Consider the following 280,306-nt stretch of genomic DNA (forward strand, 5'->3'; position numbering starts at 1 on the left):
GGCTTCCTCCTTGCTCTCCTTTGAGCTCTTTCTGTCGGTAAACCAGCCACCAGGACATGAGGAAGCTCAAGCAGCCCACTGGAGAGAACCCCAGGGTGAGGAGCTGAGGCCTCCTGCGGGAGCCAGCAGCACCGTGCTCGCCACGAGCGAACCATCTTAGCAACAGATCCTCCAGCTCTAACCAAACCTTCAGGTGCCTGCATGCAGTCTTGATCAATGTCTTTTTTTTTTTTTTTTTGGCTTTTCTAGGGACGCTCCCACAGCATATGGAGGTTCCCAGGCTAGCGCCAGCCTACGCCAGAGCCACAGCAATGTGGGATCCGAGCCGCATCTGTGACCTACACCACAGCTCACGGCAACGCCAGATCCTTAACCCACTGAGCGAGGCCAGGGATCGAACCACAACCTCATGGTTCCTAGTCGGATTCCTTAACCACTGCACCATGACGGAAACTCCTCTTGATCAGTATCTTGATGTAACACCATGACAACCCCCCTGAGCCAGAACCATCCTGCTAAGCCACTCCTGAATTCCTGACCCTCAGAAACTTTGTGAGATGCTAGGTATGTATTGTTGTTTTACCTGTTGGGGTAATTTGTTAAACACCAAAACTTATACCATAATCCACACACCCTCCTTTTCCTTTCACGAGAGGAGGAATCACATACTTTCTGCAGAGCATTCAGTAAGTAACACTGAAATTGTCTGGTTATGTTTCTCTGTCTCCTTGTCTTAAGAACCATCATATTAAACACTGCATCCAACTCCACACATCCTGGAGCGATTATCACCCCGTATGAAGTCCAACACAGAGCTTTGCCCACATAGACATTAGTCAAAGCTAAAAACGGCTCCCATATATACACAATGGAATACTACTCAGCCATAAAAAAGGATGACATAATGCCATTTGCAGCAACATGGATGGAACTAGAGACTCTCATACTGAGTGAAATGAGCCAGAAAGACAAAGACAAATACCATATGATATCACTTATAACTGGAATCTAATATCCAGCACAAATGAACACCTCCTCAGAAAAGAAAATCATGGACTTGGAGAAGAGACTTGTGGCTGCCTGATGGGAGGGGGAGGGAGTGGGAGGGATCGGGAGCTTGGGCTTATCAGACACAACCTAGAATAGATTTACAAGGAGATCCTGCTGAATAGCATTGAGAACTATGTCTAAATACTCATATTGCAACAGAAGAAAGGGTGGGGGGGAAATGTAATTGTAATGTATACATGTAAGGATAACCTGGCCCCCTTGCTGTACAGTGGGAAAATTAAAAAAAAATTATTAAAAAAAATAAAATAGGGAGTTCACATCGTGGTGCAGTGGTTAACGAATCCAACTAGGAACCATGAGGTTGCGGGTTCGGTCCTTGGCCTTGCTCAGTGGGTTAAGGATCCTGCGTTGCCGTGAGCTGTGGTGTAGGTTGCAGACGCGGCTCGAATCCCGAGTTGCTGTGGCTCTGGCGTAGGCCAGTGGCCACAGCTCCGATTCGACCCCTAGCCTGGGAACCTCCACATGCCGCAGGAGCGGCCCAAGAAATAGCAAAAAGACAAAAAAAATAAAATAAAATAAAAATAAAAACGGCTCCCAGTCTCCTTAAAAGAAAAATTCTATTAATCTTTCATCATTGCTTGCCCTTCTCCTAGTCCCAATACTTTCTACCTGTCTGATGACCACTAAAAATAGCCCTACCATCCAGTTGGAAACAGTGTAAGCAGATGCTTCACACTTGTGTTCAAGTCAAGCTCTGCCACTAGCTGGGTAATCACATTAGACCTCAGTTTTTCCATCCAGAAATTGGGGTTAATGTTAATACCTGCCCCTAGGGGATGAGGTAGAGATTACATGAAAAAATGCACAGAGACTGCCACAGAGTAAACATAAAGTAACAGTGAACAAATAATATTATGTATCAGGCCCTGTGCTAAAACTTTTACATGGATCATTTAATTATCACAAACCCCCATCACATGGGTACTATTTTTTCTGCATTTTACTGGAGAGGTAAGGAAAGGCTAGTAACTTTCCCAGTTTAATCCCATATCCCAAGCGATGGAAACTGGGTTTGATCCGAGGCTCTCTGGCCCAACAACCACAATCTTATTCACGATTCCATAGTGTGATTTGAATCCACTAAGGGTTGTTAACTCAATTATTGTACTCTCTTCAGTTTTTTGGGTTTTTTTTCACATCAGTGAAAAATCATTAAGAGATTGTTTTCATTTTCTACAGGTTTAAAGAGATGGAAAATAATGACCCAAAATGACTCAGTTTTACCAAGCATTTTAGATGCATTAACTCACTGAATCTGACCAACCCTGGGAAGAATGTACCATTAACAGGCCCATTACAGAGTGGGGGAGACTGAGGTTAAGGGGAAGATGATCTTTACTGCCTACAAAGAGAGGGCCAGGGAATGAGAACCTGGATCTTGGCTTCTGGAAATCCATCACACAACAATTTTTTGGGGGGTGGGGTGGGCAGGGGCTGGCATATGGAGGTTCCCAGGCTGGCAGGCAAATTGGAGCTACAGCTGCTGGCCTATGCCACAGCCACAGCAATGCAGGATCCAAGCTGCATCTGAGACCTACACCACAGATCACAGCAATGCCAGATCCTTAAGCCACTGAGAGGCCAGGGATGGAATCTGTCCTCATGGACACTAACCAGATTCATTTCCGCTGAGCCACAACAGGAACTCCCAGGCCCCAACTCTTGGTCATAATGCTAAGCTGCCTCCTAAGACATTGTCCCTCCCCTTAAGGAATTTATCATCTGCTGAGAAAGATTTGTTCTACTTGCCGTACTCTTTCCTCCGCAATTCCATTTCCTATCCCACTCCCAGCCCAAGGGAGGTTTCTCTATTGTTATCTCATTCCCCCAAAAAATAAAGGTAGATGGATTGTGATTAAATTCAGGTAATGTACTGAGAAGGGTTTAATCTACCTAAGACTCTTTTGGGCAGACCCTAGGCGAAGAGGCATCTAAATGAACTTTTCTGGGAGTTCCCATCATGTTGCAGTGGAAACAAATCCTACTAGTATCCGTGAGAAGCCAGGTTCTATCCCCGGCCTCGCGTGGTGGGTTAAGGATCCGGCACTGTGGTGTAGGTCACAGATGGCGGCTGTGGTGCAGGCCGGCAGCTGTAGCTCCCATTGGACCCCTCGCCTGGGAGCTTCCATAGGCTGCAGGTGCGGCCTGAAAAAGACAAAAATGAACAAGAGAAAGAAAGAAACTTAAGGATAAAGTGAGAACTCATTCTACACTAGCAAGTAAAAGGGACTTCCAAGGTGAAGAGTTTCTGCTGATGAATTAGGGTGCGCGCTAGTGCCCACTCGGGAGATCCACCAACAGCTCTCCCCCCTCCTCACCAACTGCTGCGTTCAGCTGGCAGCAAAGTGTACTGGTCCCGGGAATCCAAGCTTTTTGATCTAAGTCAGTCAAGGCAACCCATTGTGTCTGCTGGCGATTGCCCAGTGGGTAAGCCTGTAACCTAGTTCTGGCCAATGAGGTGTTAGGGGCCATCTGGGAGCTTCTGGAAAGAATTTCCTGAGAAGAGAGAATCTTTGGAAAAGAAAACGTGCTTTCCACTTGGACTCTGTCCTGGAAAGATGGGATGCTTAGGAGTTCCCGTCATGGCTCAGTGGAAATGAATCTGACTAGTATCCATAAGGACACAGGTTTGACCCCTGGCCTCACTCAGTGGGTTAAGGATCTGGTGTTGCTGTGAGCTGCGGTGTAGGTCACAGACACCACAGATCCCGTGTTGCTGTGTCGGTGGCATAGGCCATCGATTACAGTTCCCATTCGACACCTAGCCTGGGATCCTCCATATGCCCTGGTGTGGCCCTAAAAGACAAAAGAGAAAGGAAGAAAGAAAAAAAGACAGACGTGATGCTTAGAATTACGGCAGTCATCTTAGAAACATGATGGAGACAGGGCTTACACTAAAGTTAGCAGGACAAAAAAAAATGTTAGCAGGGCATGGAGTTCCCTGGTGGCACAGGGGGTTAGGGATCCAGCATTGTCACTGCTGCGGCTCTGGTTACTGCTGTGGCATGTGTTTGATCCTTGGCCCTGGAACTTCAACCCACTGAGCGAGGCCAGGGATTAAACTCGAGTCCTCATGGATACTAGTCAGGTTCATTACATCTGGGCCACGACAGGAACCCCTAGATTGCTCTCAATGGCCTGGCATAACCAGGGTCTGATGTGCAGTGGCCGTAAGTCAGTCAAGGGCTATTTCTTCCATCATAGCTTCTGTGCAACCAACCCTAAGTACATAGTGGGTACTAGGATGAGGGGCAGAGGGGTGGAACTGGGACCCTAACCTTGGCCTCTGGGAGCCGGCATGATTTGACTCCTGCTCCCCTCCCTCCAGGCTCGGCTCTGCCACTCAGTCATTGCTCTTCGTCCTGCAACCACAGTGATTCATGGCCACTGAACTGCCTTCATACGTGCTGTTCTCTCTGACCAATTGCTCCCCGTTCCTCCTGGCCTCAGTTAAGACCCAAGCCCAATCCCTCAAGGCTCAGGGCAAACTTACTTTTCTCCAGGAAGCCTTCCCAGCTCCACACCTTTCGTTATAGTTAATTAAACACCCCATATGCCTCTTTCCAGTACTTACCTTCAGTGAAAAACATTATTTTAAGAGTTCCTATTGTGGCTCAGTGGGTTAAAACCCTGACATAGCGCCCATGAGGATGCGGGTTTGAACCTCAATGGGTTGGGTATCCCGCGTAGGTTGCAGATCCCTGGGGTTGCTGAGGCTGTGGTGTACGCTGGCAGCTGTAGCTCTGATTTGAGCCTTAGCCTGGGAACTTCCATATGCAGCAGGTGTGGTCTTAAAAAGAGAAAAAACTGTATTATTTTAAGTGGGTCAGTCATTTAATGTCTGTTTCACTCAACAGAATGTCAGTGACATTAGGCAAGGACCAGATCTCAGTCACCCCTGTATCCCTATATCTAGCACAGTGCCTGGCACATAATAGGCACAGGTATTTACGGAGCCAATGACAGCTCTACAGAAAGAAGTTAAAATGATGCGGACCCTTCATCACCGACACAGTTCTCAGATGCAATTGATGAGTCGCAATTAGGAGCTGCTTTCATTAGGACAAAAATATCTCTTGTGACAAGAACATGTGATTTAGAGTGGTTTGGGGCTGGTAATTTAAGGACCCCGGTTCTTTATATCTTTCCATCCTGCTCTTCCTTTCGGAGCATCATCTGTCATCTCGCACCTGTTCCATTCATACCTAGGAGATGCTGCCCCCAATTCCAATGTGCGAGATGATTTCCAGAGGCGGAAAAAAGAAACATCCTTTTCGTGCGCCCTTGTTCGAGACGGAGGGAGATCCCTCAGGACACCCTCGTTAGCCAGAACTCCGTGCCAGCCACCTGTCCTAGAGCTGAGCTGGTCGTTAGCAAGGGGAATAGCCTTGTGATTATCAAGTTCAAACAAACAGGATTCGCCCTGAGGCCAGGGAGGGGCCCGATCCATTATGAAATGGCCCTTGAACACAGTCACAACTGCTTTGGCGAGGAAGAAGCTAGGTGCGTGTGGAGGTGTGAGCCTGTGTCGTGATGATGCTCAGAGAGCAGTCTTACAAGCATGTAAGGATTCCTGCCACCCTCCTCCTTGTGCATCCACAAGATGAAATTCATTAGAAGAAATACTGGCATCAAAAACACCCTGTGCAGCCGAGGGAGAAAAGTATAATTTCAAAAAAAAAAAAAAAAAAAAAAAGCCCTAGAAGTTCCCTTCATAACTCAGCAGGTTAAGAACCCAACGAGTATCCATGAGGATATGGGTTCAACCCCCAACCTTGTTCAGTGGGTGTAGATCACAGATGCAGCTCCGATCCCAGATGGCTGTGGCTGAGTTGCAAGCGAGCAGCAGCAGCTCTGATCTGAACCCTAGCCTGGGCACTTCCATATGCTGCAGGTGCGACTCTAAAATTTTTTTAAAAAAAGGAAAAAAAATCCTGATATGAAATTATTCAATAATGAATTCAGCACCTGTAAAATACCCTTTAATCGTCTATTCCTCATTAACAGTAACTTCCAATTTATCTTTGCCCATAGTCAATATCTTTTTGATTGGTCTGACTGGTAATCAACTATAGTGAATTCTAACAATATAATGCAAATAAAATCAATATAAATTGATTAGAAAGTAGAACTGCAAATCTCTCCAAAAGTGTGAGCTTTCAGGAAATCAATGTAAAGGATTTCAGAGAATTGCTTCATTTGCAGGCAAAGGAACTCACAGAAAAACACCCATCAACAGCTGAGTTGGGGAGTTCCCGTTGTGGCTCAGTGGGTTAGGAATCCAACTAGTATCCATGAGGATGGGGGTTCGATCCCTGGCCTTGCTCAGTGGGTTAAGGATCTGGTGTTGCCACAAGCTGTGGCATAGATTGCAGTTGCAGCTAGGATCTGGCGTGACTGTGGCGTAGGTCAGAAGTTGCAACTCTAATTCAGCCCCTAGCCTGAGGACTTCCATATGCCACAGGTGTGGCCCTAAAAAGCAAAATAAATAAATACATAACAAAAATTCTGTTCTGTGTCATTTCAGAGTCTCATACAGACTGGTCTTTTATGGGACTTCTACAAACTATCTCTTGAAGTCAGTGCCTACCTCAAACATTTTAGTTCACATCCTGTTCACACACGATTGAAACATTTACTGAAACCTTAGCTAAGTCTTGGGCCTTGAAGCCCTCAGAAGTGGGCCACGTGCCCTGAACTGGGATGGTTGCTGTTGCGGTCGCTGGTGCAGGTTCAGTCCCTGGCCCTGGAACTTCTGCCTGCCACAGGCGTGGCCAAAGAAAAAGAACAAAGTGAAGAAATACGGTAAAATATACACTGTATTGGTTGGCCACCTACCACCTGCTAGCAAGTGGTAGTTCATTATCCCAATGTTCCTGAGAGGTAACAGTGGTACAAATGGGGCCATTTGCTCAGATGAAAGAGAAAACCTTGCCCAAAGATGCACAAGTAAACAAGGGGGAGGAGAGAGAGAGAGCAGGAGAGGTTGGGAGAACAGGAGAGGGAGGGAGGGAGAAAAGTTCAAATTTTCCCAGTTACAACCAACTGAAGAACAGGCACAAAGAAACGACCTAGCCTTTCTACTCGCCAACCTTTCCCTGCCCTTATTTAACCTGCTGTAAATTAGTATTTCCCTTCTCTGGCCGAACGTCCTTATAGCCATTTGTAAAGGTGTAGTTCACAGTTTCACACTATTATATGCATCCCCTCCCAGCCTCAACTTCAATTTCCGAGGTTTCAGTTACCTGCAGTCAAACTTGGTTGGAAAATATTAAATGGAAAATTCCAGACATAAACCATCCATAAGTTTTGAGTGTGGTCTGGGTGGCATGATGAAAGCTCCAGCTAACCTCTTCTGTCCCTGATGGTGAATCATCTCTTTGTCCAGTGTCCCCTGGTGTACACGCCACCCACCTGTTAGTATCAGGGAAAAACAGCATATACAGTAGGCTCTCCTTATCAAGCCCATGGATTCCTGGGTTCCACATCCTTGGATTCAATCAAACTCAGAAGCAAAATGTTCTGGAAAAAAAAAATTCCAGAAAGTTCCAGGGTAACACTTGAATTTGTCTGGCACCAGCAACGGTTTACAAAGCAGTTACATTGTTGTATCTCCAACTACTTAGACAGCATTTACATCACCATTAGGTACTAAAAGTAATCTAGGGATGGTTTAAAATATACAGATGGAGTTCCTGTCATGGCTCAGTAGGAAATGAACCTGACTAGTATCCATGGACATTGGTTCGATGCCTCGCTCAGTGGGTTAAGGATCTGGTGCTGCCGTGAGCTGTGGTGTAGGTCACAGACGTGGCTCAGATCCTGCGTTGCTGTGGCTGTGGTGTAGGCTGTCATCTGAGCTCTGATTCAACTCCTAGCTTGGGAACCTCCATATGCTGTATGTGTGGCCCTAAAAAGACTATATATATATATATATATACACACACACATATGTATGTAATATATAACCCACAGATTATGTGAGTTGGATGTATGCAAACACTGCACCATTTTATATGAGGGACTTGAACATCGGTTGATACTGGTATTGGGAGTTTGGGGGTCCTGGAACCAATCCCCCATGAACACTATATGCGGTTTCAGGCATCCACTGGAGGTCTTGGAATGTCCTCTACTTGGATAAGGGGGGGCAAGTGAATTTCCTTCACACTATTCAAAAATCAGGTGTCTTCTCCCAGATTTCAGGAATCACCTGGAGGCGTTCCAGTAAAGTACCCAGTCCAACCCCCTCCTTTCTATTTAGAGTTGTATAGAGCAATTGCCTGTAAATTACCTTGTATACATCCAAGGCTTGAGGGCAGGGAGAATCCTTTTCTCAGCTGATTTGCAGTTAAGTACCTTGTAAGGTAAGAGCCCTTTTTCTATTTCTCAGACCCTCCTCAGAGATCTGAGCCCTCCCAAGTGGAGTGGAGCCTGAAATCTGGGCACACCCTCCCCCCTCCCCCATGTGATCGTTGCGCTCCAGCAATTTGGGAATCGCACCGTTTCTTTAAAGCATCAGCTTAATTCCTTAAAAACAGAAACAGCTACAAACTGCACGTAGCCTATTCACCAATGTCATATTGTAATTTGCCCATCAGAAGCCCACCTGATGACGTCTGATTTCAGTCTTGGGTTCCCGGGGTGGCCTTTGGTCAGCAGGTCGCATTCCAGCAGGGTCTGCTGCCGGGGCTGGATCCCAGCTCGGATAATTACTATCTGTGTGACCTCCATTATTTGCTTTTTAGCCTCTTTGTGCCTCTGTATCTCCTGTAAAAGGGTGGGAACCAGTCCTATTGTAGAAATGAACAAAGACGCCTCCCAGCGAGAGCCAGCAGACCCATTTATTCAGAGCGTGCTATTATGGGAGACTAGCTAGCACCATTTGCGTTGGCCAGAGATTCAAAGTTGGCAGGGGAGCAGGAAAACTTTCTTAAGAAAAGAAAATCAGGGCAGTAGCGGGGAGGGATGGCTTGAGGGTTGGGATTGGCACACTATTGTATATGGAATGGGATGGTCAACTGGGACCTGCTGTATAGCACGGGAAACGCTACCCCGTTACGCTGTGATAACCTGCATGGAAAAGAATCCGAAAGAGAATGGATGTGTGTATACGTGTAACTGAATCACTTTGTTGTACAGCAGAACGTATCATGGCCTTGAACATCAGCTATACTTCAATAGGACGTTTAAAAAATGAAAAAAAAAAAGTCACCTGCGGGAAAAACGCGGAGAATCCGATGTGCCCTGAATGGAGTTTATTGGTTGGGAAATTGGAGTTGGGCTGACTAGAATCAGGGCATACTTGGCCATGGGTTTGGGGGTCATATTTGGCTTTCTCTGGTTGGTCCTGAGTTGGATGTAGGGACAAAACATAGGGAATCCGGCTGTCACTCATCAAGTCCTGACAATTCTGGGCCAATGGCTGCAGACACTGGTTGACTTTGTAGACAGGCTACTACAGAGATTGTGGGTCAGGGTTCTGATGTGACATATAGTTTGGCTCTTGTCTATTTGTATATTCAACATTTCACCCCCTACTTCATGAGTGTTTTTCCCAGAATTAAATGAGCCAGAGCTAGTGCTTATTCTAAAGGGCTAGGTACAGAGCTGGGAAAATGGCAAAGCCTCAAAAATATTAGTCATTATTTTTCCCATTTTACCACTACCTTTCCAGGTCTGAAATGTCTCAGAAAAGAGCCTTCAGAAAAGAAAAGAGCCTCTCTAGAAATATGACTGCAAGAATTCTTTCCAGCAAAGGAATGTTTTTCTGCAGACTAGTATAATTAACATTCTCTCTTTTGTCAAGTTTAAAGGGACTCAAGAATAACCTGAGTTATCTAAATCTAGAATAAACCCAAGTCCTTACCACAATTATATTCAGTCCTTGTCCTCATCATTTTTTTTCCCTAAAGTGAATAAAGTAGAATATAAAAAGTACTCAAGGTGGGAGTTCCCGTCATGGCTCAATGGTTAACAAATCTGACTAGGAACCATGAGGTTGTGGGTTCGATCCCTGGCCTCGCTCAGTGGGTTAAGGATCCAGCATTGCCGTGAGCTGTGGTGTAGGTCGCAGACGTGGCTCGGATCCTGTGTGGCTGTGGCTGTGGTGTAGGCCTGTGGCTGCAGCTCTGATTAGACCCCTAGCCTGGGAACCTTCATATGCCGTGGGTGCAGCCCTAGAAAAGGCACATAAAATAAAATTTATACGTTGTTTCTTTCTGGAATTTTCCATTTTGTATTTTCAGACAGCAGCCAACTGTAGGTAACACACTGGGAAAGCAAAACCAAGGCTTAGGAGGGACTACTGTATTGATGATTGGATCTGAAAGTCAAACAGTGGAAGAAAATGCTGTAGGACAGTGGTTCTTAAACAGGGGATGATGGTACCCCAGGGACATTTGGCAACATCTAGTTTCACTGTGGGGTGTCACACCTGGAGGAGAATGTGCTACTGGCATCTAGAGGGTAGAGGCCAGAGATTTCTGCTAAACATCCTAAGATACACAGAACAGTACTGACCAGAACTAACCTTTACCCCTAAAGGATTATCCGGGCTCTGAGGTTGGTAGTACCCTGAGGCTGAGAAACTTTGGTTATTTCGGTGATTTTCAAAGCATCCTTCCTAGACGAGCAGCATCAGCATGACCAGGAACTAGTTGAGATGCCAATTCTCAGGGTCCTTCCAGAACTCCACAATCAGGTGCTAAGTGGGCAGGATACCAGTCTGTGCTCCAATAAACCCTTTGGGGGAGGCTTGTGCTTGGTAGCATTTGTAGCATTTGAGAAGCTCCATCGCACAGAGCACATGACATGGCCTGAGTATAGAAATTCCACTAACTCATTAATCTGTTTATAAAGGACTGGATTCCTTCCAACCCAAATTCAATCTGCTGCTTTTACTCAAGGCTCATTTTTTTCCAAAAATAGTTTGGAATGATTTAGAGAAGAAAACCCCTGACTTTATTAATTGCTTAGAAAAAATTATCATAGATTGCTAAGTGGTGGGTTAAACATACACCCACAGATCATTTAAAAAATTGGAAGAGATACCGTAATCGGTACATTTGAGTAAGAAAGGCAGTCTGTTCAATTTTAACACTATCAAAACAAGCATTAAGGAGTTTCTTCTGAGATGCAATGGGTTAAGAATCTGACTGCAGGAGCTGCCACTGTGGCTCAGTGGGTTAAGAACCAGACATAGTCTCCATGAGGATACATGTTTGATTCCTGAACTCGCTCACTGGGTTAAGGATCCAGCACTGCTCCAAGCTCCAGGGGAAGTCGAAGGTATACCTGGATCCCTTGTGCTGTGGCTGGGACGTAGGCCTGCAGCTGCAACTCCGATTCCACCCCTAGTCCAGGAACTTCCATATGCTGCAGGTACAGCTATAAAGAGAAAGGAAAAAAAAAAAAAGAGAGAAATCCAACTGCAGTGGTTCTGGTCACTGCAGAGGTGCCGAGGTAGGGGTTCGATCCCAGTCATGGTACAGTGGGTTACATGGTCCATTGTCATTGCAGCTGTAGCTGTGATTCAATCCCTGGCCTGGGAACTTCCATCTACTATGGGTGTGGCCATAAAAAAAAACAAAACACAATCTTTGAAATGATTAGGTTATAGTTGAGGCACATGAGTGTTGTTGATTATGACTCACTACTTGTACATTATTTTATGTATATTTATAAGCATCCATGCACTCACTGAGCTTTTATTGAGTGCCTGCTATTTCCTACATACTACTCTAAGCAGGGGGGATGGGAAGATGCTCTATCTCCAGCCTCCAGAGCAGTGGTTTGACGTCCTTACGGCCTTCGTCAGTGACGGCATGATCTGGAGAGAAGTGTGTATTGTGGATTTCACACTTATTTTCATCTGTGGATTTTCTCCCTGCTGGACTATAGGACTGCTTTTCTTCTTTTCTTTCCTTTTTTTTTGGGGGGGGCAGGGCCCCCCCCCCCCGCACCTGCAGCATATGGAAGTTCCCAGACTAAGAGTTGAATTGGAGATGTATCCGTGACCTATACCACAGCTCATGGCAATGCTGGGTCCCCAACCCACGGAGCGAGGCCAGAGATCAAACCTGCATCCTCATGGATACTAGCTGGGTTCATAATCCACTGAGCCATGACGGGAATTCCTTTTCCTTTCTTTTCTTTTCTTTTTTAATGGCTGCACCTATAGCATATGGAAGTTCCCAGGCCAGGGGTTGACTTGGAGCTGCAGCTGGGGCCTATGCCACAGCCACGACAACAATGGATTCAAGCCGAGCAGCATCTGTGACCCATGCTGCAGCCTGTGGCAATGCCAGATCCTTAACCCACTAAGAGAGACCAGGGATTGAACCTGTAGCCTCACAGAGACAATGTCAGGTCTTTAACTCGCTGAGCCACAATGGGAACTCCTTATTTGTCATTTGAGAAATGCTATGCCAATAAACTCAAATAGCGAATGATGGAGGATTTTTTTTTTTCTGTGCCAATGTACACCTTCTACAATAAAGCAAACAGACATATAGGAGAAAACCAGAATTCAGTAAATACATGCAGTAGAGTTTTAACTGAGCAGTACGAACAAGGCACTTTCAGATAAATTAAGTAAGTGGAAGAAGCCCCAGACACCTCTTCCAGTACTCAGAATGGCACATCATCTGGGCTTCTGTGCAGATCCCACACTGGCTGTCTTCAGTCTGCAGGTCAAATCTGCCAGCTGCCTGTTTTGTTTTTTTAAAAAAAGAAAAAAACAAAAGGTTTTACTGGAACTTAGTCATGGCCGTCTGTTTACATGTTGCCTCTGGCCACTTTAGCCAACTCTTTTTTTGGAAGGAGATAGTAGCCTCTATTGCTTGACAAAGGCCAGGTCGTCAGACTCTGCAGTGTGAGGATTTAAAAAGGAAAAGCTGGGAGTTCCTGGTGTGGTGCAGCGGAAAGGAATCTGACTGGTATCCAGTATCGACTCACTGGGTTGGGGATCTGGCATTGCCCTGAGCTGTGGTGTAGGTCACAAACATGGCTTGGATCCTGCGTGGCTGTGGCTGTGGTATTGGCTGGCAGTTGCAGCTCCAATTCAACCCCTAGCCTGGCAAATTCCATCTCATATCCCCATATGCTGTAAGTGCAGACCTAAAAGGTAAAAAATTTAAAAAAAATTAAAAAGGAAGAGCTGCCCAATTCCTAGGTCCACTGGGAAGAAGAGGGCTGGGACCTGCCTTAAGAAGCTGGATACTAAAACCAGCCCACCTCCAAGCTGGCAGTCTCCTTGTGGGCAGTACTGAAGGGGGACTCAGAGAACTGAGGACCAGAGTGGCAAGCTCTGCTTGGACAGCCTCAGGCATATGGAATGGACATCCCCCCCAACCCCTGCCATCTCCCCAAAGAAGCACCCCTGCAGAATCTGCCCAGGCTACTCAATCTTTTTGGGGTTTTTTTTGTTTTGTTTTTTGTTTTTTGTTTTTTTTGTCTTTTTGCTATTTCTAGGGCCGCTCCCGCGGCATATGGAGGTTCCCAGGCTAGGGGTCGAATCGGAGCTGTAGCCACCGGCCTACGCCAGAGCCACAGCAACGCAGGATCCGAGCCGCATCTGCGGCCTACACCACAGCTCACGGCAACGCTGGATCCTTAACCCACTGAGCAAGGGCAGGGACCGAACCCGCAACCTCATGGTTCCTAGTCGGATTCGTTAACCACTGCGCCACGACGGGAACTCCTGGCTACTCAATCTTGTTACTGAAATATCGGCTGCCTCTGTACACTGAGATGCCAAATAAAAAAGCAGAGACAGAGTTGAAGGAAACAGAAAAAGTACCTTTCATTGCAGGCAAAGAGGAGAACACAGCAAGCTAGTGCCTCAAGGACTGTGCCCCCCCCCCACCTTGGACGGGTTGGTGGGGAGTCTTGTGGTGTTTGGGGAGCAGGGTGTGATCAGCTCATAGACATTTTCCTGATTGGCGGGTGGTGAGGTCATTAGGTGTCCGTGTCTTCAACCCTCTGTTTCCAACCCATCTGGGGTCCATGTGCTTGTGGGCAGCATCCAGTTGACCTCTTCCACCTTGTGGGGACTTCAGCACCTGCAGCAGGGATCTGGCTCAGAATATTGTCTACAGTCTTTGAAGAACTGAAGGTCCTTGACTTTGTTGAATGGCTCAATTATTATTACCGTTTTCGTTTATCTCTGTATTTTCTCACTTCTCTGATTAAATTGATTCTTTGACTAAAGTTTTTCTATAGATAAAAAGGCAGGTGGAAGGCTATGAATTGGGGTCCATTCTGGGAAGGCCTCAAGGGGTCCTGCTCGATTACAAACTCACACTCCGTGGCTGCAGATAACCCCCTCTGCCTGGCGGGCTCTGCACACGTCCTGGCCACGGCAACCTTCCAGGCCCACATGAGAGAGTCCACGTGCCCAGTCCTCCCCCTGCTTCGGGTTGTATCAGTTCAGGGAATCACTTTCTATTCCCAAGGTGAAGCTAGAAAGATTCTTTTTCCTGTACAATGAGTGAAGCTCAGAGAACTAAGCTTTGTGTGGGCACACACATGCCATCTGGAATGCCACCAATCTTCCTCCTGAGACCCAGCAGAGAAGGAAAGGAAGAGCCTTAGACAAAGATGAGAACTCTAGACAAGGAATGGTGCGTGGCTGAAGACAGGGAGGAGGGCTGGATGGCTCTGACAGCTGTGGGCTCCTCTCTGGGGCGTTTCCAACACCAAACGAATGACCAGCAACTGAACTCAACTCTGATACTAACTACACAGGATTCACACAGACCCAGTAATTTGAGGGCTCAATCCCACCGAGATAGCCCCCACTTCAGACACCAGCCACAAGTTGGGTATACAGACTCCCCCCACTTCTTCCTAACCAACTACAGATTTGGGGGTTCCATGACCCTCTTTCAAGTTCAATATTTGCTAGAATGACTCACAGATCTTCAGAAAACCCTCCTGTTTACTAGACTTAAGTTAAACGAGGAGGCCAAGAGTCTGATCTGGCTGCCTTGAGCAATTCCAGCTCTACGCAAGCCAACGCCTCAAGGGAATGAAATCTACACGGTCTGGACAACCAATTAGAAACAGCCAACTAGGACAGCCAATCACCGTGGCCTTACTTTGATGTTCTCGCCCCAGCTCCTCTATGCGCAGGGCTGCGGTCCACTTGTGAGCGGGTGCTTCCTGGTTCCAGTTGTTTTTTTGCTCGAACAGACTCTTAGAATTTTGAATACGTGTCGCTTTATCTTTAGTAGTTCTGGTGTCAGAGAGGGACCAGAAGGAGACCTCACAGCTCCCAGGAGCCCGAGCCACCAGGGAAGGTACCTGCCGAGTCACTCGTCCTCGCTGTTCTCTCGCTGCCTCTGGAGGTGCCGGGAAGGTCCTCTCGGTCCTGGTTCCTGGGTCCGAAGCTTTTGCTTCATGAGCTTTACGACCCCATGAGATTTGCTTTTTCTGGACTGGACCACAAACTACCTGCAGTCAGAAACTGGATTGGGAGTCACTTGTCCTCGCTGTTCTCCCGCTGCCTCTGGACGACCCCATGAGAATTGCCTTTTCTGGACTGGACCAGAAACTACCTGCAGTCAGAAACTGGACTGGGGCTGGGACTGGATTGTGTCCATTTAGAAACCAGGCTGGATCTGACTTAAGCCGGAGGCAAGCCATTGTGAAGCTCTCAGGTGAATCAAATTTTGTTTTCTGTTTTCGACTGCATGCATGGCCTGTGGAAGCTCCCGGGCCAAGGGTTGAAACCGCGCCACAGCAGTGACAATGCTGGATTCCTAACCCGCTGAGCCACCGAGGAAGTCCAAAATTTTGTGAGTCTTTTCTTTTTTCTTATTACCTCTGCACCTGTGCGGCATGACCAGGGCTAGGGGTCCAGTCGGGGCTGAAGCTGCCATCCTACACCATAGCCACAGCAACACCAGATCTGATCTGTATCTGTGACCTCCACCACAGCGCACAGCAACGCCTGATCCTTAACCCACTGAGTGAGGCCAGGGATTGAACCTGCATCCTCATGGACACTACTCGAATTCACTACAACTGAACCACAACAGGAACTCCCAAAATTTTGTTTTAAGGCTGAACAAGTAGATTAAAATAACCAAAGATAATTTTGAAATACAGTGGCCTTTGTGGGTTGACTTAACCATCTTAGATAAGCTTTACCCATTTATGAGGTGCCCTAGAGAAAAAGGGGTACTCAGCCAGGCACTCACTGTAAAGGGCAGAGGAAAAATTAATTTTCCTCCTCTACAGTTTGTGGTGATCAGCGCGGGACCCACAGGGATAGACATTCCCTCCAGAGCCTGCAAACAGCACCTTGGAAAAACTGGCAGAAGTCAGCAAATGGTAAGAATTGTTATTAGAGGCAGCTAGTTCTCTGTCTGTGATGTTTGTTCAAAAGAAGGTAGGAGTCCCCTGGTGGCTCCACTGGTTAAAAGAGCTGGTGTTGTCACTGCTGTGGCTTAGGGTTAGTCCCTGTTCCTGGAACTTCTGCATGCCACAGGCGGAGCCCAGCGCCCCCCCCCCCGCCCCCGCCCGCCAGAGAAATGAAAGTAAAACTTCACATGGTCTTTTTCAAATCCAGATTGGCAGGAAAAACATTGGTTATCAATCCTTTCTCTTCTAGGACGGCTGTTGCCTTCTGGTTTGTCTCCTTTAGTGTCCTGAGAACTTGGCTTGGCAACCATCAGTTTTGGGGGCCCCCAAATGTGGCCAGAGATCAGGGTTGCACCCCCTTTGTGGCTAGATATGGCTGGACGGTGCTGTGGGTTGTACCCATTTGGGGCTCAGGAGTCTACTGCCTGACCATTGCCCCCCTCAGGGGACTTGTCTAGTCTGTCCCTTTTGGCTATCTTTCGGAGTGACTCTGGATCTTGGGAGGGCAGCATCTTTTGCATCTTTTGCATGAACCTCTGCTGTGTCCATGTCCACTGTGGAGTCCTACAGGGAATATTTCCTGTTCGTCCCAGCTGAAACCTCACAACACATTGGAAAGGATTTGTTTAAAAGTAACTCTAGGGGAGTTCCCGTCGTGGCGCAGTGGTTAACGAATCCGACTAGGAACCATGAGGTTGCGGGTTCGGTCCCTGCCCTTGCTCAGTGGGTTAAGGATCCGGCGTTGCCGTGAGCTGTGGTGTAGGTTGCAGACTCGGCTCGGATCCCGCGTTGCTGTGGCTCTGGCGTAGGCCGGTGGCTACAGCTCCGATTCGACCCCTAGCCTGGGAACCTCCATATGCCGCGGGAGGGGCCCAAGAAATAGCAACAACAACAACAAAAAGACAAAAGACAAAAAAAAATAAATAAATAAATAAATAAAAGTACCTCTAGGGTTATGTAGGGGTAGAACATTTTCGCTTTCTTCCCTGCGAGGTTCTTTGGCTGGTCTAGTAATTTAATTTGTCTAAGACACATTAATAGGAGAAAATCAAATTTTGTACATATGGGAGCCCCATAAAGGTAGGAGATTCCTGGGCAGTCAGGTGGTTGAGGCTTATATACCTAGCTAAGGAGAAGGGGGAGGAGGTCCAGGGCTTCAAGAGAAGGTGAGAAGAGCGAATGCAAACAAATGTTTGCCTTGCCTTGCAGATAAGGCTTTCTGGTAGAAAAAGTTATCTTTTTCTGTATAATTCTTTCTGTGTAAGGATAATAGCTCTTCCTGGTACAGGCCCCTGACCTAAATTCTTTTCGGCAGTTAAGAGGAAGAGGAACAGCTCTTCCTGGGTCTGCTGGGTCTTAGCTCAAAATCACCCACATGCCAAAGTGGCACATTCCAGCGTAGAGTATTCTGGGCTCCTTTCAGTCAGAAGCTGACCAATCTGGACGTTGATGTTCAGAGCCTGATAGACATTCTTTTGAGGCGTTCTCCCCCAAACTAAGGTGAAACTGTAATGCCGAGAATGAAAAACACTCTGCAGCTTTTGTGGAAAGATATCCTCAAATATTCCAAGGACACACAGCTCCAAATCTGCAACACAGGCCTCTTCTGGTGTCCATCCTAGCTGAAGATCTTCTTCCTGATAGGAAAAAGCAGGAGTTCCCGTCGTGGCGCAGTGGTTAACGAATCCGACTAGGAACCATGAGGTTGCGGGTTTGGTCCCTGCCCTTGCTCAGTGGGTTAACGATCCGGCGTTGCCGTGAGCTGTGGTGTAGGTTGCAGATGCGGCTCAGATCCCGAGTTGCTGTGGCTCTGGCGTAGGCCGGTGGCTACAGCTCTGATTAGACCCCTATCCTGGGAACCTCCATATGCCGAGGGAGCGGCCCAAGAAATAGCAAAAAAAAAAAAAAAAAAAAGAAAAAGCAACTTGAGGATAAAGGGATACTGTCGTTGAAGGGATACTGTCGCTGGGTTAGTACCTTGCTGTGAGTCATTCGGGTTGCGACCCAGTTAAAAACACCTGTACTTACTGCACAACTTGAGGCTTTACAAGAAGAAAACTGTAGCTGTAGGAACAAATTCAAAGCCCATCTATCCTTTTACCAAAACCTTCCCTGTTCATCTCAAGACTATTGCGAGTGTTGAAAGATCTGGGGAAACAAAAAGCCCTTCCTGGAGAAACTGATATTCTTTCTCTGTTTCTTCAAGCTGTAAATCTCCTACCTGGTCCTCTCTAGGGACCCAGAGCCATCTCTTGAAATGCATACCTCAGAGAGGTATTTTTTATCGGAAGCACAAAAAACCTGTTTGGAAATTAGGTGAATGAAACATCTAAAAAGTCCTTCACACAAATATTAGTGGAAGATTGAGTCCTCTGAGCAGATAAGTGTAAGTTATTCTATCTGCTAGTAAGAGAATTTGGATCCAGTGTTCTTTCCGTAAACCGCTGAGTTTTTCATTATCACAGCTGTTTCATGACTAGGATTTCAAAATGAAAGCTTAAGATTTTTGTGTCTGGAGCTCCTTTTGTGGTTCAACGGGTTAAGGACCCCATTGATATCCATGAGGATGCAGGTTTGATCCCCAGTCTTGCTCAGTGGGTTAAGGATCTGGCATTGCCATGAACTGAAGCGTAGGCCGCAGGTGCGGCTCTGACCTGGGAACTTCCATGTGCTGCAGGTAAGGTCCTAAAAAGAAAAAAATAAAAGATCTCTGTGTCTGTATGTTTTATGTATGTTACAGATGTGTGATTTTTTTGGTACCTCCAGGTGATATTGCCAAAACTAACTGGTAAAGAGCTCTGTTTGATTTAGTTGGCTTACAGACAGACTAGCATTTGTATAAATCAAGTATATGCTCAAAAACATAGAAACTAGACCAGATATTTTTCAACTTGACATGATCTAGATAATCTCCAGTAAATAACGGCTAGTTTAAGTTTGCTGGTTTAATGAAACCAGGCATGTCTTTAGAGTATCAGCATTAAATGCAACATTTATATTCCAAGTTTACTACAAGTCAAATAAGATTATGTTACTCTGTCACAAAATTTGTCAGCAGAAAGATAACTTAAGCTGATGCTTGGTTGTTTAATGTCTCATAAAATTTTCATGATCAGTCTAAACATAATTGTTAAGAACAAGTAAATTAAATAGATATAAAGAGAAAAAAGTTTGTAAACAAACATTTCAGTAATAATTATGCTTTATGGTATGTCTACCGAAAAATAGTTTCTGGAGTTCCCATTGTGGCTCAGCAGAAACAAATCTATCATCTGTGAGGATGCAGGTTCGATCCCTGGTCTTGTTCAGTGGATTAAGGATCCGGCATTGCCGTGAACCATGGTGTAGGTTGCAGATGTGGCTCGAACCTGGTATTTCTGTGCCTGTGGTGTAGGCTGGCTGGTGCAGCTCTGATTTGACCCCTAACCTGGGAACCTCCATATGCTGCAGGTATGGCCCTTAAAAAAAAAAAAAAAAAAAGAGGTTTCCAAGGGAATTCTCTGGCCTAGTGGTTTAAGGCTCCTGTGTTTTCACTGCTGTGGCTCGGGTTGCTGCTCTGGCCCAGATTCGATCCGGGCCCAGGAACTTCCACAAGCTGTGGGTGTGGCAAACAAACAAACAAAAAGAGAGAGAGAACTTGAACTAAATGTTGCAACTCCTGTTTACAAAAAAATAGTTTTCAAAATTTTTGGTAACTTGAAACCTTAAAGTAAATGCTGGATATTCAAATTTACTATCCAAATTATTTCCAAATAAGATAAAAACTTGAAACATAATTATGTAATTACTAAACATAAGTTTATCCACTTTTGCCTTGATTGTAAAAGGAACAAAAGATATCCAGGTCATTAGTAAACACATTCTGTGCCACATTGAAAATTTACTATCAAGAAGGAAGTGTGTTGGAGTTCCCGTCGTGGCTCAGTGGTTAATGAATCCGACTAGGAATCATGAGGTTGCGGGTTCGATTCCTGGCCTTGCTCAGTGGGTTAAGGATCTGGCTCCATGAGCTGTGGTGTAGGCCGCAGATGCCGCTCGGATCCTGCGTTGCTGTGGCTCTGGCTTAGGCCGGTGGCTACAGCTCCGATTAGACCCCTAGCCTGGGAACCTCCATATGCCGCAGGAAGCAGCCCTAGAAAAGGTGAAAAGACAAAAAAAAAAAAAAAAAAAAAAAAAAAAAGAAGAAAGTGTGAAAGGTATTTATAAATCATCAGTCCACAGAATCCTAGTGTAACCCAGTCCACCACTGCTTACTTCTTAGTTTTCCTTAGGAAATTCAGGATTCTAAGTATTACATTTCCAAGTGTTAAATTTCCTTAAAATTCTTGAGGAATTCAGGATTCTAAGTATTAAGTACACTTATTAACATATGTATTTCAAATTTCTTAGAAATAATAAGGGTGAAAGGAAACAACTGTATGAAAAGTAAGTAAAGTGGAATAACTCATTTTTGCAGAATAAGAAAGAGAAAAAAAAAATAGGACAAAACCTGAATGGGTATAAAAAAAGTTGTGGAAGCTTGTGGAAAAGGAGTCTTGGGAAAAGAATTTTTATGTATGTGGCCAAGCTTGCTAAGGTCAGAATGGATTTATTTAGGTTTTTAAGGAAGGAGTTCTGATATCAAAAGTGCTTTAATGCGAAAATAGAATTTGATTTTCTGTTAAAAGTCAAGGTTCATTGGACTGGTGCAATCTTAAAACACAAATGTTACTGAACTATAGTTGATTTACTGTGTTGTTTTAATTCCTGGGGTCTTGCAAAGTGTTCAGTTATACATAATTCTTTTTCATATCCTTTTCCATTATGGTTTATCACAGGATATTGACTATAGTTCACTGTGCTATAGAGTATGTTTATCCATTCTATGTAGAATAGTTTGCATCTGCTGACCCCAGAGTCCCAAACCTTTCCTCTCCCTACCTCATCCATTCTCTATGTCTGAGTCTATTTTTTTTTTTTTTTTTTTTTTTTGCTGCACCCATGGTGTATGGAGGTTCCCAGGCTAGGGATCGGATCGGAGCTACAGCTGCCAGCCTACACCAGAGCCACAGCAATGCAGGATCCGAGCCGTGTCTTCAACCCACACCACAGCTCACGGCAATGCTTGATCCTTAACCCACTGAGCAAGGCCAGGGATTGAACCCGCAACCTCATGGGTCCTAGTTGGAGTCGTTTCCACTGCTCCATGATGGGAACTCCAATGTCTGAGTCTATTTGTGTTTCATAGGTAGGTTCATCTGCATCATATTTTAGGTTCCACATATAAATGCTATGATATTTGTCTTTCTCTGACTGACTGATAAGGGTCTGGCAGTTCTTATCTTGGCTGGAGGCTTTTCGAATTTTATTTCCTTGGACAAGCCTTGAAGTCCCACAATTGTGTCATATGTGGATGGTTACTTTATTTACACAGGTAATGCAGAAATTAAAGTTTCTTGAAAGTTGTCAATACTCTCATGGTCGAAGTATTATCCTAAATTATTGTATACCATAGAAATAACTACATTTCCTTTTCAAATGAACTTGCATCACATTTTTAACTGTGGCCATTTAAAAAAATCTTTTGATATTTACAGACTATTATTGTTTTACTTCGATGCTTGTGCAAAAGGGGTTCATCTTCAGAGAGATTCACAGAAAGGACTCTTAAGTACTCTAGAATATAGGTTTCTGATACCTTTAAGGTCATAAAATTCAACTGTAAGAACTTGCACAATGAATGGAAAAAGTGGATTGAAGCCGAACACAAGTTAATAATATGGGATTGAATGAACTAATGAGGATGATTATAATTTTTTTTACCACTTTTTCTTTGAAATTTTGCTAGTTCCTCAACGTTTTATTTTTATAGAGACCAAAGGAAGTCTGGTTAGTAAGGTGCTTTTGTTTGGGGTGATTGAGATCCCCAAACAATTGACTCAAGGACTTCTATTAAGGCAAATATAGAAGCGAGACTGACGCATCCACCTTGGACTGTGTAAACTTCTGTGATACCTAGAAAACTGTGAGGTTGAATTGTGTAAAGGGAGGCGTCACAAGGGAGACGTTGACATGAGGCAGGTGGGTCCAAGTAACTCCTTTCTGCGATGGAACCTTGGCTCTCTTTTTATCCTGTTTGTGATTGGCTCGTGTGCCCTCGTGTGATTGTCTCAGTTTGGATCCCTCTGTGTTGCCTGCTGTGTGTAGGATGACTAAGCAGTTCCTAGGGAAGAGGGTAATGGATTCTCTGACCAGTATTATTTGAGATGATCCATGTTTTGCCCAGAGACTCAGCATCCTCGGTTGATGCCAGGGCACGTTCAGTGCATCACTAGCACAGACTGATTAGAGGAGACACAGTCCCCAACGCTTCCCATGCTGATGATGGTGTCTGTGGAGTTGCCATCATGCAGTCAGGTGGGAAGATCACCTGGGCACTGTATCCTGGAGCCACCAGTTGAGTGCTCATTGTAAACAGGCTTCCAGAGGCGGTACAGACTGGTCTGCAAACCATATATGAGCTGATAGTCAAACTTGTGGTTGAGAATGAAGTGAGTGGGAAAAACGGATGGTGAAAGACCCTCCGTGGCTTACGTATCTCTAATCTAGTCTCAAGATAGCAGAATTAGCTCCATAAGCGTGGCAGGATTCCAGCACGCAGTGTGGACTAAGCCCCAGCACACGGCGGCTCCCCATGGGAGCCATCAGCCACCACAATGATTTTGGACCAGTGTTGGCACTACCATCTTTTTTATAATGTCATCTGTAAAGTCAGACCCAAAGGTACACTGATGATGAACAGAGCAGGCGTTGGCAGGAATAATGATATGATATGTACTGACTGAGGCAGTGATGAGCAAGCACATTTGCTGTTCTGTTATTGCTGCTACTCTTATTAACAATAATGTTATTGTGGAGCAGCGGAAATGAATCTGACTAGTATCCATGAGGTCGCAGGTTCGATTCCTGGCCTTGCTCAGTGGGTTAAGGATCCACTCCGATTTGATCCCTAGCTTGGGAACTAGGGCTACAGGTGTGGCCCTAAAGAGAAAAAAAAAAAAAGCAGGAGTTCCCATCGTGGCACAGTGGTTAATGAATCCGACTAGGAACCATGAGGTTGCGGGTTAGGTCCCTGCCCTTGCTCAGTGGGTTAAGGATCCGGCGTTGCCGTGAGCTGTGGTGTAGGTTGCAGACGCGGCTCAGATCCTGCGTTGCTGTGCCTCTGGTGTAGGCCGGTGGCTACAGCTCCGATTCGACCCCTAGCCTGGGAACCTCCATATGCCTCGGGAGTGGCCCAAGAAATAGCTAAAAAGACAAAAAAAAAAAAAAAAAAGCAAACACATCATATGGTTATTGAGAGATAAAAATATGTTCAAAGGAAAAAAAATCACTAAATGTATTTGAGTTCTCACACAGTGGGATTCAGAAAAAAAAAAGTTAAAAATCTTGCCTTATCATGCTATATAAGTTTTTATAAGTGAAAAAGCTATACTGTTATAAGGTTAAATAGTACCCTGTTTTTTTCTCCCCCAAATGATATCATGCTAAAGACAACAAATACTAAAATTGAGTGTTCAGTTTTCAAAGGGAAACCTTAGGGCTAGTTGTGGTTGCTGTTCTGCCTGAATATACACCTTTGGGGAAAAATGATCTGTCATTTTCATCTTCTCATTGCTGTCTGAATACTCTGGAAATTTCTTTGATATTTGATTTTTGAGCGCTTGCTTCTAAAAGATGTGGGCTCTTCTCTCCCCAGTTCTTGGAACTCAAGTTTGCAGCTGGTGATAATCATTTTCATTTTCAAAGCATCTCCTATGAGCAGCAGGCTGTTTAATGCCCTTCTGCTGGCGCTGTCTTGTCAAATCATCACAAAAATTTTAATGAAGTGGGAACATTATTCCACTTTCCAGATGTTCTTGAATATGACCCATATTTTACCGGTGAGGAAACCGCGTCAGCTTATGCGTCGCTTGCTCGCCGTCAAAGATCTGTTTTGATAATTAGCTTTGCCATTACAGGGCAAGGAAAGAAAGCAGCCATGGCCCTCAGTTGTCACGGGACCCCTGCCGTCATCTGGTGTTGGGGGTCAAGAGAAGAAGACAGGCGGCGGTTTTCCCAGACCCCTCCCCATCTTGGTGTCCAGAAGAAGGCGGAAGCCAGAGCGCTGCCCCTTTCTCTCCAGGTGGCTGGGCAGCTGCTGACCCAGCTGCAAAAGCGGCCGTTGCGTCAGCAGCCCTCCCTGTTATTCAAGTTCACTGCCAGGGACCCGAGGAAGCAGACACCGTGCTCATTCTGGGGCGCGTGCGCATGCGTCCCGCAGAGTCCGTGTCAGCTTCAGCACCTGGCCTCCTGAATTCAGACTTTGGTCAGAGCCCTAAATTCACTCTGTCCCAATTTAGGGTCTCCAGCAGAAAAAGAGCATCATTACTCCCAGTGTCCGTTGGCCACCACTGGAAAAGATCCTGATTGGCTTTGCCTGGCTTTATATGCCTCATGGCACCAGCAGAAGTGTCAGCTATGCTTATTTGTGTGTGTGAACACTTTCTTTTTTTTTTTTTTGTCTTTTGTTGTTGCTATTTCTTGGGCCACTCCCGCGGCATATGGAGGTTCCCAGGCTAGGGGTTGAATCGGAGCTGTAGCCACCGGCCTACGCCAGAGCCACAGCAACGCGGGATCCGAGCCGCGTCTGCAACCTACACACAGCTCACGGCAACGCCAGATCGTTAACCCACTGAGCAAGGGCAGGGACCGAACCCGCAACCTCATGGTTCCTAGTCGGATTCGTTAACCACTGCGCCACGACGGGAACTCCTGAACACTTTCTAAAAACGAATTATTAGCGTGTATTCAATTTGGTGTTTCTCTTCAGGAATTTATTTAAATCAGTACTCATTTTTTGGGGTTTCAGCTTAGGTTGAACTAGATAATAATATTTTGTAAATTCACAACTTTCATATGTAGTTAGAGCTACTAATATTTTCTTTTTAGAGCTCCAGGGTTCTTGGCGTTCCCGCTGTGGCACAAGGAGTTAAGGTTCCGACTGTAGCAATTCGGGTTGCTGTTGAGGCACAGGTTTCATCTGTGGCCCAGCCAGTGCAGTGGGTTAAGGATCCCACATTGCTGCAGCTGTAGCTTGGATTCGATCCCTTGCCTGAGATCTTCCATATGCCATGGGTGCGGCCCCCCCAAAAAAGGCAAAAAGAGAATCTTATTCTCCTCCTGTGGGCTAGGTTGTAATATCTTTGAACGTGGATACCATAACTTAACTTCCTTTCCGTTGTTTCATGTTACTTAGCATGGTGCTTCATAATTATTAGGTACCCTTTGATTTTCTTTTTTAAAAGATCTTACTGAAGTATAGTTGATTTACAGTTTTGGGCTAATTTCTGCTATACAGCAAAGTGGTTCATATATATATATATATATATATATATATATATATATATATTCTTTTCCACTGTAGTTTTATCATACGATATTGAATATAGTTTTCCCTGTGCTATACAGTAGGACCTTGGTGTGTATTCATCTGATATATGGTACCCTTACATCATGTTAAATTACTTAAGAGCTACAGTTGGTCGGCTTCTTCTTATGTTCGATGTGCTTTATTTGGTGAGGGTGTGCAGGTTCTCGGTAATGTCAGAGTAGGAAAAACTTTCCATCTTTTTTTTTTTTTCCGTTTCAGAAAACACTATTTAGCAATGTTACAGAAGAAAAAGGGCCCATTGAGCCTTGAGAAAGGTTCGTCTTCAAATCACTCATTTGAGTCTCGATTATTGATATTTCCTGTAACGAGTTGATTTTTACTTTGTACCGCATTTCCTGACACGGCTGGAAGCACCTGTGATGGTTAGAAAAATAGCTCTCACTTTTGTTCCACAGATGAACTATAGATCGTATCCTTGACATGTGAGTTAAAGGGAAACGCAACTGAAGAATCAACAGACACCATCTCTGGGCAAGGAGCTACTGCTTTAGTTCCTTGCTGTCAGACTGTGATGTGTAGCCCAGCTCTGTTGGCTTCCCCTAGATGCTTTTAGAAATGCCCAACCTGGGGTCTCAGACCAGATCTTCAGGATCTGCAATTTGTTAAGATTCCCAGATGATCTGTAAGGCCAAAAATGTTTGAAAAACACTTTTCTAGAAATCAGAATTCGTTTTCAGGTAAACCTTGTAGGGACTTGACTGTAGGGCTTTGAAGGCAGTGGCTGTCGGCAGGAAGCCAGGTGTTTATCTTAGGGATGACAATTATGTGGTGTAAATGCTGCCGTCTTCCTCCTTGACTTGTGAGAAACATTGCCAATTGCTCACGAGCCTCTTCCCACCAAGCCTCAGGATGCTTCTCTACAGTACAGTCTGGGTAGCTTTCACAGAGAAAGTAGTGTTGGTTGAAGAGTTAAGACCTGGAGTTCCCATTCTGACTCAGTGGGTTAAGTATCCAGGACTCAGTGGACTAGTATCCAGGAGGATGCGGGTTCAATCCCTGGCCTCATCTGCTGGCTTAATTTGAGGTGTAGGTTGCAGATGCAGCTCGAATCCCCCGTCGCTTTGGCTGTGGTGTAGGCTGGCAGCTGCAGCTCTGATTTGACCCCTAGCCTGGGAACTTAGATATGCCACAGGTGTGGCCATGAAAAAAAAAAAAAAAGTTAAAATTTATTTATTCATTTTGCCCCCAAACCAATTGTTTGTTAAACATTGCCCAAGAGGCAAAATAGACCAAAGAGGAGTCTAGTTTAATGAATCCTATTGTGACTTTTGGCTGAGCAGTAAGGTCAAGGTCATGCATTTGACCCTGGGCAAGCTAGACAAGCTCTTTTTTTTTTTTTGGCTTTTTGCCTTTTCTTGAGCTGCTCCCCCGCGGCATATGGAGGTTCCCAGGCTAGGGGTCTAATCAGAGCCATAGCCACTGGCCTACGCCAGAGCCACAGCAACGCGGAATCCAAGCCACGTCTGCAACCCACACCACAGCTCACGGCAACGCCGGATCCTTAACCCACTGAGCAAGGGCAGGGATCGAACCTGCAACCTCATGGTTCCTAGTCGGATTCGTTAACACTGCGCCACGACGGGAACTCCTAGACAAGCTCTTAATCCACTCTTTTCAGTCTTGGTTTTGGTCTCCTATCCCTCTTACCTTTAATCTTGTTAATTCACCCTGATTTACCCTCAGGAAGCTTCCTCTATTCCTTTGAAATGAGTGTCTGGTCCTGAGTTTCTGGTTGGGGCTTTATTTAATGCCACCTCCTAGGGACACACACTCTGCCTTGTCTCTGTTCAGCCCTTCTGAAGCAGCCTCCCACTGAATATCTCTCTCTCTCTTTTTTTTTTTTTTTTTGTCTTTTTAAGGCTGCACCCATGGCATATAGAAGTTCCCAGGCTAAGCACTGAGTTGGAGCTATAGCTGCCAGCCTACACCACAGCCACAGCAAAGCCAAATCCGAGCTGCGTCTGCAACCTACAGCACAGCTCACAGCAACGCTGGATCCTTAACCCACTGAGCGAGGCCAGGGATCGAACCTGTGTCCTCATGGATACTCGTCGGGTTCGTTACACTGAGCCACGATGAGAACTCCCTGAACGTCTCCTTAAGATCAGCTCTTTGCCTAAATTGTTACCCCAAATGGAGGACCTGGGAGAATGGATCAGAGTCTGCTTCCATTGCCTGCTGGAACAGCCTTGACCCTGTCACAGCTCCTTCAGAGTTGCTAAGGATGTAGAATCTGAGTCTTGAGAGTTCTGGTGAAGACTCCACGACTTCCTGATATGTGATTTGGGACAAGTTACCACATCTCTCTTCTCAGTTTATTCTTCTTTGAATTGAAACAGTTCTAGAATCTAATTCCCTGGATTGTTCTGAAGATAAATGAGCGTTACCTAAAACTTAAAAAGTATCTGCAATATGATGAGAATATACTATTAACTAATATCTATGGGTTTCATTACTGTCCTAATCTTTAAGGAGTCTGTGGGTTGTGTTGGAGCAGGGAGTTGGCTGGGGTGCAGGTGCAGTTTTTAAAAAATCTCCTCTTCCCGCTGGACTTGACCCTTTATTGTCAAGTAAAACAATCTTCCAGAGTTCCCTTTGTGGCGCAGTGGAAACAAAGCCGAGTGATATCCCTGAGGATGTGGGTTTGATCCCTGGCCTCACTCAGTGGGTCAGGGGTCCCGCATTGCCATGAGCTGTGGTGTAGGTCACAGATACGGCTTGGGTCCTGCATTGCTGTGGCTGTGGTATAGGCTGGCAGCTGTAGCTCTGATTTGATCCCTAGCTTGTAACTTCCATATGCCTCAAGTGGGGTCCTAAAAAGCAAAAACTCCGATTCTACCCCTAGCCCAGGAACCTCCATATGCTGCAGGTTCGGCCCTAGAAAAGACCAAAAAAAAAACAAAAAAACAAAAAAAAACACAAAAAAAAACCAAAAAAAAAAACCCCACCAAAAACCAAGAAAAACAAACAAAAACCCCCAACATTTTCCCAGTACATCCAAATCATCACTTTGATCAAATTCAGGATATTTCCCCCTTGAATTTCATCAACTTTGATAAAAGCCAGTGTAGTCTGAATAACTAATCAGTACTCATGCATGTTGATCAGAATTCAGGCTTTATTATTGTGCAAAGAAAGAACTAAAACTTAATTCCAAGCATATGAAATTAAAGTTTGTAGAAAAAGATTTTGTTCTCAAAACACCTTCGATGTTTAAAGAAAAAAAAAAAGACATTTTTTTAGAAACAGAATATACCTAGAATTATTTTCTTCCAAAAACCCATTTCCCCCAGGTCTTAACTTTGTAACTTCATCTTAAGCAATGACATTACTTTGTACAATCTAGTTCAACAATTGAGTGGGAACAGCATTTGGCAGAAAAAAATAGCATAGATGTGTGACTCCAAAATTAGATGGTTTAGATCCCCCTTCAACCTCCAAATACAGATTGCTCTTGAGAGACTTAAATATATGATTGTTGAAATGTAGATAAGTATGTGACATAGGTTTTTTAAAAGAAGGAAACTAACATATGTGATATCTAGCCTTGATTCATAAAGGAAGGTAAAGATATGGAAGCAGGGGAACAGACTTTTAATATTTTTCTTTTTCTATACAGTCTGCTACTCTGTTCTGCCTCATGGTTTACCCACGTCATTGCAGGGCGTGGAAATTGACCAGATATGCTGCCTTAATATTTCCTTTCAGATCTTTCCCAGGCACTTGCAAAATACGGAGATGTGTCTGTGGCTGGGGAGTCGGAGTGGGAGTGGGATGGGTTTGAAGAAAACAGTTAAACCAGAACGTCTCTGAGCCATTCCTGTTTTAATGTGACAGAGCAGATACACGTCCCACCAGGGGACCCAGCAACTTAAAGAAAGGATAATGGAGTCATAAGATCTCATCACTAGGATGGAAGAGATTGAGCCTCAGACGGAAAAGACTGTGGCTTATATAGCACCTAAAGTCTCTGCTTTCGAGAAGTCTCATCAGTCAAATGCATATTAAACTTTTAAGAGAGACTCTTCCAGGCAGCCCAAGCTTGCTTTCCGGGCTGTTGGATTTTTAACCCGCATGTGGTCTATAAGAGCGAGAGTGTCTAGGAACGAGGAAGGTCTGAGCCCATCTTGCGGAAGCCACTTGACCAGCGTACGCATGGCTGGCTATTTGCTCGTGCCCCCAGACCTGCGGAGGGCAAGATCACAGCACAACGTGGTGGCACCATTGGCTGACTCTCGTATTCCGATGGACACAGCCTCCTGTGGGACCATGTTGACTTATTCGCGGAAACCATCAGCCTATCATTCATGACCGGACTCGCGTGGAAGAGACCCTTCCGAAGGGTCTGTTAAGGGATGGTGAACTCACATATGTACCTCTTGCTGCTACGACAGACCTCATCGCTCCATTTGCCCTGAGATGACTGGGACAGGAAGACGCAGTTCTCCCGCTTGCCACCGTTCGGCTGTGCCTGGTCCCAGTTGAGGAAGGAGATGGCGAGTCCATTGACGTCGACAAACTTGCCTTCCGTGACCATGTCGTTGATGCCCAGCCAGAAGTCGTTGACCCCCGGCAGGCTCCTTTTCCCGTAGTCTCGGAGGGCGTTGATTTCGTCGGAGCTTCTGGGCACCGCCAGGGTGCCTCCCTTGGAAATGCAGTCTTCGTTGGCTTCGTGGAAGTGCTTCGAAGCTTCTGAAGCAAGGTAGCACTTCTTGTGGACCTTGGTGCCCCGCAGACAGACTGTAAGGATGTAAAATTCGACACACTGAGATGCTTTTGGAGGCTAAGAATCTAGCACGGGCCCTGGCCGACAGCAGTAAGGGGTTGTGGCCAAGAGCAACAATGAGCAGTGACCATAATGCATTAACATGAAGATTTTGTATGAGTCCGGCACTGTGCCAGGCACGTTACATACATGACCTGGTACAATAATCACAGCCAGCCCAGGAAGTGGGATTTTTTTACGCTTGTGTCTACACACAGGATCGTGAAGCTTTAAGAAGTTGTTACTTGTAACAACTTAGCGTAGAAAATGATGACTTAGCTTATAAGAAACCCAGGATTGTCCCACCCTTAAACCGTGTCCTTTATATTTATGCCACTTTGATATTCACATGCTTGCTGGTTTGTGGAGCTTCATGATGTGCTGAATTTCCCTGGGCCTTTTGGAACTGGATGGCATGCCACAGTTGTTAAAAAACAAACAAACAAACAAACAAACAGGAGTTCCCGTCGTGGGTCAGTGGTTAACCAACCCAACCAGCATCCATGAGGTTGCAGGTCGATCCCTGGCCTCCATCAGTGGGTTAAGGATCTGGCGTCGCCGTGAGCTGTGGTGTAGGTCACAGACATGGCTTGGATCTGGCGTTGCTGTGGCTGTGGTGTAGGCGGGCAGCTGCAGCTCTAATTCAACCCCTAGCTGGGAACTTCCATATGCCGCGGGTGCGACCCGAAAAAGAGAAAGGACAAAAAAAAAAAAAAAAAAAAAACCCAAAAACAAAAAACCCAGAAACAAAAGTCTGAGAGAGTCGTCTGATGGCCTAGTGGGTTAAGGCTCCTGTGTTTTCACCACTGACTCTAGTCCCTGCTGTGTGGTGCAGGTTCCATCCCTGGCCCAGGAACTTTGATGTGCTGCCAGTGTGGCAAAAAAAGAAAAAGAAAAAAACCCCAAAAAACAAAGAACAGAAAACCTGAAATAAACATTGCAACTTTTATTAAAAAGTCTGAATTTGTGTGTGAAAAGATAGTGCTTTACTTTTTTTTTGTTTGTTTGTTTTCTACTGTAAGGGTTTGTTGTTGTTGTTGTTGTTGTTGCTATTTCTTGGGCCGCTCCCGCGGCATATGGAGGTTCCCAGGCTAGGGGTCGAATCGGAGCTGTAGCCACCGGCCTACGCCAGAGCCACAGCAACGTGGGATCCGAGCCCGAGCCGCGTCTGCAACCTACACCACAGCTCACGGCAATGCCGGATCGTTAACCAAGATAGTGCTTTTCTTATGCAGATAACTGAGTCTTGGTTATTTTGTTTGGATTATCCTGGATTCATCTGATGCAAAGTTAGTTTTAAGGCAAACGCTTTAGAGAACGCAGGGCCAGAGTGCCGGCTCTCAGGGTCAGCTCTGACATTTATTAGCAGTGTAAACTATGAACACATGATTGAGTTTCTCTGGGCCTCAGTTTCCTCGTCTGTACAATGAGGAGAATCATAAGTCACCTCGCTCGTTAGTTGCTGGAGGATTAATGTGTTCATATTGTACAGTATTGTTAGTCCCCAGCTGAAGGGTTAACAACTCTTTCCCTTCTGCAAATGCATCTGACCTTCCTTTAACTTTCTAGTTCTGTGCCCCTGGAAACCTGATAAAGAGACCTGTCACCAGTGTTGCTAGGCAACAGAGCTTACCGTAAAAATGACACAGGATCTGTAACGTACAGCTGGCCTGGGAGTTCTAAAGACTCGATGGGTCTTTCTTGAAGGCAGTAACTCTTGTAATTGGGCGGTTCCCTTGAGGGACCCTCATAGCTCTGCTTTTGGAGTTGCTGTGAGAGTTTTCGTTCCTGAGGGTGTGAACTTTGCAATCCAGCGATGTTTCTGAACCTACCAGTGTGGCTCTCATTTCCTGGCTGCTGGGAAACCCCGCCCAGTGGCTCTTGGACAGCGGTGGGTACAGCTGCATTGGGCTCTGGGAGCTGTACTCTGGGGGAGAAGGAACGCTGGATGCTGCCCTCTGCTGGCAAGCAGTGGTTCTAACCACTGCTCTTCTGCAGGCGTTTGACAGCCAGTGTGGCTGGAGCCAGTCGTGGGAACCCTCCCTGTCTGTGCTCATTTTAACTTCGGCAGATCTCCCCGTGGGCACTTAATAAACATCTAATGAATGCTGACTATTTTAATATTTAATTATTTCATACTTGCTTTGATTTCGTTTCATTGCCCGTTAAAAAATAATTGTGGATAGACTTTTCATTTTTTAATTTTTTTTTCAGCAGACAAACTTTCTACATGCGTTATTGAAATGCCTGATTTTATTTCTGTGCCACCCATTTACAGGAGAAGGGAGTGGGAAAATCAAGCTGATTTTTCAAAACACCTGTCTCCCTAGCTTTTGGATCCTTTCATCTGGTTTGCCAGGGTCTCTTAAAAAAAAAAAAAAGTTACCTAGAACTTGACGTGTACTCTCGATATGGTTTGAATCGATGGCAAATCACAACATCTCTTCCTTTCTCATCTGAGATGAGATGGGGGTCTCACCTGTCTGCAGGGCTTGCATTTCCTTCAGGGCGTTGACCTCTCTCCAGAGCTTTTCCACTTGAGTCTTCAGGTCTCCATCATTTTCTGATGATAGTTTAGGTCAGGATGGGGGAGGAGGAATGAAAAGCACAGGATTGAAGTAAGATACAAGCGAAACAAACAAAAAATAAAGCTCTGGAATCCAGAATCTAAGGTGAGGGTGACTTTGACAAAACTGAATGCAATGTACATGAAAAATGATGCATAAAGAGGAGTTCCCTTCAAGGCTCCGCAGTTAACAAACCTGACTAGGATCCATGAGGATGTGGGTTTGATCCCTGGCCTCGCTCAGTGGATTAAGAACCTGGTGTTGCCGTGAGCTGTGGTGTTGGTTGCAGACGTGGCTTGGATCTGGAATTGCTATGGCTGTGGCGGAGGCCGGTAGCTACAGCTCTGATTAGACTCCTGGCCTGGGAACCTCCATATGCCTTGGGTGTGGCCCTAAAATAGCAAAAAAAAAAAAAAAAAAAAAAAAGCATGAAGATAAGTTGGCCAGGAAGATTCATAAGGACCTGGCAGGGTCATGGTCCTGGGAAGTCCTTCGTGAGATGGAGCTCATGTCTGTCTCTCCAGGTCCATCCCGTGGGAGTCTCCTGTTACTAGACTTCAGACCTGGGGACTCTCCAGTGCATCTGAGAACAAACGGTCTCTTCTCAGAACCCGTCCTTTGCCTTCCTTCTGCTTGGAACGCTGTGGCTCTGGTCTTGTCCCTCTCCTTATCAGGCTTAAACATCTCTCTTCTAAGAAGACTTTCTGATTATCCTCTCTGCATTAGCATCCTTCTGTCTCATCTCTTTCTTCCAGTCTATCATCCTCTTCCTTCACTGAGTTTCATCTCCCCTGTTGTCCATGGTACTCCTGATGTTTAACTTGGTGCTTGGCACCTAATAGGTCTCCGAGTGTTTGTTGAGTTAATAAACACCTTGTGGCATGCAAAATACTTTCATGTTATTTCATTCATTCTTCAAAAACAGTCATGAATCGGAGTTCACCCATCGTGGCTCAGTGGTTAACAAATCCGGCCAGGAACCATGAGGTTGAGGGTTCCATCGCTGGCCTCGATCAGTGGGTTAAGGATCTGGCGTTGCCATGAGCTGTGGTGTAGGTCACAGACGCGGCTCGGATCCCGAGTTGCTGTGGCTCTGGCGTAGGCTGGTGGCTACAGCTCCAATTGGACCCCTAGCCTGGGAACCTCCATATGCCGCGGGAGCGGCCCAAGAAATGGCAAAAAGACAAAAAAAAAAAAAATAGTCATGAATGGAGGAAAATAAGATTCCCATTGAAGAAGGAGCATGAACTCAATGAGATAAAAGGCTTGGCAGATAAGTGGCAGAACTCACACGTAGACCTATCTAGGTCCCTAAGTCCCCTGTCCCCAGTATCCTTACTCAGGTAATATTCCAGGATGAGGGCTCCTAGTGGGGTTAAGTGATTTTCATAGAGAAGCAGGGACAGGTGGTCATAAAGAACCACATAAAAATACTTCTCTATCAGGGATTAGCAATTTATTTAGTCTTGAATGTCGCTGCCTGAGGCTTATCTTTGTGGCTATTCTGACCAAGCTTGAGTGTAAGTAAGTAGTAGAAAATGAGCAATCTTGGCTCAGTCAGAATTGCAGGCCTGATGGGGACTTAGACCTTGACAGCTTGTGAGCACTTCAAAGGCAAGAATTGTACTAGATCTTAATAAACATTTAAAAATATTAAAAGCCACCATATCCTGTGTGCCAGGAACTTAATTCTTTCAACATGACTCTGAAATAGATAAGGTGATTTCACAAAAGAAGAAAAGGAGACACAGAAAACGGATCTGACCCGTCAACGTTCACCCATTGAGGTGCAGAGGAGGGTTTTGAGTCCCATTGACTCCAGGGGTGTCCTCCCAGCTGCTTCTGCGCAGTGCTCGCCTTTGCCTGATTGGTCCCTGGTACATGGCCTTGGGCAGTGAAGATGCTTCCAGCAGGATATGGCTGTTCCCAGCTGCCTCTATTGTGGGAATACTGTGTAGAGAATCTGTATTCTGTTCCTGGGTTTTTTCAGGACAGTCTCCAGCCCAAACATGCTGATTCACTGTCCCCTTGAACACAGACTTTGCAAGCCAGGTGTTTCCACATTTGGGCTTAGAAAATGCCTTCTGGGGTATCTAGGGGTGGTCCCCACCTGTTTCACTTCCTGCTGCACACCAGTTCTCGAAGCATCCAATAGCTCAGCTCAGAAGTACAGTAACCCAAGGATTTTCTCAGTAGGACTATTGAGTCCAGGATGCAAAACCACTGGCTGTTGGGGGCCAGCCTAGCAAAGACTGCTCGAGTTTCTTCCAGGTTACAAGTTGTAAACAGTGCAGATGGATTCCCCAGGCCCCCCAGCTTCCTGCTTCATTCTGTTCAGTTAAGTGGCTTTTACAGGGAAGCAGTAAAGGTGATTAACATGAAGGCACTGGAATTAATATTAGGCTCCTGGGAGATTCTGGCAGATTGTTATCCAGGTGTTTTTTTTTTTTTTTTTTTTTTAATTTTTAGGGCCATACCCTGGGGCATATGTAAGTTCTCAGGCTAGGGGTCAAATCAGAGCTGCAGCTGCCAGTCTACACCGCAGCCACAGCAACATGGGATCTGAGCTGCATCTTTGACCTATGACACAGTTCATGGCAATGCCGGATCCTTAACGCACTGAGTGAGGCCAGGGATCAAACCTACATCCTCATAAATGCTAGTCGGGTGCACTAACTGCTGAGCCACAATGGGAACTCCGATACTTTATTTTTTTTTAAATAACATGCTTTGTTTTCTTTCTTTTTTATTGCAAAGTTATTTATTTATTTGCTATTATAGTTGATTTAAAATGTTGTTATCATGCCAGATACTTTAGATAACCAACTCTCGTTTTATTAAAAACATGCATTTTTAATTGAGCCTTAAAGAAAACTGAGAATATTGTCTCCTAACAGTTGATAGTGGCTAATTCTGTAGAAAGGATGGAGAGAGAAAAAAACAGCTTTTGCTTTTGATCTCCTAAACTTTGGTATTTTTTCCAAGTACTTAAAATATTTTTAAAATGTATAGCTTGGGGGAGAGAACCATTTGGCAAGTTTAGATTAGTGGGTTCACTTACTCTAGAATCTACTTTCTTGGACCAAATGGCACGAAGGAGCACAACTGCTTTGGGAGGATGATACCTGAGATGTGTACCCAGTTAAAAAACAATCACAAGCATGTGTGTGCTTCCGAAACACTCCCATAGCACTCGTGTGCAGGTGTGCGCGCACATGCGCGCGCGCGCGCGCACACACACACACACATACACTCTCACGTAGTCATCCCCTCCCCATATCCCCACTGGGTGGGCTGCACTTTGCTGCTCCCTCCCCGTGGTGAAAAAAGACGCAACAAAAATATGCCACATCATATTCTCTCTTTCTCCTTCCTCTGACCTCATCTTCCACCATATGCTGCGTCACTTGTAAGAAATATTCTGAGCTTTCATTAAAAGAGATAACCAAGAAGTGTCATATTTTATAAGAAAAAAAGATTACCGTTAAGAAACCTCGCATCAGACCTAAAGTGTATAAATACATACTCCTGGAAAAAGGGCCCCTTTTAATTTTAAAAACACGACCTAATAAGATAACCCCCCTTTTTATCCACCAGCTGTTTGTATTGCGTTCAATCAAGACATTAACTGTGTTTTTGGGTGTGTTTTCTTACTAATGAAGAGCAGTTGATAAGGAAATAGTGTCTTCTCATGTACCTTGAAATATCCAGGTATGCAAATGACTCAGGAGGAGATAAAACATCACCCCATGCCTCTCTTGATGCTTTTCCCTTTTGATTTGGTATGAGCATATTGCAAATATGTTGCCGTCATCTTTCTTCTTGGCAAGATTTTTTTTTTTTTTCTAAGTCCCTTAACCCAGTTCAAGCCACTCCAAGCGTGGGATTGCTTGGAGATGGTTTGGCGTTAAAATGTCTTCGCAAGTATATGACCTCGCGTGTTGAAATATTTTGAAGTGAAAGAGAGGTTCACCTTCTCTATGACATGAAAACACTTAAATGTATAGACTGTCCTTATATTGCCCGGGATTTGAAAATCTACCCGCGTGACACCCAGGGACGGAACGGAAGTCACATTACCAATAGCTCTATCCTGCACTACAGATTTATTAAGACTATAGTTACCTTACAAATACATTTGGACAGTTGATACAGTACCTGTGAGTTAATATGCCCTATTAATCAATCTTTTCTACGCGATCCCTCATTCCCAACCCCAGATACTGCATCCAGGTTAACACCCTCTGAAGACCATTCTCATGTCCAAGTTCACCTGACAAAGGACAGGCAGGACAGGACATTTTTTATGCAAGAGCCTTTTTGGTCCTACAGAAACAAAACCCTACCCTATGATTCATTTAACTATCAAACTGTCCCGGAGAATTAGAAGGTCCCCTGAAAATGCCATAGGCACAGGAGGGCATGGTACAGTCGCACAGTCTCCTGGAAGCGTTTGGAAATGGACAGCCCCGCCCCACACCGAGCAAGCCTCGAGCTTTGCCGGACAAAGAAACCCCGTTACCTTTTACTCGGCGTTTGCTGTGCTTCTTGGCTTTGAATTTGGCCGCGTGGCTGGTGGTCTGGTCCAGGAGTAAGGTGATAACCAGGATGGAAATTACAAGTCCACTCTTTGCCATAGCTCTCGGGCACGTCTGCCAGCCCCTGTGCCAGCTCCTCTCAAATACTCAGGGATAAGGAGACTTCACAGCCACATCTTGCTCTGAAATGCCTGGGGCCAGCTTTATAAAAGTATGCCCAGCAGGTTGGCTGGAATCCCGCTGACGAAATGTTTCAGTGCCTCTGCTGCTCGCCACACAAGGTGGCCCCTGTTCTCATGTCTCACTTAGACTTGAAAAAATTTTCCTAGTGCATTTTCTACCTGGCTTCACTTTTCAGGGCACATCAGTTCACTAAGGGTTTTGCCCCCCTTTTTTCTTTTTTAAATTTAAAGTTCGGGAAGCTTGGGGGTCTCTCCGTGAGGACCCCAGTATTTAAATCTGGCTTGAAGCTCTGCAGTTCACTTCACGTTCAATGCCACACACACAAATCTAGAAGAGTTACCCTGTGTGTGTGTGTGTGTGTGTGTGTGTGTGTGTGTGTGATGCCAGAGCACCATCTGTGTGTCTGTGCACACTTATATGTCTATGCAGCTCAAGTTGAACTTGGGAAGGGTTTTCTCACAGGGAGTAACAGAGACGGTCAGAGTGGCTAGTCCATGGTCAAGTACAAGGCCCCCTGTTAGGACTGTGTGGCTTCATCAAGAATTAGATTCTCAGGGAAAACATGCCTTAGAATAAGAAGAAAATAAAGTCAGTGAATTTTTACCATAAGATTTTGGGGTTCTTGGGTGACCTAGCAGTTAAGGATTCAGCTTTGTCACTGCTGTGGCTCAGGTTCGATCCCTGCCCATGGAACTTCCACATGCTGCAGGTGTGGCCAAAAAAAAGGGGCGGGGGGTTGGAGTTCCCTTTGTGGCTCAGTGGAAACGAACCTGACTAGTATCCATGAGGACGCAGGTTTGATCCCTGGCCTTGCTCAGTGGGTTAAGGATCTGGCATTGCCATGAACTGTGGTGTAGGTCACAGATGAGGCTCGGATCTGGCATTGCTGTGGCTGTGGTACACCACAGAGTAGCCAGTGGCTACAGCTCCAATTCGACCCTTAGCCTGGAAACCTCCATATGCTGCAGGTGCAGCCCTAAAATGACCAAAAAAAAAAAAAAAAAAAAAAAAGCATGTAAAACAGTGACTACTACTGTTATCTTGTAGGTCTCCACCAACCAACACTTTTCTCTTTGAAATTATCCCAAACACTAGATGCTTTGAAGGAAATAGAGACATAATGGAGAAATTGAACAAAAGAGTTGGTATAATTATTCTTACCTCAACAGTGGGCTTTAAAGGAAAAGTACTGAGAACCAGGTAGGCTTTTGTGACAAAAGCAAGGGACTTGCATGGGTGTGAGCAAGATGGAGTGAGTTAGACCCTGGGGAAAGGCCCCTATGGGCTGCCTGCACCTCCACTGCTGTCTGGATGACCAGGTGCAGATGGAGCGCAGGGCTTGCAGATTTGGAAGGTCTGGAGGGCCCAACCCACCCTCCCTCCCTCCATCCTTCCTTCCTTCCTTCCTTCCTTCCTTCCTTCCTTCCTTCCTCCTTCTTTCCATCCATCCATCCATCCATCCATCCATCCATCCATCCATCCATCCATCTTTCTTGATAATGTAGAAAGAATCAAAGGGTGATTGATTCCTTCCAACTCTTAGGAAAACCAGTCTAATCCATCTTTATTTTCCTCCTGCTAATGCCACTCTGCAGCCTACTCCCATACTGACATCCAAGAACACTGATGTTGCTAAGTCTAAGATAATTTAGCCATGTAAGTGTGAAATAAAAAAATAAAGATTTTGCTTCTAATAATGTAAACTCCGTGTCCCCAAGCATGTGATCTACATGTAGGCATTTGAGAGCATTTTGGAAACATACTGAACTGCCTCCACATCCTGCTTTCATCTGTGTGGCAGCTGTGCTGTGTGATCTTGGGCAAGTCACTGAACCCCTCTGAGTCTTTTCTCATTTTAACAAAGGCATGCAGAATGCTTATTTCCCAGGACTGTTGGGCGGATTAAATGAGACAGTGACTTCAGCACTTAGCACAATGTCCAGTGCTTAATAATAATAGCGATAGCAGTAATAGTAATCATATCTAAAATATCTGGAAATTCCTATTGTGGCTCAGTGGGTTAATGACCCAACATGGTGTCCGTAAGGATGCAGATTCGATCCCTGGCCTCATTCAGGGGGATAAGGACCCAGCATTGATGCAAGCTGTGGTGTAGGTGACAGATGCAGCTCGGATCCTCTGTTGCTGTGGCTGTGGTATAGGCTGGCAGCTGGACCTCCTATTCGGCCCCTAGCCCAGGAACGTTCATGTGCCACAGGTGCAACTGTAAAAAAAAAAAAAAAAAAATTGGAATATACTTACAATAAATTATAACAGTATGGTAATGCCAGGTGTTTTTAGCCTTCACAGCAAGCCTCAGGGATACACATTCTCTCCATTTTATAGATGATTGAAACTAAGCCTCAGAAAAATTAATTGAATTTGCTCAGTGCCTCTCAAATCCCAAGGGCGAGAGTGGAATTTAAAGTCTAGCTCTGCTTGACCCTGGAAGATCTCTCCTTTGACCTGGGCTGTGAAACATGTGCTTCGATTTGAAAGGGGAAAGGATCAATATTTTACAATTATCTTATGATTGATCCAGAAAGCTTCCTGCCAGCTTCTCAAATCTTCTCTCTGAGAAGAGGTTTCAGCTCATGAGTCCTCCTGGATCTTTGATCTGCGCTGTATTCAAACCAGGCTTACAAGGGCACAATGTCTTTTTGCTTCAAAATAAATCTATATTGTTTTAAGCTCTTTCTCCTTTCCAGGAAAGCCTCTGACATGTTTCTGATTTGTTTTCTTTTAACCAAATCCTAAAGCTCATGCTCTCTTCTCTTTAGATGAATAAGCTTTATTTTTAAGAGCTGTTTTATTTTTTAATTATTTTCTGTAAGTCAGTCCAGGTTTTATGTTATTATTATTATTTTTTTTTGGCTGCTTGGCAGCATGTGGAGTTCCCAGGCCAGGGATCAGATCAGAGCCGCAGTTGCGACCTGTGTTACTGCTGTGGCAATGCCGGATCCTTTAACCCACTGTGCCCGGCTGGGGATCAAACCTGTGGCCTGGTGCTGCAGAGATAGCGCTGATCCCTGTGTGCCACAGTGGGAACTCACCGGGTTTATTTTTTTGTCATCGATTTTTTTTCTTCCCTTTTTTAGGGCCAAACCTTGTCATACAGAAATTCCCAGGCTAGGGGTCGAATCGGAGCTGCACCTGTGGCCTATGCCACAGCCAGGACAACATGAAAATGGAGTGGAGTCTGCAGCCTGTACCACAGCTCATGGCAACACCAGATCCTCAACCCACTGAGCAAGGCCAGCCGTCAAACTTGCGTCCTCATGGATACTGGTCAGACCCTTAGCCTGCTGAGCCACAACGGGAGCTCTCTTGAGGTTCCCTTTTTGTGTTGGCTAGCTCTATGGGTTTTGGCAAATCACCATATAATGTCACGTATGCACCATTACAGTAGCATATGGAATAGTTTATGGAATAGTAGCATATGGAAAAATCCGCGTGGGATTTTTTTTCTAATTAAATATTTGAGCATTCGCCTCGTCCTCACCGTTACTGCCTGCTACTGCTGAGGGCTCCCTCATGGCTGCTTCAACCTCCTACTCTCTCCTCAGATGGCCTCAATCCTTCACAAGCTTCACCTTCCCTGGCTGGGCCTCTCCCACAGTCACCTCTGGCTAGGGTCTCCCTCCGACTCACAGTTCCAGTTGCCCACCTGATGCGTCCAGATGGCCGTCTCAGAGCCATCTCAAACTCACACGATGGTTTCTGGATCCTCCCCTATTAATGTCCCATGAATTCTACACAACCCTCTTTGGGAGCTCCCACTGTGGCTCAGCGGTAATGAACCTGACTAGTATCCATGAGGATGTGGGTTCGATTCCTGGCCTCACTCATTGGGAGAAGGATCCAGCGTTGCTGTGGCTGTGGTGTAAGCCAGCAGCTGTAGCTCCCATTCCACCCCTAGTCTGGTAGGTTCCATATCCTGCAGGTATAGCCCTAAAGAGGAAAAAAAGACTCTATTCATCCCATGACAGTTAATGTCCCCATCATCCCATTCAAGGGACCAGCTTCAAAACCCGGGGGTCATCTCTGCGCCCGCCTCTGCCCTTCCCGCCCTCTCCACGGCCTTGTCGGCAGCCAGTGCTGTGGTTTCCGCCTCCGCCTATGTGCTCCCTCTCTCCTGACTTCACCCCGTCTTGGGTCGCCAAGAGCTCTCGTCCTCGCCCACCTCTTTGCTGAGCTGGAGCTGGGCTCTGCCCCAGCTCACCAGAAGGATCCATGTGGCCCTGAGGCGATTGTCACTCTCCTGCTCAAACCCTGATCTTCCCCTTGTGCTGAAAACGAAGCCCAGACTTGCCTCTCATAGTTTCCAAGGCTCCTACCTGGTGAGACCTTGCCTGGTTCCTCCTGGTGGCTTTCTCTCGTCCTGGAGACCTGTCTTCACTTCTCTCCATCCACCCCCACTGTGCCTTCCCATGTGCTCTTTCTGTCACCCCTTCCCAAACTTGGCATGTGCCCGAATTAGTGTCTATGGCTGGCACCTTCTAATAACCTAGGTCTAAACGGGCAATCACTTTTGCAGGCACGCCCTCCCTAACTGCATAGTCTAGGAGGGTCCTACTCTGTTTTCTTCATCAGTGGCCTCGCTTCCTTTATAGCCCTGTTGCAGTTTGGTTCTTCTTTCTTTCTTTCTTTACTTACCTATGTATTTGTCTTTTTGGGGCCACACCCGCAGCATATGGAGGTTCGAAGGCTAGGGGTGGAATCAGAGCTGTCGCTGACGGCCTACACCACAGCTCACAGCAACGCCGGATCCTTAACCCACTGAGCAAGGCCAGGGGTGGAACCCCGCGTCCTCATGGCTACTAGTCCAGTTCATTACCGCTGAGCCACCACGGGAACTCCTTGGTTGTTATTAAAATGTATTTGCCTAATGGACTTACTTGGTGCACCGCTGTCTCTCTGCCTGGGCTGTGAGCTCCCAGAGGGCGAGGACTATGTCAGATGACCCTGACTTTGCGTGGAGTGTAGTACTTGGCACATAGCATGTGCTCAGTAAAATACTCACCATTTTGCTCTTTGCTTCCCTCCCTCCCACCTCCACATGAGGGTCCAGGAACAAGGCACTTGATCCGGGACACGGCATCTCAACTCGCGGAAGAATGAAGAGCCCGAGACTCATTTGGTAGAATAATATTTGCCTCACGCTCAGTCATCACTCTGCCCTGGGGAAGAAGCTGTAGGTGCTTGGCCCCGAGGCCAGACAGGGGTGGGACCCTTCCTTTCCCCTGGAAAGAGTCCCAGTCCAGGTCATCCTCCTGGAGGGAAAAACAGTGGAAACGTCTCCACTGATCACAGAAGAGGCGGAGGGGGCCCAAGGCAGGGGTGGCGTTGGATCTGAGAATATTCTCGAGGTAAGGATTTTTGTCCATGTCCCAGAGGCTGATCGACATCAGACAGGCCCTTGCCCTTTGGGTCCCCCCCCCAAAAAAAAAACCTCAAAAGGAAAAGCCGGCAAAGAAGTGTCAGTGATCTGAAAAAAAAACACATTGAGAGCCACACACACATCACAGATAACGGGGACAGCTGGCCCTTTTCCCATCCTGTCCCTGGGGAAGGCAGGCCTCACTGGGTTTTCTCGGAGGCTGAACAATTCCTTTTTGGCGGAACGGGGTGATGTCACCGGCTGTCTCCTGGGCCAGACCTGGGTTTCTGAAAGGGCTATTTAGGAAGAAGCCCACATTTATAGCCAGGGAACAGGAGCTCTAAAAATGTTGCCTTTAGTCAAAAAGTGTTTGCTGAAGATTTTAAAACCGTCACCAGGGTTTTGTTTCCCTTAATGAATTGCTGTTTACACCACCACATCCCTTGACCACCTGGGGTAACGGGTGTGTTTCTTCTAGCCCGTTGCTATTTTCAAGTCGCTCCAGGCTGTTTGCCGGAGCATCACATTCTAACAAACAAGCCCATGTGGCCTTGTGGCTGCTTGTCTGTGAACACTCAGGGCGGAACACGTCTGCAGGCTGTGTTTGGGGGTTCCAGGGACGCAGGCTGTGTTTGGGGGTTCCAGGGGCGCAGTGGGAATGAACTTAATAATTGTGAAATGGCACAGGCAAGGTTGACATGTTTGCAGGGAAGATTGGTGACCGTGTATAGGCACGTTGTCTTCTTTCTACTCAGGGCTCTTACTGGGGGCTGGGGCTGGTGGACGTGGAGTTTGAATAGAGGGCTGGGGACCCGTAGGAGGGCCAGCAAAGACTCCGCTAAGATGGGGCAGCAGCGAATAGGCATAAAGACTCTGATACGCTGGGGTTGAAACTTCAGATCTGTCCCTTACTAGTTTTATGCCAATGGCCAGTCAGCCCTCTGAACCTCGGTCGCTCCATCTGTCTTGCAGAATGCTGGAGAAAACCAGAGCGTGTGTCTAGAACACGCAAGCCACATCCTGTCACAGTAGGTGACCCGTCAGAGGGCTGCCTCGCTACGCAATCCACATGCATGAGGCATCTGCCCGAGTAAGGTCCTCAGCCTCGTCCCTGCCCTGCCTCCAACCCCATAGATTTGTCCCCATTTATATGTGCACCGAAAATACTTTTTTTCCTTTTTTTAAAGGGCCACCCCCACAGCATATGGAAGTTTCCAGACTAGGGGTTGAATGGGATCTGCAGCTGCTGGCCTACACCACAGCCACAGCAACACCAAATCTGAGCCTCATCTGCAAGCCACACCATAGCTCACAGCAATGCTGATCCTTAAACCCACTGAGCAAGGGCGGGGACTGAACCTGCGTCCTCATGGATGCAAGTCGGGGTCCCTATGCTGAGCCACGACGGGAACTCTGAACACACTTCTGTCTTGGACCTTCTTCTGCACACTTGGTACTAGTTTTGTGTCTGTCTCCCCCACATTTATTTCCTTGGGTGTGGATCTTGCCCTGTTCTCTGATTTCCTAGAGCAGTGTTAACGGGTGGAAATGTCCCATAACCACGTGTGGCTGGTGGCTGCCATGTTGGGTGGTACAACTTGGGGGCCTGAAATCTGGCTGATGCTTCGTGGACACTTATACATGCATATTACACAAAATGGTGCAATCAAGAGGATTTGGAGTAAAAAGATGAGTAATTTAGATTCATTTAATCTTAACTGTGCTAAGATTTTTTAAAATCTGAATATGGTGAGGAAGGCATTATTATCCCCATTTTATGGAAGATGAGACCTCGCCTTAGAGAGTCAAGTGGTTTTCCTTAGAATCCTCAATGTCTAAGCATCGGCAAACTGGGGTCTTGCACTCGGGGCTCAGCTGAGGCGCACCTGAAAGTGAAGGGGGCTTGGGGGCTTTGTGGGCTTACCTAGGAGGTCAGTGTGGAAATTTCTGGTAAAGTCAGGGCAGTGGACTCTCAAATTTGGCAGGGACGTGCAGCCATCCCTTTGAACTTGATGCTCAAGTCTCTGAGGCCATTTCCCTGTCAAACCTGCTGTGAACCTGTCTCACTGCCCAGCCAGGTAGCCACTTCACTGCTAGAAGGTTCTACTCTGTCTTCCTTCTCCTCTATCTCTTCTCCCATCCTCCTGTGACCAGCTCTCTTTCTTGGAAACTCGTAAGGAATGGTTCCAGCCCCTAGTTTAATTCATGGAGGCCCCCCAAGGTTGCTGGGTCCGAGGCACCCCATGGCCCCTCTTCCACCATCGCAGGAGCCTCCTTGAGCTTACTTGGCACAGACTTTGCCCAAGTCCCTCTGCTTTGCCCGAGGCCTGGGGTAACTCCTCCTCGGAGCCGGTCTCCCGTGTGTGAGCTCATCCCGAACCAGCACTCTGCCCTCTTCCAGGACCAAGTGTTCTTCTGGCTCCAGGCCCTGCCTGCTTGTGGGGCCTCTCAGACGGTGGCTGAGGCCACTGAATCCTTGGCCCCGAGCAGCCAGGCCCCTCCCTTATGTCCTCGCTTCCCACAGCAACCTGCGGTCGTGGAAACCCTGTGGCTGACATCACCCGCATCTGGGGGCGAGTCGTGCCTCTTTCATTTGCTGGCTCTGTGCTTTGGGCAAGCCCCTTCACCTCTCGGATCCTCCTGTTCCTGCCCATTGGGAATCGTAATGAGTGCCAGCCTTAGGAAGATGAACAGGATGCCCTGAAAACCATCAATAGAGTGGCTGATACAGAAGAGATCATTCATATGTGGATTTACTCTTTTGTTTTTTTAATTTTTTTTTTTTTTTTTTTTTGTCTTTTTGCTATTTCTTTGGGCCGCTCCAGCGGCATATGAAGGTTCCCAGGCTAGGGGTTGAATCGGAGCTGTAGCCACCGGCCTACGCCAGAGCCACAGCAACTCGGGATCCGAGCCGCATCTGCAACCTACACCACAGCTCACGGCAACGCCGGATCGTTAACCCACTGAGCAAGGGCAGGGATCGAACCCGCAACCTCATGGTTCCTAGTCGGATTCGTTAACCACTGCGCCACGACGGGAACTCCTCCTTTTTTTTTTTTTTATTAGAGTCTAGCCGATTTACAGTCTTGTGCCAATTTCTGCTGTACAGCATAGAGACTCACTTATACATATGTGTACATTCTTTTTCTCACATTGCCTTACATCATGTATGGTCTTCCATGCAAGCCCAAGAGATTGGCTGGAGTTCCCTGTGCTGGGCAGCAAGACCTCATTGCTTTTCGTTCTCAATGCCTCAGGCAACCCCACCCTGCTTCAGTCATTATTATAGTTCGGTCCCAGCTCTTAACACCTTCGCCCTGAAGTGACTTCTCTCCAGCCAGCCTGCCCCCATCTGGCCGCCCCCTCTGCCCCACCCTCCCAGTGCTCACTGCCCTGAACAGTGCATTTTTCACGGAAGGCAAACACAAACACTCGGTCTGTTTTTCCGAGGTGTTCCGACGTTCCCAAGTTATTGTGAGCTGTGCCTGGCCCTGTTGCCAAGACAGTTGGCGAATACAAATAAGTCAGTGTTCGCCTCCTCTGCCCTGAGAACGGGGTCCGTCCACAGTGGAAAAACCCTCTCAGTTCCTCTCTGTGGGCCTCCCAGGGTTGGATCTGGTGGAAAGAGTGTTCAACCTTCGGGTAACAACAGGGCGGTCCTTGTTCTTCCTCGGGATCCGGGGCTTGTGACTCTGCCTGTGCTCCCAAAAGGTGACTGCAGGTTGCAGAGTGAGCCATCGAGAAGGGCCGCCTCTCCGGGTGTCACCTAATTTTCTAAACTCTAAGTCCATGACCGTCTCACTGGGGAAATGAGTGACAGAACGCCACTCATCCCGTGCTCCCCTCGAGTAGGCTCGCGCAGCCAGTCAAGCTGTTCCTTTTGGTCGAGGTGACATAAAAGGGCGCCCTTGGGAACCTTTCCTGCTCGTGCTTCCTGAGCCTGGAACCCTGAGTAGGTAAATTGAGGCAGTTGCGTCCGTGGTATTTGTGTCTCAGAAGGAATGGGGAAAGGAAGCAAACAGGTGGAGCAATTGTATGTACAAGGCATTACTTATGCTTTTTTTTTTTTTTTGGTCTTTTGTCCTTTTAGGTCCACACCTGTGGCATATGGAGGTTCCCAGGCTAGGGGTCGAATCAGAGCTGTAGCCACCAGCCTACACCACAGCCACAGCCACACAGGATCCGAGCCATGTCTGCGACCTACACCACAGCTCACAGCAACGCCAGATCCTTAACCCACTGAGCAAGGCCAGGGATCAAACCCGCAACCTCATGGGTCCTAGTCGGATTTGTTTCCGCTGCTCCACGACAATGGGAACTCCACTTATGCTTCCTTTGACTTAGATGAAGAATGAGAAAGAGGGGAGTTCTCCTGGGGTGCAGTGGGTTGAGGATCTGGTGTTGTTACTGCTGTGGCATGAGTTCAATCCCTGGCCCTGCAACTTCTGCATGCCATGAGCACGGCCGACAAAACAAAACCAAAAAAAGTGAAAAAATCCGAGAGGAAGAGGAACGGCAGGAGTTGAGATAAGTTTGATATTGGACAGGTCAGACTTCAGGTTTTCATGGGCCCCTCAGCTGTGTCTGTCTCGCTGCCCCTTGGCGATAATGGACACTGGAATGAGGTAGAAAAAGAGAGCTCCGCTGGAGAATCAGTGACTTGTTAATAGAGAATCAAAGACAGTTAATAGCAGGAAACTAACAGTGAGAAGGAAGCCAGGGTGCTAAGAGGGTGAAAAGAAGAGTCTCAGGAGTTCCCGTCGTGGCGCAGTGGTTAACGAATCCGACTAGGAACCATGAGGTTTCGAGTTCGATCCCTGCCCTTGCTCAGTGGGTTAACGATCCGGCATTGCCGTGAGCTGTGGTGTAGGTTGCAGACGCGGCTCAGATCCCATGTTGCTGTGGCTCTGGCGTAGGCCGGTGGCTACAGCTCCGATTCAACCCCTAGCCTGGGAACCTCCATATGCTGCTGGAGCGGCCCAAGAAATAGCAAAAAGACAATAAATAAATAAATAAATAATAAATTAAAAAAAAAAGAAGAGGCTCAGAGGATCCATCGTTGCTGTGAGCTGTGGTGTGAGTCACAGTCTCGGCTTGGATCTGGAGTCACTGTGGCTGTGGTGTAGGCTGGCAGCTGCAGCTCCGATTGGACCCCTAGCCTGGGAACCTCCGTATGCCTCGGGTGCAGCCCTAAAAAAAAAAAAAAAGAAGAGGCTCAGAGAGAAATCCATAGGGTGCTGGATCTGGATGTTGAAGGGGTGAGGAGAGTCAGGGAAGGGCTTCAGGATTCAGAAAAGCCAGAGAAAAACTGCATTTCCCTTGACAGCATCCACAACCAGTTTTTGGACCTAAGCCGAAGTTTCTTAGGGAGGAGGGAGAGAAAACTGGCAAATATGTCACAAAAGTGGAACAGGGAAAAGTCTGGAAGAAGCATTGGTTTGGGGAGTTAGAAAGTGCCTTGAAGCGGTTTCTGTAATGCATTAGACACAGAAGCCGGGTTACAAAAAGTTTTTTTTTTTTTTTTTTTTTTGGTCTTTTGAGGGCCTCCCCAGTGGCATATGGAGATTCCCAGGCTAGGGGTCGAATCAGAGCTACAGACGCTGGCCTACATCACAGCCACAGCCACAGCAACGCCAGATCCCAGCTGCGTCTGCGACCTGCACCACAGCTCACGGCAACGCCAGATCCTTAACCCACTGAGCAAGGCCAGGGATGGAACCTGTGTCCTCATGGATGCTAGTCAGATTCGTTTCCACTGAGCCACGATGGGAACTCCTACAAAGTTAATTTTTTAAATAGACTTTTTAGCAGAAATTGGCACAACACTGAAAATCAATTTTAATACTTTAATAAAAACATTTAAGAAATAAAAAAAGGATTTTTTAAAAAAGGGAGTTCCCTTCTTGGCTCAGCAGTTAACGAGCCCGTCTAGGATCCATGAGGATGCATATTCGATTCCCAGCCTCACTCAGTGGGTTAAGGATCTGGCGTTGCTGTAGCTGTGGTGTAGGCCGGCAGCCGTAGCTCTGACTTGAGCCCCAGCCTGGGAACTTCTTTATGCAGCAGGTGCAGCCCTTAAAAAGAAAAAAAAAAAAAAAATTTCAGGTTGACAGCAAAATTGAGCGACAGGTACAGAGGTTTGCCATATACCCTCTATAGATAGGTCTCTGCCTGTGTGTTGGGGGCAGATGAGTCAGGTGTTTGTGTGCAAGAGGGCGGGGGCCCTGTCACTCCCTCCACAGTCCCTGCCCCTCCCTGGGCCACTTGGATCCAGCCCCGCAATCTTGCGTGCACCTGGCTTGCAGTGCACAGGGCCATACACAGCCATACCCACAGGCTGATGGGCAGGAGCCGGGTCCCACCAAGGCCCTGTGCTGGAACAGCTGTGTCGGGTGCTGGTCAAGGCCAAAGACCCTGGAACCAGATGACCTTGAATCCTGGCTTTGAGTTGGCAGCAGTGCGAGGTTGCTGCAAGAGACGGTATGACAACAGTACCTACCTCTTAGGTGGAGATTAAATTAGTGATCACATGTAAAATGCTGTGGACAGTGCCTGTCCAGTGGCAAGTGCTAACAGTGCTTATCACATAGATGGGAATGTGGCGTGGTTCTAACCCTGGGTGGAGGTTTTCTTCTGCTGACGTGGGGCTAATTATCCATCTAGTGAGTTGTCACAGAGCCTCTGCTGGCTACCTGGCCTTCTGATTCTCTGCTAATATTGTAGGGGCAATAAGAGCCTGGCTGGTGGCTCAGCGAACGTACCATGTAGAAGCCTCGGGTAGGTCTGCAATGGCCACACGGCTACCTTTTAGCCTGCCAACAAACCAGGCTATCACACATTGTTTCAATGCTCCATGTGATTTCATGTACCTTACCTGACACAACCTTCTCCTGTTGTTTTAATTTCCAATCATTCCTTTGTTATAAATAATGATGAGATGAACATCTTGGGGTATTAACATTTTGTCCCCCTATGCTCCATCGTTGTCTTAGGACACACAGTTGTAGAAGTGGGTTTGCTGAAAGGCAGAAAGGTTAGCAACACAGACTGGAGCCTGGTTGTCTGGAACCACATCTGGGCTCTGCCACCAGCTTTCAGACCTTGGGCAGTTTTCTAACCCCTTCCACACCTTGCTTTCTCCGTTTTCTTTCTTTCTTTCTTTCTTTCTTTTTTTTTTTTTTTTGTCTTTTTAGAGCTGTACCCGCAGCATATGGAGGTTCCCAGGCTAGGGGTCCAATCGGAGCTGTAGCTGCTGGCCTACACCACAGCCACAGCAACCCCAGATCCGAGCCGCTTCTGCGACTTACACCACAGCTCACAGCAGTGCCGGATCCTTAACCCACTGATTGAGGCCAGGGATCGAACCTGCAACCTCATGGTTCCCAGTCGGATTCATTTCCGCTGCACCACGATGGGAGCTCCCAGTTTCTCCATTTTCATAACAGGAGACAATAGTAGTCCTTCAAATACAGGGATATGGTGCAGCTTAAATACATTAATACTTGTAAAGCACTTGGAAGTGTATTTAGCCCATAGTAAGCAATAATAAGTAATAATTAATAGCACTGGACCAAAGGGGATGAATATTTTAACATTCCTGATACCTATTGCTAATTATCTTCCAAAGGAAAGAGAAGAAGGTCTTAGCTTGTTTCCTTCCCGGGGGGGTGGGGTGGGAACAGTGACTGGATTGGGTCCGTTTCAGGACACACACTGGGCCCTATGGATCAGGAGTTCAGGTTCCTGATCCTTAAAGGGCTCCGTATGGGCGTGGGAGGCGCTTTCTTTTTGCCTCTTCCACGAGCACCCCTTTTTATGGGGGTAAAATGCTGAGATGTGGGTCTGGGCAAACTCTCTTGAAAAGGGGTGTACCCAAATTTCCCCACCAGGAAAAAAATACATGAGAGGCAGACCTCAGTTTTCTGTCTGAGGTGTGGCGAGGTCCTTCAGGTGAGGGAACAAGACGGTGGGCCTAAGGGAGCGTTGTGCTGGTATCTAGAAAAGAGTGTTCTTTTTCTCATTGGCAGAGCCTTCAGGGCTTCAGAATATGAACCAGCCTTTCTTTCCTTTCAGGAAACCACTAGCCCATCCATTTTGAATGTCTGGTAAACAGTGAAGGAGTCAGTGTTTTATGAGCGTCTCGTTTTCATCTGGGGCGTCTTTTCCAGCTTCTGCCTCTCCCCCAGTGAGCAGAGGGGCCGTCCAGTTTGCGTTGGATGCTGCTTTCTGGCTGAAGGGTTCCTTCCAGTGGAAACCAGACAGGAACACTTCCCAGAGCATGGCTGCTTGGGTGTGGAGACGGCAAGTCCAGGAGACAGGCTGATGGCTTTGAAAGAGCCACATTCACCACGCCTGCTTCCTTTTATAATTTATTTCTGCCCAAGGTGACTAGGCTAGCCTCCAAAATACATACCAGATAACTGGGATTGTTGTTGAGAAACCCAGTGCTTGCCTTGAATATCCTTCATTGGAAAGAACGGAGCAAACAGTCTCTGGCTTGGGTCTGTTGACAGGAGTTGAGAAGGGATAAGCAAAAGAATTAGTCCTAACGACTAGAAATTGAAGGAGGATGACTCAAAGGAGATGAGTCTATTGGACTTGAAAGCCATCATTAAAATTTTTCCATGAAAGAATACCGACCGACGTGGAAAATTCCCTAGCATCTTTCTAAAGTTGCAAATGCAGTTACAAAACAGAAGTTATGGGCTGGGGAGGAACAGGTTGAGGGATGTGTGTTTGTATCCATATGGATTAGGGGTAGGTCGAAATAGTGAGAATGGTTACTTGTGGGCGCTCAGATTGTTTTTCTTCCTCTTTGGCTTTCCTAAGTATTCTGCATAAAGCACATATCAATATTTTATTTATCTTTTTATTTATTTATTTATTTTGCTTTTTTTAGGGCTGCACCCTCAGCTTATGGAGATTTCCAGGCTAGGAGTTGAATCAGAGCTGTAGATGGCAGCCTACACCATAGCCACAGCAATGCAGGATCCAAGCCGCGACTGCAACCTATACCACAGCTCACGGCAATGCCGGATCCTCAACCCACTGAGCGAGGCCAGGGATTGAACCTGCATCATCATGGTTGCTAGTCAGATTTGCTAACCACTGAGCCACAACGAGAACTCCTATTTATCTACTTATTTTTATGGTTGCATCCGCAGCATATGGAAGTTCTTGGGCCAGGGATAGAGTCTGAGCTGCAGCTTTGATCTATGCTGCAACTGTGGCAAGATCCTTTAGCCCATTGTGCTGGGCTGGGGATTGAATCCGAGCTTCTGCAGCAATCTGAGCTGCTGCAGTCAGCCTCTTAATCCATGGTGCCACAGTGGGAACTCCCATATATCAGTGCTTTAAATGTAAACCTTTTATTGAAGTATAGCATACATATAGCAGCACGCCCAAATTTATAAGTGTACAGCTTTCTGATTCTTCATAAAATGTGATGATGGCTGTGCCCATTAGATAAAAGCAGCAGAACAGTCCCAGCACCGCAGATGTTGCCTCGTGCCCAGTCCTGGTCCCTGTTCTTTAAAGGGTTAATCGCTGCAGTGGTTTTGGAAGCTGTCAGCTCAGCCTGGCTCCGCTGTGTTTCCCAGAATTCCCTTCCCTGCTCGTTTTGGGATATGACGGGCACCCGATTTCCCTGCAAGACACCCACATCAACAAAGTGGGAGGCGGTGAGAGATGGATCGGGGTTCTGGGTCGTGCTGGCGGCATCTAGCGTGTCCTCCTCCTCTTCCACTTGACCTTCCATCTTCCCTTCCCCACGGCCTCCCCTGTGGACCTCAAGCTCCAGCCTCAGACATGAAGACAACAGCCTCACTTGCAGAGACTGCAACCAGTTTCTGCAGTGGCGTAAGGGCGAGTCCCGTAATGAACCCTTTAAGTCCTGTATGTGTGCACACAGGTGTATGTCCCCGTGAATGGTCCTGACTTTGCACACGTGGGAGCCCCTCCTACCATGGGTCGTACTAACCTGTGTCACCGGGAGGGTGTTCTTGAAATGGGGGTGCGGGACTTCCAAGAGGAGGTCATAAAAGACACTGCATCTTTTAGCCCTCTCTCTGGGGTTTCTTGCTCTGAGAGAAGCCAGCTGTCATGTCATGAAGACAGCCAGCCAGCCAGTCCTCTAAAGAGGTCTATAATCCCCAGAACCACCCAGCTCCCAAATTCCTGCCGCAAAGAAACTACGTGAGATAATATATGTGTATTACTTTGAGTTGCTAAATTTGGGGGTAATTTGTTACACAGCATTAGGCCCACAGAATTGTGAGTAAATGAAATGGTCATTTTGTAAGACCCTTAAGTTTGGGGATGGTTCATTACCTAGCAATAGATATAAAAATCCTAACAGTCACGCTACAAATTTGAATCAGTTAGGGGTTGATTATAGTTATATTTCTGCTTCAAGTAACAGTGTGTTGAACAAATACGTATAATTTTCTCACATAATAAGAGAAATCTAGAGGGAGACAGTTCCAGCGTGGGCTCAGGGGCTCAGCATTTGGGTATCCATGCAATGTCTTTGCAACTCTGTAGGCCTTCCTCTGGGGTATAAGATAGCTGCAGTGGCTCCAAGCATCACATCATGTTGAAAGCTGCTATCCTGGGGCTTTGTAGGACAGAAAGATGGTCTTCACATGCTTCCCTTTTCTCAGAAAAGGAAACTTGCTCTCAGATGTCCCCAACTAGATTTCCCTGTGTGTTTCATTGGCCAGAGAGGGGCCACAGGGTCATCTGTAGACAGGAGCTAGGCCTACTTCTCTGACTGCAAGGACATTGTACAAGATTGTTAGACACAGCATGGATTCTTTTAGCAAGGGCAAGGTCAGGGGGATGGCATTTGGATAGACAACCAATGGGGTTTGCCACAAACACTTCCTACCAAAATCCCATTTATCTCTCATATTACCACCTTTTCAGGAAGGGCTTCTCTGACTGTGTCAGAAACCTCTTCCAAACGCTCGGGGTATACAATAACACTGGGCTCCTTCTCTTTGGAACACGGATCACTGTCATGTGGATAGTTTGTTATTTAACTATGCGTGTTTCTCTTGTTACATGCACATCTTATGATTAGTACCCAAGGATGCAGGGTCTGGCACATGTGACTCCAAGTTCATTCTCCTCCCCGACTCTACCTCTCTTGTTCTTTTTTGCTATTTCTGATCCATAGAAATCGTTGTGAGAAGTAAGGTTTTCCCATTTCCCACTAACTTTTACTTGTAAATAAGTCCCAGGGATGTTCAGTTGACCTGTTGGGCATGACTGTTTAATAAAGCAAGATGTTGGCTATGTAAATAGAATGTTCTGCTCTGAACAAGAAGTCCCATGACAAGGGGATTGGATTTCTCCTTTATTAAACTGACAGGACTTGATTAAATATTAATTGGACTCTCCTGGAAACAGGGTCTGAGATTAGTGATATAATTGAGGCTCAGCTTCATAACTCAGGACTCATGCTCCTTACTGTCACCTCTGGAATAATAACGCCACTTTCCCCAAGGCTTGGCAGGTCAAGGAGAATAGATGGGGGTGAGGGGAGAGGACACGTGTCAGACCTGGTTTGCTGGGCAGAGGATGGGGAAGGTCACAGATTGGTTTTGATGGGAGTCCGGTGCCTGTCTGGATTCCTCTTGCAGCTTTGTCCATTTGTTAAGGATTGCTTGGGTCTTGCTCTATGCCAGGAAGTGTTCCAGGTACCAGGATAGAAAGTAAACCGCATAGACAGAACCCCTGCCCATGTAGAACTCATTTTCTCGATGCCTACTCTTTTGAGAACCATCGCATGTGCTCTCAATGAATGCTCACAGTTTCCTGTGTGATATGATTTATTATCTCCATGATGAACATGTAGAGCTTTTTTTCTGCCTGGCGTGCTTTTGTCCTCTTACTGACAAGACCTCTGTCGTAAGAAACAAATCCTTTGTGATTTGAATGGAGATGAACAGCTCCCATTCCTGTATTCCATACTGGAGAGTTAACCAGATAGGACCAGCTGGCAAATCTTATCTCCAGGCCAGGCTAGAGTCCTCTCTGGGGTTAGACCATCAGAATTATTGCCATGACTTGATTCCCTCCTGCAGAGTTCCCTGGTGGCCAATGGGTTAAGAATCTGGTGGTGTCACTGCTGTGGCTCTGGTCATTGCAGTAGCTTGGATTCTGTCCTTGGCCTGGGAACTTCCACATGCCATAGGCATGGCAAAGAAAAAAAAAAGAGAGAGATAGAGAGAAAGAGAGAGTCTTTGGCAGACAAAGATTTACTTGTTACCCCCTGCCCCCACTCAGCCCTGAGACACACACACACACACACACACACACACACACACACACACACACACCAGTCTCACTGCCATCTTTTGAGATTCTGGATTCAGTTGTGCTAGAGTCAAATATTTCTCAGACTGACCTGCGTACTTCCTCTCTCTCTTTTTCTTTCTCCTTCTCTTTCCCTCTCTCTCCTTTCCTTTCTACTTTCTCCAGTTTTCAGGCAGTAGTTAATGAACACTCTTTGTTTCCCTTTGCTGTGGAATAAATTGCCACAAACTTAGAGGCTCAATTATCTCAACTTCTCTGGATCAGGAGGCTGGGCTCAGCTAGCCCTCTGCTCAGGGTCTCCCAAGGCTGTAGTCAAGGTATCCGTTGGCTTATGTGCTCATCTGGAGGCTTGACTGAGGATGAGTCTTCTTCCAAGCTCATTCAGATTGTTGGCAGAATCCACGTCCATGGAGCTGCCACTACTAAGGACCCATTGTAGTGCTGGCAAGGAGCCAGGGGCCACTCTTACCCAGGGGCCACCCATAGCTCCTGGCCACGTGGTCCACTCATCAGCTCTCTCTCAGCGCAGTGCCTACTTTTAAGCCAGCAAGGGGCATCTCTTGCTGCAGTTTCGCTCACCTCATCTAGGGAATGACGTCATTATATTTGCCACATTCCATTGATCAGAAGCAAGGCCCCCTCACAGGGAAGGGGTTTGGCTCACTGAGGGTCACCAGTGAGAGTTTTTGCCCCCAATACCTACTTTTGGTACCACACCGTGGAATACCAAACTGCCAATAGGGACAAAAAAGATGCTTCTGCCTTCTCGAAGCGTTCGTTGTCATAAGCTTGGAGTTCGTAAATTATATAAGCTAATAAAATATCCCCCATCTCCCATTTTTTTCTCTTAAACTAGCTTGAGTTTTGGCAGGCAGCAGAAAGAATCTCAACTGATACATCTGCATGGTGTAGATGGGACAAATTTGTAGGTTGTGGACGCACAGGATCCTATCCCTGGGCTCCCCCATGGGGCCCCTAATCATGGAATCGGGGAAGACTTTGGGGTGAGGTTTTTTGAGGTTAATCGTCTCTTATCTTGGCTGCACTGACCTTAGGCAGGCATGTCACCTTTTCCAGTCCCAGTTTCCTCATCTTTGAAATGAGCATTTTAGTACCTATCCATTATTGGCCTGTCTTGCATGGCTCATATGTGACAGTGTTGCCAAGACCAGTTTAGACCAAGGTCAATATTGCTAATGGTACTTGGAAACCAGGATCAGGATCACTCTAGGCTGTTTCTGTGCCAACTGGTGGTTTACCTTGATCTTCCCAAAGTAAGCATCTTGAGAGTGGGAACTCTGGCTTTTTGTAGCATCTGTGCCTCTCCTGTGCCTACAACACAGAGTGTACTAAACGCATGCTGGCTTACCTGGAATCTTGCACATTCTTTCATTCAAGTGTTTGCAGTAGAGAGAAAAATGGCCCCTCAAAGATGCCTATGTCCCAGTCCCTGGAACCTTTGCTTGTGTCAGGTGTCGTGGCAGAAGGGACCTTCCTGATATGATAAATGTTGGAGACATTGAGACAGGGAGAGTATCCTGGATTATCTGGGTGGGTTTTTGTAAAGGGAAAAGGCGGGAAGTTCCTGTTGTGGCTCCGTGGGTTAAGAACCTGACATGGTGTCTGTGAGGATGCTGGTTCGATTCTTGGCCTTGCTACAGGGTTAAGGATCCGGTGTTGCTTTGACTGTGGTGTAGGCCAGCAGCTGTAGTTCTGATTCGACCCCTAGCCTAGGAACTTCCATATGCTGCAGGTGTGGCCCTGAAAAGAAAAAAAAAAAAAAAAAAAAAAAAAAGAGGAAGATATAAGGGTCAGAGTTAGAAGGAAGGCCAAGTGAGGCTGGAGGCAGAGACCTTGATGCCATGGCTGGGAGGGACCACCACCTAAGGGCTGGGGGAGGCCACCAGCAGCTGGGAAAGGCTAGGGGTGGACTCTTCCCTCGAGCCTCCAGAAGGAATGCAGTCCTGTTGACACCTCTATTTGGGGCCCCTAGGACACAGTTTCAAACGTCAGAACTCTAGAACTGTGTGGTAATAAATGTATGTTGTAAGCTGCTAAATTTGTGGCAGCTGGAAACTTGCCCAGGGCTGGGTGGTGTGGTGTTAATTGTATGGCCACAGTGTGTGCAGGTGTCACTTCCTACCAGCTCACCAGAATTTTAATTTTTAATTTTTTTTTTGAATTTTAGGAGCTCCCGTTGTGGCTCAGTGGTTAATGAACCCAACTAGCTTCCATGAGGACATGGTTTGATCCCCGGCCTCGCTCACTGGGTTAGGGATCTTGCGTTGCCCATGAGCTGTGGTGTAGGTTGTAGACACGGCTCAGATCAGGCATTGCTGTGGCTGTGGTGTAAGCCGGCAGCTGCAGCTCCGATTCAACCCCTAGCCTGGGAACCTGCATATGCCGCGGGTGCGGCCCTAAAAGTCAGAAAGACAAAAAAAAAATTTTTTTAATTTTATCCATATATACTTGATTTACAATGTTGTGTTAATTTCTGCTCTACGGTGAAGTGACTCAGTTGTGTGAGTGTGTATATATATATGTATTCTTTTTCATTATCGTTCATCACAGGATATTGATTATAGTTCCTTGTGCTCTACAGTAGGACCTTGTTATTTATCCATCCTATATATAATAGTTTGCCTCATGCATTTTTATTTAAATTTTTTTTTAAATTAAAGGATACTTGATTTACAATGTTGTGCCAATTTCTGCTGTACAGCGAAGTGACTCAATAATACATATATACACATTCCCTTTCTTATTATCTCCCATCATGGTCTATCCCAAGACACTGGATATAGTTCCCTGTGCTGTACAGCAGGACTTCATTGCTAAAAATATGGAACGCTTCATGAGTTTTCCTGCCATCCTAATCTTCTCTGTATCTTTCTAATTTTAGTGTATGTGCTGCTGAAGTGAGTTCCAGAATGCATTTTTATTTTTATTTTATTTTATTGCCTTTTTTTTTTTTTTTTTTTGGGGCCGCACCAGTGGCATATGGAAGTTCCCAGGCTAGGGGTCTAATTGGAGCTACAGCTGCTGGCCTACACCACAGCCCCAGCAACACAGGATCTGAGCCGCGTCAGTGACCTACACCACAGCTCAGGGCGACGCCGGATCCTTAACCCACTGAGCAAGGCCAGGGATCGAACCCGCGTCCTCATGGATACTAGTCAGGTTCCTTAACCACTGAGCCGTGACGGGAACTCCCAGAATGCATTTTTAAATGTGGAAATTTTGCTAGCTTACCATCAAGCTCTTGGTAGCATGATGTATGGGATTATTTATAGAGATCAGCAGCTACAAATTGGAACTTTAAAAAAAAATTCTGGAAAGCTTTCTTGCCAGTGCACCACTGTGGGTGGGTGTGTGTGTACTGTGGGGGGAGAAACTGGGACAGGGTGGAAATATACATGGCAGTGGCTGCAGGGGAGTCTAAGGACCTTGAAGTCCAGTGTCATGCCTTGTTTATCTCTAAAACTTGCCTTCCCCCGGGAGTTCCCGTCGTGGCGCAGTGGTTAACGAATCCGACTAGGAACCATGAGTTCGCGGGTTCGGTCCCTGCCTTTGCTCATTGGGTTAACGATCCGGCGTTGCCATGAGCTGTAGTATACGTTGCAGACGCGGCTCGGATCCCGCCTTGCTGTGGCTCTGGCGTAGGCCGGTGGTACAGCTCCGATTCAACCCCTAGCCTGGGAACCTCCATATGCCGCGGAAGCAGCCCAAGAGATAGCAACAACAACAACAAAAAGACAAAAGACCAAAAAACAAAACAAAACAAAACAAAAAACTTGCCTTCCCGTGCTTTTTCCATTGGGGGCTCCCAAAATATTTATTAAACAAAAATTTTAAATGTTAAATATTATTTAACAACTGACTTTAGATAGGTATGTTTTTTTTGTTTGTTTTTTTGTTTTCGTTTTAGATCCGCATATGAAGGTTCCCAGGCTAGGGGTTGAATCGGAGCCATGTCTGTGACTTACGCCACAGCAACGTGGGATCCCCAGCTCACTTAACAAGGCCAGGGATCGAACCCACATCCTCATGGATACGAGTCAGATTCATTTCCGTGGAGCCACTTCAGGAATTACAGGTACTGGCCTTTCAGTCTTGGCCTGATGCATCTTACTGTGGGACTAGCAGCCCAGCGTCAGCAGAAAACGCTGGGACTTGGAACCTCTCTGGACCTGGATCTAAGAGCCTGCCTCACACTGATTAGTCATGTGACCAGGGAGGTAACCTGGTGAGTCCAGTTCCCCGGCCTGGAAGATGGAGATGATACTTCACAATGTTGGGTGAGGATCTGACACAATAATGGATGCAGAGGGAGTTTGTAAACTGTAAAGTGCTCCATAAATAGATATGCTGGTAGCACAGAAAACTTGGTAGGAGCCTCATGGCTTTCAGCTTGCTGTGTGTGTGTGTCTCTCCAAGTAAGAAATAATTATCTGGAGTTCCCGTCATGGAGCATTGGAAAGGAATGTGACTAGGAACCACGAGGTTTTGGGTTCGATCCCTGGCCGTGCTCAGTGGCTTAAGGATCTGGCGTTGCCGTGAGCTGTGGTGTAGGTCGCGACGCAGCTCCGCTCTGGCAAAGGCCGGGGGCTACAGCTCCATTAGACCCCTAGCCTGGGAACCTCCATATGCCACAGGTGCGACCCTAAAAAGAAAAAAGAAAGAAAAAAGAACGAAATATCTGTGAGAGAGCCTATCCTAGGCTTTGCGAATATGGAAGTGCATGACCCGTCCCTCTCTGGGCAGGTTTAGTGCTAAAAAGCCCCACAAATGTTTCCCGTTACGCCCCCTGTTGGGTGGAGAAAGGAGTGTTTGGTACATGTTCAAGGAGTTGCAGTGGGACTGTGTGTGGTCACACCCACACCCCCGGGGCTCAGTCTCATCACTGAGAATGCGCTAAGGAAGTGATTGGTAGGACTCCTTCCAGCTCTGAGAGGCAGAGCCCCGCAAGGTCCACGCAGCACGGTGGGTCCCTCACGAAGGTGTGCTGGGTGGATGAATTGGAGCCAAGGGGAGGTTGAGATAAATTAGCCGCGCGTCTTTGACTGACCACTAGGTGGCAGGAGCATCATGCCAAGTCCGAGCTCAGGGCCCGACTGCCCTGGGAAGAGACTGTTGGGGGCTAACTGGGAGGTCTCCTTGGGGGCCCCTGAATGTCCTTCTAGGCTAAGGCTTGCTATGGGGTAGGAGGTGGGCAGAGATGGAGGAGGCCCCTTTCACAAAAAGCTTGTGCTTAGGCTTCTCACCTTATCCTCAAATGCATATATTTCCATTGTCATAGAAATTCATAGATAGGATTGAAAAAAAAATGCAACTATAGATCTGTATATTTTGGTAAATTTAGCAATTCTTTAATTATTTAAATGTATGGATGGTCTCAAAAATAGAAGCTGCAAGCGTTTCTTCCGCTTTTCCTGTGTTTCCCTCTTCCCCCCACCCCCAGCCACTAACACTTAGCGAATCCTATACCTGTGACCTGCAGAGCTGGGTGTGGACAGGGCTTCCTGACTGTGAGCTGACGTTGGACTGTCCAGCCTCCGAGCTCACTGTCATTGCAAGAGGATCCCAGCTGCCAAGCAGGGTTTTTCAAAATGTAGGCCCACCAGACTCTAAATCAGAATCCCTGGAAGTGTTTTAGTCTGTGGTTGCACTGGCTTTTAAGAAGCTGCACCAGATTCTCATGCTTCTGAAGCCTGAGAAGCACTCCCTTTGGCGTTCTCAGGAGGCTGGCTGGGGCTCCCACCAGACTTCAGGGAGATGCTCCAGCCACCTCCAGCCACACACACACTCCACCCCACACATACCACCCACACGCACGCCACACACACACACCACACACACAGACATACCACACACCACGCACACGCACACTCCACCCCACACACACCACACACACACACACACACACACACCACACACACACCACACCACACACACCCACACACACTGCAGACTACACACACACCACCCACCACATACACACACACCACACACACACACCCACACCACACTACACACCAGACACACACACACAAACATACCACACACCGCGCGCGCGCACACACACAGGTATACAGGCACACACATACACACAGGGGTTGTTTTTTGTTTGTTTTCTAGATTCCATGTACAATGATGCATGGCAGTTATTCAACTCCACAAATTATAAAAATGATTAACAGGAAATAGAAGTTCCCTGTCATGTAGATCAGAGAGTTGCTGTTAGTCGTTGGTATTTTACTACCTTAAATCTTGGCCCTCTGCTCCCCTTTGAGGTACTAAAATTTACCAGGTTTTTTTTTTTTTTTTGTCTTTTTGCTATTTCTTGGGCTGCTCCTGTGGCATATGGAGGTTCCCAGGCTAGGGGTCCAATCGGAGCCGTAGCCACCGGCCTACGCCAGACCCACAGCAACGGGGGATCCGAGCCGCGTCTGTAACCTACACCACAGCTCATGGCAACGCTGGATCCTTTAACCCACTGAGCAAGGGCAGGGACCGAACCCGCAACCTCATGGTTCCTAGTCGGATTCGTTAACCACTGCGCCACGACGGGAACTCCTTTTTTTTTTTTTTTTTTTAATGGAAAAGACTATAAGAGCAAATAGGATGCCTAGGCCCAAAGAGAGGCATAATCTGACTACATCTTTATGTAACAAATATCTCCTAGCTTTTTTATAACCAAATGTTCCTTCCCCACCCCCTCCGTGGGGGGCCATCAAGCTTGGGTCCGCCTCCTGTTGACCTGCAGCACTGCAAGGTCAAGTCCTCACCTTCTGAAGCTCCTTTACTTGTTCCAGGCCCTTCAGAGACAGAAGTCTGCAGCGCAGACCCCGCAGCCTGCTTTTCACATTAGCATATGTTTTGGGGAAACGTCCCAGAGTCAGAGTTCAAGGACTTCACAGAACAACTTCTTGGCTCTAGAGTGAGGGTGTTTTTTTTTTTTTATTTTTTTTATTTTGTCCTTTTAGGGCTGCACCCATGCATATAGAAGTTCCCAGGCTAGGGGTTGAATCTGAGCTGTAGCCGCCGGCCTATGCCAGAGCCACAGCAAACACAGGATCTGAGCCGCGTCTGCGACCTACACCACAGCTCACGGCAACACAGGATCCTTAACCCACTGAGCGAGGCCAGGGATCGAACCCTCAACCTCATGGTTCCTAGTCAGATTCGTTAACCACTGAGCCATGCCGGGAACTCCAAGAGTGAGGTTTAATGTTTGTAAAATGTACGCCGTGCCTGCAGTCTTCTGAGAGAGATTTCCTTCCCTGACTGAGGCAGCAGTGGCCCAGCTGTGCTCAGGAGTGGGTGTTCTTCGAGTCTGTCCTGTGAGCCACACAGTGAACAAAGTGCTTTGTGCACCCAACCCCATGTCATTCGCAGGACAACACAATGGGCTGGCAGCTATTTTTATCCTCATTCTACATACAAGGAAAGGGGTGTGGTGGGAGTGAGGTGGTGTTGAGATAGACCCAAGGACCTACAGGTAATAAACTGGTGGTGGGGCCAGGACTTGTGAAACCCATGCCATCTGACTCTTGGGTCACACCCTTCATCACTGCCACGCACAGGCCATTCAATCCCATCACCCATCCAAGGAGAATCGGGTCAGCCCTTGCTGTCCTTTCTAGGGGGTGCTCGCCACATGGGCTTTCTCATTTAATTCTCTCAACAATATGGCAATGTGCTGACGCTTCTTCCATTTTGCTGATAATGGAACCAACTGAGAATAGAATAGGCACAGTTTTAAGTAATGATTCCCCCAAACTCTGGCCCCCGATTCCTACTCCCCTGCCCCCTGGTATCTGTACTGTGGCGTAATCTCCTCTCCTTGAATGTGGGAAGATCCCATGATTTATTTTCAATTAATAGGATATGACAAAGGTGAGGGGATTTTTTGCACAGGTAGTTTGGGTCTGCAAACAGTTGATTTCGAGTTACCAGGGAGATTATCCTTGGTGGGCCTGGCCTAATCAGTCGAGCCCATAAACGAGGGTCCAGGCCTTCCATGAAGTTAGAGAGATTGTTCTGTGGACCTTGAAGAAATAGGCTTCTGTGCTGGGAGAGGGGCTGTGAGTGAGGCAGAGGGCCTGGACGACGGCAGGGAAAAGCCCCTACTGATGTCTTGATTACATCCTGTGTTCAGGACCCGTATAAGCCACATCCAGATTCCTTGACCCACAGAAACTAAGAGATAGTAAGTGTGTGCTGTTTTATGTTCCTAAAGGTGTGATTTTGCAGACAGCAGTCGAAAACTAATAGGGAGTTCCTTGGCAGCTCAGTGGATTAAGGATTCGGCGTTGCCACTGCTGTGGCTCTGGTTACTGCTGTGGCGTGGGTTTGATCCCTGGCCTAGGAACTTCAGCATGGCGTGGGTGTGGCCAAAAGACAAAAAAAAAAGAAAACTAATAGGGAGACATTCTGCAGAGTCCCCAGGGTCACCTTCACATAGCTAAGAAGCAGATTCTAGACCGAACGCTCAAAGCATCCAAGAAGTGGAGGCTTATACCCACTGCCCCCTACATCTGCCCAACTCATGGCTGGAACTCAGGCAACATGTGCCGATCAGAGGAAGCTTGGGTTTGAAGCCGGATTTGACCCCTTCTGTTACTCCGCCCTTTCTTCTCCTGTCCTCATTCTGCGCCAGAGCTGTGTGTCTGTGAAGCCAGCCTCTCTTACCCTTGAACTTCATCTTCCATTAGACAGACCATCTGCAGATCCTCAGTGAGTGAGGCTGACCTCTCTGCCGGACTTGGTAAAATGGGGCTGGGGGTGTGTGTGTGGGGGAGCTGCAGACCTCTCGTCTTGAAGTAGGTACCTCCTGTTTGCAAAAGAGTGTATTATTAGTTGACTCAGTGAAGCCCAACCGCTTCCCTGGCGGGGCTGTGCCATTAGGGCAGGGCTCTCCCAGTGGGTACAGCCACCGTGCAGATGTCTGTGTGCCGAGGAAACACAGTCGCAGGTTGTCCACCCACACCTGTCCATTTCAGGCATCTGGGTTCAGGTGTCCCTCAGGATGAAGGTCGGTACTGGGGTTGCTGGCCAAAGACGTTCATTCTTTTAAGGACTGAAATTTTTTCCCCTAGTAGCTGCCCTGTGATCTTCTGGGAGAGGTTTTTATTTCCCATGGGGGGCTTTTAAAAAAAATTTTCGGCTGTGCCTGCGGCACGCAGAAATTCCCCAGCCAGGGATTGAACCTGCACCACAGCAGCAACTCGAGCCACTGCAGTGGCAATGCTGGATCCTTAACTCACTGAGCCACCAGGAAACCCCCACAAAGGCTTTGAACAGAGCATCCTGGGGGCATATTCCGGGGACCCCTGATCTAGGATCGTCTAGTCCAGTTGTTTTTCTTTAATTACCATGTAAAATTCACTATTGTATTTCTAACTTGAGTGTCATTCGTCTATCATAAAATAGAAGTAGAGCCTGGTGGTTTTAGCATATTCACAAGGCCGTGTAACTGGCACCCCTGTTAAATTCCGGAACATTTGCATTAGGGCCAAAGGCAACCCCACTCCACCAGGTGAGGGTGGCTGTCTGGTGCTGGCTGTGAAGGAGGAGGAGGCCTGTTCACAAGTGCCTGAGAGCAGCCTCTGTGAGCTGAGGGCCCCTCCAGCCCACAGGCAGCCAGAAAGCAGGGCTTAGGGTGACACAGCCTCAAGGAAATGAATCCCGCCAATAACCTGAGTGAGCTTGGACATGGGTTTGTCCCCGGACCTTCCAAGAGAGAACTCAGTTGGCCAGAGAGTGACACCCTGGGAAAAGAACCCAGCTTAGCCAGCAGGGACTTCTGATGTACAGACCAAGTGATAGATAGCTATAGTTTTAAGCAGGGAAAAAAAAAAAAAAAAAAAAAAAAAAAGCAGATTTGCTGTCGTGGTGCAGCGGAAGTGAATCCGAGTAGGAACCATGAGTTTGGGGGTTCAATCCCTAGTGTCGCTCAGTGGGTTGAGGATCCGGTGTTGCTGTGAGCTGTGGTGTAGGTTGCAGACGCCGCTCAGATCCTCTGTTGCTATGGCTGTGGCGTAGGCTGGTGGCTACAGCTCCAATTTGACCCCTAGCCTGGGAACCTCCATGTGTCGTGGGTGCGGCCCTGAAAAGCAAAAAAAAAAAAAAAAAAAAAAAAAAAGCTGTCACTCTTTATTCTCTCCCCTACCTTCCATACACTGACCTAGTTTTTGTTTCTATAGATTTGTGTATCCTGGGAACTTCATATAAATGGAATTATTCAATATGTGGCCTTTTGCGTTTGGCTTCTTTCAATTAGCATAATGCTTCCAAGATTCATTAGTCCAATTGGTTTTATTTGTTTTTTTAATTTACGTATTTTTTTTAAATGGCCACACCCATGACATATGGAAGTTCCCAAGCCAGGGACTGACTCAGAGGCACAGCTGCAGCAACACTGGATCATTGAACCTTCTGGGCTGGGGATCGAACCCAAGTCTCCGCAGTGACCTGAGCTGCTGTGTCCTGAAGTTGGATTCTTTTTTTTTTTTTTTTTTGTCTTTTTTGTCTTTTTTTTTTTTTTTTTTTAGGGCTGCACCCACGTCATATGGAGGTTCCCAGGCTAGGGGTTGAATCTGAGCTGTAGCTGCCGGCCTACACCACAGCCACAGCAATGCCAGATCCGAGCTGTGTCTGTGACCTACACCACAGCTCACGGCAACGCCATATCCTTAACCCACTGAGCAAGGCCAGGGATCGAACCTGCATCCTCATGGATACTAGTCGGGCTTGTTAACCACTGAGCCACGACAGGATCTCCTCCGTTTTTTTTTTTTTTTTTTTAATAATTACCTGTAGGATTCTTGGGCATCTCTCTAGAGCTCATATATCATCCCCCTCCCATCCTCCAAAAAGTTCTAAAATGACTGGCAGGTTATTGGGCACCTAGACGGTGGTGTAAGATCCCAGCAGATCCAGATGCCACGGGTGGAGTGCCAGAGCCTGGGATTCTCATGTTGGTGTGTCTTATAAAATTTTTCTAAAACTAGTTCATCTATTTTATTTTATTTGTCTTTTTAGGGCCTCACCCATGGCATATGGAGATTCCTAGGCTAGGGGTTGAATCGGAGCTGTAGCTGCTGGCCTACGCCACAGCCACAGCAAAGCAGCATCCTAACCCACTGAGCGAGGCCAGGGATGGAACCCGTGTCCTCATGGATACTCTTCAGATTCATTTCCCCTGAGCCATGATGGGAACTCCTCTCTTTTTATTAACAAGAAACTTGCCTGTAGCTCAGAGACTTCAATGGGCAATAGCTTTTTACTCAACTCTACTAATACATTTTATTATAGTATTTCTATTATGCTTTGGATAACTATTTCTTTGGATATCATTTCCTACTTAGAAGTTGCAAAATTGTGTAAGGAACTCCTTTATATCCATTACCTAGATTCACTTACTGGTTCCATGTTGCCCTATCTGCTTCATAATTTTATTTTTCTTAGAGTTCCCATCGTGGCTCGGTGGTTAAGGAACCCTACTAGTAACCATGAGGTTGCAGGTTCCCTGGCCTTGCTCAGTGGGTTAAGGATATGGCATTGTCGTGAGCTGTGGTGTAGGCCAGCAGCTACAGCTCAGATTTGACCCCTACGAGGGACCTCCATATGCCACCAGTGTGAGACCAAAAAAAAAATTTTATTTTTCTCTCTCTGAATACCTTAAACAACATTTTTGTGGGGGGGGGTGGGCGCGCACCTTCGATAACCTTTTAAGTTATGGGACCAGGATCAACCCTTGCCACAGTAGTGACCTGAATCACAGCAGTGACAACATCAGATCCTTAACCCTCTGACCCACCAGGGAACTCTACTTCATACTTTTTTTCTCGAATCGTTTGAGACATCATTTGCCTTTACATCGAACTATTTAAGTGTGTGTGTTTCCTAAGAACCATAATATCCTCTTACCTAGACACAGTACAGTGCTCAAAACCAGACGATACAATGTTGACGCAGTGCTGTTATCTCAGCTGTAGTTCAAGTTCAATGTCATCACCTGTCCCAATAATGTACTTTGTAGCTCCCCCCTCCACTGCCACCCAGTCCACAGTCCAATCCAGGACCACCCACTGTCTTTAGCTGTTCTGTTTATTATCTCCTTAGTTTCTTTTTAAAAATTAATGAATTGGAGCAGGTTAAGGATTCAGTGTTGTCACTGCAGTGGCTCTGGTTGCTGTGGTGGCATGGGTTCCATCCCTGGGTCAGGAACTTCCACACGCCACGGGTGCGACCAAAAAATTAATTATATTAACGTACCATTTAAAAAATTGATTTATAGTGTTATGTTTTAGAAGAATTGCAAATTGATTATTTATCTACTATCTACCTACATATTTATCTATATTCTTTTTTAGATTCTTCTCCATCATAGCTTGTTACAAGATATGCAGTATAGTGTCCCTGTGCTATACAGTGGGTCCTTGTTGGTTGTCTGTTTTAAATATAGCAGTGTGTGTATGTTAATCCCAGACTCCTAATTTATCCTTCTCCCCTCAATCTTTCCCCACTGGTAACCGTAAGTTTGTTTTGCATGTCTGTGAGTCTGTTTCTATTTTGTAATTAGTTCATTTGTATCATTTTTTTAGATTCCACATATAGGTGATGTCATATGATATTTGTCTTTGTCTTGCTTCACTTAGTATGATAATCTCTAGGTTCATCCATGTTGTTGCAAATGGTGTTACTTCATCCTTTTTAAGAGCTGAGTAGTATTCCATTGTGTGTGTGTTCCATATCTTCTTTATCCTTTCCTCTATTGATGGACATGTAGGTTGCTTCCATGTTTTGGCTATGGTGAATAGTGCTGCCATGAACATTGGGGTGCATGTATCTTTTTGAATTAGAGTTTTCTCTGGATACATGCCTAGGAGTGGGACTGTAGCATTGTTAGTAACTCTGTAGTTTTTTAAGGAACCTCCTTAGTCTCTTCATTTGTAATAGTTCTTTGGCCTTTCTTTGACTCTCTTGCCATTTTTGAAGAATATAGGACAGTTACTTCTTTTTTTAGAACATTGTTCTGTTTGGGTTTGTCTGATATTTCCTCCAGAATAAATTTAGTTTGTGTATCTGGGCAAGAATATTTCAGAAGTCATATCATGTCTTTCTTACTACATCCTATCAGGAAGCACTTATTGCCAGTTTGTCCAGAGTGGTGACAATGCCTTTGATCACTCAGTTCAAGTATTGCCTGCCAGGTTTCTCAACTACAAAGTTATCATTTTTCACTTTGTAGTTAATAAGTAATTTGTGGGGGCGGGGAAATATTTTGAGACCAGACAAATAAACTGTTTCTCATCACACTTTCACCAACTAGTTAATTTTCCAAGTCTCTCATTTCTTCTGTATTTATTAGTTGGCATTTGACTGTAATTATTTATTATTGGTGGACTTGTAGACTTTTATTTGTGGTTTATATTGAATTACTATCACTATTTATTTTGATGTTCAAATTATTCCATATTTGGGCTGTGTGAGTCCCTAACCTGGCTCCAGTGTATTACTTTTTATTTTCTTTTTACGGCTGCATCTGTGGCATATAAGCACGTTCCTAGGCTGGGGGTTGATTTGGAGCTACAACTGCTGGCCTACACCACAGCCACAGCAGCACTAGATCTGAGACTCATCTGCAACCTACACCACAGCTCATGGCAATGCCAGATCCTTCACCCACTGAGCAAGGCCAGGGATCGAACCCGCAACCTCATGGTTCCTAGTCAGGTTCTTAACCCTTCTGAGCCATGGTGGGAATTCCATCTATTGTATTAATATTTATGATGACTTTCTATTTTTTATTGATGTCAAGCTGTATTGATTTTCTATTTATGGTAGTAATAGAATTTTTAAATATATAGTTCTATTTTTAAAGTGAGTTTAAAGGAAAATATTCATGACATGTACAAATAACATCAAGAAAAAGAGTAATGCTACTTACGGTCCAGGTTTGACAAAAATCATGAAAAGGTTGGTATGCACATAGCTAAAATTTGGGAAATACTGCTTTTGTATTATGGGTATGTTGGCTTTATTGATTTATTTTTTGGCACTTCAAATATTTGACCATTGTGTCCCAGTTAAAAACTTAGATTATTTCTAGAATGCCTACCTTTCGACCTGCCCCCTTGGTGCCTTCTTGCTGTCTCTTAGCTCTGATGTGTAGTAATAATGCTTGGCCAGGCTATAGGCCTGAACTTCCAGTGGGAAATAAAGATGCTTACATACGGATGCAACCCGGAGATGAACTGCCTCAGTTACAACCCACCAAGTTATTCAAGGCCCAATTTCTTATTAGGTAGGATTCTTTATTTGCATGATCGAAGTCAGGTCTGGCTGGCTTAGACTCTATGTGTGGGATTGCTCACAGAATCTAAGCGGAGTCTGAAGATCTAGGCGTAGGGAAAGGTGGAGACACAGGTGGCTTTGGGGGTCTGGGTAGCAGGGAGTCCCAGGAAGTCTCCTCAGGGCACCACTGTCGGGATGAAGGGGCTCCCTTCATTTTCTGTGTTCCCACCTCTTTCCTTGAGCCTCAGATTCGTTGCTTAGAGGACACCCATTTGGCCTTCCGGGGAGGAGACCCACTGGCTAGAGGAGGCAGGACACTTTCATTCACAGAATCCTCAACACAACATACAGAGGGCAGGGCCCCTCCCCAGAGAAAAGTCCCCTGCAGTTGACAGAACATGTCACAATCACAAGCACTTCTTAGGTGCCAGGTGTTCACGGGAACATTTTGTACCTGCCGACCCCTCATGTACCACATCCTGGTAACATCTCAACATTATTGTGCCCCTTTTACAGAGGGGGCACCAGAGGCCTAGAGATTAAATAACTGGTAACTGTAAGAGTCAGGAGGCAGATCTTCAGAAAGAAAGAAGTACGGTGCAATTGATTCTTAGGAGGCAAAACGTAGAGTGTCCTTTGACTTCCATTCCCTACAGACTGCCTCCATCCCACCCCCCATCTCCTCTCCCAGTTTTGCACCCTAGAGCCCCTGCATCTCTCCCTTTTAGGCTGCTAGCCTGTCCTGGCCATTAGTGTCCCTTTGCCAGCAGTGGCCAGCTGGTTTTTTTTATCTTTGAGTCCTTAACAACACATAGAGCAGGGCCATGTATAGACACAAGGCTTAGTCAATACTTGCAGAATTTAACTGAATCATCTTAATAATATTTACTTTAGCATAGTGAGCTAGCTAGACAGACAGGCATGGAGATTCTGAGTGGGAATAGGAGCTTTAGATATACTTAAAATTTTTTTTATTAAAGTTTATTTGATTTAAACTTTTTATTTATTTATTTTGTCTTTTGTCTTCTTAGAGCCACACCCCAGGCATATGGAGGTTCCCAGGCTAGGGGTCTAATCAGAGCTGTAGACACCGGCCTACACCACAGCCACAGCAACCCCAGATCCAAGACGCTTCTGCCACCTACACCACAGCTCACGGCAATGCTGGATCCTTAACCCACTGAGCTAGGCCAGGAATCACACCCGAAACCTCATCGTTCTTAATCGGATTCGTTTCTGCTGCACCATAATGGGAACTCCTAAACTTTTTTTTTTTTTTTTTTTTTTTTTTTATGGCCACACCTGAGACATATGGAAATTCCCAGGCCAGGGATCGAATCTGAGCTACAGCTGTGGCAAGGCTGGATCCTTTAATCCACTGTGCCAGGCTGGGCATTGAACCTGTGCCTCTACCGCAACTCAAGCCTCTGCAGTCGAATTCTTTACCCACTGTGCCACAGCAAGAACTCCAATATTCATCTAGTTAACAATTCAACACTCAGTGTCGATTCGATGGTGCACTGGCTTCCTGCATTGCTAACTGATTACTCTCAAACATCATTGGGATTTTCTGACGTCTGCCCCCAAAGACAATAGACAAACCAGCTCTTCACATCAGCAGTCAACCTCAGCATGAGCCTGGGCTCAGTAAATAGGTCTTTATGTTTGTTTTTGCAAAGATGAAGAGATCAGATTTACTGCGGTTGTGCGTATTGGTCGTTATCCTGTTTCACAACATAGCCCTTGACCTCCTCAGGGTTGCTGGACCCCATCCTGCTGGCCTTGGGTGGAATGCTCCAGAATCAGGAAAACAGCCATAATCCCTTCTCAGTCCCTGGGTAGACGTTTGAAAAACTAAGAAGGGCTGGCTCCAGAGGTCATTTTCATTGACAGTAGCTTAGATTTGGGACAATTTTTCCACCTTCTTAAGTAGTATTGTGCATTTTCAGTGACTTGGGCCTTAAAAAGAGCTTCATTTTGATTTCTGAGCCCAAATTCTGGAAACTCAGTTGCTGTGTGCATGTTGGGGTACTTTATTTAATTTCTCTGGCTTCATTTTGTCATCAGTAAAGTAGGGATTTTATCACTTACTGTAGAGTGTTGTCATGAGTAAACTTGCAGAGTTAATATGTGCAAAGTGCTATTATCTTTACTTGGTTCCTCCAAAGTAGCCCCCAGATGAGGACATGGGTGCAGCCAGTTCATGTGGAAGGTGATCTCAAGAAGCAGAGTGGGGCTGTAGGAAAAATGAACTAAGGAAGGAAGAAAAGCCACTGAGTCAGTCACTGTCATGGGCAACTTGGGCTCAGTCCCACTGAGGGACCCTTGAGATGCTCTGTGAAGGAAATCTGGGCATTTATCCCTAGCTCCCATCCTCCATGGTTGAGGCTGCCCCAGGGGGTGTTACCCCCTGCTCCCCGCCCAGTCCCCACCGTGGTAACTCTAGGTTACCTTTGCCCATCTGTGCCCTATGATACTGGAGTTGAAAGAAGGCGCAGAAGAAGAAAGATCAGGGCAAGGTGTGGAGGTGGGAAGCAGTCAGCGGGCCAGGAACTGCCTCCAGCTGCAGGTGGACTCAGGTCTCAGGTGATCCAGACAATATGTGGGGAGGCATCACTGGTGACTTCCATAGGGGCTTAAAGCAGTGTCTGGAAAATAAAACTAATGAAGAAAAAAGCCAACCAACCAACCAAACAAAAAACGGTGTCCGATGCACAATGAGTCCTCAACAAACTACAGTGGACACAGTTTCAACTGCCTAGCAGCCCATCCTGTATGGATCTCTCTCTGTCAATCCGGTTGCCCGCACCTACCCTGACCAGTCCCAGAGGTGGGCACATGACCCAGGCTAGCCAATCAGAATAGCCACCCTTCTGCTTCACTGATTGGCTGATGGAGGAGCATGTGACCCAGGCCAGCTAATCAGAGCCTTCCTGAGGGTACCAAGATTCACACCAGAGCCAATGGGAGGAAGGTTTTTGTCCTTGGGTGAGGGTGGGGAGGTGAGGGTTGGGGAGGAATGAGCACCTGTCAGGAGGATGTTAAGTTGGAACTGCCAGCCTCCATCTCCCCCAGCTGCTGAGAAGAAACCTGTCCATTACACGTGTGCTGGGTCCTAGATGGGACTCTATACTTTGTGGCTGAGTGAACATGAGCTGGCCACCTAGCCCCTCTGGAATTTAGTGTCCTCAGTCTTGTAGCAGGGCGTGGACTACTTTTCAAGATACTGTTCTGATTCCATGAGAATACGTGTAAAATGCCTGGCAAATAGCAAATCCTAAATCTTAGTTTTCTTTCCATGCTCTGCCTTCTTCATTCACTTTCACTCTATGGAAATCTCAAAGCTCTAAGCTGGGACAGTTTTCTGAAAATGATTTCAAGCCTATGTGAACACGAGTGTTTGTGAGTATGCCATGCGGGTCATGGTGCTCTGTTGGTTTTGACTTCCACTCCAGTAGGTAGTGATTTACTTTTTGGGGTCCTCCATAGAGGTCCAGCTCTCCAGAGAAAGCCTGCATCACCAGCCCTTATTTGTTTTCCTCCTGAAAGGTGTTCTTTTTCTCCCATCAAACCTGTGTAGTGTCTGTCCTAACTCATGACCAGATAGGCTACGGATGGACTCTGGGAGACTCACCAAAGAAATGTTATTCCAGTATGCCCCCACGTCTGATCTGCCTCCCCAAACTGGACTGAGTGAAATTACTGTGTTGATTTGGAGACGGTTTCCCATGTTCTCCTCTTACTTGGAAACATTTTCCAGTAATTCCTTGATTAATCCCCCTTTTTAGTAAAAAAATCAAGAACCGGAGTTCTCGTGGTGGCTCAGTGGTTAACGAATCCGACTAAGAACCATGAGGTTGTGGGTTTGATCCCTGGCCTCACTCAGTGGGTTAAGGATCCAGCATTGCTGTGAGCTGTGGTGTAGGTTGCAGATGTGGCTTGGATCTCTCCTTGCTGTGGCTCTGGCGTAGGCCAGCGGCTACAGCTCCTATTGGACCCTAACCTGGTAACCTCCATATGTCACAGGTGCGGCCCTAAAAGGTCAAAAAAAAAAAAAAAAAAAACTAGAACCATTGAAGGGATAGTAATGGGTTTCTAGAATCCATTCTTATTGCTCTTTTATTTCTTCTCTGATGCACATGTAGCTAAACGGCCCATCCCATGAACCTGCCTTCCCTTCTCCACCCATGTGCCCTAAAAATAGTTGCTTCTCCTGGACCACCTGCTTCACTTGCTCCTGATGGACATTATTCATCAAATATAGGGATCTTTATCACTCAGCCCACATAAGCTCCCAGTACCAAGGCAGACTCTACAAATAAATTGCCCTTGGCATAAGACATAAAATTTATTTGTCATATCATTGAATTTTAAACTCCTGATTGCATGGAAGAGACTATGTATTTCTTACTTTTCCTGCTGAAACACTAAAAATATTGTGTAGAAAACATGGGAGGTATTTGATTAGTGTTTGTTGAATGCATGAAAAAACTTGTTTTGAAAGCATCTACCATCTGCCTTCCGTGTTGGAACTTGAGTGTCACGGTTTCAATCTGGCTACGTGTATATACTTTTACTTTTGATCTTCATAATGATTCTAGGACATAGGTAGTATGATCATCCCCCTTCAGTTGGGGGAAGCTCAAATGCCAAGCCATTTGCCTAAATTCGATTCTTGATTTGCAAAGATTCCAGGGTTTAGGCTCTGAATCACAACACACGTGGGTGATTATGCATGTGGTACTGGGGTTTCACTTGCTCCTGTCTGAGTCACTCCTTTGTTTGGGTGTTTGGGTGCCAATTTGAACAAGTCATAGGACATAATTCCCAGAATCTTTGCTTGGCTGGTAGTAGGAGCTCTGTTCATTCTACTGAAGGCAGAGAATGTAAAACATTTACGTCTTAGATGGTTCAGGCTGCTCTAACAAAATATCATAGGTGGGGTGGCTTATAAACAACCAAACTTTATTTCTTCCAGTATGGAGCCTGGAAGTCTGAGAGCAAAGGGTCAGCATGGTCAAGTTCTTGAGAGAGTTCTCTTGTGGGTTATGGACTTCTGATACCCTTGTCTCCATAAGAGAGAGAGGGGGTGGGGGAAGGAGAAAGGGAGAGGGAGGGGCGGAGGGAGAAAGGGAGGAAGCGAGCTCCCTCACGACCCTTGTAAGGGCACTAATCCCATTCATGAGGCTCCACCCTCAGGCCTGCCCCTAACCCTGATTACCGCCTAACCCATCTCATGCGGGAGGGGGAGGGCTTCAACCTCTGACTTTTGGAGGAACACATTAAATCCATAACAACTTATTATTTCTTTTCCCACAAGCAAATCCACAAGTGAGATAGTGAGATCTATAGATTATCTCTTGTTTGTTTTGTTTTTTGTTTCATTTTAAATAAAAGGGGTGGGGAGCTACTAAGTATTTCCTAACCATCCCGTTTTCCCGGCACTGGCACATAAGGGTAAGGAAAGAAAGCTAGTGTTTATTGTGCTCACTAGGTGGGTACCAGGCACAAAGCTGCGTGCTCTAAGTCCATTATTTTCATGAACAACGACTACTCAGCTTAAAGGACTTCACTCAGGCATCCCCCCTTCCAGGGACACTGTCCTCCATCGCGGAGTCGGCTCCTCCCTGCCTTGTGCCCCACTCTGCCCCCTGGCGTTGCCTCTTTGCGTCGGTGTTGTGTATCTTGGAGTCCATTTTGCTTCCTCTAGCTAGACCTGCCTGTCCCAGACGAAAGCATCTGTCACAAGTGCTGCTGGGCATCTGAAATGTGCCTAGTGCAAACTGAGATATACTATGTGTATATAATACACACTGTATTTTGAAGTCTTAGGATGGAGGCTAGTAAGATATCTCATTCATCACCCTTAGTTGACTCTGTGTTGAATCGATAACATTCTATACATATTAGGTTAAATAAAATATTACTAAAATTAAATTTGTTTCTACTTTTTAAAATGTGAACTGAACTTCGTATGTGGCTCATATTGGTATTTTTATTGGATAGCAAAGTTTCAGCCTGCAAATTTCTTGAGGGAAGACCTCTGTCTTAGAGGCAGACCTCGTACTGTAGGTTCCAGATCACCCCCAAAAAGTTAATATTGCAGTAAAGAGAGTCATATGAATTTTTTGATTTCTCAGTGCATATAAAAGTTGTGTTTACACTATAGTATAGTCTAGTACATGTGCAATAGCATTATGTCTTTAAATCAATGTACATACCTTAATTTTAACATATTGCTTAAAAAAGCTGCCTGTCTTTAGCGAGGCAGCTTTTTGCAGCAGTAACATCAAAGACCACTGATCACAGATCCCCATAGCCAATGTAAAAAAATGAAATTTTGAAATGTTGCAAGAATGGCAAAAATGTCACACAGAGACATGAAGTGAGAAAATGCTGTTGGAAAAATGGCACCAATAGACTTGCTTGACGCAGGGTTGCTAAACCCCTTCAATCTGTAAAAAAGACACAATTTTTGCGAAGCACAGTAAAACAAAGTGTGCCTGTATTTTCTCTATTTCTAGGACCTAGAACAGGATCCTGCACCCAATAATGTTCATTAAAAATCTGTCGAACCAACATGTGGTTTTGTTTAACTTAGAGCCAGGATCTTCTGGCCCCAAGAAAGAAGAGACTGGAAATTTAGTAGCAAGATGCCAATGAAGTAACTTCTCATGGTCCGAGGGAGGGGCATGTTGGTGGTGTCCTCTGAGCAGAAACTACTCTCCAAGTCAAGAAACCAATTAACAAAGCAAAAAACCAGGAGCTCCCACTGTGGCCCAGTGGGATCAGTGATGTCTCCAAAGGGCTAGGATGAGGGTTCGATCCCTGGCTGGCATAGTGGGTTAAGGATCCAGCATTGCTGCAACTGTGGCATAGGTCGCAACTGCAGCTTGGATTTGGAAAAGAGGGTAGTATGAGCTAATGGAATAGGTGCCGTGGGGGCAGGGATTAGTAAACCTGGGAAGTAGATTTCAGAAAGCCTCAAACCCTTCCCCTTGGACTTCAGAATAGAGGCTACATTCCATGGAAGCATCATAGTAGGAGCCGTGGGTACCTGTCCCCATCTCCCCAGTGCGCACACCCCAGTGCCTTCTTGTGGGAAGGTCAAGATCTTCAGGGAATCTGGAGATCCCTGGCAGCTCCGTGGGTTCAAGATCCAGAATTGCCACTGCTGTTTGATCCCTGGCAGCTGGTATTTTTCAGGCCATGGATGCAGCCAAAAACAAAAAACAAAAAAACCCCGCAAAGAGCATCAGAGAATCCACACACTTGTTAGGGAGTCGCCCTTGCCTGGGGATGTGTGGGGCTTGATGAGATCCAGAGCGTCCTCCTCTTTTACGTGCGGCAGCTCCCCGCTCTCCCACAGAGCTGTCCTGCTCATCCACACACCCTGAACTGGCTTCTTCTCCTTCCAGTTTTATGCTCCCTCTCTCCCACCTGTGCTCCTTGGGATCACCTCCCAGTCTGGCTGACATCCAAACCCTTGTTTCAACGTCTGATTCTGGAGGGTGCAAACCAGGGCACAGGAGTCCAGGTACTTGATGTCTATTTCTGGACCACCTTTAGGCTCATCTCTTTCTCTCTCTTTTTTATCTTTTTAGAGCCACACTCATGGCATATGGAAGTTCTCAGGCTAGGGGTAGAATCGGAGCTATAGCTGCCGTCCTACACCACAGCCACAGCCATGCCAGATCTGAGATGCATCTGTGACCTACACCGCAGCTCATGGCAATGGCAGATCCTTCACTCACTGAGCGAGGCCAGGGACGAACCTGCATCCTCATGATACCAGTCAGATTCTTAACCCACTGAACCACGATGGGAACTCCCTAGACTCATCTCACATTCTGAACCCCACCTGTACTCCGTAATCACCAACACATCCGCAGGCTTTCGTGTCCCACCACTGCACAACCTTGTTCCCTGCCATGGAAACCCGGGACCATCAGTTGGGCTCTCAAAGGTCTCCGTACCCTGTTCGGATTTCCCATCATGCCTTTCTCCACCTCCACCCTCACAAGTGTGAATTTCAGCCACGCTCTTCTGCTCTTCATTCTTCCAATACATCCTCCAAAATTTCTTATCTCCTTGCTTTTGTGCGAATGTTTCCCTCTGCCCCAATGGCTTTTGAAAAGTTTACCTCTGCGCTAACCTCATCCGCACAGCTAAAAAGAACTTTGTATCCAACGGCAAGTCCTCGTCCCCATTCTCGGAGTTCTAAGTGAAGGTGTGGATCTTAGCTGAAATTCCAGTTTTTCCTGCGGGCCTGGCCTACATGAGACAGTGCACCACCACTGGCTATGTGAAGCCATGAGCTTTGGACAGAGTACATAAGTATTACATGAGAACATACCAGAAAATTCTTTGTACAGGGATTTTTGCAAGAATTCCACTGACAGTGCAACTGACTTTTCTACCTTGTAAATTCAAGGTTATGTATGTGGTGTTTTATTATTTTATTTTTTATTTTTTGGTCTTTTTAGGGCCACACTGCAGCACATGGAGGTTCCCAGGCTAGGGGTCTTATTGGAGCTGTAGCCACTGGCTTATGCCAGAGCCACAGCAATGCAGGATCTGAGCCATGTCTGCGACCTACACCACAGCTCACACCAACACCGGATCCTTAACCCACTGAATGAGGCCATGGATGGAACCCGTGTCCTCATGGATGCTAGTCAGATTCATTTCCCTGAGCCACGATGGGAACTCCTATATGTAGTGTTTTATTGACATGGAACCTAGCTGTAATTTTTTTTTTTTTTTTTTTGCTTCCTGCCGAGAAACAAAGCAACCATGGCCAAGTGTCCCTAATCACGAATTCCTCCTTCATGAAATCTTTGCCATTCGCTGGAGATTTGCCTTTGTGCATCTCTTTGATGACCCTGAGGATACGGGATCATGGAAGTGAAAATGGTTGAGATGTGTGAGGTTTTTTTTAAGGACTGTACCTGCAGCATATGGATGTTCCCAGGCTAGGGGGTCACACTGGAGCTGCAGCTGCAGACCTACACCACAGCCACAGCAATTCAGGATCTGAGCCTCATCTGTGGCCTACATCACAGCTCATGACAACGCCAGATCCTTAACCCACCGAGCAAAGGCAGGGATCAAACCTGCATCCTCATGAATCCTAGTCAGGTTCATTACTGCTGAGCCACAATGGGAACTCCCAAGATGTGCGAGTCTTAAAGTCAGTACTTGGATGGAGGGCCAGACTAAAAAAAAAAAAAACACCAAAAAATACAAACCAAAAACCCAGCAAGTTTCTTGTGCATATTATTTGCTACAAAGCAAAACAAGTTGACAAACATATCCTTGAAATGAGAGGAAAGAGAATCCCTGGACATTTTCTAGTGAGCAGGAGATGGTCATTTGAAGTGCATTGTCTGTTACCCTTATTTAAGCCAAGAAGCAGCATGATGGGGCAGCTAACAGCATGGATTCTGGCTTGGCTCCAAATCCTGCTTCCATCACTTACTAGCTGTGTGATCTTCGTGCAAGACCTCAGTCTTCAGTCTTGTCATCTACAAAATGGGTGTAATGATTAACGCCACCTTTCAGGGCTATTAGGAGGGAAAGAGAGTTTATATATATATATTTTAATAGCATAGTGGGTATCTCATAAAAATACTTTATAATGATCATTATTATATGATGTCTTTAATAGTTCTTTTATGTAGTGGTGTCACTTTCTTGCTTGAGGGAAGTTGAATGGCTTTTTATTATTTATTTATGTATTCACTTTATGGCTACACCTGCAGCATATGGAAGTTCCCAGGCCAGGGACTGAATATGAGATGCAGCTGCAGCCACGCTGGATCCTTTAACTCACTGCACTGGGCTGTAGATGGAGCACTTCTGCAGGGACCCAAGCTGCTGCAGCTGGATTCTTAACCCACTGTGCCACAGCGGGAACTCCAGAATATCGTTTCATCTCAACTCCTGTTTTCGCTATGTAGCCTTTAGTTTCTCCTCTGAAGATGTGTTCTCTGAAGACCTGTGTTTTCTCTTTTCTTTTGTCGTCGCCCATTTTTTGCATTTTAAGAATGGGGCTGCTTTCCCCACACCTGCTGATGTGAGGGAACGTATGCCAGGCGAGGTTATGCTATGCTGAATACTTTATTTATATTTTTTATGTAAACATAATTTGCTTTGTAGGCACAATATAACAAAAGCTCTAAAGCCACAAATACATGAGACAATGTTTCCGTTCACTCCCACCAAGCTGAAGTTACAGAGAAGCCTTCACAGTTCCTTTAAGGCAACCTGAGACACTCTCGACCCTTCCCTCAGAAAACCAACCACGTGACAGCAAAGACGATGCTTCAAAGGAGAATGTGTTGAAGGGTTAATTTGGACATTTTATTTTTTTCCCTATTCTTCATGGCCTAAGTTGATCTTATTGGTCAGACTCTAGTGTGTCTTCTACTTCTGCATCCTAAGGAGACACAGGGTTTTCTTGGACTATTCAGCCTAACTTAAGAGTATTGTCCTCACCTTATCGCTGAGAAAACAGATTTGGAGAAGAATGTCTTCTCACGCTCATCCTCTGGACATCACGAAGGTCAGCTGGGTTCGGAATGGAGCCTTCCCTCTCCCCTGGAGAAGAGCCCTGATGTGCCTAGTGGGTCTTTTGTTCCCCCAGCCCAAAAAAATGCCGTCTCTGTCCAGCTCACCAGGAATGTCACTTGGCTAGCGGTTCTTAAGAACCTCATTGGCCGCTTGGTTATGGGAGAAACATGACCAATAATACAGCCTTTAGTGAAAGTGCTGGGGGTGTGTGTGGGTAGGGTGTGTATAGCCTGCATGTGGTCTTTCTAAATGGCAATGCTGGCGCGTCCCGGACGAGGAAGGACCCTCAGGTCAGTGTCTTCCTTGCAGACACGCTTTGCTCCGTCTTCACGGCTCATATGCACCTTCACAGTGAGGAGACACCTCCTTCAGATACATACCTGGCACGCATCCGTCATCAGCACAAGCTTAGGATAGGAAACAACAGAACACGGGTGATGGGGTGACATTTGTTTCCAACGGACTGAGGGAGGAAAAGAGGCAATCGCTGAAATGCGTTCACTGCCATCCCTGGGGGAAGTGGGGGGGGGGTCTACCCTAAGACTCACTGGTGGAGAGCCTGGGCAATGTAGGAACCCTCGGAGATCCTCCAGAGTGCAGTTGAGTCTCTGGCCTCGTTGGTGGTGATGGCGTCCACCCTCTGGGACAGCAATACCGGAAGGAGAGGATGAGGGACCCCAGCCACCCCCCACCCCCCACCCACTCCCCCGTGGAGACTCTGAGCCTCGTTTTCTTCCTCCAGAGGAACTGGTCACCTCAAGTCATGTCACATGGCACAGGGGCGGAGTGTGGGAGCTGGAAAGTTAATCACGGGGATGCCAGCAAGTAGTTTGGTCCCTGATTCCCAACAAGCAGGGCCCTGCAAAAAGTCTGCACCATAATTTGAGATCTCAGAGGAGAGGAGCGCGCCTTCGGCCTCAGCTACGACACATCAGCCTTTTGTATCACTAGAGTCTGTTACTGGTTGGAGAGTGCTTTGGCAAGAAAAAGAGGTACTCACTGATTCCCCCCCCCCAGTATGGTCTCCAAAGGAGGTCTTTGGGGGAGTCCAAGGTGCAGGTGGCTGTTCTGTACCAGGAAACAAAACTAGCCTCATCCGCCATGCCAATAGCATGGCACGAACACAGGCAAGCCTCAATGCTGACTTCTGAAATAATCCCACTCCTGGTGAGTTTTCCTAACGTTCTTTTTTTTTTTTTTTTTGGCTTTTTGCCATTTCTTGGGCCGCTCCTGTGGCATATGAAGGTTCCCAGGCTAGGGGTCCAATCAGAGCTGTAGCCACCGGCCTACACCAGAGCCACAGCAACGTGGGATCCGAGCCGTGTCTGCAACCCCCACCACAGCTCATGGCAACGCCGGATCATTAACCCACTGAGCAAGGGCAGGGATCGAACCCGCAACCTCATGGTTCCTAGTCGGATTCGTTAACCACTGCGCCACGACGGGAACTCCTTTTCCTAACATTCAAATGAAATACATAAGGCGGAGAGAGGAGCCTGCTCATGAGATGTGGTTTCAGAGGCGGAACCTCTGTGGCTGGTCCTCACACTTCTGCTGTTGACCCATCTTCTATCCTGAAAAACCCACACTGCTTTCCCTATGTTTATGGTTAAGAACCAGCGAAGGGATCAAGCATCAGAGGATGAGAGAAGGATGGCTGAAGCCTTTCGACCATGAAACAAATGAATGTCAGGAGGTTGCCTCTTCAATGGGAAGAAGGAAAGGACTCCTTGAAGAGATCTTAAACTTACTGGCTCATGGCACCACCTCCTGGCCTGCCCTCTTTCTGCCAGCCACATTGGCAGGTGCTCTTGTTGGGAGCCTGGGTGGCTGGCAGCAAAAAGTTCTAGGACCTGGATGGCGCCCCCTGATCACACCTTTCAGTCCAATCCTGTCTTTGCCCCTGGCTGGTCTCTTAAGCATTGGACCTGTGGCCTGGGATGAGTTTGCAAGGCTGTTCTAGAACTGTAGAGGACCCAAGGATGGATGGTTTGGAAATGGGGCGGGGGCAGGGAAACACACAGAGTGGGAGGGACGTAATACTGCACGGGGTGGGCTTGGCACTTAATTTCAGAAACAACAGTGATCAACAGCTTTTTAGCTCAGCTGACTGCAGACAAACACAACACGCACTGGACTACAGCATTTGTTCACGGGGGCACGGAAGAGTTTTCTCAGCCGGCTCCTCTTCCTCCAGAGCATCCTTCACAGCCTCCTGCCTGGGTCCCGGGCTTACTGGATAAAAGGCATCCTCTCTTTGTTCTCGCCGTCCCCCTCGTGGTCCTCTTCCTCTTCGCCTGCCTCGCTGGTCTCCGTGCTGTCATTGGCCATCTGTAATTCAAGAGGACTCTTTAGAGGGCTCCGCCATCTGTCTCCTACCTGCTCTGAGCATCTGCTGGAACCCTGTGGAAAGGACTTCTTCCAGGGCTGAGCGTTAGGTCACCTGCCTCCCCAGGAAGAAAGTATGGTCCCAGCTGACTTATGTGGGGTACCCCAGGAAGACTCTGAGATAGCATTGAGCACAGGTTTTGGGAACTGGGAAGATGCGCCCGGGAGGCCCTGGTCAGGAGGAAGGGAAGGAGACGAGAAAGGTGAAGAAGCTGGCACAGGATGTATGAATCTTTAGCCCCTGCTCCTGCCGTGAGCAACTGGGGCTCGGTCTTGCTGGGCCCACTGGGAGGCAGTGAGGGACACACATCTCGATTGCCCCACAGTAATGACGAGGCAGGGAGCACTTCAGGTGGGTTATCTCCCTGGCATTCTGGCCCATCCTGTGTGTAGCCCAAGCATCTCCCATGGCCAGAGGAGGCTCTCAGGCAGAGAGGGGCAGGAGCCAGCAGGACACCACCAGCATGCAGGGCAACGGGAGTGCCAAGGGGCATGAGCAGGCCCTGACAGCATCCACCGCACAGGCTGGTCAGGGTTCAAATTCTGCCGCTGTCACTTCTTACAAGCCAGAAGGCTAGTAGTAACAAATGTGTGTTTATCTGCTCTGCTGTCTACATTCCCCGCTGGAATGTCCTTTCTGTGAAGATGTGGATTCTTTCTAGTTCTGCCTATCTGTCTGTCTGCCTGTCTGTCTATCCACTCATCCACCCATCCTTCATCCCTCCGTCCATCTACCTACCTATCATCACCAGCACCTGGCACACCTGTCACACCTGTCACACCTCTCTGTCTCCATTTCCTGCATCATTGCAATGGGGATAAACCCATCTGCCTTATAAAGTTCTCGTGAGAACCAAGTGAAACAAAGGGAAATGGTGTGTCTGGAGCACCTGGCAAATTACCGAGCACATGACATTCCAAACATATACGTTCAAACCATCCTAGTCCTATGCATGTTCAGCCCCTTTATAAACGATGCCTTAGATTTCTTGTTCCTGGATCCTGATCTTGGTCATTTATCCGGAACCCCCGATCCCCCTAACCTAGGTCCCTCCCTGCCTGCTCTCACCACTTCCTCATACAAATAGGAATCAGCCCTTGAATCTCAGCACCTCCCCCACCCCCCCCGCCACCACCACCACATGGTCTGACCTGGAACTGGACCTTCCCCTCCCAGCAGCTGCACAGGCTTCTCCCTGGAGCACCAGCCTTCCACCCTCCTGTCTGCTCAGTGCCTGCTTTCCCTTTAGCTCTCAGCCACATCCTCAAAGAAGCCTTCCCAGACTTCCCTGAGGGGAGCTGCCCCCCTGTTGTGAGCCCTTCTTTGTGGCACAGACCCAGAGCTGCAGTGCCCCATGTATGGATGGCTTGTTGACTGATGTCCCCCTGCTCCACCATGGCAACTGTATCAACAAGGGTGATGACCTGGTCTCCTGCTTCCTTCCAGATGTGTCCTCTGCAACTGCTTCAGTGCCTGACACACACTAGGTATGCAGTGCATACTTTTAGAATAATGAATGCATAATTGTGAGAGCTCTCCCTTATTAGCATATATTCCATATCCACCAAGGTACCCGGTGACTCATGCCCATCCCCCCCTTTTCTCAACAACCATGCAGTAGCCATAGTTGTAACTATTGCCATTAGTTCTGTTCTGTGGCAGCGCACAGGGAGACTAGTGATGGAATTAAAAAGTTGTGGGGCCGCAGAGGTCAGCAGCCTGCAGAGGTCGTCATTGTTCTCCAGGGCACTGGTGAGATGGCCAGGACCAGAGCAGGGCTGCCCCTGAGGCCATGGGGTCTAGAGGAAGCAGCCCCATGGCTGCTCTGACCCCATAGGCATTATGAGATGAGCCCAGCTCTCCTCTGGTCCAGCCTCAACAAGAGAAGGCCCCATGCATAAGAGATGCTCTCAGGGCCTCCCGGCAAGTCCACATCCAGAGCCATGAGCAGCAATGACCTTCTGCCAGCAGGCTGCCCCATGTCTCAAAGCCCAGCGAGTTTCCAGAGGAGGGCGTGTGCCCTGCCGTGGGTTTAGCTGGGCAGATTCAGGGATTCAGGGCCCTTCTGATAGGAGAAGGTGCCTGTGGGAGCCTCTTGCTGCCCGCTTGCCAATACCTACCGAGTGGGGAGTAACAGGTTCCCGTTGACCATGTGCTGTGTCCTCTCGCGTTTGGTCCTAGCCCTTGAAATTGACCTTGACCATCTGCTCTCTCTCCTTCAAGTCTGATCTCCATCTAGATGGGATGAGGCCCCTCCCACCAAGAGACACTCCAAGTACCACAGATCTAATTGGCCCATTCTGCAGCATCTCTAGGTCCCAGGGGGTAAGAGCACTCCTGATACTCAGGAACAAGAACAACGACATATGCCAAGGAAGGTCCTGGGCCCTCTCTCCGAAAGGTGGCTTTTCAGGTCCTGCTCTGTTGAGAATCCTGCTCTGGTCAAACAGCCCAGCAGGACCTCATGTATGATGGACAAGCAGGAAGCCAGGAGCAGCTGTTTTCTGCTTGAAAGCAACAAGCCATCTGGGAGGGCTCTAGACGCCCCCTCTGTTGATGCAGCTGCAATAGACTTGGTCATGTGTTTAAAGAACAGAACACAGATGCCCAGAAGACCTGGGATCCTAGCCTAACCCTGATCCCTCATCTGTCTTCAAACATTTGCTGGTCCACTCCTGAACTTAGTAAACATTTAAAAAACCATATTGATATGGTTACTAGTCACACATTGAAAATATCCTCTCGTTAAATCGTCCTTCATTCCCTAAAACGGCCGTCATACCTAGACCACATCCTAGTTACAAAACCCATGCATTGAAAATATACTCATTGGTGTTCCCATCATGGCTCAGTGGTTAACGAACCTGAGTAGTATCTGATGTAGGTTCGATCCCTGGCCTCGCGCAGTGGGTTAAGGATCTGGCATTGCTGTGAGCTGCGGTGTAGGTCGCAGACTTGGCTCGGATCCTGTGTTGCTGTGGCTGTGGAGTAGGCTGGGATTCGACCCCTAGCCTGGGAACCTACATATGCTGTGGGTGCAGCCCTAAAACAAAAAGACACACAAAAAAGCAAATATACTCATTGGACTACAACATCCTAGGATTTGAGTTCTTTTATCAACCACTGATGCAACTTCGAGACTACACATGCAAGAAAACAAACCAAAACACCCTTCCTAAGTATTTTCTTGGTTAAATCTTTCCTAGAACTTTGTATGTTTGAGACAGTGTTTTATGCATGCCATTTTAATGGGCTTATGAGAATGTCTCAGTCTCCGGTTTGCAGATATGGGAGGCTGAAGCCAGAAAGGCAAAGGAAATTGCCCAGGTCATGCACAGGGGCTCAGCGCTGGGCTCTGGATCCGGGCAGTTTGGTGGAAGTCTGTGTGGAAGACCCTTGCAGGAGTGTCTGGGATGTGAGTGTGACATGCTTCACTCCAGGTGGGGTTCCTGCATGGAAGGGTATCATCCTGATAAAAGAAAACCAAAGGGATGGAACCATCGGGGGGCATCTCGGAAGCAGACGGCGTCATTACTTTGGGCATCTGAATGTGAACTTATTCTGTTTTATCAGGAATCCCTTCCACTCGTGGCAGCCAAGAGTGAGCAGGTGTAAGAGACGTGGGGCGTGGTTTCCGTCGTCTCCTGACTACAGTCAGATTGCTCTTGAAACGTTCTTCCCCAAGCATTTTCCTTTCCTCCCTAGTGTTCATCCCCTTTGTGACCAGTCCCTCACTTGGGCATTCATTTGGTTACCTCTGGTTTCCTCCGCCAGCCCTGGCCGGCGGACCCCTGTCTGCACTTCCGTCCACCCCACCTGCCCACCCCCCTCTTGTGCCTGCACCTGCTGGACTCTGATCTTGAACTGAACAGATCCCTCTGCTTTTGACTCACCAGTGGAGTCGGGGTCTTTTCTACATCCAGAATTAATTTGCCGATATTGCCTCGGTCGTGGATCCGCTGCATGGCCTCCTTCACCTGAGAGAGAGGGAGAGAAAAACAGAAGCGCTGTTTAGGTAAGATGGCACCCAAGTGAAAAAGAGGGCCTGGAAAAGCCAAGCCACCCTCTGCCCACCAGGGGGCGCTGCGGTTCAAGTTTAGCAGCTAAGCTAGCGATGGTTTCCAATGGCGCGTGCAAATAAATTCGGGTTGTCATTCTGGCTCTCTGATCTTATGCAAGCAATTTGACTTCCTGGGTCTGAAAATGAGAAGGATAGCTCCTGAAATAAAAAGATGAACATTTTTTTAAAAAACAACAACAACAAAAAGCCAGCAACGGGAGGCGGGTCCTGTGGAGTTCCGAGAGTTACACGCTGTAGAGTGGCAGGGCACTTTAGCCAGAGTAAATTTTGACCAATGAAATTATTTTTTCGAGGGTCATTTTTGCCCTGCTTATCTAAATGTTATATAACCCTGGGTCGTAGTTTGCTTAAAATGATCCATTACACAGGTTGAACTACTTTGAGGAAAATTCCCATGGTTCCTGGAAATTTTGTTTTCTTTTAAGTAGAAGTTTCCACAGATGTAATATTTTATCCAGTGGAAGAGTACCTTCTGTTTCCTTGCCAATGAGGGGAGCTTGTCAGACAAGTACTTAGCTGCCTCCTGGGTCCCTCTAAATAAAGCAAGTGTGCCTATGTAATCGGATTTAAGCTTTGAGCCTTTCATTCGGTTGCTGTATGGAGAATGACCTCTAGGGGGTGCTGTGAGGATTAAATAAAATAAGGAAATGGAAACAATGCCAGTGCTTGCACAGTGTCTTCCACACCACTTCGTGATATCTACATGGAAACGCAACATCTCTTGACTTAAAAGAAAAAAAAAAAGATCTAGTCGAAGTATTTGCGGGCGGTGGTGGAAGGTATGGGTGCACGCCCGTGGCATGTGGAAGTTCCTGGGCTAGCCATCCAGCGCATGCCACAGCAGGGACCCAAGCCACTGAAGTGCCAATGCCGGGTCCTTAACCCGCTGCGCCACCAGAGAACTCCTAGTTGAAATGTTTTTTTACTGAAGCCTCAGGTTTTTAAATATTTTTGTTATGCACTCATTTCAGTCCACAAATATTCCCTAAGTGCTGCTTATGGGCTAGAGGCTATGGTTTAAAAATTTTTAAGTAAGCTAGGGTGTCTGCCTTTGAAGAACTTAGTTTGGGGCGGATGGAATGGTGTTTGCTTACATAAAAAGCAAAGCCATCTTCTCATTTGAATAAAAACTTGACAGAGCCATTAAAATGTAACGTATTCTAATTGCTTTTCTGGGACTTTATCCTAGAGACATAATTCAAATTACAGGGAAAAAAGCTTACCACACACAAGACACTCAATCACAGCATTGCTTTTAACGGCAAAACATTGAAGCAACTTATATATCATAGAATAAGGGATTAGTTAAGTAAACCATGGCTCTTACATTTATCTACTGGATGGAAATGTTATGTAGCTATTAAAGTGCTAACAATAAAGAATGCAGAGTAGGATTAAATGCCTTTATAATATTGTTAAATGAGAAAATCGAGTAGCATATTGTTATTTTCATCCCCATAAAAACATGGGCATCCTAAAATACCTAGAAAGGGATTGGAATATATGATAAAACATTATGTAGTGGAAACAGGTGCCTTTTAGTCCTAATGTCCAAACATTGTTGTTTTGGTGACATGTTATAAATCAAATCTATCTTTAAATGCGGTCTTTGTTTAACCTAGTGTTGGTTAGAGTCAACCTCTTGGAGACTGATTGTGTCATGGGCTGGTTAAATTTCCTGACCCTGAAATGTAATGCAGGAGATTTCTTCAATTTCTCTGGTGAACGTGGCTTTCCAGGTGCCTTCGTATTTGGTCAAAACAACAGCTGCTATTGACTGAGGATCTTTAAATATCATGGCAGACAGCTTCTTAAATGGGTTTCAGCCACCTCCTGGTACTGAAATCTGTGTGTGATTCCTTCCCTGTGCATCTGAGCTGGACCTAGCAACTTGCTTGTAACCAACAGAACACAGCAAAAGTGATGGGCTGTCACTTCCAGGATTTGGTCATACAAGACTGTGACTTCTCGCAGTCTCTCTCTTTCTCTGACTCTTCTTGCCTTCCTGTTCTGATGACACAAGGTGCCATGTTGTGGGCTGCCCCTATGGAGAGGTCCACATGACAAGGAACGGAGGGGGAACTCCAGCCAACAGCCAATGAGGAACTGACACCCAGGCACTGAATCCCGCCAACAGCCAATGAGAGAGCGTGGAAGCAGATCCTTCCCCACTCAAGCCTTGGAATGAGACCACAGCCTTGGGAAAGACCCTGTGTCAAGGAACCCAGCTAAGCCCTGCTCAGATTCCTCACCCACAGAAACTGAGATCACAAATGGTGTTTTAAGCCAAGAAGTTTTAGGGATCATTAGTTATGCAGCAAGAGATAACTAATGCATTCATACCTTGAATATGTAATTCTTACATTGCCAGATAAATATTATACCCATTTTACAGATCAGTGCCTTGATGCTCATAGATATGAGCAGTTTTCCAAAGATTACCTTTCCTTTGGTAACAGAATTGTGCTTCGAACTCAGATTTGTCAGAGCTAAAAAACTAATGCTTTTTTTTTTTTAACAAGTCAACAAGTAACGAATGCTGGAGAGGGTGTGGAGAAAAAGGTATCCTCCTTTACTCTTGGTGGAAATGTAAATTTGTACAAGCACTATGGAAAACAGTATGGCGATACCTCAGAAAACTAAATATAGAACTACCATATGACCCAGCAATCCCACTCTTGGGCATATATCTGGACAAAACTTTCCTTAAAAAAGATACATGCATTCATATGTTCATTGTGGGACTATTCACAATAGTCAAGACATGGAAACAATCTAAATGTCCAATGACAGATGAATGGATTAAGAAGATGTGGTACATATACACAGTGGAATACTACTCAGCCATAAAAAAGAACAAAATAATGCCATTTGTAGCAACATGAATGGAACTAGAGGCTCTCATACTCAGTGAAGTAAGTCAGAAAGAGAAAGACAAATACTGTATGATATCACTTGTGTCTGGAATCTAATATATGGCACAAATGAACCTTTCCACAGAAAAGAAACAAACTCATGGACATGGAGAACAGACTTGTGGTCGCCAAAGGAGAGGGGGAGGGAGTGAGATGGACTGGGAGTTGGGGTTAATAGATGCAAGCTGTTTCATTTGGCGTGGATGAGCCATGAGATCCTGCAGTATAGCACAGGGAACTATATCTGGTCACTTGTGATGGAACATGATGGAGGAGAATGTGAGAAAAAGAATATATATATGTGTCTATATATATATAAAACTGGGTCATTTTTCTGTACAGTAGAAATTGACAGAACACTGTAAATCAACTATAATGGAAAAAATCATAAAAAATATAATAAGAGGTGGTATATATATACAATGGAATACTACTCAGCTATAAAAAAGCACAACATGGATGGACCAAGAGATTCTCATACTAAGTGAAGTAAGTCTGAAAGAGAAAGGCAAATACCATCTGATATCACTTATATATGGAATCTAAAATATGGCACAGATGATCTTATCTACAAAACAGAAACAGGTCACAGACTTGTGGTTGCCAGGCGGGGGTGGGGGGGGATGGACGGGGAGTTTGGGGTTAGTGGATCAGGAAAACTGTTACGTTCGGACGGGATGGGCAATGGGGTCCTACTGCACAGCACAGGGAACTGTGTGTGATTGGGTCACTTCGCTGTATAACAGAAATTGAAGAAACACTGTAAATCAACTATCCTGTAATTTAAAAAAATAAAGAACCATAATAACTTAAAAAAAAAATGATGCTTTTTCCCAGTTCCTCCCAGACAGTGCTGCTTCCTTTGATTCTCACATAATGGCTTCCCAGAATGCAGTTGTTTATGGCCCTACCAAGTCATCAAGCACCTGGAAATTCCTTGGAGATTAGGAATAGTTTTTAAACTGCTTCTCCAATAAGGTAGAGACCAGAGAAACTGAAAAGCTGTCTTCTTCGCAGTTAAAGCTTAGTGTGATGCTAGAAAGAAGTTCCCTGTGGGGCTGGCTCTAAGCTGCATATTTTGGGGATGTTTCTTATTGAAATGAACTGACTCCTTGAAGTTCCTTCTGTGGGGGGTGGAGAAAGGGTTAGGACTCTGATGCCCAGTCATGCTGTTTGAGTTTCTGAGCTCTTGGGCTGTTCTTGGGGATGTGAAAAGCCTTTTATGACAACTCTTAAAGAGAAAGCAACTACCATTTTTTGATCAATTCTTAATGAGGCCCAGCGTGAGGCATCTTAATAGGTTGCTTCATTCTTATCTGTACCTCAAGCCTCTCGGTGAGTTTTGGCATCACAGTTTCAATGGAGGAGGGACCCAAAGATGGCAGATCTCAGGGGTCTGTCACAGGGCCCTGTCTGAGTGGTGTGGGATCCACGTGGGAACTGAGAGAGGCCACGCTTGCCCTTTTCAGGAATCTGGAAACAGCCAGGATAGGGCTTCTGCAATCTGTACCCCCAAAGCTTCCTCCAATCACACTGTCAAAGGATCAAGTCTGAAAAGAGGAATTTGGCTCCCAAGTTACCAGTTTATAAACTCGGGCGCCTGGGCAGGTGACAGTGCCCAGAAGATGATGGTGACAGCAACCAGAAAGCTACTGGTCTCCCTTGTGGCTGCCCGAGAGATTTTCCTAAGGCACTCTTCTGCTTGGAAGCTTTCCCCATGGCACTGAAGAGAAAAGTCTGGTGGACCCGGCGTGGCCTGATGCAGTGGCCGCAAGCCGGCCACTTGAACCCTGGCTGGTCCCAACCCTGGGGTATGAAATCACACAGCCCACTTCAAAGACTTAATCATAATGAAAAAGAATGCGAACCATCTCCTTAACAATCTTATCGTATTGAAATGATAGCATTTTAAATACACGGGATTAATGAAAACGTATGATTGAAATTAATTTCAGCTGTTGCTACTTTTCTGACTGTGGCTACGACAAAATTTAAAAGTCACATTACAATTCTGTCAGACAGGGCGTTCCCCATTATGGCTCACTGGGTTAAGAACCCAGCTAGTATCCATGAAGATGCGGGTTCGATCTCTGGCCTCGCTCAGTGGGTTAAGGATATGGCCTTGGCATGAGCTGCAGTGTAGGACACGGATGCAGCTTGGATCCAACGTGGCTGTGGCTATGGTGTAAGCCTGCAGCTCCAGCTTTGATTCAACCCTTAGCCTGGGAACTTCCATATGCCATGGGTGTGTCCCTAAAAAGACAGTCACTTAAGTACCCAGAGAAAAAGGACTGTGCTTGCTTGAGACAGATTGTACAGTCTGGCTTTTTCCCCTTCCCTCTTGCTCACTCTCTGAGTATTCCTTACTTCTTCTAAACTGGAGTTCCCACCAATGGCCCCTTAAAAATTTCTCTTTGTCCATCCTCATTGGCTGTTCTCTGGTCAAGCAGATAATTCTCTCAAAATAGCAACTTACTGTTTCCTTCCTTTGAACTTATTAGCCCAGAACCAGGAGGAGGCAAGAGAGGTGATTAGGGTGCAAAATTTAAGGAGGCCCTCACTCTTGGGTGCTTAACCACCGTTTGAATGACCCTGAGAGTGAGCGGCTCTTTAAATGCCCACCCCAATCCATGCCCTGCATTACTGCCAAGACCCACTTGCATCAAATCCCAAAAGAGGTTGTGTCTGAGTCTTTTCTCTGCCTTTCCAGTGGCTCAATCCATGGTCCCTGACGTTTTCCTCTCTCAGTCACTCTTCCTTGTAGATCAAAGTCTCGGGTTCACTCACATTGGACTCCCGTAGCTAAATTGACAGAACATAGAAATTCCAGAGTCCAAGTCTACTTGCAATGAATGTGTTACTTTTCAACATCCACTGTGTTTTGCCTGCACCTGAGGCATGTGGAAGTTCCTGGACCAGGGATTGAACCTGAGCCACAGCAGTGACCAGAGCTGCTGCAGTGACAGCACTGGATCCTTAACCCGATGCACCTCAAGAGAACTCCCCAACACTCATTTCGGATATTAAGCATCCCTCCCAAAGATGAACAGTGTTAATGAGTCATCTTCCAGAGACGACTTTGGTAGATGTGCTTCTTAATTACAGTATTACTCATTTCTTCTTTCTCAGAGCTTTTAATTTATCGTCTAAATTAAGGCACAGAGATCCGTGGAATAATCCACCTTTATTTTTTTTCCCCACTTTAGGTGGCTAGGCTTATGACTATTCATGGCACAAGCCAAATGCTTGGGTTATTAGGTGATATCATTTGCACCTAATGAATTTGTGCCTCTCACACCCTTCAAAAGGAAATCGAATATTGCAAAATGTTAAATGACACCCCCAGCAAAGACCAAGCACTGTTAACCCTCACTGCGCAAGTGTGAAGCCACTGACCAATCAGGTAGAAGGTAACTGATAGTGCGGGTTGGTCTGATTTACTGTGGGCACCTGCATCCTTGCCAGCCCTTTGAACTGTGGTACCAACAGCCCCAGTCAACCTTCCCAGCCTCTTGTCCCACATTCATTTTCTTTCTTTTTTTTCTCAAGTAATTAAACAGTTTATTTTGTTATGTGCAAAGTTGATATTTCATAGTAACTTGTATGGAAAGCAGAGTACAGGCTCAATGGAGAATAATCATTAGGAGTTCCCGTCGTGGCACAGCAGAAATGAATCCGACTAGGAACCCTGAGGTTGTGGGTTTGATCCCTGGTCTTGCTCAGTGGGTTAAGGATCCGGCGTTGCCATGAGCTGTGCTGTAGGTCACAGACACAGCTCGGATCTAGCGTTGCTGTGGCTCTGGTGTAGGCTGCAGCTCTGATTAGACCCCTAGCCTGGGAGCCTCCATGTGCCGCGGGTGCGGCCCTAAAAAGACAAAAAGACCCCCCCCCAAAAAAAATCATTAAACACGGATTATTTTGAAGAACAATGCTGTTATAAAAATGTACAGTAGTACGTATTTTTGGTAATTGCATATTCTCTATTGAAGTAATTACAAATTTTAGATAAATATCTTGCAAAGGCTATCTCTGAAGAGCAATTAAGTGACTCATTTCAGATTTGATGTATAATAATTTCTCAGTAACCTTCTCAAAAACTAAGCCAGGAGAGAGGATTGGTTTTTTTCCCCCCCCGTCCATATGGTCAGTTTCATTCTTAAGGGAAGCTCGGGTGTAACAGGAAGATGTATGTCACAAACCTTTAACACAAGTTTGCGAAGTGTCAACTGAAGACACCACCTCTGATGGGGGGGGTTCCACAGTCCCTTTCGCTCTGTCCTCATGGCCACCAGCTTCTCTGAAGCCCCTCCTTTCACACTCTGCTCCCCCTGCTTGGAATGGTCCTCTCTGCCTCTTGTCTTAGCAACATCCTACTCCTTCTCTACATCTCAGCTTGAGTCTCACTGCTTCAGAGACGTTCTCCCTGATCTTCCCAACCAGGTCCATCCCCGATCCACGTTCTCCCAATGCCACCTTGGCATCACCCAGTGGCCATCTCGTTTGAGATTAAGTCTCTGTCTCCATAAGACTGCCAGCTTCACGAAGGCAGGGGATCTTGTAGATGCTGGCTCACCATCATGTTCCGTGGCTTCCAGAACCCACCTCTCCTCGTTCCATCATAGACAGAAATAAGAATGACCACAACTACTGCTCCTCTGTGAACAGAGTCTCAGCCAATCACATGTTCCCCAGGGGCCATGCCTGAACACTGACTTGAATGCTCCCGGACATGGTTGAAGCATGAACCAATGGGACAGGGTCAGCCCTGGTGAGTGGCGATCCACTGGGGTGAAATAAACAAATCAGGAACACGTTTTTTAGATCAGGAAACTTGTCTCATGATGATTAGCTTATTTAATAAGCGGAAGTGCAATTCCCTCAGGACAAAGAGGACTTGTCTGTTTCCACCATGACTCCATACACAGCTCCTGGAACATGGCTTGGCGCTGAATCCAGAGTATAGTTTACACTGAGAACGTGCATCAGTTTACTCCAGTTCCGTGTTTTGCTAATTTGAACTCCTCATGACCGTGGTACATATTTGATCAAGAAAGGCAGGAATTCCTGTTATGTATGTAACAGGAATACATAACTAACCAGCAGTAACTAACCCGACTAGTATCCATGAGGGCACAGGTTCGATCCCTGGCTTTGTTCAGTGGGTTAAGGATCCAGGGCTGCTCACTGGTGTTGGTCGCAGTGGTGGTGTAGGTCGCAGATGCAGCTCAGATCTGGTGTTGCTGTGTCTGTGGCAAAGGCTGGCAGCTGCAGCTCTGATTTGATCCCTAGCCTGGGAACTTCCGTGTGCTGTGAGTGCCAGAATGTTCTGCAGAAATCTGCAATCCATAATCAAGCCAAATAATATTCTCTTATCCAATTGTCTTGCAAACTAAAGCAAAAGATTGCGGGGGGGGGGGAGCGGTGGAGCTAGTGAATGTCTCCAATATTCGTTTGTTTATTTTTAAACGGTGTTTCCCCCGAGTTGAGTTTGGATGGCCAAGTGGAGGTGAAGGGGACATTCCGTGGATGCTTCGTGTAAAACACAAGTGCGGTCTGGGGAGGAAGATAGAAACGCATGAGATGATCCCTGTTCCCTGCAGACAAATATCTGTTGATTGTCTGTAAGAGAGTTGTTTGAAGTGTGATTAGCACAGAAGAGGAAGCATTTGGGGTTGGGAGAAGGATGAAAACCCCTGGGAGGAAGTAACTTTTAGGTTGACACTTGAAGGTCACGTGGAAGTTGGTGACTCAGCTGAAGAGAAGGACATAGAAATAATCTCAGGAAACACTGCTCTGCTCAGACAGTGAGTCCTTGACAGCCGAAGAGCCCTGAGGATGGTGACAGTGATTATACTTTGAGACTCCTCTGGAATTGCTTCAGGTCCTCAAGGCTGCTGGAAATGGGTTACAACATAATGAGTTCCTGCGGCTCCCGCAATTGCACATGCCAGTGGCAGGTACGAAATAGAGTCTCACCTGGGTCTTGCTTCGAATCCTTTAGCAAAAATCCTCCAACCAGGGAGAGAGACTCTGATGTCTGCTTTCTCTTTCTTACTGAGGGTGTAACTCCTCTGCTTCCAGATCTTACTGGTTTTATTCATTCACCCATCGCCGACAGTTCCATCCTTAGTGCTTGAAGATTTTCACCTGGAACTGTCACTCAGGAGAGTTATGGAAAAGGGGTACAACTGTAAGACTCTTCAAGGTCTTGACAGTTCTTACCTTTTCAAAAGGATGACAGCCAGACCTTCTGACAATCAGGAAAGTACAATTTAAAAGGCAGAGGTGGGAGTTCTCTTGCGGCACAGTGGGTTAAGGATCCTGTGTTGGCACTGCAGCAGCTTTGGTCGCTGCTGAGGTGTAGGTTCAACCCCTGGTCCAGGAACTACCACATGCCGCGGGTGCAGCCAAAAGAAAAAAAAAAAAAAAAAAAAGAAAGCAAAAGTGACCTTTCCTTAGGCTTCCAGAGAAAGGGCTTGTTTGCAGGTGTTTGGGGGGCATTTTTAGAACCCAAGGGAACTGAGATAAACATTGACGATATCATCTGTAATTTAGACAAGTGCTAGGATGCCTAGGGGGCAAAATTAGAGGTGGCCAACAGAGGGAGATACGCCTGGGACAAGTCTCCTGGGGCTGTGGGATGCTCTGAAGCAAGGAGTGGAGATAAAAGAGTGTGTTCCTGTGAGAGGCATCTCGAAAACAAAGCGCCCCAGTAGAAAGCTGGTTCTCCCCCACTTTGACTGAAGGGGGGATTTCTTGTGGATCCACCCCCCCCCCCGCCCTGCCCCATCTTAGACAGGAAGGCAAGGAAGGGTTACAGGCTCTGAACCTGGCGCCACAGTGATGTGAGAGTCACCACGTGCCTGTGGGTTATATTAGGAGAAAGTCTCAAGGAAAGAGCTGGGTGGGAAAATCAGGTAAATGTAAAGGACCAGGCAGAGGCGGTACCTGCGGGAGGCGGTGGGGGATGTTGTCATCACAGCACCTGACACATGACGAATGCTCAGCAGGTGCTGTCACCAAGCCACGCACCTTTCTATGCCTGATCTCATTTCCTCCCATCAGCCTGGTGAGATAAGTGGGCGTTTGTCAGACTGTCAATTAAGCATACATTCAAATCATCTCCCTTTTCTTCTTGAGTCCCTGCTGCTCCGGGAGGGATGAGATGAGGCTAAGTTTTCACAAGGCTAAGTGGCTTGTCCGCGGTCCAGCAGTGGGATATGGTGACCCCAAGGCTTCCACCTGAGCTCTGTGTACCTCCCGGGCTTCACGGGCTGTTGCCATGGACGCGAGGAGGTGGGATGGAGCCAGGGAGGGGGCAGGGGGTGGAGAGGGAGGGAGGCCACAGGACGCGGGGCCCTGCCTCGGAGAACTCTGCAGAATGTGTTGTTTTCTCTGCACTTGCGCACTTGGTCCTTGGGTGTAACATTTATTCCATTCTCTATCGAAGAGTTTCTCAAAGAAGCATTGACTTTTGGATCAGAATTCTTGGTGGGAGGGAGGGGGCGATGTCCTGTGCATCACACGATGTTAGCAGCATCTCTGGGCTCCACTCATTGGATGCCTGGAGCACTGAGTAATGAAAATGCCCCCGGACACTGCCTAACAGCCCCTCCAAAATCACCTCCAGCTGAGACCAACCCTCACGTTCAAGCACAGACACCTGCCTTACTGTGAGACCCCATGACACCTTGATTGGGGACGTGCCCATGGAGCCTGGGTTCTCCTCCATCCCCGGGGCCAGAAAGGATGCTTGGTCTGGAGCAGGTGGTTGGCAACAGGATATAGCATGGCCTCTGACCTCAAAACACCTATTGGTTATGTCAGGTTTTTTTCCAAGTGTGGACCGAAGGCTGCCTGGATCAAAATCATGAAGTGAAGCGCGGCTGTAAAAAAGTGATGTGTTGGCCTCCGCCTAGAACTGCTGATTGAGAATGCAGAAATGGAGAGGCCCTTCACATCCTGGGGCTCTGTGGTTTTAGACCCCTGGACTTAAATTGTGCTTTATGTGATAACTATCAACTGCCCCACCATGAGTCAGGCTCTGTGGTTGGCTGACTCATGCAAGAGATTAGAAAAATCAGCCCTTTAAGAGGGAGGGTGGGTATTTTAATACCTGGATAGTGCCTATTAAATAGGCCTGCGGCTTAAATACTATTGCATGTGGGAAAGTGGGAGAGAGACACAGCTACAGATCCTCTCATTCTGGGGCCACTGAGAAGGAATCACTCCGGCTTTGGTTGTGTGCGCTTGTGCAGTCATCAAACAACTTGGTTTCTGCTCGCTGCATTCAGAAAGCTTCAGAAAATTGTTAAAGCCACTCACTGTCTCTCTGTGGCCCCTCAAAGGAGCCAGCAGCTGAGTTTCATCTGCTTATGGTTTGAGGGGAAGATCTCTGTGGAGGTGAAGTCATAGGATGTGTGCGCAGACGTGAGAATCAACAGGTTACTCAGGCAACCCGAAGCCCACGGTGCAATGAGCCTGATCTTATTGCCATGTGAGCAGAAAAAAAAAAAACAAAACCACAAGCAGAGGTGCATGCTGGAAATGCAGTGGGAGGCTGGTTTCATTTTGCAAACGCAGCAGGATCTAGTGTGACCCAAGGGCTGGTGGGGATTCATATCTTTGAATTAAGAATCACAAACCTGGAGTTCCCGTCGTGGTGCAGTGGAAACGAATCTGACTGGGAACCATGAGGTTGAGGGTTTGATCCCTGGCCTCGCTCAGTGGGTTAAGGATCCGGCGTTGCTGTAAGCTGTGGTGTAGGTCACAGACATGGCTTGGATCTGGCATCACTGTGGCTGTGGTGTAGGCTGGCAGCTAAGCTCTGATAAGACCGATAGCCTGGGAACCTCCATATGCAGTGGATGTGGCCCTAAAAAAAAAAAAAAAAAAAAAAAAAAAAAAGAATCACAAACCTGTCTGGTGAAAAGAAAGAACAGAGGTAAGAACTTCCCGCTGTGGCACAGTGGGTTAAGAACCCGAGTGCAGCAGCTCAGCCCACTGCAGAGGTGTGGGTTCCAACCTCTGCCTGGTGCAGTGGGTTAGAGATCCAGTGTTGCTGCAGCTCTGGTGTAGGTCGCAGCTGCGGCTTGGATTCATTCACTGGTTGGGAACTTCCATATGTCGTGGGTGCGGCCATGAACAAAAAAAAGGAAGTCCAGAGATAAAACCGTACTTGGCGAGCACTACAACGGAGTAAATGGACTAGAACCTGGCAATCATACCTTGACACATCACACCCAGTCTACAGGGAAATTGATCATTCTTTTCAATTTTTAAAAAATTACGAGATGTGAACGCATGGGGATGTCTGGGTAGGGTACTGGTTTCCTAGGTGGTGCTGGAACAAAGAACAACAAATCATGTGGCTTTAAAAAAGAGGAATTTGTTCTTGCGCAGGTCTGGAGGCTAAAAGTCCAAAAGCAAGGTGTCAGAAGGATCAGTTCCTATGAAAGCCTCTGGGGAAGAATATTTTCTATGCTCCTCTCCTGGCTACTGGGGGTTGCTGGCAATGCCTGGTGTCCTTGGCTTGGCATCACATCCCTCCAATCTCTGGCAGTCTCCCTGTGTTTCTGGGTCTCTCCTTTTCTTGTAAGGACATCAGTCACACTGGATTCAGGGCTTACCCTCGTCCATTATGATCTCATTTGAACTTGACTCTGCAATGCTGCAATGTCGAAATACACCTGCAATGGTGCTCCTTCCAAATACACTCGCATTCTAAGGTGGGGAAGGACATGAAATGATCAGGGCAGGGGTGGGGGGCGGGAGGGGCGGGAGGGTTGTGGCTCTCCAACCCAAGACAGGTCGTAACACCCTTAATTTTTTTCTTTTTAAACTTCTTTGAAAATTATGAAATAAAACACATGTAGAAAGCGACACAAAACAAACACCTAGTTTGTAAGCACTTAGATCAAGAAATAGAACTTTGCTGGACATCTCCACAACCCCCCATGTATTCTGTCCCAGTCTCAAGACGACCCCCCCACATCCTCTCGTCTACCCCAACTTTGAGAGTGATCACGTCCTTGCATTTCTTGAGTTTTTCGCCTAACTGTACATCCCTAGGCACCATAGTTTTGTTTTGTCCATTTAAAAAATACGTCCTCTCAAGTCCTTTTAAATCCGTAGGTTGTCCTTCTGTTTTGTTGTTGTTCCTTTTGCAAGCCCAGATTGTTTGGTGGTGATTTCTTCCCACTGTCTGGATTTTGTGCTCTGCAGACAGCAGGTGCCGTCCTGCATGGCCTTTGTGCTCTGTATTTCCTCCAAGTTGGTAGGAGGTTTGATCAGACTCACAGGATTCCTTTGCCCAGACCACAGGTTCTGGTGTGTCCTCTGAGAGACACACAGTGGCTGCCTGGCCTCTTTTCCTGATAGCCACTGACTGCCCAGACCATACATTTTTCGGGGGTTGTGAAACGGTGCTGTTCTAACAACGTGTGATCATTTATCAGCTGCCATAATTTTAAAAGGAGACACACCCCTTTATCCATGAGCTGATTACTGTGATAAAGAGTTTATATAGGAACGGGAGGCTAACTCACTGATTTTTTTTCCCTTATATTTATTGGTAGCAACAGCCTTTTAAAAGAAGCGAAATGAAGGAACCTGAACAAAGCTTGATGGGTAAACCCCTCACTGATTGAAGAGTCACTATTTCTGATTTGATATTTAAAAGGGAAAAAAATTGGAGCAAAACTTGTCCATCAGGAGGAGGATGGTTAAGGGAACTAACAATTCTTACTGACATGCTGAGGAAAAAAGTAACTGTATACTCCGTGCGGTCACATCCATGTAGAATATATGTTAATATAAATAATAAATGAGTGTGTGTCAGCACAACCACCGCGGCTATTTCTGCAGTAGCGTTATGGCTAGTTTTCACTTCCTCCATTAAACTTTTTCTGTTTTTTTATTTTTACGTCTCTTGAAGGTAGGAAGGTATACCTTATTTTTAAGAGTATGACGGTATCATTGGTATACATACATAAGAAGCTGTGTGTAATTAATGGTTACCACTCAGTGAGCTGGGGGTAAGTGTACATGCATGAAACCACCGCCATCACCAAGGCCATAAATGTACCCATCACCTCCCAAAGTTGCCTCTCACCCCCTTTATTAGAGTTATTCTTTTGAGGTCAGATCAATGAACACAGCCATCTTAGCACGTGTTAAGTATGCAGTACAGTGAGCTGTGGGCTCTGTGCTGTGTTGCAGATCTCGGGAACTTGTCTTGCACACAATTTTCTTCTCTTTGATCGCCTCCCCCCAGCACCCTGGCCACCACCACTGTACTCTCTGCTTCTGTGAGTTTGACAGTTTATTTGCTTTTTGGTTGTGAGGGTCTCAACTGCTGCCTACGGACGTTCCCAGGCTAGGGGTCAAATCACAGCTGCAACGGCTGCCCTGCACTGCAGCCACAGCCACGCAGGATCCGAGCCATGTCTGTGACCTACACCACAGCTCACGGCAACGCCAGATCTTTAACCCACTGAGTGAGGCCAGGGATCAGACCCGCATCCTCATGGATGCTGGTCAGGTTCTTAACCTGCTGAGCCACAACAGGAACTTTTGACATCGCTGGTTTAAATCCCACCTGTAAGTCAAATCATACTTCCTTGTTTTTAAAAATGTCCACACGGAGCATGTGTAGAGTGAGTTTCAAAAGGGATGGCAGGTAAAGCACCAACTCCGCTCTGATCATCACGGTATTTGGCTAAGGGAGGTTACAGAGCAGGGATAGAAGGAAGCCCACAGGTGGGGCGGTCTGCAGCCCTTCACAGTGACTCCAAAGTAAAATGAACCACCAGCTATATATGAGAGAAGACAGGTGCTGTCATAATCGGCAGCCTCACGGACAAGTGTCTTTTCTGGGATGTCCCATCAGAGGCTGTCCCATCACGGGATGTCCATCACAGGATGCCCCATCAGTACAACAAAGACAGTGCCTCCAAGAGGACACTCATCATCTCACACCTCCTCCCCTCCCTTAACTTACTCTCTCTGAGCCACCAAAATCTAAACTTGACCTTTAATTGCAAAAAGCCCCTCCTGCTGCGGCATTGAGTCGGCTGGACATCTTTGCTCTCATCTCCTTGTGTGTGCTGCCTCCCCTCTCCATCACTCTGCAGCTCGAGACCCCATCACTTCCCTTCAGGATGATGTTTCCAGCCTCCTATTTGGCGTCCGAGGCTCCCGTTTCTCCAGTGTGCTCTCCTCCTACTGCCAGGGCTGTGATTATTGACCAGTGTTGTTGTTGTGCATCTTTTTTTTTTTCCTTTCTTTTTAGGGCCGCACTCGTAGCATATGGAAGTTCCCAGGCTAGGGGTCAGATCGGAGCTACAGCTGCCAGCCTATGCCACAGCCACAGCAATGCCAGATCCGAGCTGCGTCTGCAAACTACACCACAGCTCATGGCAATGCCGGATCCTTAACCCACTGAGGGAGGCCAGGGATGGAACCCACAACCTCATGGTTCCTAGTCGGATTCGCTTCTGCTGCGCCACTCTGGGAACTCCTGTTGTGTGTCTTTCGTGTCCAAATGCTTGGGACTGTGCTGTACTGTAGATTCAGTAGCAATAATGATAATAACAGTGCTTTTAATGGCTAACAGTGTTCGCTTAGCACTCTAGCTGGGCATGTGCAGAGCGTCAAGTGATTTCTGTAGCATACTCTGTTCCTCATTATAACCCTATGATGGATGTGCCATAATTATTCTCATTTTACATATATAGAATGTGAGGTTGGGGGAGGTTAGTTAATCTGCCCAAAGTCACACAGTACGTAGAAGAACAAGGATTTTTACCTAGACTGCTTATGCAATACTGGCAGATGAAATAATAGCACGTCAAGGATTTGCCTAAATAGTGGGGGAGGGGAGCAACAAGGGAAACAAATTGGCCAAATATTCATTGCTCTGGAGGCTGCATGATGGGTATGTGGCTGGTGGGAGTGGGAGGGAGGTCAGTATTCTGCTCTTGCTACTTCTGAACATGTTTGGAATTTTCCAAAAAAAAGGTTATAAAATGTAAACTTTGAACTTTGTTCTCCAAACAACCATAACACCCCAATTTCAGCACCCACATCCCCCGCTGTATGTTTGATGCTGATGCGCAAATGAAGGGTCTGGGTTCCTTAGATGAGTTCTGGAGAAGGTCAAGGTGTTATTCTCTCTCCCCAGATAATGTATTCCTGGAGCTCTCTGGCAGCGCAGGGGGTTAAGGATGCAGCGTCGCTGCTGTGGCACAGGTTCGATCTCTGGCCCGGGAACTTCCGCATGCAGTGGGTGGGGCAAAAAAAAAAAAAAAAAGTATCCTTTTCAGCAAATAACCCAGCTTTGCCATGGTAATAACTTACAGTATTGAACACGTAAGGCGCCAGGCAGCATTCAGGGAAATGAATGTAGCCCCTTCCCCAGACAAGCCCCCAGGCTCCCAGGGCGGGGACACCCGCCACCATCGTGAGTGCGTGGGAAGAGCCACATTCTAGGCATGAATGAAGAGGCGTGCGAGCCCAGGGGAGGAAATCACTCAGTTTAGGAAAAAAAAAAAAATAAAACATAAAAGGCATTTGCCCGAGGCTTTTAAAGGAGGGAGGGGTTTTCCAGGAAGAGAAACTGCATGTCTAGAAGGCCTAAGGGGAAGCAGTGGCTGGGGCAGGAACCAGAGCCTTAGTGAGGGGCCGGGTGCTGTGTACCAAGCTGTGTACCACTGTCTTTGATGGGGGCCGGGCACTGTCTTCGCTTGGACCTGATCAGAGCTGTGTCTTGAGAAGATGCCCCAGGAGAGATGCTGGCAGGTGGGGCAGGGGATGAGGAGAATGGGGAGACCAGTGAAAACTGGGAATTAGGGGGTGCTGGTGAGGTGCGGCCCTACAATAGCAAAAATAAATATAGATGATGTGCAGTGTTGTATCCATTTCTGCTGTACAGCAAAGTGACCCAGTCATACATATACATACATTCTTTTTCTCATACTATCTTCCATCAGGTTCTATCCCCAAAGACTTATCCATGCTAAATGTAATAGTTTGCATCTACCAACCCCAAACTCCAAGTCCATCCCACTTCCTCCCCTCTCCCCCGTGGCAACCACAAGTTTGTTCTTTGGAACTGATGGGATTCAATGGTGGGATATCCAGATAGGTAGTAAATTGCACCTGGCCTCTGAGATCCTTTCAGGCTGTTGGGAAGTCATAGAATTCCCCAAAGGGGAGAAGGATCCTCTAAGGAGACCAATGTTGTGAAAGAGTCTCCATCAAGCAGAGGAGATCTGAGGTAATCTGTCTTAGCTTCGTGCATTTTAATTAGTACTGGAAATAGGTGACTTTGCTAGCCCTGGAACCTTCCTTCTGTTGGCGTCTGTGTGACTCTAAAGCCAAATTTTTCATTATCTCTGCCCCTTTGCTGCGGCGCGGAGGGGCGGGATGGGGGGGGTGCGGTGGTGGCGGCGGGGGGCGTGGCTAACCTTTTCCGCCCTCCGCCTCCTTGGCTTGTCTGTCAGCTGAGTTTTTTTTCCTCTAAGCCCTAAGGAGTATCTATTAGCCTCGAGGTTGCGTTGCCACGGCAACGACATGACAAACAGGCTCAATATACAGAGGAAAAAAGTCAGCAGATGGGGGAGGTTTGTCTTCCAGCCTCTTTCCTTGCCCGCTCAGGGGACCCCTGCCTCAGTGGACAGGACCACATGTAGGGTACAGAGTGGCCACGCCATTCCTGTTCCAAACCAGGGTTCACAGGTTGGTCGCAATGACCCTGGGGCGGGGGTGGGGGCTTTTGTACAGTAGTCAGACCTTCTGAAGTCATGGGGGAGGGTGGATCGGGGAAGATAAAGAGTTTGGCCGAAGTTGGGGAGGTGGGTTCTAATTCACTCACACTAATACAACATTGAGGTCATAGCCACACCAAGCAGTGTAGGAAATGCTTGAAGAATCTTTATGAAGTTCTGAAAACACCTTGTAATGTCTTAAAAATTCCCTGACCTAGTCATTCCACTTTTGAGAATAATATCCCAAGGAAATAGCCCTACATCTGGAATAGTAATGAGGAAAAAACATTTATATCCAAAATATTTATTGCAGCTGTAACAATAAAAATAAAAAAATAACCTAGATGTCCAGGATCAGGGGAAAAGCAGACTAAGCCCTGATATACTCATTTACTGAAATAATATGTGGCCTTGAGAGTTAAAATGCTGAAAGGTCTAACAGAGAGGGAAAAAAGGAGTCTGCAAATTTTTTTCCAGCGTGACTATGATCTCTAAAAATGTTAAACTCCAAACAAAAGAAAACCAAAAAAACCCCCCATGTGCACAAAAAGAAAAATATTGGAAGGAAAAAGCAACAAAACATACACAAGGATTATTGCTAGGTGATGGGAATATAGATGATTTTTTTCTGCCCTTATTTTCCTTTGAAGGGGCATATTTTTAAATGTACACATTTCCTATTGGAAGAAAATAATTTTTAGTGGTTTTAGTGTTTTTCTTTTCTTTCTTTTCTTTTCTTTTCTTTTTTTTTTTTTTTTTTGTCTTTTTGTCTCTTTAGGGCCACACCCTCGGCTTATGGAGGTTCCCAGGCTAGGGGTCGAATCAGAGCTGCAGCCACTGGCCTACACCATAGCCCCAGCAATGCCAGATCTGAGCAGTGTCTGCGACCTACACGACAGCTCACAGCAATGCCAGATCCTTAACCCACTGATCGAGGCCAGGGATTGAACCTGCATCTTCATGGTTTCTAGTTGGGTTTGTTAACCACTGAGCCATGATGGGAACTCTGTGTTTTTCTTTTTTAAATTTATTTTTTGTCTTTTTTTTTTTTTTTTTTCTTTTTTTGTCTTTTTGCTATTTCTTGGGCCACTCCCGCGGCATATGGAGGTTCCCAGGCTAGGGGTCTAATCGGAGCTGTAGCCGCTGGCCTACGCCAGAGCCACAGCAACGAGGGATCCGAGCCGCGTCTGCAACCTACACCACAGCTCACGGCAACGCCAGATCGTTAACCCACTGAGCAAGGGCAGGGATCAAACCTCAACCTCATGGTTTCTAGTCGGATTTGTTAACCACTGCGCCACGACGGGAACTCCTTTTTAAATGATTTTTATGTTTCCATTATAGTTACTTTACAATGTTCCATCAATTTCTGCTAAACAGCAAAGTGACCCAGTCATACATATACACATACATTCTTTTTCTCACATTATCCTCCATCATGCGCCATCATAAGTGACTAGATGTGGTTCCCTGTGCTATACAGCAGGATCTCATTGCTTATCCACTCCAAATGCAATAGTTTGCATCTATTAACCCCCAGACTCCCAGTCCATCCCATTCCTTCCCTGTCCCCCTTGGCAACCACAAATCTGTTCTCCAAGTCCATGAGTTTCTTTTATGTGGAAAGGTTCATTTGTGCCATATATTAGATTCCAGATATAAGTGGTATCATATGATATTTGGCTTTCTCTTTCTGACTTACTTCACTTAGTATGAGAGTCTCTAGTTCCATCCATGTTGCTACAAATGGCATTTTGTTCTTTTTTAGTGCTAAGTAGTATTCCATTGTGTATCTATACCACATCTTCTTAATCTATTATCTGTTGATGGACATTTAGGTTGTTTCCATGTCTTGGCTATTGTGCACAGTGCTCAGTGAATGTGCGAGTGCATGTATCTTTTTGAATGAAAGTTTTGTCCAGATATATGCTCAAGAGTGGGATAGCTGGGTCATATGGTAGTTCTATATTTAGTTTTCTGAGATAACTCCACAGTGTTTTCCATAGTGGTTGTACCAATTTACATTCCCACCAACAGTGTAGGAGGGTTCCCTTTTCTCCACACTTTCTCCAGCATTTGTTATTTGTTGACTTGTTGATGATGGCCATTCTGACAGGTATGAGGTGGTATCTCATAGCTATTTTTAGCTTTTTGAGGACTCTCCATACTGTTCTCCATAGTGGCTGCACCACCGTACATGCCACATACAGTGTAGGAGGGTTCCCTTTCCTCCCCACTCTAGCATTTGTTATTGGTAGACTTTTTTATTGATGGCCATTCTGACCTGTGTGAGCTGGTACCTCACTGTAGTTTTCACTTCATTTCTCTAATAATTAGTAACCTTGAGCATTTTTTCATGTGTCTAGCTGCCATCTGTATATGGAAGAACATAATTTTTTAAAAAGTTCCACAGTCTGGAATCTGCCGTGCTTCCAAATGACTGAGTCAATAGCATCGCCAAGTCCAGGTCCCAGAAGCCCAGCAATTCCTGGAATCTCTATTGTCACAGCAATTCTAGGCACTGCAGGAGCTCCCAAACCAAATGATATAGCGTCCTTGCTGCCATGGATTTGATGGACTAGGTTTGTTAGCTTCTGGATGGTTCCAAAATTGAGCACTCTGAACAGACCAGATCATCTGTATGAACTCACAGCAGACAGGCCTCTCTACCACAGGAAGTCTGTAATATGGCTCATCAGTTTTCACTGCTTGGGATTCCATGCAGGTTTTAAAGAAATTATCTCACAGAGGAAGAAAGCTTGGGAGATCAGGTAGTGTGTGCGTGTGTGCGTGTGTGTGTGTGTGTGTGTGTGCGCGCGTGTGCGTGCACAGGTGGGCTCACGGGAACCTTGCCCCCATGGAGGTCCAATCTGCCTGGGTTGTTTTCCCACTCCCACTGCTCATCTGTCTGCAATCTTGGCAAAAGAAGAGGCAGCCACCCACAGCTGCTTAAGAAACTGAAACAGATCTATAATAATAACGTGGATGAGAATAGCTATTTGAGCTCTGATTACTGTAGACAATATAATAGTAATAGATAGTAAGGCTAATAATGGTTACGCCTATTGCGTACTTACAACATGCCAGCAGTAACTGGCTAACTGGTTTACAGGCATCATCTCCCTTAACCTTCACCTCAACTTTGCACATGGCAGATGCATCGTTTCTACTTTACAGAGGGCAAAACTGAGAACACTGGAACTTAATACTCTCAAGATCACACAGCTAAAAGAAGAGTTGGATTTAAAGATGGGAACCAGGGAACTGAAAATCTGTCCTATCATGACCGTTTAGTCATTTAGTGCTTGTAAGATGTCGAGAATGGGACATCACTGTGATTTGCATATGGACGTTTCCAGGTTAGTGGTTGAATCAGAGCTGCAGCTGTTGGCCTATGCCACAGCCACAGCAATGCAAGATCCAAGCCATGTCTACGACCTACAGCACAGCTCACGGCAATGCTGGATCCTTAACCAACTGAGTGAGGCCAGGGTTGGAACCCGCATCCGCATGGATACTAGTTGGACTTATTTCTGCCGCACCACAGTGGGAATCCCCACTTCGATATTTAATGCTGAGAAAATTGAAGCTCAGAGGTTGAGTAACCTTTCCAGCATCACACCGTTAGAGGGCAGCATGGCTGGTGTCATTGTGACTCCAGAGCCTGCCTCTTCCCCTCTTACAGTATGGTAGCACTGTCACTTAAACGTGGCAAAGAATGTCAGGCAAATATTTCATTTCTAACACAGCATTGGACTCAATACAGAGCAGATGCTTTAAAAGATATGTTGAGGGGATGAGTCAATGACATGTAAATGCTGAGAAAATATGAGCAAGACAAGGTGCCTCCATCCACACAAACAAAACAATCAACCAACTACACAAAAACACCTTTGCATCTATTGAAGGAGTGTGTGCATTAGGTACCAGAGTACCCATCGCTACCCTACGGTTTCAGAGGTTAGAAGAAATACTTCATCCCCTGAGTGACTGGGTTTGCTTTTCCAGAAACCAGGTGCTGCTCCATGGGGCTGCCTTGCTAGGAGGTGTCTCTGAAGGCTGGGTGTGAGGCAGTCACCAGGAGAAAGTGCAGTGGGAGATATGTGGAGATGAATGGAGGGCCTTTGCCATCCTAAGAAGAGAGTCCCTAACCCTGCCTGTGGAGGGTGGGAATTAATGTCAGCCCCCAAAGGCTGTGCCATTCCTTCTCAGGATGGGAACCAAAGTGATGTCTCTAGGATTCCAGCAGAATAAACACATCTTCCAGAGTGATCCAGATCCCTAACTCCTTACAGGGGGGTTTTCAATCTCAACATTAATGACATTCAGGGCCGGATGACTCTTTGCTGTGTGGGGCTGTCCTGTGTATTGTGGGATGTTTAATGCCATCTCTGCCCTCTGCTACTAGATGCCAATAATATCCTCCCAGTCGTGAGAACCAAAAATGCCTCCAAAAAGGGAACCCTCCTACACTATTGGTGGGAGTGTAAATTGGTACAGCCACTATGGAAAACACTGTGGAGATACCTCAGAAAACTAAATATAGAACTACCACAGGATCCAGCAATCTTGCTCCTGGGCGTCTATCTGGAGAAAACCATAATTCGAAAAGATACATTCTCCCCGGTGTTCACTGCAGCAATATTTACAACAGCCCAGACATGGAGACAACCTAAATGGCCATTGAAAGAGGAATGGATAAAGAAGATGTGGTACATATATACAATGGAATATTACTCAGATAAAAAGAATGAAATAATGCCATTTGTAGCAGTATGGAGGGGCCTAGAGAGTATCACACAGGTGAAGTAAGTCAGACGCGGAAAGACAAGTATCATATGAGATCACTAATATGTGGAATCTTAAAAAAATGATACAATTAGATAATTTAAAAAACAGAAGCAGACTCACAGCCTTAGAAAAAAATTATGATGGCCAAAGGGAGGTGGGGGGATAAATTAGGAGTTTGGGATTAACACATACACAGTACTATATGTGAAACAGACAACGAACAAACCAACAATATAGCACAGGGACCTCTACTCAATATTCTGTAATAACCTATACGGGAAAAGAATCTGAAAAAGAATAGATATATATGTGTATGTAACTGAATCACTTTGCTGTACACTTGAAAGTAACACAACACTGTAAATCAACTGTAATCCAGTATAAAATAAAAATTAAACAAAACGGAACAAAACTGCCTCCAGACATTGCCAACAGACCCTGGAGGACAAAAATCTTTCCTGGTTGAGAACCATGGCCACACAGGGAGGCATTGGAAACACGATAACTGGAGTGGGGTTTGTCACTTAACTTGATCCTCCTAGGCTGGGAGGGTCACTGATTGGAGAAAGGGAGAGAGAGGGCTGTGGATGCAAGACTCCTGTTTCCCCAAAGAATTATCTCCTCTTCAAATATTTCATAGGTCGCCGCTGCCATTGCCACTCTGACCTGTAGAGGGCACACCTGTCCTTCACTGTCTGGTTCAAGTATGACTGCAATTTTTACTTAATTATTGAATGAGTTAAGACTTGGTTGTAACATACATGCAGATAAGACTTGGACATAATTATCTCCATTATTTACTCATTCTCCATGAGAAACTCCAACCCAACCAACATTAATCTATCTGACCCTTTCACTCAACAAACATCTACATGGGCTTGCTACCTCCTGCTGGCCTTATGAGCTCATCATGAGGGAGCAGGGAGGGACAAATAGATAAACACACTTACATGCAGAGCACTGGCGCTATTTTGGAAGAATGAAGCAAGCACTGCTGGTACCCCAAGAAGGTGGTCCCTAACTCTGTGTGGACAGTGTGGGTTTTTTTGCAATCCCTGGGGGCTATACTTTTCCATCTCGGGATTGAAATCCAAGGAATCTCTCAAGTACTCCAGTATGATAAATAAGTCCTTGGAATAGCTTTGTCAGTGGTAATCTTGGAGCCGTTGCCCTGGAAGATCCAGCTTTTGTGAGGTCAAGTGGCTCCTCTACTGCCCTCCTGCCCTGTACCTTGACACAGAATATTAAGCCTGAATTCAGTGTGTCTGGTTCTGTGATGGAGGGTGGAGTCATAGTGGGCAATGGAGCTCCAATCCCAGTCTCATCACTTCCAAGCTGGTCATTCAACCTCTCAGAGCCCCAGTTTTCTCATCTGTAAAGTTTCATAAGTGCCAACCTCACGGAATGGTTGTGAGGATAATATGAGACATCAGGGTCAAGCCACCAGCACAAGCCAGGCATATAACAGTAATTCAATAACTAATAGGTTCCCTCCTCCTTGTAAAGACATCCTCTTGGGGCAGAATATTCAATGTCATGGCCAGCAGGGAGATGCCCGAAGCTTTCTGGGGGCTGAACCTTAGGAAAGACCTGGTGGATGAAATGTTTTTGTTTCATTTTTTTTCCCTAGAGTGCTACACGAGTAGACGTGGGGCAGAAGGTATGTTATCAGGAGAGGTAAGAGGAGTTGGGCTGGATGGACAGAGCTTCAGGCACCATAGAGAGTGTTTTTCAGGCTTTAAGAGGCGGAAGAAAGGGAGCTGCACACCTTGTGCTGGGGGATGGTGCATCTGAAGAGATGCAGAAGGGTGATGCCCTGGGTGGGTGGTGCCTGCTCCAGTGGTGAAGGAGAGCCCCACTGCTGACCCAGACCTGGGCTCATCCTAGCTCCACAACTGACCAGCTATGTGACCTTGGGCATGTCCTGTCATCTCAGTGCCCCAAAGCTGCTTTTCTGCAAAACGGTGGTAATCATTATCAGCAGCTGTAGCTCTGGGGGCTTGCATGAGCTGGCAGGAGAATGTGACTTGCCTGGTGCTGTCCCCATAATCCCGAAGTGACTTAAGTGGTGGCTGAATCCAGGAGTGTGCTGGCACCAGCTCCTACGGGTCCAAGAAAGCTGACTGTGCACCTCTTTCCCAATCTCAGTTCAGTGATGTCATGTCGGTTGTTTGAAATCAGTCACAGTGGAAATATTTACACCATGGAAATTGGCAACTGCTACAAATCAGCCTTGACAGCACACACGGCTTGAATTTCAAACTGTTTGGTTTAGATGAATGGGAACAGGAGCTCCTACAGGTAGAAAATAAATGCCAACACACTCAAGCTGCCTCTGGCTTTTCTGCTCCCAGAGGGCCCCACAAGCACACCCCACGAGAGGCTGGGTCTCATCTTCCCAAGATGCCCAACTACAAGGGACTTTTGCTTCATTGAAATACCTCGTCCTAAGGACAAGGAGCGTTATGTTTAAAAGAAAACTCTGTGCGACTTCTGAAAATGGAAGTCGCCATTAAAAGCTAAACGCAGTAGGTCATATGAAAGGAAAATTTTGTTTGTTATAGTCTACCTTGATACCACTGCTTGCCTAAAGACAAAGCTGAAGCCTGCTCTCTCTTTGTTAAAAGGGGAGAGGGCAAGTGTTCTGGAAGTGTGAAAGCACATTAGCTCTTGCCGACCTGACTCTTGATGGAACCAGAGGATACAGAGAGAGCAATGCGAAAGACACACTTGTGGCACTAGATGACTCAGTGGGAGGCTGTTCCATGTTCAAGCCCATGTCATCACATGCGAGTCCTTTTTGGGAAACACTCTATTAGATGATGCTAGAAGATTTGAAGACAGAAAGAAAACCGTTGGTGGTGTTTTAATTAAGCATGGGAGAGTGGCCGGGATGGTGGAGTGGAAAGACCCTGAGCTCACCTCCTCTCACGAGCACACCAAAATCCCAACTATCTGTAGAATAGCTCTTGATGAAAAAGCCTGGAACCTTCCAGAAAAGATTTTCTACAACTAAAGACATAATTTAAGCATGCATGTGTCATTGAGCTGAATGCAAAACGTATTGAGTTTAAAGCTAACAGCAGTGGTAGGTTGAACCTGGCTTGTTCTAGCTCAGGAGAATCAATGGTCGAATTTTCAGGAACTTATCTCATCAGCTGATGGCACTCTGGTGGCTTGAAATTGGCCATGGGGAGGAGGTGGGGGACGTTTTAACTTGAAGGAAATTGATAAATGCCACACATCAGACTGTCCCACACTCCCCAAGATGTGGGCATGAGGACATTCACAAGTGCGTCACCTGTTAGCACTTTCCATGTTTTTTTTTTTGTGTGTGTGTCTTTTTTTCCTTTTAGGGCTGCACCTATGGCATATGGAGGTTCCCAAGCCAGGGGTCCAATTGGAGCTATTGCTGCCGGTCTACACCAGAGCCACAGCAATGCCAGATCTGAGCTGTGTCTTCGACCTATACCACAGCTCACAGCAACACCGGATCCATAACCCACTGAGCAAGGCCAGGGATCGAACCCGCAATCTCGTGGTTCCTGATCTGATTTGTTTCCACTGTACCACAACAGGAACTCCTTCCATGCCATTTTGAACTTGTTTAAACCTTTCTAGGCTATAGCCTTAGATGGCTGGGAATTTTCACCCCCTTTCTCCTGCCTTGGAGAATTTGTGTGGAAAAACTTGAGAATGCTCTGAGGAACATCCTTAAGTCTGATGATCTCATTTCCATTACTGCATCTTACAGAAGAGTGACAGAAACCACTGTGGAGAAATTGCTGGAATTGATTATCGTCTATAACATACACTGACAATCCTTCTTTCCAGCCCACACTCTTTAATGAGCTTCTTTAGTGCTGGTTCTGCTAAATGCTGGGAATTTACAATGCCCTGGGAACTCATCAATTTCTATGGGTGCAATGACTATTAGGAAAACCAACAACAAGAAAAAAACCAAGACATAAGACAATAAATTGAGTGCAGGACTTTTTCTGCCTTCGTAATCCCTCATGTTGTGACTGTATGTTTTACTCCAAGCCTTTCCGTGCAAGTTTGTGGTCCAGAACTTCAATTCCTTTGGTCTTTACTTGCCAAGGAAATAAGACACCGACCACACACCCAGGTCACTTGTTATGGGGGAAGAGCACGGGGCTTTGAAATTAAGCTTCTGTGTGGCTGAATCTGGTTTGTAAGTGTTAGCACTGGTGTGATGGTAAATGCATAACAGCACATTCGTTACCGATCTCAGGGGTGAGGACGGGGAGAGCCCTGATTGGCAGCATTTGCTGATTTCTCAGTGGAACAACTCCCACCGCAGCTGACTGTAATCTACCAGGTACCTTGGAGGGATGCAGAGCACCTGGGCTCTCGGGAGCTGGTGCATGCAGGCTGCAGCTCATACCACCACCAGAACAACATGGCTCAAAGAAATCTCCAGTCCCTTCCAACACTTCAGAGACCTGGTAAGTGCTCAGCCCTACAGAGCGGTGTAGACAGCGTCCACCTTGAAATTAAAAAGCCAGATAATTTACCAGCAAATGGGTTTACTCTGGAATAGCAGAGAACCGTAGTGCCAGGGAACAGGCAAGCTCCGTTGAAAGAGGTTTGGCGGGAGAGACAAGGGAAGGTCGGCTTTTATGAGGTTTTAGCATGAAACTGGGGAAAGTTGTTTTGGAGGAAGAGTTCATTGCAGGAGAAGAAGAGCTCAAGGTTGTGGCAGTTTCTTATTGGCTGCAGGCAGTGGTTGCTGCTGGGGCAGGAAGGGATCTGCTTTTTTCTAACAAGCAAGAGACAGAGTTCCCGGGTGAAAAGTGTCCTGCGTTGCTGAAATAATTCATTATCTTCCGTCTCCCTGCTGGTCATGCTGGCCGAGTGGTCCAGGGCTTCCCAAGTCAGTTCAAAATATTTCACGACAGGTACTTTCCCAGTTACAAGCTTGGAGAGGTGGTGACAGGTTTCAGGCAGCAATGGAAGGGCCCCCCAACCCCTGGGTGGGTGGAGCCTGGGAACCTGGAGGGGCAGCCATGCCTCATGGAAGGAAGGAGCCACAAGTAGGAAGCAGGTCTGGGCAGTCCTGGTGCTGCAGGGGGCAGAGGTCTGAAGCCTCAGGACCCAGGGACACCTGAGCCACTTACCCCTCCCTTCCCATGCCCTCACGTTCCCGCTTTATTCTCCACCTCTTTTTTTTTTTTTTCCCCTTTTTAGGGCAGCACTTGCAGCATATGGAAGTTCCCAGGCTAAGGGTCAAATCAGAGCTGTAGCTTCCAGTCTACACCACAGCCACAGCAACCCCAGATCCGAGGCACATCTGTGACTTACACTACAGCTCACATAGCAACACCAGATCCTTAACCCACTGATCAAACCGGCCAGGGATCAAACCGGCATCCTCATGGATCCTAGTTGGGTTTGTTACCACTGAGCCACGATGGGAACTCCCTGACTCTCTCTTTTTTCCTTAGCATCTATCACCTGTTTGTATAAAGTGAAAAACAATTTGCTTATATGTTTATTGCTTATTTTCCTCCCAACTCCTCCACCCCCACTCAGTAGGAGGTAAGCTCTAGAGAATTTTTTTTTTGGGGGGGGAGGTCCGTTTGGTTCCCAGGTGTAGCTCAAGTGCCTAAAACAACCTGGCAAATGACTGGAATTCAATCAATATGTGTTGCCTCGGGAGCCAATAGGCAAGGGAGAGAGACACAAGACAGCTTAGAGCAGAGGTTCCCAGCTTGGGGAGGGGGTGCACAGTAGGGTCGCCAGGCATCGTAATAGAGTGGAAGACCCCAGACCCATCTCCAAGCTTCCCTTTTGAGTCCCTGGGTTGGATGTGGGACTCAGGAACTGGCCTGGGGTGGTTCACATCTTGAGAGGTCCAGCCTCTGGGGTCCGAGGGAGTGGCAGTGCTTCATGCTCTTGGAGTCACTTTTCCCAGGTGAGGACACAAAGATGGGTAGACCTGCTGGTGGGCACCAGGGTGGGGGGACAGGTGCCATACTGTGGTCTTCTCTCCAAGTGGATTCAGACCCGCTTCCATATCAGCCGCTTTTCCAGTGCCTGGCACCAGCATCCGGCACATCTGGAGGTGCATCAGGTAACCATCCCAGTTTTCAGAGCGACGCTTTTCCTTTTTGGCATGGCCTGCTTTCCCAGTCCCTGGACGCGCGATGCCTTAGCATCTTCCTTCAGGAGCCTGTGGTTCTAGCTCATGTGTCTGGGCGCATTTTATTAGCGACCTGCACCCTCACCTGGCTGAGGCATCTGCCGGTCTCCCCAATTCATATGAATCTAGAGACCCAACTCGCCTCGTTGCAGCCGTCTTTCTCCTGGTTTCAGAACTTGACTCTTTGTCTTCACCGTTGGGCTTTGCCTGGGGCTGGGGGGGCAGGTGCAGCGTGGCAGAAAGAGCAGCTTGCATGACGCTGTGGGAAGCGATGCAGGCTCCTCTTCCTGAACGTTGGGGTCCTGCGCGCATCACGAAGCCGCTGGGAGCCTCAGTTTCTTCAGCTCCAACGTGGGATGTATATTGCTCCGGAGGGATTTGATGTGGAGGAAGAATGGCTCCAGAAGGACAAGTGTTTTTTCAGCTCAAGTCTCAGGCTGTTGCCATGGCCAGAGATATCTGGGTTTGGAAGCTCCCCCTGTCCGTCCAGGGAACTTGTAAGAAAAGTCATGGGTGCTGTGATCACCCTAAAAACTTCTCACCCCTCCCACTTTCTTCTTACCTGCTTTCGCCTCACCCAGGCATCTGTCACTGCCCCTCAGAGGAGGGAATCAAGAGATGTCAAGGAGAGGGGGAGCTCCCTGATGGCCCATCAGTTAAGGACTCAGCATTGTCATGGCTGGGGTGTGGGGTCTGTCCCTGTCCTGGGAACTTCCACATGCCACAGGTGTGGCCAAAAATAAGAAGAGAGACAGGATCCTCTGGAGAATGAAATGATTATTCATCCAGCATCTACAGTGCTTTAGACAGCACAGGCACTTTAGATAACCTGGTCATAGCACAGTTCTCAACAGCCCTGCAAACCGTGTCCCTATTCCGCCTTGATGAATGGGAACACTGAAGTGCAGAGGGGGTAGACCTCTTGTCCAGGGTCACACAGGCGGCCTGTGCCAGAGATGGGCTTCAGATTCTGGTCGGCGTAACTTTACAGCCCGTACTGAGCTGCCTGAACAACTCTATCTCCAGCAGTAAAGGCTGTAGACACAGTCCAGTAAGTTCCTATGCTTCCCACCTCCCTTTCTTTTTATTTTAATTGAAGTATGGTTGACTTACAGTCTTAGTTTCAGGTGTACAGCACAGTAATTTAGTTATGTATTTGTGTATATATAAGAGCACACATATATGAGTGTATGTGATATATATATGAGTGTGTGTATATATGTATTCTTTTTCAGATTCCTTTCCCTAAAAAACTATTATAAAATATCAAGTATAGTTCCCTGTGCTATACAGTAGGTCTTTGTTGGTTATCTATTTTATATACAGCAAATATATATATATATATATATATATATATATTTATATATAATTAGTTAATCCCAAACTTCTAATTTATCCCTCCTTACCCGACCCTCTGGTAACCATAAGATTGTTTTCTATGTCTGTGGGTCTATTTCTGTTTTGTAAATAAGTTCATTTGTATCATTTCCCACTTCCCTTTCTGATCGCCATCCTCTTCCTCTCTCTCTGTCTCTCTCTCTCTGAGATTTGGGGTAAGAGTAAGGTTTTCGCATAAACTTTATTGAACGGATAGTGGAGGAAAGAGTGGGTACTGGGTTCCTCCTGATTGGAAAGTGTTAAAAAAAAAAATTCCTGATACCCTGAGAGATGGCTCACTTCTGATTTCCCAAAGAGTTATAATTCTGTAGAGTATCAGGTCTGTTACCTGCACTGCCAGTTTATTTCATTATCTGTAATAAGCCATAAATGGCATTTCTTAATTGCATTCCATAAAAATCTCAGTTATCACTTTAGAATTATATTAGATGAAGAGACATCACATACACTGAAAAGAAATTTCACTCTTCCAATGAAACTTTTATTATTTCTTCAGAGATGCCACATACTCTGTGAATCACTGTGCTGGTTTCAGTTAAAAGTCAGAACTAAGTGAAATAAACTACATTTGGTGAGGTGGAAGGAAGAGAGAAAAAAAGCGTTGCCTGCAGAAAAGTTCTGTGCGGACCATGAGGGAACAGAGCATTGTGGTGCATTTTTCTCTCACTCCAAAATGAAAACTGGATCAGAGGCCCCTTGAGACATAACATGAGAGGCACGTCCATTAAGCTGCTAGGAAATTGTTGCCCAGCCTGCGCGTTTCTCTGTGAAACCTGGCCCTACCTCTTACTCATCCCTACACTCGAATCATACCACTCAGGACCTGTCATAATTGGTACCTACTGCTTGGCTTCGAGGCTCTAAGATATCACACAGTTAAGTACCTTCCTATATTATGGCTGAGCGATAAACCTATCCCATCTCCCTTTGTCCTCTTGGCTGTCCTTCCTGGTTTTTCGTGGTGGTTATCATTGAGTGTTAGATAGTTTTCAAAGGACTGTTCCATATACCACTGTATGAGTTTCCTTTTGCTGCTGTAACAAGTGACCACAAACTTCGTGGCGAAAACCAACATGGATTTATTACCTTAAGCTCTGGAAGTTGCAAGTCCACGATGGCTTTTATGGGCTTCAAATCAGGGAAGCAGCAGGGCTCTGGTCCCGGGAGGCTCCAGGGGAGAATGTGTCTTTGGATTCCACCTGCATTCCTTGGCTGGTGGCCCCTTCCTCTATCTTCAAAGCCAGCAGCATCTTCCTATCTCTCTGACTCTGACCCTCCTGCTCCCTCTTACAAGGACCCTTTGATTACATGGAGCCCACCTGGATGACCCAGGAAACCCTCCCAATCTCACGATCATCACATTAGTCACATCTGTAAAGTCCCTTTTGTCACAGAAATAACATAGGTCCCAGGGATTAAGACCTGGATGTGTTTGGGGGCCAGTATTCAATCTACCACAACCACTCTGCATCTGTTTTTCAGGCTAAAAATCTAGTTGTCTTTTTTTTTTTTTTTTCCTGATTCACGTCTTCCCCTCAATCTTTACATCCAATCTACCCACATGTCTGGCTGGCACAATATCCAAAATATAGCCTGAATTTGGCCCTCTTCACCTCCTCTTTGTGACCTCGGTGTTGGCTGCAGTCACCTTTTGTCCAAATGACCTCAGTAGCCTCCCAGTTACGCTCCCAACTTTTAATCTGACTCCCCTTTTCTCAGAACCACCTCTTCCATCCACAGGAACCAGAGGATCTTTCACTACAGGAAAAGCAGACCATGCCAGCCCCTTGCTCAAAGGACTGCAATGGCCGCCTTCCCATCAGGGCTAGAAAACTCCCAGGTTCCCTCCTGTGCCTCTCACCCCAGACCATGTACCATCTGCTTGCTCCTCTGACCTCCTCTGCTGCTCCTTCCCTGTCTTAGTCCTGGGCTGTGATGACAAAAATACCATAGACTGGGTAGCTTATGAACAACACTAATTCATTTCTCATCGTTCTGGAGGCTGGAAAGTCCGGGATCATGATGCCAGCAGAATCAGTGTCTGCCTCCTGGTTCATAGGCACTTTTCGATGTGTCCTCATGTGGTAGAAGGGACAAGGGAGTTGCTAGGGCTCCTTTTATAAGGGCATTAACTTCACTTATGAGGGCTCTGCCCTCTGACTTAACCATCTCCTAAGGCCATTACCTTGGAGTTAGGTTTCTGTGTACAAGTTTTAAGGGGACACAAACATTTGGACCACAGCCCTCCCTCACTTAATGCGCTCCACCAGCCATGTGTGCCTTATTGCTGCTTATTTTCAAATATGCTCAGCCTGTGCCCACCTCAGGGCCTTTGCACTTGCTATTTCTTCTTCCTCCAGCTCTGCTTATGCCTGCTTTCTCTCTTCCTCAGACAAGTGTTTAATACATAAAGGAATGAATGAATGGATTTATAATTTAATCAGCCCCCACAACAGCCCTGTAAGATGCAGGTGTTAGATAGGGGTTTGATTCTGGCTTTGTCTTTTTCTCTCATGAACCTTGGGCAAGTTATTCCACCATTCTGAGCTACAATTTCCCCGACTGAAAAGAGGAACTAAGCTGTATTGTAGGTTTACTGTAAGTTCAAGTGAGAGAGGAAGGAAACTGCAGGATGTGATACTTGAAGTATTCTATCACATTAATTTCCTTTTTTTCTCTTGGCCACTAAAATTATGGAGAATTTAGGGGCTTGAGGTAGGGGCACCTGCTACCCATATCTGGTTTTCCTTTCCTTCCTGGACACTCAGGAAAACTACATTTCCCAGCATCCTTGCAGTGAGGTGGGGCCTCGTGACCACTTTTAGCCAATGGTCTGGGAAAACAGCCCCCAAGTCCTTGGACTCCCACTGCCTAGTCCCTCTGTGTGGGGTCCTAGCATGCTTCTGTGCTAACATTCCTTCTCTGTGCTGTCTCAGCACTCCTGGTTAAGAAAGACCCTCTTTGTGTTTTCCCTTTGGACTTCTGTGAATTCATGGAGGCAAACAAGAATGCGGGTTTGTGGGCAGAGCAGAGAGAAGCCTGGGGGTTCACAAACAGTGAGCGGTGACGTCGAAGAGATTGTTTCATTGGTAGGAGGTGGTGTTCTTCTCCCTGGACACTCTCTTTCTACTGTGGGTTCTAAATGACCACGCACCATCCTCTTCTTCCCCCAAATCTGAACTATTGCATCACTAGGATTTGACACTCTGGTGGCAGAGACACAGCTCTCTGTGTGCAAAGACATTAGTTTCTCAAGCTGTGTTCTAGGGAACATGTGTGCCTCAGGCACCCGCATTAGGTAAGGTACAAAGAAACACATTTCCACCGTCAAATAAGTAGGATGGGGCAGTACCTTCTCTGAACCCGGAGTCTTGCAGAAAAAAAAACAAAAAACAAAAAACCTGTTGAGCTTTGTTGAATCTAGTGTCACTTACACTTCTCTCAAACTTACAGGATGCATTTCCTGATTTCTCCTTCTCACTTTGTAATGAAAGAATAAGGAACCAAAAATGGCCTTGCACTAAAAGCCTAGATAAGGATGAATGAATGAAAACTCAAGGCGATGATATAATACATAATAACTCCTGAGTAGTAAAACAGGCAGCGTGCAAACATCGCAGTCAAGGTACATTTTTCCCTCCTACATTAGACCATAAGTTTTCTTATCAAAAATAGCAAGTTCGATTAATAAATTCAGCAAAGTGGCAGGATATAAGATTAACATTCAGAAGTCAGTTGCATTTCTGTATACCAGCAATGAAACATTAGAAAAGGAATACAAAAATATGATACCTTTTAAAATTGTACCTCACAAAATCAAATACCTCGGAATACACCTGACCAAAGAGGTAAAGGACCTATATGCCGAGAACTATAAAACTTTAATCAAAGAAATCAAAGAAGATGTAAAGAAATGGAAAGATATTCCATGTTCCTGGATTGGGAAAATCAATATTGTGAAAATGGCCATACTACCCAAAGCAATCTACAGATTCAATGCAATCCCTATCAAATTACCCATGACATTTTTCACAGAACTAGAACAAACAATCCAAACATTTATATGGAACCACAAAAGACCCAGAATCGCCAAAGCAATCCTGAGAAACAAAAACCAAGCAGGAGGCATAACTCTCCCAGACTTCAAGAAATACTACAAAGCCACAGTCATCAAAACAGTGTGGTACTGGTATCAAAACAGACAGACAGACCAATGGAACAGAATAGAGAATCCGGAAATAAACCCTGACACCTATGGTCAATTAATCTTTGACAAGGGAGGCAAGAACATAAAATGGGAAAAGGAAAGTCTATTCAGCAAGAATTGCTGGGAAACCTGGACAGCTGCATGCAAAGCAATGAAACTAGAACACACCCTCACACCATGCACAAAAATAAACTCCAAATGGCTAAAAGACTTAAATATACGACAGGACACCATCAAACTCCTAGAAGAAAACAGAGGCAAAACACTCTCTGACATCAACATCATGAATATTTTCTCAGGTCAGTCTCCCAAAGCAATAGAAATTAGAGCAAAAATAAACCCATGGGACCTCATCAAACTGAAAAGCTTTTGCACAGCAAAGGAAACCAAAAAGAAAACAAAAAGACAACTTACAGAATGGGAGAAAATCGTTTCAAATGATGCACTGACAAGGGCTTAATCTCTAGAATATATAAGCAACTTATGCAACTCAACAGAAAAAAAACCAATCAATCAATGGAAAAATGGGCAAAAGACCTGAATAGACATTTCTCCAAGGAAGATATACAGATGGCCAACAAACACATGAAAAAATGCTCAACATGGCTGATTATAAGAGAAATGCAAATCAAAACTACCATGAGATACCACCTCACACCAGTCAGAATGGCCATCATTAATAAATCCACAAATAACAAGTGCTGGAGGGGCTGTGGAGAAAAGGGAACCCTCCTGCACTGTTGGTGGGAATGTCAACTGGTACAGCCACTATGGAGAACAGTTTGGAGATACCTTAGAAATCTATACATAGAACTTCCATATGACCCCGCAATCCCACTCTTGGGCATCTATCCGGACAAAGCTCTACTTAAAAGAGACACATGCACCCGCATGTTCATTGCAGCACTATTCACAATAGCCAGGACATGGAAACAATCCAAATGTCCATCGACAGATGATTGGATTCGGAAGAGGTGGTATATATACACAATGGACTACTACTCAGCCATAAAAAAGGATGACATCATGCCATTTGCAGCAACATGGATGGAACTAGAAAATCTCATACTGAGTGAAATGAGCCAGAAAGACAAAGGCAAATACCATATGATATCACTTATAACTGGAATCTAATATCCAGCACAAATGAACATCTCCTCAGAAAAGAAAATCATGGACTTGGAGAAGAGACTTGTGGCTGCCTGATGGGAGGGGGAGGGAGTGGGAGGGATCAGGAGCTTGGGTTTATCAGACACAACTTAGAATAGATTTACAAGGAGATCCTGCTGAATAGCATTGAGAACTATGTCTAGATACTCATGTTGCAACAGAAGAAAGGGTGGGGAAAAAAACTGTAATTGCAATGTATACATGTAAGGATAACCTGACCCCCTTGCTGTACAGTGGGGGAAAAAAAAAAATAGCAAGTTCAAGTCCACACAGCTGAATGTGTTCTTCCCAATGTTTTGAACTTAGATGTGTTCCTGATAAGCCTGTCGTCGGGTGCCAGCATTCATGTAGCTTTGTGACTTCCATTCTCCCTCCAGAGTTTGTAAGGTGTTAATGCAAAACCAGACTTGACGATTTTCAACCAGGATTCCACTTTACCACATTCTGCATTTGTATGCATAAAGTTTTTCCCTCTACGAAATCACTTTCTAAAGAGTATGCTAAAAAGTCCTATTTGGCCCCAAATTTATGATACTGGATAAGTCTCATAGAACTGGTGAATTCTGCACACCGGCAAATAGTGTATTTCACACCAGGACCCTTCTCTCGCCCTTCCCTGATCCACCTTTTCGTATCTCACAGCGCTGACTTTTCCATGGAATGCACGTCAGAACATCCGATGCAAAAATTAAGTAGGCTGCTGTTTATTTCCCAGACGTAAAATGTGTGATCTTGGCCAAGTTAATTACTTTCTCTAGACCTCGATTTCCTTATGTATTTAAAAAACGGAGCTCTTAAGAAACTCACGGATTTGAGAACAGACTTGGAGTTGCCGAGGGGGAGGGGGAGGGAGTGGGATGGACTGGGAATCTGGAGTTCATAGATGCAAACTATTGCCTTTGGAATGGAAAAGCAGTGACATCCTGCTGTATAGCACTGGGGACTCTATCTAGTCACAAGTGATGGAGCATGATGGAGGATAATGTGAGAAAAATTATATATATATGACTGGGTCACTTTGCTGTACAGTACAAAATTGACAGAACATTGTCAACCAACTATAATAGAAAAAATAAAAATCATTAAATTAAAAAAAGGAGCTCTTGAAACAGTTAAAGCCCACGACCTTTCACTTCCAACATCCTGTCATCCTGTGCGAGCTGATGTCGATCTGTACAAAGCTAAGCTCTTTAATGCCCACTCACCCCCTCCACTAGAAGAAGGTTCTCGGGATGCAGTAATTCTTAGGTGGGAGGTGATCTAACGCAAGGATTAAGCTGCGGGCCTCTGGAGTGCAACGACCTCCGTTTAAATTGCATTGGCTTTATGTTCCTGAGCAAGTGACTGGTTTTTTTTTTAGCCTCATCTGTAAAAGGGGTAATACCATTATTCACTTGCAGAGCTGTGAGGTTTAAGTGAGACCGAATTGAAGATCCTTAGCGCAGGGCTTGGCACGTCATAAGCACTCAATCAATGATGCTGCATCCTATGTCTGAGGTTGGGTCAGGGTCAAGCCAGACAGAATGACGAGTCAGGAGACCAGGCTGCCTTTCTCTACCTGCTCTTTCTAGAAGGACAAACACACCGGGGAGGAGGGAGGAGCACCCTCACCTGGAGGCTCCCTTGGCCAACTCTGTAATACCGGGGCAGCCAAGAGGAGATGTGCTTCTCCTGGGAGCGAGAGTGAAGGGTTTTCTTAACAGTCAAGGCACTTGATGCCCTGAAACTCATGTCACCCAAGCACCAGGGTGACCCACGCCTTGCACAGGGTTTTAGCAGGTGTCAGGGACATCACCGTGAGATGCACGTGAGGCCAGAGCCCTGGACCCATCTGGAAGGCTGGGTCAGGATTAGACATGAGTCACTGGATATGATTTAGCAAGATGTCATCTAGAGCCTCTCCCGGGAACCTGTCTCACCTACCAAGGCCAAGAGTCATTCAAAGGACAGAGACAGACTAAACGCCTGCTGGTCCTCCTCACGGTGCTCAGAGATGGGACCACCGGACAGGGTAAGGGGAGGTGGCCATGATATGGGAAGCAGCTGAGCAGTGTCCCCTAAGACCATCGCTAGTGCTGACTGTGGGGGGGGGGGCAGTGGCTGCCGCGAGGCTGTGCCTAGCCAGGAAACAGAAACCTGGGCTGCAGGTGGAACTCGGCGGTCCCTTCCGAGAATGATGAAGAGTGTGTGCGTGAGGGGTGGGTTAGTGCTTGATTCCAGGCAGTCTGAGGAATAGGAGCTGAGGGTCGGGTTCATTCTAAGGAAGAGATTCGTTCCGAGAAAGAGAAGGACTTTGGGCTCTAGGGAGGTAGGTGCTGCTTTATGCCAAGAAGGATAAGGAGTGTGGGTTGGAGAAGGGGCTGTGTTGGTGGTTCATTCCCAAAAGGATAAAGAGGATGCATTGTGGGTGCAAGTTGGAGGTTCACTAGGAAATAGGGCGCCTTTTTTTCTGGAAAGGCACACAAGAGGCGGAGTGCGCTGTGCTGGGTGGGGTAGTGGCTCGGGGCGGTTTTGGACTCAGTCTGCTGGCCTTAAGTCCCAGTTCCATCCCTTCCTAGCTGGGTCTTCTCAGACAACTTGGATAACCTCTCAGTGTTTCCTCCATTAGACAGTGGGGGTAATTACAGCCCCGCGACCTCACCTTGTGCTTGTATAGAAAGCACTCTGTAGGGGGAGTGGCCGTCCTGCCTCGGCGGTGACGAATCTGACCAGTATCCATGAGGACGCAGATTTGACCCCTGGCCTCGCTCAATGGGTTAAGGGTCTAGCATTGCCGTGAGCTGTGGTATTGGTTGCAGATGTGGCCCGGGTCCCTTGTTGCTGTGGCTGTGGTGTAGGCCAGCAGCTATAGCTTTGATTCAACCCCTAGCCTGGGAGCTTCCATATGCTGTGGGTATGGCCCTGAAAAGAAAGCACTTAGTAGGGGTGAGGGCGGCCTTTGCTTCATTCTGTAAGGGTCTCCCTTACCCCAAAGGGTCCCCCCGCCTTTTTGTCTTTTTAGGGCCGCACCCACAGCATATGAAGGTTCCTGGGCTAGGGGTTGAATCAGAGCTGTAGCCACTGGCCTACGCCACAGCCACAGCAATGTCAGATCCGAGCCTCATCTGCAGCCTACACCACAGCTCACAGCAACACTGTGATCCTTAACCCACTGAGCGAGGCCAGGGATCGAACCTGCGTCCTCATACATACTAGTCAGATTCATTACTGCTGAGCCACAGTGGGAACTCCCAAAGGGTCCCCTTCTGATTCCCTATCTGCCACCCTCCCCATCCTAAAAATGTCAGTGGTTCGAGCTACCTTGACTACTTGGGAAAATAGGGCACATTTCTTCCATTTGAAATTTACTTTGATATTTTAAATGTTCCTTGGAACACATCCCTAGTTTGCTAGTGCCGAAAATTGCTACTAAGGCTTTATTTATGAAGTATTAAACACCAAAAGAAATTCAGCAGGTCTTGTAGCTCCTTAGGGAATAATACAAACGAATGTTCTCAAAAACACAGGCACAGAGAGATCGTCTAACTCCTGTTTCCACCCAAGTAGGAGAAAAATGTTGCTGATCTCTCCCTCGCCAGTGACCCCTGTCTGCAAGAGAGAGCCTCACTGTTGCAGCCCTGAGCCAAGCAGCTAATTATTGAGGGAGAGGGAGGGGGGTTTCTGAAGACAAAGAAAGACGTCATATTCCATCTGTCTAGAGAAGTCAGAGCTCTAATAAAGGGCGTTCATAGTACGTCGGTACCACACAGCATAAAAATTACAGCATCCTGCTGTAGCAACCTGGAACGTTTCAAGGGCTCATTAAAAAAAAATTCTTAGCTTTCTGACGCCTAACCATGTAAGACGTTTTTACACAATTGGTTTTATCCCTCATTTTGGTGAGTAATAGGAAAGGGGTTATTGAAAAGGGACTCGGTTTCCGATCTTACTCCCCTGATCATAACTCACTCTTGCTTGCCTGTTTCCTTATTTGCTTGCTTTTTAGGGCCTCACCAGCCACCTATGGAGGTTCCCAGGCGAGGGGTCGAATCACAGCTACAGCTGCCAGCTTACGCCACAGCCGCAGCCACAGCCACACCAGATCTGAGCTGTGTCTGTGACCTACACCACAGCTCCCGGCAACGCTGGATCCTTAACCCACTGAGTGAGGCCAGGGATGGAACCTGCGACCTCATGGTTCCTAGTCGGATTCGTTTCCCCTGCGCCATGATGGGAACTCCCATAACTGTTTCTTTACCTGTCACCATGGTGGGGAGAGTGAGGTACAGATACTTTCAGGGGGAAAAGTGGATATAATACCTGAGATTTTCCTGATTGCCGAGATGTCGACTGGGGAACATTTGGATGTGACTTTTGTGGTGTTATAAAAAGGCTCAGCACTCGATGGATGAGCTTTTAGAAGCTGAGAGACAGCCTCCCTCCATCCATGTTGGAATAATAGTAAGAGCGAAATACTAGTGGTGACAGCAGTGGGATGAGCGGACACCAAGTGTGTTTTCATTAGCACTGTGCTGGTTGATTACATAGCTTTTCTCGTTGGGAATTATCTGACACTCATTTGTCAGAAAGGAGGCTGGGGACCACAGAGACGATGGGTTCCCTGGCATTTCACAGGTAACAAGTGTTTGGAAGTCAGGGCTTAATGCCCTCAAGCCTTGGCCAAGGGGGGCCAGCTCTGGGGTCTTGGACTGGACTCAACATTAAAATGGGCTGGTGAATAAGTCCTCCTGGGAGAATGTTCCCCTTGAGTTCAGCAGACACCAAAGATACACAATTTGGCCTTGTTATTCTGACAGCGTGAAGAGAAGGCGTTACACTTGTAAAGGGAAGGACCGAACTAGAGGTCAATGGGCTTTGGAGTTTCATGAACAAAGGGGGCTAGAACTCTGGATAGGAAATGCTAAGAATTTGAAAAGAACTTTGGAAACTTGATGGCTGTGGCAAATTTCATTTCCTGAACTGCAACATCAGGACAGATGGCCCGATGTGAATGGATGGGTGTATCTAGGGTCCCCATGGGGAGACAGGGCAGATTTGTGGCTAAGAGTCCAGACTCACTGGTTTCGATTCTGGTTCTGCCTCTTACTCGCTGTTCAGTCTTCATCATGTTATTGAAACTTGCCAAGCCTCACTTTCTCCATTTGTAAAATGGGCATGATGGCAAAACTCACTCTCCACAAAGCCTACAAACCATGTGAAGGGTACGAAGTTCTCTATAAATAAACAAGAAATTCCTAAGCAGACAGAAGAATATGTCAACGTATAAAGGACCTAGAAATCTGGAGGAAGTGGTTGGTTGATCTATAGTTAAGTTCAGGGCCAGCCAGGTGGGAGTGACCTATACAGACAGAGTCCCTTTCCAGATCACACGTGGAGAGCGATGCCCCTGCAGAGGAGACTGCATGAAGAAGGAGGCAGGGTTGTGTCTCTGGGCTGAAAACAGCCAAAGCTGTAGGTCAAGAATCTGCATGGTCAGAAAAACCATTGGGTGTTGGGGGAGGAGGGGCTGGGGAGGGCTGCGAAGCCAATTTTGTTTTTCACTCTGAGATACTAAAAAAAAAATCTGGCCACATTTCCACGTGCTTCATCAACTACCATATCTCTGAGTGTTCTACTTTTTTTTCTCCATTATTTTTTCATGATGAATCATTGGCTGGAAAGGATCAAATGAACATGTACCATTGATCATCAAAGGCCCAAATAAAGCATCTAGTCAATTTCATGGTCAAGGACTTTCAAAGCAAGAGGTGGGGGAGGGAATTGAAGAAAGATGATGCTTCCGGTTTTTTATGTTGTTTTAAAGATTGCTCAAAGGGCACCGTCGTGTGATCCAGCAATGACTCCCTAAGTCCACAATCTATTTTATTCTTTCAATTTCCTTTAGTCTCTCCTCTGGACTTTACATCATTTGCGGTGCTGGGGAAAAAGCAAAATTGATTTTCGGAAGGGAAACTGTGAAAAATAGTATGGGTTAGTCTCATCTCCTGCTGAATTCATTTTGTTAAACGAAGCAGAGAAAACACCAGAACCCGGGAAGCTGAAATGGTCCCTTTTTCTTCGATTAGCTCTGGTCAGAGAAAAGCAGCATTTACTGAATGAAGCCCTCTGCATTTATAGACACACTGAACCCCCTCAACAAACCCTTCCGTTAAGGGGTCTGAGCCTGATCTTTTTTAGAGAGGAGGTGAAGCAACCCGATCAAGTTCAAATAATAACTCTTTAGTAAAGCTGGGATCAGCTTCACACATGTCAGATTCAAATAACCACACAGGACAGACAGTGCTGTAACGAGGGCGAGGACCAGGATGAGGCGAGATTCAAGCAGGTTCTTGTGCTCAAGGCTGTATGCAAATCCGAGAGTGAGCACCCCCTTAACTCCTGCATCCTGAGTGCCCCCTCAGCCCTACTGCAGTCCATCCACCCAGTTGGCAGCATCGGTTAGTGGGTGGGGGCAGGGAGGGCAAATGGGCTACTGACTTAAGGACCTCCCATGAGTGGGACACTCTGCCAGGAGCTTCATACTCATGAAGGACCACACATCCTCTCAAAATCCTTGCCAGGGTGTATTTACCTTCTGTGTACATATGATGAGATAGAAACAAGTGTATGCACCAGAATTCTTCTTCCAGGAGAGCCTTACGTTTGCAAAGAAATCCTTTAACGAAAAGAAAAGGGACAGAGCATGAGCTGGCCTTCTCCCTGGTCCAGAGCTTAGGTGTTTGCTGATACCACGTCCAAAGGGCAAAAAAAGAAATTCCTCTGCCAGCTGGAAGGAGAAGACTATGACAGTTTTAGGAGGAAGGCTGAGGGGGGACAGAAAGAAGCGGGGGGATCGTGGGGCTTAAAGGCTGAGGGTTCTTGCTTCTTGATGTGGTCCCACCCCCACCCCCACACACCCCTGACTCAACAGCAAATTTGCTAAAGTTCAAAGTGCTTGATGTACGTGTGATGGGGCAGTTGGGGGGAGTGGCAGGTGTCTTATGGGACTCAGTGAAGGTGCTGAGTTGATGCTGGGGGTGGGAGGGTGGGTTCCAGGTGAAACAGAGACCCTGCCCGCAGTCACAAGAAAGACCACCAGATCCTCAGCCCCCAGGAAACAGCAACACTGAAGGAAGAGTTTCAGACGGAGGCAGACACAGGGGCGGCTGAGGTGTGCATCAGTCCGGCTCTCTGTCCGTCTCTGTACAGCAGACATCTATCTGTCTTGTGTACAGATATAGACAGTGAAGTTCAGAGAGGGTGACTCAAATGCTCAGTGTCCTACAGCCGGTCTGGTGTGTGTATGGGGGTCCCATCCTCTGGTGTGTCCATTTCACAGCTGCATAAATGGACATCCGAATCCATGCCAGGAAAAGGGACGGTGAAGGGGCGGGGCCCAAACCTGGAGGGAGACATTAAGGCTGGTGGTGGCATGACCAGCTTGACAAATAAGCTGAGGGGACAGGTCAGCATGGGACTGCTAAGCTCACTGTAGCTGCCCTGGGCAGTTTTATCAGCAGTCTTTTTTTTTTTTTTTTTTAGGGAAGGCAGTGTGTTTTCAGAAGGGGCGCTCTCCAACTTGGGTGGACTCTTTGATAAATAAGGGGCCTTGGGGACATGCTTTGCCCATCCACCTCACTTTGCAGATGGGGAAAACAAGGCCCAGAGGAGAAAGCCCTGGGCCCAGGCAGGAGGAAGTCTGCTTGACTTTTTTTTTTTTTTGGTTGCACCTGCAGCATATGGAAATTCCCGGGCCAAGGATCAAACCCTCACAACAGCAGTGACCCGAGCTGCTGCAGTAACAATGCTGGATCCTTAATCCACTGCACCACAAGGGAACTCCAAGTCTGCTTGATTTTGATCAAGTGAATCCTCCCAGGGACAAGCCCTGGTTCCGGGCCCCTGAGATCGCTCCTTTTAGCGTATGCTGTTGGACCCCTATCCAGCCCCCATTCTCCGGCTCCTAACTGGTGGCTGAGAAACTCCCAGCTGCCCCTCGCCACAAAATTGGCCTCGGGAAGCTGAGGTCCTGGGGGTGTTCAGGCTATGTAGCCTGCTGCCAGGGGCAGGGATCATGAGCTGGGCCAACTTTCCAAAGCTCCCCTCTGTGACAAGATAGTACCACCGGCTTTGATACGCCACCAGGTCTGATGCCGTGATTCTCAGGGCTGAGCATGTGCAGAAATCAGCCACGATTCTGAATTGACAGTCCAGGCTGGGGCCCTGGAATCTGCATTATGAGGCTCCCGGGAATTCTACCTCTGGAGAGTCACAGACCACACTTTGAGGGGCACTGGTACGGTGCAGACTGCATTGGCTGGGAAAATGGATAAAACTCGGTGGAAATCCTGCCTCTGCCTTGTCATAGCCACGTAGCTATGTGGTGGTGGGGAAGGGGCTTGGTCCCTCTGTGCTAAATGAAGCATCCCCTGCTGCTGCTTCCTCCTCCATCCTTTTGATCCAGTTGGAACTCCAACATTTCCAAGATGCTAAAAGGCTGCTGATGTGTTTAAGCTTCCTCCCCCATCCCATGGGAAGTGTTTCAGGGTGTGGCAATTGAATGAGAATGTTGGAAAAGTGCCTAACATAGTGCCTGGCACACAACACAGGAGGCACTTCATAAACATGAACACCCTTTTCCCCGCCCTGCCCCTAGCTGAGAGGCTGGATCCTTTCCTGCTTCCTCCGCATGAGGCAGGTCCTTGTGAACACACACCGCAACACCGCTCTCTTCATGGCACCCGCAGCTGTGACAGTCTGCCAGCAGCTGCCTGTCTTTTCTTCCTAAGGAATTAATCTCTCATTCTGAGGCCAAAGCAGAAGAATGTTCCCTTGCAGCTGTTAATAAGCAGCACGCTTCTGACAATGGCCCCAGCTCTCTTTGTTCAGTTGGAATGTGTCTAGCTTGGCTGCCTTGATGGAACTGGCCTTGGTAATTACTCTAACTGTGACTCTGAGTAGCTCAGCTTGAACACTGTGCCTTTTAATTCTGATACATGCTAAGAGCCATGTGTATTACAGACACACACACACACACACACACACACACACACATTCTTAGCAAGTGCAGTGTTCGGCACGCTTGACTTTTCTAGGTAGTCAAGAAGTGCTAATCTGAAAAAAAAATTCTCTACTGTGTACATGATTCCCTAATTATCATTTAATCAATTAGGACTTGAGGGACCTTAGAAAAAGGCATATGCCTGAAAGTCTCAGAGTGACCAAACTTGGACAAAGGGAAAATATTAATAGAGATATAAAATTAAGTCGGTTAAGATGAGAAGGTCAAATACATACATAGACAAGGCCCTGGATAGGTTTATAAGAGCACTCCTAACTGGCTCCCACAGCCATTGCAGGAGGGAAACATAATTCCTTACAGAATTTGTGGTCCTCGGAAATTTGGAGCCAACCAGTTTCTTAACAGTTCTACCTCCCACTGGATGTATTTTTCCCCTGTGTCCTTGTAAAGGGAAACCTCTGGAATGGATCAATTTCTTCGAAGACTCCTATGAAATACACAAGAGAATTTCTTCTTACTGCAATAGTTCTTGGTGTAAGATTGGAAAATGGCAAGCCTGTTCTGTAAAAGCAATTCCGCCAGGATGAGGAGCCATAGGGTCTTGATTTAGTGTCCTAGGGCTCCGACTTGCCCCGACTAGAAGAGATCAGGAAGCCTGTCACCACCCCCACCCCCAAGTCCCATGACACACATATCACCTCTTAAGGAAGCCTTTCTTCCTTTTAAGATTTGGCCTCAGAATCCTTCCTCACACAGATTTTCAGATAGCTGCTGGCAAGCCACTGAAATTGGCATGTAATAGAAAATTTACTTGCCACTGCTCATCTAGAAGCATGGATATCTGTGTTAACTTCTGATAGATTCTATATGTGTGCATATGTCTGTGTGTATATATACAAGTATATACACTATACATACACATGCAATTCATATACATAGTGTATACATATAATACATATGCAGACATAATATGTACGAGCACATATATTAAGACACTCAGTCCTCTGAGAATCTAATACTTATGTTTAGATACAGTGTTCAATCATTTCAGAGATACAGGGTCATCATTATGATTGTAAGTTAAAGTCTTTAAGTCAGTAGAGATTCTTCAAGCACTAAAGAGGCTTGTGGGCTTACAGTGCTCTTACTGTAAGTGGCAGCTGTGTTTTGGGGAGAACTTTGGACAGCTGTTTGGAGGTCCGCTCTGGGGATTACTGGCTATCACTTTGGCAGCTAAGTGGATCTACCTCTGTTGGTTTCCTCCACCTTTTGAAACTTTGTATCCCACATCAGACCAGATTAGAAGCAGCCAGGATGGGCAGTGGTTAGAACTGTTTGCAAAGTAAAAGTTCCCAGGAGCTGAACTAGGTCTTGTCTGATTTTGTCATCTCTATACAGTCCCAGCAGCAACCACTTTGCCCTTCCTTTTGGACTTAGGTTTGTAACCAGTCTGGTGTTGGTTTGCTTTTTAGATAAATGACATATATTGAGCCTGTCCTTTTTTTTTTTTTTTTTTGTCATTTTTGGCTGCCCCTTGGCATATAGAGCTTCCAGGCCAGGCACTGCAGCCACAGTCATGACCTAAGCCACAGCCGTGGCAACGCCTGATCCCCAGCCCACTGTGCTAGGCTGGGAATTGAACCCATGTCTCAGTGGCTCCCAAGATGCCGCTGATCCTGTTGCGCCACAGCAGGAGCTCCATATTGAGCCTATCTGAATAGTTCTAGGTATTTCTTGCTTTCTGAATTCTTGCTCTAGACGTCCAAGGGCCAGCGACCGTTAGCGAGTGAGGGTCCTTTTGTAATACCTTTCTCTTTCTCTGTAATAGCGGTCTTTCCCCTTCTTCACACAGAGACTCACTTTAGCTCATGCAATAGAAGAGCCATCACTTGGACAAGATGGCATCTGAGAAAGCAGCTCAAACTCACCCAAGAATACTCACGTAACCCCACCCCCTGCTCACTGCCCCCCAACCCCATGGAGCTGGAGGGGGTGCTCTGGGGTGCCTCCTTTCTGTACCTCTAATTAATTCTAAACAGGCTGCCTGGCAACACTGTTGCTGAACACTTCCCATCCCAGCTCCAGGCTCTATTTCTGTTCATTAGAGAATGTTTTGTTTCAACTAATCAGCGCAGCATCCCTTCCAATCAAAACAGCTTTCTGGTCTAGGTACAACACCCAGCACCCACGGGCCTGAGCAGGTTTGCAATTCGGGGAGCACCAGCAGCTGTCTGTTTTCCTCTGGATGCTTAGGGTGTGGGTGAGCATCCCCACGCACACACGCACGCACACACACACACGCACACATCCCGAAGCTCTGAGTGGACTTCTCATTAGTGGCTGGTTGGTTTTGGTGCTCTTTCCCTTCCCCTCCTTTCCCACTGGCACAGCTTCCACCGTGAAAGGTGATATGGCTGCCTTGGCACTGTCTGTCTAGCCAAAGCTCTCACAGATGGGAAAGAATGATGGATAACACGATTCCCAAGCAGCTTAAATGTTAACTACTAGCCATGCTAGACTCATGGCCATGGCGGTGGCGAGGTGGTGCGGGGGGAAGAGGGTAAGAGAGGAGAGAGAAGGAGGGAGCACTTATGCCAGTGAGCAGACATTTACTGGAAGCCTGTCCTGGGCCAGGCACTGTGCTGTACATTCTGAACCCAGAGATATATAAAGGGAGGTTCTGGCTCCAAGGAGCTCCAAGTTGGATGGAGGATAACGACAGGCAAAGTAGGAATTATGGAGAGTGTTGTGAGGCATAAAACAGAGGAAACCAAGGGGTCCTGGGAGACTCAAGGTGGGATGGTTGGCGCTTGTTAGGGAGCAAACAAGGTAGGCTCCCTGGAGGAGGTGATGTTTGGTTTAAGTCTGGAAGAACAGGATTTTCTTTCTCTTCTTGTGCCCTTTCTTCCTATCTCTCCTCGACCACTGTGTGTGTGTGTGTGTGTGGAGGGCAATGCCTCTGGGTAAGAGAGAAGAAAGGGTCAGGTACCTTAGAAGGGTCACATGTGGAACTTGTATTCTGGGGAGGTTATAGATGTCGGCAAGAGGAAATGTGTTTGGCTTGCGGATGCCCCTTTTGTAGAGCGTGCAAGGCAGTGTGCCTCTTTGGCTACACAGCAGGATGGAGACTGGGTGATACACAGAGGTGCTCCTCCAGGATGGAGCCAGGGTCCTAGAGGGTGTCCAGGGAGGGGAATGATCCAGAAGACAATAAACCTCTGGAGCTCATACCAAGTAGACCATCTATGGACTGAAAGTTCAAGGCACTTTGTTTACCTCCCTGTAAGGGGTAAGGTCATGGCCAGCTAAGGACGGCTGACACCCTTCCTTCCCGCTTGAGGACTGTATTCTTGGGGATGGAGCAGGACGTTGACAAATGACTAGGAGAGGTTTTTCCATCCTCCCCACAGCTCAAGTCACCCAGGTGCCCCATGGGTAAGCATCTAAACACCCAGCAAGCGTCCGGACCTGATGTTGTGGTGTTGGCCCCTGGAGAGCAGGGGTCGAGGGGACAGGGGCAGGTGACAGGTGACCAGGAAAGTGGTCTAATTGAGGGGAAATGGCAGGTGGGATGATAGCAGTGGCCACAGGAGTGGAGAGAGAGTACTAGATTCAAGAGAAATTGAGAGGGAAGAATGGACCCAGTTACGTGTCTGGCTGTGTGTCGGAGGAGGTGCAGAGATCTCGCGTGGGCAGCAGTGCCATTAACTGGGATCAAATGAGAAGAACGTTTCCAAAGGCCCTTTTCCTGGCCTCTGAGACAACATGGAATAAACAGCTTGCCGGGCCAGCTGGTGAGGGGTCAAGGAGAGACCCTTCCAGTTTCTTCAGCCAGTTAGCAAATTCCTTCGTGCTTTCGCTTCGCATCCCCCTAACTCCCCCATTCCCATGCTTACTGGGTCATGACATTCTTCAAAGCGTGTCCTTTTCCTCAAAGAGATTCATGCTTCTGTCTCTGCTCTTTATCTCCCTGCCTCGGTTGTGTGTGTGTGTGTGCGCGTGTGCGCGCGCGTGCAAATAATGGACGATGGCAAGGGGCTGCCTGGATCCTGAGGGTCTTATGGGTCCAGACCATTAGTGTCTGGTTCCAGTTGATTTCCATTCCTATGGCTCCCCTGAGAGTGAAGATGGGGTCTCTGGGAATTCAGGCTCCTCCCACCCCACGTGTCTCCCATTCAAAGGCAGAACAAACCACAACAACTCCCTCACTTCCCCTCAGCGCACTTCTGTAATAATGTCTCCTACATTCTCAGAAATTCATTGGAACCAAACAGCCAAGGCACCAGCGTGCAGAGACCCTTCAATAGACGGAAAGGATCCAAGTCTCTCTCCATCCTCTATCAGTCTGAGCCTCAGTTTTCTTTGGTCTCATACACCCCCTCTTAATGGAAGCTGCCAACAAAGAAAAGCATAAAGAAAGTGTGGTTACGTCTCTGGGCTGGGTTAAAAGAGCACCTTCTTTCCCGCAGTGGTTTCAAGTTGGACAGGGTCTTTGGGCTGCGCGGGACTGAATTGCATTATCTCTGTTAGATTTGCAGTGGGATTCACTCCAGTCCCTTTAGCAATTTTTATTATCTAATGATAAAGATGATATGGTTAAAGGAAATACTTTAATAAAAGGTAATATCATTGAAATTGTAAAGCGCAGACACACCTTTCCCCATAATATCTGGATCTGAGAGCTCAAGACGGCTTACCCCTCCCTGTTTGATCTTAACTGAATTTTTCTCCCTTTCTGATTCCGCCTCCCAGCTTCCAGCTGAATACTTACTTGATAAAGCCTAGATTTCTTCCAACCCCTTCTTTTATTTCCCTCTCATCGTCCTTCCAAATCGGCCCTCAATTAATGAAGTGAGGCTTTCAAGGCAACTCCGAGAATCAGGTTATTTTTCAGAGGCTCCATTAGGCCAAGGAGACAAATTATTTCAGACACTCTCTTATCTCAATCCTTCAAGTGCTGGCGGATGAATAGCAAACTTTGATTCACTGAAGTAATACACAGGGATGATTTTTTTTTTTAATCAAAGCAGCATCTGTTAGAACCCCTGCTCACAGGGCTGTGACTGTGAGGCTGACCGATGTCACCAGCAGTGCCATTGCCACTAATCAGAGGGCACTCTGTGCCCAGGACGCCAACAACGACATGAAAAAATGGCAGAGGTGGCTTTGAAGATATAGCCACCTTTCAAAAAAAAAAAAAAAAAAAAGGAGCAGAATTTATATGTCATAAGAAGCACCCTTGTAGGCATAGGGTAAAAAAAGGGAAACCTCGTTATAGGGTCTTTTGCAAATCCTATTCTTTCTTTCTTTGAAATTTCAACACATGATAATGATGTCAAAATACCAATTTACAAAACTCCCTCATGCATATTTTGAATCCTAAGAACACCCTTATGGGGAACATAGGAATAGTCCCATTTCACAGATGAGAAGATAAGAACCTCGTGAATTTCACAGTCACACAGCAACTAGGCAGACCAAGTAAACTCTGATCTTCTGAATCCAAACCCCTTGTGTTTTCTGTACTATGTTGCAGGGGTGATAGTGGTCCTACCATGAGGAACATTCCTGGGGAGGCAGCATGTCCACGAATGCATCTTTGCTCAAGCCCCCCCGCCCCCCGAACCCGTGTACTTACAGCACTATTTACAATAGGCAAGACATGGAAGTAACCTAAATGTCCATACACAGATAATTGGATAAAGAAGAGGTAGTACATATGTGCTGTGGAATATTATTCAGCCATAAAAAAGAATAAAACAATGCCACTTTCAGCAACATGGATGGACCTAGAGATTATCATACTAAGTGAAGTAAGCCAGAGAAAGACAAAATGTCATATGAGATCACTAATATGCGGAATCTAATGGTACTAAGGAATTTACTCATAAAACAGAAACAGACTCAAAGATTTGGAAACCAAACTTATGGTTACCAAAGGGGAAACACTGGTGGGGGGAGATGAATTAGGAGTTGGGATTAATAAATATACACTATTATGTATATAATAGATAAGTAACAATTACCTACTGTACGGCATAGGGAAATCTACTCAATACTTTGTGATAACCTATGTGGGAAAAGACTCTGAAAAAGAATGGATATATGCGTAACTGATTCACTTTGCTGTACACCTGAAACTAACACAACACTGTACACCAACAATACTCCAATCAAATTTAAACACCTTGTGGGGGAAAAAAAAAAGGACACAGTGAATCCCTGCTGTGGAGTTCCACAAGCCCACACTGACTTCCGTGGGCAGTGGATGTGATCCCGGCCCTGCCCTTGGCCCCACATCCTCCCTGATCCCACAGTGCTGCTGGCCCTTTTCTTCGTCCAAAGGCTCCCTCTCACTGATGCTGCCTGCACAGAGGGCCAGAAGCGCCAGAGAATTCGTACTGCCCACCCTCGGGCCACCTGTCAACCAATGACTGTTGGGAGTTGAGGCTGAAGTACTCTGGTGCCCTCATCCCTCCAGAGGGGGTGGTTCTGAGGAGGGCGTTTCCTCTGCTCTCTCCACTCCCTGTGGGATTAACCTCCAATCACCCGCAGGCATTGCTGGTGCCACACTTCCCTGTGCAGTGACTGCCTTTCCTTTCTGACCCCACTTTCCCACCTGTCCCACTGGGTGGTCCAGTTCCCAGTAAGTGTCCTTGAACCCCTGTCTCTGAGTCTTGTTTCTGGCTTAGGAGACAGCCCCTCCGCCTCCCCCACTGGCTGCATCGCATCTTTTCTCCCTCTATTTGATGTTACTTCTGCATCCATTCATCAGCTTCCATGGCTTGGTCTTGAAATTAACAAAGTGAGGAAACACCACCAACACATTCTCCCGCCTTGAAGGCTCTCCCTTCCGTGTCCTTAGCTCCTTCAAAGGTTTGGGTCAAGTCCAGCTCCTCTGAGAGGCCAGCTCTGATCCCTCCAACATGGGTCCCTCCCATCTACTCACCAGGTCTTTTGAGACATTGCCTGCATTAAACAATGTACTTTATTTTTCTGTCCCCCAATTCTTCCTTCATCCATGCCTTTTCTTTCCAACCACTGGTCTCAAATGGACTTTAAGTTCCTACATATTAGGAACTTGCTCACAGCTAGTGGTGTTCCAGTAAGCCAACCAACTCTGAAAAAATACAAGCAGGCCTAGATCTACATACATAATTTTATGATAAACTGTACTGACATAGAGAATGGGTAGTCCCCAATGTATAAGCAATAATAAAATACACAAAATACTCTGTATTTATGAAGCCCAGATAGTCAATTTCATCCCTGGAAGGCTTTCCTGTAGTGGCCTCTCTGTAGCCAGCCCGTGGCCACAATTCATTCCCTCACGATTCGACAAATTGAGTTGCACCCTAATTCAATTACTCACTACCCATGAGATTTGTTGTTTGTTATTGATACGGGATTGATCTACAACCTGCTGCTAAACTGTTTCTCACCCTTAGACAAGTTTTTACTCAATCCTCTATTACCTGCCTCCTTGTGGATACTAGTTGGGTTCATTACCGCTGAGCCACGAAGGGGACGCCCTTCCTCCGACTTTTTATTGTCATTGTCGTGATTGTTATTATCAGCATCCTTTACCCCGCTCCTCGCGTTCGCAGCTCTACTTTCCTTTTCTTCTTTTAAGCCACTGAAAGAGCCCCACCCTCAAAAGATGAGTGTCTATCCTCTGCAGGTTCCGTAAGCATGCTCGGCTTTTTCTGAGCTCCAGCAGCTCCTATTATCTGCGCCTCCACTTGGCAATTAATCACAGAGAGCCTCACCATGACTCTTCTATTGTTTCCTGAGCTCCTACCCCAGTCTCTCATCCCCACCCTTGCTTTTATCACCATTTTCTCGACACAGGCGCTAAGCAGTGATTCGAGGCCCTGGCTGTCATCACGGGTGGTGAGAAAACTGTAGCTTTCCATAGCCTGAAACTGCCCAGCTCTTTGGCAAACACATCCTGTGGCCCCGCTCAAGCACTCTTCCTCAAGGGAGAGAAGCCAAGAGACACACTAGTATTTATGAAATTTCAGGTCCTGTGCTAGCACACCCAGTACTTGGAATTGCAGCTGAACGCAATGTCTGCCCCTGCCTTGAGGAAGCTTAGGACTTGGTGGGGGAATTGGGACACTGAAAAGACAGTGCATCTCAGTGTTGAACTCAGTGCAAGTTTAGGATGAGGACAGGAGGGACGCGAGCTGGGGGTGAGAGGGCTTAACAGAGGCCTAAAGAGCTAGGCACAAATGGACCCAAGGTCTACGGAGGGAGGGAGCTTCTGGATGGTGATTTTTTAAAATGTTTATTTCTGTTTAAATTGAAGTATAGTCGGTTTTACAATGTCATGTAAGTTTCAGGTATATAGCACAGTGATTCAGTTTTCACAGTGATTTCACTCATATCTGTACACACACACACACACACACACACATCCTTTTTCAGATTCTTTTCCCTTGTAGGTTATTATAAAATATTGAGTATTGTTCCCTGTGCTCTGCAGTAGGTCCTTGTTGGCTGGATATTGATTTTTTTTTTTAATGCAGTCTCATAGTAAACATTCTGTAATGTTCTGAGATGATTTCTCCCAGTGACGTTGCGTGAGGTGGGCAAGCAGACACAGAGCCAGGGTTTCTCCATCCAGGAGACCAGCAAAAGTGAGCTCTGTGCCTGATGGCTGCCTGAGACAATCCACCCTCTAAGTGGTCTTATCATCATCAGCCAACCCAGGGAACTTGGCTGCAGGGGACGGGTCCCAGGGGACCTAGCTCTCTGCATCTCTCCCCAACTGTGCCTTCATGTTGGTAATTTGATACCAGTCCCTATGGAGAGTTTTTACAGCTCAGGAACTGGCCAAGGTTACCCATAAGGGTGTTCTTTTCCAGGGCCAGTTGGTCAGCATTTCCCAGCATCCCCCTGTGTGTACCTCTGCCAGGGAGCTCTCTGTACTGCCTCTTGCAAGACCTGCCACTTACCTCCCAGGTTTCTCGCTCTCATTCTGCTAAAGAAACTTTACATTCAGGGGGTTGGCCACCTCTTGCACAGCCCTGGAAATCTTCTGGGTCCCTTCATTCTCTAGCGCTGCTGGGACCAGTGCCATGCAGGTGTTACCAGTTTCACACAGGTGCCCCTGATGGTGCCTTGGGCCCTGCCTGTACCTCTGCTTCACACTGGGGTGTCCCTGATCTGGGAGCGGGGAGCCCTGCATGCAGGTCCTGGGCACCTGGTGCCTGTGGGGCCACCTGGACTAAAGGGGGGTGACAGTCAGTGACTCTGCTTCCTTCTTTGGTTTTCCAGGAAGATGGTTCTGAGTTGCATATCCTAAGTCTCCCCCCTAAACTGGGGACTCTACCTGTGCTGTCACATGCAGTCCAGCGACAGCCAGTCTGACTTTGGCAGGTTAAGGACTTGAAGGCTCGGAGAGAGTTAGTCACTTGTCTATGATCTTACATCTTTTTGGTGGAACCCACATGACAGGGACAGGGCATCTTCCCATGCCAGCACACTGCCTCTGCCTGTCAATGCAGTCTTGCCAGCTCCCCTTCCTCCCCTTCTCCCAAGAGTGGCTCCAATTGGAACTCCTCATGAATTACACAGTTGGAAGCCATTTATCAGAGCAAAAGCTGCCTTTGATAACAATCCTTTCTTCAGGTCCTGAAGGCTCTCCATCCCTCTTACTTTTTCTCCATGGGATCTCTTCTCACATAAATTCTTGCACACAAGCGGACATCCAGAATCTGCCTGGAAGGGATCTCAGCCTAAGATCTCCTCTGATTCTGATGACAGCTGCCCACCACTCTCATGACTCCCCTGATGTGATAACCATAGTGATAAGCAGGAAGCCACCTGGTGACGGAGAACCAAGTCAAGTGCGACCGACCTCCTCTTTGAAGCCTTCCCTGGTTACCCCCGAGACTGGTCATGCCTTGTTCCCATGGGAACCGCATTGCACTGGAATTGATGGGTTTACACATGGGACCTCTCTCCCTCTAGACTCTGGAAAATGAGACCCCGGGACCTTATTTTCTTCATCTCACAACACCTCCTCGTGCAGAGTAGGTATCAATAAACTTTTTGAAGAGTGAATGCAGAGAACATTTTTTTTTTTTTAAGTTTACCGTTGAGCACAACTGGCAAAAGTCATTCATTCAGCACTCACTGTTGGTGGGAAATGGGGAAGGGAATGCCTGATGTGAGCCACAGCCATCCAAAAATCACAGAGCGATGGTGAGAAGAAACTCAAACAATAGACAAGGGAAAGTAAAAAATTAAACCCGGAGCAAATAAGTAAATATGAAGCCTGAACCTCCTAGTGCTGATAAAATGCCTGGAATGTCAGTGAGAGAAGCAGTAGCCACTGCTGTTGATTCCTTTTTATGACTGTGTTTTTAAAAGGCAAGTTTCTCAACACTGCACGTCTGTGATAAGCTTATCAACACTTTAGGGGAAATACAAACATAGGTGATGAAAGTTGCAGCAGCCAGTGAGTCATGCTTGCAAAGCATTGAGGACAATCCGGTGACACAACAAACCTAAACTGCACCTAATGATATAAACAGAGAATAATGACGCAGGAAAGCCTGCCAGCCTAGAAAGGAGAAGAAAGAGAGTCAACTCGGCAGATAAATAATGAGACAGCCGGGGACACTGAAAAATGGCAGCCAAGTGGAAACCAGGAGCAGGAAAACAATGTCAACAATGGATCTGAACAGGGAGTTCCTGTCGTGGCTCAGTGGTTAACGAATCTGACTAGGAACCATGAGGTTGAGGGTTCGATCCCTGGCCTTGCTCAGTGGGTTAAGGATCTGGTGTTGCTGTGAGCTGTTGTGTAGGTCACAGATGCAACTCGGATCCCCCATTGCTGTGGCTGTGGTGTAGGCCGGTGGCTACAGCTCCGATTCGACCCGTAGCCTGGGAACCGCCATATGCCTCGGGTGCGGCCCCGGAAAAGATAAAAAGACAAACAAAAAAATGGCTTGGAACAGAAAAATGATCACAGTGGGTGAGCCGGGACAATTGCTCTCAGAAGCGCCCTTCAAAGACGAGTGGAAGAAATTATGTCAAAATTTCAAACACTGAAAAGAATGAATCTTGGCCAAAAAGAAATGAAAAAAAAAAAATGACAATGAATATAACTCCAGGCATCTACTTTGGGTTCTTAATTCTGTCTTCATTCTAAGGTCTTCTTTGAATGTAATGAAGGTCCGCCAGTGCATTTAATGCTGTTTCTCTTTTTAACTACTGGAAAATTACTTCAAGATTTAGAGCACCTAAACATTCAGTTGTCTTACAAGTTTCATCAAGAGGCATTTAAATAGGGAGTTACCGTTGTGATGCAGCAAAAACGAATCGGACTAGTAACCATGAGGTGGCGGGTTCAATCCCTGGCCTCGCTCAGTGGGTTAAGGATCTGGGTTGCTGTAAGCTGTGGTGTAGGTCACAGACGTGGCTCAGATCCTGCGTTGCTGTGGCTGGGGAGTAGGTCGGCAGCTGTAGCTTGGATTTGATCCTAAGCCTGGGAATCTCCATATGCCACGGATGCAACCCTAAAAAGACAAACACACTGGAAAAAAAAAGATAGTAACAGTAGTGTTTTTCAGGGTGGCATGATTATGGGTGATTCTTTTTTCTGTTTTCTAAATGCATATTGTAATCTTACAATATTTATATCATTTATTCTTTTAATCACGAGAAAAAATTATGCTGGAGGAAAAGGCAAAACACATAAGCAGAGCACATAAATCCACACACAAACAAATACACAGAAACCCACTCACAAATACACACATAGAAACACACGTATTCGCAAACACACACACACATATACACACACAAACACATACATGCACACACACACATACACACAAACACACACACACATAAACACACATGAGCTCCAGAATAAGAAACTTTGCTTAGAGTCCTGGTTCTACCACCTTATACACATGACCCTGCTCAGTGTCACTTTTAAAAAATCTGTATAGTGGGCATAACACCTGCTGTGCCTGTCTTTGGGGGTTTACCGTGGGGCTGGATTCCCACAAGGCGAGTAAAACGCTGTGCAGACGGTGGCTGCAGCCTCTGTGAACTGTCACCTCTGCACTTGTTCCCGCAGCCCGGGATGCAGTGACGTGGGCGGTAAAGGTGACCATTTGGAACACGTCCACTTGCCAAGAATAAACGTGCAGTGAAATCAGCCCAACCAGCTCGTAGTCTGTAGCCACCCGGGCAGGCGGACAGGGAGGATGGTGAATCTCCAGGTTCTGGCCTCGGCATCCGAGAAATCTGTGTGTCCCAGAGGAGGGTGAGCCACCTGGCTCTTCTCATTTGAAACACTGCAGAACCTCACCCGCCCAGAGGGGCGCGGTGAGCGTCACGTGACCACCATGACCCCACCCCAACCCAAGCAATGTTGGAAGTGCGCATGAGCGTGCATGGGAGCCAGGACAACGCAGCGCGTTTGGGAAGAGCCATGGAAAGGCAGAAAGGAATGTCGTGTTATTGAATGCCCGCTCCCAGGCGTTTGTACACAACACGCGGTTTTCAGCAGCCACACGGCTGCCCTAGACTTGAACGTGACAGGAAGAACAGAGAGCCACCAGCCCCATTTTACGGAGGCAAAAAAATGAATGCTTGCGATTGGGTCACTTGTCTGCGCTCCTACACCTTAGGGACCGATTCCCTGGGGTTTTGAAAACCAGTCTTCACTCCAGACCCAAGATGGCTCCAGTCAGGGAGATGGGGCCAGAAGGTTGTAGGGCCTGGGAGGGTCATCCCTGTGGAGGGGCTAAGCCCTGGTTAGGGGCTCAGCTTTAGGAGAGAACTAGCCTGAGAGTCGAGGTTTGGCACTTACACGTCTCAGCTGTGTGACCTCGGCCAGGCCACTCACCTCTCAGCCTCAGTCTCTCCATCTGTACAGTGGGGCAATAACAGCTCCTTACAGGAGTGCTGTGAGTCTAGACCAGCCAGCACCTGTGAAGTGCTCAGGACAGCACCTGGCTCCATGTCAACAGCAGCCTTCAGCCACCAGTGTTACTCTGTCACTTGTCCAGGACTCACAGCTGCTCATTTAGAGTTTATTAAATGACTAACCAGAGCGTGGCACTTTCCTGGCAGTGCCTCCCCAAACAAGCTGACAGTTTATCAGTCGGAGCTGAGATGGGTGGAGGCTTGGGGAATCCAAACACCAGCATGTGTTTATCGCTTGTGCTGCTCTGAGCTTCTGTTCCACGAAGCGGCTCCCGCAAGAGCCTTAGGGAATGAAGGAAGGCAGAAGGCGAGGGCACCAGTTAGCCTGGCTGCGTCACATAGCGCCAAATCCAGGAGAAAATTGGCCCTTGGGGGGCTCCCTGCTGGAGGATGGAAAGGCAGGCACTAGGAGATGATGACAGGAACTAACCTTTGCACTGGGCCCAGCCGTGCCCCCCAAATTGCCCCTGACATTTTTACAACCACCCACAGAGGAGGTGCTGCTGTTATCCCATTTCACAGATGGAGAAAGTGAGGTTTGGAGTTCCTGTTGCGGCTCAGCAAACCCAACTAGTACACACGAGGTTGCGGGTTTGATCCCTGGCCTTGCTCAGTGGGTTAAGGGTCAGGGTGTTGCCATGAGCTGTGGTATAGGTCGCAGACGCGGCTTGGATCCCATGTTGCTGTGGCTGTGGTGTAAGCTGGCAGCTACAGCTCCAATTCAACCCCTGTCCTGGGAACTTCCATATGCCGCGGGTGTGGCCCTAAAAAGACAAAAAAAAAAAAAAAAAAAAAAAGAGAGAGAAAGCGGGGCTTTGCGAAGAGGTGGAAAAGGGGAAGAGGTACCTTTCCCAAGGACTCACAGCTATAATGGGAGGCCTTGAATTCTTCTGGAACCTGACCTTTTAAGCCTTGTGCCAAATTGTGTCTCTTTAGCCCTCCATAGGTGACAAGATATGTTCCCCTTTGACCTGATTTGCTTCACCGTTTGCTACGGATTGAATTGTGGTCCCTCCTCCCTACCCCCTGCAAATGCATATACTGAGGTCCTAACCTCTCCCACCCCCATCCCAGAAGCCCAGCATAAGGCCTTATTTGGAAAGAGGGTCATGGAAGATGAAATTAGTGGAGTTCCCATGTGGCAGGGTGAGCCTTCATCCCATATGACTGATGTCTTTATAAGAAGAGAAAATTTGGAGGCACACGGACCGCCACGTGAAAATGAAGGCAGAGAGAGGGGGTGATGCTTCTGCGAGCCAAGGACCGCTGAAGGTGGCCAGCAAACCCCCTGCAGCCGGGGGAGAGGCCTGGAACAGATTCTCCCTAACGAGCCTCAGAAGGAGCTAGCGCTGTTCACACCTCGATTTCTGACCTCTGGCTTCTAGAACTGGAAGAGAAAAAAATGTCGGTTGTTGAAAGCCGCTCAGTTTGGGGCCCTCTGTTCCAGCAGACGGAGGAAGCGGAAACACAGCTGTTCCAGGAGGCAGGGTCAGTTGTGCCTCGTTTGTAGGTGAGAAAAAGGAGGCTCAGCGAAATGAAGTCTTCGAGACCAGGCAGCCAAGACGTGGGAGGCTAAGAAACCCAGCGTGTTTGTTTCCTGTTCCGATGCCTGTCGCCTCTGAGTGGAGCTGCCCCCGCATGTTATAACACGCCTGGTATTGGCACAGTGCTTAGCAGTTTTCAAGGCTTCAACACCCATGGTCTCAGTTGATGGCACAATAACCATGGCATCCTTTGTGCTACCAGGAGACGGGCAGCGGTCCCATTTTCAGCGGAGGAAAGGGGTGTTCAGGGAGGAGGATGGATTCCAGAAGGTGAAAGTAGAGGCAGCGTCCACAGCGTGCTTTCCTGCCAGGATTCGACCTTTATTCCTGCGTTCTCTGATTTAAATGTACATCCTGGTGTTCAAATGATCCTGAGCTGCAGAACAGCTATTTATCCCTCTTAGCTGGTGGAGTGAAAAGGCCAGAGTCGTGGTGAACCCATCAGGGCAGATTCCTTGGAAAATATTTGAAAACGTCTCCTCTGATGCCATTTTGCAAATAAGTTGTAGAGAGCAATTTCTCAATTGCCTGGGAAGGCAGACAGAAGCAAGCAGACATTTCTGTTTCCAGCTTTTGAAAAACAGCAGCATCTCGTCTGGGTCTTTTAAAAACACAGCCAAGAGCAGCCCGTGCTGACTCTTTCCCTGGCTTTCAAGGAAATCCAGTTCTGTGAAATGTTTTCAGCCAGATGATAGGTGTGAAGGCGAGACCCAACGTTTCCTTCCTAATAGTCGTGTGTTCAGAGCTGAGCTTCCATGTTTCCAGTGAAGTGCGCCCAGCTGTGAATAAACCCAGTCTTGCCACACGCCACGGCCTCTGGTGGAGACGGATTTGTCTGGGGAAGACCTGGGTGGCAGAGGCTGCACCAGGCTGGTGGAAGCACCTGGCCTGAGGCCCAGGCAACCTTCTGCCTGGAGCATCCTGTGTTCTCCTTGTTGGGTATCTTACCTAAGAGTCCTTGGCTCCAAAGCCCTCACCTCCTTGGGGGACACATTTGCAATGAGCTGTAAAAACAGCCAGCCAGCTCTCTCTGCCCAGCTTTGGGTTCAGCACTTTTTAATTCTTCCCAACAGATGGAAGGTACCTTTACCTTCTCTGTTTTCCCAGGTAACTGTCCATGAACATGTCAGGAAAGGCAGCAAATTCATGGGACCTGAAGACGGGAGTGCCTAATCTTGGGGGGCTGGGGTCATGGCAAGTTTGGGGGGTGCTGGGATGTTTTTGCAGGGGAGCCAGCTCTGTCCCTGAGTCTTGGCAGGTGGGCAGGGATTTTGCAGGAGGACAAGGACGTGGGAAGGCCATGTGGGGTGGAGGTAAGAATGGGGAGGGAGGGAGAGAGGCAGCAGAGACCGTGGTTTCTGAAGAACCACCATGGTCCAGTGAGGTGGGAGTGATGGGTATAGTTGCACAGTTGCTGGGGGTTCTACCTACCCTGCCGTCTCCTGGTGCTTGCCTTCTTGGCTTCCCCATCACTCTGTGTTCAGCCTGATGCATCTTTTATTCTGGGCTCAGATGCAACAAGCTCCACACCTCTCTCTAGGCCTTGGCCCTGGGCTGTGGCATGCGCCTGGGTCATAACCCCCACCAGCCCTCCTCCTCCAGGGCTCCCTTCCCACTTATGCAACTGTCTGGCTGCTCCTTGGGTGCAGACTCAGCTCTTCTCCCTTTTCACAGCCCAGCCTCTGTTAAGCGTTTGTCAAAGGGGTGACATGTTCATTTCTCATTGCTGTATGACACCCGACCACCAGCTTAGTATCTGAACACAACACAGATGTGCTCTTTTACAGTCCTGCAGGTCGGAAGCATGACATGGGTCTCTCGGGCTTAAAATCAAGGGGACCACATGACTGGTTCCTTCTGGCGGCTCCAGCTTCCTTGCCCTTCTGGCTTTCAAAGACCACCTGCATTCCTTGGCTTGCGGCCCCGCATCCTGTCCCCTTTTCTCCTCTCCTTCCTTGATCACATGTCCTCCTGCGACTCTGGCCCTCCCGACTCCCTATAGGGACTCTCATATTACATCAGCTGCACCCAAACAGTCCAGAGTAATCCCCTCCTCTTAAAGTCCTGAATTTAATCACATTGGCAAAGTCCCCTTTGCCATATAAGGTAACACATTCAAAGACCTCGGGGATTAGGACAGGGTTATCTTGAGGGGGCTGTTATCCAGATGAATAGGCTGACCCAGAGGTCTGACTCAGCCTGCTCTGTCCAACAGCTAGAGCAGGGTGAGGGCAGGTGCATGGCAGGGCTTGGGGCATGGTGGTGCTGACATGTTGCTGAAAACACACGTGACCAGGACATGCCGGGAGAATTGCATGGGAATTGGGGGTATGTATGTGGCAGGGGACTTATGATGAACCAATAAATTTAGGATTCCACTTGAAAGAAAGGGAGATATGCAAGAAGAAAGGGAGAGAGGGAGGAAAAAAGAGATAGAAAGCAAACAGCAGTTGCTTCTGCAGTCTCAGTTTCCTCCTCTGCACCCTGGAGAAGGGAACAGGCTGAATGTGTGGTTTTATAAGGCCTTGCAGCTAGAATATCAGTCAGGACTGAGGCCAGGGACCTGACTTCCCAAGCCGTACCTCTCCCAGAAGGAATAGTGAAAGGAATGGATGTGTGTATATGTATAACTGAATCACCCTGCTGTATAGCAGAAATTCACATAACATTGTAAATCAGTGATACTTTGATAACATTTTAATTTTTTTTAATTATTTTTAAAAAATTTGGGGAGTTCCTGTTGTGGCGCAGTAGAAATGAGTCAGACTAGGAGCCATGAGGTTGCAGGTTCGATCCCTGGCCTCACTCAGTGGGTTAAGGATCTGGCGTTGCCGTGAGCTGTGGTGTAGATCACAGACGTGGCTTGGATCTCTTGTTGCTGTGGCTCTGGCGTAGGCTGGCAGTTGTAGCTCCAGGTAGACCCCTAGCCTGGGAACCTCCATATGCTGCAGGTGCAGCCCTAAAAGGACAAAAGACAAAAAAAAAAAAAAAAAAAAAAAAGGCACGCCCACAGCATGTTGAAGTTCCTGGGCCAGAGATCAAACGCACACCACAGCATCAATTTGAGCCACTGCAGTGACAATGCCGGATCTTAACCTGTGCACCACAAAGGCACTCCAAAGTTTTCAAAAGTGAAAAAACTGAAAAAAGACCCCTTTTCTCAACCCTTATCTCAATCCTTTTCTCTCTCTCCGTTTCTCTGTATATGTGTATGTATATAATTTATTGAGATACAATTTGCATACCATACAGTTCACCCATTTAAAGTGCACAGTGCTCCTGGGCATATATCCAGACAAAAATTTCATTGAAAATGATAATGCATCCATATGTTCCCCGCAGCTCTATTCACAATAGTCAAGACATGGAAACAACCTATATACCCATTGACGGATGAATGGATTAGGAAGATGTGGTACATATATACAATGGAATACTACACAACCATAAAAAAGGACAAAATAATGCCATTTGCAGCAACATAGATGGAACTAGAAACTCTCATACTGAGTGAAGTTAGAAGGAGAAAGACACATATCACTTATATGTGGAGTTTAAAATCTGGCACAAATGATCTGTCTACAAAACAGAAAAGATCATGGACATGGAGGACAGACTTGTGTTTGCCGGGGGGAGGGGGAGGGAGTGGGATGGACTGGGAGTGTGGGGTTAGTAGGGGAAAACTCTTGCATCTGGAGGGATGGGCAGTGAGATCCTGCGGTATAGCACAGGGAACTCTATATAGTCACTTGTGATAGAACATGATGGAGGATAATGTGAGAAAAAAGAATGCGTGTGTACATATTATATATGTATGGCTGGGTCACTTTGCTGTACAGTAGAAATTGACAGAACACGGTAAATCAATCATAATAAAAAACAAAAATAAAATGCACAATGCTTTTTAGTGCATTCACAGAGTCGTACCATGGTCACTGTCATTAATTTTAGAACATTTTTAGCTCTCTAAACAGAAATGCCCCCCCTGCCCTAGGCAACCCCTAACCTGTTTTCTAGACAGCCCTTGTCTACAGCCCTGCTCCTCCTGGCTCTTCGCCAGGTCTTTGTTCTTCTTGGTTCCAAATGGGAGGCTTCTGCTGGCCATCAGCCTGTGCGCCCCACACCTTCTCTTCCTGACCCTCGGCCTTCAAACTTCTGCCCTCATCATTCCACTGAAAGGCTTTCTGAAAGGTCACGAATGACTCCCGGGCCAAATTCAAAGGCTTTCCTCTCATGTACTTCCTGATGTGTCAGCAGTAGCTGACACTGCTGCCTGCTTAACTGGTCCTGGTGGTCCTTTTACCGCCACCCTGCCTGGGGTCGATGCCTAGCTTTGCCTGCTGTGGGGAGGGCGGGGCTCGCCAGGGGTCTGGCCTTACTTATCCTCTTCCTTCTGTGGCAGAGAAGTTCATGATGGCCTGAATGCCAGCTTCGCCACACCCCAGCTGTGCGAATTTGGACAGCTGACTTCATCCCTTGATTGACTGGTTGATTGATTTTTAATTTATGTTGTTGAAGTATAGCTGATTCACAGTGTTGTGTTAATTTCTGCTTACAGCAAAGTGATTCAGTGATAGACATATTCAGTGATATACATATATATGTACTTATGTATATATATGCATATACATATATAATGCATCTATGTATACACACACATACACATTTTTTCATACTTCATCTCTTTAGAGGTCCATTTTCCTTATTTGCATTGCAAGGACAGTAACTGTACCTCCCCTCCCCCCCAATAACCCCCACTCGGTGGGGATTAAATGCGTTGATTCATGGGAAGTGCTTGCTGGGAGAACTACTGAGCACATACAAACATGCTACACTCAGAGTTTGCTAATAGGATTATTCTGCTCCTTTTGTTCAATGAGTTTGTTTATAGCCTTTTTTTTTCTCGGTAATTTCTACGCAGCAGACTTCTCTGGGGTTCAAATTTCCATGAAATTCAATTATAATTAGGGTCTTTGGGTGAGCAGAACTTCCCCAGAGCCTCGCGTTTGTGACTTGTAAGATGGGGATAATAATACCCAGATCTTAGGGTTGTTGGAACACTTAAATAAGTTGATACATGCAGAACACTTGGAACAATGCCTGGCATATAGCACATCCTGTAGAAATGTCAGCGGTAGCAGCAGCAGCAGCAGTAATTATCTAGCCTTCTCTCACTTCCACGTGCTGGTGGGTTTGAATGGCCTGAGACATCGCCACTTTCGAGTTCTACCATCACCTTAAAGCACACTCCCTTCTAAGCAGCAGCTTCTGTCACCACTCACTAAAATCTCACTGCTGGCCACCCAAGTCCTGGTCTCCCAAATTGCAAGATCATTGGTCATCTTGCTTCTCCTTTGTATTTTATACCCAATTGCCATCCTTCCCAGTGACTCTGATTCGCTCATTCTCTCCCATCCCCCTGCCCCCACTTTTGTCTGGGGCTTAACCTACCCAGACCTGAAAATCTCTGTGACCTCCTGGCTGCACTCAGTCCATCTTCCAAGCCAACATGCACATGATACAACACACATTGTCTGCTTCTGGCTGACGCTTCTAAAGCATTCTCCCTACCCCCCAACTGTGTCTCAGAAGGAGCCTCTACTTTTTTTTTAAGTCTCCACCAGCCAGTCGCCACCTGCCATGGTTAAGTTGGACTCCTCACAGTTTCTCCTTGAGCTGCTGCCACTTAGTTTTGGTTTGGGTATCTGGTTCAGGTGCTTGGCCTCATCCTTTCTTACCTTCCCAGGCTGGTGTTAGAACTGAAGCCTGTATCTTTTTTAAAACTGACAGTTACACCCCCACCCAGCCTCATCTCTTGAGTCATCCCACCCTCCTTGTCACTGGTTCAACATTAACCTCTCTTTTATCAAGTCAGCCTCTGGCTCTGGGGTGGATAAAGGTCCCTGATCAAGCTCAGCATCACATTATTTTTCCTTCATTTGTTCATTTAGGCAGATCTATCTCTGTAAGGGTTTTGTGCTGACATAGAAGGAAAGACATGTGTATAATTAAGCCACAACTATTAACATGAAAGGAAATATGGGGGGGACACATAATGAGGGATTGGAGCACTTAAATAAGTGACTGCATTTGGGTAGGGAACCTCACTACAGCCAAGGCCAAGAGAGATACAAGCAAGGGCAGGATTAACGTAATTTACTGAAAGGCAATCGTGCCGGATTGCTGGGGAGGTGCATTTTTTTTCCTACCTTCAGACAGAAGGATGACATCACCTCTTAGATCAGGTCCAGCAGAATTTTTGCACGGCTGGGAACATTCTTCCATCTCTGCACAGTCTAATATGGTATCCACTGGCCATATGTGGCTTGTGAGCACTTGGAATGTGGCTACTATAACCAAGGAACTGAAATTTTAATTTGACTTAATCCTAACTAAATCAAATTGAAATAGCTGCAGGTGGCTGATGGTACCATCATTGGAAAATGTCATCCTAGACTTTTATGTAAACAATGTTGTAAAATCTCTTTAATAGAAGATTTAAAAACTGCCACAATCTCCCTGCAGCCCTGTATCCATTTGCCAGGGCTGCCATAACAAAATACCACAGACTGGGAGACTTAAGTAAAAAATGTATTTTCTCATGATCCTTGAGGCTGGAAATCCAAGATTAAGGTGTCAGCAGGGTTGACTTCACTCTGGGGCTTCTCTCCTGGGCTTGAGGATGGCCATCTTTTTACTGTGTCCTTGCTGGTCTTTACAGAAACATCCCTGGTGTGTCTCTGTGTCCTAGTCTCGTCTTCATATAAGGACACCAGTCGGATTGGGTCAAGGTTTATCCAAAGGCCTCATTTTAATTTAATTATTTCTTTAAAGTCCCTACCTCTAAATACAGTCATATTCTGTGGTACCGGGGGGATTAGGACTTCAACATATGAATCTGAGAGGGGATCAGAGTTTAGCTCAGAACAGATTGCTCTGTGTATTATTATTATTATTATTGCTTTTGGGGCCACATGTGTGGCATATGGATATTCCCAGGCTAGTGGTCATCAGAGCTGCACCTGCTGGCCTACACCACAGCCATAGCAATTCGGGATCTGAGCCATGTCTGCAACCTATACCACAGCTCTCAGCAACGCTGGATCCTTAACCCACTGAGCAAGGCCAGGGATTGAACCTGCATCCTCATGGATGCTAGTCAGATTCGTTTCTGGGGAGCCATGATGGGAACTCCAGGTAAAGGCATTTTTGATCAGAGGCCAGAGTTATACAGTCTAGATGTGTATCTTTTTAGCACTTCTGGGAATTGGGACTTGAAATCACGTCCTGTTCCTTAGGCCACTTTCTCTAATAGCAGTCCCCTCACCAGAAGGTCAGCTCACACTCTTCTGCCTGGTAGTGAAAGTCCCAAGGTTTGACTCCATTGACCTAACCAGCCTTATTTCCTCTTCTCCTTTATTCCTGTTTCTCTGCTTTGTTCAGACTTGTCTACCCCACATACTCCATACTCATGCCTGCTGCTGTGATTATGTTCACATTGTCCCTTCTGCTGGTAATATTTTGGTTTTTTTTTTTAAACCCCAAATTTATATCCTTCCAATTTCAACCAAGACCCACCTCATTCTAAAACCATCTCTGAACCTTCATCCTTCCTTAATGTCATTCTCTCGTGTTTCCAAATCCAGTTGCACTTGACACCAACACCCCATGATTGAAAACCAAGTTATTATCTAATTACTTCATAGGTTTTAGTATTATCTCAGGTATGAAATCATAAACACAAGGGTCAAAGAACAGTGATCTATCCCTTCTGTAGATTGACATCCTAACATAATACGAGCACATAGTAGGGGTTTAATAATGTTACCACTGCTTGGTTGACAGGTGTAAGTATTTTTCATCACCTTCTCACCTCTGAACTGTTTTTTCAACTTTATATACAGCTGCACATTTAATATCTGGAGCCAAACCAGAAGTTGCATCATACCATCCACTCTGTGTATTAAATTTATAATAAAATCAGATAGATGGCCAAAAAGGAACCCTAATCATCTCTGATATGATTAAATCTTCTGGGTTGAGTTCTCAGAGAGCCCAAGAAAATTTTCTTTTAATCCCCATGGGCTTTCTATTCCATAGATGAAATTAGAGAGCCAGCCTGAGAGGCAATTCTGTGAAATCATTTACTAAAGGGGAGGGGGGAACATCATTATAGTTTCCTTCAGAGGTTTGCAAGTAATGAGCATGCTCTGTTCCCTTCAAGCCCAGAGGGGTGGTGCGGGCTTGACACATAGCTGAGTTTGGCTCAACCACAGATCTAACATGATGTCTGTAAATACTGCAGGAAAGAACCAACAGACAATCGGTGGGTGTTACTGATGAGAGGCTGTGGAGGCTTTTGTTGGCAAACAGGCAGCAGCCATCTTTTTCCCCCAGGTGAATGACCAGCCCACTCTAGAGACCTATAGTTACTTTGTTTTCCTGGTGATTTTCTTAAGCAATATGGCTTCTTTTAAAGTGGCAGGTCTCATCTACGGACCTTTTGCCCCTCCCCCATTCCACCTTGCAGGGACATTTGACAATATCTGGAAACATTTTTTCTTGTTATAGCTGGTGGTGCAGGGTGCTACTGCATCTAGTGGGTGGAGATGAGATGCTGCTGAACACCCTACAGTGCACAGGGCAGCCCCTCTACCCCCACCCAACAAAGGGTTAGTCAATCAAAATGTCAGCCACAATCAAGCTGTCTTATAAGCTTGTTTTAGCATATATAGCTTGTTCTATTCATTCATTCAACAAGTATATATTGGTAAATTTCAAAAGCATCCAAGTAGTTATCTTTCTGCGGGTTGGTGGATTCATTAATTCACTCATGCAATGCATATTTATTGAGCATCTACTTCATGCCAGGTATTGGGGTCCTGAAGAGCATAGTCAAGGTCTTTCCTCACCTGGGGTTTACATTTTTGTTGAAGGGAGACAAGCATCAGAATCAGCAGAATTTAAGATAATTTTAACCAGTGATAAATACAGTGGCGAGTCCTAGACAGGATAAAGGGAGACAGATGACCCAGGCAAGGGGGATGTGCCAGATGCTACTTTTAGGAGGGGGATTTGGGAAGACCTTTCTGTATAGGTCACACTGAAGCTGAGACATGAATGAGGAGAAGGAAGCAGCTCTGTGAAAAATCTGGGGGAGAAATGTTGAAACTAGAGGGAGCAACTGGTTCAAAAGCTGAGGCAGGAAAAGCTGGGTGGGTCCAAGGACCAGAGACAATTGGATGCTGCTGAAGCTTGGATGGAGGAGGTGAGGCTGATGAGAAGGGAAGGAATCAAGACTGGGCAGGGCCATCCAGGCCTAGGAAAGGAATTTAACTGTATTTCAAGAGCAGTGGGAAGCTATGGGAACATTTTAAGCAGGGTGGACTTGATCTCTCGTAGGTAGCGATAAGTTCACTCGGGCATCTGGGCAGAGAATACCCCATGGAGGGGCACAATGGAAGTGAGGGGCCAGCCAGGAACTCCTTATAGGAGGAGTCCAGCTTACACTGCATGTGTGGAGGTGAAAGGAAGTGTGTGAACTTGGGAAGCCTTCAGCATCAAGTTCCTGGACTTGCTTGCCGATGATCCCTAACTCAGTCAACCAAGGCTGCCAGCCTTGGCTTTTCCATCTCTAGTCAGTGCAGATCCTGAGAACCTTTGCTCTGCATCCTCAGTTAAGCCAGGCCTGACCTAGCTCCAGCACACATGAAGTTCCACTTTCCCCAGCTGCCTTAGCTTTACCAGTGGTGCCTGGTCAGACCCCTTTAATAAAAGGTGAGCTGAGTTCCACACCCCTTCCCTTCCCATTTCTTATTTGGACTGAGATCTCTGAATATCAGACATCTGCAGTTGGAGCCTGGGACCCTGACTAACAATTTTCATTTCTTCCCTGCTGGGTAATACCCTTGGGACCAGAATGTGGCATCTCCTGACCTTGAGCTTTGAGTGCCCTCCCACGGGCCTCAGAGCAAAATCCAAATTTCCATCTGGTCCCTACTGACCTATTCAGGCTCTCTTTGTGCCAGCCCCTCCTTTGCTCACAATCCAGAGATTTTTTACCCAGTTATCTGTACCTTGAACTCACCAAGATCTATCTTTCCTCAGCCCTTTGCTTTTGAGGGTCTTTCCACCTTGCACGCTCTTCTTCCCATTTTTTGCCTCTTTCATGTTCCAACTCAAATGACACCTAGACTTCCTTCTCAAAAGCCACTCTACAGTATGCATTCTCAGTGGGAGACTATCACCCCCAAATGGGTAAAAATTGGTTCTTAGAGGATTTAAATATTACTCTTTGAATGTATATAAGGCATAAACACACATATGGGACATAAACAGATAGATGATAGCTAAGTAGGTAGATAGAGGGTATATCTATGGTGCTAAAATTTCATAGAGGAGGTTGATTAAGGAAAAAGATGTCTAGGAGTAACCTGGTGGCTTAGCGGCTTAAGGATCTGGTGTTGTCACTGCTGTGGCTTGGGCTGCTGCTTTGGTGCAGGTTTGATCCCTGGCCCAGGAACTTCTGCATGCCATGGGGGAAACTAAAAGGAAAAAAAGCAACAAAAAGTATAAAAAGGTTCCTTAAGGGCCAGTAATGAAAAAAAAAAAAAAAGGTTGAAAAACACTGCTCTGTGGAAATTGTCTCCACCTTCCACTTTCTGAGAAAGTGCCATTTAACTCCTCCCAAGAACTTATGGCAGAGAACACCCCACTTATTTTTGTTCACTTCAGTATTTTCTGCCCCTTCTCACCCCTCTGGAAGGGAGCTCCTCGAAACTCAGAGATCTTGGCCATCTATTTGCCACTGTATCCCCAACACCTGCACCGTGTTGGGCATGTAGTATTTATTTCATCCATACAGGGTGATTCATTTGCACTGTAACCAAAGAATGATTTCAAATGCTAGAACAAGGACCCACTGGACCCCCACACCCATCTTCAATTTCAATCCTCCCTTAAATGCTACCTGATTTGCTGGGGTCCCTTTTGGGCACTGAGTTTAAGCCCCCTTCTTTGCTCCATGGTCAAGTTCATCTCTTAGCCCTGGTTTTGACTATCCCTAGCCTTCTTTCCTCCCTGACCTCTGAGACCCAGTCACTCTGCAGTCCAGCCCTGCTTAATCCTACTGAGATACCACAGTGAATACCATACGGAAGTCTGATTTATTAAATCCAAACATTTTCAAGAAAATGCTCACCATTTTGGAAATGACACAGCAGAAGGAATGTTTGAATATCTCATTTGACTGAGAAATAAACTGAATGATGGCAAAAGTATCTGCAGTAGAAAAAAGACTGGAAGGAAGCAAACCAAAATGGTTACAATGTTACCTGTGTCTGGAAATGTGGACTTGGCAGTTTATTTTCTCCTTATGCTTTTGGCTAATTTGGGAGTTTTCTATTGTAAGCATGTATTTCTTTTACCATAAGAAGCAAGGGGTTTTGGTGGTTGGGTTTATAAAGTATCATTGATGATACTGTAGTGTCATAGAGGCATATACATGCCCGATCCATGGATCCAGGAGCATGCCTATTTGATTATATAGTGACTCCCACAAGGCTTTTTCAGGGGCAGGGATTTCTGTGCCTAGGAAAGCCATCGGATTTTGGCCAACATAGCCCATTAGACAATTAACACCAGCTTTCTTGCCAGGTTAACAGCTACAATCTGTTCCACAGGATTTTGTATTTGTTAGATTTTTTTTTCAAAGGTGTCTGTGACTCCCCAAAATACAAAATGTATTTGGACTGTAAGGCACTCACCTGTGCAAAATGCAAAAAACAACCAAGCACATGAAAAACACATGCCCACACCTTTTACAATATTTTTCAGGGGCTTCATGGCTCCCTGAAGCCAAAGTCATGACATCCTGACCTAGGAAGGTTACTTAGTGAAATGCCTCTTGAAACCTAGGCCACATTTCTTCATTTTCTCCTCACAGGTAGCTACTATGATGGGGTTCCCAAACGTCCCAAAGTTCCCTTGTCCTGAAGAATTTTCTAGACCCTACCTCCTCCTAGTACATCTCCCCTGAACCCACATAGCCAGTTCACACATCAATATCCTTAAGGTGACATGAGGGGGTCTTGATTTTTTTTGATCAAGGAATACTTTCAAATACTAGAACCTTTGGCTGATCAGTTAATAGAAAGATTCATTCAAACACTGGACCCAACAATTCATCCATAATTACAGTGCCCATCATGGTAGCTCACAACATCCAAGCATCTTTGGGCTTCACACACAAATCAGTTCAGCTCTGAGCCACTGTCTGCCCTGACCTTGATCTCATATACCTACAAGGTGATGGTATAATTGATGCCACAACCATGTACACGGTCTCTCATAACTAAGGTGAATTGTATACGCTCACCAAAATTTGGTGACCTACCCAAGAACGAGTTCATGGCACAAATGGCCTGGTGAGGCATGTGGTTTGAGAACCATCATGGAAATTGAAGTATTTCTTATATCCAAAGCACTCTGTACTATAGAACCTTTAGGTCTCTTATTTCAATCAAACCAACCTGAGGAAAAAAAAATCACTTAATAAAAGATGGGATCTGGCTGCCCAAACCTACCTTGATTAAAAAAGAAGAGGTAGGAAAACACCATTCTTACCTCCTCCAGGGCCCACAGGGAGTCCACCACGGGCTTGACCTTCTTCTGGTTGTAGAGCCCAATGAGTTTGTCCACCACTCCTCGAATGAGGCCAGCCCGGCCCTGTTTGAAGAGTAGGTTTAGAAGGGAAAACCCAGCGATGACTTTGTTCTCTTCATATAGCTTGATGGGGTTCACCTTCTCCACCTGCCACCACTGGAAGGACAGAAGGTGTGGGTTACAAGGAGTCAAGACCAGGCTGTGTTCACAGTGTTGCGGGGAGATGGGTGGGTTCCAGCCGGCCAGGAGGTAGCTCTTGCTGGTGTATTTCCATAAGGGCCTGGCTAGGCACTCCTGTGACTGCACAATGACTCTTCTAAGGAGAGCTCAGCATCCAGGTGCAGAAGAGCCCTTTCTGAAAACTACTCCTAGGCCATGTGTGATCGGAATGTTAAGTCACGTGGTTGGGATCATCGGCTCTGGAGCTGCATCCTGGCCCTATATTTCCCTCCCTTTGACTCTCTGGGCTTCCTTCTTCTCGGTGACATGCAGTGTCAGGATGCTGCCTCCAGGGTTTCCTGGAAGGATTTAGTGTAAAGCACGTGACTCACTGGAAGGTGGTGGTGGTGATGGGGCTGGTGCAGGGGGCAGAGGAGTTTACCAAGCATGGTGAGGACCTGGTGGGAGTGATGGCTGCTTGGGGGAGCAGCTTTCCTCAGGGCAGGGGGTAACAGCAAGGCTGGAGAGGTGGGTTGGATGCAGCAGACAAGGAAGAGTAAGGAAGCATAACATGGGTAGAAGGAACAGCATGGTGGAGCAATGAAGCCATGGTGCTGGGGGTAAGTCAGTGGCTCTCAACTGGGGGAAGTTTTACCCTCCATGGGACATTAGGTAATGTCTGGGGATGGTTTTTTGTTGTGATGACTGAAGAGGGGGAGTCAACTGGCATCTAGTGGGAAGAAGCATGGGATGATGCTAAACACCCTAAAATGCACAGGACAGTCCCTTGAAACAGGATGAACCAGCCCCAAATGTCACTAGCTCTAAAGTCCTAAATGGGATCCCCACACCTGTCAAGTATGGCCACCCTAATTCCTGCCTCTCACCTCCCACTTCAGACAGGAATGTGAGTAGATAATCCATTGATCAACTACAGAAATGGTTATCCAACTTCTTTTTTCTCATTTGTGTTTCCTTTGGTGCCAGTTAGAATTTGGAAATTCCAAGTTCCAGTTTTGAGAGGGTTCTAAGAGATTAAAATGTTTAAGAGTTTAATATAAAAGGCAAAGAGGAATGTGACTGACACTTGGGAACACTGATAATATTTATGTTATCAGTGGGTTGCCTTTACATCCTGCCTTCTTCCAGGATTGAGGAAACTCAAAAAAATAAAACATCTTGATTTTTTTAAAAAATGGGGAAATCAGATTGTTGGAAAACAAGTGTGAGAAAGACAGGTTAAAAATAGGGATAAGGTTCATACACAACATTTCCTACCAAAATAAACTCCCCAAGAGCCTGGGAGTCAGCTGTCAGAAAGCCATGTATTTGGCCGTGGGCTATTTGCCACAAAAGCCAAGGCAGACAAATGCTTAATAACTTGGTTCACAGTGTATCTGCAAAGCTTCCACAAGTGTTTATGAAGTGAATGTTTGCTGAATCTACAGTTGCTGCACAGTTGTGGATAAGTGAGTTCTACCAAATACCTGGTTTTGAATCCCACTTGCCAGCTGTGCAACTTGAGGCAAATTACTTAACCACTCTGTGTTCAGTTTCCTTATTGTACCCTCATGGAGTCATAAACACACATGGAAGTTAATGTGTCGATACATACAAAGAACTATCTGGCACATAGCAGGTACTCTTTCAATATGAACTACTTTCATCCCTTAAGTTGGAAGGGGTGTTTTGGATGGAGCGAGAGTTCTAGATTTGGAGTCAGCCTGCTCTCTAAATGTTGACTGCATGTGCCGTCATCCTCATTGTTAGGATCTAAAAGCAAATGGCATGTGAACACAAGCTCTGAAAGGGTTTTAAAGGAGGACAACACGAAGAGAGCTGAGTGAGAATTTTCTGCATGACTCCAAATGTACCTTTAACATCTAAGCTGTTCTCCAATGTTCTAGAAAAGTCCCTTTCTAGAACCTTCCAGAACAAAGCCATCATTCCACTCCTCAGTGGGCCCTACCTTCAGTTTGCTTCTAACTGACCCACTGATATTGAACCCGGCCTCTGAAAGGGAACAGTCTTCATTTTTGACCTCCAAGTACAAAGCATTCTGGAAGTTGGCATCCTTGCTTTGGGCGGGAGACTCTTCTCTCCATCCTGGCTGTGTTTACTAGCGCCTTCATCGAACCTGGGCACACTGCAATTATTTCATTAACGCTGCGTGTTGTGATTGTGCATTTATGGGAGAGAGGGAAAACACTTCTTACAATTGTATGTAATTTAGGGCCGATTTGGTTCCCCACGGCAGGCTGTTGGCATCCCATTAATTACAGCCACAGCAACAAAACAGCTGGGAGTGACACAAAGCTGAGCTCTGGGGGACACACTCCAGACAGCATCCTTTGCTAGACTCTATGCTTGCTCCCTCATTTATCCTGTAGTCGTGATGATCCTTGATCTGAACTCGAGAGTTCAGTTAGAGACAGAGGCTCTAGAATTCTCGTCTCACAGGGCAGGGAGAACGAATCATTTCAGAATCAGAGAGTCCAGGGATGAAGGCTTTGGCAGCCAGTGCTGGCATTTGGGGACATATGAATGCCCCATAGAGCCACACTGAGAGTAAATGCTAATCCCCTTTCTGTGGCTTCTTCCTGACCACCCTATTCAAGATGCCTCCATCCTCTCTGGCTGTTGTCTAATTCAGCACTCTGGTTTGATCCCTTTCAGAGATTTTATGGCCATCTACAGTCAATAATATATGCTACTTATTTCACTTTGTCTGCCTCATTAGAACATAAGCATCCCAAGGGCCTCAAATGCACCTGTCTCATTCAGTGAGGTACCCTGGTCCCTGGTACCACCCGTTGGTGCTCAGAAGATGTTTGCAAAGCGAGTGCATCATTCAGTGCCTCACTGGCTGCTGAGGAGGCTGAAAGGGAAAAGGACAAAGGGCAAAAGAAGCAGCGACCCCCTGTTGTGGGGCTGAGGTAAAAATGAAGTTGAAGGCCATATTTGTTTAATTCTAGGAAGCATGGCTCTAGGTGGGAAAGCAGACCTCAGTAGGTTTGTGGTGGGTTGAATGCCTAAGGCAGTAGATTCTCAATTGCAGACAAAATGAAAACCACAGTATTCAGAGCATGAGGGTCTAAGCTAGTGGTTCACAAGCTTGCCCATATCTAAGAATCAACCCAGGAGTTGCTAAAACTGTAGGATCTCTGACTTAATAGGATGGGGATAGAGAAAAATCTCAAGCAGAGATTTCTGACTTAGAGACCTGGTCAGAAAGTGGCCAGACTCAAAGGTCGGTCTCTCCATGGGCCAGATAAAATGCACTAATGTTAAGTTTATTCTTGACCAATGATTAAGACACCAACACTTAAGCAGTCTCTGTTGAAATCAAAATAAAGCTTTCTGGATTTCTCTGGCATACCCACTTCTCTGCTTCATTCAGAGAAAAGGAGTGCAAATCACAGTCCTGACCGTGTGTGGTGAGTAGGGTTCACAGCAGCACAGATTTTCTTGAAAATGAATGATGCAGAGGAAAGACAAGATTGAGGTGGTTGGGTCCACATGCTGAGATGGAAGGGCTTACAACATGCCAACCACCACACCACCACGGTACACTGGATGTGCATGGATACTTACTGATTTTGCAAAGCTGAAGAAGCTCTTGGTCTCTCCAGTTACCATGTTGGACGAACCTGCAAGTGGAAGATTCTCAAATCAAGCCAATGAAAATCAACCTCTCTGGGTTAACATGGAAGAATGGTGGTTGTTTGGCTCAGAACTGGCAAGAACTTGAAAAGAAATTTAATTCATCCTTGGAAAAATGAGGAAAGTGGAGAGGGTAGGTGGTGGCAAGTTGACTTAATCTTAAACTAAGCATCACTGAATTAAAGAGGAAGTAACATTTCTCAAGGTAACCATTTCATCACTTTGGAAAATTGGTCATGTGGCAAAAATGTCATGTAAACCAACATTCTAATGATGAGTTGCTGAACTGTTGAACTTGGTTCTGTTCTTTGATGCTGAGAAATGAACTCCTCTGTAAGCCTACATCTATGGTTTGAGTTTGACTCCTCAGCCAGCTAGGGGCTTAGGGAACTGATCTCAGCTGGGCATTTCAGTGGTGGAGAGAGGTGAGGCTTCGCTAGAATTTGGATGGATGGAAAACATGGGATACAGAGGAGCAGATGGGGGTGAACATTCGTTCAGAAGCCCAGGAAATGTGTTAGCTCCAAAGAGGTCTGGGAAGAAAGGTGAAAACAACTTGAAAGCAATGGTGTGGGAAACTGAGCTTTGCTAATTGGAACAAGCAATACTCAGAGGGCAGAGGGGAGGAGGAATTGGGAAAGATTCCCTAAGATGCTCTTATAGAAAGAAAAGACCCCTTTCTGAGGGGCTGGCTTGGGGGTGGTGAGAAATACCATACCATATTGGAGTCTTTTCAGTAATAACTAGTAGTCAGTGAATCATTGTTTCTGCTTTTACGGGGTGACTACCACTAGCATCCTGGTACTAGGTTTTGATTACTTAGTAATCAAGTAATCAATGTAATAAATTTGATTCTTGTGTTATGAATGTGTTGTATTTTGCCAAAATGACATCATGGAACTGAGGCAAAAATAGAACCAGTGTATGAGAAAGGATCGACAAAACATTCGTCTCCATCTGACTCACACGTTAGTCATATCCGACATCCCTATATGATACAATGACGTTCATTACTTCTCTAATCAATAGTAGTAATTTTAAAATTATGCATCCACCTCCAAAGACTTTCAAACACCGGGCCACTATGGATAGTGACAGAATAGTCCAGCAATGAAAGCTTACTCCTATTTCTGTCCTAACGATATGATGATGACAAAGTGATGCTTGAATACTTAATACCTCTCAAATATCTCTTGTATAAGCATCTCAGCTAATAGCAGGGAAATGAGTGGTTTTTTTTTTTTTTTCAAACTAAGGCTCAATTTTCTGCTCTACTTCCGTGGGACAGAGTGTCAAAAATCTCACACATTAGAGAACCCCCGAGATCATTTGTCTTTGACACATGACACCTGGCTTCAGATATGCTTCTTTGACTTTGTGGAGGTTGATGTTGAAATTGGTTGGCATGCCTATAACAAAGAGAAGAAGAAAGGAGAGAGGAAGCCCTAGGGTCTCATCCTGCTGGAGAAAACCTGCTCCCAGGTGTCTTTCATAAATATTCCCATACCCAAGAGCGTGTAAGTTTGTGTAGCAGCAGACAGGGGCTCCATCGGTCCAAGGCTTCTCTCTTGATTGGGATATTCAGGAATAGTTTATACCCCTTTGCAACTTCATTCATCTCCAGTAGTGAGGAACAGCCCCTTTAAACCCCCTGCATCCTAGCCACAGCTCTCCATCCTTCTAGGGGTCCTGCATTGCTTCATTTTGTGAACTTCCTCTGAAGCTAGTAATATTTCCCACCTGTGCCACCTTCTGTGGGTCAAGTCCCATCTCACTACAGTGCCCTGGCCTTGCTTTCTTTCTTTGAGAATGAGAAATGATCATGGGAGAACAGGGCAGTAGGCACATATGTTACTTTCATAATTGAGAACATCTAACGACAGTAGCAATTTTAGCAATTTTAGAGAAAACACTAATGAATTAATACCAGCCCCATCTCGTCACCCCAGCATATCAGCACACTTCATTTTTTGGAGACTTTCTAAGCACATGGGCAGTGCTCCTTGTCACCAACCATGTCTCCCCCACTTACCATATAAAATGTAGGTTCCCAGTGGTTTGAGAAGGCTGAGACCTTTTCCAGTGTTATCCCCACAGAGGCAATCCAAAACAATGTCCACTCCTTCTGCAGAGATTCTAAATGGTGAGAAGAGAAAGCAAAATAATGTAACCTGTCAGAGAACAAACCGTCAATCCTTTTCCCTTCCTGCGTGACATTGTTTACTATATCAGGAACAGAGACAGCTCTGGGAGTGGCAATAAATAGGAAAGAAGCCTGCGAGGTGGATGTCTCCTCCTGAGTCCATGTCTAAGAATTTCACAAAGCTGGAGGCAGCTAAGAGCTTGGCTGGTAGCTTATATTAGGCGAGCCAGCATGGAACATCATAGTTGGTTTAGTCACCTTGTGCAACTCCTTGGAGCCTTAGTCTTCTCCTTTGTAAAGTGGAGCTATCATGTTTCTTTGTGCTAAGAATGAAATGAGGTGATAAATGTGATGCTCAGCCCATTGCCAGGCACATAACTAACAGTCACTCCGTAAGTCAGTCAACAACTCCTATTTGTGGAACTTGGGTCCTGTGCCAGGCTCTGTCCAAGGTGCTGAAGACAGAGTTATAAAACAAGCATGCTTGCTGGGAGTTCCCGTGGTGGTGCAGTGGTTAACCAATCTGACTAGGAACCATGAGGTTTCGGGTTCGGTCCCTGCCCTTGCTCAGTGGGTTAAGGATCCGGCGTTGCCGTGAGCTGTGGTGTAGGTTGCAGACGCGGCTCGGATCCCGCGTTGCTGTGGCTCTGGCGTAGGCTGGCGGCTACAGCTCCGATTCTACCCCTAGCCTGGGAACCTCCACATGGCGCGGGAGTAGCCCAAAGAAACAGCAAAAAGACAAAAAAAAAAAAAAAAAAAAAACAGACAAACAAACAAAAAAACAAGCATGCTCGCTGTCTTCAGGGGGCCTCTGGTCTAGCAGAGGTTGGTTTTCTCCCCTGTCCACCTCCCTCCTCAGCAAAGCTGTAAAGGCGTGTTAATTTAACTTGCAAACTTCTATTTGTCCAATCTCCAGGTTCAACCTAAAACATAATCTTCGAGGAAGAGGTTTAAGTAGTGAGAATCTTCCTACAGAGATGGAAGGTTCCAGAGTAGAGGGAGTCTACATCTGTACTCTATTAGGAAAAAAATCCCTTTTCCCATTCATTTATTTACACTTTAATTAACTGAGCTACTCATACACTTAACACACACATCTACTGGGCTTCCACTGTTAAAAATATATTATGGAGGAGGAGGCTGTAGATTAGGAAGGCTCTGGGGATTGAAGAGAAAATATTCCTGCCTACAGAGTTCCCAGTTGTGGCTGGGTCCTGCTCTGCTCAGACAAGAACGGCATTTCCTCTTATTTGTGAGTTTGCAGGATTATCTTAGCTTAGAGCTTAGTGTTTTTACTAGCACCCTCATCCCCCAACCAAGTTCAGGCACTGCAGCTAAATGACGTCAACAGATGTGTCCAGAGGATCACCAGCTCGGAAATTGCACCTGCATCTTCTGGGTTCACACACCAAGTTGACAGCCCCACAGCCCTGACAGCTGAGTCTTTTTCCTGCCATACAGCAAAGTGATTCAGTTATACATACATATACACACTCTTTTTCAAAAATATTCCTTTCCATTATGGTTTACCATGGGATAGTGAATATAGGTCTCTGTGCTATATCCTAGGACCTTGTTGTTTCTCCCTTCCATATATAGTAGCACATACCTGCTAACTCCAACCTCCACTCCATAACACCCCAACCCCCTCAGCCACCACTAGTCTGTTCTCCTTGTCTGTGAGTCTGTTTCTGTTTCATGGATTGGTTCATTTATGTCATATTTTAGATTCCACATATAGCTTCTATCATATGGTATTTGTCTTCCTCTTTGTGACTTACTCCACTTAGAATGGTAATCTCTAGGTCCATCTGTGTTGCTGAAAATGGCATTTATTTGTTCTTTTTTATGGCTCAGTAGTATTCCTTTGTATATATATACCACATCTTTATCCATTCTTTTAGGAATGTGTGATGCACATTTAGGTTGTTTCTATGTCTTGGCTATTGTGACTAGTGCTGCTGCAAACATAGAGGTACATGTATTTTTTAAACTTAGTTTTGTCTGGATATATGCCCAGGAGTGGAATTACTGGATCATATGGTAACTCCACCCTTAGTTTTCTGAAGAACCTCCATACCATTTTCCATAGTGGGTGTACCAACTTACATTCCCACCAATAGTGTAGGAGTGTTCCCTTTTCTCCACATCCTCTCCAGCATTTTTTTTAATGGCCACACCTGAGGCATATGGAGGTTCTTGGGCCAAGGATTGAATCTGAGCCACAACTACAACCTGTGCCAGATCCTTTAACCCACTATGCTGGTCTGTAGATCAAACCCATACCTCTGTAGAGACCTGAGCTGTTGCAGTCATCTTAACCCACTGCACCACAGGGGGAACTCCTCCAGTGATTGTTATTTGCAGACTTTTTGATGATTGCTATTCTAACCAGTTTGAGGTGGTACCTTATTGTAGTTTTTATTTGCAATTCTCTAATAATTAGAGATCTTGAGCATTTTTCATGTGCCCATTGCCTATTTGTATTTCTTCTTTGGAAAAATGTCTATTTAGGTCTTCTGCCCATTTTTTACTCGGTTGTTTGTTTTTGTTGTCGTTGTTAGTTGTATGAGTTGTTTGTATATATTTTTCAAATTAAGCCCTTGTGGTCACATCATTTATAAATAGCTCCCATTATGTAGGGTGTCTTTTCATTTTGTTTATGATTTCCTTTGCTGTGCAAAAGCTTGTAAGCTTGATTAGGTCCTATTTGTTTATTTTTGTTTTTATTTCTATTGCCTTAGGAGACTCACTTAAAACATTGGTACAATTTAGGTCAGAGACTGTTTTGCCTGTAATCTCTCCAAGGAGTTTTATGGTGTCATGTCTTAAATGTAAGTCTTTAAGCTATTTAGAATTTATTTTTGTGTATAGTTAGAGGGTGTGTTCTAACTTCATTCGTTGCAGCTGTCCAATTTTCTCAGCACAACTAGCCGAAACAATTGCCTTTTTCCCATTTTATATCTTGCCTCCTTTGTTGAAGATTAATTGACTTTAGGTATGAGGGTGTATTTCTGGATTCTCTGTTTTGTTCCATTGATCCATATGTCTGCTTCTGTGCCAGTACCACACTCTTTTGATTTCTATAGCTTTGTGATATTGTCTGATGTTTGAGAGGGTTAGGCCTTATACTTTGTTCTTTTCTTTTCTTCTTCTTCTTCTTTTTTTTGTCTATTTAGGGCTGCACCCGTGGCATATGGAGGTTCCTAGGCTAGGGGTCCAATTGGAGCTATAGCCACTGCCTTACGCCACAGCCACAGCAGCTCGGGATCCAAGCTGTGTCTGTGACCTATACCACAGCTCACAGCAATGCCAGATACTTAACCCACTGATTGAGGCCAGGGATCAAACACGTGTCCTCATGGATGCTAGCTGGGTTCGTTCACCACTGAGCTACAATGGGAACTCCAACTTTTCTCCTTTTCTTCAGGATTGCTTTGGCAATTCTGGGTCTTTTATGATTCCATAGAAATTTGAGGATTCTTTGTCTAGTTCTCTGAAAAATGTCATGGGTAATTTGATAGGGATTGCATTAAATCTATAAATAACTTTGTGGAATATGGCCATTCTAACAATATTAATTCTTCCAAACCAAGAGCACATGGTATCATTCCATTTATTTAAATCATCTCCTGGTAGCTGAGTCTTCATGTCACTGCGCCCTTCAAATGCCCTCTGGTCTTGTCCAAAATCCAGTCCATTATAAAAGTTCTTCCAAATTATCAGCTTAGTTTCCCACCCAACAGAGAAGACTCACAGGTGTCTTCTCAAGTCCCATGTGTAAATTCAGAACCCGGGAATTAGGCCAGTGGACCTCAAACCTAAGTGTGTGTCAGAATGACCGGGGGGGCTCATTAAACACACAGAATAAAGTTTGCTCTCCCACTTCCCCTCCTCCTCACTCTGATTTGCTTGGTCTGGGGTGGGGCCCAGGGATCTGCATTTCTAAAAAGTTTCCAGATGCTGATGCTGAATATTCTAGCTCCATACTTTGAAAATCACTCTTCCAAATAGTTACTCAGAAGCCAAGGCAGATTTTCTAAAATCATTAATTTGCTCAGTAAATATTTAGCACTGGTACTGCACTAGGCATTGGGAGTATCATGGTACACCCAAACAGATTTGACTTATTCTCTTTTGGACCTTTAGGCAGTCACTAACCAATATTTACACAAATAAAAATTAAATTGAAATTGAATGGGGTGTACTGCCCCAAAGGTACAATAAGACCATTTAAATTGAGGATTTACCTAATCAGGGCTGCCAGAGAAGGCATTCCTGGGGAAGTGATGAGTGGCAGGTGGAGGAGCTAGGGAGGAAGAGTGATGGGAACAGTGTTCCAGGCAGAGGGAACAGCATGTGCAAACACCCCAGCTGGGAGGAGCCTGAGAAACAGGAAGACTGGAATAAAGAAAATGTGAGCAAGCTTGCCGTGCGGTGAGGCTTGGAAAGGAAGGTGGGAGGTAAAGCACAGATGCTATTGGGGGGCTAGAGGCTGGGCCTCCCACCCACTGATCAGGTCCCCACCTTGTACTGTGGGCTGGATAGCTACATACCCAGCTTTCTCACTTTGACTAGGTCCTTTTTTGCCAAATTTGCTCCCTCCTGTGGAAGTGAGGTCCTACTTTGGTTTTCGTAGCCAGCCCTCCCGGGCCAGCAAGTCCTCCCAGTGAACTTCACTTCCCCAGGACCCTTCCCTTTGCCTGCAGGATGCCACCTGTGCTCAGGGGCAGCCTCCCAACTCAAGGCTGTGCACACCTGCCAGGGTATCCCTGATGGACCCGCCCATCCTCTCCTCCTCACATCTGTATTCTGCTTGCAGGTCCACATTCTCCCTGAAAAACTGCCAATTACATCTCCTTTTATTAGCTGGCCTGCCTCAGCCTGTCGCTCTATCCTCTGGACTCTGGTTCACTGGCCAGGCTCACAGCAACGTATGACCATGAGCTCTGCCCACTTCCCTATCCTCACCTGCCACTAACTGCTCCACACTTTATGACCTAGCTCTTCCTAAAGTCCCACATTCAAGAGTTCCTACTATGTGCCTGCCCTGAGTGCTTCCTAAATCTTATCCCATGATGCCTCATGCCAATCCTGTGACTTGGGGCCAGCATTATACCCATTTGATGGGTGAGGAAACTGAGGCTGAATGGGATCACTTGGGCATCTCTAGGGAATGTGGGGACCCTAGTTTGATCCATCACAATGGGTAACCATGTGAGGGCCCCAGAGATGGAGCAGGGTTTTATCAGGTGGGCTGTGGCCAGCTGGGAGTGACCACCACTGCCACGTCTATGTCCCAGTGGGGGTGGCACACCCTTGGAATTCACACTAGAAGGAGATGCTGCAAGTTTCCTGCATATTCAGGCCACTTATTCCCCCCACAACTTTCTCAGCATTTCTATAACTAAATCAGGCAAGACAAGGTCTGCCCAAGCTCAGGGGTCCAATAAGCCACGACCTCTACAACTTCTCTCCCTACTGCTGTCAGTGCATCCATTCGAAGGTTAGTGGTGAAGCGGGACAAAGAGAGGGGGAGGAGATGAATTCTGAGGAAGAGAAGCTGGGTAGAGGCAGGTGTCACTCCTGGGGCTCTGAGGATGATGACACTTGGTAGAAGTCAAACCTTTAAGCAGACATGGCTCCCTTTGAGGCCAGCAACATCCCTTCAGGAAAAAGTTGCAAAATTGAAAAGCATTCCATCCTCCATTTAGTCATTGCAAGTCTAATCAGTGAATCAGACTGAACCAGATTCAGTGGGTCTATTTAAAATGCTCCAGGCCCCACAAGTAGCCTTGGGATGTTGAAAAGCACCTTAGTAGCATCTTTTAGAGGCATGATGATGGAATATCACAAGCAGAGCTAGGGAGCCCATCAGAGGCACAGAGGCCATCCTAATTTCTTAGTGCCTCCCCCATTTCTGAAAGTGTCTGCCTTGCCTGCATATATGTAGTCATAATTATATAAAAACAGAGAGAGTAGGGGCAGACGGTTAAAGCCAACAGTTCCTGTTCTGCCTCCTCACACTGTCTTAAATGTCTGCTGATTTAAAAAGCAAACACAAATAGACCCAGCTCAGAGATGCTCTGGGCCAAATTCAGCAGCCTGGTATTTTGGGATTGCTGATCCGAGACTTTGGTGGCTGTCCTTCCTTGGTCCCCCACCCCTTGCTCCTTTACTGAGAATGCCGCCTCCCTGTTTTCCATCCACTCGGATCCATGACGAATTTCCCTTGAGTGGTGGCAGGTCTGACAGAGCCAGTACTGAGGGAGAAACTCTTCGACTTTGTCCCCCTTCACTGTCACCTTGATTTCCAGTTGGATCCTTGGCTCCACATGCATTTCTTCTTGTTTGGAATTCCCTTTGCTCTGAGAACTCATCTGTGCCATAGCTTTTTTCCTATGTTTCTTTCTGCTGTGCCCATGGCATGTGGACGTTCCCAGGCCAGGGATCGAACCTGTGCCACAGCAGGGACCCACGCCACTGCAATGACAATGTCAGACCCTTAACCCACTGTGCCACAAGAGGACTCCTGTGCCATAGCTTTAACCATCACCTCCAAGCTTGTGATGGAGGAATGAGGCGATCTCAAGGTGCCCAGCTTGGTGCCTGGCACACAGTAGGCTGTTTAGTAAAAGTTCACTATTGATGCCCTTAGCAATACCACCTCTAGGACTCCTTTCTTGATGTCTCTCCCTCTCTTCTCTTCTGGTCGTTAGACTCTTATTAATTTCCACTAGGTCTCAGTTTCTTCATCTGGAAGATGAGCATCTTTTGTCCTGCACGTACAATGGTCTAAGTGAAACCAGCAGCACAGTGGGAGACTGACAAGGCCTGGTGGCCTCATCACTTTGTCCAGTGCCTGCTGGTCTTGCCTGGGACTCAGTCCCTGCCTCGCTCTACCTGCTGGAATCGTCCCCACTCCACCCCCGAGGGGCCACCCACCTTGGCACATTCTCTCATCTTTCCCTCCACTTAATTTTTAAAGCCCTTACAGCCAGAAGCACACAATTCAAGGCTTCTAACTCTTCTGCTTGGTTTCAAGCACACTCACCTCTCTCCTCCCTAACAGAAAAGGGGTGAGTGACATAAAGACGAGGTCTGTCTTATCCATAATTCTTTTGCCCCATTCCCTTTATAATGCCTGGCTCTAGGCTGCAAACACGTTCAAAAGAAGCTTACCAACCGACTGGTTGATAAAAGAATTTTTCATCCCAAGAAATTTTATGTTATTATTTTTTCAAGTTTATTACACACACATAATGTAACAAACGGTATCCGTGATCAGCAAAGAAAGAAAAATCTGCCTTCCTCTCCTATTGCATCTCAATGGGTGGATTTTTTTCTCCCCCTTTCCTTTCATTTTATGTCCTTACGCGCCAAGAATTTATACAAAGCTGTGATCACACTGTAGCTGGAATTTGGCATTCTGCTTTTTTCACTCAATATGCTACCATGGGTACTTTTTTCATTTTCTGCCAGAGTCTTCATAATTATCATTTTTTTTTTTTTTAGGGGCTGCATAATACTCAAGCGCGTGGGCGTAGCATAACCTACCGAACTGTTTCCCTTCTGTTGATAATGGGGGCTGGTTCAGAATTTTCGCTATTATAGGCAATGCTGTAATTCATCCTGCAGGCACACACTGAGCGCCTCCAGTGAAGCAGAAGCGGTGCTTGGCTCTGCAACAGGCAGCGGGTACCCATTGTTTTTTTTGTTTTTTTTTATCTTCTTTTGGCTTACTTCCTGAGAGGAGGATTAGTGGGACAGAGAGTATAAACTTATTTGTGGCTTCCCAGTCATTTTTAGGCTAATCCCAGGATCTCTCCTTAAAAACACAGGGAAGAAGGTGGCAGGGAGAGGTGGTCTCAGGTGCTGTTACCTTCTGCTCTTTTCATATCAGATCACTGACTCAGGGGCAAACAGCAGTCGGTCAAGGGCCGTGAGGGGGCAAGGGAATGGCTCAGCCACACGGGAAATGGGAACAGCAGACGCCCCCTGGTTATGCAGTGTCACTTCTTTAGGAGTGAAGCCATCTCCTGACCCCCATCTGCCACTTCCCCCCACACCCCCAACCACATCCTCCAACTGCACTGGCCTCCTTTCAGATTCTGGAATTTCCCAAGCCTTTCCTGACCCCAGGCCTTGGCACATGCCATCTTCCTTGGTCAGAAGTGCTCCTCCAGGGAGTTCCCCAGTGGCTCAGCAGGTTAAAGAGCCAGCATTGCCACCACTGTGGCTCAGGTCACTGCTGTGGCGCAGGTCCAATCTCTGGCCCGAAACGTTCCCATGTCACATGTGCAGCAAAAAAGAAAAGAAAGAGAGAAATGCTCTTGTTCAGCCACATTCTCCTGCCTTAATTCTCAGCCCAAATCTCCCTCTGACGGATGATGAGTCTGATTCCTTATATTCAAGGGAACCTTGCATTTCTCCACCAGGGCACATACCAAAAGTGAAAGTCAATGAATTTTTAAAAGTATTTTTGGAGTTGCCGTCATGGCTCAGTGGAAGCAAATCTGATTAGCATCCATGAGGATGCAGGTTCGATCCCTGACCTTGCGCAGCGGATCAAGGATCCGGCGTTGTTGTGAGCTGTGGTGTAGGTCACAGATGCAGCTGGGATCCTGCAGTGCTGTGGCTGTGGTGTTGGCCAGCAGCTGCAGCTCCGATTCGACCCCTAGCCTGGGAACCTCTGTATGCCATGGGTGTGATCCTAAAAAGACAAAAAAAAAAAAAAAAGTTATTTTTTTCTCTTCTTCCCCAATGAGACTCTGGGCTCCAAGACAGTGATTCTCAAGGTGGTTTTAGCTGGGTCTCTGGCTCTAGCTGAGTACGTGGCCCATCACAAACACTCAGTGCGTATGAAGCAGGTCGGGGCAGGAATAGAAGAAAGATGCTTGCAGAAATATCACTCAAGAGGATGAACGAGAAGGTGGCTGAGGGACAGTGGTGGTTCATTTTCCGACCACAGCTGAAGAGATGCAAGCTAAAGGAAGGAGGGACTAACCGAAGGCCCCCAAAGCAGGCCAAGCACCTTTTGGAAGTCTTTAAAACATGCCTGCAGCCTCTGCGCATCTGATCAACGGGTGGCGAATTTCTAATATCTAGCTTTAACGCTCTCATTTCACATCCCAATGGGACACAGTGGGGCAACTTTAAATGAGATGCAAATCTCCGCGTTCCAAATCTAAAAACAAATCTGAAAATTCACACCATCTGAAGACGCTCCTTTCCAAGAAACTCCCCAGGTTTCACCGAACCTGGTCTAATAACTAAACCTCTCACTTCAAACAACTAGATGGCCCATCCTCCAGCCGTTCAGTGTTTCATCTCTTCATCTGCGATTTGGAGAAAATCGTTTCCCTGTTATCATGCCAGCTGGACAACCTAATTCCTTTGTACCTTACAATTTTGTGCTGGAGAATGAAAAATACAAAAACTGGGGCTCTGGGACATCACTGAACTCCCCCCCCCCCAACAGAAGCTGGGAGTGGGAACGGAGCCTGAGAATCAGCCTTTAACTCTGAGAGTCAACAGGAGTGAGACACACACACCATCTAATAGTGTGGCGGCAGCTGGGTGTTCCTTCCAGTTTCCTGTGTTGAAACACACACGCAGCTGCGATCAGTAGCATCAGGATCACAGGTGGGACATGGATCAGGCTGTCAACCACTGTCCCCCGCCCTGGGTGATGACAGCAGCCAGCTGACTGATGTCCCTGCCTCCAGCCTCCCCCCTCCCATTCCTTCTTTATGCAGCACCAGTGACTGGTGAAGACCCCTCATCTGATCCATGGCACCACTTTGGTCCTTTGGTGGCTCCCAGTCACCGCCAGGTCGGGGCCCCCATTCCCCGGGGCTGTGAGGTGAATGAGTGGGAAACGACCGTCTCTGTATTGAGGCCGTGTAATGGCAGTTCTCACAACTCAGCTTTGCAAGTTACTCAACTGTTTCTTGGGTTTATCCTCCACAAATGGGATAATAGTAAGGTTGCTGAGAGATTAGATGAGTGACTGCGTGTGAAATAGCACAGAGCTAGTGATATATATGTTTATTACTATTACGAGCCCTCTTCTAAATGAATGCTCTTGTTCTTTAAGAGAGACCCAAGCGTGGAGTTCCCTTGTGGTGCAGCAGGTTAAGGATCCAGCATTGTCAGTGCAGCGACCCAGGTCACTGCTGTGGCGTGGGTTCTATCCCTAGCCCAGGAACTTCCACATGCCATGAGTGTGGCCAACAAAGAGCGTGGGCAACAAAGAAAGGCTGGTCCTGGTGCTCCTTAGAGCAAGCATCTTACCTTTTCACTTCCTGCACGTAGTCTGCATTTCTGTCAAAGAGGTGGGTCACAGAGTCTTTGATGGCTTCATGCTTGAAGGTAGAAGCCGTCCCAAAGACAGTCACATTGGGGACAGTGGAGCACAGCTGAGCCACAGCTTGGCCCTGGAAGTGAAACACCACAGACAAGTCACACTCCAGGAGGGCTACCATCCAGAAGCCAGTCTTACTAGGTGAGAAGCAGGATTTGTCAGCCTTGCCGCCATTGGCCTGTCTTGGCTGGATTTGTCTTTGTCGCGGGGGCTGAACTGTGCATTTTTAAGATGTTTGGCAGCATCCCTGGCCTCCATCTCTGGGTACCAGCATCCTCCTCCAGTTCTGACATCTTAAAATATCTCCAGACATTTCAAAAGGTCCCCTGAGAGACCAAAATCTCCCTTGATTGAGAACCACTGGTGTAGAGGAAAGTGAGTCCAAAAAACCCCAATACTAAGACGTAACAACAATTATTTAACCGCACAGCCTCAGGCTCTCCACCTAGAAATTAGCACTAATATCACCTCCTCCCTAGGGACCTGGGAAGAAGTCTTAGTTTGGGTTCCCTGGAAGCAGATTCTGAGGCAAAGATTTGAGAGCAAGTCCTTTACCTGGAATTTGATCACAGGAAATACCAGGGTATCAAGATAGAAGTAGAAGGCAGCCACTAAGGGGTGTGTTATCAAGTCATCATCCACAGTAACTGGAACTCAATCCCTCTAACAAACTCCGTGGGCAAGTGTGGAATACACCTTGGAGGGGAGTTCCCTGGTGGCCTAGTGGTTAGGATTCAATGCTGTCACTGCTGCAACCGGGTTCAACCCCTGGTCTTGGAACTGAGATCCACATCAAGCCATTGAACACTGTGGTTCAAAAAAACCCCCAAAACCAAAAAATCACCATACATGTTAGTCATCCCCACCAAGTGGTGAGGAAGCTGGGGTATTTATCCACCAACTATCCCCCTGATAGGGACTGAGGCTTGCTTCTTCAACAGTAACTCTTAGGCACATCTGGCTTGTCCTTGGGTGCCAACCATGCTCCCACAGCCAGTGAGGACCCCTAAGTAAGCATCCTTCGGCACAGTGAGTTGAGTGCAGGGAAGACAGCATCTGTTACAGGGGGTGTTAATGAGGCAACATGTAACACAGGTCCAGCACCCGCCACAAAACATAACTTAACACGTACTCAATCTTAATCATTTGTACCTCTTCCAGGCTTATTCTATCCAGGGCTGAGGTGTCCAGGATTTAAAGAAAAGGCCAGTGGGTGATGTTTAAACATCAATGGTCCAAGAGAAATCACAGATGTTGTTAGGAATAGGTAATCTTCCCATATTCTTTTGCAGTATGGTTGGAAATTTAAGTTATTGGATAAAATACATTGATCATGTGCCTTCAGAAACCTTCCAAAAAACCCAAGTTTTGTGCTAATTAAGGTGCAAGAATTAAGATTCTAAAACCAGGAGCTTCTGCTGTGGTGCAATGGGTTAAGGATCTGGCATTGCCACAGCTGTGGCGCAAGTCGAAGCTATGGCTTGGATTCGATCCTTGGCCCAGAAACGTCCATATGCCATAAGTGTAGCCACCCCCCCCCAAGATTCTAAAACCACATACTGGGAGTTCCCGTTGTGGCTCAGCAGGTTAAGAACCCATGAGGATGTGGGTTCAATCCCTGGCCTCGCTCAGTGGGTTAAGGATCCAGCATTACTGCAAGCTGCAGCATAGGTCACAGATGTGGCTCAGATCTGGTATTTCTGTGGCTGTGGCACAGGCCTGCAGCTGCAGCTCCAATTCGACCCCTAGCCCGGGAACTTGCATATGCCACAGGTGCAGCTGTAAAAAGAATAGACAAAAAATAAAACCAAGTACTGGAATTCCCTTGTGGCACAGTGAGTTAAGGATCTGGCATTGCTGCTGCTGTGGTGTAGGTTGCAGCTGTGGCCCAGATTTGATCCCTGGCCCTGGAACTTCCATATGCCCCAGGTACAGCCAAAGAAAGAAAAAAAAAGAGATTCTAAATCCAAATATTGGGAGTTCCCGTCGTGGCGCAGTGGTTAACGAATCCGACTAGGAACCATGAGGTTGCGGGATCGATCCCTGCCCTTGCTCAGTGGGTCAAGGTTCTGGCGTTGCCGTGAGCTGTGGTGTAGGTCACAGACGCGGCTCGGATCCTGCGTTGCTGTGGCTCTGGCATAGGCTGGCAGCTACAGCTCCGATTCGACCCCTAGCCCGGGAACCTCCATATGCCGCAGGAGCGGCCCAAGAAATGGCAAAAAGACAAAAAAAAATAATAATAATAAAAAAATAAATCCAAATACTGGGAGTTCACACTGTGGCACAATGGGATTGGCCGTGTCTCTACAGAGTCAGGACACAGGTTCGATCCCCAGCCTGGGGCAGTGGGTTAAAGGATCTGGTGTTGCCACAGCAGCGGCTAGGTCACAACTGCAGCTCAGATCTGATTCCTGACCCAGGAACTCCATATGATTTGGGGTGGCCAAAAAAGAAAAAAAAAAGAAAAAAAAAACAACCCAAGTACTGGTGTTCGCCTGTAGCACAGTGGGTTAAGGATCAAGAATTGTCACTGCAGTGGTGGGTTTCTGCTGTGGAGGGGGTTCAATCCCTGGCCCAGGAACTTCCCTCTGCAGCAGGTGCAGCCAAAAGAAAAAACAATAAAACTTAAAGAGACCATGTAGTGTCTCTTTCCAGTCTTCCATCTATCATCTCAAGGAGGCAGAAATCATTAAGGAGGGCAATTATTCTACCAAAGCCATCCATGATAGGAATTACTACCTCTCACTTTATTTACATGTCTTCATGTCTGTGGACTAAATCGGACTGGCAGGTCCGTTTGTGGAAATATGATTCTTCCCAACATTTGCAATTAAAGGCAACATTGTGAGAAACAGAGAATGTCAAAGGTGCAAGATCATCCAGTTACCCGCCCCCCCATCATTGTTTTATAGATGAGGGTGGCGGGGGGGGGACTCGGAAAGGTTAAGGTGACCTAGTTCTTCAGAGGCAGACCTGAGGCTGAAAGCAAGGTCGTCTGACTTCCAGTTATGCCATTTTCTATCATGGCTTGCTGTCTCCTTATTTTGACATTTTAAGCTAAGCAGGCTTTTAAGTTGCTACCTGAAATAGACACATGACTGACATGCTCACTTGGAGGTCCACATTTCAGAACAGGGGCATGAACCTGCGAGTCCAGACAGGCTATAGTTCTCTGCTCTAAGAATAGCTTTGGTATTTGGTTAATTTCTTTATTTCCCCCAGTGTTAGAGAACAAAGAAGCGACTCTCCTTCCTAGTGAGTATAAATATCAGCAAACAATGTGACTATTCTCGAAAATTCTTCCAGGAAGCTTGAACTAGCCTCTTTGGTGCTGGGATGGGTACTTAGAACTAGTTCCCATCCCCACATAGTTCCTCCTGCCTTCTGTCCTTAGGCAAATGCGCCATTTATCCACTCAACTCTTTCCCAAATTCTTACTATGTGCTACCTAGTCACCCTGTCCTATAGTTGCTGCTGAGTGGCAGAAAACAACAGATACACCTTCATTTCTATCTTCAGACCCACCGAGACCCATATTTGAACCACCACGTTGGCATCTGTCTTCACCTGGCTATCCTGAAACAACACAGCAGATTCAGCTCACCTAAAACACAGCTCATGGATGTCTCTAAATGAGTTACCCCCATAATAATTTGCTAGGGCGGCTATAGCAAAGTACCACAGACTGGGCGTGTTAACAGAAATGTATCGTTTCAGGGTTCTGGAAGATAGCAGGCTGAAATCAAGGTGTTGGCAGGGCCGGCTCCTAATGGCTGTGAGGTAGGGATCCAATCCCGGATTCTCTCCTTGGCTTGCAGATAGCGGTCTTCTCCCCAGGGTCTCTTTGCATGGGCTTCCCTGTCTGCCCACTTTCATCCACATTTCCCTTTTTTATACAGACAGCAGTCATACTGGATTAGAACTCATCCTCATGACCTCATTTAACTTGCTTACTTCCAGGAAGACCCTCCCTCCAAACCAGGGGAGGTGTTAGGACTTCAACAGCTGGATGAAGGTGGGGCAGACCTGGTTCAATTCCTAACATTTCTCGCACTGCACTTCCTGCCTCTGCGGATGGAACTGCACTGTTCCCCCATGGCTAAAGCCAGGAATCTGGAGGTCATTCTGGACCCCTCCTCCTCCCTCACCCCCACATCCAATCGCTCAGCACTGATGTTGTTTCCACTCAGCAGCTCTTCTGACCAGCCTGGGTGCATCCAGGTGCCCTTCACACTGTGGGCAGAGTGGCTTCTCTCAAACACACCAGGCATTCCCCCACGTGTTTCAGAGCTTCCCAGTGCCAGTAATGGCCCTCATTCTGAAATGCACAAGGCCAGCCCTCTGCTATCTAACTAACATGACTGCCCCCCCCACTTTTCAATATCCACCCCCTAACACTCCACAGACTTGAGTCATCACTGACATTCTCCATGGCCCTCGTCCCGTGTCATTCTCAGACTGAGCCTCCAACCTTATTTCACTGAGGAAGGAGCTGAGGTTTACAGAGGTTAGGTACCTGGGCCAAGGCCACTGGGGTACAGTGTGCTGTACTTACTAGCTGACAACCTTGAGTAATGTGTTTGTCACTTGTCTCAATATGCATTATATATGGTGCATAGAAGCTCTAAGATTGTTGTGGGATTATATGACACAATGCATCCTTGGTCTTAGAATAGTGAATGCACAATGCGTATTTGCTATCATTATTACTGGGACTCTTATACTGCTTTTCTTGGTATCATTATGATTCTGTCAGCAGCGGGAGCATATCCATCATCTATTCAGCAGAACATATCACGCTGTTTTACATCAGTGCTGGTTTTCCCAAATGCTTTCCCCTACCTATCATGCCCTTCCACTCTCTTCTACACATCACAGCCACTCTGCCTGAGGCATCTCCTCTTCTTGAAATCCTTCCCAGCATCCCAGGCAGAGTCATTGGCCTCTTTTTGTGCCACCATTGACTTTCCTCCAGGACAGTAGCCACCACAGTCTTTAGTGGTTGCTGCCTGACCCATCTATGAGCCCCATGGCTCTATACCCCATGGCACGAGCAGATGTTTGGTAAAATTTGTGGAATGGATGCACAAGAAACGAGAGGGGTTTTGCTGTAATGGGGAATGCCCCTCCTCATTTTGCAAATTTCTATGTTCTTTAGCTTTGTGCATAGATTTAAGTGGCATATCTAGTCTCTGGCCCAAGTAGAATTGTACCATTTCCATTTAGTTAATTTATTTATTTTTGGCTGCACCTGTGGCATCTGGAAGTTCCTGGGCCAGTGATTGAATCTGCACTACAGCAGCATGACAACACTGGATCCTTACCCCACTGCACCACAAGGGAATGCTACCATTTCCATTTTACAGAGAAAGATACATGTGATAGAAAAATGAAATAAGTAACTGGTTTACTTATATATTTATATTGCTACCTAATATGTAATATATGAACATTATATATAATATGTAATACATAAATATATAATTACAGTCAGTCCTCCTTATACATGAATTCTGCATCTGTGAACTCAACAAACTGTGGTTCAAAAATATTCAGGAGGAAAAAGTTCCAGAAAGTTCCAAAAGCAAAATGTGAATTTGCTGCGTGCCAGCAACTATTTACATACAGTTACATTGTATTAGGTATTATAATTAATCTTGAGATGATTTTAAAGTATACAAGAGGGTATGCATAGGTTATATGTAGACACTACATGATTTTTTTTTTTTTTAGGGCTGCACCCATGGCATATGGAAGTTCCCAGGCTAGGGGCTGAATCAGAGCTACAGCTGCTGGCCTATACCAAAGCCACGCTAATACAAGATCCAAGCCACATCTGTGACCTACACCAGAGCTCACGGCAATGCCAGATCCTTAGCCCACTGAGCGAGGCCAAGGAATTGCACCTGCATCCTCATGGATCCTAGTCGTGTTCATTAACTGCCGAACCACGAAGAGAACTCTGTCTACACAATTTTATAAGAGACTTGATCCTCCTTGGATTTTGGCGTGCAGGTGGGGTGGGGGCCAGATGGTCCTGGGACCCAATCCCCTGTAGATACTGAGGGCCAACTGTATATATAATTAGAATAACCTATTATAACTATTATATGTATATATATAATTAATATTTCATATAATATATAATTAGTATATATATTAGTATATATTCCAGTTGTAATATATAACTAGCATAAATAATATTATTTGTGCATGTATCATATACATGCACATATAAGTAGCATAATATACAATTAGTATATATCTCATAGTTTATGTTATATATAAGCAATGCTGTAGTAAACCCAAGTTCAGTGCACATCTTTTCACGGCATTCCACCCCCTCATTGAACTCTCTATTAATTCACTCGGGCAATGAGAGGCCCTTGCAAGATCCTCAGTGATTTTCTAAAGTAAATAATGCTCAGCATCCTGTATTTAAGCAGGAAAGCGCTCCCTCTCACATTTACAGAAAATCTGTATCCTCCCTTCTCCAACTCCCAAGGTGGATGCAAGATCAGCATCTAATTTATCCTCGTCTCTCCCACGTGCCTTGCAAATAGCACGGACTCAATAAACATTTGGAGAAGACGGAGTGAATTTTCAATAAAAAGGATTTTGCAATTTACCTGCAGACCCGGAACATAAAATGAACAAGACAATCCAGTCTCCCAGCAACAGCTGTAAATGGAGATTTGCATGTACTTGCTTTTTAATTGATTTTCCCTTCCCTCTGCAGAATGTGAGAACTCCGCAGCAGGCCTCTGCCTGTCTGCCCTGTGGCTAACAGTACAGCAGAACCGGCATCTGTCGTTCCTTCCGCTCACACTGTGCCAGGTACTGAACTAAAGTGCTTTGCTCAATACCTTTAAGCCACTTTTAGAATACATTTTTTGGTGTCCCTTTTAAACCTGAAAATGGGGATTCAGAAAGGGAGAGGAACCTGTCCAGTGTTATGTAGCTGCTATGTGAAAAGGCTGGGGTCAGACTCAGCTGTCCTGGACCCCACGGCCACTCTGCTGTTAATCTTTTTTATACATCCTGCTGAGCATTCAAGTTGCTGACATGGAAGACTTAGGGAAAACCATGAGTCCTTGACATTAATCTGGAAGCCTGCATTGACCCACTCTGGATAGCTCTGTCTCAGGTTTAGATAGGTAAACAGACTTCAACCAGCTCAGTCTTAATTCCACAGCTGCTGGGGTTCCTTCAGTCTGTGGGAAATCAATGGCCAGTATTTACAAGGGAGCTGTTTGGGGGAAGGGGGGAAGTCCCTGACATTTTTTCATTTTAATTTTTTCAAATTGAAATACAGTTGGCGTATAGTATTGTGTTAATTTCTGCTGCACAGCAAAATGATTCCTTGATACACATATATACATTCTTTTCCATGGTTTATCCCAAGGGTACTGAATACAGTTCCCTGTGCCAAACAGTTAGATCTTATTGTTTACCCACCCTATATGTAATGGTTTGCATCTAGTAGCCCCAACCTCCCAAGGGGGTCCCTGCAATTTGATCTTATCGACAGACTGGCAGTTCAACACAAGAGTCTCTTCCAGAAAAGCTGGGCATGGCAGACGGAGGATTAGAGGAGCGGAGACATCTACAGAAAAGGCTTTGTACACTGCCTGCTACATACTCAGTGCTCATTCAAGAGCAGTCTTGAACATAACTGCCCTGAGCCTGGCTACCCACTAAATGGGAATATAGGCAGAGGCTCTTCCCAGATTCAGGATTCAGTATCTCAGTACCAAAGCCTCCAATGAGAAGGAGACAAAGAACGGATGGCTTAAAAGGGCCTCTCTGATGCAGATATTATCTCCTTCTCCAGACGTATTTCTCATCCAGAACTCTGCATTGACTATATGGAAGAATGCTCAGACCTTCCTAAGTGCCACCCTCTCACCACAGGACCTTTGCACCTGCATCGTCCACGGCCTGCAGGGTTCTTCCCTGTTTTTTCTCTTGGTTGATTCCTAGTCATCCTTTGAATCTCAGCCTCTCTGTCACTTCATTGTCATTCATCCCATCATTACAGGGCTATTTCCTGAGTGCCTTTAATGAATCGGACACTACGAGAGGTCTTGGAAAGATAAAAGTGAACACGATATAAACGGTGCCTGTCATCTTGCAGCTTGCACTCCTCTAGAGGCAATGGATATTAATGAAATAAATACACCATGCGAAGCACAGTTATATAGGCGTTCCCACTGTGGTGCAGTGGGTTAAGAATCCGCCTGCAGTGGCTCAGGTTGCTGAGGAGGCGCTAGTTTGATCCCTTGTCCAGTGGATGAAAGGATCCAGCCTTGCCACAGGTTGAAGCTGCAGCTTGGATTTAATCCCTGGCCCGGGAGCTTCCATATGGCATGAGCGTAGCCATTAAAAAAAAAAAAAAAAAAAAGTATTGTCATATAAAGAACCCATAGGGTGAGAACACCAGTTCCAACCACTGAACCGCTGGATAAGACCGCACTAGTGCCCTGCAGTCTTGCAATGTGTGGAGAATAAGGGGCATGCACTCAAGACCATGTGGACACAGGCGGGAGACTAGAGAAAATGGGACCTTGGACATGAGACCCCTGTGGTCTTTCCAGTTCCATGATTTTTAGATCACACTGTCTGGGTCTTAGCTGGTCTGAAGAAAATCTATTTGAAAGGACTCCCAAGGAGACTTCGACCCCGGGTTTGGCCAACGATGGAATTTTCTATTGCTAACCTGACCACTTCCGAGATCACTTCGAAAACAGAATCCTGTTTATCCCTTCCAAGAGCAGTTTTCACTTCTACACAGCTCCTGGAAACCACAGACTAGGCATGTGGTCAGAGAATGGAAAAGAATGACCTTGAGGAGGTACCGACAAGATGCCTGAGGTCAGCTGGTTTCCTCCAAAGAACTGGCAGCAGCTTCCCTTTTCACCCTCATCAATGCCGAGAGGCCCATGGACTAGGAGAGGTACATGCGTGCTGTCACAAAATCTAGCCCGTCGAACACGTGAGCCCTCCTTAGGTTTTCATATAAGACAGACTCCCACGCTGGGACTCAGACACAGGTTTAGAAACTTCCCCGCCCCACCCCCACCCCCACCCCAGATCAGTGCTGTCATTTGCCTGCTCCACAATGCACTTGACTCCGTTGAAAGGAGGGAAATTCAAATCCTGCTGCGTGGGCTGGTCCGTGTGAGCCGGCCTCAAAGACAGCAAAGAACATTCTCTGTTTTCTCAGCTCGCTCGCTCTCGAAATCAGTCAGCTTCTCTTCTTTGTCTTGTTTGTCACTGCAGAAACTCTTGAACTACACACGACACTCCCTGAAACACGTGTGTGCCAAGAATGTCAACAGCAAGAAGCTGCAGGGGGACGCAACTGAGAGGTGAGATACAAGGGAAAACCAGGGAGCTCCGCTGTGGCTCAGTGGAGGCAAATCCGACTAGTATCCGTGAGGTTGCTGGTTTGGTCCCTGGCCTTTCTTAGTGGGTCAGAGGGATCTGGCGTTGCCATGAGCTGTGGTAGGCTTCCCCCCCGACTCTTTTTTAATCTAAAAAAGCAGTAGGCACATTCTTTGGGAAGATTTGGTACCCATTCTCTTTTATTTATTTGTTGCATCTCTTATACAGGTCACAGCTTCTCCATGTGTGGTGCCAGAACCAGTGGCATCTGGAGACTTGTTAGAGATGCAGGTTTTCAGGCCCCGCCCCAGACCTGCAGAATCAGAACCTCTGGGGGTGGGGCCTGGCACACCGCGTGTGAACAGGCCTTCCAGGAGATTCTGATGTAGCGCAAGCTGAGAACCACTGAAAGAGCTCATCCTTCATAGCATCCCTCCACTCTGCATGACTCAGATGCTGAGGCCCCCGTGATGCCCAGAATATCTTAATATCAGATGTTTATTTTTATTTTTATTTTTTTGTCTTTTTGCCTTTTCTAGGGCCATTCCTGTGGCATATGGAAGTTCCCAGGCTAGGGGTCGAATCAGAGCTGTAGCCACCGGCCTACAGCAACGCGGGATCTGAGCCATGTCTCAGCCTACACCACAGCTCACGGCAACACTGGATCCTTAACCCACTGAGCAAGGCCAGGGATCAAACCCGCAACCTCATGGTTCCTAGTCAGATTCGTTAACCACTGCGCCACGACGGGAACTCCAGATGTTTTATTTCAAACCAGGGTGGGCCCTGGTTCTTAGTGTGTATTATATAAGTTCCCTGGGTACATTTTTGTTTGTTTGGCTGAGCACAAGCCATGTGAAAATTCCTGGGCCAGGGATTGAACGCGTGCCACAGCAGGCACCCGAGCAGCTGCAGTGACAATGCCAGATCCTTAATCCGCTGCACCACCAGGGAACTCCAGTGCTCTGGGCAGTTCTAATGGGCTGGCTGTGCCGAGACCCCGTGCTCTGTCAAGTGTCCTTCTTCTGGTTTGGTCAATTACCGCACTGGTCATCATTCCTTCCTCCTTCGCTCGTTGAGGTTGACATTGGAGCCTGTGGGTTTCGTATGCGGGATCCTGGTGAGGGCATGACCAACCCAGTCATCTGTGATCCCTGGTGAGGGCCTGACTAACCCAGTCATCTGTGACTCAAGGATCCAAGAAGAGAAAAATACTACCCCCGCCCCCGCCCCGCATTAGCAGGGTCTGAAGCTCTGGATGTCTGGAGAAGTTCAGCCTCTCTGTTCCTGAGGCCTTAGCTGGGCTGCTCAGTACCCAGGTTTTCCAGCCAGGCACAGCTCTGCTCATAATTAACGACAAGGTGAATATTTCAACTTTCCCTCTGCTCCAGCTGCCCCGAGCTCATTGCAGAGCCTCTCTGGTGAGAAACAGGACCAAGTGGTGAAAAGATTTATTTATCCAGCCTCATCTGCACCGAACTTCCTATATGCCAGACAGAGTTCCCCATGCTCTGCAAACATCAGCTCATTCAATATGCATCCTGAACCCCTTGCCTCATTTTCCAGAAGAAAGAACACAGGCACAGAGAAGTTACATAAACCACCCAAAGTTGCACAGCAACAACAGAGACTAGATTTGAACCCATGTCGCCAGGCTCTAGTATCCAGAATCTTAACCACTGCCCCACACTGCAGGATAGGAGGGTGTCTGGAGGTTAAGAGAAGAGAGGGAAGGAGAACCGTGTCTTCCAGCCAGTGGCTCATTGTCAAGCCCTGTGCCAGGCTCGTACCTGACACATGCTCATTTTACCCTCCCTGTGTCACACTCCCATTACGAATTCAGGCTCAGAAGGATCGAGGTGCTCCTGCTAGTAACTGGAAACTGAGGCTCAGAAAGGCTAAGTACTAGCAACAGGAAATGCTGGGATTTAAACCCAAGCCTCCTCATCTTGAAGCCCAAGTTCTCTGTTCTGACACCAAAACAGTGAAATAGAAATGCAACCCATCCGAGGTGGCAGAGCAAGCTAGAGCTCCCAGACCCCATCCTGCTTCTGTCCTAGAGCTGTTACCTAAGCTGCTGGAGCCTCCGATTCCTTCTAAGTCAGGGACCATGAGATCTGCTCCACGAGGTCAGGTGTGGGTCAAAGGAGGCGGCACGTGTGCGGTGATTCACCAGGGGAGACGCAGAGCAGGTGCTCAGAAGCAGGCTTCCAAAGCCACCTCCTCCAGGCAGACTTCCCGGCGGTCTCCTAGAGGAGCAAATGCTTCCTGCTTTCCCCTAAAACTCACACACAGCATCCCTCAACCATCTTCCATTCTGTACTGGGATTCTTCTTCTCCCCTCCTCCCTCTTCTTCCTCCTCTGTCTCTCACTCTTGCTGTTGACAAAATCTCTTTCTTTTGTGTCTCCCGCTGACCTGTCAGCTCCCTAGGGGAAGGACCACCTCTTCTTTGCCTTTATCCACAGCAGGGTGTCGCACGGCATAGGTCTCAGTAACTGAGGGTTGAATGGATGAAGTAGCAGAAGAGACAGAAAGTTTGACGAGCAAAAAGCGAGGCGGTTAAAGGGGACTCACAATGTCAGAGGCTGGGCGTTCCCTCCCAGTGGGTTAACACAGTTGACTGCAGCGGCTCGGGTTGCTGTGGAGGCACAGGTTAGATCCCTGGCTTGGCACAGTGGGTTAAAGGATCTGGGGTTGCCGCAGCTGCATCTTGGATTCGGTTCCTGGCCTGGGAAGCTCCAGGGCAGGTGTGGCCATAAATTAAAAACAAAACAAAAAACAAGATCAGAGGGTGGCTGAGGGCTGGGGCTGGGATGGGGCACTTGGGGCTTTTCTAGAGAAGCGGAGGCTTGGAAGGAAGTCCAGCTGCTGCTCCACTGAGCTGGCTTCTTTGCTTTGTTTCTCGCTTGGATGCAGGCAAGGTCTGCCCCCCAGTCCTTTGGCAGGTACAATTTTACATCAGGAATGTGTGTGTTACAAAAACACCTGTTTTCTTGTTTGTTTGTTTCTTTCTTTCTTTCTTCTTTCTGAGGGCTGCACCTGCGGCATATGCAAGTTCCCAGGCTAGGGGTCTAATCAGAGCTGTAGCTGCCGGCCTACAGCAATGCCAGATCTGAGCCACATCTGTGACCTACACCACAGCTCATGGCAACACCAGATCCTTAACCCACTGAGAGGAGGCCAGGTATTGAGCCCGAGTCCTCACAGATCCTAGTCAGATTCATTTCCACTGCACCACGACGGGAACTCCTCTTTTTCAGTTTAGTTTAGTTTAGTTTTTCTTTTTACGGCTGTAGGTGTGGCCTCTGGAAGTTCCCCAGCTAGGGGTGGAATGGGAATTGCATCTGCAACCTACACCACAGCTCACGGCAATGCCAGATCCTTAAACCACTGAGTGAGACCAGAGGTCGAACCCCCATCCTCACGGATGCTCTGTTGGGTTCTTAACCTGCTGAACCACAAGTAGGACTCCTTGTTTCTCTTTTCAACTGTACACATGGAGTCAGGAGAAGTGTAGGATGTGGGTAATAGCTAAGGGAAGAATCCAGAAAGAATGTTGGGATGAAACAGGTTTGGGCAAAGAAATATGTTTCTCAAAGAGCCCCAGAGACTTTAACATTTGGGTGGTGGCATGGGTTCCTCCCAAGACAGTTTGCAGATGCTCCAGTGCTGGGCTGAGGTGGACACCTGCCCTGCTTTGGCCCTCCCAGCCGTGCCACCTGCTGGCAGAGTCCTGCTTCCAAGAATCTGGCCACCTGGTCGGACAGAGGGATGTGATCACAAAAGGAACGGGCCAGAATGACTGACACTGCGCCACGTGAGCCTGGCCCCCCACTTGGTACCTGGAAAACTAAGTCTCAGCAGAGTGGGTTTCCTAAGGACTGGTCATCCCCGACACAACAGGCAGCTTTGGGACAGAGGGTGGGGCAGCTGGTGACTTTTGCATTCCCCACGTTTCTCCTAGGACAGGGTCCTGTGAGCACTGAGGCCTCTGGGATGATGCACAGGTGACGGCTCAGCTTTATGCTCCGGCCGGGTGGTTTCACATCATGATATGTTTGAGGGTCAAACAACAGGGCATATTTTTGTTGATGCAGCAGCTCCAAGGTGGGGTTGGCAGGGGGAGACGCAGGGGTGGGGCCTGAGGGAAACAGACTGGAGCAGGGGTGGGGGTCCCCTCTTTCAGAAGGAGACCCAAAGCAGGCTGCTGACGGGAGCTGTGGGAATAGGAAACCGGGTCCTGACCTTCTGTCCTGCCAGCCCTCCGTACCTTGAGCTGCTCACATGAACAGGAAGGGCTGCAGCTCAGCACACAGGGAGAGGAGAGTGTGGACTTCTCAGTCAAAACAGAGGGCTGCCTGATTTAGGAAAAGGCTGTACACAGTTCATAAATACACCTCAATGACTTTGAAGTACACACCCATAAAAACATCACCGTAGCCATGAACTCAACCATCGCTTCCAAAATTTCTTCCTTCCCTCACTCTCTCTTTTTTTGGTGATAAAATTTAGCATAGGATCTTCCTTCTTCCTAAATGTCTAGGTATTGTTAACCCCAGGCTCCGTGCTGTACACGGGACCTGTAAGCCTTAGTCCTTCCTCATAACTAAACCAGCGTCCTTTGACCTGTATGTCCCTCCTTCTTCCTTGGTAGGGGAGGGTCCCTTGTCACCACCATCCTTCTCTCCGCTTCTGTGAGTTTGACGCCTTTAGATTCTTGATAGGAGTGGCATCAGGCAGTGTTTGTACTTCTCTGTGCGCCTTATTTCACTTAGAACACAGTCATCCAAGTCATCCATGTTGTCGCCACGAGCAGAATTTCTTCTTTTTTTTTTAAGGCAGAAGGATCTTCATCATCCAGACCCCATTCTGTTCAGCTGTTCATCTGCCGATGGATATTTAGGTTGTTTCCATGTCGTGGCTGTTATGGATAGTGCTGCTACGAATGTAGGGGTACAGATATTTCCTCGGAATCCTGACTGCATTGTTTCATATGTACCCATATATGAGACTATACAGTAGTTTGATGTTTAAATTTTTTGAGGAACTTCCCTACTATTTTCCCATAGTGGCTGCACCAATTTTCATTCCCACCAACAGCATACAAGGGTCCCCTTTCCTTCACAGTCTGGCCAATTCTTTCCTCCACATTCCTTTGTGGGTTTTTTGGTTTTTGTGGGTTTTGGTTTTTTTTGGCTTTCTAGGGGTGCACCTGCGGCATATGGAAGTCCCCAGGCTAAGGGTCAAAACGGAGCTCCAGGTGCTGGCCTCCACCACAGCCGCAGCAACATGGGATCTGAGCTGCATCTGTGACCTTCACTGTAACCCGTGGCAACACTGGATCCTTAACCCACTGAGGGAGGCCAGGGATCGAACCTGCATCCTCATGGATGCTAGTTGGGCTCCTTACCGCCAAGCCAGGACAGGAACTCAATTCTTTTGTCTTTTTGGTAACAGCCATCCTACAGGTGAGGGGTGAATCTCACTGTGGGTTTTGATTTGCTTTTCCCTGGTGGGGAGTGAGGCTGAGCATCTTCTGAGTCAGGCAAACGCAAGCTGGAAAGCTGATGACCCCACCGATTGTCTATGTGACTTTGGAAAGACGCTTCTCTCTGTGCCTCAAAGGTCTCATCTGCAGACTGGACAAGGGGCTAACGAATGCCTCCAAAGCGTTGGTTTGAGGTTCATATGCAGTCAGACTGGGGTACTCAGCCCAGTACATTGTAGGCTCTTTGGCAGTTCTTCCCTCAAGCGTGCACCTGCTGTGTTATAATCTTCTGCTTCCTGGTTCCAGGCGAAGCAACTTTTTCCCAGATGCTCTGGGACTTAGCGTAGTCAGCGGGCAGGGCAGGTGGCTGAGTCAGAAGGGTTCAGTTGAGGGCCACACGCCCCCCTCCGCAGCCTCCCAGCTGTGAGCCTTGGCCCCGGGAGGGTGGGCATCCATATTTTACATATTTTAGGTTTTCTGTGTATTATATGATGTTTTGACATCGTAAAAACCTCCGGCTGGGAGAGACAGCCCCTCCCAGGCAGGCTGGCTAAGTCAAGCACAAAGGGCTCCCCTGGAAGCCAAGTGTGGTCTTTGCTCTGCAAGCTAACCAATCCAGAAGCCTCCCTTCTCCACCTGGTCCAGACACTCCTGGAGGCAATATTCCTCCCTTTAACCATCCTAGGGCCAGATATCAGGACTGAGGCCACCCCTATAGCCCAACCCCCACTGATGGGATTTAAATAGCCAGTCCTAAACTGTGCACCCTGCCTGGCCTTGCCTTTCCCACAGAAATCCCAATAAAGTTCAGAGCCTAAGCATCTCCCCCACTCCTGTCTCCTGCTTCCTGACACCACTCTGGGGTCTTTCCCAGGTGGCCCTCCGTGTTGTACCTTCTGCCTCTAGGACTAGAGAATGTGATACATTTTGTTTTCCCGAGCCTTCCTCTGTCTCCTCCTATGGCCACATCTGACAGACCATCTCATCAAAGAATACAAAGCAGCCTCCCTCGCTTGCCCCAGGGGTTGAGCATTTTTGTGCAGTGTGCAGCCTGCCCAACTGCACAGGACAACTCTGCTCACTAGTCCTTGGGGGATCATATGAAGTCTGTCTTTCATTGTGACTCTTTTCCAGCAGAGACCATGGGTGGCCACAGGATAGCCAGAGCCTCCCACGCAGCCTGGGAATTGGATTCCAGGAACTGCGTGGCTGGGATCCTGGCCAGGGAGCCTGTCCAGGCTACCAGATGGCAAAGTCCCCTTTGGAGGGCTCTACATCACGGTGGGTCAGAGCCACTTCCAGGCTGGCTGCCTTCCCTGCGGTGCATCTGGATACGTTTCCTGGCTGGTTACACGAGCACAGTGGGATCCCGGATCCACGTTTCCAGCCAAATCACAATTTGTACCCACAGCTTGGTTTTACTAGCGGTGGTTTTGCTAGATGCATCCATTTCAACTGAAAACCTTTTAGGTAGGGTGATCATACAATTTATTATCTAAATTGGGATACTCTTAGAGAGATGCTATTATTAACTTTGCCCAGTCGACAGGCATAAAATAGAAGTCCCCTAGGGAAATTGAACCACCCTGCCTATTGCTGTGTGGTCACCCTAATATCAGGTCAAGGACAGGGATGGAGAGGGTGGCGAGGAGAGGAGGGCACAGGTGACTGCCTCCGTGGGACTTGGATTTTCTCTTGCTCTACCACTCGTCACCTGATGGACCGTGACCCAGCCACTCTGAACCAAGCCCGATCTCTAAGGTTGGGGTGATAACACCTCCCTTGTGGGCAGCTAGACACACAGAAGGCTCGGCTCAGGATCAAGCACAAAGTGGGGGCTCAAGCGGAGCAAGCTCACTTCCTTGCCCATCGGCTAAATGGTCTGCACCCCAAACGCAGGGATTTGTGAACCCAATGTGTCAGCAGTAAGAACCCCTGCTGGGGATCACAGTTTTCATAACTCAGCGGTCTGAGTGTCCCTGTTCACTGAACGCACCTCACTGGCCAGGCCTCTCGATAGGACCAGGCACTGACCATCGTCTCAGCATCCTTCCATCAGCAATTTCACAGCAAAGCCCAGCCCGGGAGATGGAACACGCAGACTCTCAAATTTCTGCTCCCCACCTCCACCTCACCAGCCCTCAGGGATCCTACATCCGGACTCTTTCTGCCGCTTCAAGTCCCTCAGCTGAGATTCTGAACCAGGCGGCAGCCAGCGCAGGGCCCATCAGAGCTGGAAGGTGGCCTCGGACACTTCTGGGTGGGAGGACATTTCCTCTTGTGTCCTGTAGGCAACACACGTGCGGTGTCTCCAGATAGGAATTCCCATGGCGACGTTCAGACCTGTTCCCTCGACCTTTTCGAGCTCAGCATCCTCAGACCCGCACCCGTTGTCCTGCCGTTTCATGTGACAATGAGCTTCCAGAATTAACAAGCTCCCCTAGTAAATGCAGCAAGTGCACAGTCATTTCACCCTTAATATTGTTTATCAAGCCATGGCCTGTAAACACCGACACCACCAGGTGCAACACCCTGCCCTTAATTACCTTTAATTACCAGGTAAATGGAGCCCCGGGCACCACAGTGGGGATGCAGAAGGTGTCCAGGAAGCATGGGGATGAACGAATGAGTGAATGAATGGAAATCTCTTTTCTTTCTTTGACATGTCTCAGTAAGGGAATACCCTCTTCCTTTCACGGTATCCTTTTCTTTCTTTCCTTTTTTGGTCTTTTTAGGGCCGCACCTGCGGCATATGGAGGTTCCCAGGCTAGGAGTCAAATCGGAGCTGTAGCCGCCAGCCTCCACCACAGCCACAGCCACGCAGGATCCGAGCCATGTCTGTGACTTACACCACAGCTCATGGCAACACCGGATCCTTAACCCACTGAGCGAGGCCAGGGATGAACCTGCGTCCTCGTGGATGCTAGTCAGATGTTTCCACTGTGCCACAATGGGAACTCCCATGAGAGCCTTTTCAATGTCCCATACATTTTTCATGTGTATTGTTGTTCTCCTCGGTGAAAATGTATGTGCCATCACATCAGTCAATGTCACGCCCATAAATCAATGTCATGCATGTAAAGCAGAAGCACACACCTAGATTTGTGTGGCTTGTGCACATGTACTTTCTGCCCACACTGTGCTGGGTTCTAGGAATCCTACGCAGCAGGTTCAGGACACAGGTCCCCTGTGGGGTCCCCCTGACCACACTTCCTAGCCATCTGGAATTGGACAAGTCCCGTGAGCACTCAGAATCCTAGTCTTGAACTTGTGCACACGATGGGTGTGAGGAGTGAAGGCTGTGGCCTTGTAAAGGGCTGGCCACCCTGCCTGGCACCTAATGTGGTCATTAAGGACTTGGACTCCTGTCTCTGTGGCAAGATCTCCGACCAGGCAGTGACACGTAGTGGGACAAGAAGGTAGTGACCTGAGGAGTTTGGAGACTTTAAGACCTAAATATCTTCGTCTTTGTTTAATGGCTGCACCCCCAGCATGTGGAGTTCCGGAGCCAAGGATCAGATCTGAGCCGCATTTACAACCTACCCCGCAGCTGCAGCAACACTGGTCCTTTAACCCACTGTGCCCTGCTGGGGATCGAACTTGTGCCTCTGCAGCAATCAGAGCCGCTGCAGTTGGATTCTTAACCCCCTGCACCACAGCAGGAACGCCCCTAAAAATCTTACTCATCCACTCCATCCCCCTACCTGGTGTGGGGAGGCTGACCCAGCTCCCTCCTGTCTGTTTCCAGAATGAAAACTAATGAAATAGACACAGAGAATAATTACCTCCCAAGAGAGCCCCTTCCACTTGGGGGCAACTCTGAGCCTCTGAAGGTCTTATTTATATTGTGCTGTGGGTGCCCTGCACGCCCACCCCTCTGCAGATTTTGCTCCTAGCTGACACGATACACAAAACAATAGACTTCCGTGTATTACACTCATTCTTCCTCTGTTGAGATTTGCAAGATCACTCTTGCATCCTGAATCTTTTTCTTCCCCCAGCCCGATCATGTTCAGTCCCTTCACCTCTTCTCTTTGGCAGGTGGAACTATGATCCAAGAGACTATGGCTCTAGGGTGAAGATCCTCTTAAAGGCAGCACTGTGGGGACCACGTCCATCCCCTGGAGGCCTGGCAGTTCTAGGTGCTTCTGTGTTTGCAGCCTGCTTTCATACAACAGGATTTTGAGCCGCCCCCCGAATAGCAATCAAGAACATCAAGACAGGCCTGACAACATATGTAGGCTCGCACTAATTACGTTGTTATTCACAACCACAGCAGAGCAACGTCTCAGCATGTCCAGAGGGGCCCTGACAGTCATTCCACTGTTTCCTTGGTTTCCCCACTTGCCTTTGGCGGCCCGATGAGGCTCTTTGGACATGCACGTGTGAGACACATGTCTTGCATGGCCCACGACATAGGTGATCTTCCTTAGGCAAGAGCTTCAGTTCAGGCGGCTCCTTTCACACCCAAAAAGTTGCACCTCACGTTGTGATGCGTTTTAGAGCTCCCTAGGTCCACACTCTGGTGGCCAGCGGGATGCGTAACCTCAGTGGTATCAAAGGTCAAGTGTACACGTGGGTCCATCACTGCCAAGGTTTGAGGTGCGTGGCTGGTTCAGCGTGAGGGCGGCCTCATTCCAGGTGTGCAGGTTTACATCTGGGAAGCCTGGGGGACGGGGGGGAGCCGGGGGCAGTCTGGCTTTTGTCCCCCTCCCTCCTCCCTGCACCCACTGCTTCTGGCCACTAGATATCTATACGTCGCAGACAACAGACAACTACTAAAGCTAAACCACGCGCACTGCCAGAGTTTCCTAACTGCTTCCTCACTCCCGCAAAGCTCTTGGCAAGACCGAAACCCTTCTTTCCCCAAGCCCAGCACAACCTGATCATGTTAAAAAGCTCTTCTGACAGAGCAGAGATTGCAACGGCACGTTTTGCAGTGGAAGGATCGACTCTGTTCTCTCCCAGGCCCTTTTTGTTAAGAATTCTTAGAAAAGCCACACACGGTCATGTCCACGGTAAAGAACGACAGCAGGAGACGACAGAAAACAAGAAAAACGTCAGCCGTATCGCCATCTCTCAGAGATAAATGCTCGCATAATGTGGCTCATTTTGTTCCAGACGTTTCCAGCATGTAGATCAGTATATGGTTATCCACAGAACTGGTGTCACACTGAATATACCACTGGGTACCCTGATTTTTTTTTTCCTCCTAAGCTTATATTGCGAGCATGTTTGTGGGCCATGAAACATCCTTCAGCATTATTATTCTGAATGGCTGGGAATATTCTATTGTGTGATATACCATACTTCCTTTTAACCAATCCCTGTCTTAGGGGCAACATGACACTGCACTATTATAAGCCTTATTTCAGTGAACATCTTTTTTTTTTTAGCTTTTTAGGGCCGCACTTGTGGCGTTTGGAGGTTTCCAGGCTAGGGGTCAAATCAGAGCTAGAGCTGCCAGTCTATACCACAGCCACAGCAATGCAGGATCTGAGCTGCATTGCAACACCAGATCCTTAACCCACTGAGCTCACACCAGAGCTCACAGCAACACCAGATCCTTAACCCACTGAGCGAGGCCAGGGATCCAACCTGCATCCTCATGGATGCCAGTCAGATTCGTTTCCGCTGAGCCACGATGGGAACTCCTCAGTGAATGTCTTTGAAGGCAGATCTTTAAACGTTTCGGATGGTGAGGTCTGAATCTCTTGCATCTACTACTGCATATTTTGTGTCTAGCACCTCACTGGACAGACTGTAGATGCTCAATATGCTTGAATGCAGACTGGCTGCCTGTTTGACAAACTCCTTGGTATTTCTTTAGAAGACATTGCCTGTACATAGGTGCTACCCTGTCTTTTATATGGCAAACCTACTACTAGAAATCATGAGGTCAAATGGCTTAGTGTAGTTTTTTGTGTTGTTGTTTTTGTTTTTGTCTTGTTGCCTTTTCTAGGGCCGCTCCCTGTGTCATATGGTGGTTCCCAGGCTAGGGGTCTAACCAGAGCTGTAACCACTGGCCTACGCCAGAGCCACAGCAACGCGGGATCCAAGCCGCATCTGTGACCTACACCACAGCTCATGGCAACCGGATCCTTAACCCACTGAGCAAGGCCAGGGATTGAACCCACAACCTCATGGTTCCTAGTCGGATTTGTTAACCACTGCACCACAATGGGAACTCCCTTAGTGTAGTTTTAAAGAGAAGATTTGGGAGTTCCTGCTGTGGTACCATGGGTTAAGAATCTGACTATAGCCTCGGGTCTCTGCAGAGGCGCAGGTTCAATTCCCCAGCTTGGCACAGTGGGTCAAAAGATCCGGTGTTGCTGTAGCTGTGGCACAGGTCACAGCTGAAGCTTGGATTCAGGTCTTGGCCCAGGAACTTCCATATGCCATAAAATAAAAGAAATAAAACCATGTTTTTTTTGGAGAGAGAAGATTTCAGAGGCAAAGCAGGAATCCCAGATTCTGTGGTCCACAGGATGATAAGGTAGCACTTGCCAAGGGTTGTCCCTGCTTTCAAATATACATTTGGATTCTGGGAAATCCAGCGTGGTCCCTGACTGAAGAGCTTACAAGCTGTTGTAAGTAAATGAAACTGTGTCTACATGTGGTTCACATCTTGATAACAGACTCATTTATTAATCCCACGTAATGAATAAATGTATCCTTCTCTGTGTAATTAAGAACCTCATTATCATTGTACAGATGCCGTCTGCCTGGAACAGGTGAAGTTCATCAATTCAATTTGATCAAACAATTGTCACGCACCCACTTCGCCTGAACCCTGAGCTATATGCTGGAAGCAAAGAGATGCCTAAGACCCACTCTGACCTTGAGCTAGACTGAAAGACCCGTGGATATTTGCAGCAAGCTTGCCTGGCAAATTGAGGTAGGTGATATTTTCTGTTGAGTGGATGGATGGATGGATGAAAGGATGGATACAGTCTGGTGAAGGTGTTATCGGTAATGACATGTGGAAGGTGTAGAGATGGAAGGCTTCGAAGGGGAAGTGACGTTTAAATGATGAATAGGAAATTCATCACTTCCTAGGAGTAGGTTGCAAACTGTGTGGTTGGCAGGGGAAGGACAATGGACAGACGGGCGTGGCTGGAGATGAAGAGACTGGTGGGCAGGAGAGGATGGGGAGAGGGTTTGAGTTCATCTTTGGCTGATCATGAGTGACTTGGTCAGAGGGTTTGGGTTCCCGCCCCACAAAGTACATCCTGAGATGAAGATTTATGTGCATGTGGTTTGGAAATTGATCCCAGGAAGTAAGATGAAGTATGGCAGTGAGATGGGGAAGGGAAGAAAGCCTACAAGATGGCAAGATGGCTTAGCCCAGTGACTGGCTGAGGCTCATTTCTAGTGGTGACTCCTGAGAGACCACAGAGAACACACCTCATGATTCTCCCACCGATGGGGAGGAAGCATAGGTATTTATCCTCCAACTCCCATCACTCATTGAGGATGCTCCTGGGGGACTTCTCGAAAATTACAGCCTGCTCTAAGCAAGGGCCAGGCTGCAAACCAGAAAACGACCTCAGGCAGAGAGCTGCAGGATCTGCTGGCCATGAACTGGGACCTGGCACTGACCTTTAGGGGTCGGGGTGCGGCTGGGCAGCTGGGGTGTGTGCCACACCATCCAGTGGGGAACGGGCTAGACCTCGGCCAGCCAACTCTATTATTAGGCAGGAGAATAATCCTCTTCCAATGACTTAATACCATCAGCAATTCCTGCCTGCGGTGTTTGCTCTTTCCTAAAGCCTGCAGTGGACTTCTTTCTTGCTTTTCACATAACTGCCACCTTGTCTCTGCTTAAATGTCACCCACTCAGTGCGGTCGTCTTTGATGCCTCAATCTGCAGTGTGTCTTCCCGTTTATTCTCTGTTAACATCTCGATCCTTTCCATATATAAGTTATATGTCATATACACACATACCCATATGTATATATATAAAAAATGTGCATATGTATATATATTTGTTTGATCTCTGGCTCTGTGCCTATTTCTGTTATTGGCTGTTGCCTTCTAGTCATCCAGCAGGCTGCCTGGCACATCATAAGTCCGCAATGAAGATCTGCTGGGGAAGGAATAAGGTCACCCTACTGCCTGCCTCGTGGCGCTTTCTGGCAGAGGAACTCGCATCTCCTCTATTGTCCTGGGGCTGTGGGGCTGGGGAAGAGCCCTGAGCAGTGGGGAGTGGGGCTGGCCTCTGGCCCTAGGGAAGGGAGTCCGGTCTTGGCATTGAGCACGCAGCCACTTTCTCATCACGAGGATGGGCTCTAGAGAACAGGGCTCCTTTCAGTCGCTTTTCTTGGGGCTTAAAATATTTGCCCTCCTTAATGCATTCCTGCCTGGATGCACCTCTTAATCACCTCAAATCCAGGATTTCGGCCTCACTTGTGTAATTAGTTTTCTGGAAGGTTCAGAAATTTTTGTGGGAGAACTCAGGGGCCCCTGGGAAGGAAGGATTGCCAGATGAAAGATGTATTTTGCTACATTTGGCAACGCTGCTGGCATTGAACTTCTTTTGGGGCTCCAGAGAGTGGCTGGCCCTCTAAGCTGGCTTGGTGCATGCCACCACCTCCCCCTGCCCCAGAAGCTTCCCTCCTGCCCTTCCACGGCCCACCTGGCTTCTCAGAGGCCAATATGACCCCCTACACTGTCGAAAAAGACAGCTTATGGCAGAGTCACTTCCGTGTTCCAAAAATAGGCGAGTGGGCAGAAATGATGAGCAGATGGGCAGACCTTTCCTGCTGCCTCCTTCCTCCTTTCCTGCCCCACCTTAGTCGCTGTGAGAAGGACCCGTCTCAGTGTGAATTCCGCCTCTGTCTTTGCCAACCACGTGGCTCACGAGAATCAACCTCACTTCTGTAAGCCTTGGTATCTTAAACCTCAAAATGGGTTGACGATCTTGGTACACAGCACGTAGGGTTGTTGTAAGCACACATAAAAGAGTTTGTGCAAGGTACTCGGCAGCATGTTTTTAAAGGATGAAGCAACACATATATTCTCATGCTTCAATTTACACATCTATAAATAATGCACATATATATGTATAATGTATGCAAAATTCCCCAAATTTGAAAAATTGTAATTTTATAGTTAATTTTGCTTAACCAGGGAGTTCCCATTGTGGCTCAGTGAGTTCAGAACCTGACTAGTCTCCATGAGCATGCGGGTTCAATCCCCGGCCTCACTCAGTGGGTTAAAAATCTGACATTGCCGTGAGCTGTGGTTGCAGATGCAGTTCGGATCCCACGTTGCTATGGCTGTGGTGTAGGCTGGCAGCTGCAACTCCAATTTGGCCCCTAGCCTGGGAGCTTCCATATGACACTGGTGTGGCCAAAAAAGAAAAAAAAAATTTTTTTTTTAATTTTCAACGTTGCTACTAGGACTTATCTTGAATCTCATTCATCTACCAATTCATCTGTTCAGAAATTCACATGGCGGTGCTACGAGTATGAGAAGGGAAGTGTCTCATGAAGGCAACATCACAGGCCCATCTGGGGCCCTCACGGTGGAGCCCTGCCTACTTTCTCACTCACTCCCCACCTGATACTTGCAGCTCTGTGCTTTCCTTGGGCTTCTGTGCTCTGCTTCCTGGCAACCTTGAAACTCCTGTGTATGCTTAAGAATTCTCCGTACATCCCTCCCCCTTAAAGAATCAACCACCCTTTCCCCCAAATTCCACCCATTGCTTCCACGAGTGTGGACGCCACACTCCGGGTCATGCATGTTGCTTATCTGACTCCTTCTGAGGACACGGAGTCCTCCCAAGGCAAAGACTGTCTCTTCCGTCTTTGTTTCCACGGGGCACTGCCTGGGGCCAAGCACACAATGGGCACCCATATATGCGGCTCTGTTTGAACAGACCCTGAGGTTCCTTTGGCCCCAGGAAGAGTTTTCAAAAAAGCTTCCCCTTGGAAAAGAGCCACCAGCATGAGTTAGCTTCTCCCGAGGGACAGTCTTGGGTACCGCTGTATCTTTCCATAAAAGGGGAGCGCAGCCTTGTCCTGGCATTCGTTGGGACTCTTATTTTGACACCACCTTCCAGCCCTGCACCCAGCCCAGGACTGTCACCTTCAGAGGAAAACAGCCTCCGGGCTCTTCCAGTCTCCGAGGAAGTCCTCTGCCTTCCTCTCCTTGTCAGAACAGTGAAGCCCCAGCTCTAAAAAGCAGGGCGTTCAGGAGACAGGCTGACAGCCTGATGGAACTCTCTGTCCGCTCTCCAACATTCCTGGCATCTCTGAACACCTGACACAGCCTGACTGTGGCTTAGACATTTATGAGAGAGAACAGGAGGGAACCGTGTGTCCTACTGCGCCCGGAGCACTGCTGTTGGTGGGCGTGGGCTGGGGGTCGGGGAGATGGGTTGGTGGTGAAGGTCTGTTGCCAGCTACAGGTCAGGAAGAGGGAAGGAAAGAGGAATGAACCGATGTCAGGTTACACAGGAGCGTCTCTACATGCTCAGGAAACGTGCCATTGTCATGCATGCAGATTTTGATTTACTGGTTAACATTTAAATCCATGTAGCTTATTCCAGGTTTGAGACTGGAGTTCCTGTAACCCCAGTGTCACCCGAGGAGGGACAGAAATAAGCATGCTCATGCCATTTGAATGTCTCTCTGAATCCAGGCCAATCAGTCAGACGGCATCCTGTCCAATGGCACCATTCAAAATAGCTGAGTCGGTGTCATGTGCTGAGTTGACTACCTGTGTACATTAAATGAGGTGTCTCATGATACAAAAGAGAAATAGGAGACATGGACAAGTTAAGAAATGTGGTCATACAGTCAGCGCACAGCAGGGTCTGGATTTGAACCCATGGCTGCCAGGCCAGAGCTGTAATCACTGCACTCTAACCACGAGTCAACATATTTCTCCCTAAGCGGCTACATATTTGGGTTGGAACCTCCCATCTGTACATTTTCTGCAGGCGGACAAAACTGAATGCCTACTCCCTGCTGAGGAACGGGACAGAATGCTAGGCAGATTTTATGGGCACATAATAAGAAATGAAACCAAGGAGGATAAACAGCATCCTTAGTGTCAAAATACTCCTTGGGGGTTGTTTTTCTTGTCACTTTACACTAAAGCGTGTTACCGAACTCAAACCGCAAACTTCCTCCTCTCTCGAGAGGTAAGCCCTGGAGTTCCCTGGTGCCCTAGTGGTTAAGAATCCCACATTGTCACTGCTGTGGGTTGGGTCACTGTTGTGGTGCTGGTTTGATCCCTGGCCCGGGAACTTTCACGTGCCAAAGGTGCCACCAAAAAACCAAACCAAACCAAACCAAATAAAAATAAGCAAATAAAAGAAGTCAGCCCTTCTACCAGCTGGGCAAGCAGGCCGAGAGGCTGAGCATCAGAAAAGCTCAAAAGTGGAAGAGTTCACGGATTTGCGATTTTGAAAATAACCGTTCTGAAAATTTGAGATTTGGAAAATAATGGTACCCAGTAACAGATGGGTAGCATTTTATGAGGACTTCCCTTCTCCCCCCACAATAAGCTGGGGTGCACATCCGCTTTTATTAGCAAACACCACAACTCATACAAGGTAATTATTCCATTCCCTCTTCTCTCTGAGGTAGGGCGCGATTTGGAGAATCACAGGCACCATTTAGTGCATACTCACTTGTAGCTGGCACTGTACCTCGGATTCTATCATCTCATTAGCTGCACAACAATCTTCGGAGGGTGACGCCGTTATGCAGATTTTACACAGGAGGAAATTGAGACTTAGATTAAGCACCTGGTTAAGATCATCCTGGAAACTGCTGAAGCTGGGATGCAAAGACGGGTGGATCAGAATTCATAGAATCTAAACCTCTGTGCCCTAATAAACCTAAACTAGCGGATACTAATACAGAGGACTGAAATGAATACGAATATTCCCATTAATGTATTGCCTTTAATGTGCATTACCCATTACAAAGCCCAATCACACAATGACGTGACATCTCATTCCTGAGGCCCTTCTTTTGAGCGTCAGGCTCTGTTGTGTATTCTCTGTACCACTGCTTCTCAAACTTGACCATGCGTGAGTCTCCTGGTGGACTTGTTAAAACACGGATTGTTGGCCCCCATCCCAGAGTTTCCGATTCTGTAGTAAGTCTGGGGCGGGACCCAAGAACTTCCATTTCTAAAAATTCTCAGGCGATGCTGATGGTCCAGGGTCCGCACTTTGGAAACTACTGCTCTATATGAATTAACTCATTGAACACTCATATCAACACTCCCATCCTCATTTTGAAGAAGACGAAACCAAAGTCCGGAAGGGAAGTTGCTCGTCCAAAGAAAGAGAAGCATAACTTTAATCTTTTATTTGAGCTTCTCTTCTTTAGGCTGAGCCTGGAGTAACTTCATTCCTCTCTTCTTGATACTGCAAGCAAACCCTACCACAGGAGAGTAAAGCCCAGGGCCCAGGGTATCCAGCCCAGGACCAGATTACGAAGTTATTTGGATGAATTGGCTGGCATGGTGTCCTGAGTATCAAGCATCAAGAAGAGCTGACATGGTTTAGGAAGAAGCAAGTGTTCACCAGCCCCTCCTTCTCTACCCACTTATTCAACCCATTAGCATTTATTAGCCTCTTCTGGGGACCCAGCAGAGTTCTAGACAACAGGAGGGCTTCTCAGAAAGGAGAAGATAAGCTTCCTGAACTAAGCATAGGGCTCTGAACAAAATCTAAGTGATGGGCATCAGTGGGAATTTGATCAATGGACCAGGTAGGCAAGCAGGTTTTTATGGGCTGCAGATATGATGACAATGACATAATGGCATCACAATAATTGCTGTGGGCCAGGTTCTCTGGAAGGGGACTCTGAGTGGAGACCTGCATGCAGGGTGTCTATTGGGATGTACTTTCGGGAACAGCATCTGCAAAGGAGTAAGGGAAGCAGGACTGGGCAGAAAGAGAAGTCAAGCTGTGCTGCATCTGTAAGAGATGTTTTAACCAGTCCTTCAAGGATATCCACAGGTGGTCTAGCCCTTCAGAGTTGTCTCCACTGAGGCAAGGGGACTGGGCTTCTGAAGCCCTGCATGCAACAGTGATTAGATGTGGGCTGCCCCAGCACAAAGTGGGAACCTTGAACAAGGCACTTCCTTGACACTGAGGGTCATGACTGGGGAGGGATACAGCCAGGAGCCATCAGTAGCCAATGCTCTTGGAAGCTAGAGGCAATGAGGACCTCAAAGGGTGTTCTAGATGGCACATCACAACATCCCCTACAGTTTTACTGGGTAGCATTTTCTGAGTACTTACTAGGTTCCGGGGCTGTTTAGATGTTTGACCCAGGTTGGTTCATTCGAGCCTCCCAAATACTCTAATAACTTTATTATACATAAGGAAACTAAAGCACAGCTAAGTAATAAGTCATAGAAATCTGGATTCATACTCAGGAAGTTTCTTCCAAAGACTGAATGTTGAACGAACAACTGTTAACTGTTTCTCTGACTCTAAGAATTTAAAGAAGGAGATCACGGTGGGGGTGAATGGGCAAGGAGCTGTGCTAAGGAGGAGACTGAAAAGAAGGAAGTTTGCATCTTAGGAGGGAAACACTGGCAGCATCACGGGAAAACCCAGGATCACCAATGGAGGCAGACAGAGCCTTAGAAGAGTGCCTTGGGTCTATCTCATTTTACTGAAGAAATATTAATTTTACAGAACAAACAGCTGATTTTACAGAGCAAACATCTGGTCTACCTTATTTTACAGATGCAGCATTGATTGATTCTACCTCATTTTACAGATAAGCCTGAGGCACAAGATGGGACAGGGCTTATCCAGGGCTGCCCTGTGATGTGACAAACGACAGAGTCCTAGCTGCCTAAATCGCTGGATCTAGCCCTTCCTCTGATTGTCCTATTGAGAGAAGTCGAAGGATACTCTAAAACACAGCCACCTCTCAATCACCAGCTTCCACACGGACCCACTCCAGCTACCCACCCTTCAGCAACACAGGATCTTATAAAAAAAAAAAAAAAGTCAACCACGAGTTAAATCTCTGCCCAAAATCCTCTTATGAGCTCACATGGTGGCTATGCAGTCACTGATCTGCCAGTCACCCACTGTCCCTTCTTTCTCCGTTCTTCTCCTCTCTTGCCATACTCTGGTCAGTTTCTTGAACACACCCAGATTCCACATTATTACCCATTCTTGTAACCTCCTATCCTTCCTCCCTTCCCTCTTCTTCCCTCCCCATCTTGTCTTTGTCCTTAAATACCAGTTCTAAGTTTAGTTCCTAGGCATAGTCATCTCTGATCCCCTGGACCAGGTGCTTATGTCCCACATTCTGCAGTCACTGCATCATTTACTCCTCCTTGTAGTTCCTGTCACCATTGGCAATGATGATGCATGTGTCCCTGGTAAATGTGTACTATATGCATGAAACTGTAGGTTTAAGGATGCTCATTCTGGAATACCCAGAGACCAACACAGTTATCCTCAGGGTTTGTACTAGATAGAGAAAGAGAGGAGGGAAGGAAGAAGGAAGAAATAGGAGAGGAAGGGTGTGAGAAATGAGGGGGGAGAAAAAGAAAGAAGCAAGAAGGAAAGAGAGAAAGAAAGAGGAAAGAGAGAGGGACAGAAAGATTCAAAGAACGAAAGAAGCAAGTGATAGAGGTAAAGCACCAAGACAGAAAGATAGACAATGAGAAAGAAAGCCAGGCAAAGAGAGATGAGAGACAGAGATAGGGGCTGGGGCTGGGGAGGGAGGAGGGAGTAGGTGGGAGTTGGTGGGAGTAGGTGGGAAGAATGGGAGATGGGGTGGGAGAAGGACTCCAGCTTTTGTGAAGAAATGTGGAGTTCAGATTTCATCCCAGCACTGGGTCATCCTTTTGAGGAGCCCAAGCACATGTTGAACAGGGGATAAGTGAAGGATGCTGTTGAGTACTGGGCTTCAGGATGGACTGAATCAGAGGGACCAGGGGCCAGCCTCATGGGTAGAGTACCCAGGATCGTGGATGACAGCCAGGTGGGTGCCTGTGAGAACACACAGAGCTGTTTCTTGCTATACTCTTTCCCAGCTGAACTGAGTTTTTCATCTTAATACGGACAATAACATTCTGAAAAGCAACTGTGGTCTTTCAGGTGTGTCGCTGGGGAAGTGGATGGGTCCCTGGAGTTACATAAACTCAGCAAAGACAAGTCGGTATTTGGAGTTCTTGGCACATGTCCAAGGGCTGGAACTATGGAGGTACATTTTTCTTAAAGTCTAATTATGTCTTGTGGGTTTGAGAAAAGTGATGTTTGAAAAGGGGTGATGTGACAACCCCACTAATTCATGAGATTATTGTGTAGCCACCTGTCAAGGAAGATGAACAAAGGATGCTGAGATGGACTTTATCTGTCCTGTGCTCCAAGTTTCAACAACCAGCCACCAGCTGACTGCCCTATTTGCTGCTCTCTTGCTTCTGGCTATAAGTGCCAGAGTAGTCTGAGTAGTTTTTTCTAACCAGATAGTTATAACAATAATGTAAAGATATTAGTGACAGTAATAAGAGTAGCCAATACTTGAGTTTTCTGTATGCTGGCTAGCCTGCTAAGCCCATTATCTCATCTTCTTTAAAACACCATGCAGAAACTGTGAGATAGGTATTATACCCATTTTTACTGATGAAAAAAACTAGGTCCAAGGAAGTTAAAGTACTAGTTCAAGGTCTCTCACCTGGAAATTGGAGAAGCTAGGATGAAAACCGGCTGTGACTTTGGAATCTGAGCCCTTAAAGTCTATACTCTCTCCATAGCTAACATAAATGCTGCTTTTTGGCCCCTTTCTTCCTTCATTCCCTCTCTGAATATTTCTCAAGCAATCCCAGTGTGCTGGATGCTGGGCTCTGTGTTCAGGATACAGGATTGAAGAGATCACACCATCCCTGCCTTCATGAACATGGCAGCCTGGGACTTACGTCCAGCTGGATAGTTAACAACAAGGGAAACCTCTGCACTTAATCTGCCTGACTCTTTGAAAGGTTGACCATGTCAGCAGAAGATGCTCCCTTCCTCCTGAAGATACCTCAGCTCTCCTGGGTAACCCCTGGTTGTCCTCAGCTCCTGGGAAGGAAGTGCACCAACAAAATCCATAGCATGGAATCCATTCCAGCTCATTCTAAGTAGAATCAGGGTTTTTATGAGCAGGGCCTCCCAGGCCTTAAATACATGGGCTCTGTATTCAAAGAGACCCAAGTTCACATGGCCGCTTGTCCTCTCCTTGGCTGTGTGACCCGAAGCAAGTAACTTAACCTCTCTGTGTCTCAACTGCACCTTTATAATATTTATAATAAAGATAGTTTATTTGGCTCAGTCATGATTTACTGTAAAGGAGTTAAAAGCGACTAGAATGAAGATCAAGTGGGGCTTTTGCAGACATAGACCTAGCTTGGCAGAAATGGCTTTAGATAGATTTTTTCGGAAGCTGAGGCATATTGCTGACTTGTGAGGACCCCAGGCACTGGCTGCCAGCATCAGGAAGCAGGGAGGGGGAGACCTTGTCCAGGACAGGTCTCTGCCTCGTCTTTTGACATTTAGGAGGTTGAGGGCCTGTTTCTCGGGGTCAGCATTAAAGAATGAGGGTCTTACCCCTTCCAGTGAGTCCCCAGGCCAGTCCTTCCCGCTGATGCTGAGATGCAGTTCATCCTCATTGTTTGGGTTATTCATGAAGGAATAAGGCACTTTGTTCTCTTTAAATTTTCAGAGGTTCCCCTTCCTAGCATTGCAAGCCCCTGGGGACTGGGAGGTCTTGCCACAGTGAAGACCCCTTATCCAGGACACAGGGTGGGGCAGGCAGAAGACAGGAGGAGAGGCACAGATATTTCCAAGGCCACTTCCATAGGGTGGACTCAAGGGCACTGGATCGGGAGTTCCTGCCCCAGATTTTGAGTTTATACTTGCTCCTTCCTCCTAATGCACATTGCAGCCTTGGAAACAAGACTGAAACTCTGAATCTGGGAAGTTATAACAGCTCAGTTTCTCTGGGTGGTTATCATGTGCCAGCACTGCTCCAAGGTCATGAGTGGCACCTGAGGCTGTCCCGAATGTCACCCCACTTTACAGATGAGGAAGTTGAGTCTTAGAGGAGGTGGAAGGTGGAGCTAGGATTAAGCCCAGGGAGTCTGGCTCCAGAGCTTGTGATCTGAACCCTTCATTGCCGTGGACTCTCCCACAGGGAGGGTTGTTATGCGTGTGGAATGATTAACATTTTCAGAGTCTGGTACACAGCCAGCGTGCAACACCACTTAATGTCTGTCTTCGTTTCCTTCCGTTCGAAGATCTCACACATGCACCTGCTAGGTTGGATGCTGAAGGGTACAGACTGAGCATAGCTGGACCATGGGGTGATGGTAGAGGGATGGACACCTGTGGGTGTCTCATGGGCTTCATTTAACTAATAAAGCACACCAGATGCAGATGGAAAAATCCGGGAAGACTATTTAGAATGTTGCTCACTAGACTGAAATTTACAAGATCCCTAGGAATGATTTTTCTTTTTTTCCTTTCTGAGATTAACTCAATAACCGGGCCCTCCTTAGCTCAGCAAATAACTTTTCGAGAACATGGAAAAATGGCTTGCTACAGCTTTTCAGTTCACAAATGTTTGCTCCATTTAGGATGTGGCGCGAATGCATCACAGGATTTCAAACTTGCAGCATGTTGAAGAGGAGTTACCCACGATCTAGAGTTGATGGCTTGAGAAGCTGGGTAGATGTTGGTGCTTTTCATGATCAACAGTGGTTTTGTTTCCACCAAAACAGGCTCCTATAGTGACTTGCAGATGGCTGTGTCTTTTCTGCTGAAATGGAGTGACTACCCAGTATGTCCTAATCCTCTACCACACTGAGGATTCCTACTGACCCTATCCTTTCAGGTGTCATGTTACAATGACGTACGGTTAATCCGCCGTTCAGGGAGAACCCCAAGCACAGGGGCCCATACACAGGGTGAGGGAGCCTCGTGCTCTCCCTTATAGATGCTGGCTCTCTCTTCTGTGGTTTCTCCTTTGGAGTAATTTGAATGACGCTGGGAAATGCCCCATCCATAATGAATTGAATTTAATAATTGAGCAGTAGCCATTTAACTCTGTCTGAAAGTTAAGTTCTGCTTTCCTTTCCAAGATCGGTGGTCCATCTCAGACTGCTGTTCTCTGTTCAGATAAGAGGATGAAAAAGGCACAAGGGTTCTGAGAAAGCATCAAATGCCAGACATAGAAGCAAATAACCACATGGTAACACTAATATCATTCTCCAGAAATGGAGCACCTCCCAAGTTAAGATGCTCAGAGTCATAGTAGAGTGTTAATGGGATTAGCAGAAAAACCTGCTCTTGAAGTCTGTTTGGTTTCTTTTCCTTTAAGAGATTAGAAGCCCATTGTCCACCAGGTTCTAAAGATTCTTGATTATGGGCGTCATCTTCTCAGACCATCTGGCTGTGCCACTGTCAGAGGAAATCAGCGTCCTCAAAGGTGTGGCACGGCTGTGCAGACACTTGGGCAATTCCATTCACAAAGTGACTTGTTCTGGAGCGAATTAGTTGCCGATACTTTATTGAAGTGTCCTTCAAAATTACAGTTGAGGCTGGCCTTTCGCACTTCCTGTCTGCAAATTTCCCCATCACAGCCTTGGATAAAAGTCAGACAGAAGTCTTGGCACCATTAGAACTGCAATCTTTATATGAAGGAAACTTTATTCAAACTAGGCTGAAGCTTCTTTGTCATCTGATCAGCATCAAATGAGGAACCATGTCCCCAGGCCACAGTCTTTTGGTACCTTGAAATGTCTACAGCTGGCCTTGGGTAGAAGTTGAACAAATGAATGAATAAATGGAGAAATGATTTCGGTTTTTTCGACATTCTGAGTTGTCGAGTGGAAAGAGAACAGGTTTCAGAATCGGCCAGATTACGGTATGAATCCTAGTTCTGCTACTTGGATTTTCTTCAGGGTGCAGTGGGCTCCCTGCAGTGAGAAGTGAAGCAGCCCAGAGAAAGGGGCTCTATTCGTTTCCTGTTGCTACTGCAACAAGTTACCACCGAGTCAGTGGCTAAAAACAAACACAACTAATTTATTCTATGAGAGTTTTATACTGGGCTATGGTAAATAACAATGTAATTTGTATCACATGATATACAGATTTCTTATATTATCGTTCTGGAAACCAGAAGTCCAAAATGGGTTTCACTGGGCTCACATCAAGGTTTTTGCAAGGCTGTATTCCTTCTGGAAGCTCCAGGGGAGAACCCCTTTCAGTGTCTACAGGCTGCCTGCATCCCTTGGTTCATGGTCTCTCCACCATCATTAAAGTCAGCAGGGTACCATCTTTAAATCTCTTTCTGACTCTTCTCTCTCCCTCTTCCATCTCTCAGGGCCCACTGGGATAATCCAGGGTAGTCTCTCCATCTCAAGCTTCTTTCCTTAATCACATCTGCCCAATTACTTTTGCCACGTAAGGGATTAGAACATGGATATCTGTGTGGTGGGGTTGGGGTGGGGATCGTTCTGGCTACCACAGCAACCCGGCCAGATTTATCCAACAGGGATGGGAAGCGCCTCCGTGCCTCTCCAGGCTCCCACAGATGATGCATAAAAAAGTGCTCCTGAGGGTGCTTCCCCACCATGAGAGCAGTGGCTGGCTCTCTTCTTGGGCAGAATCTAGTTCTGCCCAAGACACCTCGCTGATCTTTCTCCCATGAGGTGGTGACTGATCTGGGCTCTCCTTAGGACCTCTTGGTTTTTGTAAGACAATGTCCTCTCCACCCCAGCTGGGTTGAGTGTTCACATGCATGTACATACATGCTTGTGGCCAAAAGACTTTCCTCTCATGGTAACCTTGACCTCAGTGCTACACACCACCTATCCAGTCTTGCATGGAGACGCACTCACCTAAGAGCTGGGGAGTCCGGCCCCAGTTTTAAACTGCCCACATATTAAGCTAGGCCACCTCCTTTTGGCCCCAGAGTATCTGCTTCCACTTCATTTTGCCTTACTTTGGTGCGATTGGACCCCATTATGAGCAATCCGTGTGGAAAAGCACCACGGAAGTAGTTGCATTTATTACAACCGGTATGTTGATGGATGTTCATAGTGTGTCGGCATACATTGCTTATGGCAGACCACAGAGGAATGACCCCTGGTCTTAAAACCCAGGGCTAGGTGTGGTTTCCCTAGTAACTGGTTTATTTCCATCAAATGAACACTAGCTCACGGAACTGATCATTTTTCTCTCTTTGCACACAGTTCATTATTAGGAAGCAAGAGTGAGTTGTGCAAAAAGCCTGGGGATGTTAGAGCCCACATAATACACACCGACTTCTTTACCTTCCTCACTGCCCCTTTCCCGGTTCCTTTGTCTCACACTTCAGTTCTCACTGCAGTGTCTGTAAGCCCAGAATAAGGCACAGTATAAAACTGTGTTATTTCCCAAGACTTTTTTTTTTTTCCCTCTTTTGTGACACCCATGTCCCTGAGACATTTTCCTTAGTCCCCAGAACAAACCCAAGTGAAAGAAAATCAAAACACAAAATGAAACATCATCAGTGCCGGTGTTTCAGCAGGACCGAATCCAGCCCCATTGTCAAGGCTGGCACTTGCGTTGATCATATGAAAACAGGTCTCTTAAGCTTTGTACGCTGAGCCCACCAAGCTCATAAATGCCAGCATTCTAAACGGCTTGCTTGCTGTTAATAGATTCACTGGCACCGAAATCCATTTCTTTCCTGAGGGATATTTAGCTTTTCTTACATCTTTACTCACGGTCAAAAGATATTGGCAAACTTGCTAAGGTGATTGACGAGTCTCCTCTGAAGGCCTTCCTAAAGTTTCACATCTTTGCCTTCGCTTTTTTGTACATGGGTTTGTCTTCTTGAAAAGGAAAACTAGAAATGTGCTTTCCACTATGTAGGGTTCTGATAGTTGTAGAAAGCCAAGAATGATTAAAAAAAAAAAATCAATATCCATAGAACCTCTGGTAAAAACGTCTTCAAGATACACCCAACCCAAGAGTTCATCTCTTGAGTTCACTGAACCACAGAATCTCTAATACCAAGAACCTCTCACACCCCTACTAGATGGTGTACCTGGACCTTCTCCTTTTAATCTCTAACCCGATAGAGTCCAAGACGTAGTATGTGTTCAATATGTAATTGTTAAGCCAATGCGTCACGCCTCTCATTCTCAAAGATTAGGGTTCGACTCCAATGCCAGTTGACCACGATGGGAACACAGTGCTTGCCATGGGGCAGGTGTGCCATACGTACTGACTGGTCCTGAGACTCATCCAAACCACAGCAGAAATCTCTGCCCTCCCTCACCTCGAGAGCAGCGATTTTAATGCCCATCATTTCTCCCTTTGTCAAAAGCTCACCGTGCAGAAGACATTCACATATGCAACCACTTTCGTGGGTCTACTTAGATTAAAGAGGACCTCCCATTGTGCTAGGACCGTCTCCATCTACCCCTCTCCCATGCAAAAAGATACGTCAGAACATACACGAAGGAGGATGTCATTACTACGGGAACTCTCACAAATTCGTGGCAACATATTAAAAAAATGGAATCATCCGCCATTAAGGTGTTTCAGATATTATAGCGGGACATGACTTATGAGGCATCTCACAATGACAGACGTCACAGTTCATCGTGATACTGCGCCTGAGAGCGCCTCTCTACAGGAACTGTCTCTGAGACACACCGGGTCCTAATGTGCCACCTTGGAGACCTTTCCAAACTCCAGAGAAACCACCCCTGGGCTCACCCTGCCCCCAGCGCAATCCTATGTGGACTCCACCATCCACGTGAGCCTCACCAGAATTGCAGAGATGACCCCTACTCTTGGACACAGCTCACACAAGAAATTCATTGGCAACTGGGTGTCACTGCCTTTTGCACCATTCTGACTTCAGGGGAGAGGACTCACAAGCAGCCAACTTACCACGCCGCCGCCAGCCGAGTGTACAAGCACGGACATCCCTTCTCGGAGGTTGGCAACTTCAAAGAGCATCATGTAGGCGGTGACAAAGTTCATGGGGAAGGCAGCAGCCTCAGAGAAGCTCATGTCCTCTGGGATCTTGTAGACAAAGTCCACCGGAGTGCAGACCACCTCTGCCCAAGCGTTGTAATTGACAAATGCCATGACACGGTCCCCAATCTGGGGAGAGAGAAGCACAGGGTTAGCGGAGGTTTCCTGATCTTTTTTGAGAGATTTCTCAAACACTTGTTAGACTCCGATGAAAACCACAGAGTCCTTCCCAAGGCGGGGGGGCGGGGAAAGAAGCCCCAAATCAAATATGCACACTCTCACCTCATCTGCCTTTCAAGGCACTTGCGGATGCTCTGAAACCCATCTTTGCAAGCTTCCCAGGGGCCATGGAAGCCAGGTCTCTATTCCTCTTCTGGAGCATAAATATACAACATCCCTCATATGGAATGTTAATTTCGGAGGGTCATATTACTGACTTGCCCTCTCATCTAATCTCCCTGTTTTGGAGCTGGGAAAGTCAAAGGCGCAGGACTAGGAGTAAAATCTATTCTCGTTTGTTTTCTCCCACCCCAGATAGGTTCCCTGCCAGGCTAGCTCTTTGTGGTATTTCCATCAAAGATTAGCACTGGCTTACCCAGTACATGGGATGTGAAACGTGTACCTCAGAGGAGCCATGTAAATCTAAGTGCATGAGATGCAGCTTAGAGGAATGGGAGAATGCCACTGGCTGTGCGGAACAACCACCACCTATAATGTGCACGTATCATGTGGCAGACATTGTCCCAAGGTTGTCACATCTTTTACCTCATTAGATGAGGCATGGCTGAATACTGCGTTCTTTTTTTTTTTAATTTTCTTTTCTTTTTTCTTTTTTTTTTTTTTTTTTTTTTTTTGGTGCCACCCAGCATCACACGGAGTTCCCGAGACAGAGATTAGATCCAAGCCACAGGTGCAGCCTATGCTGCAGCTGCTGCAATGCTGGATCTTTAACTCACTGTGGATAGGAATCAAACCTGCCTCCTGGTGCTACAGAGACACTGCCAATCTCACTGCGCCGCAGCAGTAACTCCAGAACACTCTGTTCCTTTTATCAGTGGTTTACATAGCCAGACATGATGCAAAAAAGCAAGCAGTCTTCCCTTTAAAGTGGTTATAATCATATGCTAAGTTTTTTCACAGCATGTCATTATTAAAGGGAAATGCAAAGTAAATTAATACGAATGGCTTACATGAGCTGCCAAGCACAGGTTCAATTCTAGTATTTGGTGTTAGTTGCTTATACTATGACTTTTTGGGTTTTTTGTGGCCACGCCTGTGGCATATGCAAATTCCCAGGCCAGGGGTCGAACCCTTGTCACTGCAGTGACCCAAGCCACTGCAGTGACAATGCTGGAGCCTTAACCCACTGCACCCCAAGAGAACTCCTGTACTATGACTTTTAAATGCAATATTCCAATTACTGTGGTCATAGTGATTTCTCAATAAATTAATGGCTTTCATATATGTGTTTTTAGTATATATATATATATATATATATATATATATATATATGATTCTACTGTTTTATTTTCTTTCTAGTTTACCATTTCTCTTTTACCCCTGCTCAACAAACAACAAAAGCATCCTATGAGATGAGTTCTGTATGAGCCCCATATTAACAGATCATAGGTTTTACAGACATTTAAACTGAGGCAAAGAGAGGCTAAAGCACATGCCTAAAGTCGCCTGGCAAGAGAGTAGCTGGGCAGGGATGTGTACCTAGGTAAACTGACTCCAGATACAAATAGCTAGTTCTTTACACCTAAGAAAAGTGCAACAAAGAAGACACAAAATTGTACAAGGCTGTAGGACAGGGGAACCTACCAAGTCTGGGAATATTTTCCTCAGCTCTTAAATGGATATAATATTAGGAACAGGTCCTTCCGAGATTAAACATTATAATATGTACATAATCCACTTGGCATGAAACATGTAAAATGAAGAAAGAGCAACCACTGCTGACTCTTAAAAAGGAGGGACTGGTTCTTAGTCTCATGGAATTTACAATTTAATGATCAGAAGTGAATATATGAAGCAGGGGACTAGCTGTCTGATGAAGAAACTGATGGACGGAAGAGGCTGTCTCATTGGCAGTGAGTGTCTCGATTTCTGGAGTGGCTGACAACCAAATGAGGATGTCAGGAATCATCTCACCTGCCACAGTCTGGACCAGAGCATCACTAAGGCCTAAGACTGGCATCCTCTTTTGCACAGAATCATGCAAACCCAAAGATACATTACACTACAGAAGAGCTGATGGCCTCTAGTGCCAACAGAGTGTGTGAAAAGAATATTTCAACCCCCTTGGCAGTGATGGTTGTGCCCTTCTAGACCCTTCGACAATGATGGTCAGAGCCCTGGCAGACCACCTTGACGGTGATGGGCATGCCATCGCAGCAGGGCTGACAGCTCTTGTTTCACCATCAAAATGGCAAAAAGGGGATTGGCCATCAGAACAGCCGCAGTCTCAGAGTCCATAGGTGGGAAAACGTTTTTTTTTGTTTGTTTTTTTTAAATATCCAGTTCACCTCCCTATTTGATTCTGATAAGAAAAAGAAATTAGTCCTGGGCAGCTGAGTGCAAATTATGCCTTTACTGCTGTGCCTCTGGCAACAACTTTTCAAGCCTCCCTTGCAATCGGTCAAACCAAGAGAACTATTCAGTGTGCTGCTGTGTGGAATTCCATCTCCAACATGATTGAAAATCTTAAGTCAAAACTATAGAGGGCATATTAGTATTGGTTTTCTCCCAAATCACATGCTAACTGGAAGCCTGTCAGGGGCCTCATTTATTTGTTTGTGCAGCTGAAAGTATTGCATGGGGGTAGGGGGTGATGGATCGGTTTGACAATAAGCAAGCTAGAGCTAACTAGCAGAAAAAAGACGAAATATAAGGGAAAATATATCTAATCAGGCACAGTGACTCCTCTGTCTAAACCAAGGCCAATGCCATTCCTGCCTACTGTTATAGTCTAAAACAATGCGTTCTTTACCACATTTTCCTTTGTTATCATGTGGAGAAGGAAAGAACAGATCATATTTCCTACATGCAGCACTTTAAGGGGGAGATTGTGCTGCCTCTGGTTATACTGCTGACTTGGGGACAGAAAATGGACAGTCGGAGGAAAGAAAAGAAAAGGCACATTTCTTTCTATCTCGATTTTTTTTTTCTTTTTTTGCTGTATCATCTGGAAACCACCGACAAAAAGATAGATGAGTGGGATGAGATTTCCAGGCATCCATCATTATAAATTCGGAGTATATTGATATTTTCAAAGTCTATTGAGGCTCAAGTGCACAGAGCCTGAGCAGCAGGCTCAAAATCAATTCCAAGGGCATTTTGGCATTGCCCTGTAAAGGATTTTTCTTCCTGGATTTACTATTGCATCATTTGCAAGTGGGGAGCAAGTAAAGATCGTGGGATTTGGTAGGAAGGGTGAAAATGCTCTGGTGATTAGAATTCAAGTTCAACTACAGCTTACCTTTCTGACCTCATGGGGAAACTACTGAACTCTCCACTTGATTTCTAACTTCTGAATTTTCTGCCTAAAGGGATAATTTAGCAATCTTTACCTGCAAAAGTAACTGGCTCATGTTTCTGATTGGGGTGGATTCTCAAATGTGAGCTCCCTTCATGTCTCCCCGGGGAAGCACTTAAGTTGAGCGAGAGCTCTTGTGCCTGATTTCCGCTGGTTTTTCTCGTTCCAAACTACTGCAGTTTTGTTCCATTGATTTGCCCACAGTTTTGCAGTTTTTATAGACCCGATCCTATTTGATTAGCATAATAATGGTAGGAGGGGGTCATCTTCTCAGTGATTACATTTTTATTATGAGGAATTCTGAACATGACCAAAAATGAGTTAGAATAATAGAAGAATCCTTCTTATCCGTTGCCCTACTCCCCAAGCCACCAACCCACAGCCTGTTCTGTCTCACTGTCAATTAGCTCTGACCTTTGCCTTGAAAACCCTCTTCTCCCAAAACCACTTTCCCAGTGTCGGAAATAACGATTTATAGATGGAAACTGAAATGCATCAGTTAAGTAGATATTTAAAGGAACCAAACTTTAAAATACAGAGGCTATTTCTCCCCACCTTTTGCATTTTGCAATTGATTTTTGAGCCTGAGGTGATGGGAAAGTGGGAGCTGTGGGTAGAGCCAAGAGGGACACACACTTAGTTAACCCAAGGCCAAATGAATAGCTGTGCTATTTTTAACCTTATTAGTAACTGTCTAAGATGGATAAAGAGGATGATAAGGTTTCCCCTGGCCATTTCACCAGACTGTTGCCAGGGCAACCAAGATGGCACCTGAGCCAAACATGAGCCATTTGGAAAGTCCTATCATTTATAAGCACTGATAATAAAACCAAATAACAAAACAACAATAATACCCATCACAGATTATTTCAGACATGTTTGCATAGCCTCCTATTATCTCAGCCAATTCCAGATAAATGTCACACTTTTCCATCAGAAGTCAACGCATTACCTCAAATCCTTTAACGCTGTCCCCCAGAGCTTCGACAATCCCAGAGCACTCAAATCCTGGCACCAGGGGAGTCTTGGGAGGGTTGTCAATATTCCCTTGTCGCACCATCAAGTCGAGGAAGTTTAAACCACTGTGAACAGCAAACGTGAAGAGAGAGAGAAATTCACCATGAGATCCCAAAGGGAGCTGCGGTCCAGACTTTGCTTTCCTTCCCACCCCGCTCCCTTCCCCACCCTCCTCTCTCTCTTTTAGAAATCTCTGGCCAAAGGTACCTAATGGGTTATGTCACTTTGCTAGAGGTCGCCAATAAAGCACAACAACGATCTCTCTGGACAAGTAATGCTTCTTCCCCAGCTGTTCAATAGCAGTTGCAGAGTTTACACTCTCATTCAAAAGACAGCCCCTCTGGCCCCTCTCAGAGCCTCCTTAGTCCTCCCTTACAAGTAGGCATTACAAGTAGCCTGGCCATTAGCCATTCTAGCTCTGAATCGAGGATTAAAAAATAAACTAGGAAGAGATGACAAGAAGATAGACGGAAAAGCAGCCAGACATGGTGGCCGTTGGCCAATCTATGGAAAAAGAGAGAGAAAAAAAGACCTGACTTAAAAACTCGCAAAACAACTGTCACTCCTCAGTCATCGCACCAACTGACACCAGTAACATGCCATCAGTGGTACCCATAATGGGGAGTAGGAGCCATCAAGAGACTGCATTGGTCCAGCCGCAGGAGGGTGACTTGAAGAAGAGAAGGCAAAGGGATGGACCAGCAGGGAGACTGGAGGGTTTGTTTCAGAAACCTTAGGGAGAGAAGTCATCAGGTCTTTTCTATAAACAATATTACTTTTGAAGTTAAGAAAATTATCATTAAAATAGATCAAAGTCATTGTCTTGGAAAACCATACGCTTGATTCTAATGATGCTCTGAACTGTTGGTTTTTTTAAAGAGCTACCATTGGAATCTGCATTTAACACTCCTGTACTAATCAGGTAAGAAAACATATCCTCCGAACGTATATTTTTATTCCCTCCAGATGTGGTTCCCAGGTACTTCCTGTGTTTACAAGCTGCCATCTAAGAAAGACTCGGGTTATAGAAACCAAACTCCTAGGTCTGGCCCAAGGCCCGTCAGCATCCAGCCACAGCATTTGTCCAGGCAAGGGACTTGAACTTTTTCTTAAGAACAGCTTGCCCATTTCTCCCTTGGTCTCTTTGGAACCAAGGAAGCATCTAACTTTACCTATCTCCTCTGGTCTCTCCTCATCAGTCTCAGCCATAAGGAATCAACAAGGCCAATGAGGATGACTTGCTGAAAGGTGGATTTGAGAGTCACCCCCTTCTCAAGGCCACAAATGAGGCAAGATTCAGACTGCCCCGTTGAAGTATCTCTAGCATGTGCCCCTTGCTGGAGGCAGACGCAGCGCCCACCTTGCTTTGCTTCCAGAATGTGTGGCAAGCGTCAGGCCCCCAGCAACACAGTGGCCACTCAAGAGACATCCACTAATGAGGGAATATTCATGAATATTCAAAAGTAGGTGCAGCCAAGGAATCCTCAGAAGAATGGACACATTTCTGAGATGTATATGTATGTAGCCTTCCAAAGGTCCCACTTTGATGCTTCATATTTCTTAGATCCTTTACTAACCAAAATGTTTCCCAATAAAGTGGCCAGTTTCTTAAGATCTTGGGGGGATCTGGGCCCAAATCCCAAAGGCACGACTTCTCCCCACTTAACCTTGGACCAGATATGCAACCTCTCTCAGCCTCAGTCTCCTTATCTCTGAAATGGATGCAATGGTAGTTCCCATCTCACATGGTTGCTGGGAAAATTCCTGAGAGTTTAGGCACTTAAGCATGGGGACCAGGTACACAGCAGCATTCAATAATACTATCTGTGTCTTCCGTTAAGAAGCCTGAAATGCGAGAGACCTTTTAGGAAGATTACCATTAAACAAGAACTAAAAATCATATCAGAGCTGAGATGGGAAAACTTCACTTAGCTGTAAGCTTCGCTTCTGTGAAATAGCCCATTTTCCAGCACAACCAAATAAATAAAGCATCACTGTATAACAGTAAAAGGAATTTCTCCATCCCAAGTCAAATACTCCATCTCATTTCACGCATATTTTAGCTCACCACGTTATGTCCTCTGTGTGGAAACTTATGCTTTCCCAAGACCTGGTGGTGGAGTGACAGAAGAAATGACTTGACCTTGGGAGTTCCTGTCATGGCACAGTGGTTGGCGAATCCGACTAGGAACCATGAGGTTGCGGGTTCAGTCCCTGCCCTTGCTCAGTGGGTTAACGATCCGGCATTGCCGTGAGCTGTGGTGTAGGTTGCAGACGCGGCTCGGATCCCGCGTTGCTGTGGCTCTGGCGTAGGCCGGTGGCTGCAGCTCCGATTCGACCCCTAGCCTGGGAATCTCCATATGCTGTGGGAACGGCCCTAGAAAAGACAAAAAGACAAAAAAAAAAAAAAAAAAAAAAAAAAAAAGAAATGACTTGACCGTTCTGTCACCATGCCAGCCCCCTGGAGAAGGCTTCCTTCTAGATGCTCATTACTCTGCTTCACAGGGCCGCTTCCAGTGTCTATCCAGCATGAAGTGGGCCCGAGGACTGTAAATGGGGGGCTAAGACTGACTTTATAAAAGCCTGCAGGGAGCTCCATGGTGGCTCAGTGGGTTAAGGATCTGGTGGTGTCAGTTCTGTGGCTCTGGTAACAGCTGTGGTGTGGGCTCGATCCCTGGAACTTCTGCATGCCATGGGCACCATCGGGAAAAAAAAAAAAAAAAAAAAAAGCCTGTGGCATCCCATTTCCTCAGTGAGGCAAGCAGTGATTCCATCCGGATCGTGGCGAATGCTGTCCACCTTCAGGATGGAAATGGGAAGGACGTGTATCCCGGGGGATGGGGGATGGGGTCACTGCTGTTAATCTCAACACAAAGAGGAGGTGATCGTTTTTTCATGGAGAACTTTCACGCGCTGTAATAGACCTGTTTCATGGCACCTGTCCTCATACCTTATCTGGATCTGAACACGGCATGTAATCAGGGTTCCATTTGTGGCAGACACTGTGCTAAACACCTTCCTATGGTTAAGACTCAATGATACTCCTATGAGATACGAACTATGCTACCCATTTTTCAGATGAGGAAACTGAGACTCAACAAATTTAAGTTACTCGTGTAATGTCACGTCGTTAGAAACTGTCAATGTCAGAATTTGAATCCAAGCAAAATTCACAACCTAAGCCGTCACCAGCAACATTCTAGACCTTCTTTATGGGAACTTCACCCACTGCACTTGATCAAGGGGTCATGTTTACAACTTCTTATGTCTTAGACAGCTGATGGCACCAGTAGTGGAGTCATGGCCCTTTCTCTTCTAAGCAGGGACTCAGTATTAAATAAGAGAGCTGGTCTAAGAATCGGATGTCCCCTCAAAACCTACACCCTGTGAATCAGGCAAGAGAGCAACCTGATGTCAGAAAGGATATCAACAGATAGAGAACGGAGCCAGGTCACAGAGCCAACCCAGCTGCCAGGGTGAGACAAACCTCATGGTGGAATTTCCAAGGATGAGAGGTCCAGTCTCTATCCATGGTGAGGTCTGACCTCATGTTGCTCCCACCCTCTAATACCCAAGAGTTCCTTTGTCACTTCACACACATCTTTATAACAGAGCTCTTTGTCTGGGTTACAGGTGTGGTCTCTGTCTCATGAGACCAAAATACAGATGAAAAAAAAAAAATACCATAATCAGTAACACTAAATCACCCATTGGACAGACATTACCAACCTCACTTTGTTTTTTCAAACAAAAACATTAACATTGTTTAAAGATCGTAAGTTCTTTGCCCAAGCGAACACAGACAGTGAATGGTGAAGCCATGAACTTCACCTTGGTCTGTCAAATGCTTTTTTTCCCACCACATCAAGATAAAAGAGGGGCATATCAAGTTATACATCATCATAATTACAGTTTCAAGTATTGACTAAAATAATTTGATTTCCACCTGGAAATTTTTTGAGGTAGCAATGACTGTGCCTGATGACTCAGGCCCACAGAGGGATAATTGTCAGATATTTCTCCTACCTACTTTTTATATGGATCTTGAACATTTGAGAGCATTGAAAAAAATAATAGTGCTGCAAAATGCTGGAGGCAATGGTCTTTTGAGTAATCCTAGGTTTCTAAAAATCTGGTATAATTATAAAAATAAGGCTGTTTTGTTCCCTCCCATGCTAAATTCTTCATCAAAGCTTAGGCTTACAGGGTTATTACTGAGAATTAGCATCCTAAAGCCCAAGGTATGTGAAGGGACCACGAAAAACACAGGATGGGGGAGGTGATAAAAGAAACAGGGAAATTTGGAGACCAGCTCTTTCAAAAATAACTCTTTGCTTGGCATAGCAGAGTGCAGTGTATAATGTGCTTACATACACATTTCGTTGAACCTTGTAACCATCCCAGAAAGGCAAGATGCACAGATATTATGATTCCCATTAAATTGATGTGGACTGAATTCCAAGTAAGAAAACAGACCTGTCAAAAACAACACAATTAGTACATGGCGGAGCTGAGACCTACATCATTGTCTTCAAGCTCCTTGACTATTGTATATCCCATGACACCATGAAATCTGAACTGCAAGTAAAGCCACTGTTACTCAAATGTGATTTCAAGATGCAGGGGCAAGAAGACTAAAGGAACATGGGGAAGGAAACAGACATAGGTCATGGGTTCCAGTTCCTGCACTGTCTTCAGGGAGCGATGGGACCTTGGCTGCCTCTTCAAAGACCATTCCCCGCCCCCAGGCCCTCACCCCAGCTCTCATACTCTGTTTGTTCGATGGTCCTTTATTGTGTGGGCTCTGCTTAAAATACTATCAAAATCAAAGTTCAGGTAGAGAGGAAGAGATGTTTGGTGGTCTTGCTGAAGGACACTGACTTGAGATGCTCAGATTCTACCTAGGAGCTGAAGGAAGGCAAGGTAGCCTTGGCCTCTAGACTTCATATTATCTATTAAGCGAGGGATGTCAACCCTGTGAAGTCTCATAAGAGATGTCTGGCTATCTTCATTTAGGTTCCTCTAGATTCAACAAATGTTGATGATGAGGCTACAGGTTAGGCATTATGGTACGGACCACTTTCATCTCCATTTTGTGCAAGAGTAAGGTTCAGCCTAGGGAAGATAAAGTACTTTGTCTAAGGTCCTATTGTAGGTCCCAGAACGGGGGTATGAGCCCTTGTCATATGACTTCAGAGCTTGAGTGTCTGACTGCTAGACTGTCATCCTGTTATCTATGAACTATGGTAGGCTGCTGTGCCCTCAAAACTCTGATTGGGGATTGGTTAATTTCCCTTAGATATGATAATGATATAAAAGAAGGCGTAAATTATTTCTGCAAGGACACGTGGATGACAGAAGAATTAGCCCATCTATAGTTTATTAATTTTCTTTTTAGGGTCACACCCATAGGATGTGGAAGTTTCCAGGCTAGGGGTCAAATTGGAGCTACAGCTTCCAGCCTACACCACAGCCAGCCAGATCCAAGTTGCATCTGCAACCTACACCACAGCTCATGGCAATGCCAGATCCTTAACCCACTGAGTGAGGCCAGAGATTGAACCTGCATCCTCATGGATACTAATCAGGTTCCTTACCACTGAGCCACAACAGGAAATCCCAGTTTGTTGTTTTTCTGATTGGAGGTAAAACTGACCCAAAGAATGATTTAGCAAAGAAGGGACAAGTAGTCAGGGACAAAGTCCATTTTGGTCTCCAGGTGAAAGGAGGGCCAGGGTTGCTCATGGGGAAGGATTTCAGATCTCTTGCCATCTTGCTCCTCCCTCAGGTCATCAGTATCCTCAGCACTGACCCCAGGAATCCATCAGACAGTCACATGCAGAATAATATGGAAAGCTTCCTCTTCCAGACTCTGACTGCTCTACTGATGCAGCTCAGCAGAGCCTCACTGTGTTTTGATGGCACACTTCAGAGAAATCCCAAACCTTGACCCATCACTGGCTCAATTAAGAGAGACATGGCCAAAAGACATAACTTCAGAAACCCACAGTTTTCCTTACTGATAAGCTATTGTTGAGCATATCATTTGTTATGATATACATTCACTTCTTTATGAAGATAGGGACTTTTTCCTCAAATCTCAGCACAAACCTTGGTTGTATGGATCTTACAGGCCCAGCACAGTATAGCAACTGATTTTGTTTCTTTCTTTGCATTGGCTATTAGGAAGCTCTTGGCCAAACTGGTAGCACCCTTTCCCCCAAACTGCAGGGCCTTATGGTATTCATTCTCTATGTTATCCTCACATTCCATCTGAACTTTTTGAATGTTCTGGAGTTTTCATTTTGAAAAATCTTAAACCCTGTTAGAGTGCATCTCCAATTTGATTGTTCATCAGAAGCTCCAGGGGTACTTGTTAAAAATCAGTTTGCTGGACCCCATCTTTGCATTCCTGACTCAGCAGGTCTAGGGGGAAGTCCAAGAAGGTGCATTTATAACAAGTTTCCAGGTGCTGCTGCTGCTGCTCATCTGGGAAGTACACTTAGAAATGCTGCATCATTTCTTTTTAAGCTCTTTCAAGTTGTTTTTGGAATGAGACAAGGTAAAAACTTAATAGATGACGATTAAGTAGATAAGAAAATGAAAAGCTCTCTCATTGTCCTCTAGGGCAGTTGAATTTTTTGATTCTAGTCCAAAGAATTACATTTTCTCTTGTTAAATGTGATCTTATTAGATTAGGTGCATCCTTCCAACTTTGGCTCTTCCTTGGATCCTGATTCTTTCATCCCAAAACTTGGCTCTTCCTCCTCCTGGATCTGTATCCTCTGAAAATGTGGTTATCATGCCATTGACTTTCATGTCCAAATCACTGATAAAAATATTGGATACGCTGTCACCTTCCTGGTTGCTAAGGTTGTTTGCGAAGATCGCAAAAGATGTCCTGGAGGGAATTCAAGACAGAGGGCCAGCTGACATGTTTTCAGTTTCTTCAACCATGAGCTCTTCTGATTCCCTGACACATCTCTGAGATAGTTTGAATTCATGTATAATAAGTACTCAATAAGACCGTGAGCCTTACTCTTTGTGGCTGATGGCCGTCAATGCCCCTTCCCCCTATAGCAGTGATTGATGACCACGTGGGTACTGCCTGACCGAGCCTCAAGTACAATCATTTTCTGGATGCATGTAAGGATCACGATGGTGTTTCATAGATAGAGAGATGGATCCTAAATGCATACATTTTGACCCCAGCTCTGAGGGTTCGTTTCTCCCATATTCTCATATGACATCAATATTGAGAAAAATTGCTCTAATAGCTTCAAATCAGCTGATCCCTTGAAGAAGACTGGACTATCCTGGGTGAGGTGGGCCCTTTCTGTGATGTGTCCTCATATGGGGCTTTATGATGGTAGGAGGGGCCCCCAAGAAGCCAGCAGATCTCCGGTTACCCCCATTCTCAGTTCTTGGATGGTGGGGGATGGGAAGAATAGAAATGGCTGGTGGCTAGTAATTGTAATACATAACACTTCTGGGGTATATACTATGTTTCAGGCGTGGTGTTAAGTGTTCAAAGTGTGATGTTTAATTTTTTTGATGTGTTTGTGGGAGAAGGTGAGCTCAACGTCCCACGCCTCCGCCATCTTGATCCTTCCCCCGTAATTTTTACAACAACCTCTTAGCGCTAATTGAGGTTCCATGACTAGACCATGACGTTGCGCTTAGGTAAATGACTATTACCCCACAGTTTACAGAGAACGAAACAGGGCCATATCAAGGTTTACAAAGCCAAGGGGCAGAGGGCATTGTCTCCAGAGGCTTTCCTTTTGAGAGACCCTATTTTCCTACTACTCTTGACCCATCTGTCACCCTGAGGACTTCCTGTTTATCGAGCAGATACTTAGTAGTAGATATCCCAATTTAGGAAAGGGCAGTTTTACAGAAGTCTGGGCAGAGAACTCACGCAGTCGAGAACTCACATGGATGTGTTAACAGACAAGATAACCATGGAATCAAAACACTGACCCCCAGAAAAGTTTCCCAAAGAATTGCTCCAGGGTCCTCTGTTGTCGTAAGCAAAGCTAAATCTAAATCCTTAGCTTTCACTTTCTGGCTCCTCCTCAAGTGAGTTGCCTCATCTCCTTGAACCTTGGTTTTCTCATCTCAAAAATGGATTAGTGACACCCTCACCCTTTTGGGTGTTGGTGTGGATTGTATGTGACAATGCATGTTAAACACGGTGCCTCAGATACCATAAAAGCTCAGGAAATGTGAGCTGCTATCACTGTCACCACCACCATCATCATCACATAAGGAAGGTGTCACAGGTCAGGCAACTGGGAAGCAGACTCTGAGCCTGAGATTTGGGTAAAGGAGGGCTGATGGGGGTACTTCAGGGAACAACACCTGGAAGGGAGTGAGGGAAGCTGGACTGGGTAGACGGAGAGATTGAAACACTGATGTAGTAGGAAGAAGGGCTTCATTTATCCATGGAAAGTTCTGGAGCTAGGATGGTTCCTCAGGTCCCAATGAAGCAAGGCAAGGAGAATGGGCCTTTTAGCCCTTGCATTAGCTGGTCATTAGAGGAGAGCTGACCCCAGAGAAGTGGTTCTGTCTTGGGCAAGGATGCTTCCTTTCAATGAGGGCAATTCCTCAGAAGGGAGGCAGCCATGAGTCCCCCAGTCGGGGAAGCTGGGGAAATGAGCGCCTAGGAAATGGCCCAAAGGGGGTTCTGGGTGGGGTACCCCAGTATCCACTACAAAAGGGGTATTGCGATCTTCCTTTATGGCGTTCTATTCCCTTCCGGGCACAGAGCAGTGGTCACTGAAGGTGAATGTTTATGGAGGTGTCCTTTGCACAGCAGCCCCAGAGGAGTAAAGGCTAGAAGTTCTTATCGCCAGTGCTGGGAAGGCAGAGAAGAGAATGAGCTGTTTAAATTGGGACCTAAAGGATGAGAGGAAACAGAAAGGGGAGATTTGCAGAGATCAAAGCGTCAAGATGAAACAGAAATAAAGGAAAAAAGAGAATGGTAAAGGCAGGTGAACCATCACAACACATGCAGGAGTTGATCTTAAATGTTCTCACTATAAAAAAAGAAGCGCTAACTATGTGACAGGATGGAGGCGGCAGCTAATAGGACCTTGGTAATCATTTTGCAATTCATAAATGTATCAAATCAACACTTGTACACTTTAAACTCACATAATATTATGTGTCAATCGTATCTCAATAATGCTGGAGGGAAGGGGGAAAAAGGGAGCCCTTTACAAGGTTTTATAGCCAGTTTTCAGCTATGAGAACTATCCATGCAGGGTTGGTAAACTCCTTGGGAAAATCCATGAAAAATAGTAGCTCGGGCTTTCTATGTATCTGCTGGAAGGCCGATGCCACAAGATGCTGGGGGGAACACAGTTAAATTCCACGTGGGAACCTGGACCTCCCTCTCTCTGCTTGGTGAGCATCAGGGACCCAGTATTCATGGCAGCTGCTGCCAAAGGCTCCTAACATGAGGCTTTTCTCTGAGTAGAAGCAACCCTGGAAGGCGCGTCCATCCTGATTCTTCTCTCCTCTGGCTGCGGCCGTGTTCGTCAAAGCAGTGAATTCCAAACCTAAGTCGGGCCTGAGAAACACGTGTTTGAGTGGTTCCCTTATTTCCCCAGAACTGAAGTGTTTGTTTTTGTTTCTCCATTGCAGCCCATAAATTGACAATGTCTAGGGCAACAGGCACTGACCTCCGAAAATCTTGCTCCCAGTTCTTTTTTTTCCCTTCCTTCTTCCCTCCCTCTTTCCTTCCTTTCTTCTTTTTGGCTTTGTTTAAGCGCCCATTTTGTGATCTCAGGACTATGAAAACAGACTGATACAAAACTTCTCTGGAAGAAAAAACACTCTTCACCTAAAAGCAAGGATAACTTAAGAGTTCCCACTGTAGCACAGTGGGTTAAGAATCTGACGGCAGCTGCTTTGATCCGCCGCCTGGTGCAGTAGGTTGGCTAAAGGATCTGGGCGTAGCTTGCAGCTATGGCTTGGGTTCAATCCCTGGCCCAGGAACTTCCATATGCCATGGATGCAGCCATAATAAGATTTTCTTTAAAATAATTTTTAAAAAATAAGGATAACTTTTGTGCAAATCTCAGACGGCATCTCTCATTTGAGAATAGCCATAACGGCCCTGGAGGACCTCAAGAGACCAAAACCATCTTAGGTCCATCAGAGTTTGTTCTCCACATATGTCAGGGGAGGGGCTGGAAGGGGGAGGAGAATTAAGAGGTACAAACTACTACACATAAATAAATAAGCTATAAGGGCACATTGTATAGCACAGGGAGTATAGCCAATAGTCTGTAATAACTCTAAATGGAGTATAAGTTTTAAAAATTGTGGGACTTCCCATTGTGGCTCAGCAGTAATGAATCCGACTAGTATCCATGAGGACTTGGGTTCGATCCCTGGCCTTGCTCAGTGGGTTAAGGATCCAGTGTTGCTGTGAGCTGTGGTGTAGGTCGCAGATGCAGCTCAGATCCCACATTGCCATGGCTGTGGTGTAGGCAGGCAGCGGCAGCTCTGTTTCGACTCCTAGCCTGGGAACTTCCATATGCCATGGGTGTGGCCCTAAAAAGCAAAACAAAACAAGACAAAACAAAAAAAAACCAAAACCTGAATCACTCTGTTATATACCTGAAACTTATACAATATGGTAGATCTGCTACACTTCAATTTAAAAAAGAAATGCAGGGCTCAGTGGGTTAAGAACCAGCCTAGTATCCATGAGGATATGGGTTAGACCTCTGGCCTCGCTTGAGATCTTCCATAGGCTGGTGTGGCCGTAAAAAACCAAAAAAAAAAAAAAAAAAAAAAGCGGGGGGAGGGGAATAAGGAAAAGAAAAGAAAAGAAATGCAATAAAACAAAAAATTATAGAAAAGAAGGAGTAACCTCTGAACAAATAATTTTGCTTCTGCTAAGATCTTCATCAACTAGTAAATAGACTCCTCTTCAAGTCCGTTAACCAAGAACAAATAACTAAAAACTGACACTCAAATTGACTAAATAAATAATTTGAAATGGTACATAAGCATAAGAGACAGGATAGAAATTTTAAACAAAACTTTTCGACTCCACCATATTTTCTTTTTCTTTTCTTTTTCTTTCTTTTCCTTTCTTTTTTTTTTTTTTTTTTTTTTTTTTGGTCTTTTTGCCTTTCCTAGGGCCGATCCCACAGCATATGGAGGTTCCCAGGGTAGGGGTCCAATCGGAGCTGTAGCCACCAGCCTACAGCCAGAGCCACAGCAATGCGGGATCCGAGCCTCGCCTTCAAACTACACCAGAGCTCATGGCAACGCCGGATCCCCAACCCACTGAGCAAGGCCAGGGATCAAACCCCCAATCCCATGGTTCCTAGTCGGATTCGTTAACCACTGAGCCACGACGGGAACTCCAACTCAACCATATTTTCTAAACAGACTGTCATGTGTGATGCTAAAACAGAGCATGGGATAGTGTTAAGAACCCAAATTCTTTTTATTTTATTTAAAAAAAAATGTTCATGGCTGAACCCATGGCATATGGAAGTTCCCAGACCAGGGGTGCATCTGAGCTGCAGTTGCTAACTATGCCACAGCTGTGGCAATGAGGGATCCTTCAACCCACTGCGTTGGGCTAGGGGTCTCACCCACGCCTCTGCAGCAACCCCAGGCACCGCAGTTGGATTCTTAACTCACTGTGCCACAGTCGCAACTCCAAGAGCCCAAATTCTAAAATGAACTTCCTGGTTTAAAATCTGACTCTTCCACTAATAAACAAACACAAAAAAGAGAAAACTTTTTTATTATAAGTACACCATTTCCCTCTATCTCCAGAGAAAATAAAATACAAAGAATTTTTTTAAAAAAAGTGTTATAGATGCTCCAAATCCCTTCTCCCGGCCATGGCTACTGATACCAGTCCCCCCCATGTCTGTCTCCCCATGATCCCACCTGCCTCGTCTCACCATTATTTTTATTTTTATTTTTTTTTGTCTTTTTTCCTTTTCTAGGGCCGTTTTCGCGGCATATGGAGGTTCCCAGGCTAGGGGTCTAATTGGAGCCATAGCCACCAGCCTACACCACAGCTCACCGGCAAACACCGGGATCCCAACCCACTGAGCAAGGCCAGGGATTGACCCCGAAATCTCATGGTTCCTAGTCAGATTCGTTAACCACTGCGCCACGACAGGAACTCCTCACCATTATCTTTAGATATGAAACATGAAGTTCTCTAACACAGCTGATGTTTTCTGTAATCTCCCACTTTACCTGTTAAAGACATAAAGCTGTTGTTGCCCAGGCCAGATGCCTTTATCTAGAACATATGACAGGCAATACCAGCCTGAGCTACAGCTGTACAAGTCTGTTATTCTTCAGAGAGAGGAAATACATTCTGATCATACGTCCAAATTAGTATGCCAAACACAGAGGTTTCAAGCACAGAACAAAACGACCAAGAAGATACACTGAATGTCCAAATATCAAGAGCCGTTTTCAACAGAAACAGAAAAGCATGGCATGAATGGCTCCAAAACAAGTTCTCGTTAATGCCAAGCCTCCCCCTTGGATGTCTGGACCTGGAGAAATTTCTTTACCCGCAGCATCTCCTGCGGATACAGCAGGTATTCATTCCCAAGCAGGTTCCTGAAAAGGTAAACATCTCTATGGTCCAGGTTAGATACTGACTTCAAACAGGTGCCTGGTGGTGACTGGTTATACAGTATATTCAATCTAATTTAGTTTTTTTCTTGCAATCCATCCATAATTTATTAAAACCTAAATTACATGTATATTTTAATACAAAGTCATATTTCCTTTTTTGCTTTTTAAAATTTTTATTGAAAGACAGTTGCTTTGCAATGTTGTTTTAGTTTCAGTAATAGTCTTTTTTAGATTCTTTCCCATTATAGGTTATTACAGGATGTTGAGTATGGTTCCCTGTCAGTCTAATTTAATTTAAATTCAACAGACCTCCCATGATTCGGGGCTTGGCTCAGGACCAGTGTTACAGTAGCGACAATGACGTCCCTGCTTCCCAGGCGCTCAGAGATGAACGAAACCCATGACTGCACCGTAGGACAACTCCCCAACGGGCAGTGGGACAAAGCTGCAACTAGCTCAGGGAGGGCAGTTACCAACTCATCTTCAGGAGTTATGGAGGCTTCCACAGCAGAGTGTCACTTAGGAAGGGCTGTGCCCTTTGCTCTCGTTCTCCCAGCATCTTCAACCTCATCCTGCCTCTCCACGGAGGGGAGAAGGCTTACAAGCCAGTGCAACGTGCTTACTGCTTGACTGCTCATTGGCGCCCCAAAGAGAATGGGTTCCCATAGAGAAACAGTCCATTTTTGCTATATCATGACAGTTTATCTCCTAAGTCATTGCTGCTGACAACCTCCCCCCCAGTATTTCACAACAGGAAAACAGAGTCAAGGCTAGAGCAACAGTGCCCCATAGAACCTTCTGCAGTGATGGCAGCCGCTAGCCATGCGTGGTTACTGAACGTTTGAGATGTCACAAGTGTGGCTGAGGAAGCGAACTTTCAATTTTACTTAATGACCATTTAAATTTAACTAGTCTTTATTAGAGATATGCCAATCAAAACTACAGTGAGGTACCACCTCACCCCAGTGAGAATGGCCATCATTAGGAAGTCCACAAATAAGAAATGTCGGGGGGGTGTAGAGGGAAGGGGACCCTCGTACACTGTCAGGGGGAATGTAAGTTGGTGCAGCCACTGTGGAGAACAGTATGGAGGTTTCTTAAAAAACTCAGAATAGAGTAACCATGTGAATTACCAATTCCACTCCTGGGCATATATCCAGAAATGATGAAAACTCTAATTTGAAAAGATACATGCACCCCATTGTTCATAACAGCACTATTCATGATAACCAAGACACAGAAGCCATCTAAATGTCCATCAGCAGAGGGATAGATAAAGATGTGGTATATATATTTACACACACACACACACACACACACACACACACAAATGGAATATTAGTCGGCCATAAAAAAGAGTGAAATGATGCCATTTGCAGCAGCATGGGTGGACCTAGACATGATCATACTAAGTGAAGTAAATCAGAAAGAAAAGGACAAATACCGTGTATCACTTATATGTGGAATCTGAAATATGCCACAAGTGAACATACTTACAAAACAGAAGCCAACTCACAGATATAGAAGAGCAACTTGTGGTTGTCAAAGGGGAAGAAGTGGGGAGGGATAAGGTAGGTGTTTGGGGTTAGCAGGTAGACACTACTACATACAAAAGAGATAAACAACAAGGTCCTACTACAGAATACAGGGAACTCTAGGTCAATATCCTGTAATAAACCATAATGGAGAAGAATATGAAAAGGAATATGCATCTATATGTATCACTGAATAACTCTGCTGTACGCTGGAAACTACCAAGACATTGTAAATCAACCGTACTTCATTTTCTAAAAAAGTAACTAACCTAAGAAAGAGGCAGTAGCAGCATCACTACCCTGCTGTCTTCCCCACAGACTGTGAACAATTCCAAGGTAGAGAGTTTGTTCTAAAATCCATCTTTCCTGTTCACTGCTTAGCCCAGGGCGTATCTGAGTCTGGCCAACAATGATTTCTCCACTGACGATGTAAGGAGAAAAATATCTAGGAGGGAGGCAAGCTCTTTCCTTTCCTTCCACTAAAGGGAATTATTGGTTGGCAGCCTTGCTGTGTCATAAAGGGGAAACTGAGAAATCAAAGACCTGCTTGATTGAGGTGCTTTGGGAGGAGCAAGTATTTATTGTGGAAGATAAAAGAATTGATGTGAAAGGTGAGCAAAGAGAGAGGTGAGCTGGCAGGGGCAAGGTTCGAGAGGCTGGGAGAGTTTAAAGAGCACAGGGAGAGAGGCTGGGCAGAGGAGGATGTAAATTGGAAGAGAAATTCTTGGAGAAGTTTTTCTTCATAGCACAGATGGATCCAGCTTTGGCGTTTTCTCAAGGACGCAATAGAATTTGACAGTGCTTTTCAATTACATTGAAAATCGGGCTTCTATTCAAGAGTGAATTGTCCCAGCTAAATCTAGGATACAAAAAGGGGGAAAAAAGAATAGGAAAAGGAAAGAAGAATGCTGAGAAAGAGCAAAGGGAAAAAGTCGAGTCTCGCACAAGGGCTGTGGGTTGAGGACAGAGGCATCGATTTCAAGTGGGTGGGACGGTGTTTGGTGCCTTTGGTATTTATTTCCTATGAAGGAGCAGCCCCGGGGGCATGGACTGGCTCCTCTGAGGTCCTCAGAAAGGGTCTCCAGGACCTGAAAGCAGGAAGACCTGAAAGAACTATTGGGGGAGGGGCGCATGTTTTTAGCTGCTTTAGGCATCCCGGATTCCGGCTGCAAAAACATTGAGTCAGAGTTTATTACAAGGTCCCCAGTCTGAACGGTTTTTAGTGAGTTTAGCTGGAGCATAAAGAGACTCCAATTACAAAATCATTCAGACCCATCATAGGAACAGTGGGTTTAATATCTCCCCATTAGCTGATTGAACAAGGTGTAGCATAGATAAATGAAAGGGAATTCTTTTTGATCTTAGGCAGGGATCTTTTTTTTTTTTTTTAAGTCTGTTTCTTGATGGATAGTTACTTTAAAGAAGCACTGGGAGGAAGCGGAGGGGGCTGTGTAGAACGCAGTTTGAAAGCTTCTTTAGAGTTTACTGTAGAATTTAGACTGTCTGAGCCAGCGGAGTTGCCCCACTATGGATCTATTTGCATGAAGAGCAGATAAGCCTTCTGGGGGAAAGAGAAGAACTCACCCTAATGGAAATGAGAGTGGAAGAACACAAGCCTGGAGGAAGAAGCCTGCCAGTATTAATTCCAACTCAGATTGCCCTTCAATTTTAGGAGTTTTTGTCTCTAAAACAGAGGAATATGTCTGAGAGAGGCCTTGGAATGAGGGAAAGCCTGGCTCAGTTCCCAGCTCTCTTTGTCTGATTAGTTGTGTGATCTCAAGCATGTTCTCTTACTCTTTTGATCCTGTTCCTTCATTTGGAAAATGTTGGGTACCCTAGAAATTGCTCTAAAACACTTAACACAGGCTCACACAGAAAGCACTCAATAAAGGTCATTGTGATAATAATGGTGATAAGCAGTTAACAACAAGAGTGTCGTTATTAGCTCCACGCAGCAGGAGCACAGAATACAGGAGGTGGCATATTCTGATTTATAACCTATGTCGTTGGACGTGGTGGGGAGTGGGGGCAGTGTGCAGTCTCAGCCGAGGGTCAGGCTTCACCTGCGATGGAGAGAAAATAAAACACCCTGAGTGGCTTCAGTGTATGGGGAAGAGAAGAACAGGGCAACAGGAGAGGGCCAGAATCAATGGGGGCAGCAGAACAGTGTTTCTGAGCACCAGCCAACACCCCCTAAGAAGCCCTTGCAACTCTCTGGAAAGTACTGAAGGTGGGGCTCCCCATACCTACAAAGGAAGGTAGGAACAGTCCTCAACTCACTGCTGGTTTTAAGAGGTTGATTTTTTTCAATAGTGTGGAATATTCTTCTATTTTCCAATTTAATTGAGCTGTAACTGCCATACTCTATTAATTTAAAGTGTACAACATAATGATTTGATGTATGTATGTCTTGCACAGTGATTACCCAAGCGCATTTAGGTTAGTGAAGTGTTGTTTGAACATCCAGGCTGGCGGGGCCTGGGGTTCCCAGGGGTAGAAGCATCGCAGGAACACTTGAGTTAAGTGCTCTTGGGATAACCATCCTCAGAAGCCCACGCTGAGTTCTCTCTGAGAGCCTGAGTCTCCATGGAGCCGAATGTCCATAAGGAGGAAATGACAGAGTATCTTGAAACATCAGCAGCCCCTGTCTCCAAGCCTTTAGAAAGTAGAGGATTTAGAGGATTCAAGAAGTGATCGTTGGGAGGTCCCGTCGTGGCTCAGGGGTAACACACCTGATTCGTGTCCATGAGGACGTGGGTTTGATCCCTGGCCCCACACTCAGCAGGTTAAGGATCTGGCGTTGCTGTGGCTGCCATGTAGGTCGCCAGCTGCAGCTCCAGTTCAACCCCTAGCCTTGAGACTTCCACATGCTGCGGGTGTGGCCCTAAAAAGGGGAAAAAAAAAAAAAAGTGATCTTCAGGTTTCAAGGGAACAGACCGTGTCAAAGAGAAGCAAAACGCTCCAAAAACATAGCCCCTTTGGAATTCTTGCCATTCTTCACTCAAAGAGCTGCCTGCTGGAGAGATGCAGAGCTCTTGCCAAAGAGATGAGATGACAGAGGGGCCTGAAGGCACGCTGGCTTGGATAGGCCACTGTTAGTATCAGGAAAGTCAGATTTCCAAGTGACATGGCCACGTGTGTAGAAATACACACCTAACACTTTGGGGGAAAGTCAGCGATAGATTCACTCTGTCACCACCAGAGTGCCTACCCTTAACCAAGCACCAGGCGTGGTGTGCCCCAGTCAAATGGAAACGGGGACCATGTCTGGAACGTGCAAGGTTACCAGAATCGTGGACACCTTGGACCCCTCTTTATAGGGTGATGGGCTTCAAAGTGGCAATTATATAGGTTATTTAATACGATTTAGGAACTCTGTGTTGAGAAGTGTAAGGTTTCAAAATCAGATACAGAGCTGCCTTCTCCAGCCCCCCCTCTGATTCTTCAGTTTTTCTGGGTGAAGAAGAGTCTCCTGTCTGCCATGATGGCTTCCCTTTTGATCCATCCAATGTTTTTCTTACCTGCATTGTCTGGTAACTGCCCTCCATCCCATTTAAGTATCAACCCCCCCCCCACACACAGACAAACACACACCACACACTGATGTCATGTGTTCCTGGTGGGGCTGTCAGTCATGATGCTCCGTTCTTTTATGTCAGGGTAGGAGGGCATAAGATGCAAATGTGACCAATCACAGCACCTCATCCCCTTGGGCCAGAGAGAGTGAGAGAGATCCAGGGGCATGAGGAGCCAATCACATTCCTTCCTGAATATATGAAAATTGAGAGGAAAAAACCTTGGCATGGGGGCTTGCTAAACTCGCAGAAGCCACCTGGGGCGAAAGGCCACCATCTTTCCCAGTGTCAAGAAGGCAACTCATTGCAGTAGCCAAGTCCTATGAATCATGAATCTAACCCATGAGAAGGTAATAGATGAAAGAAGGAAAGAGGGGAGCCTAAAAGTCCCCCTCTTCTAGGGTCTCCATTCAGAAAACTGTATGAAATGCGGAAGGACTTTCTAAGGGTTTTGTTTTTTTGCATCTTCTCCCCACCATTAATATATATTAAGCAGATACTATATGACAAGGACTTCATTCATTCAACAGATATGAAATGTGCCAACATCATTGCTGGATACTTTAGACATGATCTCTCTTCTTATCCTAACACCCGAACAAGTACCCCATGGGGACTATAATTATCCCCATATTACAGATAAGCAAACTGAGGTTCAAAAGATTAAGTCATTTCCCCAAGGTTATAGGTTGCTAACACGATCAGATCCAGGACTTGACTCCAAGTCTGTTTCACCTCAATGGTTAACTCTTTCAGAACCAAAAAAGCATCCTGATTGCCCTCCAGTTTGGGTGTTTCGTCAGTGCCAGGCCAAGAAATGAATCATTATCCTTCTTCTCACAGAACAGAGACATCCTGCCCTGGGCTCTGGGGACTACAAGCATTTGGAAAGTCAGGAGTAAGAGGATCCAGTGCTTTAACCTGTCAAGGGGGTTCAGTTTGGAAAAGCACTGGTTGGTACGTTCCCGGCTCCAGCACAGTGCTGGGGAAGACCCTTGACCCTTGGCTGAGGGTCAGATCATCAACAGAAGGGGACCGAGGACAGGAGCCCACTGCATATGCTCATCCAGCAAATATCACGTTCAAAGATGAAACAGCCCCTTTCACTGGAGCATCTATTTTATCTCTTGGGCCTTCAGACACTAATTTATTCATCTTAATATCATGGCTCCAGCCAATGTTCTGTGTAAGATCACACACAGAGGAATCAAACTAATTTGAGATTACACGCCCGCTGCCCTTTCCTAGGAAGTCTCTTCTTGTGTCTAATTAAACTTTTTCTTCTATGACAAATGCCACGATGCCAAAAAAGATCCCAAGGAAGAATACGAGGTGGCAGGAACTTGGGGTCACCCGGGTGCTATGCCCCATGTCTGGGTGAACTTTGCTGTCAACAAAGAACATCAATGATTTTCCCAAATGTCATGGGACTGTGCTTCCTTTGAACACTTGCGAACCAAACTCCAAAGGTTGGGCTGTTCTGCACACCCAACTATCAAAAAAAAAAAAAAAAAAAAAATCCCTGGGTCTGCCCTGGATAGGTGTGCACAGAGCTGGTGTGAGGGGGCAGAACATCAGTCCTGTCCATTCCCAACCCTGGGAACAAGACTCAAAAGCCAGCATCCTGCTGCCAGCACAGTTTGATGGGAGATTACCAGCCCAGGAACCAGAGCTGGTAATCTCTGGGTTCAAGCTCTGGTTCTGTCTTTTGCAGCCTATGCAACTGAGGGAGGAAAATAACATTTCTTGAGCACCCACTATGTGCCAAGAGCAGTCAGGACGTTGACAGACTCTCAGCCAGTCTTCATAACAGTACCCCCAAGTGGGTGTTATTACCAAGGTGAGGACACAGGCAAGTTGAAAGTGCTATTTGCTGAAGATCACACAGCCACAGTGAGGCAGGGTTAGGGGTCTGCACTCAGATCTGTTGTAGCTTCTCACTCTTGCCACTTTGTCTCTCAGTCCCCTTTTTTCCTCTCTTCAAAAGTAAGGATGATAACCTCATGCGTTGTGAGGGTCAGATGAAAAACAACGAGGAGGATAGGATTTATTGTTGCAAAGATGCTGCACACGGAGAAGAGGGTGAGCTCGAATATTGGTCATCACTCCCTTTGCCCATCCTGGGCCACCTGCCATTGGCGTCTGTCTAATTAAGATCAGACTGCTGTTTATGGGAACCTATATGCCAGCTATCCTGTAAGATGCCGTATGCTTCCTTTTCCTATGAAATAGACGCATCACTGATTCTGAGCTTCCTTTCTTCCCCCAATTGCTGGGGAGACAAGAAATCTGTTCCATTATTGCATCAAGGATAGACACTCTCACCATCACCAACCCTCCCTGGGGAAGACACAGTTGATGGGAAAATGCACACTTCGATGCATCAGAAAGTCCCCTGAAGCAGCATCTCCATGCTTCTATCACTAGTAGGGCTCAATGTGACTCAGCAGAGTCATCCTTCCCTGTCACGTCCTCATAGCCCCATCCAACACAGAGGGATCCAGAACACTTTATTCTAGTCTCTGTGCCAGAGTGGCTCCTATCTCAGGCATTAGAGACCTTCCAAGCAATTTCTCGGTTTTGCAAACATCTGTGTCACTTGACCTCATCTGCCCCATTTGTTTATTTGAATAAACCCAGGGAAGATCATACTGGTCATATCTCATTGAATTGGCCTTGTCAGGGAGACTTTAATGTGGCCTTGTTTGGGAACATTCTGCGCTCAAGTTGCCGATGCAGCAATAGACCACTGGAGGCAAAAGGGGCAGAGAAAGGAACTCAGGGTTTGAGTGGAGATTGTGTTCAATCAGCATGAGTATTGCGGGTCAACAGGCATGGCAACGTGGTCCTAGGTGGATCCCCAGAGCATCCTGTACTTCAGAAATGGAGGGAAAGTGGATGCCATTCGGAAACACGATGGCCATTTTGGCAGGGGAGGGGGCAAGATGGCACCATGCAGTTTTGAGTCTCATCAGCTCTACTTCAAATCCATCAAATGCGTTCACGGTTCTTCCTCTGTATTTCTGAGTCCAGTCTGTGTGCCTCTCTGTCTCTTAGTCTTTCACTGTCTCTCTGCCCCCCGCCCTCTCTCCACGGTGCCTTTGGCCCTGTGTCTCTCTGACAATCTGACTCCCCCACAGCAAGAGTCTAGGAGGAAGGCAGACTTGGATCTTGACCCTGTTCTTCCACTTAGCAGTGTGTGCTCTTCACCTGTCTCTGAATGTCAGTTTCCTCATCTTTAAAGTGGAGATAGGACCACCGATCTTGTTGAGTTGCCATTAGGAGAAAATGAAGAGCATGTAGCAGGCTTGTAACTCCTTGCTGGCTGACGGCAAGCGCCCAGTAGACCTGAGTCCCCCCCCTGCCCAGCTCCAGTGCACTTTACGCTTGTGATACATTAGGATCCTACCAACCTGCTGGCTTTCCTCTAGCGTGGCCTGCCCTCAGCCCATCGGCAGATCAGCCAATGGAGCCCTGACTGGCTGGAACTATTTTTCATCCAGTTGGTCTCATTCCAGCAGTCTCACGTAGCCTCTTGCTATAAATCAGTCTGGGAAAGTAAACGTCCAACACCCATTAGTGCCTTTCCACCACAAGCCAATTTGAGCCACAAAACAGACAGGCTAGTTAATGGCCACTTAAATACGTTCCTAGTGCCAATCTGGAGACCCTCAGCCTCAAATCCTACCCATTCTTGTCCAAGAGAAGCTCCCCCGTGACAAGACTGCTGGCAACATAGGCACAGGTCTGACCCCTATCAGCTGGCGGGGGGACCACAAACCCTAGCTTGCATAGAGCAGTTCCAGTTTGTCCCTGCTGTCCCAGAATAATTATTAATAGTGCCCTTTTCACTCTTCAAGAGTTCCGGTCTGAATGATAAACTCTCAGGGTTATCTATGGAAACCAAGAATAATAGTTTAAATAATAATATCCAGTATTCATGGACCACTTGCACTGTGCCAGGCATCACTGCCAAGGTCTTGATGGACTGTGTATCTCATTTAAACCCCCTTCCAGCCCTATGAAGGGAGATGCTATCATTATCTCCATTTTATAGACCAGGAAGCTGAAGAGGAGTAAGTGGCACTTTCAAGGTCAGTTAGCATGAAGGGCACTGTTTGTGCCTCACTCAGATCCCTTTTACTGGGCTGTGCACCCATCCACCACCTGAGAAGAGAGCTGGCAGCTCAGAGCTCAGAGCAGTCACGCCCCCTCTTTGGTGGAGAACTGCCCTCAGCACCAAAACTGCCTCCGCTTGACAGGTTTCCCGCCCCCACTCAGGAAGCAGCTCGGAGCCCATAAGCCACTGATGACAGGGCGTGAGGGGTGCGGGGTCACAGAAGTCTTCCCCCATCGCTACCAGGTCAGATGGACTCTGTGATTCAACTCATACTCCAGAACTCCTGCTGGGGTCCAGCAGAGACCCAACTCTTCTTGGCTCCCTCACCTGCCCTAGGCTGCTTTCTTGCTCCCATTCACCTGAAAGCACCCCCTCCATCAACCACTTCAAAAAGCATCCGTGTTTCAGGCTCTGCCTCCAGGGGATCAGACCTGAGATAGCCAGTTGGCAAGTGGCTGAGATGGAACATATGTCTAGAAAGGTCTCGCTCTGCATTTCTAGGCAGATGTGATGGGATATTGCCTCCACTAGATTCGTGATTTAAATGATGGCCTCCAGGGCATCAAGTCACCAGGAAATAGGTCATCGAGGCACAGATACGAGAACAGTCACAACTACTGTGTACTTAGTGCCGACACTGGGCCCGTCTCTTTTCTTGCATCTGGTCCTCTCAACACCATGACACTCATCTAATGATCTGCATTGTGTAGTTGAGGCATGAAAAACTTTGGATGGAGTTCCCATCGTGGCGCAGTGGTTAACGAATCCGACTAGGAACCATGAGGTTGCGGGTTCGATCCCTGCCCTTGCTCAGTGGGTTAACGATCCGGCGTTGCCGTGAGCTGTGGTGTAGGTTGCAGACGCGGCTCGGATCCCGCGTTGCTGTGGCTCTGGCATAGGCTGGCAGCTACAGCTCCGATTAGACCCCTAGCCTGGGAAACTCCATATGCCGCGGGAGCGGCCCAAGAAATAGCAAAAAGACAAAAAAAAAAAAAGAAAAAAAGAAAAACTTTGGAGAAGTTAAGAGACAGTTTCCCCAAGGTCACACAGATCCAGTTTCTCCAAAGACCATGCACGTTTTCTGCTCGGCCCCTTAAATGGCTTGCTGTCTAAATTGTTTAACGAACAGTTGATGAAATGGGTTCCCCATCAAAGCTGATGTTCTCATAACAGTTTAGACAGGAGACTAGACTGGGATCTTGATCCCACCCCACGCTGCCCACAGTGGTTCCTTCTGAGCTGTGTTTGACCATCAAACCTCCACTTTGGGGGGGAAAGCCATGTTACTGGGGGAAGAGCCAGAGAATGTTTTCTTAAGCCAGACATAAACAGATCAAAGGAGCCACATTCACTAAAGAAAGGAAAGAAAGCAAGCTTACACGCCAAAGGTCCACAGAGGTAAATCACATCTCTTGTGGCCTTTTCGCAGAGGGAGACAAAATTGAATACAAGGCAAACAGCAGGACTTTAAAGAGAGACAACCCAGGATTCAAGTTCTGTCTGGGTGAGGTTTTAAGCAAACCACTCAACATCTCCAAGCCTCAACTTACTCTACCACATAACCTGTCTCATTGGACTATAAATAGAGGCATAAATGAATAAAATATGGATTTTTTTTTTTGCTGCCTCTTCTCTTCCATTTTCAGAAAGTTCATACAGTAACCAGCTTAGACCCTCACTGTAGGTCTGAATAATACTAGTTCAGATGCACTATGCTTTATCCTCTAGCAAAAGGCATATCCTATTTGACGATAAAATATTTCCATTAAAAATAGAGAACAAAAAAAAGAGAGATTGAGAGAGAGACACACAAAAGGGGAACCTTCATCCAGGAGGCCATCAGCTGATTCATAAAACTACAGCATGACTCATCTGGGCTCCCAAGGTTGGACGTACAATCAGTGGCATCGCTGGCCAGCCAATCCCAGCCCAGTGGAGGAGGAAAGGCCCAGCAGGCAACCTTCATAAACCGATTCCAGTCCCCACCTGCAAAACCGATTAACTCCACTTCCAGCGTGGGGAAGTGAAAATCACTCTGGGCCCTTTACAATGTTGTTTTCCAAATCCAACCCCCCCCCACAATGGCTGGTTGGCTTTCTGAACAGCTGGGGTGGGGGATCCACAATGATTCCAGTGTGTGTGTGTGTGTGTGTGTGTGTGTGTGTGTGTGTGTACAGCTCCAGTGAAGAACAGGCTTATGTGTCTTGTCTGCCTTTGAAAATCAATCTCCAGGCTTTCATCTTGACATTTATTATTTCACAATGCTTCAGGTCCTCTCAGCATTTATGCAGTAAGCAAAAGGCTGGACCAGCCTCCCAGGATAGACCATGATGGGAGATGATATAAAAAAAAGAATGTATATACACACACACACACACACACACATATATGTATGTATGATTGGGTCACGTTGCTGTACAGCAGAAATCAGCACAACCCTGTAAATCAACTACAATTCTTAAAAAAGAATGAAAAGGACTACTTAAAAAAAAAAAAAAAAGCTGGAGAACCCAGACTTATGTGCCCTGCAGATGGGTCTCTTTTCTTATAAAAAGTAGCTTCAACATTTTCACTCTCTGAATATACACTGTGACAAAGAGTCTGAGAACCCAGTCCAGTCGTCAGTTTGAAGGGAGGATCATAAATTACACAACATACACACACATAATAAAAACATAATATTTTTGATTAGTGGTCGAGGCTGGAGAATTATTGATACACAGTTTAAATTTTACTAGGCAGATGTTCTTCCACCAGCAGGTGAAGAAAAAGAATGACTCAACCATCCCCCTCCAGGCACCTCTCCTCCATCTCTTCCTTCCGCAATGATGTAGTCATTCAGCAGTAACTTACTCAGGACGTCCTGGGTACCAAGCTCCGGCCAGACATTGGGAATTTATTGGTGAGCAGGGCGGAGGTAAAGCTCAGCCTCTGGGGATCAGTCAGCTTGGTTCAGCAAGAGTTAACAAAATAGAACTGGATAGGATCCCCCAGTTTGCCATAGCCTCTTGCCCTGACCTGAGTTTCCCAGAGAGAGACCCCGTGTTCAGAGTCAAACATGACCCGCCCCTCCGATGAGGAGTGAGCCAGAGACCAGTGCCTCCCTCCCTCCAGCTGCCTCCCAGCCTGGCGAATGAAAGCTGAGCCAGCTCTTAAAGTGGTCAAGGGGTGGGGAAGCTCCTTTGCATTTTTCTCGCCTCTAGGCAGTTTCAGATTCTGGGTTCTGGCGCCTCTAGGCAGTTTCAGATTCTGGGTTCTGGCGCCTCTAGGCAGTTTCAGATTCTGGGTTCTGGCGTCTAATCTGAACCTGGCTGCTGCTTTAGGGAGCAGCATCTATTGGGGGATTTCAAACACAGCGATGGGAAGGGATGGGCCCATCTCTCTGTGCTCACAGCAAGTTCCCCCTGAAAGCTTCCCAGGGTGCCGCTGCATAGACATCTCCAGGTGTCGGTCCCCATCAACCCTGGAGGCGAACCCTCCCTCCCCAGAACTCTGGGGAGATGACCATATAGTGACAGTGCAAGAGAGGCTTCTACACCACAGGAGGAATCCCAGCGGCAGTGGGAAGTAGAAGGGTACTTGCGTGGCTGAGCTCCTTCTGAGATGGGAGCAGGAGTTTGGAGAAGATGAGCAGTTTGTTTGTTTGGTTTTCCTCTTTAGAGAAACACAGAAGATGCTAGTGGGGAAGTGGGAGGGTTAAGTAGTAGCTTTGGCCTCATGATTTGCAGGGCTTAGATGCTGGGTATCCCCTAAATCCCAGTTCCTTTTTCCATATCAGACCAAAAGGAGGGGAGGGTGCAGCCCTGAGGAGTCAGGACGCATTTCCCCAGCCCTGCACCCTGTCCCCAGCCCCACCAGGACAATAACTAGATGTTAAGAAAAAGATGCAGTAACAAATCCTAGCCATGCCACTTAGTGGCGGCTGAATGATCTGGGGCAAATCACTCTCTGAGCCCTCGCTGCCTCACCTGTAACGGGAACAATGATGGTACCTAACTCACTGCGTCCCAGAAAGTATTAAATAAGATCGCACACATAAAACTAAAAAAAAAAAACAAAAACAAAAACAAAAAACCACCAAAAAACAAAATACGATGGCCGATACACGGTTAGCCGACGATTGTTAATTTTTTAGCTATGTTATCATCAAACCCCCTCTCCTGGCAGCTCAGCTGTCCTACCCCACGGAGAGCTCCCGCAGCGCAATCTTCGAGACCCTGAGCGAGGGGCGCCACCATCCACCTTTCCCCTCCCGGGAGCTCACAGTCTCCTCTGGTCACCCCTACATCCAGCTTGGGAAGGGCGAGGGCCACCTCTAGACATCTCCCCAGCATCAGCCGGCCAGGGGCCGCGGGGTGAGACCCGGGTGAGGACGCGGAGTGGGGACGCCCACGGAGGCTCTTTCCCGGGCAGCGTCGTCCCCACCGAGGCTCTGCCACCCGCTCCCGCTCCCGAGGAGCTCCAAGCACGCAAAGAGAGAAAGGGAGAAAAGCGCGGATACTGAACCAGGCTTTGACGCGGATCTTGAGCTCGCCGTCCTGCGGCTCAGGCATGGCCTTCCGGGTGACCCGCAGCTTGTTGAGTCCCCCGAAGCCGGCCAGCACCACGGCCCGCATCTCCTGGGCGTCCCCGAGGCGGTGAGAGCCGCCGCCGCCGCCCTCCGCGGGCTCCTTGCCTGCCTCCTTCTCGATCATTTGCTCCGTCTCCTCTGCCTTCTCCACGCCTTCCTTGGCCATGGCGCGCGGGGGCGCGGGGCGCACGGGCTGCAGTGGCTGTGGCGCGTGGGGCTCGGGGCTCCTCTCCCGCGGGCTCCTCCTGTTGAATGTGGGATGCTCCGCGGTGCAATGGCTGCAGCCTCTGCGAGCCGCGCCGCGGTCCACAGCCTCCGCCGTAATCCTCCCAAGAGCTGCGCCCCCACCCCGCTCCACCTCGCTCCCCACAGCCTTTCCCTACCAGAGTGAAGCCTCAACTCCAGTTTCTCAGCCAGTTTCAAATCAGGCTCTTGATCTTAGATCCAGAGTCAAGGTTTGCCCAAAACTCGTGAATAAAACACGCAGAGAGAACGCCATCTCCCCGTCCGTGGGCCCATATACTTCGTTATATACGGCGCAGGCTGAGCGCCTTGAAATGGACAGAGATGAACGTTTAGGCCTGGAGGATGCCTCCCCGCCCCAAGGTTGCCTCCTCTCATGGATCTGTGAGGGCAGACGGGACAGACGGGATACCGGGCTGTTTCTCAAGTCACTGGCCATGGCCAGAAGAATGGAGAGGTTTAGGATATGGGAAACTAGAAATCCAGCTCACTTCTCTGAAGAGTCCAGACCCAGTCTTTGTACTTGGGACCTCCAGGGTTATAGCAGATGCTCTTCACCCAGCACTGCCAGGAACATTTCATGATGGCTAATTTGCACCATTTGCACTATTTGGAACCATCAAAGAGACTCCAAAAAAGAATCCTGTACCAGAAAAGGATCTTGTTCTTGCTTTGACCGCCTACCCCCAAAATCATATCAACAGTACACTCCCTCCCCAACACAGGCAACACAGTCACACACACACGCACACACACACACACACACACACACACACACACACCCAACAGTAACAGACTTTTTTGTATTTTGTTATCAAGCCCTTTGAAAGAGAGCTCTGAGAAAAACTTAAGACTTCTTAGGAAAAAAAGATGAGGGGATTGCCTTGCAGCAGTTTAGAGAAAGACGCAGTTGAGAAGTGCTAGGTCTATATTCTAGTAACTGTGCAGCAACAACCGGCCTTGGGATCTTGGATAATTCAGTCTTTCAAGCCTCAGTCTTCCCCCTCTGTAAAATGGGTACATCAATTTTCTGTATTTGCTTTGCACTGAATGCTGGGCTAGATACAACTCTTGGCCCCTACCTTTCAGGAAATCATTCTTGGAACATGAGGCAGAGATGGACACAGCCTACAGAGATACATGACACAATGAAGGGTTTCAGTGCATCTTTTCCATCCATTTCCCCCTTGGCCTCTCTGCTCTAGTGTCTGGCCCTCTATTCCTCAAAAAGAATATTGGTTTCCCTCCTACCACTTATTATCCCCGGGCCTGGAATGTATGTCCCACCTCCTTCAACTGGATAATTCTTACTTCACTCTCAGTTCAAGCGCCCATTTCCTCTGAGTGGCTCCCCAACCCCAGGGTGTGTCAGCATCCTGTAGAATAAACTCTCATGACAGTTTGTAACAAACTTTTAGATGATTACCTGATAATGTCTTTCCCTTTTCCAACTGTAGTCTTCATGTGAGTCAGGAGTTATTTCTGTGTTCATTCAGCATGGTTTCCCCCGTGACTTAACACGTGATTGGTACAACAGACTATGACAAGAAAAATGCTTGTTGAATGAATAAATGAGTCCGTGCATGCAGATGTTACTGTTGGGAACCCAGAGGAGAGAACCAGTTAACTTGCCCCAGGGAGTTGAAGACCTCATGGGGGTGGGGACCTGAGCCAGACCTTGAAGAGGAGCCAGGTTCCTCAGACAGGTAGATCACAAGTACCCTCAAACACCTAGAAAGGTGACAGGCGAAAGGACTTTTGGGAAGACACTGCTTGCTCTTCATGGGCTGAACATTGGCTGCATCCAGCAATCACTGGCATTGAGGCTGAAAGTTTGGCTGGAGCCAGATTTTGGGGATTTTTACATCCATGTTATGTTATAAAATTTAAAATGTAATCATGGAAGCATTGGGGACCATCGCTGTCTTAGAAAAGCAAAAACAAGGGGTGGCCTTACTAGATTGTACTTCAGGATAATAACTTGGGCAGTAAGTGGGTGAGGGGTTAGATGATAAATTTGCTGAAAGTATAGGGATCAGTTAGAGACTAGAATGCAGGCAAAAATCAATCAATCAATTGATCAGTTAAAGAGCGCCTCCTCTGAGGCAGTGGCTGTGGAGTGGAAGAGAGGAGATTAGGAGGAAGCTGGTAGATAAAGCTTGGCTTGTGAATTGAACATTTTATTGTAAGCCCAACTGCCCAAATTATGAAGCCTGTTTACTTGTGAAATATAATGTTTAGCCTGGATTCTATCCTGAAATAAGACTCTGAGTGCCAGTGGTTTGTTTTGGAGGGAATTCCAGGCAGCTCCCATCAGGAAGTAGGAAAGTGAAACAGAGAAAGCAAGAGAAGCCAGGATAGGGCCCACTAACAAGCAGGTCACTGCAGGGAGAAGTGGGGCTCAAACCCAGAGACAGTGTGGACAAGCCTCACAGTTGTCCCATCCAAGGAGTAAGGAAATGGGTATTTTGAGCTAAGTTTTCTGCATGATTGGCTAAGGGCTCTTCCTGGAAGTGTTAACTCCCTGGCACTTTCAGCCTGCCCCATGCGCCTGGGCTGAGAAGCCACAGGCAGGATGCTCTCGGTAGGAAGCCACCATCTTCTACAGGGAATGTTGGTTTCAAAGGGAATATGGGTTTGGTGCTGATAACATCTGCAACACATGGTATTGTGCTGTGTCTTCTGGACACTTCAGGTATCTTTTATAATTTGATTCTCAGGATAACCTTATTAAGTAAGCATCATGATTCCCACTTTAAAGAAGAGGAAACTGAGTCTTAACACAGTGAATGGCCCTGCTCGAAGAAACACAGCGATCATGGTGTGGTACACAACTGACTCCAAATCGATGTTCCTGACATCTCACCATGCATGTTTATTTGGCTGGGCCAAATGAGTTCTTTCTCTGATTGATAATATTCCAAGGCATTTTTTATGTTTTCTGCTCTTTTACTGGCTTCCTAATATTTCTGTCCCCCTAAGATCACTTGCCTTGATTCTGAGGGTTTTCCTTTAGCGTCAGTGAAGTTACTCTACTTTGCACGCAGCACACGTCACATTTAAGAGAAATTGTTTGCCTCAGAGTAGGTTTAAAGGAATATGATTACTCCCTCCAAGGGAACCTTCTAGCTGATTACAAACCCCAGATTATAACTTGTATGCTGCTGATTTCACACCTGAGAGGAGACATGTCACTGTGCTCTTTGGGGAGGAATGCCTTCCTCTGAGTCTTCTATACCACCATTTAGATTGTTAAGTATTCCCAGATCTTCTCCTCTCTGGTGTAATGTGGCGTGAACTCTACAGCAAGGCATCTCTCCAAATAAACACGATATATCTATTTTCAATTTATGAAATTGATTCCTTGGGCATTTGCTCATTTAGAAAGCTTCTGTTGTGAAATATTTTAACACTTTAGGGCAATGTCACACAGCGGCCACTGCTGGTGAGATCCAGTATCACAGCTCAGCTCTATTAACTTGAAAATGACAGGGAACAGGTGTGTGTGCCTGTTAAGAGGAGTATCACCAAATTCAAGAGCCCCTCAAGGTATTAGCCATTTTAGGGGGGTGTCACACAAAATAAGTGAGATCTTTGAGCAATAATATATGTGAAAAATCTTAGTAAGATTTCAGCCTGGTTTTCCAAATAACTTGAAATAGTTCAGTAACTTTTCCAAAGAAATATGTTACCTGGGGCAAATAGTCAATGTCTTCAACTATATCCTTGAAGACTATTTCTTTTATTGTGTTTTCCTCAATAGAGTTAGAATCATTTATTATAATACATTATTTAATCTACAAAATAAGATTTTCTCTATTTTACACAGGATGAAATTTAATACAGTTCCTTGGAAACTGAGTAGTTTTCCAAGGCCACGTACTTAGTGCGTGGCAGAGTTAGATTTGAAGTGGGAGCCATTGGACCCTAAAATGTGGATTCCTAACTACAATACTGTAATGCCTGGGGTTTAATAAGCTGTTATATGTTTCAAAAATACCATAGAATATGTTGAGAGGAAGGAAGCAAATGTAAAAGATCAACAGAGGATGACCATCGAAACATCTTTAAAATTAAAGACCTCACATTAAAGGATGTGTACCACAATTTCTTATAGTTTGTGTTGTATAATTTATAAGATAACAGAGCATGATTTCCACAAGCACTGCATTATCTTCACAGAAGTGCTGGATAGGTATGCAGCTCATTCTGAAGATGGTAGAATGAACTTCCTATTTATATCTCGTAGCATCAGCCATAGGTGGTTAACTCTAGATGTGTCAAAGGGGGAAAAAGTAAACTGATATGTATTCAACACCTTTTGAGTGCTGACCTTGTACTCTAGCTAAGTACTGGAATAGTGTAGAGAATAAGACAAACATATTCTTAGTCTCAGTTGAGCTAGCATTCCAACCAAGGATAAATATATTGGTTTAGGCTGGGTTCTCCAGAAGAAAACCTTTCTTAATTCAAATATTTGAGTGCATATGGCTTCTTTGAGTGGTGATTCTAGGAACTGGGATCTTTGGAAGTGATGGAGACAAGGGAAAGAAATCAGTATAAGATATATTATCTAGAGGTTATCACTGTCATGAACTCAGGTTCACTCCTGCTGTATAACTCTAGAGGACAGTGTAGAACACACCACAAAGGTATCCTAATCAAGAGGCAAGGGAAATGGAGTATCCATCAACTCCTGTCAAGCCTTAGTTGAGGGCTGTTTTTTTTGGGGGGTGGGCTACCCTTTCTGGTCTGTCCTTATACATGGCTGTTTTGGTATTGGAAGCTGGACCAAGGTATCCTGAAAGAGTTGCAGGTGCTTCAGTTTAAAGCAATGGGGTCATTGCTCATGTCAATAATGAGTCCCAAGAAGGTGTATATGGAATATCGACAATCTCTGCTATGTATGTTACACCAAAAAAAAAAATCACATAAATACTCTTTATCATTTCTAATATGATAAGCACTAAGAATAGAAGATGCTAAGAGTTCCCCTCATGGCTCATCAGTTAATGAACCTGACTAGTATCCATAAGGATGCTGGCCTTTCTTAGTGGGTTGGAGATCTGGCATTGCTATGAGCTATGGTGTGGGTCACAGTCACAGCTCAGATCCAGTATTGCTGTGGCTGTGGTGTAGGCCGGCACCTACAATTCTGATTCAATCCCTAGCCTGAGGACCTCCATATGCCAAGGGTGTGGCCCTAAAAAGACCAAAAAAAAAAAAAATGAATAGAAGATGCTGTCTGGAAGGTCAGAGAAATCACTGTGAAAGTGATGGTAAAGTATTAGATTCAGCTGTAAAATTCAAAAACCCCAAATAAAAAGTGTCTTAAAGAAGATAGAATACACATAAGGATGGTATGGCATCTACACAAAGTCATCAAGGATCACTGTTCCTTCCAGCTCTGTACTTCAACTAGATGAAGGATTGGCTCTCATTCTCATGGTTTAAGACAGGGCCCTCATATCCACATTCCAAGTAGGGGGATGGAGATATGTGTGTGGATGGGTGGTGGAGGAAAGGCCCACATCCTTCTTTTTAAGGAACTTTAGGAGACCATCATAAATGTATCTACTTACCTCTCATTGGCCAGAGCCTAGTCACATGACCATACCCTGCTGCAAAGGTAGCTGGGAAATGTAGTTTTTTCTTAGGTAATAACACTGGAAGTCAAAGTCAGAGTTCTATAACTGATATGGAAGAGTAGATGGAGTTCCCTGGTGACCTTGTGATTAAATGATCTGGTATTGTCACTGATGCGGCTTGGGTCAATGTTGTGGTGTGGGTGTGTGGGTTTGATCCCTGGCCTAAGGACTTCTGCATGCCACAGGGACAGCCAAAAAAAAAAAAAAAAAAAAAAAAAAGGTGGGGGTGGGGAGAGAGAGAGAGAGAAAGCAAAGAGGTACAACTATGACTGAAGAACTTTAAATAGATGAATGATAGGATATATGGAGGATGGCAGCTAGTCCTCACGGCTTCTGAAAGTACAAGATCCAACAATCTCAGTCCCTGTGACTCAGTGCTGCTCTTTTAACAGCTCCTTTTAGAGAGTGGTAAGAGACCCAATTCTCTTTCCATAACCAAAACATGCCTGTCATGAGACACTGAGGACCATTTTAGCTCTTTATGAACCTGATCACTTGTGAATGCTGTTAGAAAACATTTCACTTGCTCTTACTCATTTATCCATGAGCAGCTGTTATCCATGGATACATAATCTGGTCAGTTGTTTGTTACCATTTGGAAAACATGGTAGGCGGAGTGAGGAAGACAATGCACTGCAGAGTTCCCAGCGAGGACTTTTAATCAAGTAGTTTATGTTTTTGAAGGCTTGTTCATGCAAAAAGACAATTTCTGAGTGATTTCTTTTACCCCTCCCGCCCTGAATTTTATTTGGTGGTTTTCCCCCTAGTGTGAGGTTCTATGATTTCGTGCATGCATCATTGCTACGATGAGGCTGTCTGCTTCTTTCAAATGCTGTGGAGACCTGTGTTTTCCCCAAAGTACTTTGCTATATAGATCATTGTGAGTAATGGTAATGGGGGGTGAGGATGCAAAATTTAGGCTCAGAAATAAACAAAGCATTTCATTCTCAGATGGAGTCTAAGGGGAACCAGAAAGGGGGAACATTCCTTCCCCCTGGCCCATCATCACCATTTTTTCTTACAAGCTAAGAGCATCATATTATAAAGCAGGATGAAACTCCCCTCCAGCTAACTCAGTCTCTTATTTCCCTGATGTCTCTGGTTTGGGCCAAGAGCTGATTTCCCTGACAGCTTTGTTTCCTTTATTATTTTATTGGCCCATATCCAGTCTGTTGGGGCTTTCTCAGAGAAATGGCTGTGTGAAGCTACAAGATCTCCATGTAAACTCCAAACACTCTGTATGAGGAGGCAACATTGAGGGGGAAACATTTTGCGTTTCCTGTTATGAAATTAGAAGGCTCAAACCCCAGGAGATAGGTAAAATCTCTTCAGGAACTTTAAATAGATAGCAAGCATCCTCCTCTGTTCCTTTTAGTATCCCTCTACTCTTTGTAAGTTTTAGTGGGATGCTTTACACAAAGTAAGTGGGCAAGAAATAATGTCCATCCATCCATCCACCATCCATCTTCCATCCATCCATCCATCCATAGATCTATTCATCCATAACCATCTATCATCCACCCATCTATATACCCATTCATCCATCCACCATCCATCTTCCATCCATCCATCCATAGATCTAGTCATCCATAACCATCTATCATCCACCCATCTATATACCCATCCATCCATCCACCATCCATCTTCCATCCATCCATAGATCTATTCATCCATAACCATCTATCATCCACCCATCTCTATACCCATTCATCCATCCACCATCCATCATCCATCCATCCATCCATAGATCTATTCATCCATAACCATCTATCATCCACCCATCTCTATACCCATTCATCCATCCACCATCCATCATCCATCCATCCATCCATAGATCTATTCATCCATAACCATCTATCATCCACCCATCTCTATACCCATTCATCCATCCACCATCCATCTTCCATCCATCCATCCATAGATCTATTCATCCATAACCATCTATCATCCACCCATCTCTATACCCATTCATCCATCCACCATCCATCTTCCATCCATCCATCCATCCATAGATCTATTCATCCATAACCACCTATCATCCACCCATCTCTATACCCATTCATCCATCCACCATCCATCTTCCATCCATCCATCCATAGATCTAGTCATCCATAACCATCTATCATCCACCCATCTCTATACCCATTCATCCATCCACCATCCATCTTCCATCCATCCATCCATAGATCTAGTCATCCATAACCATCTATCATCCACCCATCTCTATACCCATTCATCCATCCACCATCCATCATCCATCCATCCATCCATAGATCTATTCATCCATAACCACCTATCATCCACCCATCTCTATACCCATTCATCCATCCACCATCCATCTTCCATCCATCCATCCATAGATCTAGTCATCCATAACCATCTATCATCCACCCATCTCTATACCCATTCATCCATCCACCATCCATCTTCCATCCATCCATCCATAGATCTAGTCATCCATAACCATCTATCATCCACCCATCTCTATACCCATTCATCCATCCACCATCCATCATCCATCCATCCATCCATAGATCTATTCATCCATAACCATCTATCATCCACCCATCTCTATACCCATTCATCCATCCACCATCCATCTTCCATCCATCCATCCATAGATCTATTCATCCATAACCATCTATCATCCACCCATCTCTATACCCATTCATCCATCTACCCATCCATCTTCCATCCAGTCATCCATCTATCAAACATCCATCAATCATCCATCCATCCATCCACGCACTGATCCATCCGGTTCCTATATTCTTACTTAGCAAAGTGGAAGGAACACATACCTTGTTTCCAGAACTTGTTCATATCCTAGTTTTCCATTTATTAGCTATTTGGCTTCTAGGATCTACAAGGTTAAGAGAGTTGCCCAAATTAAATGATGATCAGAAGACCTGACTTTTAGGCATGTTGTGAAAAACTGCATGAGTATTACCAGATACTTCCAAGTATTATTCAAATTGATGGTCAGTAATTTCCTCTCTGCTTCCTTTATGACTATGGGCTGGTACATGTCCTAAGAGGGAGACAGACAGGTCAACAATGGGGCAGAATGTCCCAGGGAGGCAGGACAGTATAGATAAAGTATAAGTGCATAGGCTCTGGGACTGAAAGGGCTGTGTGCCAGTCTTGGCTTGAATTCTCGTAGCTGTGTAGCCATGGGCTAATTCCTTTTCTGTTGCTTTATTTTCCAATCACTAAGATGTGGGTATTGATCACACCTATTTTATAGGTTTGTGTGGGAAATTTAAAAGAAGTAATCCAAGTAAATGTCTTTGCTTAGAAAAATTACTCTTTATATGTTAGTGCTTTGCAGCTACGTCTGTCACTCAATATTTCAGCAACTGTGTTTAATTCTTAAAGTGTAGAGTTCCAGTCCAGCCTTTTCCCAAACATACTCAATAGAACAGTAGTTTCTTGGGAGATTGGTTGATGCCAGGGTAAAAGGGCAGTCTGTGATCAAATTTCCTTGGGTCTCTGTAGGTCAAGTGCAGTTGAACAGCTTTATTAATGCAGGGCCTTTTAGAGACTTGCACAAATCTTTTGATTCTCTAAAGAGGAACACAGAATGCAGCTTCACCCCCAATGGCTTGACCTGTGCCTTTTTTCCCTTGAAGACTAGCATTCTGAAGAATGTCTTTTGAAAAGAGATGCTCTAGACAAATCAGTGGATGACTATTTCTGAGTGTCTGCTCAGGGGACTCAGAGAAAATAGCCTGATGTGGTGTCAATGCGTCGAGAACCTTACTTGAGAGAAAACAAAATCACAAAGAGTTTTGGGAAGCCTTAAGCACCAAACTGGTATCCAGAAAAATTACAGAACAAATAAAGTCGATCTGATGTGGGGCACAATAGGAACAGTGGAGACTGTGGCAGCCAGGGATGCAGATGGCCATTCTAAAGGGCATCAGCTCAACTTCAATCCATCAGTCCTCTGTGAGGATGTGGGCTCAGGGTTGCCAGGTCTTCCAAAAGTTTAGGAGAAGCCAGAAGTCTGGATTTTGAGGTGACATCTCCCCAATTTTTAAAATCCTGACAAATATCATACAGAATGAACAAAACATATCTTTGGGCCAAATTTAGCCCATGTGACACCCATTTGCAATTTTTGCTCTAAGCTAGGGCTTTTCAGCAGGGCCCAGTTTTGGCCCCAAGCCAAAACATTCGGGGACGTTTGGCACTGTCCAGGTACCAAATGTCACAAGTGAGACTGCAGATAGCGAATGGGTAGAGGGTAGAGGCACTGCTAAACAACCTACAGTGCCCAGAACACCCCAACAACAGAGAGTTTTTCAGCCCCATACGTCAGTAGTGCCAACACTGCGAAAGCCTCCTCTAAGCCATGGCTCCTTCGATCCTATGAGCACAGAGGCCTGTGGTTTTGACAGGCTGCCTGCCTGTGTGACTTTGGAAACGTCCTTGTTCCAGTTGGTAAAAGACGACACTCGGACTAATTGATGCTCAGGGGACTTTCCAGCCCAGGGGCTGAGGTCACATCAGTCATCAGTGCTGCCAGTGGCCCGGCACCCAGGCTCTCTGCAGAGGCAACATTGATCAGAAATGATAGCTGCTAAAATGACACCACACGCTCGGGGAACACATCCAACCTGGAATGCTCTTGGTCCTTTTAATGAGTTCAGAAGCCTGTTTCCTGCAGGTCTCACTCCAGACACTTGAATAAATTTGAAGCTGATTTTAGAAGCCTACTAAATCATCCTAGGCAATTTTGTTGTAGAGACTGTTCATATTTTATTGAGGGGAAAAAAAATCAAAGGACACGCTTTAATGCAATATACCTCTGCCTTTCCAAATAGAGCCTCTTGGATATTGATTTTGAGTTTGGCCATCATGTAAGCCTCTTATCCAGCTGGTTATCAAGAGCACAGTTTTGTGGTTCTTTGTTTTTCTCTTAAAGGTTTAATTCAATCACGCCCGCAGTGGAATTGAGGCAGGCTACAGGATGAGGGGCCTGGTGGACGCCGATGCTTTGACTGGAGGAAGCAGTGATGGGCAGGGGGATGGGAGAGAGGGTGAAATGAAGGCTGCAGTGTCCACTTACACACCAAGCACGTATTGCTATGTCAGCGTTGACCCCATCTCCAGACAGTGAGTCAGCCACTACTCAGGCTGCTCTGGTGTGACGTCATCCCTCCTCTCCTGGACCAGCTGCAGGCTTTCTCAAACTGGGGTGAATTACTGGTGAGAAGGGGCAATCTGTGAGAGGCAGAGGCAAGAATATTGTTTAGAGACTCCTGGGCCCTGACCCTATTCCCCGTGATCCTTAGAGAGGAGGTGGTGATCTTAGGTGATACTGAGTTTCAGGAACCAGGACAGCCAAGTGTTGGCATCATTTCCTCCAGTGGCAGCATATAGAGTCTTAGGGTAGCTTCTTCTGTAATGATGATCTGAGCTTGAGGATGCAAGGGCAGTGCCCAAGCCAAACCCCACACTCTGGGGATGGTGCCATCAGCAGCTGTGCCCCTGCGAGGGCTTCCGGGAGTCGTAGGAACTGCACCAGATCTGCTCCACCTGCCACTTTTCCAGGTAGCAACCATTCTTCCAATAACTTCCTGTCTCTCTTGGCCTGTTGGCCTGGGAATCCATCTAATTAATGGCAGGGCAGGTGTAATGTACACAACCCCTGCTTGTTCCTAACACACCTGGAATGCAGGTCAAGTTACAATCCCTGCTGTACAGGTGTCTTTGTTATGGTTTCCCTAAAGCAGATGCTGAGACTAGGATTTGAGTCCAAGCAGTTTATTTATTTATTTATTTATTTATTTTTGGCCACGCCCACAACATGTGGAAGTTCTGGGGCCAGGGATCGAACCCATACCGCAGCAGTGACTTGAGCCACTGCAGCGACAATGCTCAGTCCTTAACCTGCTGCACCACCAGAGAACTCCAAAGATTTTTTTTTGTTTTGTTGGTTTGTTTTGGCCGCACCCAGGGCATGTAGAAGTTCCCAGGCCAAGGATCAAACTGGTATCACAGCAGTGAGCCAAGCCACTGAAGTGACAATGCCCAATCCTTAACCCACTGCACCCCAACAGGATGCCCCAAGCAGTTTGTTTGGGAGAGGATTCCATGAAACACTGGTAAAGGAGTCGGAAAATTAGGGACGGAAAGGAAAGAGGACAGGGTTTCATTTTCAAGCACGTGACCCCTGGGGCTCAGCCCCTGCGGGAATTCCAGAACACAAGGTAGAATATCCTTTTGCATTATTTCAGAAGGGTATTGATAATGATGGGGGTTTTGCACCAGAATTCCTTTTCTGTGATTTGTTGAGGGTTGCTTTCAGGAGCTTTAACTTTTCACAACTGCCGGCTTGCCCTGCTTCCCTAGCAGGCTCCTGTAGCAAAAGCCCTCAGGCAGGGGCTCACCTCTAGCCGCTTTAAGAGTGCAGAGCTAAATGTTAAGGGCACAGGGTTGGGTAGTGCTGGCAACTGCTATAGCATATTGACTTAAATTATTACTATCCTCCTACACTTACAAGAATGCAAGTCAGCTGTGATAGCCTATGCGTATACCTCTTATAAACAACTCCAAAAAAAGCAACACATGCTTACGAATTATATTTGTTAAGCAGTAAAAAGCAATATAAATCAAAATTACAGCAGTAACTCAGTGTGATGGGTGGTATTGTTTGGTCAAATAAAGTCAGGCTTTGCAATGCCAATGTGATTCTCACTACCAAGGGGCCGATTGTTTTGAATCCAGAATTCCAGGTGTATTCTGGGATGACTAAATTTCCCCCCACTTTGTCTATGTTCCATCTGCAGCAGTCAGTCAGTCCTGAAGCTCTGAGGTCATTTGGTCTCCATATAATGTGAGTGTATCATTTTGTATTGTCTTTTTTTTTTAATCGGTCAAGACTCTTATTTGAAATTGGCTGATTTCACACATAAAAGAAAGGAATTAAATAGAGAGTGTTGGCCAGCTCACAGGGTCCCTGGGAAGGACTGCAGAATGAAGCCTGGGAGACCTGCTAGAACAGTGGAGTTTGGGAAGCAGCCAGGACCCCAGCTGAAATCAGGCCATGGAATCTGTCTGATGGGGACACTGCTCTTGCCATTTCCAGTAAACATGTGACCCCCAGTGCTTGTGTTGCCGTCACCAGCAGTGGACAGTGAGTACCCTTGCTGCTCCACGCCCCCCCCATTGCCACTAAGCTCTTGACTTTGCTGCCCCTGTTCCAGCCAGCCATCATCAGAATCAATTCTTTGCTACCTCTCTTCAAAGCCCAGGTTGGGTGTCAATCTGATTTGTGGAGTTTGGACCACGAGTCTGTATCCTCACCACGTAAGAAGCTGGCAGAGCAAACATCTTGTGCCATCAGGTTCTAGATTCATGGTTTGCTTACCTCCAGGGTTCAAGGTGGGTTATCCCCCAGGGCTAGGAAGAAAGTTCAGAGGCTGGGTAGCCAAAAAATGTTGACTAGTATCCAGTACAGTTTTTTTTTTTTTTTCCTTTTTCTTTTCTTATTGGTGTGTCAGAATTGAAGAGGCGAAAGAAAAACTTGGTGAGCTAGTCATGGTGCACCAGATGTATCCTCAAAGATCACTGAAGTGGTCAAATTTTTTAAAAAATGTTTTAAATTTCCCAAAATAGAGACATGAGGAGTGCTCGGTATCTAAGTATACACTTAACTCTGGACCTGTTAACTATCTCTCATCCTAGAAGGCAGGGGTTACCTCTTCTTTATTTCTTTGTGGATAAGAATAGACATTGAATAAAGGAGGAGAAGGAATGGCAAGGGCAGGAAGCAAACAGTTCATATTAGGTTTTAAACTCTTCAACTTGGATCAATGGGGGCACTGAGTTAGCAGGAGCTGAAAGTGAAGTGCACTTTTTAGGACAGAGCAGAAAAAAATCACACTTGATATGAGAAGAGGAACTGAGAAAAGATAGTTTGAAGCCCAGGGAACCTCAGCTGTGGTTTGAAGAAGAACCATGGGTATATTACCAAGATGACCAAAGTATTTATAATACCGAATGTTCTAGAGAAAAAAGTTCTTAGGGGAACATTCAAGAGTAACTTGGCTTGCTACTGTCTTTGTCCTGGACATAAAACTCAGAGGAAATCTGTGCATCGAGAGCCATGAATGGCATCTTTGGATGAGTTCATTTAACACACTAGAACTGCTATGGGGGAAAATTGTTTTATTATTTTTGATAAAACATTCTAGGGGTCCCAGGTAAATAAACTTCACCAAATTTCCCTAATTATGTAAAAATAAAATTATTCCCATAAGAAGAGTACTGGAGACAGATGGGCTGCCTAATCTATCCAAGATTTTTCCGTATCTGGGTATTCACTTGGGATCTCATGGAAACGCATATGCTCAGAAATGAAAGTCATTTTCAGATAAACACAGCTCAAGTGAGATGACCATTCCTATTCATGGAAAAGACCCAAGACAGACAGTCTGGACAGGGCAGTGATTTATTTAAGAGTGTTCCAGTTGGTAAGCCAGAAGCATTTAATTTAAATACACATTTAAATGCTGACTTCCTCTCTTTAGCCAGTAAGTTTGAAAAGTGTCTGAGGAGTGTGTGTGTGTGTCTGTGTGTGTCTGCGTGTTTGTGTCTTTGAATGCCACAAGTCAATGTGACTTTGGGTATTGGGCCAAAGATCCACCTGGAGTGTTTTTCAAGGTGTAAAGTGAAACATTTGAGGGGGGAATTAGTGCATGTGAAACAAAAAGCCTTTAGAAGATGTAAACTTTTTGACTCAGCAATTTCCTTTTTAGAAAGATATTTTAAGAATGGTATTAAAGACACATGCAAATATTTCCACTATATGCATATTCACTGTGGCATTAATTATAATACCACAAACCTGGAAATCTCAGCTTCTACAATGAGAGCCAGGCTAAGAGATTTGTCTCTCATAGCCACACGACTGGAAACCCTGAGACCTCTGAAAATATTATCAATGGAAGAATATTTGAAGCAGGTTGAAGAAGTCCTCAGATAAGTGTTACCTATACATACACATATGAACTTAATATTAAGAAGATGTAAACACAGCAAGGAACATCTTGATGATTATCTCTGGGTGAAAATGGTATTCTTTATGCCTATCTTTTTACTTTCTCATTTGTCTACAATTAACATACATTGCTTTTATATATATGTGTGTGTGTATGTATATGTACACACACACACACACACACATATATACACACACTTTTTTTTTTTGCATTTTAGTGCCACAGCCATGGCATATGGAAGTTCCTAGGCTAGGGGTCCATTCAGAGCTATAGCTGCCGGCCTATGCCATAGCCACAGTAACATCAGATCTGAGCTGTATCTGCAATCTACACCACAGTTCATGAGAATGCCAGATCATTAACCCACTGAGTGCAGCCAGGGATTGAACCCACAACCTCATGGTTCCCAGTAGGATTTGTTTCCACTGCACCACGATGGGAACTCCATAAATATTTTTATTTATTTTATTTTATTTTATTTTATTGTCTTTTTTGTCATTTCTTGGGCTGCTCCCACGGCATATGGAGGTTCCCAGGCTAGGGGTCTAATAGGAGCTGTAGCCACCGGCCTGCACCAGAGCCACAGCAACGCGGGATCCAAGCCACGTCTGCAACCTACACCACAGCTCACGGCAACGCCAGATCCTTAACCCACTGAGCAAGGGCAGGGATCGAACCTGCAACCTCATGGTTCCTAGTCGGATTCGTTAACCACTGCGCCACGATGGGAACTCCAGGAACTCCATAAATATTTTTAAATGACTTGTTTTAAGAAAAAAATACCATAAAATACATGGCTTCCCTTCCAGCTCTATTGATGGGAGAAGGGATTTTTAACAAGTGGATAGCTATGTGGTGTGATGTTTTTATATACATACATCATCTCATTAGTTGTCAAAATATCCTGCAAAGTAGAAAGTGATTTTCTCTTACTTTTATTCCCATCTTCAAGAAACTACTAGTAAGTGGAAAGGCTTTGTTCAGCCTAGGTTGGCTGGTTCCAAAACTGTTTCATCACACCAGCTGTCACCCAGGTCCCTGAGGATCTTCCCAAGGGCGCTTACCCTTGCTCTTCATTTCCCAGAATTCTCTCCTCAATTTGGCTTTGAGAGGCTGAGTCCTTTTCTGGGGGTGGGAAGCGGGGGGAGTGAGATTTTAGTCTATGAGATTTTAAACACCCAAAAAATATTTACCCTTGGGGTGGGATTCTTTCTCCCTTTGCCACTCTTCCTGTGGCAGAGAGTACACCTAGTTTAAGAAAATGGTATTGGATGATGAGACACGAGATGCAGAAAGAGGCAGCCTCTTCTGAACAGCACAGAGGAAGGGTTGCATTTGGCAGACCAAAGCCCAGATGCCTGCAGATGCTTCACCTGCCATGTCCAAGAAAACCCTGCCCTTCATTCCCCTTGAGCCCACTCAGAAGAAATGCAGTGGTTGAATGGATGGGAAGTGGGCTGGGAGAGCTGAAGGATTAGTGGCACAAAGGGCAGTGGAGGGAAGGCGTGAAGAGGCTTTCCAAAAGGAGGAAAGTATTTTTTAGTCTCTTAACTGCAAAATAGGTGATACTAAAGCATGACCTCAAATGCTTAGATGGAAAGACCCATCTCTACTCAGTTGCTGGGCCAAATGGTGTAAGGAGGGGAGCCCTTAACTCTTGGGTTGGAGTAGGTTGGATGGTGTTACTCAACCCCCAGAGAAAGGACTGTTCGGCACATGGTAGACCTTGTCTCACTTTGACCTTGAGTCTCTAAGTGACTGACCCTCAGGGGGTTTGACTTTGTATTGTACCAGTCCTCCCTTCTCGTCCTTGTTGCTGTATTTTTGGAGTATGTAGAACATTAATATACCTACTAAAGTCAGAACTAGACAAAGGGTGTACTCAGAGAAGTGTTTCTCCTTTCCACATCCTTTCCACCGTTCTCCTCCAAGTTCATTGTCTTCTGGCTTACTATTTCTTTTTGAGATAGATTAGCAGCACACATATAGGTGCATTTTCTTTTTTTCTCTTCTAACACAAAAGTTAGCATTCTAAACATGCCTTTTTGCACTTTTCTCTTTTCACTTAACCTCTCCTAGAAATTGTTCTATAATCAGTTCATAGAGTTCCTTATTTCTTTTTACAGCTGCCTAATCATCCACTGTGGGTAAATACCAAGGTTGATCCTTACCTAGTTTTCTCCATTAAACTCTCCTCACTTTCCCCATTTGAGGGGTGTCCTCTGTTTTCTGATGAGCCTTGGACTGAGATTATTAAGCCCTGCTCTCTGGCTGGAATTTTGTACCATTGCTTTGTTTCTCACTTTGAGTTTGTCTTCTCTTGGTGGCCAGTGATATTGGTTTTCCTTCCATGGCAGTGAAATATATTTTCCCCTTAAGATAAGAGCATTTCAGTGTGAAGATTGTAGTAGAAGTGGGACATGGCTATGGTGAAAATTACGGAGATGGTGCACAAGCTGACTGGCTTTTGAGAAACAAAGCTGAAAAGTCTGGCGTCTGGAGTCAGACTAATTCTGGCTGGAATTCCAACAAGACAGAGTTGTTGTGAAGATGAAATGAGATCGGAAATGCAGAGTACTGGGACGAGCATGAGGGTCTGTTTACAGAAGTGTCATATTTACATACGGAGAAGCATGCATATCATTCTCCACCCAGAGAGGTAGAGTGACTCACCCACAGGCACACAGCAAGTGGGAGAAAATCTGGGGCTTAGAGGGCAGGCACCTGGCCCCATGCCCTGTGTTTTTCCACAGGACCATGGGCCTGGCTGCCTTGTGTGCGGAGGAAATGCCGAATCAGCTCTGGCCCTGCTCACCACTCTGCAGTCTGTCTGGCTGGAGCAGTCAGCCCTCGTGACCCTGGTATTTTGGAACACTGGAGAGAAGGTCTTGGCGTTTGGCTAAGTCTGTGTTTCAGAGAGAGATGCTGAGGATACATATTTTCCTCCTGGGGTTTTGTAAACTCAGAGAAGGGAAGAATGGTCTCATTCACTAGTAAATGAACAAATGAATAAGTGAAAGAATGGATGTATGGCTAGAGAGTGGATGAGTGATGAATGGTTGGATGAGTAGATGAGTGATTGAGTGGAGGAGTGAATGAATGAACGAATAGATGAGAGAATGGATGAGTGAACAGATGGATGAGTGATTGATTGGATGATTGGAGAATGATTGAATGAGTGGATGGATGAGTGGATGAGTGATTGAATGGATGAGTGGATGGATGATTGGATGAGTGAGTGATTGAATGAGTGGATGGATGATTGGATGAGTGATTGAATGAGTGGATGAGTGATTGAATGGATGAGTGATGGATGAGTGGATGAATGATTGAATGAATGAGTGGATGGATGAGTGGATGAGTGATTGGATGAGTGATTGGATGATTGGAGAATGAATGAATGAGTGGATGGATGATTGGATGAGTGATTGAATGAGTGGATGAGTGATTGAATGGATGAGTGATGGATGAGTGGATGAATGATTGAATGAATGAGTGAATGGATGAATGGATGAGTGTTGGATGAGTGGATGAATGATTGAATGAATGAGTGGATGGATGAGTGGATGAGTGATTGGATGAGTGATTGAATGAGTGGATGAGTGATTGAATTGATGAGTGGATGGATGATTGGATGAGTGATTGAATAAGTGGATGAGTGATTGAATGGATGAGTGGATGAGTGATTGAATGGATGAGTGTTGGATGAGTGGATGAATGATTGAATGAATGAGTGGATGGATGATTGGATGAGTGATTGAATGAGTGGATGAGTGATTGAATGGATGAGTGATGGATGAGTGGATGAATGATTGAATGAGTAGATGAGTGATTGGATGAGTGATGGATGATTGGATGAGTGATTGAATGAATGAGTGGATGGATGAGTGGATGAGTGATTGGATGAGTGATTGAATGAGTGAATGAGTGATTGAATGGATGAGTGGATGGATGATTGGATGAGTGGGTGATTGAATGAGTGGATGGATGATTGGATGAGTGATTGAATGAATGAGTGGATGGATGAGTGGATGGGTGATTGATTGGATGAGTGATTGAATGAATGAGTGGATGGATGAGTGGATGAGTGATTGATTGGATGAGTGATTGATTGGATGATTGGAGAATGATTGAATGAATGATTGGATGAGTGATTGATTGGATGAGTTATTGAATGATTGGATGAGTGATTGATTGTATGAGTGGATGAGTGATTGAATGAGTGGATGAATTGTTGAATGAATGAGTGGTTGGATGATTGGATAAGTCATTGGATGAGTGATTGAATGGATGATTGGATGAGTGATTGAGTGGATGAGTGATTGATTGAGTGATTGAATGAGTGGATGAGTGATTGAATGAATAAGTGGATGGATGAGTGGATGGATGATTGGATGAGTGATTGATTGAATGAGTGGATGGATGATTGGATGAGTGATTGATTGGATGATTGGAGAATGATTGTATGAATGAGTGGATGAGTGATTGATTGGATGAGTGATTGAATGAGTGGATGAGTGATTGAATGGATGAGTGGATGGATGATTGGATGAGTGGATGGATGAATGACTGGATGGATGATTGGATGAGTGATTGATTGGATGAGTGAGTGATTGGATGATTGGAGAATGATTGAATGAATGAGTGGATGAGTGATTGATTGGATGAGTGATTGAATGAGTGGATGAGTGATTGATTGGATGAGTGGATGGATGATTGGATGAGAGGATGGATGATTGGATGAGTGATTGATTGGATGAGTGATTGATTGGATGATTGAAGAATGATTGAATGAATGAGTGGATGAGTGATTGAATGAATAACAGCTGTTTGCTGGCATCAAGTGATCACCCCGTGTTCAGTTGAGTGATCTGGAGTCAGGGAAGAGAGCTGGGCAGATGTGGATCTTCTGGTGTTCAATTCAACACACGTTCCATTGTGTTATGTGGTCTTTGTTGTCCTATATGTCCATCACTTAAATTAGGTACCATTTTACCCTTCCATTTTGGTTTCTGTTGTCCTATTTCTCCATCACTTAAATTATGTAGCTCTTAACCTTCCATTTTACACAATGGCAACCATGCCATCAGGACTTCAAAGCTGTTGGCCATATAATTTTTAAAGTCACCGCTATGGTTGTCATCCCACTTCTCTACTGCACTGAGGCTCTGCAATTTGGGATGCAAGATGACCAGTTGGGAAGAACCCAGATTTTGCAGTGGGATTGGTGTTGCCTCGAGCATGTTGGTTAGTCATATCACTCATCTTATCATTTTGCTAGGATTGTGGGGACAACCATACTGACTTTTTACCCCCCCCTCTTTGTGGCTGCACCCATGGTATGCAAATTTCCCAGGCCAAGGATGAAACCCATGCCACAGCAGTGACAACACCTGGGCCACCAGGGAACTCCCCCTTTCCCTCTTAAACTGCAGATCGTTAAATCAATTTAGAGCCTGGTGACAATCTTTTAGAAATCAAATAAACTAGAACAGAATGGAGCAGAAAATGCCATGGCGTGCTACCCACCGTTTGTTGCCTGAAGGAAGATTTCCACGCATATAACATGTATCATGCATTGGAACATAAAATGAATTTCTGACTAAGGGTGATATTCAAAACTTTTAGGAACACTGTTGTAAAGATTAGAGGTCGTTAAGATAAGGCAAGCGCTATGCACACAGCAAGTGATGAAATTGTCATTGTTACCATCTCCATCTTCATCCTTTCCTTCTCCAGATAAGCCAGGAAAATCCATGGCTGTCTATCTACATTGAACCAGAGAGTCCACTGATCTCACACTGCCCAAGGACCGCTCAGGTGGCCAAGCCAGTGCTGCTTAATCCTGCTGACTGTCAGAACTGCCTGAAGATGCCCATTCAAAGGCAGATAGCTAAGATTGGCACCAGCTCTCTGAACCAAGGTCTTGAATGAACCAAGTGTCTTGGAGGCGTGCTGTGCCCCCAGCTCCCTTGCACTTCATACCTGGCATCCTCTCCCTGGTTAAGAAGGACTGAAACAGCAACTGGTGTGTCAATGATCACCAAACAGCTGTGCCCTGGCTCAGACGAGAGTGGCATCTGCTTGGAACAGAACGTCTTGTTATTCTGAGTCCCTTTTTCTTTGGCAGTTCAAGCAGGATGATGCAGAGGAGGGCTGGTGAGCAGAAATGTAGTCAAACACCTACCATGTACTGGAAAGTTAATTGCGCTGAGCTTTGGCAAAGTAGCTTCTATAGCCTGTTACCAGAATGACCTTTCTTCAATGCTGCTCTGATCCTGTCTGTCTCCTGATTTTAATCCTTTAGTGGTTGCCTGTTCTTTGTAGGACAGACACGGATTTCCTTGGTAAGACATTCAAAACCCTCCCTTGGGTGATCCTTACTCACTGCCTTTGCTTGTCTTCTGATCGCCTGGCTTCATACTTACACTCTCTCTCCCTGAATACGTACAGTGTCTTGAATGGGCTTTGTTGTTTTATGTGTCCCTGCTCCTTCGAATGCTCTTTCCTCTGCTTGGAATGTGTCTTGCTGTCTTGATCACCTGCTGAATTTCTGTTCATTTTTCACGACTCGGTTCACGTCTTTTGTGAAGTCTTCAAGGTTAATTACCTCTTTCATAGAACACATATGAACCTGAGGGATAAGTTCATAAATACTCAATTATGATAAATTATAGTCAATTTATTTTGTGGCCTGAACACATCCCCAGGAGGTCATCTACTAATTATGACATCGACCAAATGAATAAAAATGCCAACCAACTTTTATTAAAGACCAACTAAGTGCAAAATTAAAAAAACAAGTATAGACCAGATTATATTTTGAGCCTCCCAAATATGCATGTCCTACCACGGCAACCTGTAAATATCACTTTATACAGCAAAAGAAACTTTGTATATGTGCTTAAGTGAAGGATCTTTGAATTATAATCCCGAGAGTCCTGGATTATCTGGCTGGGATTTCAACGTAATCACAGATTTCCTTATAAGAGGCACCAGAGGGCATTTGTAGCAAATGGGTGGACCTAGTGATTCCCATACTTAAGTGAAGTCCATTAGAAAGAGAAAGACAAATACCGTAGGATATCACTTATATGTAGAATCTAAAGTATAGCACAAATGAATTTATTTATGAAATAGGAACAGACTCAGACAGAGAGAACAGACTTGTGGTTGCCAAAGCAGGTGGGGAGAAGTGGCGGAGGGAAGGGTGGGAGTCTGCAATTAGCAGGTGCAAACTGTAATATATAGCATGGATAAACAACAGGGAACCATATTCGATATCCTGTAATAAACGCTAATGGAAAAGAATGTGTAAAAGAACATATGTATGTATAACTGAATCACTTTGCTCTACACCAGAAAGTAACACAGCACTGTAAATCAATGATACTTCAGCAAGAAAAAAAAAAAATTAATTAAGAAATAAAGAGGCAGCAGAGGGAGAGATGCAAGGCCATGTGAAGGCTGACACAAGATGCTGCAGTGCTGATCCTCAAAGTGGAGGAGGGAACCACAAGCCAGGAAATGTGATTGTAGAGGCTGGAAAAGGCAACAGAATAGATTCTCCCTGAGAGCCTCTGAAGGAAGCACAGCCCTGCCCGTACTTTGGTTTCAGCCCAGGAAACTGCTTTTGGACTTCTCACTTGCAGAAGCTCAAGAGAATTGGGGGTGTTGCAAGGCACTAAATTTGTGCTAATTTGTTACAGCAGCCATTGGAACCAAATACATCAGTTAACATGGAATATGGGGCAAAACTGATAGATGGTAATTACAAGGGAAGAGTAAAACAGAACAACGCTTCTCAATTTACTATTATTTTATTTTATTTTATTTTATTTTATTTTATTTTATTGCTTTTTAGGGCTGCACCCACATCATATGGAGGGTTCCTAGGCTAGGGGTCAAATCAGAGCTACAGCTGCCAGCCTACATCACAGTCACAGCCACAGCAACTCGGGATCCAAGCCAAGTTTGCACCCTACACCACAGCTTATGGCAATGCTGGATCCTTAACCCACTCAGCAAGGCCAGGGATCAAACCCACAACCTCAGGGTTCCTAGTCGAATTCATTTCCGATGCGCCATGACGGGAACTCCCTCAATTTAAATATATGTAAGAATCCTCGGGAATGATTACAATGAGGATTCTGAGTCACTAGGTCTGGGGAAGAGTGTGATATTCTGTGCATCTCACAAGCTCCCACACTTGGAGTAGCAACAGACTAGAGAGCCTGGGGTGAACACAAACTAGACTGATCGAGATAAAGAGGTAGCTGTGGGCACAGAGTTCTAGAGACAGAAATCTGATGGGCAGGTGTCTGTGCAGTGATGGCCCTGGAATGGGGGTATGTGCCTCTGTTGGTGGGGAGTCTGGGGACCACTCACTTTTACTGCTTCTTACTCCTTATTCACAGATGAGGCACTTTCATGCTTCTTTGATGGATGAGGACGTGCAGGCCTCTAGGATTAAAGGATTTTGGCCCCACCCACATGGGGTCAGACGCCTTGGTGCAGAAGGATCTCACTCCAAAATGAGTAGGGGTTTCCCCTGCTTTCCTCCACCACCTTTTCTTATAATGGATCACGGGGAGTTCCCATTGTGGAGCAGCAGAAACAAATCCGACTAGTATCTATCAAACCATGAGGATGCTGGTTTGATCGCTGGTCTCTCTCGCTGTGTCAGGGATCCAGCGATACGGTGAGCTGTGGTGTAGGTCGCAGACACGACTTGGATCCCAAGTTGCTGTGGCTGTGGTGTAGGCCGGCAGCTGCAGCTCTGTTTTGACTCCTAGCCTTGGAACTTCCAAATGCTGCTGGTGTGACCCTAAGCAGTAATAATAATAATAGATGATATATACATATGTGCAGTGGAGAGCTTCAAATTCCCCAAGGAAACATGCTCACATTACAGGGATTGAAACTGGACTTGCCAAGACCCAGGCTGAGAAGGCACCAGAGCTTTTGCCAAGGCATTCTCTTAGTCAGCGTGACAGTCCAGATGCTGAGTGGGTGGAGTCCTGTGCAAAGCAGGGGGTTAGAGGATGGGAGGGTGAGAGGTGCAAGGCATCCTCTTCCATTTGGCGGGTAGAGGAGAAAGTAGAGGACTGAAGATGAGCATTAAAACATCCTCAGGGATCAAATCAGAGAAGCCAAGGTCATTTGGCAAATCCAAGGAACGGGAACAGGGCTAACATGAGAAGAGAAAGCACAGATCCAGAACTGGAATGAAGCAGCAGTGGTGTCAGGAACAAAACAGGGGCTTCAGAGGGAGACCCTGCCCTTTACCCCTCACCAGGCTTGTGGCTTGCGTGGGTCTCCTCACCTGTACATGGGAACTATTATACTCATGCCGTAGGTCTGGCGAAGATCAAAACTAATTGACGTAAATCTCCACCCATTCTCCAGTTGTCCTGAACATGAACGATTTCCTTCCAACAGCCGAGATGTCTGTGGTTGGTATTTTTTTTTTAAATTTTATTGAAATATAGCTGACTTACCATTTTGGGTTAGTTTCAGGTGTACAGTGAAGTGAATCAGTTACACATATACATAAGCCCATTCCTTGTATTTGTATAACTGATTCACTTCGCTGTACACCTGAAACTGACATTGACAGTCAACTACATTCCAAGAATTTTTTTTTGATTGGGAGGTTGGGATTGACATATACACACTACCATAAATATAATAGACAAGTGACAAGGACCTATTGTACAGCACAGGGAACTCTTCTCAGTACCATGTGGTTGGTATTGATACGGTCTGGGTTTTAAAGCCTCTGATGGAGAGAAAGAATGACCTAACATATGAGTTTCCCATAGAACTCTTCCAGGCTCTGAATGGCCAAGTATTAGCAAACTTTAAACAAACAAACAAAAAAATTTGGCATTGTTTTTGTGTGTGTGTCTGTGTGTGTGTGGTTTTTTTTCAGGCCATGCCCACAGCATATGGAGGTTCCCAGGCTAGGGGGTCGAACCGGAGCTGTAGCTGCCTGCCTACACCACCGTCACAGCAATGCCAGATCCGAGCTGCATCTGCGACCTATAGCACAGCTCATGGCAATGCCAGATCCTTAACCCACTGAGCAGGGACAGGGGTCAAACCTGCATCCTCATGGTTGTTAGTTGGGCTCATTTCTGCAGAGCCACAATGGGAACTCCTTTGTGTCGTTCTGTGGCATAGAACATATGAGAAGTACTTGAATTTTTCCTTACTTACTCAAGATCATCAGCGGTTAGGAGGAGAAAGGAGAGAGTATATTTGGGCAGAGAAGCTTAATTTTGTGGCAGCATCTTTGACTGTTGGCTGGTATTAATGTGATACAGGGTACCAAAGAGCCTTCTCTCTAATTCCTCCTGCACCCAGCCCCTCAATATACCATTTAGAGGCGTCTGTCCTAATCCCAAAGGCTACTCTTTTGGACTAGGCAGCAGATTTTATAGATTTTAGAGAGCACTAGTGGAGGAAAAAGTTGTTGTTGGCATTAAGGGGACAGCACCATGGATTCATTAAGAATGTGTTTTTTGGGATGTTCCTGTTGTGCCTCAGTGTTTAACGAACCCTACTAATATCCATGAGGACGTGGGTTCAGTCCCTGGCCTCACTCAGTGGGTTGAGGATCTAGCATTGCCCTGAGCTGTGGTGTAGGTCACAGCCATGGCTCAGACCCCAAGTTGCTGTGGCAGTGGTATAGACTGGCAGCTACAGCTCCGATTCAACACCTAGTCTGGGAACTTTCCTAGGCTATGGGTGTGGCCCAAAAAAGACAAAAAAAAAAAAAAGTTTTGGAGTTCCTGTTGTGGCTCAGCAGGTTAAGAACTTGTCACTATTTCTCTGAGGTTGTGAGTTCAATCCCTAACCTCACTCAGCGGGTTAAGGATCCGGTGTTGCCTCAAGTTGTGGGAAAGGTCACAGAAGCAGCCTGAATCTGGTGTTTCTGTGGCTGTGGCCTGCAGCTGCAGCTGTGATTCTACCCCTGGCCCAGGAACTTCCCAAAGCTGCGGGTTTGGCCATTAAAAAAAAAAAAAAAAGTAAGTTTTTCAATTAGAAATGGATGGAGCCCCAGCTTTACTTGGAGAATATGCTTAATCCCCTCAGAGTCTATTTCTTCATCTGTAAAGTGAGAATGGAAATAGCACCAACCTACCTCCTCGTCTCTTGAGATTTATAGAAGAAAGTGCTAGAAGGGCATTTAGACCAAGGTCAGCAAACTTTTTCTGTAAAGGGTCAGAGAGTAAATTATTTTGGAGCTTTGCAGGTCATAGATCTCGGAGGCAATACACAACAGTATCAACATAAAGCAAAAGCAGCCACAGGCAATATGTAAATGAGTGGATGTGGTTTTGTTCTAATAAAGCTTTATTGACAAAAACAGACCTTGGTCCGTAGTTTGTAATTCTCTGCTTTAGAACAATACCAGTAAGCATTTAAAAGTGGTGGTAGTAATTAGGATTCTTTGCTATTGCTGTTAGAAGCATCTTCACATGGACCTAATCCTTATTCTTTGAGCTACCAGGTTCTCCGAAATTGGGGCTGATCCCACTCATTTTTACCCTCTTTTGAGGAGTTGCTTTTGTGGAAATGCTGGTGGGGAGAGGGGAGACTCATTCCTTTGGCCTTTAAATCAGACAACAGACTTTTATTATCTAAGTGGTTTGGGTATGGCTTTTTAAATAACTTTTAATGAATTTCATTTTTATTGAGCAAACCTTAGTGTAACTGAGGCTATTCTGAGAAATAAGTAATAGCCAGTTCATTTTTCATAATAGCACAGACAAGATTCAAGTGTAGAGCTGGAGAAGGGACAGAACAATTCACTGTACAATGTAAGTAGATGAACATAATCTAATTGTTTACTTTTCGATATCCCCGGGTCCTGAGTACTTAGAGCCGAGAAGATTTATTTGGTGAGTTTAGTCCAAGAAACACAACTGTTTTTGGTCCTCCTAGCAGAGCATAAGCCCTAATTGAATGATGTTGTGTGTCCTTTGAACAGGGATGGCCTAATGTTTCAACTGAAAGAGTTCATCACTGAGTTCATTCACTAATAAAATTAGTGAATTTTATTAGATTTCCTTGAGTAGAGATTTAAAAAAGGAAAAAATTCTTTGGTAGTCCATTTCTACTCTGTCATCTATTGCGGATTTTTTTCCTTAATGTAATCCCTTGGGATGTTCTAAACATAACACTGCCTAGAATTCTCAGGGCACAAAATTGAATAGTACTGTATTTCCCCCTACTTCCATAATATCCTTTCAAATGTCTGCGAATTTGCTGCCCAAACAGTAAAAATTACACAGGAACCTCAAAAGGAGTGACAGGGAAAAGTCAAACATGTTGGCCATTAATGCATTCAATGTTAGGGTTTCTTTGATTACATGAGATGAGGACCCGATTTAATCTAGCCTAAGCCCAGACTAATTTTATGGACACCTAACTGGGACATTCACTAATGACTGACGGCCAAGGGCAATAGGAAACCGAGTTGGGCAGATCACAAGCACAGAGACCTACCGTGATACACACTGTATCTCCTTCATGAGAGATTTGTTTTGTTTTGTTTTTTAAATTTTTATTGAAGTATATTTGATTTACAGCGTTGCGCTAATTTCTGTTGTACAGCTAGGTGGCTTAGTTGCACACATATATGTGTTCTTTTTTTGTATTCCTTCCTAGTACGGTTTATCCCAGGAGGTTGGATGTGATTCCCTGTGCTGTAAGAAGGACCTCATTGTTTATCCGTTTCTAAATGCAGAAGTTTGCCTCTCCTACCCCCAAACTCCCCATCCCTCCCTCTTCCTCCCACCTCCCCCTTGGCAACCATGAGTTTGTTCTCCTTGTTCGTGGGTCTGTTTCTGTTTTGTAGGTAGGTTCATTGGTACCATATTCTAGATTCCACATATGAGTGATACTGTGTGGTATTTGCCTTTCCCTTTCTGACTCACTTAGTATGAGACTCTTTAGTTGCAGTCATGTTGCTGCAAATGGCATTCTTTTATCCTTTATTTTGGCTGGGTAATATGCTGTTGTGTCTTTCCACCACATCTTCTTTATCCATGTATCTGTCGGTGAACATTGAGGTTGTTTCCAAGTCTTGGCTCTTGAGAATAGTGCTGGTCTTTCATGAGCGATTTGGTGGGGGTGGAACTGGAGTCTAAGTTTCTGGCATGGGGATCCTCAGTTAAAGGGCCTGTGTTCTCGGGCAAGCACTGACCACCAGACCTTATGGCCGCTGTACAACAAGTATACCTGGTTCAGTCCTGTAAATAGGACTGTGAGGACAATTAAACGAGAAGCACTCTGTAAATACAAGTAATTGTTCATTCCATCTGAGCCTTTTTAGACATGCTGCTTCCCTGGAGGAGTAGATGGAGGAGGAGGCCTTAGGAGAAGAGCGGCCTGATCACTGCAGGCAGAGAAATGAAATTTTCAAAACCTATGATCCCACAAAAGGACCGCTCTTAGTTTTCTATTAAGCATCTGTAGAGCGGGGTTCCCCGGGGACCTAGTGGTAAAAGATTGGATTTAACCACCACCGTCAGATCCGTTAACCACTGAGCCACGACAGGAACTCCACATTTTTAAATCAATATAAAAATCAAATAGGAGTTCCTGTCATGGTGCAGTGGAGGTGGGTCCGACTAGGAACCATGAGGTTGTGGGTTCAATCCCTGGCCTTGCTCAGTGGGTTGGGGATCTGGCGTTGCTGTGAGCTGTGGTGTAGGTCACAGACGCGGCTCGGATCTGGCCTTGCTGTGGCTGTGGTGTAGGCCGGAGGCTACAGCTCCAATTGGACCCCTAGCCTGGGAACCTCCGTATGCCGCAGGTGCAGCCCTAAAAAGACAAAAGCAGAAAAAAAAATCAAATAATTATCCACATCTGGCTGTAATTTAAACCTATACCCATATCCTCCGTTTAGGATGCTTGTAACTGTTGAGTGGCCTTAAAATTTTACTTGATTACAAACTTTTCTCCCCTGTCTTGGTGGACTAGTTTAGGGAATGGCTTTGTAGTAGAGATACATCAATACTCTTTAAGACGAATGAGCGGCAGGAACCTCAGAGCCTGGGCACTCCTAAAGTGCCAGGGGGAATGGCAGGCACCACTATGTAACTTGCGCTGGGATTTCCTGTCTCAGAAAGTCCCAAGAACACTCTGGGTCTTTGCTCAGGCTCCACCTGTTATCCTAGACATTCTTTTTTTATTATTTATTTTTATTTTTTATTAAAAATTTTTTTTTAAATTGTTATTTCCCCAATACGATTTTTTTCTTCCTTGCAGTTTGATTTTCTCCTGAGGTTCTCCTGGCAGCTTGATCGGTTCCACCAAGTTCCGACCTGCCTGTGAACTGCTGGGCAAGTTTGAAGTTACTTTCCCGGGACATGGCTCAGACCCCATGTGAACTAGTGATTGAGACTAGATGCCCAACAGAGGAAGCAGTCACAGCCTCACATACAGAAAACCGTCGCAGACTTCTCTGAGTGTTTTACACATGGCCGATGTGTAACGCAGGTACTTAAATAAAGTGGGGAGGGTGATGTTGCGGGGTGTGTGAGGAATGGTGCACACTCTCAGAGTTCCCTGGTGGCCTCATGGTTGAGGACGTGGCTGTGGCTGGGGTGTGATCCCTGGCCCTGGGACTTCCGAATGCTGAGGGTGCTGCCAAAAAAAAAAAAAGGTGGGGAGTTTCCGTCGTGGCGCAGTGGTTAACGAATCCGACTAGGAACCATGAGGTTGCGGGTTCGGTCCCTGCCCTTGCTCAGTGGGTTAACGATCCGGCGTTGCTGTGAGCTGTGGTGTAGGTTGCAGACGCGGCTCGGATCCCGCGTTGCTGTGGCTCTGGCGTAGGCCGGTGGCTACAGCTCCGATTGGACCCCTAGCCTGGGAACCTCCATATGCCGCGGGAGCGGCCCAAGAAATAGAAACAACAACAACAACAAAAGACAAAAAGACAAAAAAAAAAAAAGGTGGGGTGGGGAATGATCTCAAAGCCATCAGCATTCTCTCATGCTGTTGCCTGGTCAGCTAAGCCAATGCCTGCCAAGATGTATCTGGGATTAGTGTTATCTGAGCTCCCCAGCTGAATTCAGTAGCAGAAAATCTTGGTTTGGGAATTTGAATTTTTACTTCCTGTCTCTTCCTCTTTTTTTTTTTTTTTCCTTCCATGTAGGGTTTAGTTTTTTTCTAAGAAAAACAATTTCTCTTCTCCTACTCAAACATTCTAAGTCCTTATACTTTATAGCCCTTTAAAATTTTTGTTTTAAAGGATAGTCATAATCCCTACCCTCTTTCTGAGAAGAGAATTTTATTTATTATAATGATTTTTATGTTTGCCATTATAGTTGGTTTACAGTGTTCTTTCAATTTTCTACTGTACAGTAAAGTGACCCAGTCATATATATATATATATATATATATATATATATATACTCTTGAGAAGAGAATTTTAAACATCTTGGTGAATGTCCTTCTAAATAGAAAGGTGTAGGTAAAATTGTTTGACAAAAATGGAGTGATATGTGTTTTTCTAAAATGCGCAGAATGTATTTAAACAGTTCACAAGTTGCTGGGTGTCTAGATTGTCCTCATTTGGTCCCAATATGTACAAATGTAGAGCTGGGCTACTTAGAGTAAGTTAGACATTTTTGAAAAAGAAAAAAAATCATTAACAGTTATAAAACATCATTAAAGATGCATGCACGGTTACAAAACTGTCCCATAGTGAAACAAATGATCGATATGAAAAAGTCCTAAAAGTAAAAACTGAAGTGCTTGGGAAGATTTTTTTTTGCCGAATCATTGATAGGATTTCATTATTGTGTTGACCTACTTCTTTGCAGCCAGATGGCTTGACCATTAGTTTTCAACAAAATTAATTCACTCATCTATTCAAGATGTATTTACTGAGTTCTTGGCAGAAAGTAAAATATGATAGAAGGCCCCAAATGCTCAGAGCTTATGTTCTGAAGAGAGGGAGAGAGGAGGGGAAAAACAAATGAGGAAAAAAAAAGAGAAAAATATATCAGATACAAAAGTGGTGTGCAGAAAATGAAAACACGGGTATGTAAGAGAGTGGTGTAGGGTGGGACTCTCCCAGGAAGGGACAAGCATTGAGAGAACTGATGACAAACTGAGAAGCAATGACAAACTCTGCCAGTCATGTAAAGACCAGGTAAAGACGATTCCAGAAAGAGGGGACAGTCAGTGAAAAAGCCTTGAGTTGGGGATGAGCTTGACATGTTTCAGGAGGACAAGGAAGGTCATAGCCAAGCCAGAGACATCCCAGGATGAGAAGAGTGAGAGGTAGAGAGGGTCCAGAAGACGCCAGTTTTTTCAACCAGGAAAGAAGGTTGCAATTTATTATAGGCATGGTTAGATGGTACTCTAAGGTCTTCAGCCAAGAAGTGACGTGAGGTTCGTTACTCATGTTTTCCAGCAATCACTCGAGATGTGGCGTGAAGGATGGGGGGCAGGGGGCACAACTCAGCATAAGGGGAAGACCTGTTAGGAGACTGTGGTTGGTCCAGGCGGGAGGTGATGTTGGCTGGACCAGCTGCCATGGAGGAAGCGGGAAAACTGGATGAACTTGGGCTATGAATTGGGCACAGAATGAACAAGACTTGCTGAAGGAATGCAAGTAGGGGTGTAGGACAAAAAAGAGCCAGTGAGACTACAGAGAATAGTTATTTTGTCTGGTAAGCATTTTTTTAAAAAAATAGCATGTTTGGGAATTTATTATAATATGATGCATGGGGTGAGTTATTTTCTCTCATAATGATAATAATAATAATAATAATAGTGCATTCCATTTGTTAAGTACCTACCATGTGCTGGTTACTCTTTTCCTTACTCTGTGTGTAGTGGGGGCTGCAAAGATGTACATCGAATTAAATGCTCTTCCTTTTACCTCACTTACTAAATTACAAAATGACCCCTGTTTTCCATATGGCCTCTGCCCCGCTGAGGATTGCATTGCCAAGGAAACAGACTGTTAAGCAGAGGCACTGAAGCTAAATCCTATTAAGTGTGCAATAATTCAAACAAAATGGAGAAAGCCATCTAGCATTTGGGTCTGCAATGTTGCCTTCTGCCTGGCTCCCTCCTAATGCCTCACCTTCTACCTAATAAAGTGCAATGTTTAGAAGAGTGAAAGGTATAATTCTACCCAGAGTTCTGGACTTGCACATTCCTGCCCCAAATCCCCGCTCTGAACGTCAGAATTTTTAATTAATCTCCCCAAATGGTATTTTTCACATAATGAACTCTCTGCATGCTGCTAGCTTCAAACAGGAGACAAAAAGGGATTCTTTTCTTCAGTCAGATTTTTTCCCTTTGTAAAACATTAAGCAAAACTGCTTAATGACCTCGATGTGTTCAAATGCAGCTGGAGAGTCCAGAATTAGCAATTTCAGAAGTAAACAGTGTTTTGAGACCAGCTAGTTCAAATCTGCTTTACACATAAGGAAGCCGAGGTTCAGAAAGATTGATTGATGGGTTCAAGGTCATACAGCAGATTAATGGGCAGCGTGGGGGCCATTGCTCACTTCCTCTGGCTGGTGACCCAGTAGTGTCTCTCCCTCTGTTTCAAGGTTGTTGTTCTCACCACCTTTCGCCTAAAAGTCATGCTGCCTGTTCCTTTGGTATCAATTCTTACAGCCAACTCTCTTGCGCCTCCAGCTCACTGACCCTTATTGTTCATTCTTATCCTGCCCCTTCCCACGCCTCAATTGCAGCTTCTTACCTCAAGGCCTTCTGATCTTATCATTCACTCCTACCCCTGCTTCTCAGGCTCATCTATCTCCTTACAAGATCAACGCATTTACACATCAAATGTGATTTGCACAAGCAGATTTTTGTAATCCATTGCCCATGGCTTTGGGTATAAGGCTGTCTTCACTTCACTCTGTTGTTTCATTAAAAAAAGAAATAAAGGAGAAGTTCCCATTGTGGCTCAATGGGTAAAGGCCCCAAAGTAGTCTCTCTGAGGATGTGGGTTCTATCCCTGGCCTTGCTCAGTGGCTTAAGGATCTGGTGAGCCTTTTAAAAGTGAGGTTTTAAGCCAGTTACTGTAGTGAGCCTATCAACCAGTGAGCCACTCCCAGTTCATTTTGGGAGCCAGGGAAGAGTTATAGCTCAGAGTTATTGTGCTTGAGACTCAAAGAAGCCAGGCCATTGATATACGCGATTCCACCAGTCATTGGTTGAAGGCTGATATAGGGACGTGAACTTTCTGGCACTCCCAACCTGCCTTCTATGGACCTAGAGAAAGTCTTCAGGCACAGCAATGTTCGGATTGGCTGCTGGACATGGCCAGAAGCTCACGGTGATGCCAGGAGCTGAGAGTTACGGGTGGAACACAGACTGTGTCTGCTGAAGGGAGAAGGGTGAATGTCAAAGGCGACTTGGGTTTCTGGGTTGAGCTGCTGAGATAAGAAGCATTAGAAAATGTTGCTTGTCAGACAGGCCCAGGCCTGGGAATGGCACCAAGGCACGGCCATGGAATTCATGGAATTTCTCCTCCGGAGGCTGAGCTGGTTTGTGTGAACATGGTTGTCCTTCTCTAGGGAGCCGGCACATAGACTCTGCCTGCTTAGTCCTAATCTCAGTGGAACTGAGGGGACAAATCTGATTAACTGAGTTTGGGCCAGGTGCCAGTGCACGCCAGGCAACAGTGGGCTGTTTCCCTGTTACTCCTGAGACAGGGATGAGCTAGTCCTCAAAATGGGGGTGGGGGGAGTGGTGGCTTCCCACGTGGTAGGTTTTAGTTTTCTAGCATCAGTGTAACAAATGACCCTAGACTTGGTGGTTTTCAACAACAGAAACACATTCTGTAGCAATTCTGGAGGCCAGGAGTTCAAAGTCAAGGGGCGAGCCGGGCCACACATCCTCTCAGGTCTCTAGGGGAGGAGGCTTCCTGGCCTCTTTCAGCTTGCGGGGGATGCTGGTGTCCTTGGCTTATGGCTGCATCTCTCCAAACTCTGTCTCCATCTTCATGTGACACTTCTTCCCTGGGTCTCTGTGTCTGTGTGTCTTAAATCTCTCTCTCCTGTCAGTTATAAGGACATAAGGACAGCAGTCATTGGATTCAGGGTGGACCCTAAATCCAGGATGATCTCATTTCAAGATCTTTAACTTACAAATGCTGGAGAAAAGGTAACCCTCCTACACTGTTGGTAGGAAGGTAAAGTGGTACAGCCACTATGGAAAACAGTATGGCGGTTCCTCAGAAAACTAAATATAGAGCTTACCATATGCCCTAGCAATCCCTCTGCTGGGCATATATCTGGATGAAACTATAATTCAAAAAGATCATGCACTCCTATGTTCACTGCAGCACTATTCACAACAGCAAAGACATGGAAGCAACTTCAATGACAGATGAATGGATTGAGAAGATGTGGTACATATGTGAGAAAAAGAAGGTATATATATGTATGACTAGGTCACTTTGTTGTACAGCAGAAATTGACAGAGCATTGTAAATCAACTATAATATAAAAAATAAAAATAAAAAAACGATGTGGCACATATATACAATGGAATACTACTCAGCCATAAAAAATAATGAAATAATGGCATTTAATGATAGCAACATGCATTCAACTAGAGATTCTCATACTAAGTGAAGTAAGCCAGAAAGAGAAAGGCAAATACCATATGATATCTCTTCTATATGGAATCTAAAATGTAGCACCAATGAACCTATCTACAAAACAGAAACAGACGCACAGACATAGAGAACAGACCTGTGGTTGCCAAGGGGAAGGCGAAGGAAGTGGAGTGGACTGGGAATTTGGGGTTGGTAGATGCAAAATATCAGATAAAGTCCTACTGTACAGCATAGGGAACTATATCTAATCTCTTGGGATAGAACATGATGGAAGATAGGCAAAAAAGAATGTGTGTGTGTATATATATATATGAATATATACACATATACACATATATATGAATATATATATATATGACTGGGTCACTATACTGTATAGCAGAAATTGACACAACACTAAATCAACTATACTTTAATCAAAATAAAATAAAAAACGAATGAATACATTAACAGAATTAAATAAAGTAATAAGACAATTAAAAAGATCCTTAATTAGGAGTTCCCGTTGTTGCACAGTGGAAACGAGTCCGACTAGGAACCATGAGGTTGCGGGTTTGATCCTTGGCCTTGCCCAGCGGGTTAAGGATCCAGCATTGCCTGTGCGCTGTGGTGTAGGTTGCAGACGAGGCTTGGATCCTATGTTGCTGTGGCCGTGGCTGTGGCCGGCAGCTGTAGCTCTGATTAGACCCCTAGCCTGGGAACCTCCATATGTCGCAGGTGTAGCCTAAAAAGCAAAAAAAAAAAAAAAAGATCCTTAATTAACACTGCAAGGGCCTGATTTCCAAATAAAGTCACCTTTACAGGTACTGGGGCCGGTTAGACTTGGATATGCCTTTTGGGGGCCACTGTTCAGTTCACTCTAGGGAGCTGAGCTAGATCAGTGTGTTTATAACAGGTTAGCAGTGCTAGCGAAACTCTGTTCAATTTATCATTTGACGTTAAGCCATACAGATTTATAGTCAGGAACAAAAAATGTAGCTTCCTTCTCAGAATATTTTTTCGGCTCCACGGGATGCAGCAGATTTAGGAGAAAAACCCCAAGCTGTCGTGGAAGGAGATGAAATGAGCCCAGAGGAGAGTCGTTCACAAAGTAATAAAGAAACCCCAGTGAATGAAGAACAAAATGACCTGAAGAAAAACTGGAAGTTTCACGTGGGAAATGAGTGCAAAAGAGAGGAGAAAAAAAAAGGAGACACAGTTACCGCTGGCAATCATGATGGAGTAAGGAATAAAGGCTTGAAGATTTAAAATGAAAAATGAGGGAAGTTATAGTCAAGGAAATAGCAAGCCAGGGCTACCTGCATAAAATAAAAATTCATGGACTTGAGTACGAGCCCTTTAAAAAGGATCTTTAGTTGCTTGAAGAAATATTTCTTCTCCTTCCAGTTGTTTCTAGTGGAATCTCTGACATGACAGTGACCGCCTAAGTCAAAGACCTTTCTGCCAATTATTGGCCAGCTAACCTTTAAACTTGAACGTTATGGGCTTACTCCTCAGCATGCACTTGGGCCAAAATAGTGCCCAAGCAATGATTATCTTTTGGCATGGTTCAAATTCTTTGGCAAATCTAGTAAACGTAGCTCAGCTACTTCAGTTAACCACCCAAACCATAGATTACTGGCCATCAAATTAGACGCCACCTTTGGCTGGACCATGGATCCCTAGTCTGTTTACCAGGTTCAGGGAGAGTGAGACTGAGGGGTAAGTGGATCTGTTCCTCCCAGGGTCATGGCTGGAATGAGCACAAAGATAGACGTACATATTAAACAGGTATGTGAAGGGTGCCATGAAGCAGTGTCCATGCTATGAAGCGGCAGTGGATGGTGGACGGGGCATATCGGAATTAAATCTGAAGTCTGGGTGGTACACAACAATGGGGAGGCAGAGGGTAGTGGCAGAGTGGTGATGGGGGGGCAATCAAGATTTCTTTTTTTCTTCTTTTTTTGGGGGGGCTGCACCTGCGGCATATGGAAGTTCCCAGGCTATCGGTTGAATTGGAGCTGCAGCTGATGGCCTATGCCGCAGCCACAGCAATGAGGGATCCCAGCGGCGTCTGCGACCTACACCACAACTCACAGCAGGGCCCGATCCTTAACCCACTGAGCAAGGCCAGGGATCCACCTGGATCCTCAGGGATATTAGTCGAATTCATTTCCACTGAGCCACAATGGGAACTCCCAAGATTTCTGGATGGAGTCTACACAGACCTCAGGAGGGACCTCAAGTATGGCTCATCTAAGACCACTGGATCAGGGGACTGCCACTCCAGTGATTTCATCAAAATCTTGTGCTACCCCCAGATAAGAAACCCACTGGAAACAATGAAAAGATTTCAATTTAGTCATCTTGGCTAAGGGTAGAGGAATGTCACCTCATCTCAGCTCTTTAGCCGAAAAGTTGGCACCATGAAATCAGGGGTAAAATCAGCAAGTATGCCAGCACGTTCATGGATTAATTAATACGTTCCATTTTAATTAAGATCGCCGTGGCTAATTACTCATTTCCCTGTGTGTGGCACCAGCTGGGTAAGCTGCAGGACATGGTGAAGGCAAATGTAAAGTTTGCTCTCTCCCAATTTAGTAAGTTTGTTCTGGAGTTCCCGTCGTGGCTCGGTGGGTTAAGAACCCAACTAGAATCAAGAGGACATGGGTTGGATCCCTGGCCTCACTCAGTGGATTAAAGGAACCAGTGTTGCTGTGGCTGTGGCGTAGGCTGGCAGGTACATCTCCGATTCAACCCCCAGCCTGGGAACTTCCATGTGCTGAGGATGTGGCCCTAAAAATTTTTAAAAAATAAATAAATAAATAAAAAAGAAAAGTAAGTTTGTTCTGCTTTGCCCTTCACGCATGGCAATTCAAGGGAAACATAAATTTGATTTGTTTTTGCCTCTGTGGATGTGAGCCTCATCTTAGAGTAAGTGGGAAGAGTACAAGTGGGCTTTGAAATTCACGTTGGCCCTGCCATTTATGAACTGTGTGATATGGG

General features: G+C 46.2%; 2 protein-coding genes and 1 long non-coding RNA gene across 5 annotated transcripts; 1 reads left to right on the forward strand and 2 right to left on the reverse strand.

The window, feature by feature from the left end:
• Positions 15,201-29,831, forward strand: LOC110260909. 2 transcript variants are annotated; one of them, XR_002344485.1, is made up of 3 exons: positions 15,201-15,734; positions 16,318-16,410; positions 29,747-29,831. It is a non-coding gene; the product is annotated as an uncharacterized LOC110260909 (long non-coding RNA). The 2 variants fall into 2 exon arrangements; XR_002344484.1 differs by lacking the exon at positions 29,747-29,831 and adding an exon at positions 29,618-29,701.
• Positions 29,718-37,957, reverse strand: CLEC3A (C-type lectin domain family 3 member A). Of its 2 annotated transcripts, XM_003126843.3 has the most exons (3): positions 37,764-37,957; positions 33,154-33,237; positions 29,718-30,649 (listed from the first exon to the last, which is right to left on the reverse strand). In XM_003126843.3, exons 1-3 carry the CDS (start codon positions 37,876-37,878, stop codon positions 30,258-30,260), a joined length of 591 nt encoding a protein of 196 aa, XP_003126891.1. In that variant the 5' UTR covers positions 37,879-37,957; the 3' UTR covers positions 29,718-30,257. The 2 variants fall into 2 exon arrangements, 1 of the variants encoding a protein (XP_003126891.1); XR_002344483.1 differs by lacking the exon at positions 37,764-37,957 and having other exon boundaries at positions 30,566-30,649; positions 32,308-33,440.
• On the reverse strand, positions 80,071-243,116 carry VAT1L (vesicle amine transport 1 like). The gene is made up of 9 exons (XM_003126850.6): positions 242,744-243,116; positions 216,304-216,433; positions 211,727-211,942; positions 174,851-174,993; positions 164,444-164,547; positions 162,343-162,398; positions 158,551-158,745; positions 86,825-86,908; positions 80,071-82,873 (listed from the first exon to the last, which is right to left on the reverse strand). Exons 1-9 carry the CDS (start codon positions 242,971-242,973, stop codon positions 82,775-82,777), a joined length of 1,257 nt encoding a protein of 418 aa, XP_003126898.3. The 5' UTR covers positions 242,974-243,116; the 3' UTR covers positions 80,071-82,774.

This window comes from Sus scrofa, chromosome 6, assembly GCF_000003025.6.
Source record: "Sus scrofa isolate TJ Tabasco breed Duroc chromosome 6, Sscrofa11.1, whole genome shotgun sequence".
Classification (NCBI taxonomy): Eukaryota; Metazoa; Chordata; class Mammalia; order Artiodactyla; family Suidae; genus Sus; species Sus scrofa.

What these genes read in the sequence shown, in the direction of transcription:
- CLEC3A (XM_003126843.3), bottom strand. Translation starts at nt 37,878, where the DNA reads ATGGCAAAGAGTGGACTTGTAATTTCCATCCTGGTTATCACCTTACTC. An exon ending in CAGCAAACGCCGAGTAAAAG is followed by an intron (nt 33,238 to 37,763) that starts GTAACGGGGTTT and finishes AACTATCATCAG; the next exon opens with AAAATGATGGAGACCTGAAG. An exon ending in AATGCAAGCCCTGCAGACAG is followed by an intron (nt 30,650 to 33,153) that starts GTGAGACCCCCA and finishes ACATCCTTACAG; the next exon opens with TCTGTCTGCGGGGCACCAAG.
- VAT1L (XM_003126850.6), bottom strand. Translation starts at nt 242,973, where the DNA reads ATGGCCAAGGAAGGCGTGGAGAAGGCAGAGGAGACGGAGCAAATGATC. An exon ending in ACAGCGTTAAAGGATTTGAG is followed by an intron (nt 211,943 to 216,303) that starts GTAATGCGTTGA and finishes CTCTCTCCCCAG; the next exon opens with ATTGGGGACCGTGTCATGGC. An exon ending in CCCTGTGGGCCCTGGAGGAG is followed by an intron (nt 86,909 to 158,550) that starts GTAAGAATGGTG and finishes CCTCTCTCTCAG; the next exon opens with GTGAAGGAGGCCATGCAGCG.